Raw genomic sequence first — 243,793 nt, 5'->3', positions numbered from 1 at the left:
CCCGGAGGTGTCCTTCAGCTGGCCCCTAAACAAATATATACTAGTTTAGTGATAATGAACGCAATACTAATTTCCAAATTGTACACAAGAAACTAAAATTAAAATAATACAAGACTAACAAAGGCCAGAGGCTCCTGACTTGGGACAGACGCAAAAATGCGGCGGGGTTAAACATGTTTGTGAGATCTCAACCCTCCCCCTATACCTCTAGCCAATGTAGAAAAGTAAACGCATAACAATACGAACATTAAAATTCAGTTCAAGAGAAGTCTGAGTCTGATGTCAGAAGATGTAACCAAAGAAAATAAACAAAATGACAATAATACATAAATAACAACAGACTACTAGCAGTTAACTGACATGCCAGCTCCAGACTTCAATTAAACTGACTGAAAGATTATGATTTCATCATATGAACATCAGGCACAATCCTTCCCGTTAGGGGTTTAGTATCATACCATCATAACATATATGAGAAGAACATAACCCGTGTCATGCCAACAACTGGTTTTTGAATAAATGTGTTTAGTTCCGATGCAAAGACCCTATAAGTGAATCAATATTAACGCCAAAATATGCAATCTTTAATGACCTGACAACAGTATCGTTACTATATCCATTCTTAATAAGTCTATTCAAAGGTTTTGTTAGTTTTTGAGGTGAATACTGACACCTTTGTGCTTTATAAAGAATATTTCCATAAAAAATTGGATGTGAAATACCTGAACATATAAGAAGTCTGCATGTTGAGCTATATTTACGAATGATGTTCTTATACCGATGATAAAATTTAGTAAATGTTTTGACTAGTTTGTGATATCGAAAACCCTTGTGTAATAATTTTTCAGTAATACATAAATTTCCTTCATTAAAATCTAAAACATTGTTACATACACGAGCGAATCGTACAAGTTGAGATATATAAACACCGTAAGATGGTGACAAGGGAACGTCACCATCTAAAAATGGATAATTAACGATAGGAAATGAAAAATCATCTCTTTTATCATAAATTTTAGTATTCAGCTTTCCGTTAGTGATATAGATATCAAGATCGAGTAAAGGGCAGAGGTCATTGTTAGTATTAGCTTTATTTAAAGTAAGTTCAACAGGATAAATTTCTTTAATATACATACTTAAGTCGTCATTATTGAGAGCCAAAATATCATCCAAATATCTAAAAGCATTATTAAATTTGTTTATCAGATGTTGTTTCGATGGGTCTTTGCTTATTTTTGTCATAAATTGTAACTCATAGCAATACAAAAACAGGTCCGCAATAAGTGGTGCACAGTTAGTCCCCATTGGAATTCCGATAATCTGACGATATACGGAATCCCCAAAGCGAACAAAAATGTTATCTAGTAAAAATTCAAGGGCATATATAGTATCAAAGCATGTCCAATTGACATAGTTATTTTGTTTATTGCTACTAAAAAATGACCTAAAAGAGTTTGAACATATATATTCACATTCTGATTTTTTAAATGCCCATTTAATTAAGTGTGTGAATTTTTTCTTAATGAGAATGTGAGGCAATGTGGTATACAGGGTAGAAAAATCAAAACTTTGAACAGATTCAAAGTCACCAATATAAGCATGCAATTTATCAAGTACTTCCAACGAGTTCTTGACACTCCAAAAGTAATTAATTCCACAAAGTATACTTCAGGAAGATGCATATATATACACTTACACGCAAGTAATTGTCTGGAAACTAGAAAAGTACTTATTTTGGCCCCTTTTTGGCACCTTGTTCTTAAACTGTTGGGACCATAAACCCAAAAATCAATCCCAATCTTCCTTTTGTGGTATAAAACCTTGTATTTAAATTTCATAGAGATCCATTCACATAAACTAAAGTTATTGTCCGAAAAATAAGTGTTTTCGGATGACGCTGACGCCGCCACTGGAAGACGACATGAACATGATACCAATATACAAATGCAAAATTTGTTTGCGGTCGTATAAAAATTGACAAAAAGGATTGACTGACAAGGTCTCATTTTTAGTTTCATTCACACAAAATTTGGTGAACCTATGGATATGATAGTTATGATTATCATGTATATATGACAGTATTGTTAAATACTGAAAGCTTTATGTTTTCAGTGCAAAAAGGCATAACGGTTTAATTATCTTGAGTTTTCAAATAAACCACCATAATTGGCATTGAAAATTTACCTTGCAAAATAAAAATAACTAGATATCATTGAGATGGGAGCCATCTCTGTGGGCCCCGCTGTCAATAACGTGGGGTAAATAAGTTGTATGGATAATCTGATATGAAGCATTATTTGAAGTTATTACATAGTCTCATGTGTGATTTTGATCTAAGATTTTAAGTTAAAACTGATAAATATTCTCATCTTACTTTCATAGTATAATAGTGATATAACTGCATGATGTGAACTCATTGTTTACTACTCTAAGGTGACTTCTGGATATATGGATTGATGTTTGAACAATATGTTTAAAGGTGCTGCCCAATTGATATTTGTCACATATTTTTAGAATTATGCCTTCAATATATTATGACCCACCAAGTATAAAGTATGAAATATTAATGGTTCTCGAGAGGTAGAGCGGACACAATTTGTTAAGAACAACGAACGGATGGACAGACCGACAGACTGATCTTAGACCTAGGATGCATACATTATGACACATTCTTTTGTGTTGGTTAATATATATATATATATGTTAAGTTGAAAATGTTTGTCAGGTATAAAGTATGAAATAATAACAGCTGTCCTCTCAAAATATAATGTGGATCAAATTTGTTAGCGATGGACAGACCAACAGACAGACAGACCTTTGACCTAGGAAGTGGTACATACATCATGACACACCCTCTGGTGTTGGTTAAAATGGATGTCAAGTATAATATTTGAAATCATAACGGTTCTCAAGATATAGAGCGGACACAATCTTCACCACAGGACACAGGGTTGTCAACTGAAACCAAAGTTTTTTTGACGTTGACCTTTGACCTAGGAAGTTGTACATACATCATGACACGCCCTCTGGTGGTGGTTAAAATGTATGACAAGTATATACTTTGAAATCATAACGATTATCTAGATATGGAGCGGACACGATCTTCACCACAGGACACAGGATTGTCAACTCGAAACCAAAGTTTTTGACCTTGACCTTTGACCTAGGAAGTTGTACATACATCATGACACACCCTCTGGTGGTTGTTAAAATGGATGTCAAGTATAAACTTTGAAATCATAATGGTTATCTAGATATGGAGCGGACACGATCTTCACCACAGGACACGGGGTTGTCAACTGAAACCAAAGTTTTTGACCTTGACCTTTGACCTAGGAAGTTGTACATACAACATGACACACCCTCTGGTGTTGGTTAATAATCATGTTAAGTATTAAGTATGAAATCATAACGGTTCTCTAGATATGGAGCGGACACGAAAGTGTTACGGACGGACAGACGGACGGACAGACGGACGGACGGACAGACTGATCACTATAGGGCGACCCGCCGTCGGCGGGGCCCTAATAAACTGGACAATTCAGATCATTTTCTAATGAGAAATGTAATAATGTGATTATAAACTGAAGAAATATACAGGAAATAGTAACAGTTCAATTTATCACCAATCTTGTTTACAACTTTCAATTTGTGAAAGATATTACATAACCAAAAGATAGGTTTTTAAACATTATCACATGACCAAATATTTTTTAGGAATACATGTGTATCTAAATAATGAAAACGAAATGATCTCATTAAAAAGAAAGTCAATCAATCTCATTAAAGTCAGATCTTTCCCTATGCTCTGTTAGATTTGTTTTTGATGGTGTGCACGAGTGACACACAAATCTACTGAAGCAAAGTTAAGGATCTGAGGTTGAAAGGAAAGAGTTCCAGAATTCATTTGTTGAATGCAGATTTTGAAGAATTGCTTCAAAACTATGATCTTACAAATGTGAAAATTATATTATGGCAAGTTCAGACAAAATGATGCTTAATCATGGAAATGAATCTCTTACGCTTCAACAACCTTCTATATTGAGCAAAACAAAAGTTTACATTCAAAATACAACTGTATAATTATGCTACAAATTAGCTGATTGTGTGTTGGGTGTTCAACACTGTCACCTATATAAAGAAGTAGTAAGATTTTATTGGTCCAGGCGAGAACCATGAGAGTTTGGAAGGAAAAGTGACAATCCTAATGAATTATTAAAAATTGGAATCCAATATGTACCTACCATGTGCTGGATTTGCACTCAAAACTTCAATAAACTACTTAAACAACTGAACTGCTGAGGCTACTTTATGCTTTACAGATTTCATTTCTGTGGCATTGATGAAGTACTTAACATACATTAAAAAATATTAAAACAAATAAATTATGTTTATTATCACATAATATTTACAGGTTAACAAAGCAAAAGATAATATTTTACACATTTCTATCATTTTGCAGAAAATACACCTATTTAACAAGTTAAGTCTATTAAACAAGTAGTCTATTTAAAATCAATATATACTTTGAAAATGTATCATTCTTTTACCTCAAGAGAAATAGAAGGCTAATTTCAGAAATGGAAACATAAAGTAAAGATTTGAAACAAAAATAGTTCCCTACCACAAAGTCTATTTTTGTGTGAAAATATAACTGCAGCTAAAGGAATGATACATTGTACACCAAACAAAACAATTCAAATTCTATAATCTAACAGATTTTTTTTCCGCATTATCCAAGACATCAGTCTAAAAAATATGAAAGATAAATAGTTAATTACAGAGATAATTGATTAATTAATTTGTGTTTAACACCACTATCTGCAATAATGACAATTTCGTGGTGGCTGCATTTATAAGTAAAGGAAGCCATAGTGACAGGAGGGAACCAATGACCTTCTGTAGGAAAACTGAACATTTGATATCTTCATTTTAAAGAATTTAGCTCATTGTCCAAAAAAATCATATATATGTCCAGTTTTAAAATGCTGAGCGAAATTTTTTTTTTTTTTATCATTCTACTATACATTTCAAATACAAATCAATTCATGGACAAATTGTGAATGGATGATCAACATTATGCATATAAAACAGTAACACAATCACCAATTACATGATAGAGACAAACACACTGATTAATGTTAATGGCCGTTTTAAGCAATAAAACAGAATCAGTATCAAATTTAACATACATGTAAGTGGAAGATTTATTTAATAAAAATTTATTAAAAACAGTTTTGATCCAATAAACGTCAGTGTGAAATGGCATGTCATCATATTTGCTTTCCAGACATAAAACTTAAAACAAGGGGACACAACTTGCAATATTTTTTTTTTTATATAAAATCAAACATTATACTAATGTCTAATGATCTTTTTCTCATTATTTAAGGAACACACATCCCTAAATTAGTAATATTAATCAACTCTCCAATGTCAATATAGGAAGGATAGTGTCTGAAATCCAATAAACATAACATTTGCAAAAATCAGAATAATCAATAACAATTCAGTTTTAGGTTTGCTGGCAACACTCTGTGAAACTGATGTGAATATCTGATACTGCTGCAATGATGATGATTTAATGTCACATGGACAAATATTTTTTATGACAAAATCATGACTTTGGTTCCTCAAATGATCCATGTGAAATGTCTGACATCCTTGGGTATTTGATTTTTTTCTTGTCAAGTTCTTCTTGTGACCACAATAAAAGTTTGACAAGATCTGCTAACTTTGGAGTAGAATCCATTTCCAATATGGCTGCATTTAGTTCACTTGCCACCTGCAAATAGAAATATAAAGCGTTTTTCAACTGAACTTAGTATAAATCAATCTTTACATGTATTTTTGTCAAAATTTACAAGTCTACCCTTGTCTCATAGCAATGGATGAGAATTGCAGTTTGGTTTGTTTAAGAAGGATGCTCCTTACAAAACTAAATCCCAGTTTTGAATATTCTTTTTATTTCAGAAATGCAGCAAAACCAATGTTGTGCAAGTTTTTTTTAAAAGACAAGAGCTTATGTTTTATGTCTGTTTTCTCTATCAGATTTTTTTGCAAGAATCATATTCACCTAGTAGTCTGTTGTTATTTATGTTTTATTGTCATTTTGTTTATTTTCTTTGGTTACATCTTCTGACATCAGACTTGGACTTCTCTTGAACTAAATTTTAATGTGCGTATTGTTATGCGTATACTTTTCTACATTGGCTAGAGGTATAGGGGGAGGGTTGAAATCTCACAAACATGTTTAACCCCGCCGCATTTTAGCGCCTGTCCCAAGTCAGGAGCCTCTGGCCTTTGTTAGTCTTGTATTATTTTAATTTTAGTTTCTTGTGTACAATTTGGAAATTAGTATGGAGTTCATTATCACTGAACTAGTATATATTTGTTTAGGGGCCAGCTGTAGGACGCCTCTGGGTGCGGGAATTTTTCGCTACATTGAAGACCTGTTGGTGACCTTCTGCTGTTGTTTTTTTCTATGGTCGGGTTGTTGTCTCTTTGGCACATTCCCCATTTCCATTCTCAATTTTATCATATTGAAAAGGAATTCACAAAATATCATCCAGAAATATAAAATGTTGCTTTTAATATAGATCCTCAAAAAATACTATGCTTAATATATCCATACAAACATTTTATAAATCGCAAATGAGGTTGGTGAGTATTGAATACTATTTTGACTTTTAATTCATTAGCATAGGGTTAAACGGTTACTTTGTTATATAATATAAGCATCATAAGATGTTTCAGAATCATAAGCATATAACTTAATTTATTACATTTTCATGTGGTATTTTGCTTTCATTCTTTTGTGGTTATATTCTTTTTTAATTTAATTCTTTATTTATTTAAAGAGGATTGCCAACAGCCAGAGGCTACGCGTGGATCTCCTCATAAGTATAAATGCTTGCTATTTTGGGGGGCATATATTCTTATAACCCTACATTTTATTTTCATAATCTACTTTGCCTAAAACATTATTACCTTTTGTCTTTGTGATGGATGTAACAGTTCACCAAAGGGAGATAACTCTGGGTTTTCAAATGCTAACAAAGCTAACGTTCTTTCTAATTCAGACAATATTTCAGGGTTTTCATCTCCTCTCTCTACCAGATGTGTCTGTGCATAATCTAAGGCTGACTCTATATTCTTCTCTCTTATGAGCTCTATCAAATGTTGTTGCTATTATAAAAATAATAAAAATAGAACTAAATGAACATTTTTTAGTATTTTCAATTTTTCATTTCAATTTTTCACCATCTACTGTGGACTCCTTTAATTTTGATATGTGTCAATATATATGCCCCCAAAAATAGCAAGCATTTATACTTTTAAAAAATGGGCTTCAATTTTACTGTTAATGACATCTCAGCATTAAATCCACTAGAAATTGAATGTGATAATGATTGATATGTTAAGCTTAGATATAGGATTGTTCTTATTAGTTGTTTTTGGCTTTGCTTTCAAAAACTGTGAGAACCCTCAGATCTTTTATTTATGTCTTTTGTGTTTTTGTTAATTCATTTGGGGCTTTGCATCAACCTGATAAGTTAAGTTGTTTTTCAACATATATGTATAGTTTGTTCTTATCTTGTGCTGTAATACAATTGTCCAAGTTACAGGAGGGTTGGTACGCCCACAAACATGCTTAAACCAACCAAATTCTGTACAAGCCTGTCCCAAGTGATGAACTTGTAATTCAGTGTTTGTCATTTGTTGCTGTATATATTACATTGGTTTTTCATTTTTGTTTTGTACAAAAAAGTTTTAATGCTGTTGTCAAAGTCATTTTCCCTGATTTGACACAAATTATTTATATAAGTTTATAACATACTAAAACTTAGATCAAAACTACATTTAGGAAATGTCAAAGAAATAAAATATCACTTCGGCACAAAAGATTTGACTCAAAATTTTATATTACATTCAGAACATATTAAAATATATATCAAAATTACATTAAGAAATGTCAAAGAAATAAAACATCACATCTGCACAAAATGAAGTGTCTCATTTTCCATACCAAACAAAATATTTATTTCACCTAATGATATTTTTTTAAATAACTCACAATATAACATTAACTGGAACCATGCAGGGAAATTGATGATCATGTAAAATTAAGTTAAGAAGAGACAATGATTAAATATACACATAAAACAACTGTATTTATGAATATTGGGTAACAATTTTTCAAAAATTTGAAATAATAAGCATTTTTACTTCTACTCTGCATCATGAGATCAGGTAAAAGGTATTGAAAAACTGCTAGTGTAAATATGTAACAGTATGAACAAGATTGTGTCCATAGTATAAGGATACCCCACTTTGTTATGTTCAGTGGACCTTGAAATTGGGGTCAAAAATCTAATTTGGCATTTAAATTAGACAGATCATATCATAGGGAACATGTGTATTAAGTTTTAAGTTAACTGGACTTCAACTTCATCAAAAACTACCTTGACCAAAAACTTTAACCTGAAGCAGGACAGACAGACAGACGGACAAACGAACGGAAGGACGAACTGACACACACACCAGAAAACATAATGCCCCTCTACTAACGTAGGTGGGGCATAAAAAGAAAAGTAAATATATCTATTAACCTCAAGTTTTAAGGATGCACTCTATGTCAATATTGTCTGTTAGACTGTTCACACTAGCGTTTTATAAATCAATCTAAATTTGAATAGACCTTAATAAAACCAGTTAGCTTTGACATTATCTTAAATTCTAACAATCTGTTTCTGTATAATCTGAACCACTGCAATCATACTAGAAGTGACTACATGTAAAATGAAATCCATCTGACCTTATTATACATGAAAATGTAAACACTGAAGATCAATGGATGCAATTTGTAATATGGACCATAATTTGGTATTCAGCCTTTGGTTTATTTTTGTATCCTTTTTTATAAGTTCTAAAACTTGAACTTTTATTCTGTGGGTTGTGTTGGTGTTAGAATAGTATGAATGGAACAATTGAGTTTTTCAAGAAAAAAATAGTACATTTTGATTCACCGTTTACGTGACAGGAAACCAAACAGGAAACCAATCTTTATTTTCTTTATTTTGCACAATATATTTCAAAAGACATAAATGAACACCATTACTAGTGTTACTTGCTTCATGTTAATATTTAAAATCTATTTTCAATGTTAAATTAAAGTTTTTTTTAAACGCGACAGGAAACCATAAGAAACCGAAAGCATTTTTTTAGTTTTATTTCATTGCAAAATCTGCTTAAAATAATCTGAACAGTATACTTTTTCTTAAAATCCATCTTAAATGTAACAGTATTATAAAACTCCTAAATATGTGCTTGTTTTGAAAACAATTAGTACAATTTATTCAGAAATTTCCATATTTTCTTCATTGATACAGGATACCATGATCGTTGTATCTTGATGTTTTAGCCAAAAAAATGTATTTATATTTGGTTTTGAAATTCCAGTTGTATACAATTTATTCCAAATCATTGGCAATGTAAAATTCTTTAAATCCAGTAAAGAAAAAAACTTTTAACTTGGAATTAAAATCTTTAAAATAGGCACCATGTGATATTTGTGACCTGTACACCATCTACATGGTTTCCACATTTTAACCTTCTTTAGTGGGCTAAAATCAATAAAGTACTTCCTTTCAAGTCATGCATGGTAAAAGTTTACTTCTCCTTTGACAAGTTTATTGCGTTTCTGAAAAGTGTTTGCAGAACATGAATAAACCAGGTGCTCCGCAGGGCGCAGCTTTATACGACCGCAGAGGTCGAACCCTGAACAGTTGGGGCAAGTATGGACAAAACATTCAAGCGTGATACAGCTCTGAATTTGGATTGTGATCAAATTTTTGACATTACATGGTTTTTTTTTACACAAAACAAATGTCAAGATTTTACAAATCAATTAAAGATTTCTTCTTCAAACTTTTTAAATCTAAAATTAAATAGTTGACACAGCATAGGTTTCTGACACAGAATGAATGTGGTCTAATGAACTTAAAAGTTTTTTTTTGCCTTTGAGCAATTCACTATGCTGTTGAATATTAATCCTCTCAAAAAAATGTTTGAAGAAATTTTCTTTTTATTTATGAAATGAGAAAAATTTAAACCCCCCCCCCCCTTTTTTTCACATCCCTGTTTCCCTTTTTCCAAAACTGATATCAATTCAAATTTCTAATGGAGTTTGCAAAAATAACTACTCTTTTAAATACATCATAAAATATTAAAATGTTAAATAAAGTGCTTGTTATCACTGAATGGTAAAGATTAGTTGGTAGTAAAAGTGAATATACATTGTTTATTGTATAAAACAATAAAAAAAAACTTCATCAGCAACATTTTTTATTGGCAAATTTCCAATGAAGTTATTTACATAAAGTTATTGGCAAATAAAAATAGAAAATGACATCATAGTCATGTCTGGCAAATGTCCAACATACATTATCTAAAAACATTTTAGATAAGATAAGGAAAAAAAGCTTCATCAGCAACATTTTCTACTGGCAAATTTCCAATGAAGTTATTTACATAAAGTTATTGGCAAATAAAAATAGAAAATGACATCATAGTCATGTCTGGCAAATTTCCAACATATATTATCAACTACTATTCTATACAAAGAAAGATAACTCCAATTGAAAATTAATTAGATATTTCTTGCTATTGTGCAATACTGTGCAATTGAAAATTTCTTGCTATTGCACAATACTTGATATGGAATCCTGATTTGGATCAACTTGAAAACTGGGCCCATAATCAAAAATCAAAGTACATATTTAGATAAAGCATATCAAATAAGCCCAAGAATTTAATTTTTGTTAAAATCAAACTTAGTTTAATTTTGGACCCTTTGGACCTTAATGTAGACCAATTTGAAAACTGGACCAAAAATTAAGAATCTACATACACAGTTAGATTTGGAATATCAAAGAACCCATTTATTCAATTTTTGATGAAATCAAACAAAGTTTAATTTTGGACCCCCATTTGGACCAACTTGAAAACTAGGCCAATAATTAAAAATCTAAGTACATTTTTAAATTCAGCATATCAAAGAACCCCAAGTATTCAATTTTTGTTAAAATCAAACTAAGTTCAATTTTGGACCCTTTGGACCTTAATGTAGACCAATTTGAAAACGGGACCAAAAATTAAGAATCTACATACATAGTTAGATTCGGCATATCAAAGAACCCCAATTATTTAATTTTAGATGAAATCACACAAAGTTCAATTTTGGACCCTTTGGGCCCCTTATTCCTAAACTGTTAGGACCAAAACTCCCAAAATCAAACCCAACCTTGCTTTTGTGGTCATAAACCTTGTGATAAAATTTCATTGATTTCTATTCACTTATACTAAAGTTATTGTGCGAAAACCAAAAATAATGCTTATTTGGGCCACTTTTTGGCCCCTAATTCATAAACTATTGTGACCTCAACTCCAAAAATCAATCCCAACCTTCCTTTTGTGGTCATAAACCTTGTGTTAAAATTTCATTGATTTCTATTTACTTGTACTAAAGTTATTGTGCGAAAACCAAGAATAATGCTTATTTGGGCCCTTTTTTGGCCCTTTATTCCTAAACTGTTGGAACCAAAACTCCCAAAATCAATCCCAACCTTTCTTTTGTGGTCATAAACCTTGTGTCAAAATTTCATAGATTTCTATACACTTAAACTTAAGTTATAGTGCGAAAACCAAGAAAATGCTTATTTGGGCCCTTTTTGGCCCCTAATTCCTAAAATGTTGGGACCAAAACTCCCAAAATCAATACCAACCTTCCTTTTGTGGTCATAAACCTTGTGTTAAAATTTCATAGATTTCCATTCACTTTTACTAAAGTTAGAGTGCGAAAACTAAAAGTATTCGGACGCCGGACGACGACGACGACGACGACGACGACGACGCCAATGTGATAGCAATATACGACGAAAATTTTTTCAAATTTTGCGGTCGTATAAAAAAAATAATTAAAAATTGTGACAAAGATACCAACTTTGTACATTCCAAGTGTAACGGTATATTAACATGTATTTTTTATTAAATTATCTTTATTCACCTAAAATATCCAGTAATATTTACTGCTGAAGCAAAATCAATCCAACGAGCATCGGCACAATGATAAGAGACGTAATGTCTATTGAATTTTCCAAGGACACTTTACATCGTTATCAGGAAACAAAGTGTGTTATAACGTCTGTCAAATCTGAAATCGATTTTGTCAAGTCATTGGGCATTTATTTTCACACAAGATCGTATGTAACATTATGCACATAGGAAAAATAAAAGACCCCCGGCGCAATCTCTTTGAAAATTGTCTTTTCCTTTTTTAAACAAGACGAAACAAGTCTACAGATTATGTTTGCTAACATCCCGTTGGAAACAAAAACAATGTTTAGACCTAGTATTTCATACATCCGGCCGTAAGGGCGTGATCACATGTTAGTCACATGTTTCACGTATGACCGGAAATGATTAGAACTTAACGACAAAAACAATTTTAATAAAAAAAAGGAAATAACTGGACTTCTGTTTCGTTTGAAATGTAACGCATAACGATAACGTCATTTTCTAACTTAATTATTACGAAGAACAAAACTAGAATGTAAATCATCTCTGATTTACCTGTTTGAACATCTCGCGAGAGTTCATATTTGCATATTGTTATAAAGAATTCTATTACAACAAAGCAGATTACATCATCTAAAATTTGCGTTACGAAATTGGAAACCAAAGTAACGCTAGTGATCTTACACCTGCTACAGAAATACTTATAGTTCTCGGCATTTTCTTCTGACTATTCTTATTGGTCGATGTTCTTTATTATTTGAAAGCAAAAGTTATGAATTTGCCGGTGACGATTATCTATAAATCAGTCAGCGTTATGCACTTCGGAAGCGAAAAGTAACGCGAGAAACGACACAAAAATACGGTCGTATAATCTTTGAAATTTGTTAATTTCAATTTTTTTCTAGGGAAGAGTAGCATACACTTGTATGTTGATAAAAATAAAGGCATCTTTAGATGTAGTTACAACTTTTCTTACAGTAATACATATTTTTATCACTTTTCTATAGTAATAGGAAGCCAGCCCAATAGCAAATTATGGTCCATATTTGTCTTTCATGTATTTTTATCCCCATTATACTCATTAATTACATTATTATACAATTACCTGCAAATGAAAATATAGATATCTGTCATTATCTAATAACTCAGGATGGATATTATTAACCAATGAAATTGCATCTTCAATTTTGCCATTTTGTATTGCATCCCTGATTTTGATTCGTTCATCCATCTGGTCAAGATCTGCTGTTGGCTGAACTCCTGATTCCATTCGGAACTTCTCTGCAGCTTCTTTAAACCCCTCTGGAAATAAGAGAAACATAAAAATATCCTACATTAGAGATATCATATTTTGAATCATTTTGATAACTACTACATTTTATAAGTTTAGTATTACAGGCATTCTATTTCAATTTCAGTGATTGGTTTTTCTACATGATACTATTAGATTTTTTTTGTTTTGTTACTAAAGTTAGACATCTGTATTTCATGTACAAATGTATAAACTATATTTGCCTTTGTAGACAAACTACTTACATGACATGACAGCAGCCTAACAACCAATCAAATATTTCGAATAATTCTACTTTTTTCCATAGAAACTCAAATTCTACTGAGTATTTCAGAGTAGTATATCTACACATATACATATTAAATTGTCCCAAAATCGGAATTGTTTTAGGGGTCATAATCACTAAAAAATGGTAATTTCAAATTAACTAAAAACATTCCATGTGACTTCATTCCTTTCTAAATCACCAGTCTTTAGTTTTCTTTGGTATGTTTTAATCTGTATACTGTTGTTTGTTTTTTGTTTTTTTCTGTTCTAGCCATGGTTTTGTGAGTTAATTTTCAAACTTAAGAGTTTGAATGTCCCTTTGGTATCTTTCGCCTCTCTATTTCCAAGGAGACCTTTATATTATTGAAATGTTCATCAGCTTTGGGCACTCCAGCTTCCTTCGTCAATAAAAAATGGCAAACATAAAATAGCACATTCGTACTGAAAGTGGCATTATACACCAATCAAACTATCAATTCACTGCAAGTATTCTTGATATCAAATTATTTCATTGTTTATATGTTCATGTTAGTGTCTTCTATTGACAAGATATATGTGCTTTTTACAACTGATTTTAATTTAACACCATTTAATATATTTGCATTTTATTACATTACTTATCTAAATAAATGGGAAAGATGGAGATCAAATCATTTAAAAAATTCAATCACTGTCATAATTTCCTGCGTCTGTCACTAGTTACGAACTTTAGTCAGTTTTTGCCTCCAATTCTTTCCTAATGATTTTTGTCCTTTTTATAGATAGTTTGGTGGCAACAGAAAATCTTTTACTGAGTCTGTCTTATTTAATTTATTTACAACTTTTTTCAGACTTTCTGCCAATTCATTCTTAACAAATTGGGCAAACATTTGTTTTGTGTAGAAAACCATATGTTAATATAAGCTTGTTTGTGTCTTGGCTTTTTTTGTGTTGTCGATTGTGTCGCATAAAAAATGTTTTAATTCACCACAAGAAAACAAATCAAAAATAAAAATTTGCTTCATGTCATGTACATGTATGCGTACATATATATCTAAATCATTTATGAATAAATGACTAGTAAAATTTCCTCATACTAACAGAAGTCCCTTATACAAAAAAATGTTTCCTTAGCAATACTTTGAGAAGATACCTGTGACTAAATAGTTCATTATAAGTTTATTCATGTCTCCTCTCGTTACTTGTACTCCCTGGAGGCGTTCTAACCATTCATCTTTGGGAATTTCTTCCAGTTTTTCTGCTGCCGCACCGAAATTCATCTTGCGGGTAACATACCTGTATGAATAAAACATATTTTCTATTATTAATGAACAGAAATGTACAAGACACATTAGAAATTATCTACAAATTGTTCATGCATGTTAAAAATTGTAAAATAATTATTGGAAATCATTTCATACCATAACCATTTTGTATCATAACAAAAACCATTTCATATTATAATTATATAACCATTTTTGTACCATATTGGAGGTTATATTAGTATACCATTTTGTACCAAATGGGAGATTATGTATACCATTTTGTACCAAATGGGATATTATGTATACCATTTTTAACCATATGGGAGATTATGATGTAAACCATTTCATACCATATGGAAGATTATAATGTATACCAATTTGTACCATATGGAAGATTATAATGATTACAATTTCATACTGTCGTTTGTTATTTTTAGATATATTCATATTTCAGTACAGAAGGTACATGTAAGTTAAATTTCCTTTTGTGTACAGAAAAATTCTTGTTTGGAGATGAAATGTAAATAATTTTTCCATATCTAGTACAAATCATTTATGTAGTACGAAATGGTAAAAAAAAAATAATAACTACAAAATATTTCATGTTCACGGTGCAAAATGTAGAATTCATGGTACAAAATGGTAATTTTGGGTACAAACATGACGAAATGGCAATGGTACGAAATGAATATGGTACAAAACTACTAGATACCATCATAATAATAATGATTCCTCAGATCATTTTGTTCAATATTACATGTATATCTTTGATATATATTCAAATTTTCAATTATGGTTTTAATAACTAAGAAACACCAGTTTCCAACCTGGGTTCAGGCTCATACAATGTACAGTTGGTGAATGTATATTCTTATAACAAATTGTTATAATACAAGCTGCTGCTAGTAGATATTAATATAAAGTGGTTCTCAAAATGCTGATTCAAATTAATTTCAAAATTGGTGTTGGTACCATTGAAGATTATTTGATAATAACTTTATGATGTTGACGTAAAGAAAGTGTTGCACCCTCTTTTTGTCAAGTAATATTAAAAATAATTAATATATATTTCATGCTCATGATGTTCAGAACAACATGAAAAGTAATGACCAAATCTGAAATGACTGTGCCTGAAATTAATATAACCAAAATGGTACTGTGGCCAAACTGGTTGTGTTGCTGCGACGTCTTGATTGTTTGTTGGTTGCTTAAAGTCCAGTGGGAAATATTTCATGCATGTTGAACTTCAGGACAAGAACAAGTTCACACTAAATACAATTTAGGTAGGTTTTGTAATGGTAGAGGCCATCAGGGTTGATGGTAGTGGAAATTTGGACTGTCACTGGAAAATGAGGGTAAATTGGATAGGGACAGAAATTTTACTTTGCAACAGGCAACCTACGGACCCTTCAAAGATTTGTTGTAAAGGTTCTGAAGGTGCATAGAGCGTGGCACTCTCTCTACGCCAGACATTGGATTTAACATCCCAATTCTGACCCGACGTGGCTGTAGTATCCAGATTAACCCGGGAACTCACATCATGGGTTAATCTGGATACTACAGTGGCAGCAAACTTGATTAATGCTGCACAGCCAAACGGATACTCCAATTTGGCAAGCGTTTTACTGCAGGTCGGGAGAAGACCAAGTGACCATATTTCGTTTCCCCAGTCACCCTGAGAGGTCTTGAAAGCATGTTTTGTATTGAGCCACTCTCATCTTCTGGTTTCCAATGGGTAAATGCGGCATAAGACATTATGCATAGAAGATATACAACCCACTGTTTATTCAAATAATCTTTTCTGAGAAAAAAAAAAATAAAGTTGTTTTTCTTTGGTGCATGCCTTTGACATAAATTCATGTGTTAAATTTATCAGTAGAGCTGATTGGACATAAAGAGTATTATGAATGTTTATGTGTGTTCTTTGGAAAAACAAGAACTGTTAAATTAAATTTACAAAGGGAAAGAAAACAAATCAAAGTATAAAGAAGTCACCAGTTCATGCTCATTGTTTTGAAGAAACCGGAAGTTTACTTCAGAAGCGGAAATAAACAAATATTGGTCTGTTGAACCGGTTTTTGTCGTGACAATCAGGACAAACCCTCATGTCTGTATATAATCCACGTATAAGAGAGCTTGATTGCAATATTTAGGACATGAATACTTAAGAAAACAAGGATTTTAACTTCGTTATTCTTCGCAGTGCTCCGTGACAACGCCTCGGAAAAAACAAGATGGCGCATATTTGTACATAAATTCTGATTGAACTGTCAAATGTGATGTTGACCTGGAAATTTACAGTGATGGAGACAAGTTAATTATATTTAGATTTAAGCCAAAATGGCAGAAAGGTAAAAATTTCAAGACAGAAATTAAGAAAATAGAGAGAAATTAGAAACAAGCATAAAATGAAAATCAGTTTTATTGATCAAGCACCTGCTCTGCAGCTGCAACTAGTTTTAATTGCATATCACAAGATGATACATGTATATTGAAATTAATGTGTCATTATACAAATGCAGACAAGTATTTATTTTCCTTTGTCAACACACTGTGTAACACATTTATAAGAGGTAGTCATCCTCAATCAGTTAGTTGAACTCCCTAGGTTATTGTTGCTGAACCGTTTCAGTGGGTAGGAATGCCCTTTGCCGTCAGTCGTCAAATAGTCACTTGCAGCTTTTTTTTAGCGTAAAATTTGGTTGAAATTTACCATATTCGTCAAAATTTACCTTGATTTGTCAAAATATGCTATTCTTGATTCGTCAAGTCTCTACCGACTCTACATTATGTAGCTAAAACTGTAAAGTGGGTCTCATTGGGGTCTAAGCGTGACAAGGGATTGACAAATGTTTTTTAATTGTGACACGTGAAAGTCAAATTATTGTGCCATGAAAACTGGAAATGAAGTCTAGCGGGACACGGGAAATTACAAAAAAATAAGAATTGCTTAGGTACATAGTGTAAGCGGGATATGGGAATCTGACAAAACAGTAAGCGGGATCCGGGATCAGAACCCCCAAATGAGACCCCCTGTAAACTGGACCCCTGTTGTGTTCACTTATCGCTACACTGACAACAGGTACGGCCTAATTCTGACCACAGGATTTGATATTTCGAATAGACCAGTGCATCATGTACTACATTTGTACATGTGTGTTTATTATCTATGTACTATACTGATAGGAAATCAAATGAAAAATTAGCACGTTTGTAAATTCTTCTGAGTTCTTTTAAAGAGGAGAGAGGATTAATATTCAACAGCATAGTGAATTGCTCAAAAGCAAAAAATAAAAATTAAGTTCATTAGACCACATTCATTCTGTGTCAGAAACCTATGCTGTGTTAACTCTTTATGAATCACAACCCAAATTCAGAGCTGTATCCAGCTTGAATGTTGTGTCCACACTTGCCCTAACCGTTCAGGGTTCGACCTCTGCGGTCATATAAAGCTGCGTCCTGCGGAGCATCTGGTTATATACTCATCAAAATTTTTTCTTCATGAATGTACTAGTACTGTACTCCCATATTCAATACAACCCTCTTTTTAGTTATACAATGTACTTAAACTACATGTAGAACAAATATATAAATTTTTGTATTGGTTCCAAGATCTTAATACTACAATAGTACATGTATTCTAAACTTTTTCAATTACTTGTCCGAAGACCAATATTCTGACATTTTTCTTATACATGTAGGTCCAAACTAAATTTTGCAAAAAACTCACTAGTCCAAATGAAATTTTACTAGTCTGGGGCATCGGACTAGTGGCTAACCGTGCAGACTGAATTCCTAGCGCCACATTTAATTTATTGTCTGCCACACTTATTTTATTGTCTGCCACACTTGAAAATTCAATAGATTGAAGTTAAATTCTGGATATTTCTAATCCAATTATCATGTCAGTGGCAATTAAGAAATATAATTAGTGTTAAATGGTGTGAACACTAGTACTGCCACAAGGGATGTATATTGACAGTTGATTGCATTATTGACATTGTCTTGGGTGGTTGAACAAGGTACATGTAATATTCAATGAATGATCATGACCCAGTTTGATCATTTGTTTACATGTACATTTTTGTATCAAATGGCAGGAAATCATAGAAACTTTCAATTTATTAATTACCTGAGGTACATTCGTAAAAAATGAATATTAAGTCAGTGGTACATGTACATGCAGTTTCATAAGCATTATCAAGTCTCATTCACAATTTCCCATGGAGATTGTATATGGGCCAGCCTTATCATCATGGTTCATTGACTTTAAACTTTTGCATAGTTTACTGTTTAAGAAAAAAGTTTGTTTTTAGGTTACAATAATTAAGGGAACCACTTGTGATTCGTTATTGGTATTTGGTATGCAGTTTTATAAGCTATGGCATTTTTCATTTCCATGGACGTTATAATTTGGTCCTGCTTCTTCAGTCATTGATTCACTTTGAATGTTTTGCATATATATAGTTTACATGTTTTTAAAATATTGACATTGTTATTCCAACATTTGCAATATACTATTAAACTTACAAAAAGCGAGACATATAAAAAGAGGGTGATCTTTTATTCAAATCATGTCCTACTTTACTGATTTTGTTTGTCTGTCTTTCCATTTTACTTTCTGCATGTCTCCACACTTTATCTTAAAGTTAGCCTCATCCAAATTTTATCATACTACATGTAGTACATGTACACAATGCTAAGAATTCGAATGCAACTTGCAGACAGAGTTAAAATTTGGGCAGAGAATCACTTACTATTCTAGAGTTATGCCCCTTTATAACTTGGATAATTGCAAACTTTTTTGTTTCTGCACTAACTTAAGGTTGCCTTATCCCAATTTTATGAAACACACACAATACTAAAAACCACAATGTGCAGACCGAATTTGAATTTGGGCAGTGAGTCATTTTCTGTTCTTCAGTTATGCCCCTTTTTAACTTGAAAAATTTTGAGCAAGGGCAGTTCTGTCCTCAGACACAATTTTAATTTACTTTCCCAATAGTCAATAAGTTTGTATGTACTGATTATGAAAAATGTTTCTTCTTGATGCTGATTAGTTGAATTAACTTCCATGACTTCCAAACAGTATGTAAAATGTATATAGATATAGGATGATGTGGTGTGAGTGCCAATACATGTATGTATTCATTGAGTCATCAAGTCTGGAAATGTTTTAACTTAGTTGAACAGAACAGAGATTTAAAGAAAGACATATTATTGTATGATGCATTTTTATGCAATACATTATAAGAATTTAAATTTAGATTGTATAGACATGCATAAGATGTTTGATAGGCAATTGACTTGCAGTGGCTAAAATTGATATTGATCTGTAATGCTGATGGTTGGAGTAATAGTGTCCATTTTGTGTTGGCTGCAATGGCATTTTATTTACTGCACTGCACCTGTTTTTAACTATATGTATCCAAAATAAAACATTATACAGATTTGTTCAATTAAAAAAAAATCTACTTAATATTTGTCAGATAAAAAAAGAACAGGAAAGAATATCAATGAATTTCTTCCTGGTTTCTAAGCTTTACAAATGCATTTTCTTAACAAAAATAAAAACGATATACAATGTAGGTTTTTTTAAGTATTTTTTTTTCTCAACATTTGAAAGCAAGATTGTTATGGAGCTCATGATTGGATTTTAAATCTTCTTCCCCCCCCCCCACACCTGCTCCCTCAGACTGTGGACTGCTGATTATGATGAGTAGTTTGTTATTGGAATTTAAATCTTTCTCTTTTTTTACAACTGCAAAAAAAAACTTTTGCATCTTATAATGGTATCATGTCGTCATCTGCGTTGTCTGAAGACACATTAAGTTTCCTGACAATAACTTTAGTTTTAGTAAATTTTTACCAGAAGTTTAAATACCACTAAAGGAAGGTTGGGATTAATTTGGGGGATATGGTCCCAATAGTTTAGGAAGAAGGGGCCAAAAAGGGGGCCCAAAATAAGCATTTTTGTAGTTTTCAAACAATAACTTGTGTTTAAGTGTATGAATCTCTCTGAAATTAAACAAGTTTCCATACCATGAAGGGATGGTAAGTAATGAATTTGGGGGGTTATGGCTCAAAATGATTTGGAATAAGGGTCTAAAAAAGGGAAATTAGGGGCAAAAAAGGGGAAAAACTAGGTTTTCCAGACAATTACTTTAGATTTAGTGAATGGATCTCTATAAATTTTTTTCAAGAAGGTTCAATACCACTAACACTAAAGGAAGGTTGGGATAGATTTTGGGGGTTATGGTCCCAATAGTTGAACAATTAGGGGCCAAAAATAAGCATTTTTGTAGTTTTCAAACAATAACTTGTTGTTAAGTGTATGAATCTCTCTGGAATTATACCACAAGTTTCCATACCATTAAGGGGTGGGTAGTAATGACTTTGGGGGTTATGGTTCAAAATGTTTTGGAATTAGGGGCTACAAAACACTACTTGTAAATAATGTACAAAGAAATGTCAGGTTTTGGACTTCTTGCAAAAATTTTTGAAAAGTTTGAAGAAGAAATCTGTAATTGCACAATATTGCATAAAAGATTTGTAAGATCTTGACATTTGTTTTGTGTCAGAAACTCATATTATGTCAAGAATTTGATCACAATCCAAATTCAGAGCTGTATCAAGCTTGAATGTTGTGTCCATACTTGCCCGAACTGTTCAGGGTTCGACCTCTGCGGTCGTATAAAGCTGCGCCCTGCGAAGCACCTGGTTCTTTGATGACTTTAAGTGATTTAAAACTTCTTGTTTGAAACCTATCAAAATAACAGAAATTTTAGTAGAATTTATTAGTCCAGTAAAATTAGAAATGGTTAAAAAATTAAGAATGTATATAAAAGGTGTCTGATTTGCTTGTGAAGAGGTTTGGAGAATCTTTTCAGGATTATGTAAGAATTAGGCTTTTATTCTTGCAGGAATTCATGATTATTGCATGTACATGTATGTGTATGCTCAGTTAGCATGTGTAGAATTCACATTACTGAACCAACCAAAGTTTTACCTATCAGAAACAATTTGAAATAACTGTAGTGTATAGCTAGGTCTTTAGTGAGTTTAATGCAGAAAAGTGGGGAAAACATTTTTTAAAGTACACTGAAAATTAGAATGTAAAAGGATTGGTAAGAAAAGTGAGAGACTATGAAGGAAATAATCCGATTTGAACAGAGTTCGCAAAATCTTTTTTTACCCTGGTGGTCCTTGAAGAAAATCTACTGGTCCTCACTATTAGTTCTATTGAAAAATATAATAAAAATGTGTCAGTCCTACGCAAAATTTTGGTGGTAAAATCCTGAGGACTGACCTTTTTCGCGAACTCTGTTTGAAGTTCAAAAACCCTTCATTTGTTATTCTCTCTTGACATGTTGAGATGGTGAAACACTAGCATTTAGTAAAATTGAATTCATTACAAAGAAATAGCTATAAAGTAGTCAATTTCTGTTTATTACTCACTTTTAACACAAATTACTTCCCTTTGTCAATACATGTACTGGACTAAATTGGCTTATTCTCATGCAAAGCATGATCCATATTAGTTGAAAGTGATATAAAGGCGTTTTTACCAATTTTAGTGAAAAATAAATACAGGTAATAAAAGTTGTAAGCTTCTTATTACAGGGTCTATGATGGGAATTTGAGTTTTTCTATCTAAAGTAATTACTTATTCGAGATGGTACAGGTTTTTTTCTGTTAAGTATGGATCAGTTGTCATGGTAGAACACTTATATAGATACCAGGGCTTGATTTTATAACTTATGCACTTAGATTAGATCCCAGTTATTTCATTGTGAACAAATAGTTATGTTATTGCTTAATCTTTAACTTTTTTTTTTTTTTTTTTCTTTGGTCCAATGGACAAAGCAAACACGTTTGGAATAGAGGGTTGACGTGTTTTTTTCAGTATGTTTTGATAAACAAATATTATTCACATCGAAACTAATGTACTTTAAATTGATGTTAACAACTCATCTCCTTAAGTCATATTTATTAACAGTTATGTCATGTGACTTTACTTTTAAGATGGGGAAATATTATACAAGAAAGTGTCATGTGACCTTAAGATAGGGAAATATTATATAAGAAAGTGAACATCCAGGTGTCTTCACACCTACCACATTCTGATATTTAATTTTGTTGTTTTAGAGATGAACAGAAATATAGGAATTTGGACAAACATGGTATACAGATAACAGATTTATTAGTTTTAAATCTAACATAAATTGTTACTCATTTATATATACTTCCCCAGTTGAAAAAGATGTGACCGTTTTCAAACAGATTATTTTATGGAAGAGAAGCTATTATGATAAACTCCTTTGAAAAAAATAAAAGCATTAGATTGTTTGCTTGTGCATGAAATTTTTTATGAATTCATTTTGAAGCCGTTTATTTCCGTTTGTTTTATGGCATAAAATGGATGTCCATGTCTTTCTTGGTCGGTTCGACATTTATTTATAACATTTTCTAATTGATAATTATTGATTTCATAGAAGAAATATAATTGTTTGGTATAGTTTATTGGTATTTCATTATCAGAAGAAATATATGATCATTTGTAGCAAGAATCTACATATAGTTAAACATTATACTTTATCTTAAAGGAAAACTGATGCTTATTGTTATGTTCGGAACTAGAGAAACATAATGGTGTTGTGTGGGATGAAATGTACAAACATATAGCGTAAATTTCTTTATTAGCTCATTAACTTCCTTTTAGATTGGTAAATGTCTAGTCAAATTTGGTTAAACAAAAAGTCATATAATCTGTTTTGATTTTAGCTCAAGTCTGTCTGAAAAATTACATTAAGGTAAATATCATATACCCTGGAAGACTTGTATGTAAACAAACTAATAACCATATATAATATGCAGATTTGTGATAAAAAGGAATATTTATATATAAACAGATTTCAAAAGAACTATATTGATTTAAATTGTGAGATTATCTATGTGTGTAAACGATAAAAAGCAAAATCAGGTTTGTGGTCGATCAAATTTATAACTTGCATTGTATGCATAAGACATTGCAGATCATACATTAGTATATTATAAATAACAGGTCTGTCAAAAACCTTTGATAAACTTTGTCTCCACTTTATAATAAATAAGAATTGACAGTCTATTGTCAATCAAGTATTGCAATGTAAAATCAATTTAAATGTCCAATATGCTTCCTCTCAGACAGATTATCTAAAAAAAAATTATGAAAAATTCTGATGCATTTGTCAAGTTTTCTTTATAGAAATATTTTATCAAATATAGTATCTTTTGACTTGTCCTAAAGTTAAATGTGAATTGAAAAATATACTGACCCCAAACATTTTCAGTTTTTCACAAAACAACCTTCATTTAAAAAAAAATGCATGGTTGTGTAGAAATATGTATCCAATTGACTCTTGAGTCTTGTTCTCTATAGCTATTTTGTCTCAAAATTCTGTACATCAAAGAAATTGTGCTTTGATTGTGGGATGTTCATCTTGACAGTTGTTTGACCTGCAATGACCTATAAGTATAGTTGACACATATCATGCTTACAATAAGACAGTAGAAATTATAGTTGACACATATCATGCTTACAATAAGACAGTACAAATTTTATTATGATACTTTTGTATGTATCTTTGTTTTGTAAGCAGTGTCAAAGATCAGAAGAGCTATTGTTTTTTCCTGTATAAAGTAGGAAGTGATCACGGGCTCACTTATTTCAATTATCTCGGACAATTAACTATGTCAGTTCTTATTTTCTTGTGTTGATTTTCTCTATTTGTAATTATTTTAAACACGCAATCTTCTTACAATAATAGTGTTAACAATCAACAGTGTAGCAATTTTAAAATCCCAAAGATATTTAACTTTCATTTACTTTGTACAAATAGTTTGATGTTTAAAGTAATGACAATACACCGATTGTGTAATACTTTGCCAATAGATTTATGAATATTTGAATAACAAATAAGGCAGCTCGTTTAGTATGTTTATGAGTTAAAACTGTCAAACTGAAATCAATCTTTTTAAATCCTGATTATCCTGCTTTTGTCAATTAAATAGAGTTTATTTTACCTATACATTTGTAGTTTGGTGGTCATATATAAAGGATGAATGGATTCTATTTTAGGACAGGTGTATAATGAAGTTATTGAAATGTGGAAAATCGGCTGAGGAAAGGCTGTGATAAGATTTTCAGATTATTGTTGGGAGGTTAAAAAAAGGATTTGCTGAAACCTGTATATAGAACCGGAAGTTAACATGTTACAACTTCATTTAGCAGTTTATAAACATAACCGTTATGAGTAAGTGTGTCACTATGTTAAGCATAGTCAGCAATATTTACATACTTAAGAGTGCTGTTATGACATTTTATTTATAACTTATAAGCAGGATTTTTGAAGAGTGAATTTTAATAACATGTATTGTTGTCACTGGCTAAATCAGTAGTACACTCATACTACATGTACATTTGTACTACAGTCTTGTGGAAAACAGAAAAGATGGATTAAGACTTTGAATATTTTGATGAATATGGTATTTTAATCCTAGTGAAACTGGAAAAATTTTCATATATATATCATTATCTTACATATTCAGAATAGGTAATCTGGTTGACTGACAGTAATTTGTACATGTCAACTAGTTTAACTCTAGTGCATGTAAATATATTTTAAGATGCTATACATGTAGATGTACCTTGTCTATTTACACTTATTCAGTAGGGTTTTCTTAAGCTACATGTACTATTAAAAGATAAAGCTTACTGAAACAAAAAATGATAGAAAAGAGTTCCAAGGGGTCTATATTTGGTCAGTATGCTAAAGGTTATAGTGAATTGAAAAATTGAAGAAAAAGTTGATTGTGGGATAAAGATGACAACCAGTTCAGCCCCTCTGGTCATTGATAAAGTTTTAAGATCTCCTGTCTACACTATACTTATCTTACATCTACAAATGTACATGTCCAAATACCCTAATAGATAAAATATCAGTGGTCATCAAAATCTTTTAGTAGATCTAGAAGAGCATGTCATATGATGATTGATTTTTTTTAAACAATTATTCAGAATAATGATAATTTAAAGAAATTTTATTACTAATTTTAGAAGAAGAAAAAAATGGATTAATTCCCCAATTTATAAATTTTTTGTTTGACGTTGGCTACCCATTCCTTGTTGGGTTGGGTTATGTAAGGATTTAATTTTGTGACTTATTCCAGAGCATGTCCTATCACCTTGTATACAACCAACCTCAACTGGTTCAGACTATGTCACTCAGGAGCATAGACTTGAAGGAAAATATAATGATTTCCCAAATATTTGCCTTCATTTCCTTTAGTAACAATAAGTCATTTCTTAGCCATATTTAAATGGACATTGTTTATAGTCCTACAACTTTGGCATGAACACATGTTTAGATATATATATACCCTTGTCAGGTGGTAGTGTAGGGGTACATGTATGTTAAATCCTGACTATGGAAAACAAATAAAAGATACAAAAAAAAATGTTTAGGGAAATGTTTAGGGACTGCCATACATGTTACATACATGCAACTTGTATCTATATAGAGAAGAAATCTGATTTCAGTAAATCTTGTCAAACAATTGTATTCATCATTTTCAAATCAAATGGTGTTTACCACACTTGATATTATTCATACATGTATAAATACTTGGCAGACATATTAAGTTAGTCTAGTCAGTGTGGATTAAGCTTAAGGCTATCATTAATGTATTACGTAAAGTTGAAAATTCAGTTCTTATTGTATAGCAGAACCTTTGAAAAAAACCACAATGGCAGACATAAAATCTTTGTTTCACATGTTCTGGACCTAATATTTCGTAATTGTCAATTTCTGTTAGCTTAAACTGAATATTACAGATGTCATGCTTCATACAATCATAGTAAATATTTCATTCTTTATGACTATTATACTTCAACATCTAAATACATATGAGGGCTGATGTTACTTTACATCTACATAACATAACTCAATTATCAAGATAAAAAAGAACAAAGAAATTAGGATAAGTTTTTTTTTTCTTTCTCTTTGTGTATTGTTTTACCTAGTTGTTAGTCAAGAGATTCTTAAGATATTTTTGTAACTTTTGTTTGATATTCTAGAACATAAAAAGTAGAATTTCTACATCTCTATTAAGAGTTACAAATACCAGATAATTATCTTGGTAGGGTTAATGACTGAGTATTGTTGCGTCTAATTATTGCATATAACAACAAAAAACTCAGTTAGATATCTGCATCAAATTCCTTGTAAACTGCAAGATATGTTTGTTTGGAAAAAGAAATAAATTCGAAAATAAGCTAAAAAATGCTCTAAAGAAGTAAAGTATTAAGATTGTTCGAATATACACTTGGAAACTCTTGTAGCCAGTACAAAAATGTACTTCAAAGTAATCTGCCTACAGTAGTTTAATTGATATGAATATATTGATCATAGTGGTCATGTTGAGCAGGTGTGAAAAAGTAGGAGCTGACCTATATTCTCGTTTTATACATTGATATGACATGGCATTTATATTTTTAAACCCACCAAAATGATGTTCTAAATTTTTTTTTGGCAGGCAAGTACCTTAATCAGGCCCTGAGCTTTTGACTTTTCAGGCCATCTATCAGTTGGTCAGTCATCTTAGTTTAGGGGGTGATAAATTAGACATATGGTATTTTATAATGAAGTGAAGATCACTATTGATTTTCAGGTCTTAAGGTCAAAGCTAAAGGTCATTGTTATTAAAAATTGACTGAAATAATTTCATTGATAATAACCTATAATAGTCACATATAATGGGAGTAAGATCCCTATTGATTTTGATGTTGCTTTGTTAAGGTGAAGGTCATAAATACTACAAGTAGACCAAAGTTAGTGCAATGACATGCTTTTATACTGGGTATCTAGAAAATGGACCAATAATTAGTTGCTGTATTATAAGTTTCTAGATTATTAGTCATGGAAAGAACCATTCCTTTTGATATTGATTTGAAGATCCAAGTTCATTTTGAGACCACTGTGTCTTCTGTAAAGGTCATATAATTTGCTGTTACTTTAAAAGAAAAGGGGGGTTTCTGCAATGATAACTCCAGGACATTCAGCAAGAATGGGGAATCAAACTTTGACTATGTGAACACATATTGTCATAAGGGAAGAGAAATTATATTAATTTTCAAACCGTTTATTTATGAATATATATAACAGCTGCTTAAATTTTTAAGTTAACCACTTTTTAATTTGGATCCGAATAAATTTGTAATTAAGATATGCATCATACATGGAAAAGCTAAACTACATTGTATGGTTAATACCCGTGGAGTGCCTAGTGTGGTTTTCTTGCTTGTAAATATTTATGACTTTTCATAAAACTAGTACAACATTTTTTTGAATAACAACAATATTGATGTAATCAAAACTGACATGTATATTATTTCATAGCTTAAATAAGATAAAAATATGGGTTTAAATTTTCACTATGTCACAAAAACAATAAATGTTAAGAAAAAGTTTGTTTTGCACATAAAGAAGATATGTCTCCCGTTGATTAAGTCTTTGTTTCCTGGGGAAGGTTATATCATATGAGAACATCAACAAGACAGGAAGCTTGTTAAAATACCGTAGATATTGTAGAGAATGCCCACATAATTTTTGCAGCCGTATAATGGTATAACTTGTCATCGTTTTCATGTCCAAAGACATTTGGTTTCCAGACAATAACTTGTGTACGTATTAGTGTTAGGATCTCTACAAAATTGTACCACAAGGTTCAGATTGATTTTAGGGGTTATGGCCCAAACTGTTTAGGAATTAGGGGCAAAAAAAAAAACGAGGATTTTTCTTGTTTCAGGGCAACTACTTGTGTTTAAAGGTAAAATCAGGTCAAAACAATACTTTTCTAATACTTTCTATAATTGAAAAAAAAAAAATCTTGACCTGAAATCCTTTGGAGTTTAAATTCAAAAATTGAACTATTATGTTTCATTGAAAACTGTATTTTTATTCCTGGCCCCATTTTCAAATTAGTCCTTATTATTTTATATTCAGGTCCACAGTGTTCAAATTCAACTTTGTTGTATTATGATATAAATTGAATATATTAGGGTTTTTTGATATTCTGAATCTAACCATGTAATTAGATCTTTGATTTTGGGACTGGTTTTCAAAAAGGTCCTGAGAACAAAATGAAGGCCAAGACTACAACAAACAATTGAATTCTTGTAGACCCCTTTTTATATTATGAATTTAATTTTATATTTTCAACATTATAATTTTCTATTTGATATATATAGATAATAATTTGAAACGGGGATGAAGGCAAGTTTTTTTTCTTTTTTTCATCTTAATGTCATTTGATGTCACTTCTAAACAACAATCCTTTTTCAAGGAAATGTTTTATAAAGGATTTGCTAAATGAAGTTAATCAAATAACAAATCAAATTGTTTAATTAGATTGTGGATTTTCAATTTCCGTTTCACTTCTCTTTGTGAGTACAGGGACATACATGCAGACAATTTCCCTGTTATTGTTCATTATGTTTTCTATTTAAATAAGTAAGAGGTTAATTAAGATATTATATTTCCATGATAAAAAGGCAGTTTTGTGGATCTAAGTAAAGCCAGTACAGGCAGTGATTTCATAGATATAATTAACAATCTTTGATCTAGCTAAGATAATGCTTCTGTGAAAATCTCAGACTTATCATCACCTATTATGAAGATTTATGAGTTTGTCTTCAGCCATTCAATGTTTATAAAATGTTTATTAGAACATTTACGTTTTTCTATGTAGCTAACCTGTTTGAATGAGTAAATAGGAAACTTGTTTGTTTTTAGGCTAGACCTTATGTTCCAAGTCAGTTGAGAAAGGATTATTGATAAACTGATGAAATTTTGTTGGGTTAAGACATATTAGTGGATCTGTAAATGATTAATTAAATGTAGGATTTATCGAAAGCATGTATTGGTATTCAGTGAGCAGACATTTTTTTATTGGAGATTGATTTAAATAATTGACCTGGAAAGGATTGATGAAGATTGAGATGTACTGATGGTTATAAAGGTGGTCAGATGTTTCAATTTCTAAATTTAAATTCTGAAATTGTGGAAGATTTATTATTATTCAACAAAAAAATGTTTTACAAAGACAGATGGTCTTTCTCATTAAAAATGGATTTATTTTTCATAGATAAGTACACGTAATAATCCTGCCAATATTTAATGTAAACTTTCAGTGTACTGTTTGATTGACTGCAGAAATTGTAGAAAATATTTTGGAATTCGTTGTTTCAGTTGAAAAAATTCAATTAATTATTAAGTGTAACATTATTTGTATGATTCTGCCAGAGTGGAGGCCTTTTACATAGAAAAACATATCTAAAGTGATTGAAAGCTGACTTCCTATAGATATACAAACTGCCAAGGCATCACAGAAATCATATAAGTTTACATCACTGGTTCTATACAGGTGGTTATAGTTGTCCAATAGAAGGTGTTTATCTGTACAACATATGTTGTGGAAGTTATGAAAAATAACAACAACAATTTACTCTTCTTTGCTTCCATATGATTTGGATGAGTACATTCTCTAATCCACAAGCACTCTATGTATATTCTTGTTGATATAGCGGGTTTTGTTCTAAAAGCAGATTTTCACAGGATTATGTTTTGATTGCTTCCGTAATTATAAAATAAGGATTATTGAGTTTCTGGAATTCATTGCACATATAAACAATGATGCAATGCTTTGATTGAGAAAAAAAGTTTGCGACTGTGTTCAGTTTACAAAGAAAGAATTAACTGGTGTAAAACATGGCTACAGGCCATTACATTGACAGTGAAATGAACATTTAGATATTGTTTATGACCAGTTCTGAATTAGCATGTTAATTACAATTCCAAACTTCCATATGTGCTGTGAAAATTAGTGAAGGATTTACTATGGATCGTTACTATGAGTGGAACCATTATGTATCTCTTGTTAGACTCAGGTGTCACTCACCTTCAAACAAGTATGTATAGAGGTTTCATACATCTGGAAGAATAGGGGGAAGTAATGAGTTAAATGAGGTATCACTCACCTTCAAGCAAGTATGTATAGAGGGTTCATACATCTGGAAGAATAGGGGGAAGTAATGAGTTAAATGAGGTATCACTCACCTTCAAGCAAGTATGTATAGAGGGTTCTTACATCTGGAAGAATAGGGGAAGGGTAGTGAGTTAAATGAGGTATCACTCATCTTCAAACAAGTATGTATAGAGGGTTCTTACATCTGGGAGAAAAGGGGAAGGTAATGCGTTAAATGAGGTGTCACTCACCTTAAAAGAAGTATGTACCGGTATAGAGGTTTCTTACATCTGGAAGAAAAGGGGGAGGGTAGTTAAATGAAATGTCACTCACGTTCAACCAAGTATGTACAAACGTATATAATTTCTTAATTATGCAAGAATAAGGGGAGGGTACATGTACTGGTAGTTAAATGTGGTGTCACATATTACTAATGTCATGTTTTAAATCTAGAAGAATACAGGGGGTAGGGTTGGGAAGGGGAGTTAAAGGAGGAGTCGCTCACCATCAACCAAGTATGTGTGTGTGTTTTCTTTAACCTTTAATGGAATAAGGAGAGGGGAATCAGGGTTGATAACATAATTTAAGGTGCTTATTTGAAGAAAATCATCTTTAGTAAAGGATGACACCTCACTTGAACACAAACTTTAGTTAAAGGTTTACAACAGATACAGTTAAGTCTGCCTCATATCTTGACTTACATCTGGAAATTGACATTGAGGGTCAGTTAAAAACAAAACTTTACACCATAAAAGGTGATTTCAGCTTCCCAATTGTAAACTTTCCACTTCTATGTAGCAACATTCCAGTAGGGCCTGCATACAGGGTATACAAGGTATACAATGTATCTTCTAATTTATAAGATATTCCTGGGCTTGTATTTCTTATGATTTCTTTGATGGAGGGTTTCTACTAAGAAGGAAACTATTAAACCAAGAGTTCCCATGAAGTTGAAATCATCCCTTCGTAAATTTCACTGGTATCTTTTGCCACTCTTTCACCAAATTATGTACTGTGGATTTATTACTATTGGTTGGTACCAATTTTTGTGGTTTTAATTGGTTGAAGCAACAACGATACAAATTTAAACACTCAGCGAAGGTTAAATTGTCCATAGGCCAACATGGAAAGTTTTGCAAACTGTATGTGAAATCAAATATCCCAGAGACAGATGTTCTTCTAACATGTCAAACCACCACTAGATTTGATACAAAATGTACCAACCTCAATAAATGGAACCCACTTGTACTGTAAGGGGGAAGATTATGTTTCTTTTAAAAGTAAGTGGCAATTAAGTCAGTCACATCGATGTATGAACTTTATTTTATTGTGTAAGGGTGGGGAGATATTGTTTTCAAAGGACATTTTTTACTTGAAATTATTGTCACAATATGTGGAAGTTCAGTTTACAAGTAGTTTCATAACCAAATGACAAGAGGAGTTAGAACGTCAACAATTAAAGGATTCTTAAGAATGGAATCATAAGGTTGCTCATTTAAATTGTAAATACATTAGTTGCTAGGATAATGTTACCATTTGACTTGAGCAAGTGCAAAATGATTACAGAATTATTGGATTTGTAATTTGAAAAATAATTAAATGTATTAACACAGATAACACTTGATTGATGAAAAATTAATAATCTCCATTCTAGATTGACTTGCAGTTTCTGACACCACATCTAATGTCACTTAGTCGATTATATAGCTGTAGAGGTTATAGTTTATGCTTGATTGTGTTCTTGACATGGAGAATCTATTAGTCCCACTGGAGGACGATTGTATTGACATCTAGCATGATACTTTAATAGGAATGTTATAAGCTGTCTGTAAGTCAGGCTCTTCTGTTATGTTGACTTCTAGCTTTGACTTCGTTACACAGATTTCTAATAAGGGTTATTGAAATATGGTGTGGATATACTAGGTAAACTGAAAACTAGAATATATGTATGACATGTTGTAGAATGATAAAAGGCAGTGACTCCATTATGTAACTCTTCTTTGAGTTAAGTTACAAAATGTACATGACACCATGAAAAAACTAAATAACAGTTATACTTCATCTTCACATATTTGTATGATGTCCAGCAGCAAATAAAAATTAATGCATATTCAGTTCGATTGAAAATGAAAGCTTCTTCTAATAAAATAATTATTTATGTCTGAAATTGTTGGGCCTGTAACATTTGTATGTAAGATCATGTAAGAATTTGATTAGTAGAAACAATTTGAGATTATTAAAAATATTATAGAACTGGTATTAAATGGGAGGGATTAGCAAATTACATTATACATGTAATTCTATACTTATCCTTTGGTGATGTACATGATTTTTTTTAAAAGCCTCAGATATGTTAAATAGACCATATCTTATATACTGTAAACAAAATCTGCAAATTAAAAAGACAAAAACAAGCATATAGTTTTACCAAGACAAAACAAGCATATAGTAAACTTGTATATATTTTTGTTTAGGGGGCACTGCCGCAGCTGAAGCACGCCTCTGACTGCAGGAATTTCTCGCTGTATTGAAGACCCGTTGGTGGTCTTCGGCTGTTATCTGCTCTTGCACAAGTTGTCTCTTTGACACATTCCCAATTTCCATTCTCATTTTTACCAATACAAAACAAAGCATATACACCATAACAATACAAGCATATTATAGTCTATATGTAAACAGAAAACTATCATATATATGCATTGTAACAATGAATGTTAAAGTATTTTTCTTTATTTTGACTGTTTGACCACACAGAAATAACAATTAACTATTGAGATACCAATAATAAGATTGACCACTTATTGTGAAGTGATGATCTGTCTTTTAATGAAGAGGTATTTCCTAATCAGCTTAGGATGTTAATACTTTGAAGCCGCATGAAACATCTTATACAATACTTACTAAACAAGCTATCATCTTATGATGAATATACAATACTTATTGAACAAGCTATCATGTTGTAATGAATATAAGTGTTACAGTAAATCTTCAGCACGATTCTAAAGAGTGGCTCACAAAGTTAAGTTGAAGCTTTACTGGTCCACTACACTATCTATTTATAATTGTAATTAAAACCTTTTGATCTGTTACTTTGTGGTGTAATGCATGCACATTGAAAGTGTTTTCTTATTCGGTTCTCATAAACCATCAAGTCTTATATTATGAATATGGTCATAATGGGGGTACTTGCCTGACAAATGACGATAAGAAATTCTTGCAAAATTATGTTTATGGTAATGTTTGGTGCATGACAATAAAATGTACACCTTCTTTTAGACAAGAAAAAAATAGTCTGATTTTGACGAATCACGTTAATTTTTTTTCAAAAATAAAGGTTATGATCATTATTTGAGACCGCTGACTATTCACTATAAGGACATTTTGACGAATCATGGTAAAAAAAATTAACCAATTTGACGCTAAAGGTAGCAAAAAATGACAGAAAGAGCATTCCTACCCTCTTGTATTATTTAGTTACAAACAGTCATGTTTCTGGACACCTCACCAAATGTATCACATATTTCATGTGATATAAAAATAAGGAGATACGGTAGTATCTCCCTCTTTTGAGTTCACCCTGTCCCATATTTAAATTACAAATTATAAGATTGTTGATTATTTTCTTCATTTAAGATGAATTTATATGAAAAACCTAAATTTGCCCCTTGTAATAAGGCAACCAACAATTTATTAAGAAATTTACAAAGCACAGTTCTAAGCCACTAAGTTTTCTGAGAAAAGTTTTTTTTTCAATTTAAGAGTACTTTCTAAATTCCAGAGAAGGAATAGTTAACCCTATGTTATCAGTAAAATGAAAAGATGAATATAATATAATAGGTTACTATGGATTCATAATTATTCGTTGGGTACCAATTTTCGTTGTTTTCGTGGTTTATACAGATGAACCACCAATTCAAATGTTCAACAAATCACACATTTTCTATATAGGCTTTGTATGCAGAGATTTTCTAAACCATCAAATCAAAATACCGACGAAAATGCAAGTTTTCCTTAATCCACGATAACTGATACTCACGAAAAAAAAAAATGAATCCACAGTACTTCATCTTTTGGAGGTATGGGAAGAACAATGTGTAATACATGACAACCCTACAAAAATGCCTTCCATATATAATGACAGCTAAATTAATTCCTAAATAAGAATGTGATAAATGAGCTATTCTCATCTTCCATCAATAGTATTGGTTCCCTGCAATGAACCTGATGAAGAGAAATTAGATTTATAAAATTGTTGAACACTTCAAAATGAAATATTTACATGTTTATAAGCTAGTTTAGATTGATGAATGTTGGAAGTAAAAAGATATTTTAAGTAGTTACTTTGAAGAATTATAAATAAATGCAAGAAGAAGCCTATAAATCAATGAGACAGCAATCCAACATTATTATGAAAGATTTAAGATTGGTTGATTGATTGGTCGGGTTTAACAGTCCATTTCAGCACTCTTGGTAATTATTCATAGTCAGTTTTCAATGCTGAAAGAAGCTGAAGTACCTAAAGGGACACACAGACCTTCGCCATTAAAAACTCAAAGATTTCTAGAGGGCAACATATATATAGTATAAAATAATTACATCTACTCAGAACATCTCAAAGTAAACAAAATAGGCCTTCAACATGGAATTAAAAGCTCATACCTCAAGCCCCAATGCAATTTAAACATGTCCCCCAGCAGGTTTAACATGTCTGGAGAGGAATTCCTCATGTAGCTTTTGATAATACTTGATCTGTGCGTTTAAGAAGACAAATTGTTTTGTAACAGTGTCTTGTAAAATAGTCCTGTTACATGTATGTACAGTTCAATCCACATCTGAACTAAAACAAATATAGTTATATCAAATAAAAAATACAACTCGATCAAATAGGCAATGGAGCTCATAAAATGTAGTAAAATATATATGGCAAGTATAAATGAATTTTATTCATAAACTATGCTTAGAATGAGACAAGAAGGTTTAATAATTAATTTCTTCTTTTTTCAGATGGGAGTGGGTGGAGATCATCGAACCCCGTACAAAGGAACATATGTATGCTAACCTCACCACTGGAGAATGTGTATGGGACCCCCCTCCTGGAGTTAAAATGTAAGTACTCACTCGAGAATGTGTATAGGACCCCCTCCTGGAGTTAAAATGTAAGTACTCACTCGAGAATGTGTATGGGACCCACCTCCTGGAGTTAAAATGTAAGTACTCACTCGAGAATGTGTATGGGATCCCCTCCTGGAGTTAAAATGTAATACTCCAGAATGTTTATGGGACCCCCCTCCTGGAGTTAAAATGTATATACTCTTTCTTTGAAAAATGATGTCAAAAACACAAAAGGAAACAGTATATTAGGAAAGGCTCCTGCCTTAAAAAAATTAACACAATTCAACAGGAATATAGGAAATCTAAAAATAGACTGACGATTTATTGAGCATTTAAGAAGTTTTAATGTCAGTAGGTGATCATGATAAGGTTTCAAAATTATCTCACAACTGCCAAATTTCTTGAACATTCAATAAATATATCAGACATATCAGACAGCCTTGTTAATATCTGACAGTTTTGAAATCTTCAAATTACAATAAAATAGTAACAAACACTGAGTAAAAGTACATTAGGATAGTCAAATCAATAGTCAATGCCTCTTTTGGTGAAAGTTGTCTTGATCGAAGATAACACATTTAATCGCTCTGACTGAACTTGTAAAACATTCAATTATTGAAATAAAAACCAGTCACAGCTAAGCCACATTGAAGGTTCAACATTGCAGACTTTAAGGTTGCAGTCTTGTAATTGACTGCTCCATAGGCTTACATGTTAAACAGCTGATCTTTGAAAAAAATGCTACAAAGAATAAAAAATTCATGTTCATATCATGTATGTACTAATGTGAAATTGTGATTTAATAGAAAAAAAGGGGGTCTTGCCACAAAGAATAAAAAGTTACGTAACCCTGAAGTCAAAACATTTTTTTCTACTTTCTGTTTGTTGTTTTTACCAGGCCGCACCACTTCCAGTAAACATGATATCCTTCCACATTCCTGGATTGATATCCCCCAAAAGATGCAAGAATTTTTTAAGTCTATATATATGTTTCAATTCAGCATAAACCTATAATCAAACAGAAAAAATTGAGTTCAGAAAAAAATTAAGAAAAAAATGCACTATTTTGTTTCCCTCCATGTTTTGACATGCACCGGAAACTGGAGTTGAATACAAGACTGGTACCTATAAGACATTTAGTGTTTGGTATAGTTTTTGGAATGTGTCACATTTCACATAAAATTAAGAAGATATTGTATGATTCTGTGTATTTTAATTATTTGAAGTATAGAAATGAACACAAATACAGGCTTATTAACAACCAATGTAGAGGAGAGTTTATGAATTGCAATAAAACTACTACCAAGGGATTGTTTTTATTAGTGCAAAAATACAACAGAAGATCATTGCAATAAATATAATTAAAACTCTCACTTCATTTTACCTAGTATAATACTGTGAATATAATGTTTTTTTATGGAAAAACATTTTTTCATAGATATTAGATTTCTTGGGTAGTAAAATGTCACATGTTTTTTGCATCGTATAGTGCTATCATGTCGTCATCTGCATCGTCTAAAGACACATTTAGTTTCCGGACAATAACTTTAGTTTTAGCGAATGGATCTCTATAAATTCTTACCAGAAGGTTCAATGCCACTAAAGGAAGGTTGGGATTGATTTTGGGGGTTATGGTCCCATTAGTTGAGGAATTAGGGACCAAAAAGGGGGCCCAAAATAAGCATTCTTGTAGTTTTCAAACAATTACTAGTGTTGAAGTGTATGAATCTCTCTGAAATTATACCACAAGTTTCCATACCATGAAGGGATGGGTAGTATTGACTTTTGGGGGTTATGGCTCAAAATGTTTAGGAATTAGGGGCAAAAAAAAGGAAATACTATAGTTTTTTTTCTGGTCAATGGACAATTAAGACAATTTAAAAACTGTGTAAGGGAGGTTACTAAAAAAACATTTAATAAACAATGGTGGATATGTTTGGATTTACCTGTCAGGTTTTGAACTAATTGCAAAAAAAGGGGGGGGGCTCAAATTCCAAATTTTTGAAAAGTTAGAAGAAGAAATCTTCAATTGCACAATATTACGCAATAGATTTGTAAGATCTGTGTGACATTTGTTTTGTGTCAGAAACTCATATTATGTCAAAACATTTGATCACAACCCAAATTCAGAGCTGTATCAAGCTTGAATGTTGTGTCCATACTTGCCCCAACTGTTCAGGTTTTGACCTCTGTGGTCGTATAAAGCTGCTCCCTGTGGAGCACCTGGTTGAATACTGGACAAGAATTTTTTTTATCTCTTTGAAATGAGCAATAGAAGAAACCACATAAAGATACTGGTACCCTATGAAAAAGCAATTTTTTTTCTCTATATAAATTGTTATATAACTTCTTCTTCCATTCTTATCTCATCTCTTAATCAAACACTTTCAACAGAAATGCCCTTATTTCGATTAATTACATAGATCTTAGATTGACATATTTATTGGAACAAAATCAGTATTTATTGCTAGCCATCCACTCTAGTATTTCATAAGTTAGATGTTATGTAATATAAATGAAGACAAAGTACTTTTGTATAAATAATGAAGAAGTTTCCTGTACTGTTTTTTATAATCTAGTCTGTTTTGAATTGAAAATGGAAATTATATAATGGATGGCAGAACATCTCTTAAGGAAAATCTTTAATTTTATTGTAAATCGTTAAAGGATGCTTAGAAAAAATAAATTTAGGTTGTAAGGCAGGTTTAACTGGTGGAACTGAGTTTGTTTTTGAACTTTCCAAAGAATTTCACAAAACGATCGGCACTTTGCCAGAAACAAATCAATAGAATGCTTTATTACAGATTTCTGTGGGTGAATATAGAACTGAAGTCATTCTGCTGAACTGAAGTCTTATTAATTTGTTGATAATAGACAAAATATGCAGAAAATTTGCTGCACATTTTGATGCAGTTGTTATATCTGGAGTTCATTTATTATTCATTTATAAATATTATTACACTATGTTTTGAAATAATTGAGATAATTATCAGTATTGTTATTGCCAAACTTTTTGTTGTTGAAAGTAATTAAAGTTGGCAACATATTTTGTGGTCTGATTTTGCTTGAAAATGAATTTCGAAGCATTTCAAAAGTAATAGTTAAAGGCTTTTAATCTGCAACTTTAAGGATGTTTGATTCTAATAGATTTTGATGAGTTTATTCCTCTTAAAACAAAAATGAATTAGAGAGACCAAATTATTGTCGACCACTTGATATATATATACATGTACTTTTGTGTAAAGAAAATATAATGTTCCACAAAACTGCATTTGTAGTTCGTCATCATAATTTTGTTTCTAAATCTTTTCCTGTGAAGTAACTTGACCTATCCCAAATAAATTTAAACTTAATGCTCTACTATAGGGTATGTAGTTTTAAGTTTAGGAGTTTAGTTCTTGCCAATCAACCAACATGGCCACCATGCCTAAATATTATAAGCCACCATGGTTGATGATAGAACGTGAGGGAAATTTAAAGTCGTAATCTTTCATGGGTGACCTCTATTTTGTGTTTTATTATACATGAAACATTTATATAGGAACACATTTTTGGTACCACATTGGTACACAAACAGAAGAGCACATTAGGGTTTCTATAATAGGGCTCACAGAAAAGTTGTACTATTGCAGCAATGCTCATTGCTGTTCAAAAAGGAAAAGAGTGCCTTTACCTTTGTCAGTGTTTGTACCTACATGATAATAGATGTGAAATTAATGCAGCTTTGCAGTATACTCTAATACCTGTCTTTAAAGCATGCATTTAGACAAAATAAATAAGTATACAATAACTTATTATACACTGCACCTGCAGTTTGCAATTTCCACAGAAGATAAACATGACAGTGATGTATTTTTTTCCTTGACAGATTCATGTAGAGTTTTGTTGTTAAAGCCTTTCACCTGAACTATTTCCAATCTAATATATAACTATTGCTTCTTGTTTTAAATGGCATCTTTATAGTTATCAGGACAGTAGAGCAGGAATTGATTAGCCTTCTGTAAAAGTGTTTTATATAGCTGACTTTGTGGTATGGGCTTTGGTCATTGTTGAAGGCCGTACTGTGACCTAAAGTTGTTAATTTCTGTATCATTTGGTCTTTTGTGGAGAGGTGTCTCATTTGGCAATCATGCCACATCTTCTTTTTTATTAGTTTTAATACTGTTATAAATGGGAGTACATGTTGTCAATTCTTTGTTTTCTATATGAAAGTTATTAGTCTCACACTCTTTTCCTTTTTGTAATGGTAAATTCTGTCTTTCTTCAACTTATAGTTTTGATTGCCCTTCAGAGTCTTATTACTTTATTTTTATAGAGCTGCTCTACAAGAAAAAAATCTAGGTTCACAAAATTGTACAATTTGATTCCTTTATTCAGAAATAGACTGAAAGCACGTTCTGCCTGTAGGAATTGTGATACATTGGATGTTGTAAGGTTCGATATCTGCCTGTAGGAATTGTGATACACTGGATGTTTTAAGAGAACTTTCCTTCGTTGACATCAAGTTACAGTAGTAGACTTTATATTATAAACTATTGAAAGGTCGGTAAGAGGATAGTTTAGAATTACAGACTAATGACATTTGTGTGCAGATAATTTGTTTTTAGGCTTCGCATTGAATCTGATTTACATTCTAAAAGTTTTTAAATCACAGAAAATTGCATTTTAAATTGAATTGCATCACTAGGGATTAAGATTTTAAAGGGTATCAATAGACATAGGCCATATTGAGTGTCAGTGTTTGTCATGCCTTGCCAGAAGAGGTGAGCTAAGTTAGACACATGGCATTCTATCATGAAAAATATACAATATGATTCTACAGAAAATGGTAAATTTAAGAGTAAAAAGATAGAACTGTGTTGTCTAGAGGACATTATGTTAGTCAATTTACAATATTTTAGATTAAAAGTATAAAGAAGTATATATATGCACATCCTTTAGACAGTTTCAACCACTCTCTGAAGGGTTCATAGGTGGCATGTTGTAAGGAAACATTTGATCTTAATCAAACAATCCCTCTTTAAGAGTTCTCAAAATCTTTTTTCCCCTGGTGGTCCATGAAGAAAATTTGCGGTTCTCATGTTTGTCAATTCAGGTATTTTTTTTGTGAACGAGAATCTTGGGATACTGAAATGGTTTACATGCATTTTCTTGCCTGTTTTTCAGTAGAAAACATATTAAGGAATCTGCTGTTGATGAGACTGGCTGACTATCTTGTCTGTATCTATTATGAAGCAATCTGTCACATACTGTCTATCTAAAGCTAGCAGATTGGCTTGTGATTAGGTGTTAATTAGTTTCCTCCAGGTGTGTTATAGTAGGGTTAAACTGATGATAAGTATTATATTATTAACCATTATTGATTGTTTATATGTACACAGTTTTGTGTTCCAAATCTTGGCAAAGGTAGACCATTACATATTTGAGGTTAATCACTTTATGTTTACTGCTTGTTTACTGGTTTGACTCTTAGTAATTATAAAGAAATGAATTTATAATTGCTACATGCCTGTTTTTGTTTTGCTGGATATGTTTTGAAATGTTTATCTAAGTATGATTATTGTTAAAAGTATTAAAAACAGTCAGAGTTCAATGCCATTGATTTTGTTAGATAATGGTACATGCTGAAGGCTGGCAGAGCTAAATGTATCTGCCCTTTCTAACTTCTAAAAATCTTGCCAGATTTTATAATGAAAATTCATAAGATTAAACTTTATGAATATGAAGTTCTGACATTTGTAAAATCTTTAGTCTAAAAAAACTTCTTTTTTTCTTGCTCAGGATAACTAAAGGCTTACTCAGCTAGAAAAAGAGAAAATTAAGTTTTCTTTATATCTGTAGGCATGTTACTGAGTTTAATCATGGTGAGGGAAAAAAAATCAATCAAAAATGTATGGTATACCAACAAAATTAAAGGATTACAGCGAATTGCATTGAGTGTGTAGGCAGAGTTGATAACTTTGGTTAGCTTCCTTGCTAGCTGAACTGTGTAAACTACCCTCCTTTAAGAGTAGAATAGTCCGACAGATAACCAATATATCTGTCTGTTGGACTAGGTTACTTTGAAAGGAGGGTAGTATACCTTACCTAATAATGACTTCACGGTTCAGCTAACAAGCAAGCTAACCAAAGATATTACCTTTGCCTTAACTCCCTCAATTAAATCGGCTGTTAAATTATTATATCTTTACCAAAGGATGGCTTCAATTTTGACACTGTTATGATCTCATGACAGACTTCAACAGTTCATATAAAATGACTTTATCAAAACAAGGATTTTCTGTCTCTGGTTTTCATGTAGCAAATAGCAGATGAGCAGACTTAGCTAGTTATCCTTGTAAAGCAAAGAAAAATTTTCAACTAGCTTTTATTTTGCATGTTATATAAGAAAAATTGAAAGATTGTCACTTTATCTATATAGGCCTCTCAAAGACTTATAAAAAAGAAGATATGGTATGATGCCAATGAGACAACTCTTCACAAGAGATCAAATGACACAGAAATTAAGAGCTATAGGTCACAGTATGGCCTTCATCAACGAGCAAAGCCCACACAGCATAGTCAGCTATAAAAGGTCCCAAAATTACAAATGTATAATAATTGAAACGAGAAAACTAAAGGCCCAATTAATGTACAAAAAAATGAACGAAAAACAAATATGTAACACAGCAACAAACAACAACCACTGAATTATAGGCTCCTGACTTTGGACAGGCACATACAAAATGATACATACAGACTGCGGTGGGGTTAAACATGTTAGCAGAATCCCAACCCTCCCCTTATCTTGGACAGTGGTGAAAAAAGTACAACATAGGGCTTAACTCATCAGATGAATACAAATAGATATACATCTAACAAAAACATAGAGTGGATGTGACCAGGTACTCTCTTTTGATATCAATAATATAACTCTATGAATTTCAAAAATAGAGTAAGTGGTAAAAAATCCTCTTAAGCTTGATGAATTTCTGTTTGTAGTGTTTTGTCCCTCTTCTGTCTATCATGTTCAGCATAGATACAAGTACTACACTTGTGGTTTTCGGTACAAGTTCTGTCTTGGAAGATTTTATTGAATGTGGTTACCACTTGTTATTTAGTACTAAGTGAACTTCTTGAACAACTTGACTTAAACAGACTTTACAATAGTGAATACCATCACATTTATGTAAGCAGCTTCACAATTTGCATTTATTAGTTGATCAATCTAGTTTGGCCTGTCAAATACCCAGTCCCTCCTTTTGATATTAAAATGATAAACTTTCTATGAATTTCAAAAATAGAATTGAGTGGTTAAAACCATCTTCAGTTCATCATGTTCAGCATAGATGAATGAATGAATATTTGTAGTTGTTTTGTTTTAGAAGATTGTATTGAATGTGCTTTGTACTATGTGACCTTCTTCTACAACTAGACTTAAACAGACTTTATGTTCGGTGTGAGCCAAGGCTCTATTTTGAAGGCCGTACATTGACCTATAAAAAAGCAAGTCCCTCCTTTTGTTATCATAATATTACAATATAAGGTTCTGTGAATTTCAAAAATCCTCTTCAGTCCATCATGTTCAGCATATATGAATGAATGAATATTTGTAGTTGTTTTGTTTTAGAAGATTGTATTGAATGTGGTTACCACTTATTGCTTTGTACTTCTTGAACTTCTTCCACAACAGACTAAAACAGACTTTATAATACCATTTTGTTAATTAAGTGAATCAAATCATAAAAACACATGATAACTTGTAACAACATCTGGTGTTAGGGTGAATCTATATCTGTCTGTGTATACAGACTCTTTAGAATACAGAGAAAATAATTGAATGGACGTCTATTGATTGTAAAAATAATCTAAAATTCTCTTGATACATCAAAATGGTTTTTATATGTGATTTTAGCATGTTAGTGGTTTGGCACCTTTGTAATTGGTAGGAATTGTGTCACACAGGTGTTTTAACATTAAATGAAAAATCAGATACTTTTTTCATTGAAACAGAAAGGTAAAAGTTTAGTCAGAGCTTCCTTCTTTAGGGGGTGTTTTAGTAAAAATGAGCTTTTCTAAGTTAGTTGTCCCATCAAATGCAATACAACTTAGGATATTATATATTTTTTTGATTGCAAATTAGTGGAATCTTAGAGGTTTATCATGTGTTGACTGTAAATAGATGTGATCAAAACTGTTATGACAACCTTCGAATTCATGTCTTAGCATCCAAAGTGTGAACAAAATTTTACTAAGATTGCTCAAAACACTATACATGTATGTTCTCATATGTACCTTGCCATTAATTGAACTAAAGAAATGATCAGGGCAACAATGTTGTGTTCAGGTACATGTTACTTGGTGGGTTTAGTTTATAGTTTAGTAAAGACATTAGAATAGACAATAGAACTATATTGAAGTCATAAATAGCCAATCAACAGTAACTTCAAACATTAGATGTGTTTAGCCCTTTTGCTGTTAATTCAGGTTTACTTCAGACAGCTGGTGATATGTCCAAGTTACAGGGTTCAGCATATCTCTTATATTTCCTGCTGAAAAGCATTGCTTTGTGTAATGTCTCAGACCCATCAAACTACCAGGTAAACAACCAGGGAAATTTAAATTGGCCATTACAGAATTTATCAGTTTTATAAAGAGCATTAATTAGAGTAGATTTATTAGGCAACCCATTTATGTTATATATTAAGTTTCTAGCTTGCAAGCTTTTATTTGACAGGTTCATTCAACATTTATACCATATTGAGCAGATTCTGTTTAATGCATAAATGAATTTCTAACCAAGTCATTCAGTAGCTTCATTTGGCCTGAAACTACAAATTTCCTGATAACTTTATTCATTGATGATTGTTAATTGAATTTCTGAATGACCCAGATACATTAACCTGATTGTAACAATACTATATTAACAGAACCACAGTCAAATCCCTACTGTAAAGAGAAAAAAGTTGGGAAGTCCACAAATTAGAATCTGTAAAGCTATTCACGCTGCCGTATTGAGTCATTATAAAGATATTTTACCTGATTTTATATATATTGATCAGTCATTGGTTTATTTCTGTCCTAAAATATGTTAGACAATGGGGGAAAAAAACTGGGATAAGAAATCAATGCAAATTATGCTCACAGTAAAGTTTTATTGATCAGGGTAAAAATTCCATGTCATCAAAGTGTTTTTTGCATGATTATTCTATATTCTTTTTTCAATGTAGTGATAAGTTTGATTGATCACAAATGCTCAATCTATTCGGAATTCTTAATTGGATAGTATTTAATTCGATATGTTGATTGAAAATGATTGAGTAAAATTTTTATTTTATTCAAACTATTTTATCATATATCTTGAATGCTAGATTAAAAAAAGTTCTTTCCAAGTATGTTTCTCAATTTGTTTATATATTTAGTTGCTTGATTGTGTTTTCCTGTTTCATTTTGACAATGAAAGGGAGGTAACTCTAATAATTAGATGGGAAATAACTCTGTTTGTCTTAGGTGAAAATCTAGTAAGCTGGTATTTCTGAAAAAATAATCATAACAAGTTTACTCTGTTGATTTCATTGTTGATGAACTAATGTAAATAATTATGAATAGGAAATTGAATATAATTTTCTTTATCTGATGCTGTAGGACTAATATTTTGAGTAATATATTGATTTTCAAATACACAAATTTTGATTATTTTAACTTTTTAGCATGTTATTTTGTTTCAATCAATCGTTTTCTGTTTTGTTTTTGTTTCTCTTTAAATTTGATTCTAGTAAATTATTTTGATACTAAAATGTTACTCATACATGTATATGCTAAAAGAAAGTCAAGTATATTTTACTGCAATTTAGAATTTCTTCATGTTTAGGAATGGGGTCAAGAGGCCATATATTGGTTAATGCCCCAAGACACTAGAGTGTTACATATTGGTTGAATGTGTTTAGACCTCTTTTTTTGTCACTCTTGTTTATTACATATTTAGGGGAGACACTCATTACTTTTCCAATGTTGTCAACAATTATTATTTAGTTTTCTGATGCAGTTTGTTTACAGAATAAAGCTTCTTGTATACGATTGCTAATATATTCATTAGAAGCGCCAATATAAGATTAAGAAGCTGTGGTATGATTGCCAATTAGGCATCTACCTACCAGAGACCCAATAACATAACTGTATGTTTTGTTTACTCAGAAGCTGATGTGCTTCAGATTTTATTCATTTTTTTGAAGAATCAGCTGTCAGCAAAAGATTCAATCATACATCACTGGCTTCAATTTAGAATGACACAAATGTTTTTTCAGATTATAAAGTTAAAATTTGTATTTTTATGAGTTTTTATGACTGTCGATACTTTGATATAATGTTAGGTAACATCTGAATATCTCATTCTAAAAATGATTGTGAGAACTAAGTTAGGTTTCATTTAAATTATTCCCTTCAAAATGCTACAGTCCATCAATTTGTTGTTTTCTATTTTGATTCACAGCAGGAATAACATTGATGTGTTTAATCAGTTTTATGATCACTTTCTATACAGTGATGTGTTTAATCAGTTTTATGATCACTTTCTATACAGTGATGTGTGGGAATCTTTCCTTTGATGGTCTATTTAAATGTTGTGTTTAGTTGTCTCTGTCATGTGACAGCTTTTATGATGAAAAGGTTTGGAAAAAATTGAAATGTTTCTTTTTAATGATCAATAGAACCTGTCTTATGTATCAGTAGTTTTGGAATTAACTTTCCTTGGATATTGACATCCATAGACACTGTATTCTGTCACACAATGTGTCCCCAGTGCAGACCATAGTTTTTTTTCAGGAACTGATGGTATTTTAAGTACACCTTGTCTGTCCTTCCATCTATTTTGGTTGGTTTGTCCAACAAAATTTCTGTTACACTTTTTCCAGATACTACTGAACAGAATGACTTCATATTTTGTCAGCTTGACAGATGAGGCAGATGCGTTCTTCTAGTTTTTGGATACATAGAATTTTTCAGTATGTTAAATCAACTGAAATTTTTTCTGTCAGGCTTCTCTCAAGTTGGTTGTTCTGATCAGAATTAGTTTTGATCAGAATTACTAAATGTTTAGTCAGTAGCATGGCAGTAATGAGTTATCACGTATCAGTGCTTTTTCAATTTGCAGAATACATATTTCCTGTTTTCTGAAAAAAAACATGCACTCTTGTTTAAATTTTCAAGAAACCCTTATTAGGTTTGGATTATTATAGTGGTACACAAAGTTTTTAACATTGTATCAGTCAATTTTGAAACTTTAACACAACAATAAGGACCCCAAAAAGTAAAGAGCCTCATCTCAATGGTGATCAGATTTAATATAATATCCAATGCTTGTGCCGATCAAGAATTTTGAAAAAGGCCCCCCTTTTCAAGCCAATGTTTTGAGTGGTACTTGTAAAAAAAACCTATATATTTATCACATATGAAGCTCCATAAGGGAGGAGGGTTCTAAATCTGCCTCTGAAATGATTATAAAATTTCACTGGAGAATATGCATAGATGTCTGATTTTAGCCGAACTATTACGGACTGACACAACATTAGTCATATTCTAGTGGGAGATAAGTAGGTACTACCTTTTTATAATTAGTGTCAAGATTCAACAAGATTATTTTTTCTCTGTGTTTACAAATAAACAGCTGTTCTTTTCATTATATTGTCCTTAAGAGATTAATTACCTGATGTTTTCACATGATATAAGACTGTTGATCAGGTAAATAGGCTAATTGATGCTGAAGCAGCTTAATTTATGGAAATTGTGTCTTATAGCTGTGTTACTGTCAGACTTTCTTAATTTTGTCAGATATTTGCCACTGGATGGTTCACTGACCATTCAAAACCATTAATTAATCTAAAAGTCCTGCCACTTGATTTGGTATTTTGCTGAAGGAGATCCCAACACCTAATGAAACTGAATAAGTATATGACTCTTGATCATTGTTAAATAATATAAGTAATGTCCCATCAATTGATTTTACTGAAACAAAATTACATATTGCAGATCTCTTCACTTTTCCAACGAAATCAGTTATAACCACTGCGAATTAAAACTTATCCAAACTTCTACTGATAAAACTTATATCATGCAAATTCTTGTGTTTATATATAAATTTATCAAGCTCATCTCTCTTTTTTGATAACATTACAATCCTTAATTTAAAAACATTTGAAGTTTATAAATTACATGTGTTAAAGAACTGATTTTGAAAAGTAACAGGAAATTTGCAGACTTAATAATTATCAGCTCTTGTCTCATTTACCATGTGTTATATATTGCAAAACTTCATAAGTGATTTTTCTTTTGATCATCTAAATTATATACAGGTGAATGCTATTTGTATATCTCTGTAAATTATCTCACATTAATTCATAAATTTATAGGCTTTAGGTAGGAATGGGGAAGAGGGCTTCATCTCAAAGATACCTTTCTGTAGCTGATGAATTACAAATATTATTTAATCATTGAAGTGTTGTCTGTGTAAACTATGTTTTTTATTGAGTATCAGCCAAGTTAGATTTAGATCTCCCATGAAGATCTATCAACAGATATTCATAATTTATTTTTTCCTATCATCAATGAATCTTTTTATAAGATCCTTAAAGATTGAACATTTTCATCCTGCATAAACTTTTGTCAAAAATACTTTTTTTAATGCCTATTTTCTTCCATGTTCAATGAACCATAATCTTTTAACTAAACATACTTGTTGTTTGAAGTGGTATGTTTTCATGGGAACATGCATATGGACATTTCTTACTGCTACATGTTTTTCATGTTTCTTGAAATTACTTCAAATTGTAATTTTGAACATGGTATTTTCTGGTTTCACTAGGCTTTACTGGAATATCAAATAAACAGGAATAGGATCCCAGTTACAAGATACCAGTCCAGGTAACCCACCAATGAAATGAAGTCTCTTTTAAGATAAATCTACCATCTTTTAAATTTGATTTTGAACCAATGAAAATTATGTAAAGAGGCTTCGATTTGTAGTAAATCCAAATGATATTCATTAAACTTTTGAAAGTTTTTGAAAGTTCAAGTGATTCTGAAATATATAGGTTGGATGATTGTTTGAGTATTTTCGATTTTAGCAAGAAGTTAATAAAACTATTACAGTAATTCTTAAAACAGTATTGTTCTCTTAAATGTCAGTCATTGGCCTTAAAGAATTCTCCAAGAAACCATGAAGTGGGCTACTAGTATGAAAAAGAAATTAAAATTTTTAGGTCTAACATCAGGAAAAAAAATCTTCCAAAATTACATCAAGTAATGGGTGAAATATTTTAGTCCTTGTTCTAACTACTCATCCAAGGTGGACAACTCTTACCAATTGTTAAATTATTATTTAAAAGTACTTTTAGAAGCCATTTAGAGTTTGAATGGCTTGTAATACAATTCGTGCATACAATATAGAGATGTTTTATTTAAAAATATTTATATAATGCAGATAAAACATGCCACGTTTCTGTTCATGCCAATGATAAACTAAATGATTTGTGATGTAATATTCATAGCAGGATTTTGTTCTTTGCTGATAAAATAACCTAATGGGATTCCATGTGGAAGATTTCTACAATGTATAATAAACAACTGTAAATATGAAAATAGGAAGATGTGGTAAGATTGCCAATTGAGAACTCTGCACCAGAGACCAAATGATGTAATCGTTTTAACAACTATAGGTCACTATGGCCTTCAACAATAAGCCCATACTGTGTAGTAAGCTTTAAACAGCCCAAAACAAAATGATAAATGTATAACAGTTCAAACAAGGAAAATTTAGACTAACTTGGGTGAAGGGTATATGAATTTAATATAAATTCTCTTAATAGTACGTTTAAACCTTTTAAACTACACATTTCAATCTGAAAATTCTGTTCTTCTATTCACTGTATTTACTGTATCTTGATTTCAGTTTACACACGTTTTTATATAAGGAAGGTTAATGGCTTTGGCAATTTTCATTATAAACTATAACCTTGATTGTATGCTTAGGCTATTTAAGAAGAAATTTCAGAATGCTGATCCACATTTTAGATATTAGTGAGGTTTCACTGTATAATCTTATTTATTTTGTTAACAAGACAGAAATAGAAGAACAAATGGTCATTTTACAGTAATTGTTAATTATGATATTTAGTAAGCGGAGAAATTGATGTTGTGGTCAATATTAATTTGTTACACTGGACAGTCATCAGTAAATAATTTGTCACCTTGGACAGTGGTCAGTATGGGTTATTGTATTAGGACAAACATTAACAGATTGTCATATTGAATTAATAGATGCTAGCTAAGTGAAGTTGATGCTGATAGTCTTTATAAATGTATAGAAACAGCTGTGTTATTGAAGCTTCTTTTCTCTCAGTCATAGAAATAAAGAGGTGTGGTTTGATAGCCAATGAGACAACTTTATACAAGAGTACAAAAAAAAGTGGATAAAGGCATTAATAGTGACATAGGTCAATTTAGGGTTTTCAACAATGAGCAAAACCAATACTACATAACCAACTGCCCTGAAATAACAAATGTGAAACAAATCAAATGAGAAAGCAAGAGGAAAAATTTTTGGCAAAGCAACCTACAGGTCCTTGCAGTGCTAGAATTAGATGGTTGCGACTTGCCACTTTTTGAATCTGCCACTGCAGTTCAACAATATTTCTTAATCCATACTCAAATTTAAAAACAAAAATTCAAAATACTTGTATGAAGCTTTATTCAGTGCCATTCAGTTGTACTCAATAACATCTTCTTCAATACACCCAATGTATTTAATAGCCCTAATTTAATTATAAAAATTGTAATATTATCTTAATATTCCCTGTGTACTAATGATGATCCTTTCCTAAGGCTAACTGACATGTGTTATATGATATCTAGTAACATGTAACACGATACTTTATGACAATTAATGTATTAATGTAATATTTAATATCTTGTCTTCTGATCCCTTATGATTGACATTGAGAAATGAAAGCGTGTCCATTTGGCCGGAAATATGAAATAACGGAATAACCAAATCCTGCCTCTTGTTGATTGTCTCATTTGCATATTCTGTCTTGAAATGCACATTGGATATCTGATTTTGTTGGTGAATTGTCAATCGGAATTAAGAAAATTGTAGTTTTGTGTGATATTTTGATAGAACAATGGAATTATATCTGGTTAGACATGTGGCTTTGAGACAGTTATAGTGAGTAGAAAGACAATATTGATAATTAGATATTTTTACTGCTCACTTCACATGCAATATGATAATTAACATTATAGCTTCTATTCTTTTCATGTGAAGTGGGGTCATAATTGATATAGAAATGTTCATTACTGTTGATAATGAAGTATGAACTACTGATACAATCACATGCAAATATGTATATTACTGTGACTTGATTGTAAGTGTTTTTCTCCGCAGTTCGATACAATTGCAATTCATTTTATCAAATTAAACTGCTCTTCTAGTCAGACATTTTACTAAACCTCTGTAACCACAGTAAAGTGATTAATATTAGAAGTGCAATGCAAAGAATAAAGCATATCTACAGTTCATATGGTTTAACTATCAGTCTGCTTATAATTTCCAATTTCTATTCATAATAGTGTAATAAGTCATTAGAATGGTAGGAGTATATTATAACTAGTCTAATATTTCAGGTCTAGATTTATTTTTAATACAGACCTCTATAAATTGGAATACGAAATTTGACTTCTTGAAACGTCTTCAACTAATGGGGCTTTATAAATTGTAATTTAAGATAGCAACTATTTATATGAAATAGTTTCAAAACTGTTTCTAGAATCAATAATGTAGAAAAAAATCGAATGATTAAAAAGATTTCAAATAAAGTTCTGGTGAAGCTTAATTGTATGAATTAGTATTACACATGTTGCCAACTAATGATTAATTATGTGTTTATGTAATAATGGCACTAATATTTGAAATTTTATTTTTGGATAGAAAATTGTTTAATATGAAAATAAAACAGTCGAAATAGCCACCAGGCAATATTTACTTTTATTTTTTTGTTTACCCATTTTCCCAGTTGTTTATATTCATTTTATCAGATTGTGTTTTATTTTCAAATAAAAGGCAGGAAAAGACATTATATTATCATGTGAAGATAGAATCAGTTATATAATGCATTCCATCATAGCATCCTCATAAAGAATACTTTGTGTTGTATTTTAATTTAATGGCATCATGATTCTCTGCAGGATTTGATGTGTTTCTGTAAATGACAAACAAATCAAAGTGATGGAACCAAGCTTTCTCGCTTTGCTTTGAAGCAGTGTATTCTCTGAACAGATATGAGTGATTTGAGAATGGTTCTGGTTCTGTAGTGTTGTGGTTTGGTAATGGTATTCTTGATTGCTTTGGACCTAATTAAGGCTTTCGAACGACACTGGAATTCAGTAACCTAGTTTTGTCGAATATTTACAAAGAAAAAATATCAGAGGATTCAAAAAAGCTTTTATAAGAAATTCCAACATCTGAAATAAAAAAAAGATGTGGTTTTGTTTCATCAAATTTTCTAAGATGAAAGCAAAGGGAAAGCAAGTTTGTTCTTTGTTTACCATTTAGTAAAAGCAAATACTAATGATTAAAAATTCAAAAAAGCAACCAATGACAGGACAGCTATACAGATTATTGAATGAAGCATCATTTCTCTGAATAGAATGCTTACTTTCAAAGCATGTAAAGAGGAAAATGCTGCATTTAGTCACCGAGCAGAGGTTGTAATGGGTTTTGGACTTCAATGGTCTTTTGGTCCAGTGGTTGTTTATGCATTACTGGTCCAGTCAGTATTTTAACAGTCTTTTACATTATGAGTATTACAAAATTATTATATCTGTGCTGGTCATTTGGTCCAGTAATTGGTGATATTTTACTTAACCAAACTATTGATTACTGGACATAGTCACATGTCTGATGGACCTTGGGAATGACTGGTCATTTGGCCCATTAATTGGTGAAATTTTACTTAACCAAACTATTGATTACTGGACATTGTCACGTGTCTGATGGACCTTGGGAATGACTGTCAGAGCACTACTTGAAAGTTGAAACTGTTTGTTTTTTCACAACATATTGTCTAATGTCTAGACTTGGTGATCAGTTTCCAACTTGTTAGTAGAGGTTCAGTAAGCTGGGTATACTCCAAATTCAAGTCGGTAAAAAATGTGTATTCCATCATGTTAAACAACTTTGATCCAATAAACAAAATTGATGAATCTTGTTAGGATGAAAAAGATTGAACTGTTTACACATTAGTGGTTAGCATCAGTGAGGCATCCCTCAAACTAAATACCAAAAAAAAGTGAGAAAAGATGGATAAGTGACAAACATGTCTATAGATAAAATTGCTGAAGATTTAAAACAAATTGTTGTTCTGATTCATTACAGTGATATATAAGTCATGTAAAATGAAGCCTTCTTCTGCTTTTCAAGATTCCTATACATTTTTTGTATTTTTGTCAAAAACTATAGGAATTAATGAGAAACTCGAAAAAAGCAAGAAAGATCTGCAAGTAAATCAACATGGCAAATATGTGCCATACTTGTTATAGGACTTTTTTGCAATTAATAAAATTAAAGGTACCAATTTTCTTGCACCAGATGCGCAATTTGACAATACATGTCTCTTCAGTGATGCTCGTAAATGATGTTGGTTTTTTTCCATCTTAAAAACTTGAATAGATTTTAGGCTTATTACAGTTAACAGTAAAAAATGTCATCATTACAAGATATACTAAAATCCAATCAAAGAAGATCTACAAATAAGCAAACTGATTGCAATACGGTAAAGGCAAAAAAATAAAATATCAAAAGGTATATGTTATACCAGATGATTGATTTATGCTCTGCAGGCCTCTCTTTAGGTATTGTAAACTTTCAAAATTACTGTCCTATTTGCAATATCTAAGGACAAAGATGACAAGAGGTTTCTTATACATTTTTATACCCCCGCTTTGAAAAAGGGGGGGGTATACTGTTTTACATCTGTCTGTCCGTCCCATGAATATTTTTCGTCACATCTTTCTCAAGAACTGCAATAAAAGGATTTCTGAAATTTGGTATCAGGCTTTTTACAAGTCAGCTATGACATATGATGCGTTTTCAGATTCATCACTTGACAACAACACTTACATATTTTTACACTATAAGAATTATCCCTTTGCGACAGGGGTTTCATCAGTGAGCAGTAGATGGCAGTTTCACTTGTTTGTTTTTTAATACAAAAAGGATGTTTTATTAATGCAAGCTCTTAATATACATGTATAAAACAACCTAGACCATAAGAGCTACTTATTTGGAGGGCAAACCGCAGGAAGGAGACAGTTTTGATTAGATTTCAAGAGATGTGTGACTCAGATATGAAAACTAATTACTCTTGCAGTATGAAATCTACCCGCTCCAAATAAATGTTAAGTAATTATCAAATTATGATAGATACTTGTTGAAAGGTATTCTGTTTGAAATATATTTCACATGTTTGTGATTATTGCACAATTGTTTGAGAGCATTTTGAGCAGATAGGGAATTTGATGAAACTGAAGACATGTGTACATGTAGACTTAAGTGTTTTACTCCCCTACCAATAATCATAAAATGTAAAATAAAAGCAGACTTACTGGTAATTTACAGACAAAATATTGGCAGTAAAATTGAAGATTTTATGATTCAACAGATATTGAAATTTAACTGGCGGTAATTGTTTTTGATGCATGTAGAACATTTAATGTCTTACACCTGTTGTATCTAAAAATTTAATTCTTTTATTTGTTTGTTTATAGGAACTCCAAATTATGTAATATTAGAGTAATTTGCATTTCTTCATTTTTTTGGGGTCTTTTTTGTAACATTTTGTTAATGGTAGTGAAAAATGAAAATTTCACTTTATTTTAACTAAGCTGTCCTTAGTGCTTTTATTGAATAACCTTCATCAGGGTAACTCCCCTTGCTGTGATTTTATTGCAGTATTTCTATGAAATTAGTTGCTTTGTATTCAGTTAGAAGGGATAATTTATAATAATAGCTCCCAAGAACTTATTCTGGACTAATTTAGGAGACTTTTGACAGGGGCAGATCCAGCCAATTTTTAAAGGAGGGTTCCAACTATATGTCCCCATTCAAATGCATTGATCATCCAAAAAAGGGGGTTTCCAAACCCTGCAAACCCCCCTGAATGCCATAGGAAAAAGGTATTGCATATGCAGTGCACAATCTATGATCCAGTACAGGAAACTAAATATTTGGATAAAAAACATCTATAAAGTCCAATTGATGAAGATCTCTTTTACTCATTCAGTTATTTACATTAATGTTTGTTTTAGGTAAGATTTCCTCTTCTTATAGAAATGACTCATTCAGGTGTACAGAATCATCTGTTTGTGGTTCCTGATTTTGTAACATATGTCATTACAAATGATACCCTTATCTCCTTCACAAGAATCTTTAGGGTAACATTTTCCAAATAATAGAATTAATACCTTCATCTCTTCATCTCTTTTACAATCTTTGAGTAATATTTTTCTTCATCAGCCAAAAAGGTTGTCTAAAAAACTAGCATTCAAACACCTCAGATCATAAGGGAATTTGTGTAGTATTATTTGATTTGTTTGTCTTGCTTGAGTAAAGACAGGACTTTTCTGTTTTCAAGCCCCAGTTTCTGAAACAGTATAACTGATATGATTCATAATAGATGAACATTTTGGTCACATCACCCAGCAGCTGTTTAGAAGCCTGATTGGCTGCACTTAGGATTTGTTTTAATCAGTTCATTATCTGAAAGTGTTATATACACTCCGCTGCTGTGAATGTTACTTTTTATCTTTATTCGATAAAGATGTGATAACTTGCTTATTTGTGGACTTTGTTTCGGTGCTGTAATAAGGAATATCAAAAAGAGTTACAATGTTCTTCATTTTTTGTATAAAGATGAAAATAAGGAATCATAAGTACTAATTTCAGGTTTTGATACAAGGATTTTTTACACAAAGCTAAAAAAGTAAAAATAGTTTGAGAACATTTCAGAATTGAAAAAAAAGGTGCTGTTTAAATGAATTCATTTTATTTGTGGTTGACTGTTGAAATCATGTCTGGAATTGTGTAACATTTTGGAGGATAATGTGCTTTGATGAAAGATTGACAAGTTGTTTTTAGAATTGACAAGCGATCACATTTCGGCAAACAACAAATACACTGATGCTACATCTCTGTCCAAATCAATAGTTTTAATTCTGTATGCTCTGAGAGATTTTGGACAGTTTTGGAAAGTTTGCTCAATTAGGGATTATGGAACTGTCACTGATTAGAAATTCTGTGTGAGATTCAAATGCTCTTGACAACTGTAGAAGATTCGGTCTGTAATTTGTTTGAGGAAGACGAGGATGACGGACAAAGAAAACATTAAAAAAAAAACGGAAATTCCATTAGGCTATGCAAATTGATTGATTTGGATTTTTTCATGTGTTGAATGGGAAATTGTTGGTTAAATGAATGATTACTGCAGACTCTGAACTTCGACATCAAATGCTTCATGCTTAAAAATTCATTGGAAATCAATGGAAAGAATTAGCCTGACAAATAATTAATCCATCAGAATTTATAAATTGATTTGTATGAAACACTTGTTTAAAACAAAAAATTATCATATTTATAAAGAAAGAATACGAAATTGTGCTTTTGGGCAAGATAAAACAAGTTTTACTCCAATATTGGAATATTTCTAATAAAATTAGTGATAAATTATGCATTTAAGCTGAAGGACTGGACACATGACGATGAAAAACCTTCTCATTTCCTATTGACGATTCTATTGATTAGGGTCAAGATAATTGATATATTTTATATCACAATTAGGGTTTATAGGATAAAATATTAAGTCTACTGAGGAATTAGAACTAGGAATAAAACTGGGCGAGGAATTAATGTTTCTAACATGGATTAAGATACTTTATAATATTCTGTATCATCACTCGTTAAGATTACACGAGAGGTGATTGCATCTTTCAGTGCAGATAGTACAGGACGTGATGTTTTCAGTAAATTGTGAAAAAAAGATTTCGTGCAGATAGAACTTCAGCTGTATAGGTCTGTTTGTTGATAGAAGTAAAGTGATAGACTTTCTGACGATTTTTGCTGAACAATTATTGGTATAGGAAAAATCTTTCTTGAGCTATGGTCAGGGCAGTGCTTTGAAAAGATAGTATCATTGTATGGATATTATAGAACTTTCGTTTGCATCCAGCTCAGGAGAGAATGGAATTAATCATTGAGCATTCTTAAAATTTCATTCGAAAGCGTTAATGTTGCAAAACTTGGGGAATTTTCTGTGGTGAAACTATAACGTGCTCTATGCATCCCTCTCAGATGTTTGGCTCAAGTATGGCCAACCAACAGATGTACATGTATATGTTTACATCGGAGACGGTGGAATACTCTAGTTGTCAGGCTAGTTGTCAGGTGGATTTCTATTACAGGTATGTGGATTATAAGGGATACAGTTGACTTTAGTGATGTTTAAGTGGAATTGATTTGATAATTCCAGTTGCATCTGAATTTATTTTTTTACAAAATCCTGTATAATTATATTATCAATCTTTACTTACTCTCTGATTTATATGCTAAAAAAATGCTCCTTAACCTTCTTCAACTGGTTTTACGATCATCTTATGTAATTATAACACAGTGCTTATATGTGTATGACTTCCTCATGATTTTTTTCTTGCCTACACCAAAAGTTACAGAAGACAAGATAGAGGTGTTGTTTTTCCTAAGTTGTTGTTGTTGTTGGTGCCATCATCAATTGTAACTTTTCTGCTTGAGTCAATTTGATAGATACAACTTATGAGAGATCAATAATATTTTCCGAAAAGTGGCATCACTATCAGTTCATATCAGTTAGACTTCATTTTGAGCTCTTTGTCATGGTCCAGCAATTTTGAATTAATAAGCAATGTTGCTGTCCATCAGATTTCCATTTTCTGAATCTTCTTTTGACAAGCAAGTATATAAGGCCGTTAGTTTTCTCGTTTGAATTGTTTTACATTGTCTTATTGGGGCCTATTATAGCTGACTACGCGGTATGGGCTTTGCTCATTGTTGAAGGCTGTATGGTGACCTATAGTTGTTAATGTTTGTGTCATTTTGGTCTTTTGTGGATAGTTGTCTCATTGGCAATCATACCACATCTTCTTTTTTATAATATCTCTGTGTCAACATTTTTTCATTGTACCTTTAATAACATTTACCCTGCTTTTGCTTTACTGAATGATTGATGATGACCATTGTTCCAGGAAGATATTTTGAGGAAATGATCATAGAACCTGATGTTGTCTGTCAGAAAGCTTGTTTCCTCACAATTAATCTGTAGAAGAGTTTATATGTAACGGAAATGGATTCATGTCCTCAGCATGATATGTGTTGTAGTAAAGTGCCCACTAATTATTCTCTTATAATATATATGTTGTATGAATTAATGCTATCAGTGATAAAAAGATTACTGCCTTTCCCATGAAATTTTATAATGTACTTTGACTTAATGGCTTTGCTGACTATTCAGATATAGATTACTGTGACCTGTTTTTCTAAGTTTTTTTTATGAATTTACTAGTCTATGTGAAATGTGTAGCATCAGAAGTGAGTTACCTAGATTTCTAAGTTAGTTCATGTCTGCTTTCTAGCTGTGACAGGAATTTATGTCAGTATTTACAATATGTTTGTTAATTTTGAGGAATTTTCAAATATATGCATCAGTAAAAAAATTGCTGCTGCACCATCCCAAACTCACCATGTTGTTCATTTCATCAATTGATACGAACAACAAAAATGCATGAATTAAGACAGTTGTATGCAATAAACATGTTTGTTCTGTGTTTGGATTATACAGATGCACATTATGTACAACAAAGTCTTCATTCTTTACATTGTATCATGTGATGGATGACAGAACTGATAGCTTATGACTAGCTATCATATGTATGTGTTTGATTTCATGTAAAGTATTGTCTGTTTAGTACTTAACCTATTACAACTAGGTCATATAGTATGAACCTTAACCGACCTTGATAATGTAACATCAAATTGTCAGTACTGAGATTTTTAAAATTGTAAGGTACTAGAATTTATCTAATTTAACATGCGTCAATGCTTCTTTAAATATTGGTTTTGGATACGATGTCAATCCAATGAATTAAAAAAAAAAGTTTGTGTCAACATCAACATAGACAATACCATAAAATAATTTGTTTTTGTATTGATGTTTTTTTTTAAGGATGTTTGGAATTTTAGCTAAATTTTGTAATTTTGTCATGAAAATTGGAACCCACAAATGATACTTGCAGAAAGATAAACATTCCTTTCTCTACCCATCTGCAGATTATATTGTTCTTATTACAGTAAATACTGTCGGATAACTTTGACCATGAGACAAAGCTATTTGTGTGATTGTAATGTGTAGTTTGCATGGCAGAAATAAGATTCTGTAAGCATAATAGAAATATTTATTATGGATAATGTCTTGTCATATAAAATAATCTATTAATTAGATATATGATGAGAAAAGGAGCAGATTTTATTGCTTGATGACCTCATTTAAAAACAGTAATATGCAGCCAATAATACTTCTTGTACCCGAGCAATAGTACTTGTAGTTGTACCCGAGCAATAGTACTTGTTCCTGAGCAATAGTACTTGTTCCTGAGCAATAGTACTTGTACTCGAGCAATAGTACTTGTTATACACAGCTGTCAATAGTTCTTGTTACTTGTGTTAATTTTGGTACCATGGGGCTATAGTCTAGTCTTGAAGTCCTGTAAACAGCTTTATTTTGTGGAAAATCAAAGTCACATGTTTTATGTGGGAGTTATCTTTCTTAGACTGTAATTATATAGATAACAGAACAGTATTTTAAAGTGCATTAGTAATTTGGTAGACATTTTCTGGAAAATTAACAACAAAATAGTTCTCAGTAGAATACTTAAAATATTCAGCTTTATATAATGAAGGTAAATGGTAAAAATAATGCGTTCTGGGATTAATAAATCTGATAGATATTTTTTGATTAAACACATCGAAAACATGGCAATAAAAAATATACCCATCAGAATTTCTCATTATTAAATCAAGACTTCTTATATCAATTGGCAAGGTGTAAAATACTGCAATTACCATGGATGTATATTTCATAAGCTTCAGCCAGATTTTTGGTATAAAGTGATATGTTTTACAGTACGCCAAAATGTTTCATTTCCTTTTTGTTATTAAATTTCGAGAGAGAAATTCAGAAGAAAATTGTCAAATCAACATCTATTAGTGAACACTGATTGAATTTAGTAGTAAGAATGAAGAAGGATTTATAATAAATTTTGCATGTAGCGAGAACGATTTAGTACGTTTTTATCCATTTCTGCGGAAATACCTTATCTAATTTAGGTTTAGTCTGCTATACATTGTCAGGATGATGTTGTACAATTAAGATAAACAGGAACATAATTTACTTTGTAGGTATGCCCATATCCTGTAGAAAATTCAATATCTGTCTCAATTATCCTCTAATCTTTATTTATTATTCAAGCTTCCAAGGCTGACTTGAATAAACAAAATGGATATTGTAGTGCATTATATTAGAGAGAATAATGTTTTGCTGGATTTTTAATGAATTGTGTTAAAAATTTCAGAGAAATGTATCAGTTTCTATTGGAGCCTAAATTGGAAAAAAAATCAGTTTAATAATGAATAGAATTATCCCAGAAACCCCAACTTCTGTAATTTTACATTTACTCATTTTAAGATATTAAAATTGAAAACAAGTGCATACAAGGTTACTTTGCTGTTAACATAACTTGTGTAAGGAGATGTCTATTTAAAAGACTGGAAAATGGTAAAGACATGACTGATCTGAAAAAAGCAATTTATGCTGTACGAATTAGCTGTACGAATTATTCAGTTTCTGCAAAAATGTAATAGAGAAATTGTTACATGACGTAGACAGATATGAAAAAGAAATTACCCAAGAGAAAAAAGAGAAAGAATATTAATTAAGAACTAAGTTACATAATCTCACTGTCACATCTGACGTAGTCATATATAATATTTACAGTTTTCTTTTTTTTATCGGTAACTTTGTTTTGAAGCATGCATGAGGCGACTTTGAAGACATGCAAACTCATCAAGTATCAATTACTTATAAGATAAAACACAGACAATTTCCTCAGACAGTGAGAATATTTCCTTGTAGTCAGAAAAAACTGCCATAACATCTGTTTTGTAATGAAGAAAACAGCTGATTCCACACCCAGCCATGTTGAGGCTGATGTCATTTTCACCTGTCTATCATTTTATCCATGCATTGATTTGTGGGAATTAATTATTTATTTGGCTGTTTGTTCTTTAGATATGCAGAATATTGCATTGTAATATATTTGCTTTTATAAGCCTAACCTTATAAATTATAACAAGAATTAAAAAAAACCCTGAACTCTGTCTCAGCTATCAGATCAATACAAGATTTTCTAATGATTTATTTTTCTTTGTTGCTGTACAAACAAAAAATGGATTTCCCACTACACTCAGTCATTTTTATGTTGAAAAAGTAAATATTTACAAATCAATTTTGAATAAATGCAAAGCCCTTTTTCCATAATTAAAAAAATCATTATGAAATTTCTAAAATGAGTCTGGTCTTAGGGGTTTTCCTTATACATTTTTTAGATTTGAAGTCCATTTCTTTTTAATTTTATTCTGAGTTTAAAAAGTGACAAAAAAATGTAGTCTAGCTTTTCGGCTGGAATAATTACATTTCATTTTGATCCTTTACACCAGACAAAATTGAATGATGAAATAAATCTGTATGCAGTTTGAACACTTTTGCTTTTATTATATTAAAAAAAATACACTTGACTGTAAATAATTTACTGATTATATTGTCTCTCAATTACAAACCGTTTAGTATTTCAACCATTTCATGACCAAATTCTTTCTTTCTTTTTTAGTAAGAAGACAGATAACAACCAGTGGTGGGAATTGTTTGATCCAAATACATCCAGATTTTATTACTACAATGCTTCAAGTCAGAAAACTGTATGGCACAGACCTACTAACTGTGATATTATACCCCTAGCCAAGTTACAGGTAAGCTTCAAGTCAGAAGACTGTATGGCACAGACCTACTAACTGTGATATTATACCCCTAGCCAAGTTACAGGTAAGCTTCAAGTCGGAAAACTGTATGGCACAGACCTACTAACTGTGATATTATACCCCTAGCCAAGTTACAGGTAAGGTCCAATCAGAAGGCTGTATGGCACAGACCTACTAACTGTGATATAATACCCCTAGCCAAGTTACAGGTAAGGTCCAATCAGAAGGCTGTATGGCACAGACCTACTAACTGTGATATAATACCCCTAGCCAAGTTACAGGTAAGCTTCAAGTCATAAAACTGTATGGCACAGACCTACTAACTGTGATATTATACCCCTAGCCAAGTTACAGGTAAGCTTCAAGTCAGAAAACTGTATGGCACAGACCTACTAACTGTGATATTATACCCCTAGCCAAGTTACAGGTAAGGTCCAAGTCAGAAGACTGTATGGCACAGACTTACTAACTGTGATATTATACCCCTAGCCAAGTTACAGGTAAGGTCCAAGTCAGAAGACTGTATGGCACAGACCTACTAACTGTGATATTAACCCCTACCCAAGTTACAGGTAAGGTCCAAGTCAGAAGACTGTATGGCACAGACCTACTAACTGTGATATTATACCCCTAGCCAAGTTACAGGTAAGCTTCAAGTCATAAAACTGTATGGCACAGAACTTCTAACTGTGATATTATACCCCTAGCCAAGTTACAGGTAAGCTTCAAGTCATAAAACGGTATGGCACAGACCTACTAACTGTGATATTATACCCCTAGCCAAGTTACAGGTAAGCTTCAAGTCATAAAACTGTATGGCACAGACCTACTAACTGTGATATTATACCCCTAGCCAAGTTACAGGTTAGCTTCAAGTCAGAAAACTGTATGGCACAGACCTACTCACTGTGATATTATACCCCTAGCCAAGTTACAGGTAAGCTTCAAATCAGAAGACTGTATGGCACAGACCTACTAACTGTGATATTATACCCCTAGCCAAGTTACAGGTAAGCTTCAAGTCAGAAAACTGTATGGCACAGACCTACTAACTGTGATATTATACCCCTAGCCAAGTTACAGGTAAGCTTCAAGTCAGAAAACTGTATGGCACAGACCTACTAACTGTGATATTATACCCCTAGCCAAGTTACAGGTAAGCTCCAAGTCAGAAGACTGTATGGCACAGACCTACTAACTGTGATATTATACCCCTAGCCAAGTTACAGGTAAGCTTCAAGTCAGAAGACTGTATGGCACAGACCTACTAACTGTGATATTATACCCCTAGCCAAGTTACAGGTAAGCTTCAAGTCAGAAGACTGTATGGCACAGACCTACTAACTGTGATATTATACCCTTAGCCAAGTTACAGGTAAGGTCCAAATAAAAAAGTAAGTTTGGCATAGACCATTATACCCCTTATAGATCAGATCAATTTCAGCCAGAAACTGGCATAGACCTAAAAGCTTTGATATCTTCCACCTATGCTTAGTCACAAGTAAGATCAATTTCAAGAGATTGTCTGGCACAGGCCAATAAACTCTGAAAGCACTCTCTTTGCTAAGATAGTACCAGTTTATTAGAAATACACTGGTCATGTTTTACCTTGAATGTAGTTAAACATTGCCTGTTTTATAGTTCCCTGTCTGTGATTAATGTGGTACATGTAATATGTTGGGAGTTCATCAATCTCTCAAAGCTCTTAAGTTGTGAAATAACTTGAGCAATTAACATTAAACTTGATCTAAAATCACATAAAAAGATGTGTTGAAACTTTAAAAAATGTATTTTAATGATCTCAGTTAAGCTGTCTGACTATGAGCTTGAATTTAATCACCAATTTATTCATCAGTCTGCCTCTGCAGTTATAGTTAATTTTAAAATACATATTGGAAAGTAGATAGGATATCAACTTGAAACTTTAGGAATAAAACTCAGTAAGATGTGAACAATAGAAATATGTCATAAATAGCATATGATGTAAAGACGATACAACTATTCATTTCAAAGTTAAGTGAAGATACTAAGAAGTTCAGACCATGCCAATAATATCAAATGCTGGTATAAGTTTCCATATATATGACATATAATCTTGTATTACTGTGTCTATTGAGAAGGCATTTTTAGGATTTAATGGACGCTACATCAAATATTATTTATTAGTTGTTTGAAGTTTAATGTTGGAAAAGCATGTTTTGTTTTGATTTAACCTGAAATTATGGTCAAATCTAGTTTTAGGTTTGAGTTATCTCCCCTCCATTGATAAAAATTAGACTAGAAAGATAATTTACAAAATAGCTATGGTTAATGATGGACCTTGAATTCTTAAAGATAAATGATAATGTACCCTTTTAAGACAGGAAGTAATACAAAACTAGATTTATTGTGATCAATAATTAGGTTGTGGTTAGGTATGAGTCATCATCGGGTATAATACTGCAGATTTCTATAGTTTTTTGTTTGCTTTTCACCTTAGACCTTGGTGATTTGTTGACAAATATGCTCATTGATATTATAATCCTGTTGCACACTATAATAGGGAAATTGAAAGGGGGACTTGAACAGGAAATTATTAATTTTTCGCTAGATTTTTATTGATCCATGGTATCTCTTTTTAAATATTCATGATAAAAAATCCAATATCTCTTTATGTCAACTTTATAAATGGTATATGATTTATTGGAATTTAATAAATAGCACAAGAAGGAAATAAAATGTAATGTAATTATTATCTAAAGTTATTTTCTTGCCTCACTCAGTACCCCTGTATAATAACAGTACTCTATGCACACCTTGTGGGTAGTTTATAGAGATGTAATGATATCTGTAATATAAGATAGTGGTTTTCTCTACAAACACCTGTTCAATGGATGATAAACGGAGTAGAAGATTTAGGTTACTACTATGGAATAAGATGTGCCCAGGATTGTGCTGCTGCTATTTATTTGTAAATATTTCAGTTATTTTCTTAAGTTATATTTATAGTATAAAGGTACAGTAGCAGTGATTTGAAAGAGTGCATTAGGCAGTGGTCTCTAGAATCAGTGATTAGAAAGAGTGCATTAGGCAGTGGTCTCTAGAATCAGTGATTAGGAAGAGTGCATTTGACAGTGGTCTCTAGAATCAGTGATTAGGAAGAGTGCATTAGGCAGTGGTCTCTAGAATCAGTGATTAGGAAGAGTGCATTAGGTAGTGGTCTCTATAAGCAGTGATCAGGAAGAGTGCATTTGGCAGTGGTCTCTAGAATCAGTGATTAGGAAGAGTGCATTAGGCAGTGGTCTCTAGAATCAGTGATTAGGAAGAGTGCATTAGGCAGTGGTCTCTAGAATCAGTGATTAGGAAGAGTGCATTAGGTAGTGGTCTCTAGAAGCAGTGATTAGGAAGAGTGCATTTGGCAGTGGTCTCTAGAATCAGTGATTAGGAAGAGTGCATTAGGCAGTGGTCTCTAGAATCAGTGATTAGGAAGAGTGCATTAGGCAGTGGTCTCTAGAATCAGTGATTAGGAAGAGTGCATTAGGTAGTGGTCTCTAGAAGCAGTGATTAGGAAGAGTGCCTGTCGACTACTTAATGAGCTAGATAGATTCATTTGAGGAATGGCTGTTTAATATATACCATAGCAAAGGATATTCAGAGGAGAACATGATAATGTGATATGTATATAAACCCTGCTTGGTAGTAGTCGACAGGCTGAGCAATGTCAACCTACCAGGAAACATTATTTTCTTACTCTGGGTTGACCAGTCTTTGCTCTTACTTCTAGATGCTGTATGCTTAAAAGAGAGATAGCAAATGCCAATCAGAAGTGGATTTAGGGGCGGGACAGTGTTCCCAGGGCCACTTTTTCTGGGAAAAATTTGGTCGATTATACAGGGAATAACTGGAGCATGGCTGGAGTTGGACCCCTCTTAGGTAGTCAGTTGGCCCCCAGTTGTGAACATTTCTGGATCTTCCACTGCCAATTATCAAGTCTTTGGTTTGACTCACCAAGATTTGAACACACTTTCTTCTGCACACTAGGCAAGCACGAGACCAGTCATTAAGGTGAATGACTTTCTTCTGCACACTAGGCAAGCATGAGACCAGTCATTAAGGTGAATGACTTTCTTCTGCACACTAGGCAAGCACGAGACCAGTCATTAAGGTGAATGACTTTCTTCTGCACACTAGGCAAGCATGAGACCAGTCATTAAGGTGATGGATTTCTTCTGCACACTAGGCAAGCATGAGACCAGTCATTAAGGTGAATGACTTTCTTCTGCACACTAGGCAAGCATGAGACCAGTCATTAAGGTGAATGACTTTCTTCTGCACACTAGGCAAGCATGAGACCAGTCATTAAGGTGAATGACTTTCTTCTGCACACTAGGCAACCATGAGACCAGTCATTAAGGTAAATGATTTTATGACTTTGGGTCTGTCTACTCAAGTCAATGTGGACTCAACATCATGTTATTGTAAAGCTATAACTTCTGAGATTTGAATAACTAATGTCCATTATCTTATGCATCCCAATCACTGCTACACATGTACAGCTAAGATTACAGGAAAATTGTGTAAATGGTTTCTAACCTTTTACAGTTTATATTAACTTTTATGTATCCTTCAAGAATTCATAGATATTTGCTTTCTTTTAATTGTAGACCTTGAAACAGAACACAGAAGTAAGAAATGAGGATTTGGACAGGTTGTCCTCCAAACGAGAAATATCTACACAAACTCCAGTGGCACAAACAGTAAGTACATGTATTAACATCTGTTATTATAATCAATCTTTGATTGGCTTTTTCTTGATGAACATTCAGTTATATTCATGTATATTCTGAAAGTACTGTATGCCAGGAAAAATCTACCAGTAGATGATAATATTGATATTGATGATATCTTACAGTGAGGTAATGTATTTTGATTGCAAACACTGTTTTATTAACATAAAAACCATCAGATTTTTTATTTTTTTATAAGATTTGTTCTTTTGTTTCTTTGGGAGTTGGATCCATTTCTAAGTAAACCTGTTTTTTCTTCTCTGCAATACATAAGAAGAAATGGTGTGGAAAAATTTGGTTTGTTTTAAAATGAATTATTTATTTTTGATGAATGCATCAAGAAATGCTAAGTATTTTAAGTAAGATTAGTTTAGTAAATCTATCTAAATCAAAAGAAACAACTTTATGTTGCCTTATTTTAGTTCCCAATCAGAATATGCAGACTATGACAAAATAAAATATTAAAAGTAAGAAAAAACTGTACGACAGGAGGAACAAAGCTGGCAGCTTTGAAACAAGTCAAAAAGAGTTATGTCCCTTGTGCTGTAAATATGTTGGCAAGCAACTCCATGCTTACTAAATAGAATTGCAAACAATAAAATAAAACGCAAAGTCTGCAAGATAATTTTCTAAGATAAGATTTTATGTTTATTATCTTTCAAAGTTGGTAATTTCACAGTTTCTTGAAAGCTTGAACATATAACTTTTCTTGATGTTTTTTACTTAAAATTGGAAACATTTCACTGAAGTGATAAGTACTTTGATTTTACAAGATTATCAACTTTTTATCTCTTTATTTAAATCAGCAATTTAATATTGTAATGTTGATTTGATATTCAGAAGAACAAGCATGCTAGTTCATTGATTGAGATTATAAAAGGGGGTTGTTAAGATCTCAAAAACCTAGTTTGATCCCACAACATGTTTATAAGCCTGTACCAGGTCGGTAACCTCAGTGTAAGTGGTTGTTTTACTTAATATTTACTGGTATCTTGATTGGATTTTTTAAAGTAGGAAAATTTGAGATTGATGGCTGATCTTTGATAGTCTTTGTTTAATTCATTTTCAGTTTTTCTTGAACTATAGGGAATTAAAAAATTTGGTGCAAGTCTATTGTTGAAAACTGCAAAGACGACCTCTAGATGTCTTTTGGTTATTTGTGTTAATGGGTTGCTGTCTCTTTGACATAAGTAAAATTGAAATTTTCTACCATTAAAAATGTTTTACATATTCATCATAATACAGTTGAATTGGTTATCATTCATGAAACCAGTTGGTAAATCGCTGAATTTTGACAAAATTAAGAAGTGATCTTGAAAAACCCAAGTGACCATTTGACCACCATACTTTTCCAACAAAAGTTCCATTCATAGAGCACTAACCTTTTAGAGATTTGTCATTGCTACTAAAGATGATATGTGTATAAAACAGAAGTTGATAGGCTGCTGTATAAATATAGTTACATGTGAAATCTTTGCATGCGATAAGTATTGACACTTTGGTCCGGACTTTTATAAGTTACATGTTATAACTTCGTTTTACCATGTAGGCTTTTATGAAATAGATAGAACAATGTTGGTTTTTTTTAAGTTCCTGATCTAATCACATTAAATGGCAGATATGTCCCTTCATGCATACTTAAAGATTATTGTTAACAATAGAAACATGAAATAGATTAGATATTTTTGTCATGTATATAATGGATCTTTATAAATGGATAACAAATGCATAACAGTTTCCTGTTAAAGCAAACGATAAACTTTACAGATCTTCTTGTAATGGGTTAGGCAGTTAATGTGGAACAGAATTTTTTGTAAATTACACCAATATGTCATAATGCTTTACCAGTAGTAAGATACAATTGCTGAAAGACCCCCCTTTTAAATTATTGAAATTTATCTTTTGTATTAACCATTATACATATATTGGTGTAAATGAGTTGCACCAATTGGGACATTGGACTACTGTATATTAAACTTATATAGATCAAATGTATATGTGGGGGCAGGTTAACATTGAAACGGCTATGATTGTTATAACAATCTTTGATAAATCTGATAAAATACTTATATAATATTTTTTTGAGGAGCTAAATGAACAAATTCCAGATACTGTGGACTAATGATTTGGCATTTGCTGGTGAGGAATGTTTGTGTGACAATTAACATTTGTAGGGTATATTTTTTATGGATTTCATGCATATAGGTAAATCATAATTTTAATTGGTCTACATTGTACAAATTCCTGTAGGCAGGTATGCAGAACTTGTCAAAATCACAAAAACTGGTACCTTTATATAAATCCACACACACTTGCAAAACGGACTACCTTAACTTTCCAACAATTATTTGTAATACATTTTCCATAGAGCATCTTGGGGTTCAAAAGTTATCAGGAAAAAGTAAACAACTGCGCTCTTGTATAACCTATACAAAACATTGTTTGAAATAGAAGTATTGTCCTCGTGTGATATTTATAAACTATAAATGATTTACAATAAATGTAAATTATATAGTACACATGTATAGGAATACAGATTGTATGAATCATACAAATATTTCAGGGCGTTACATGCAAATAAAGTTTGGTTGATGTGACAAAGTTTTGAAATTAATGTCTGTACATGTAAAATCCATTATGTCATATCATTATATTTTCTCCTTGCTGATGTTGTAAAGTATATGTCAGTTGGAAAATGGCTGTTGGGAGAAAAATAATGATAAAATGATTGGTAAATTTAATAGTTTGTTCAGATGAAAATAGCTTTAACAGATCGTGAAAATGAAAATTAAACGACTCTATAATATTGGGATAAGGCAACAGTTTCTTGTTTCTATGTTTCATAGAGAAAAATGTTCAAATTAATTAATTGAAATTAATAGCAAAAATTGTTTAATGCATACTTTGATTGGGGACCATACTTACTTTCATACAATGAGGTGATTTTGAGGTCACCATGTCAAAGGTCAAGGTAGATTACTAAAATTAGACTGAAATTTTGAGAGAACAAGGTGTTTTGCGGATGCTTAATCAGATACAAAATATGGAATTGCAAACTATTTTGGATATACGGTCAAATATATTAAAGAAAGATACCAACGAATTTCTAAGGTCAAGGTAAAAGTTATTAAATATTACTGAAATTTGAACAGAAAAAGGGTTCTAGGATGCCTTATATGGGATTACAATCTTGATTGGATATGTGGTCTTCTATAATTAAAGGTTAAGGGGAAGATCCTTATTGATTTTCCAGTCACTTGGTCTAAGGTCAAGGTCATGTAAGATTTTTTTTTGTGTTAGACAGTATAACTATTTAAAATCTATGATTAATGAGGGTATGGTGAGAGATTTGGGGCTATGTGAGCTTGCTCACTAAGGTTTTTTCATGGTAGAAATAATGATAAATGATGATCCGACAAAAATGCTACTGTTACAATGAATTGTTGTATTTCTATTTCTTTGACAAATGGTCTTTTTTTTCAACAAAAAGCAACCTTAGAATGGCAGATTATGATTCATATAAATTGTATACATCTAAATGTAATCAAAAGGTCACAAATTATAATCATAGGTAATTTATAGTAAAACTGATTTACACTTTTGATGTTTATGCTAATAGATAAACCACAAAAATTATATAAGCATCTATCTATTGAGTAAAACAACCTGTCATATACAATATACATCAAATTAACATAAACATATGGGCAGTTAATACAAAGGGATAGTAGAGGTATCAGAAAGGCAGATGTGATCAGGGATAACACAGGAATTAATTTAGTCTGATCACTGCTTGATTAGTGATCTACTATATTTTGACAAGTATCCATCCCCCAGGGGGAGGTTATCAGAAGGATGGATAGTTACATGTGGTATCTTACATGTAGTAAAGACAGATGTTTTTGTGTGATAAAATACTCTATTCTTTTAAGACGTCATTCAGACAAAAAATTAGGAGGTGAAAAGTGCGGAATTGTTTCAATAATGAGATAGAAGTTACTGATTACATTCCTGTTATGTGTATTGGCTTGACATTAGAAGTTTTGTGTAATAAATAATTACTAAGTGTTATTTATGTTTGCATTCTTCTCTCTAACAAGTGTCTGAAGTTAAGTTTGGTTTGAGTTTGACATTCAAATGGATTGAATATGGATCAAATTATTGGAAGTTAGAAGTGAGGAGTCGTAATATGGTTCACATGAGCTAATTGTGTCTGAATTGTATAAAGAATACATATTGATAGTAATCTAAGAACTGGATTGTGTATCTAAAACAAGATCATTGTGATAGGATAAGATTTTTTGTTGATTTGTATAATTTTTCTTATTTAAATTGTTTAAGGTGTGATTCAAATATTTAAAGTCAAGAGTTTCATATTTAAAAGTGTTGTTTAAAAAAGGAAGAAGTTCTTAATTCTATTGTAAAAGTGCTCAACATTGACAAATACTTTGAATAATATAAATATAAGATAATAAAGAAATTCTATAGCACATATTATGTAACAAATTTAAACATTTATAATAATTTAAACCGTTTATGAGCTTGTGTACAGTTAACATGTTATAATAGTGCATGTTTTTCAAGGACATGTTTGTTTTAACACGGGACATTGTTGTAAATTCCGGAGGAAAGGATAAGGAAGGATGTATTAATAATTTGTGAAGTACTACAGATATGTGGATTGTAAAGTCAACATAGTCAACTAATACAGAAACAAGAAACTTGATCATTTATCTAGTACGACCCAGCTACTACTGGAGTCAAAGTATCATGTGACTTGTAAATATGATAACTGACGAGACACATTTAAAAAGGAAATAAGAGAAGATCATGAAACTTTCATATATTAGCATTTAAAAAATGATGTAGATATTATTTGATTTGAAGAAGAATTATGCTGAGTTGAGATTATGATTATTTGATAGTTCAAGTGGATATTATCTGTGTAGTAGAATATACAAGGGAGACTACTGATTGAGCATGCTTTAACTAACTGTTATTGGCATATATACCTAAATTGGATATAAATGACTGTTATTACTAATTGGATATTTATGACATTAGGATAATAATATTTATGGAATGGAAATTTTGTTAAAGCTTTTGGCACCTTACATTTGATAAGATATTTAAAATCTATGCAGTGTGGGGAAGCTAATAGGACTAGTGTTATTTGTGTCCACATGAGGGATTATATACAGGTGATGGGAGTGAGAGATTTTACTGCAAGGAATACATTATATCTGGAATTAACTATTAGTTTCTTTCTTATATTAGCTCCTTTATTATACATTTTATATGTTTTCTGTTTAAAGAGACGAGAACATCCCAAGAATATACGGACTGGTTCCATCAAAAGTGGAGGAGCACCACAAACAAGTCCCAATGTCTCACGCAAGGTAAGTGTACATATATATACTCTGGCTACTTCTTCTTTTTGATGTAGATCCCTCCAGCGTTGGAGCACACACAGCTAGCTGTGTTACCTTAAAAGTCATTGTATCCATGTATATGGTCTTCTGTGTTCTTCTTTAAAAACATAGCAAACTTCACATTCGATTATATCCCTTGATTCGTACATTCCGACATCATAGTGGTACCTTAGTCTTATATTGTCCTTTGCATTACTGGAGTTTTGATCTGTGATTTAAAGTTAATAGTCCCTTGTCCATGCAATACCAAACCCAAATTAGATCATATAAAGATAATGAACAAGTTAGTGAAAGCTAAACATAAACATTACCATAGTTCATGCTAATTTATGCAAATGTGCTATACTCTACTACTGCTGAACTGTAGATTGAGAAGGTCACAAGAATGTTAACTAGATGGAGATTGGTCTAATATATGCTTCCAAAGTTTGGTAGGCTATTATTTGAATTAAAAAGTTTTTGGTTCAAATCTTGAAATATTCATTGACCTATTCTTTGAGACCAAGAGTGTTAATGATGTTTTATAGTGTTGCTTGGTTTTAGAAGACCAACCACAAATCAAAAGAATATACATTTGATACTACAGCAGGCTGTTTTATCTGAACATAATAAATTCTGATTCTGAAAACTTGGGTCTGAAACTATTTTCGTTAATTGCATGGATCTCACATTATGGTTGTTATGTTTTTTAGAGAGGAAACTTTTTTAGATATCATGGTAATCTGTTTTGTTTGAATGCTTTTAGTCACTATTATAAGTTAAGTCTCACAGTCTCTCCAGTAATGTCAGGTCGAAATTTATTTGGGCAATATTCCAGACTGATACCTTAAACTATCCAAAATATATTGTAGATTAGGTACTAGTACTACAAATAAAAATAACTTGATTGAGGAAACAAAACAAAACAAAAAGGAAGAAATTATATTTGAAAAAATAAAATCCCTCTTAAATGGCACAATGTTTTCCTTTTTCCTTTATCTTTGAAGTTTTAAATAATTATTATAAAAAAATACTCTTACTTTTATTTATAAATGCAACATGTGATTTTTGTTCAACAGATATATGAGAAAGTATGGTCACTGGTCAACTCAAGGGTGCACATATATTTTTCAATTTTAAACTTAACACTACAGAGGTCACTGATCTTTGATTTAAAGGTCAATTATGATTACTCAGTGGGACCTTGGTTTATCTTTTCAATTACCCTCTTAATGTCTAATTGATGACTTCTATGGTAACTCATTGCTGGGCAGAATATTACTTACTAACCACTTAATATAGGGATTCTGCATCTCTTCAAAAGATCAAAACTTACACAAAGCTGTAAATTATCTGTTTAGTGGCTTTACAATGACAAGATAACAACTTAAGTATAAATGTAGACAACATATAAATAAATTACTCATTATTATTGACTGAAAAAAATATAAACAGGCTATTATTTGAACTTGGAATTATTTTTAATTATGGAATTTGCATACTTTCTTGTGTTGGAAATTTTTAATAAATTCCATGTTTATTTTGTACTCAAATGTTCTGTGCTGCTCACAACACTTTCTATTACAAAGAAGATAGTACATTTTCAATAGAATGTACTGTGCCGCACACAACACTATCTATACAAAATAAATGGTACGGAAAGTGTTATGATCCGCTTAAAACATTATAATACATTTTTTTACCAAAATAAACATGAAATTTATTAAAAAATTATGCAAAATCCATAATTAAAAATAATTCCAAGTTCAAATAATAGCCTGTTTATAGTTGTTTTACCTGAGTTTCCCAGTTCGTACAGGATCTTGTTCCATAGTCAGTTCAAATCTTGATGTTGTTGATATAAAAAACTTGTCTAAAAAAACAATTCACATGTCCAGTTAAAAACAAGGTTTTGTTGTCCTCCATTACATGATAATATACATGATATATACTTGAAATTTTCTCCCTCTGTCTGTCCTTTTTATCTGAAACACAACAATACTTAGAAAGCAGTCAACATCAGCTTTCTTGACTAGTTCCCTTCAGCTTATAACTTTTTAATGCTTTGAATGGTATAATACAGCTTGACAGTATTTTGCTTCCCACCACCAAAGGGTATGTTACTTATGAGGTGTTGATTGACTATTTATGGCTTCAATATAATTCTATTGTCTATTCTAATGTCTTTACTAAACTACAAACTAAACCCACCAAGTAACATGTACCTGAAAATAATATAAACAAAATAATAGAAAACACAGTAGTTAACATGAGGATGGTCTTTCTGCTAGGTCAAGGTCACAAAGATAGTTTTATATATTGCCCTAGTACAGATATATTTTAAAAGTTGTGTCCTCTTTAGAACTTTTGTATGTGGTTAGAGTTGTTAATGAGACTTGGTATAATTGTTGCCCACTACACTGCTTTACTAAGATTGTTAATGAAGTCTTTACACTAAATCTAAAGGATATGATCTGATTGATACCTAAAATTGAGAATGGAAGAGGATTCTTTATTTATTTGTTCTTATCGGCTTTGAATAATGGCATTCATTAACTGCAAGCACTTTTAGATTGGTTCTTTTTTTCTTTTTTCTTAATGTTAGTTATTATGTGCATAATGCTGGTATGGTGAGTAGAGATAAATGCAGAGAGTTGGGGTTCACAAGTTTTGAGCTTTGTGCTATTGGTGTGAACTTTGTAGAAAACATGTTTTAAAAAACCTACATTTTACAATATCTGATTAATTTTCCAGTGATTAGAAAGGGTAGCGGCCTTTGACCGTAGGCACATTGTTGCTGAAAATGACCCATCAAAATTATATGATTTTACAAAGATTATTAAAAAATGGCTTTTAAAACTTATGTTGAAAATGCTGTAAATGCCATATTGCAAGATTTTTTTCCCAACCACTGAAATTTCGTTGATCGATGGCCCTTACCTGTCTTAGTAAACTAATAACTCAACTAAGTAATAATATGTAATATATTACAAACAATACAAAATAGGTACACTTGGCAGAAAAGTATGTTTATTGATTGTAGTTAATGACATAATACATTGTAATTAAGATAACATGTATATTACAGGTTGTTTTATCAGGCATATCGTAATCATCATCAACAAATGATGATAATTCATAAAACAAATACATAAGCACTTGTCAAGCAGCCAAACCATGTACTGTTATCCCTAACTGGCTAGTTAGACTAATGTTATTAATGTGATAGACAGTGGGTGAAAGTCTTGGCATCATATCTATCTAATTGTATTATCTGTCTGAGTGTACTAAATTATCGAATTTGTATTTTTTTAAATTTCACTTTATTTGAAGTTTTATTGTAATGATATAATATAAAAATATGGATATGTGGTAAAATTGCAAATTTGACCACAAGCAGTGGCGGGTCCAGAACTTTTTGTAAAGGAGGGCCCTCTGACTGACCTAAAGGGGGGCCTGCTCCAATGACGCTTCAGTGATTCCCTATATTATCAACCAAATTTTTCCCACGAAAGGGGGGGCCCCGGCCCCCTGGATCCGCCTATGACTATCCACCAAAGTTAAGATGTTAGCAGTATAAGTCAGTTAAAACTGGTTTGTTGTTCATAGTTTTTAAAGAATTAATTTCCAAAGAGTAGTAAAAAAACACAAGTAGAAAGCTGAAGATTATCACTAGACTTTGTTAGCTCATATGATAAGAAATTGCCAGTCACTGAATGTTTAATTTATACTCAGAAGGACATTTTTGGGGTAAAAATGATTGTATACCTTAACTGATTTTATTATAATTGGTTGCTATGGCAACAGGTTTAATATCTATAATTATGAAATATAAGATGTTCGTTTAAGGACATGTCAGATTTATAGCTTAAAGAAGTAAATCACATATCAGGACATAAATTGTATGCTGATGATGTACACCTTATTACAGATTAAATACTCTAGTTATTTAAATCTTAAGAAAAGTAAATACTTCATGGTCTATTTAAACAAGGAAATAAGAAAAATATGTGTGAAATTTATAAAAAAAAAAAGTAGCTTTGTAAATCAAACAAAACAGTAGAAATTTAAATGTGAACGATGAAAATAATGTCTTGGTATGGAGAAACTTCGGATGTTGTTATGCGGAAGTCACAAATGGTAAGCAAGTAACTCTTCTGTCAGAAATTCCTGATAAAAGTACAGCATAAAGCCACCATTCTGATACAACTACTAAAAGTTATACATGTATACATTTCTGCCTCTTTATGAAAATAAGGAGATGTTTGTGTAATTGAGACAATTGAGTTCACATAAAGGGGTTTTAAGCAATCATAAGCAACCGTAGAATCAAGAATCTGAAGAAACAAAGATATAGATCATTGCAATTTGTCCAGAAAAAAACATTTATGTCTTGAAAGCACATCTTATGTAATATTCCAAAGATTTCCTTGTATGAATTGAACGTCTATAAAGCTAGAGAAAAATAAGAAATGTATAATTATAACATGAAAGGCAGTAAACTGGCTTCCTTCTTCCTTGTTTACTAAATAACTAATTGTCATTAGAGGACTTTAATACATTAGAATACATAAGTTATCTTTGATTTTGAATTATTAATAAAAATGAGTTGCTTCCATTGAAAGTTGCCCAGCAGCTTACAAAGTGCACATGTCGTTGGTGTCTGTCACTTAACAAGTTTTGTCTGTTTTTTCGTAGTTATATCGATTTATGTATTTAAGAATTTATCCCAGTTTAGTAAATCTACTGACATCATTAATCAGACTGATTGGCAATTTTTTCAGACCTGTTATCATGGTTATTCACAGAATAAAAACAATAAAGAAAAAGGAATATGCACACTCAATAATCCATAAGATAATATTCAGGATTAAAAGGACATTATGATAATTTGAGGTATTTCACATAACTATCGGTACCCCGCCAAAAAAATGGAGACAAATAATTATCAAACTACATTGTATTGAACTTTAAGTTTTCACTTATACATGGCTAGTACTGACAATTCCATCCAATTATTTAGCTTTTAGCTATAAATTGATATTTAATTAGTTCTTATTTCTTTTTCAGCAAAGATTTTCCCGACAGGATTCCAATTCGTCTCAAAGTAGTTCTAGTCGACATGATAGCTTTAAGGAAGTTTCAGTAAATGGTGAGAATGTCAGAAGACGCAGCAGTCAGTCATCTCAATCAACTCAAGCAGGGTATTCATCTTCCAGTCCACCGGTGTCCTCGTCAGTATTGAGACGGGAATCATCTACAGATATGTCTCCACGAGGATACGATTCTCCAAGGTCAGCTCGAGCTCACTCAATGCAACGATCTGTTTCAGAAGTTACACCCAGTGCACTTCCTGTTAGATCAAATAGCTACCGTTTTACAAATTATGGTCGAGATGATTCGCAACCACATTACGCAAAGATCAGAGCACATGATGACTCTGACTTATCATATTCAAACAGATCTAAACGTCACGGAAGTGACTACGGAAGCCGTTCAGACTCTTACAGTTCACCTAATCCTGAGATGTATAGCTCAGCATTTGGTTATTCTACAAACCAAAACAGTGTTCCCCAAGAATTACATGATAGGTTATATAGTCCAGTCTTAACTACAAATAAAGACCAAGAATGTATAGCATTCAGTCAAGACATAGTGGCACAACAGGGACATGCAAGTCCTATTCCACAAAAACAGAAACTAAGATCATTTCCACGTACTAATCCATCTTTTGTAGGTGTTCCAAAGCGTAATGGAAGTACCACCTACAAAAGATTAAACGTAGAACAACAGCCTGTGTCATATGAACCTACCTCTGTTCCTGACCCAGGGACATTTGGAACATCAGACATTGTAATAGCACCGGGGGATTACGTTGGAGGACATTATTATCATCCACATGAGAGATCTGACAGTGATACGTCTCATTCATCAACTAGGGCAGTGAGACATGAGCGAGCGGACAGTCAGACTTCTTTCTCATCTCGTAATAGGGATTTATCAGATTCACAATCGTCACAAGGATCGTTACGAGATATGCATTCTTCCCATGGGTCCTTGCGTTTGCAACAATTGCAGAGTGAAATGAAAGGATTTAATGATAGTATTTCATCTAGAGGTTCACATAAAAGTGCTGGTGACATTGACATTGTTCATGTGAAAAGTGGCAGTCAGTTGTCACATGATTCAAGAGTTTCCGACGATTCAGAACCTGATTATGCAAATGTACCAACACAAAGTGAACGGACGCCTAGTTTTCCTACAAACTTAAATGACGCAACAAATTTTAAAGAGGTATTAAAAGACAACCAAAATATTTTAAATTATCCGGAAGACTTTCAGCCGAACACTAACAGGCATTCAAGAGAAAAAGTGATATTAAACTACCCACATGACTTTCAGATCGATCCTAGTATGTTAAATGAACAGTATGGTCACTTGATGAATAGAGGTCATAGGTCAGCTCCAGTTTTTGAGAATTTCCCTGGAGAAGGTATGTTATTAATATTGTTATCATTATGATCGTTATTATCAACAAAGATATTCTACTTGATCATGGAATGTCTTATGCCATAGCATCTGTAGGAATTACAATCAAAGATATGTGAGGGGAAAATTATTTATCTCTTCATGATGAATGATTTTATTGTCCGCATAATCATATTCTATAGAGTATTATAACCTAACCTTTTCCTAATCCGGAGAGGTATATGGGTTAATTATTTAGTGTTTGTATTCATTCTTGATTGACTTAGCATTATTTTGGAATACAAATTAAAACAAAATAGAACTTTTCAATCAAAGTGCATTTTAAAGCCAGAGTTTTGTTAGGTTAGTGGTTGGTTTAGTTGGGGGAGTTCAAAATAGATGAGGTAGTTCATTTTCTTATACATTGTACAAACTCCAGAAGTGAGCCTTATACATTGTACAAACTCCTGAAGTGAGCCTTATACATTGTACAAACTCCAGAAGTGAACCTTATACATTGTACAAACTCCAGAAGTGAACCTTATACATTGTACAAACTCCAGAAGTGAGCCTTATACATTGTACAAACTCCAGAAGTGAGCCTTATACATTGTACAAACTCCAGAAGTGAGCCTTATACATCGTACAAACTCAAGAAGTGGGCATATAGTAATATGGTTTTGCTTGGATTACTGAGCTTACTTTTTTCCTGTCTCAACAGTGTTTGCCGACAAATGGGCTTAACATAAGCAGCCTTTGAAGGTTTTTAAACGCTAGTTATAAAACTAATGCAAAGTTATGTAAACTGTCTTTAGCTGTTTTCACGATAATTCAATGCTAATTAATTCAAATGTTACATCTTCCCATCTAATCTTTATGTTTGGTAGATTGCAATACAAACCCTTAAGTGTCATTTCCTATTGATGTTTGTATAATATGTATGTATGGTTATTGATTAGCTTTTCTCCAAAGTCTAAAAAACATCACTAATGTCTAGACAAATTGTATGTTATTTATTGCTGTAATATTACAACTTGTCAAAAAATAGGCAGAAATTGGCTAAATACAAAGGAATATCAAAGTAAGAAATTGGTTTCTTAACATAGCTTGTTTCAGTGATTGTTGCTTTACCCAGGAATTCTGTCTGTGCTTTTTTACTGTTCAATACATTACGTAAGAGGAAGAATTTTGTTATCGTGAGTGCAAACATTGCATATCGTGATCGATTGACTTTATCTTATAAAATAAGTTATGTCTAGTAAGTGGTGTTTTTACTGTACATCAATTATCCTTCTGTACCATGTAATTGTATCCCTGGTATATTCAGACTCAAAGTAATTTATCTAGATCATATAATGGCTTTCTACTGTTTTAATGGTATTTTTGGACAGGGAGTAATCACTCCTTTTTCCAGTGATTCCAAGAACGTTTTATTTTAAACTGATTGTACTGTGCAAGTTGATACACAGACGATATGGCTTTTTCTGTTTTAATGGTATATTTGGACTGAGAGTAATCACTCCTTGTTTCTAGTGATTCCCTATAGCATTATAGTGAACGTTTTATTTTTAACTGATTATACTGTACAAGTATTAGCTCTTTATTGATACACAGACGATAGGCTAGTGTAGATAATACTCCTGAAGGCCAGTGTTGACCATATCTTTGTTGGGATTATGATAAACCACACAAAAATGCAATATTGCAGATATGGCTGAAAGATATCATTTTATACTTGAGATAGTACTAACTGTAAAGTGTTTGTGGAAATGTTTTTCAAAGTATTGAAACCAATATGTTAGTTGCAAAGGAAATTCATTGGGGAAAATACAATGTTATTAGTGTTAGGCTTTATAGAAGGAAATTAGTAAATAGTTCTAAGGAATAATTCTGATGTATAATGTAAGTATTTCAGCTGTCAGTAGATTAAAAGATAAAAGTTGATCTTAAAACCAATGCTAATAAAAGGCATACATTTAAAAAGACTACATGCATGCCTAAAAACAATCCTAAACAGAAGTTGGCAAACATTTTATTCATCATGATTTTTGTAAAATTAAATTCTGATGATATTTTTCTTCAGTTTTACTAGCATGCTAATATAAAGTAAGGAGATAAGTGATATGATTGCCAATGACACCCAAATGATGTAGATGTAAACCATGTTAGGGCACAGTTAGGTCCTTCAACAATGAGCAAAATTCATACCTCATAGTCAGCTACAAAAGGCCCTGATAAAAGTACAGTATAGGGTTATTTCAGCTAACACCTTTCTGTGATAACTCATTCACCAACAATTTATAATCTATAAATTTCAAGAATTTTGGATTTATAATGAGTTTCAAATTAAAGATGGATGTAAAGACACATTTGTGTTCATTGTATTCTTGTACATTACAAATGCAGCAAAAATAAAGTTTACATAAATATGAATCATGTAGAAAGATTGATAACACAAAAAAACTAAATATATCTATACATTTCATTGTACAAATATATAGATATTTATAGAAACTGACCTATGTTAAACACAATAATAAATTGTGCAGCAGTAAAATGTGAAAAAGTGCATTTTATGTTAAGTAAATACTGATAAGAATAGATCAATTGCAATTGGAGAAACCCTGTTGCAGTTGGTCTACAAATAAGGACCAGTATTGATTTGGATTAATTCTGCTTATTAGAAACAAGGAGGATCAAGTGCAGAGAACTAATTTTAATTAGATTGCTTTTTAAGTGCAATAACGTTAACAAACACACAGAGATAAATTCAAAATTACAGGTAATTTTTTGATGTTACTTTCCTTTTTTCCAGGACATTTCAGGCGTTTTCCAAAGTATATAAATATACCAGGAAATATATATTACTGAGTGAAACCCCTTTCATTTTCTCAAACTCATAAGTATTGATACATCCACATCAAAACTAAAAATATCTCATCTCAAGTGAAAACATCAGTCGTAAGTGACAAAAATTCTAAAAATAGCTGAGAGGACAATTAATCATTAGGGAATTTCCTCATTTAGGATATATTTATCACATGTTATCTCATGTTATCATTAAACTTGCACCTTTTTATGAATTAATCAGTTAATTAAAGACAATAATAATTTTGTTATCAACATCATGAGAGTATTAACAAGTTTGACAATCTGTATGAAATCAGGTAAGAGTCGTACCATATTTTGAAGGTCATTATTTTGTGGTGCAGGAAAAATAATGATATTGTTTTTGAACCTCAGATATTTTGTGATTTTGGGAAAATGATAATATTGTCTCTGTACCACATACATTTTGTGATACTTGAAAATAACGATATTGTCTCTGAACCACAGACATTTTGTGATGCTGGAGAAATCAGATATTGTTACTGATCCACAGACAAAACTCAGCATGCAAGGAAATATTAATTCAATCTCAATATTTGGTGAAATTAGTAAGTTTCCAAATATAAATGTTTCATGTGTATTTAGGAGTTCAACTATGTAGTGTTGTGATCATATTTAACATGATTTTATTCTGTTTTAGTTGAACTGAACCAAAGTTTTGAGGATGTGGAGGATGCTAGTAATATGTATTCTGTCAACGATTCACCGCCAGGATTCGATCTATCCCATCATACATCATTAAAGAGGAAGAAGCCAGAGAAAGGCGATTCCCTAACAGGAAGTCCAGCCATGGAGAAAAGTCATTCAATGCAAGCTGATATGATGCAACAAAGACCAGCTTCAATGGTTGTCCCATATCAGACAGAAACTAATGTGTCAATTAGTCCCAGTATAGGATCTCTAAACAGACAGGTTAGTATAAGACTCATGATCTAGTCCCATATCAGACAGAAACGAATGTGTCAATTAGTCCCAGTATAGGATCTCTAAACAGACAGGTTAGTATAAGACTCATGATCTAGTCCCATATCAGACAGAAACTAATGTGTCAATTAGTCCCAGTATAGGATCTCTAAACAGACAGGTTAGTATAAGACTCATGATCTAGTCCCATATCAGACAGAAACTAATGTGTCAATTAGTCCCAGTATAGGATCTCTAAACAGACAGGTTAGTATAAGACTCATGATCTAGTCCCATATCAGACAGAAACTAATGTGTCAATTAGTCCCAGTATAGGATCTCTAAACAGACAGGTTAGTATAAGACTCATGATCTAGTCCCATATCAGACAGAAACTAATGTGTCAATTAGTCCCAGTATAGGATCTCTAAACAGACAGGTTAGTATAAGACTCATGATCTAGTCCAATATCAGACAGAAACTAATGTGTCAATTAGTCCCAGTATAGGATCTCTAAACAGACAGGTTAGTATAAGACTCATGATCTAGTCCAATATCAGACAGAAACTAATGTGTCAATTAGTCCCAGTATAGGATCTCTAAACAGACAGGTTAGTATAAGACTCATGATCTAGTCCAATATCAGACAGAAACTAATGTGTCAATAAGTCCCAGTATAGGATCTCTAAACAGACAGGTTAGTATAAGACTCATGATCTAGTCCCATATCAGACAGAAACTAATGTGTCAATTAGTCCCAGTATAGGATCTCTAAACAGACAGGTTAGTATAAGACTCATGATCTAGTCCCATATCAGACAGAAACTAATGTGTCAATTAGTCCCAGTATAGGATCTCTAAACAGACATGTTAGTATAAGATTCATGATCTAGTCCAATATCAGACAGAAACTAATGTGTCAATTAGTCCCAGTATAGGATCTCTAAACAGACATGTTAGTATAAGATTCATGATCTAGTCCAATATCAGACAGAAACTAATGTGTCAATTAGTCCCAGTATAGGATCTCTAAACAGACAGGTTAGTATAAGACTCATGATCTAGTCCAATATCAGACAGAAACTAATGTGTCAATTAGTCCCAGTATAGGATCTCTAAACAGACAGGTTAGTATAAGACTCATGATCTAGTCCAATATCAGACAGAAACTAATGTGTCAATTAGTCCCAGTATAGGATCTCTAAACAGACAGGTTAGTATAAGACTCATGATCTAGTCCAATATCAGACAGAAACTAATGTGTCAATTAGTCCCAGTATAGGATCTCTAAACAGACAGGTTAGTATAAGACTCATGACCTAGTCCCATATCAGACAGAAACTAATGTGTCAATAAGTCCCAGTATAGGATCTCTAAACAGACAGGTTAGTATAAGACTCATGATCTAGTCCAATATCAGACAGAAACTAATGTGTCAATTAGTCCCAGTATAGGATCTCTAAACAGACAGGTTAGTATAAGACTCATGATCTAGTCCCATATCAGACAGAAACTAATGTGTCAATTAGTCCCAGTATAGGATCTCTAAACAGACAGGTTAGTATAAGACTCATGATCTAGTCCCATATCAGACAGAAACTAATGTGTCAATTAGTCCCAGTATAGGATCTCTAAACAGACAGGTTAGTATAAGACTCATGATCTAGTCCAATATCAGACAGAAACTAATGTGTCAATTAGTCCCAGTATAGGATCTCTAAACAGACAGGTTAGTATAAGACTCATGATCTAGTCCCATATCAGACAGAAACTAATGTGTCAATTAGTCCCAGTATAGGATCTCTAAACAGACAGGTTAGTATAAGACTCATGATCTAGTCCCATATCAGACAGAAACTAATGTGTCAATTAGTCCCAGTATAGGATCTCTAAACAGACAGGTTAGTATAAGACTCATGATCTAGTCCAATATCAGACAGAAACTAATGTGTCAATTAGTCCCAGTATAGGATCTCTAAACAGACAGGTTAGTATAAGACTCATGATCTAGTCCAATATCAGACAGAAACTAATGTGTCAATTAGTCCCAGTATAGGATCTCTAAACAGACAGGTTAGTATAAGACTCATGATCTAGTCCAATATCAGACAGAAACTAATGTGTCAATTAGTCCCAGTATAGGATCTCTAAACAGACATGTTAGTATAAGATTCATGATCTAGTCCAATATCAGACAGAAACTAATGTGTCAATTAGTCCCAGTATAGGATCTCTAAACAGACAGGTTAGTATAAGACTCATGATCTAGTCCAATATCAGACAGAAACTAATGTGTCAATTAGTCCCAGTATAGGATCTCTAAACAGACAGGTTAGTATAAGACTCATGATCTAGTCCAATATCAGACAGAAACTAATGTGTCAATTAGTCCCAGTATAGGATCTCTAAACAGACAGGTTAGTATAAGACTCATGATCTAGTCCAATATCAGACAGAAACTAATGTGTCAATTAGTCCCAGTATAGGATCTCTAAACAGACAGGTTAGTATAAGACTCATGACCTAGTCCCATATCAGACAGAAACTAATGTGTCAATAAGTCCCAGTATAGGATCTCTAAACAGACAGGTTAGTATAAGACTCATGATCTAGTCCAATATCAGACAGAAACTAATGTGTCAATTAGTCCCAGTATAGGATCTCTAAACAGACAGGTTAGTATAAGACTCATGATCTAGTCCCATATCAGACAGAAACTAATGTGTCAATTAGTCCCAGTATAGGATCTCTAAACAGACAGGTTAGTATAAGACTCATGATCTAGTCCCATATCAGACAGAAACTAATGTGTCAATTAGTCCCAGTATAGGATCTCTAAACAGACAGGTTAGTATAAGACTCATGATCTAGTCCAATATCAGACAGAAACTAATGTGTCAATTAGTCCCAGTATAGGATCTCTAAACAGACAGGTTAGTATAAGACTCATGATCTAGTCCCATATCAGACAGAAACTAATGTGTCAATTAGTCCCAGTATAGGATCTCTAAACAGACAGGTTAGTATAAGACTCATGATCTAGTCCCATATCAGACAGAAACTAATGTGTCAATTAGTCCCAGTATAGGATCTCTAAACAGACAGGTTAGTATAAGACTCATGATCTAGTCCAATATCAGACAGAAACTAATGTGTCAATTAGTCCCAGTATAGGATCTCTAAACAGACAGGTTAGTATAAGACTCATGATCTAGTCCAATATCAGACAGAAACTAATGTGTCAATTAGTCCCAGTATAGGATCTCTAAACAGACAGGTTAGTATAAGACTCATGATCTAGTCCAATATCAGACAGAAACTAATGTGTCAATTAGTCCCAGTATAGGATCTCTAAACAGACATGTTAGTATAAGATTCATGATCTAGTCCAATATCAGACAGAAACTAATGTGTCAATTAGTCCCAGTATAGGATCTCTAAACAGACAGGTTAGTATAAGACTCATGATCTAGTCCAATATCAGACAGAAACTAATGTGTCAATTAGTCCCAGTATAGGATCTCTAAACAGACAGGTTAGTATAAGACTCATGATCTAGTCCAATATCAGACAGAAACTAATGTGTCAATTAGTCCCAGTATAGGATCTCTAAACAGACAGGTTAGTATAAGACTCATGATCTAGTCCAATATCAGACAGAAACTAATGTGTCAATTAGTCCCAGTATAGGATCTCTAAACAGACAGGTTAGTATAAGACTCATGATCTAGTCCAATATCAGACAGAAACTAATGTGTCAATTAGTCCCAGTATAGGATCTCTAAACAGACAGGTTAGTATAAGACTCATGATCTAGTCCAATATCAGACAGAAACTAATGTGTCAATTAGTCCCAGTATAGGATCTCTAAACAGACAGGTTAGTATAAGACTCATGATCTAGTCCAATATCAGACAGAAACTAATGTGTCAATTAGTCCCAGTATAGGATCTCTAAACAGACAGGTTAGTATAAGACTCATGATCTAGTCCAATATCAGACAGAAACTAATGTGTCAATTAGTCCCAGTATAGGATCTCTAAACAGACAGGTTAGTATAAGACTCATGATCTAGTCCAATATCAGACAGAAACTAATGTGTCAATTAGTCCCAGTATAGGATCTCTAAACAGACAGGTTAGTATAAGACTCATGATCTAGTCCAATATCAGACAGAAACTAATGTGTCAATTAGTCCCAGTATAGGATCTCTAAACAGACAGGTTAGTATAAGACTCATGATCTAGTCCAATATCAGACAGAAACTAATGTGTCAATTAGTCCCAGTATAGGATCTCTAAACAGACAGGTTAGTATAAGACTCATGATCTAGTCCAATATCAGACAGAAACTAATGTGTCAATTAGTCCCAGTATAGGATCTCTAAACAGACAGGTTAGTATAAGACTCATGATCTAGTCCAATATCAGACAGAAACTAATGTGTCAATTAGTCCCAGTATAGGATCTCTAAACAGACAGGTTAGTATAAGACTCATGATCTAGTCCAATATCAGACAGAAACTAATGTGTCAATTAGTCCCAGTATAGGATCTCTAAACAGACAGGTTAGTATAAGACTCATGATCTAGTCCAATATCAGACAGAAACTAATGTGTCAATTAGTCCCAGTATAGGATCTCTAAACAGACAGGTTAGTATAAGACTCATGATCTAGTCCAATATCAGACAGAAACTAATGTGTCAATTAGTCCCAGTATAGGATCTCTAAACAGACAGGTTAGTATAAGACTCATGATCTAGTCCAATATCAGACAGAAACTAATGTGTCAATTAGTCCCAGTATAGGATCTCTAAACAGACAGGTTAGTATAAGACTCATGACCTAGTCCCATATCAGACAGAAACTAATGTGTCAATAAGTCCCAGTATAGGATCTCTAAACAGACAGGTTAGTATAAGACTCATGATCTAGTCCAATATCAGACAGAAACTAATGTGTCAATTAGTCCCAGTATAGGATCTCTAAACAGACAGGTTAGTATAAGACTCATGATCTAGTCCCATATCAGACAGAAACTAATGTGTCAATTAGTCCCAGTATAGGATCTCTAAACAGACAGGTTAGTATAAGACTCATGATCTAGTCCCATATCAGACAGAAACTAATGTGTCAATTAGTCCCAGTATAGGATCTCTAAACAGACAGGTTAGTATAAGACTCATGATCTAGTCCCATATCAGACAGAAACTAATGTGTCAATTAGTCCCAGTATAGGATCTCTAAACAGACAGGTTAGTATAAGACTCATGATCTAGTCCCATATCAGACAGAAACTAATGTGTCAATTAGTCCCAGTATAGGATCTCTAAACAGACAGGTTAGTATAAGACTCATGATCTAGTCCCATATCAGACAGAAACTAATGTGTCAATTAGTCCCAGTATAGGATCTCTAAACAGACAGGTTAGTATAAGACTCATGATCTAGTCCCATATCAGACAGAAACTAATGTGTCAATTAGTCCCAGTATAGGATCTCTAAACAGACAGGTTAGTATAAGACTCATGATCTAGTCCCATATCAGACAGAAACTAATGTGTCAATTAGTCCCAGTATAGGATCTCTAAACAGACAGGTTAGTATAAGACTCATGATCTAGTCCCATATCAGACAGAAACTAATGTGTCAATTAGTCCCAGTATAGGATCTCTAAACAGACAGGTTAGTATAAGACTCATGATCTAGTCCAATATCAGACAGAAACTAATGTGTCAATTAGTCCCAGTATAGGATCTCTAAACAGACAGGTTAGTATAAGACTCATGATCTAGTCCAATATCAGACAGAAACTAATGTGTCAATTAGTCCCAGTATAGGATCTCTAAACAGACAGGTTAGTATAAGACTCATGATCTAGTCCAATATCAGACAGAAACTAATGTGTCAATTAGTCCCAGTATAGGATCTCTAAACAGACATGTTAGTATAAGATTCATGATCTAGTCCAATATCAGACAGAAACTAATGTGTCAATTAGTCCCAGTATAGGATCTCTAAACAGACATGTTAGTATAAGACTCATGATCTAGTCCAATATCAGACAGAAACTAATGTGTCAATTAGTCCCAGTATAGGATCTCTAAACAGACAGGTTAGTATAAGACTCATGATCTAGTCCAATATCAGACAGAAACTAATGTGTCAATTAGTCCCAGTATAGGATCTCTAAACAGACAGGTTAGTATAAGACTCATGATCTAGTCCAATATCAGACAGAAACTAATGTGTCAATTAGTCCCAGTATAGGATCTCTAAACAGACAGGTTAGTATAAGACTCATGACCTAGTCCCATATCAGACAGAAACTAATGTGTCAATAAGTCCCAGTATAGGATCTCTAAACAGACAGGTTAGTATAAGACTCATGATCTAGTCCAATATCAGACAGAAACTAATGTGTCAATTAGTCCCAGTATAGGATCTCTAAACAGACAGGTTAGTATAAGACTCATGATCTAGTCCCATATCAGACAGAAACTAATGTGTCAATTAGTCCCAGTATAGGATCTCTAAACAGACAGGTTAGTATAAGACTCATGATCTAGTCCCATATCAGACAGAAACTAATGTGTCAATTAGTCCCAGTATAGGATCTCTAAACAGACAGGTTAGTATAAGACTCATGATCTAGTCCAATATCAGACAGAAACTAATGTGTCAATTAGTCCCAGTATAGGATCTCTAAACAGACAGGTTAGTATAAGACTCATGATCTAGTCCCATATCAGACAGAAACTAATGTGTCAATTAGTCCCAGTATAGGATCTCTAAACAGACAGGTTAGTATAAGACTCATGATCTAGTCCCATATCAGACAGAAACTAATGTGTCAATTAGTCCCAGTATAGGATCTCTAAACAGACAGGTTAGTATAAGACTCATGATCTAGTCCAATATCAGACAGAAACTAATGTGTCAATTAGTCCCAGTATAGGATCTCTAAACAGACAGGTTAGTATAAGACTCATGATCTAGTCCCATATCAGACAGAAACTAATGTGTCAATTAGTCCCAGTATAGGATCTCTAAACAGACAGGTTAGTATAAGACTCATGATCTAGTCCCATATCAGACAGAAACTAATGTGTCAATTAGTCCCAGTATAGGATCTCTAAACAGACAGGTTAGTATAAGACTCATGATCTAGTCCCATATCAGACAGAAACTAATGTGTCAATTAGTCCCAGTATAGGATCTCTAAACAGACAGGTTAGTATAAGACTCATGATCTAGTCCCATATCAGACAGAAACTAATGTGTCAATTAGTCCCAGTATAGGATCTCTAAACAGACAGGTTAGTATAAGACTCATGATCTAGTCCAATATCAGACAGAAACTAATGTGTCAATTAGTCCCAGTATAGGATCTCTAAACAGACAGGTTAGTATAAGATTCATCATCTAGTCAAATTTAAAGCATCAGGGTTTTGATCATTTTAGTAGTAGGAGTTCCTTTTGAATGAGATGTCTGGTCGAAAGGTCTTAGATGGGATTTGACCAAGTAAAAGCCACAGACTTGTGTAAGACAATGCTTGTTATGTTGTATCTCACTATAAACAACAAGTGAACAACCAATTTCACCATTTTCTTAAAATTTGATGAAATTAAATGTGTAAAAGTCAAACATCAAAAAAGTACTAGATAAAAACGTAAAACAAAAAAAAATATGGGCAGTTTTCTAGAAACACTATCATGACTTATGTTATATAAGATTCTTTAAGCATACTGCCATTGCTTTTGAATTGAAAGAACTAAAACCACTGTCGTGACTTTTGAGGTATTTTATACTATGAAATAATGTGAATTACAGAATAACTATTAGTTTATTATAAAAAATTGTCACATCATAGCATAAGTTATTCCTGTAAATCTTAATTTATCATAAAATATATAGTAAATTTTGTAACAATACAGCATATTCTAATTTTAGAATCGTGCGGGAACAGCACCACCTATCAGATCTGCTAGTCCCTTGTCACAGAAACAGAAACTTCATTCAGAAACAGACATAGAGAACTATATGAACAGACATAAAAAGGGACTGTTCGGAAAGAAAATCTCATATGAGGCCATGCTGGTTTGGCAAAAGGTAATATAAATCAGTAGGCAAATTTTGTTCAGTAGAAATGGAGTGAACCTTTTCCTACACGCCAAAGCATTTGACACTCACCTTGAGGAAAAAAACATGTTTTTATGATAAAGATAGAAAACATATTACAAAATGTTCTTACATCTTTCACCATTATTATACTTGTAAGAAAATATATCAAATCAGAAAGGTTCTTCAATTTTACAACATTAGCTTTTTTTAAAATGTCCAAACTTTTGCACTTCCACATAACACACATACATTTGCTTTTTAGAATCTAATGAACTTTGGGTTTTATTTATTGTTAAAAAAGTATAAAAAAAATAATGTGATGATTGGTTGAAGACTTCTTTACCTATGAAAATTCGACCAATGATGTAACAAGATTTAAATATGGGTTTCTGTTCTTTAACTTAAGACCAAATGTTATGAAACTTGTACGCAATGCTTTTACCACAAAACTCAGATGAAGTATGAATTTGGGTAGAATTACTTTTACGGTTGTTAAGTAATGTCCCTATTTAACTTTATGGACACATTCCCCATTTATTTATACATATATTAAAGTTATTTTTGGATCATTTTAAGGAATTAAATTTAATATCAAGGTAACAATATGGATAATAATTGTATTTCATGTAATGGGAATCACATGACCTAGTTGAATTGAATACCTGATATTTAAGACCGCTTTGAAAAATATACATATTTTATTGTATTAAACTTTAGTAGTCATTTACATTACATAGTTTGATATATAGAAGATATTAAAGGGCTGAAATACATGTATAAAACAGGATATGTTTTCATTGACGTAAAATATTTTATATTGTTATTTTGTAATTTTAATCCTAAATATGATTAAAAGATGCATATCATATATCAATGGATAGTTTGAAGAATTTAAATGAAGGAGGGGAAAATAAGGGTTTTTTAAACATTTTTTTATAGAATTCTTGAAAAAAATATTCTTTTAGTATTGAATTGTCAACCACAATGAAGTAAATGTAGTCAATAGTTTTTCTCCAGATGTACATATATAAAGAATTTTTAGAGTTTTGATAAACATTATAGTCCTTTACTAAAAATTCTGTTCCTTTTATTATATATCTGTTTGAAAAAGAGCCTTTTATTTAAAAAAATAAAATAAAATAATTAACCTTATTGTGCCCTAATAAATTGATCAATAATTTCTTCCTCATCTTCATTTTGTTTTTTTTAAAATATACACAACAGGAAGTTCATAAATATCATCATTCATTTGTTTAATCACGCATAAATTAATTAGATTTGGAAAGTTCGATTGACATTACATTTTTGAAAAATGTGATATAATTAGCATCGGTCGTCTGCGATGGGAAATGTCTGTGACTGTCTGTTTGTTGAATATGAACCATTGGATGAAACTGATGCTGTTGTTTATATCAATTTGAAACAAAGACATGTATTTCAGTCGGTTAGTATAATGTTTCCTGTTTTCTTTATGGAGTTTGTTTAAGAACTATTCAACTGTGAAACTTATTCTTCTATTTATCATGTTTATAAGTCTTACATTGAAAGTTTTGACAGAAACGAAATTTTTACCAAGAATTTTTCTCCCATAGGATTCAGAATAAGTAAAATGATAATTTTATATTATTGGTTGTTGAGGTCTTAAAAGTGCTTCTCATTCCCCCTCACCCTATGGTTAATTCCAGGACAGCCCTTACTGTATTGTATAAAATCCATTTTCCAAATATGCCAACTATAATTTTTAGCTCACCTGGCCCGAAGGGCCAAGTGAGCTTTTCTCATCACTTGGCGTCCGGCGTCCGGCGTCGTCCGTCGTCGTCCGTCGTCGTTAACTTTTACAAAAATCTTCTCCTCTGAAACTACTGGGCCAAATCAAACCAAACTTGGCCACAATCATCATTGGGGTATCTAGTTTAAAAAATGTGTGGCGTGACCCGGTCAACCAACCAAGATGGCCGCCACGGCTAAAAATAGAACATAGGGGTAAAATGCAGTTTTTGGCTTATAACTCAAAAACCAAAGCATTTAGAGCTAATCTGACATGGGGTAAAAATGTTTATCAGGTCAAGATCTATCTGCCCTGAAATTTTCAGATGAATCGGTCAATCGGTTGTTGGGTTGCTGCCCCTGAATTGGTAATTTTGAAGAAATTTTGCTGTTTTTGGTTATTATCTTGAATATTATTATAGTTAGAGATAAACTGTAAACAGCAATAATGTTCAGCAAAGTAAGATCTACAAATAAGTCAACATGACCAAAATGGTCAGTTGACCCGTTTAGGAGTTATTGCCCTTTATAGTCAATTTTTAACCATTTTTCGTTAATTAAAGTAATCTTTTACAAAAATCTTCTCCTCTGAAACTACTTGGCCAAATTAATCCAAACTTGGCCACAATCATCTTTGGGGTATCTAGTTTAAAAAATGTGTGGCGTGACCTGGTCAACCAACCAAGATGGCCGCCACCGCTAAAAATAGAACAAAGGGGTAAAATGCAGTTTTTGGCTTATAACTCAAAAACCAAAGCATTTTGAGGAAATCTGACATGGTATAAAAATGTTTATCAGGTCAAGATGTATCTGCCCTAAAATTTTCAGATGAATCGGTCAATTGGTTGTTGGGTTGCTGCCCCTGAATTGGTAATTTTGAGGAAATTTTGCTGTTTTTGGTTATTATCTTGAATATTATTATAGATAGAGATAAACTGTAAACAGCAATAATGTTCAGCAAAGTAAGATCTACAAATAAGTCAACATGACCAAAATGGTCAGTTGACCCGTTTAGGAGTTATTGCCCTTTATAGTCAATTTTTAACCATTTTTCGTAAATTAAAGTAATCTTTTACAAAAATCTTCTCCTCTGAAACTACTTGGCCAAATTAATCCAAACTTGGCCACAATCATCTTTGGGGTATCTAGTTTAAAAAATGTGTGGCGTGACCTGGTCAACCAACCAAGATGGCCGCCACCGCTAAAAATAGAACATAGGGGTAAAATGCAGTTTTTGGCTTATAACTCAAAAACCAAAGCATTTTGAGGAAATCTGACAGGGGATAAAAATGTTTATCAGGTCAAGAACTATCTGCCCTGAAATTTTCAGATGAATCGGTCAATCGGTTGTTGGGTTGCTGCCCCTGAATTGGTAATTTTGAAGAAATTTTGCTGTTTTTGGTTATTATCTTGAATATTATTATAGTTAAAGATAAACTGTAAACAGCAATAATGTTCAGCAAAGTAAGATCTACAAATAAGTCAACATGACCTAAATGGTCAATTGACCCCTTAAGGAGTTATTGCCCTTTATAGTCAATTTTTAACAATTTTCATTAATTTGGTAAATTTATGTAAATTTTTACCAAATATAGTTCTCTGTTACTAATGGGCAAAGTTCATGATAGATATAATTGTAAGAAGCAAAATCGTTCAGTAAAGTAAGAACTTCAAACACATCACCATCACCAAAATACAATTTTGTCATGAATCCATTTGTGTCCTTTGTTTAATATGCACATAGACCAAGGTGAGCGACACAGGCTCTTTAGAGCCTCTAGTTTTTAGATTTCAATAAATGTGTTTATTTTTAGGATCTGATACAAAAGCCTATACTTAGGACAGAAGATAAAGGAGTGAAGAAAGATGCCTGTGAAGTGTTTAGACATATCCTTTTTGTAGAACTATATAAAGGGGGAGGGATATCAGCATAACCATTTTTATGGTGGATTTTGTTTATTTATACTTTTACAGTGATGCCTACTTCAAAACATACTTAGCTTTTACCAAATAAAATTCAAAATGGAAGTGGGGAATGTGTCAAAGTGACAACAACCCGACCAAAGAGCAGACAACAGCCGAAGATATCAACTTTGAGTTCTGTCATTGCTTGATATTGATTTTTGTATGTACATGTAAAAATATATATGAAATACTAATATCCATTAATAGATGAATTATTTACCAGATATTGCTATCCATAGACCACAGAATAAGTTTATTTTATTTTACACATACACATGAGTAAACCTGTCGTCAGTAAACTGAATTTGCAACCATCAAATCACCAATTGATGCCGTCTGAGTTTTAAAGACAATACAGTTAATTTATCTCCTAAATGAAAGGGGTAAATAAGTATAACAGAATCAATTAAAGATCTGCAATTAAAACCCATTTTTTCCAAAAACACAAAATATTAAGATAGGACATACAACAACTAAACAACTATTGACAGAGTTCAACCCGTGGACTGCACCTAAAGATAAGTGTCTGCGCTATTTTTCAAGTTCTTTATTCACTGGAGACTTTTGTTTTGACTTTTTTTAAGACACTTAAGTGATTTGTCAAGTTGACAAGGACTTTTATAATACATGTACAGTATTTATGTGAAATATATCCTATGAGATAATTTATTGCATAATAATGAAGAGAAAATTTCCTTAACTTTTGTACTGATACAAGTGTATATGGCTGACAGAAAGGGCAAAGGGACACAAATCAGTAATGCACAGGAAATTATCATCAAAGGATGGCACTGTGTTGCACTCAGGGATGAAATCTATATGCAACTCTGTAAACAAACAACAGACAATCTTAAACTGTAAGTACATTTAATTGAATACTTTGATGATAAGTATGGGTTAAAAAGTAATAAAATATTTATATATATTAACATAAAACACAGATCAAGTTCGACTTTAAGTTTCATCACTTTTACACTTCTTGAGTTATGTCCCTTTATAACGTTATATGCAAGCAGGGGCATTATCTGTGTCCCATGGACACATTCTCTATTTATTTTATAAGAATGCATATAAATAATATGTATATTTTATGTTGTATGGAGAAAGGACTTGAAAATATCTGGGTTGTTTATTTCAGAGAAAGTTTACAGAAAGGCTGGGAATTAATGGCAGTTTGTTTAAACTTTTTTCCTCCAACTGTAAAATTTAAAACGTATTTAGAGGGTTATATTTCCCGATACATGGATACTGATGATGATCTTCCCGATCTGATTGTAAGTCAGGCTGATGGAATGCTGGTAATTATAACATTCTACCTACTAACAAAAAACCCATGGAGAAACTGTCTCAAAATGATGTCCATTAGTACAACAAACAAAAAATATCAAAGTTTCAATAAAAACATTTCCTGAAACAGGATAAAAGTATAAACATAAGTACACAGGCACTGTCTGTGTGTACATATGTAAATTAAACAAGAAATTTATTTTAAGGACATAATAAAATGTGCAAACTCAATTTGCTTTTATAAATATAATCGCATTATTGCTTTTCAAGTTGATGATTCAGTTGCATCTTGACACTTGTCATGAAAACTGTGGATTCATTATTATTTATTGGATACAAATGTTTATGTTTTTTTTTATGGAAAAGGGGGACCATGAATTTGCGAGTTTAAGTTAACAAAGTACAAATTTTCTAAAGGCCTGTTTGTAGACTTTGGACAAAACCATGAATATTGGTACCAAAGAAAATAAAGTTACCACAGAATATGATTTATTCTTATTCACAGAGAAATGTTGTCTTCACTGAAGTAATCCTCTTCCTTAATATTTAAATACCCACCTGGTATATGTCATGTTACATTTTATTCTAAGTATAATGTTTCCCATAAAATTTGCCTCATTACAAATGTTCAAAGTTGTTTCCTCAAAAGCAGTACACCATTTGATTCTTTATATCCTGTCTAAATAGTTGCTGCCTTTATGTTGTATCATATTATGTAAGAAGAAAAAAAACATTTTGAGACATGGTGCATGTTATCTCTATCTCCTCTTACACCTATAGTTATTTTACAAAATACATATATGATGTTTTCCTTAAAAAAAAAAAATGGCATGATATTTGAGTAGAACAGTTGAAAGATTAAACTGCATGTGTTATTATTTTGATGGTGTACTAGCCTTGATTTTGTATGTGTAGAGCGTGTTTAGTTATCTCATAAATTTTTTTTTTTTGCATACTTGATTCGCATAAGGATTTTTCAATAAAATGCTAAAAATATGCTTTAAAGTATTAATGCATTGCAAAAAAACAAATATTTCATCAATTAAATTAAAGTCAGATATTTCTACGATATTCCTTTTTATATTGGATACAAATTTTATTAAGTCTACTGCAGACACTTTGTAGTCGAAGCATTTCAACTGAGGTACTACACAGGCGTCAAAAGGTGTCAATATGGAGTAAAGGGTTAAGGCAATTCTAGTAGAAATAATTTTATAGGTGTGATGCCTGGAGTCAACAAATTTAGTAGTCAGCAGAATTTATTTTCAGTGCCCTTCAAACATTTCTTGAATACTTCTTAGTTCTTTAATTTTCTTTTACTTTTATCACTATCACCAGCTTTATTGCTTGACCTTCTGTTAATAATAGATAAAAGAAGATGTGGTATCAGAGCTCATGAGACAAATCTCCATCCAAGTCACAATTTATAAAAGTAAACCATTATAGGTCAAAGTATGGTCTTCAACCAAAAGTTCACTTGTTTTGTTTGTTTTTTACAATGAAGAAGGTACCAATCCCAGTGTTTGTAACTCACTGTATATTTGCCTCTGACAGGCAGTTCAACCCTCATTTGGGTCGACTGATATTTCAATACCGGTCTAGGCATAGTATTAAAGTACCAACAAATGTTAGAAATTGTAGTTACATCAGTTTATTGTTTTATTATTTACAGATACCAATCAGTCATTTTGCTAAACAATGTAATAAACGTTTAGAGAAAATGGTACAAAGTGGACCAAAGAAAGGACAAAGGAAGCCTAACATTGATGAAATAGAACAAGCTAAGGTAGAGATTCTGTCTAATAGAGATCCATTGCTTTATGAGTTATTTACTTGAAACCATAAACTTTTGATCAGTCAATTAGTAGCATTTTTGGAAAGGTATAATTTAGCAGAAAGAACTAAGCTAATGCCATTCAAAATACATTTTAAGAGATCTTAGATATAAGAAGATGTACATATGGTATGAGTGCCAATGAGACAACTCTCCATCCAAGTCACAATTTGTTAAACTAAACCATTATAGGTCTTCAACACAGAGCTTTGGCTGACACTGAAAAGCAAGCTATAAAGTCTTGCATAGTCTTCCAACAATTGTTGTGTACTGTAGTAATCACCAACAACTCTTTGAAATAATAATTCCTACCTACCTGATTTAGCAACTTTTTATATATAGAACAATTGCCATTTATTGTATTACACTTAAAATTTACTATACAATTAGAACTGACCACCAGAAAATAGTAAAGATTTGTTACATTGTATAGCATGACTTTTGTTATAAGATTATTTACAAAACTTTGTACATGTATATTTCAGAAATCAATATTTAATCCATCTATGTTTGGAAGTACTTTAGAAGAAATTCTAGCTCTTCAATGTGAAAGATTTCCAGACAGGAAGTTACCCTGGTTACAGACAACACTTTCAGAGGAAGTTTTGAGGTTAAATGGTGCTCAAACTGAAGGAATATTTAGGTACAAAACTACAAGTAATAGAATATAACATTGTTCAGTGAAGAATGAAAGAACACAAAAAAGAATTCTTTAAGGAAAATCTAAATCAAGTTAGATGTGGGTGTATATGTATGTATAACAAATGAATTCTAAAGTATGATTTTCTGATTTAAACAAAAATCCAAAGTGCTTTGATTTTGTCAGAATTGTTCAAAAATAACAAAAACTCAAATTAAAAAGTAACTCATTGTTATACAACTTGATAGGAAAAAACAAGGCTATTGTCTGTGGGCACAAGGTAAAGTTCTACACAGATGATTTATATAAAATAACATAAACATTAGTAGAACTTAGTGAATCTGTTTCTTACAATGGGGATATAAAAATTCACATGATAATTACAGAAAAAACTGATTCAGAACAAAGATGTACTCCTACAACAAACTATATTGACTGAAGGATTACATTTAACATACAGTAGAACTTTTATTTAAGATTCTATAGAACGATGTGAATTGTACAAACACACTTTTCACATTTAAATTCTGGAGACCCAAATTCAAACAATTGATGGATCAACCCACACATAGTGATTTGCATTACTTCTTTCAAAAAAATCATTTCCTTTGTTTCATGAATTTTAAAACATGGTGTAACTGAGTTTATAATGCAAAAATAGATAAAGCTATCTATAATTTTTTATCAAATGCAGTAATCAAGTTTTTCATTAGGAGGAAGTTTATAAAGGATTTTTTTTTAAATCAGATACTTTGTAGGTGTTAGTAGGAAACTATTCAATATAAGAATACATTAAACATTTCAAAAGTTTTAAACAGTCAAAAAGTATTCCAAACATTTAATTTTTGAAAGGTTTTAAGCTTTATGACAGCATCATATGAAAAATTGTTGACAAAAAATTACTGATTGCATTCCTGAATTAATATGTAATCTAAGATGACTTAATTCATAATCCAAGATCCTTCTAATGTCAATTTCGAAAGATGAAAAATCATTCTGAAGGATTAAAATAGATATTTCTTTGAAAATATTTAAATTAAAGAAAAAAATATACAAATCCTAGATTAAAAGTACATAGAAATACTGATTAAATGGACATTTTGATTTATTTATGAAGTTAAGAATAAATAAAGATACCCTAGGCTTTATTGATAATAAATATATTGCAGCCAAAGCTAGCAAACCTTATAAAAACTGCATTTTCTTTTATATCTTCTTTAGAACTTATGTATTCCCCCCACCATCATCACCAAATCTTAATTTATAATTTTATTCTCTTCCTGAATGTGCATCAAATATATTTGCCAGAAACGTCAACCACTATACATGAACCTTTATTTGAAAAAGTGACTGATACACTTTCTTTTTATTAATAAAGTTGTGAACTTCTGACCTCATACCTAATATTTGTTTTTTCTTGTAAACTTTGCTTTAACTATAGTACTGGTTTCCAGTGGTTATGAAATTTACATGTAATGAATTATCTGCTGCCACAGCTTAAAAAATCTAACAAAAAATGATGAAGTACTTACATTTAAGTGTTCAATGAATTGATATTATATATATATTGAAATTTTTTAGAGTTTTTTTGTAAAAAGGAAATGTAGTTTGATAGCCAATGAGACAATTAACCATCAGAAACAAAATGACATAGAATTCAGCGACTATGGCCTTCAATAATGAACACAACCCACACTGTTAATATAGCACATTTATTCAATTGACCATTAAGTAACGTATTATTTAGCACAATATCTGGCCTGATTATTAGTATTGTGATAATGATACTGAGTACTTATCAAGGTTAGATAATATTTAATACAGTTACGTAACTGCTGCAAGAAATTCTGAAACATTAATCAGCACCAGGCACTGTTAATTATGTGTATTCCCACTATCCACTTTTTAGCAATAATGTTATGTAAATTATCAAGGTAATGATTATTCTTTCATAATTGTATATTACAGAGTTCCAGGTGATATCGATGAAGTTAATGCATTAAAGATTAAATGTGATCAATGGATAATCCCTTCAGACTGTCCTGATCCACACATTCCTGCATCTTTATTAAAACTATGGTACAGAGAACTTCAGGAGCCATTAATTCCGCCAGAATTCTATGAAGAATGTATAGAAAATTTTCAGAATCCAGAAGAAGCTATAGAAGTTGTTAATAAACTTCCAGATATAAATAGATTAGTGCTAGCTTACCTTATACGATTTTTACAGGTAAGTTGAGATAACTCTGTAGAGTTATATAGAAGAAGTTAGTAAATTTTCAAATACCAATACTAAAAAATCACTTCTGTCTAAATTCATTGGCAAAATAGAGAAATCGCTATAACATATCATTAGCAGTATAAAAAGCATAGAAAATCACTGTTTCATACCAAAAAGGTGTACAATTGGATATCAACTATCATGTGACTAACACCGATGAACTGTAAAGTTCAAGGTAATAGAGAATTTGACTTGGTTTAGGCACTATCAGAAACTGAAAATGGTATAAATGAAATTTTTACATAGCAACATAACTATTTAAACATTACTACATATTCATGTGCCAGTCTAAAGTGAGGAACCTTGTCAGTGGTTGTCCTTTGTTCAAATAAATGTTTTAGTTATCTGAAGAATTTGGTGCTGGTCTTCCAGAGTTAATAGTTAATTTATTAGCTTCTTTATGGACTTTGGACAATTAAGAGATATAGACATATTGATTAGACAGGTGTTTATAGCTGAAGACTGTGTTGACCTCTAGATGACCTAGATATTTTTGGTTTTGTTATTGTTTATGCTATTACTAGGAATTTTCCTGTCATTTTTGTGCATCATAAAATAAATATATTTCTTCTTTTATTTTCAAGGTATTTGCTGCTGAAGACAATTCAAAAGTAACGAAAATGGACGTTAATAATTTAGCTATGGTCATGGCACCAAATTGTTTACGATGTGAAAGTTTAGAACCACAAGTGATATTTGAGAACACAAGAAAGGAAATGGGTTTTATCAGAACATTAATCCAAAATTTAGACACAAGTTTTATGGAGGGCATCGTGTAATAATTAAACACTGAAGAAACATATTCATTTTGTGTGAAAATTCCTGGGGATGAGCTGTATGCATGTACAAAGGGGTTCAGCTAACAATCGTTAAGCAACCTCTACCCTTTTTGTTAGAGACGAGTATATAATAGATACTGTACAATGATCTATGGCAAAAAGGGAATTACACATATAATTATTTCGTATTAAAGAAAAATTCCCAAAGAATGTGAAAATTCTAACTGAATATTTTCCATAACAAATTGCATCAATTTGATAATTATGGCAATAGAGCTTCTTTCTGTAATATTTAGTTGCCTTGTCAATTAATATATTCTTTAAAAAGTAATGCAAAATTACCATTAAATTGTAACAAAAAGTGTTTAATGCTAAATAATATATTCTTCCATATGCTGTAAAAAATGAAGAAAAAAAAATCTTTTTTGAAACACAAATACTGCAAGAGTTGAGACTTTGATATTTATTCTGTCTTCACACTTGGCCATATGCCTTTTAGCCTAGGCTCAAATCCCAATGAGCCTGTAAGATTTAACTATTGCAAGCCAATAGAATCCATACAAAAATTTCCAAATAATGAGCATCAGGCCTGTGGCTGCAAAAAAAAAAATATTGTGAAGATAGATTTTGTTGCATGTGTATTGTCAGATCTTTTTCACACATCTGCTTTGTAAGGTTTATGAATTTTATATGTAAATTAATCTTCTACAAATCATGTATAAATGCTGTTTATTTTATGTCTGTAAGATATGTACATAGAATGGTAGATTAGTATTTTGTCAATTTTCTGATCACCACAAATATAAGTATTTTTGTTGTATATGTCCTATTTCATAATTTAAGGAATATTTTGTTATTTGTATACCATATCATTCACAAGTAAACAGCTACAAATGATGCATTGCTATGTTTATTTGCATGAAGCTGAATGTCTAAATGTAATAAATTGATTTTTGTGTGAGTTTGAAATAAAAGGCATCCAGTTTAAATTAGATCTGAATATTTTTCCCAATCATCAATAGAACAAATATTGTTTCATTATACATTAGTTTGATCATATTTGTGAACATCACCTTGTACTTGTTTTATTCAGCTCCAATAAAAAGAAATTGTCACAATGCAAAGCTTTTGTTACATCTATATAGAAAGAATGAGATCTCCCTCCTTATGTATGCCTCGGCCATTCTATACATGGGAACTTTAGAGCATTTTATCAAGAAAATTGATAAGAATAAATAGGGCAATATATAAACTTGCTATGAGTTAAAGTACCGAAAGGGAAAGTGAGCAAAAAGTAAAATTGAAATCTTCCTATTGGTGACATTTAAGAAAATTAGATTTTTATAGCCACCATCACGAAGTAAGAGTTGTTTAATGTTCAGTTTCATCCAGTGTATCAGTATCATTACGAAACATAAAAAGTAAATTCTACCAGATTTGAAATCTTTCATCTCGGTCTCAATGTCAAAACGATATTCTTTCTGATAGATTTTTGTTTATACTTCTGGACAGCAATATAATATGGTGCTTACTCACAAGTTAATGTCAGGTCAGTGTTGTTTTTGTTTTGTTAATGTGTCAACAATTGCATTTAGTATTTGTTAAGAAAAAGGGCATTGGTGACATTGAAATAGGTAAAAAGGGGAGGTAATCAATTGTTTGACCTATTTAAATTGGCCAGTGAATTTTATTCTGAAATAAGCAACTTTATTGTTCTTCTAGAATTTATAGGATTTTTAAACCTACATCTAATAAGTTTCTGAATATGAAGCTACAAATGAAATAGATTATATGTATACACATTTCATCCCATATATTAGTTGGATTGGTCCAATGTGGGCCTGAAACATCAAAGATTTAAATATATATGTATGAAAGATGTACAATTATTTTGTGTGTTATATATTTATGTACATAGCACAGTGTAATATAGACAAAGGAAATCTCTTATATGTAAACATGTTATAATTTGGACAGCTACTGTCTTGTTTTAGTATTTTATGTTTATTATGACTGTGATCAGGAGGAATTACCTCCCTTTAATAACTTACAGATGTATTTATGCTTTATGGCTTTATTAGAATAGTCCTTGAAGTTCAGGGTCACTGATGTTACATCAAGCATTTTTCGTCAGATAATCGTTTGAATTGTTTCCCCTGTGATACAGTAGCAGAAGCAAGACTAGGGCATAATGTTGTCAGTGGTGGCAACAATTGTTGAAGCTTGTTTGATGTTCACATTGGCAAGACATATCTCTGTGTCAACTTATTACTGATCATGATGTGAAGGCTTTTGAAGCCTCACTTGCAGCTACGTCAAGAAACATACATGTATATACATTTAAAAAAAAAATAGAATTCAATTTATTCAGATCAAATGATGTTTACACTTGAGAACAATTATGTTAGCATAATCAAAGAGAATGCATTCAGTTGTTATTTTTACAAAATTGAATTTAAAAAAAAGATATTCACCACAGTCAAAAGACTTTGCAAGACCCTGAACTCGAAGGTCTTGTTGCTTTGCAGCTTTAATCAAAATGTGCGGGTATAATTCACATTAACTTTGAAGTTTATAATTATCCTACTGCTACAAACAGGTTAATAATTTCAATTTAAACATCACTGACCTTGTATTTGATAAGATTTTGTGATTTTTTTTTTATCATTTTGCTGATATACTGTCTACTATTGTATGCTTTTGAAAAAAAAAACCAGTTTTGTTCACCTAAACTGATAGTTTATTTACAAATTATATTGAGAAATTGATCAGTATTAAATGCATGACATCTTGTATACATGGAATGTAAGAATGTATGGTTTTAAATCCTAAAAAATGATAACATTCCAAACACTAAGAAAATACAAACCAATTATATAACACCAAATATAAATTACATATTTATAATCGGAAAAAATGACAAGAACCTATCATGTATTGAAATCGGTTTAAAGGTTGATTTTTGTTTAGTTGTAAAATTAATCAAATACTATGTATTCTTTACATCATGTATTCATTTTTACCAGTTTTGCAATTTTCATAAATCTTTTAAATGATGCAATAAAATGATTAATTAGTGACATTGCCAACAAAACAAGTATTAAATGAAAAATTGATTCAACTAAAAATTTATTCACCTTTATTTTTAAATGACAGGTTTCTATTTGCCTGATGAATTGAAAATATTTTTTAATTCAAAAAGCAGATTTTATCATCAACTTTACGTTTCAAGAGCGTCAGAAGATTTCAAATAGATTTAATCAACTATAACAGCCTTTAAAACAATGAAAAAAATTTCAAGGTCAAACAGTTTTTTCAAGAACTTTCAGGTTGAGTAATGAACTATATACAGTCTATAGAACTATGACCAATGTCTAGTTGACATATCAGGATTATGTGTATTAAGTGTAGTAGCTATATTTGTTTTGTGAATGTATGTAATTGTTAAGAAGAACAAAGAAATTTTTATTTACAAGAAATCTTACATATTCTTATTGAGCCTATGATATTAAATAAACAAATACAATTTTATTGTTTTGTCTTTGTGTTAAGTTCACAGATTTTACACAACATGAATTGTTTTTAAAATGGTTGAATTTCTTGATTTTGATTGTTATCAAGATTTTATCAACATAGATGGAAAGAAATCTTTGAAGTTGCCTTTACTTTAATTTCCATAAATTGTCAATGCCTGTCAATCATATAAGTGCTGAGACACAGAGGATTCAAAAGATTACTTGTTCATAGAATAGAAAATATCAAGGTTGACTTTTCTGAGGAGAGTGAATTGTTCAGTTCAGGGACAAACATTTAGTTCCGTACATGTCTTTGTATTACAATATCAACAATCACTACTATATATGGTATTCCCTTATTAATGCTACTTTTATATTTTGATTTTAGTCTCATGTGAAGAAATCAAAAGGAGCTAAGGATGAGACTCAGATTCTAGCTCAGTTTTACTTCAATGAAGTCGAATGTTGAAGCCAGGCAAACTGTCTAAAATATACAATAAAATAATAGGAAGTAACTTGAATGTTGCATACTGTACCAACTTACTTATGTATGGAAGTCTTAAAAGGCAATTAAAAATAGTGCATGAAAAAGAAATTTGCTGTGGTAAACATTTTTTCTAGATATTGCTTTTAATTGAAGCCATCAGATACAAATGCAAAAAAAATACAACAAATGAATTAACACTATTAGTCTTAAACATTTTAAAAGAGCTATGACACATTTAACTTGGTTGGTATAATATATTGCTGTTCAAGAATCCAACATATTGTTTTCTGAGCACCATCATTCATGCCATAAATTTGATTTTGACAGAAATATGTGTACTCTACTCGCATAAAAGTAAGAGTGGGCTTAAAATTCAGATTTAAGAGAGAGGTATCAGTAAAATCCAGTTATATATTCCATGGATGAAAAATTTGTCCCATTTTTCACAAAAAATAAGAATCAAGGTTTTCTGAAATTTGGTATCAAGGTTCAAGGTTCAAGCATAGATATAATAGCCACTATGGTTCAAGTGACCTTGCTTTACTGTCAGTGTGTGATGTGTTTTAACATCCATTTCTTTTCATCTCCCTGTTTACTGAAGACAGGGAGCTGGTGTATTATCAATGAACAATAGCTCACACATAACGTCTTGTTTTACAAAAAAAAAAGGTTGACAAAAAATGGAACAGAAGCGTTAGTGTAGATATGAAATTGCAGAATTACTTGTCCCCATTTTGCTATACTTTTAGCCTTTTTTTGGTTTCATCACCATTCATCATTAGGATATTTTGGCCTCTAGCAACACTGAAGAGACATTAATTGTTAAAATGTGGATCTAGTGCAGTGATATTGGTAGGATACAAATTAATTTGATGATTCTGACAATATATAATAATATCTTTTAAAGATGGTTGAATTTCTTGATTTTGATTGTTATTTTAATCCTACTTAATAACAAGCAGAAACCTTATTTGTACTCATGCTTTAAAAGCTTTTACAAATAAGTCTGAAATCTAAAACCGTGTCTTTTTGGGGGGGCCACAGCATGTGTTGCTGCTGAGACCTACCAACTATCCCGATATATGGGGGTATCCCCAATGAGAGGTGTTGAACTGAATTTTAAAATTTATTTTATTCAATGAACATCTCAAAACTGGAATTCAAATGATTTAAAAGGATATTTAAGCACATACATACTCATTCAAACAATATAACAGTAGATTAAAGCGCTTATGACACTAAAAGAGGAGCAAAGAATCCTCTTGCCCTTTAAATCCTCCATTGAGATTTTGAAGAGTTGGCAGGTATGATTATTGGTTTGTTCAACTAGAAATAACAGTTTAAAAATATTCTTTACTGTTTATACTTCAGGATAACTTGAAAAGAAAATTTACCAATAAATTTTTGTTGATATCCTAGTGCATTGATTTTTATGTTGCATTTTATGAATAGTGTAAAGACAGACGCAGGTGTTTCTTTCCATTAAGGTATTGTTATCAACATTTAATATAGAAATAAGAAGATGTGGTATAATTGCCAATGAGACAACTCGCCATAATGACTAAAGGTCACTACGGTTTTCAACAAGTGCAAAGTCTATACTGCATAGTCAGCTATTAAAGGCCCTAAATGACAAATGTAAAACAATTTTAATTAGAGAACTAATGGTTTACATTATGTACAAAAAGATGAACCAAAAACAAGTATATTACACAGCAACAAACAACATCCTGACTTGGGACATGGCAGGATTTATGTTCACTTGTTTTAGTGAAGGCCAATGAAAGAAGATGTCGTACGTACCCATGATAAAACATTGACATGTTTATTTAAAGATATATTCATTTGTTTTAGCATCCTTGCATCTAAGCTGTATGCAGTATATGAGGCTGCACTGTGCTTCAGAATTTGAATATTGAACTTACTGGTTACATGTAGGTGTAATATGAAGAAGTATTAAAGTATGCCGTAAGCATGATGTGTCACTGAATTAGCATCATGTACTTCAGTTTTGAAGTAATACAAGGTTTTCAAAATTCCGGACCCAATTACAATTTGTTTTTATATCAAAGCAAACTTTTCGACTGGTCATAAATTTTAACCAACTGCTGGAAAACAACAGTGCAAGGTGATATAAAGATAAAACGTAATTACAATTCTTCAAAACTTTAATTCCACTTCATTGCTATTATGAAAACATAGCTAAATATTTTCTGTGCATATTAATTGTTATTGTAGGTAATCATTTGAAAGGTCAGAGGTAGTAATTATTATAGTATTTAGTTTAAATTTCTAACCATTTTGGTTTGATAAAACAAAGTCAGACTTTTGAATGAACTGCATTACTTACAGTCAAGAAATAGTATTATGTACATATCCTGATCAAATGGGATTAGTATTTATAATAACCAATTGACATGAGATATATATGTTACTACATATTTAGTATTTATTCACCTCTGTTTCAAGGTAAACACTAGTCTTAACCTCATGTCTTTCCTTATTTGGACTTATGGATACCGTAGTTGTCTAGTTGGCAATCATCTTATATTAGATGTACTTTAAAGGGATATCCATTGCCATATATACATAAAGTCAGGGACAGATCCAGCCATTTGAAAAAGGGGGAGGGGCCAACCCAGAATGAAGGTGGGGTTCCAACCAGATGTTCCCATTCAAATGCATTGATCGTCCAAAAAAAAGAGGGGGGTTCCCATTCTTTTTTTGGAACAGTATTCAAAATTTATATAATATTGGAACTTTGAAGGTTTGAGTCATCTTTCAGATTTATAATTATAAGGTAAATTAATTATGGTGGCTTTAAATAGTTTTTTTCTATTAAAGATTTGTACATTTTCTTTTTTTTTTATGGAACAAAAATCCTTTATCTGATCCAATCTTCAAAAATGTACTTCTATTGGTGTCTTTCTGTAACCTTATTTTGGCAGTGAATTAGCAACAGCTTTTCTGTGAGGCCTTTCCTAGGCTAGAATCTAGGCAACTCAAGAGGCATCTGTGAAACTGGAAACACATGGAAAATATTAGAAAGTTAGCAGATAAACTTCAATCTGTCATCTCACTTATTTTTCAAGTGGGTCACAATGGAGTCTATAGCGTGACACAGGATTGCCGTTTTTTTGTAAGCGTAACACATGAAATACAAATTATTGTGCTGTGAAAACGGGAAATGAAGTCTAGCGGGACACAGGAAATTACAAAAAAAATGAGAATTGCTTACGTACATAGTGTATGCGGGATTCGGGATCAGAACCCCCCAATGACACCCCCTTTCAAGTGCTCCATGATTATGTATTAATTTAATTGTTTATAAAGATTAATAAACTGCGGACCCAGATGCAGATAGTAAATTAGCAACCACACATATGCCATGTTAAATCTTAGAAAAATATAAACATTAAAAATTATACACCTGCAACTATAATTTTTTGTTAGTCCAGATAATCATGCCGTCTTCTGAGGGTATTTTTATATTTGGATTTTTTTAGTTCCCTCGCAGGAGGGCGTCCAAAAAAAATTATAAAATAGCCGTCCAAGGCGTCATAATTATTTGGACTAATTTTTTGTATGTTGAAACAATTAGTCCTATAACATATGACCTCAGGGGCATTATTTACTATTTCTATTTGCTGTTCTGATATTTTACTTTTACTATCAATGTGCCACCGCATTAAAAAAAAAAAGATGAACATATCAGTATAAAAACGTTAAAAATTGAATAAGAATGCGAAGTCAGGGACCCAAGCTTTAGATCTTTCATAGGTTTATAATATCCCTGATAAAATATTTTGCAAAGTATATGTTAGTATTGTCTTTATGTACATTGAAATTGACTGACCTCTCAAAAAGTTTAAATATTCCCGCCACTTTTTCTTTGAGCGACCTTCACCTAAAATTACAACAAATCTAAATTTAGAAACCGATTGACGTTCATGCTAATTTTGCAGGTCGTGACCTGCGCAAAGGTTGCGACGCATAGTATCCCATTTCCACAGGAAGGAACCGTTTGCATGTCAGCCGACTGGATTTCGAAGTTTTTAATCGTGGATTGTTCTGTATTTAGTGAAAGGAAATTAGTTAAAGGATGACAGAAGATATCTTTAAAGGTATGGTTTTGATATTTTATACTTTTTGTCGACAGATTTCCTGTAAATATTTCGTATGCAGTGACTTTTGTTAGAGGCAGTCTGTCGATTTCACAAACGCTCGTCTCCATGGTCAAAACATTTGATGTAATTGTCCAGAAAACAACTGATTTGTAACGAATTTTTGTTCGAATAGGATTCGGGTATTAAGATTTATTCATATTTTGTTGGTGTCCTATCTCATCATTCAATATTTAAACTGATTTTGAAGATTTAAAATTTGGTAAACAATAAGCCGAGTCCTCCATATTCTTTTGTGTGTACAGAAATTGTTTATCTTTGAACAGTTGTTACAGATTGTATGAGTTGTGGTGTTAATCGAGTTCTTCATATTATTTCAGCTCCTAAAAACAGGAAACCTCTGGGAAGATCAGAATATGAGGTAAGAAATGTTGATATATTTTCTTTGAAAATTTCGTTATCAAAGATGGCGGCTTGGTATTTCTGAACAAGTCGGCCATGACTGGGTCGTTTTACAACCGTTTAAATTATTTTCAGGGCTAAAAAAGAGAAGGGTTCCATACAAAATAATGTACTGTTGATTGTTTGTAATGTTGATTTCGATATTATCAACATGAACTTTAGATCTAAGTTATTTGTCATGTGTCCAAAAATTGAATGGGGGAACAGCAGACAAATCAAAACATATACAACAATTATTAACAGAAATCATTTCTAGACAATGTATTTCTTTTGAATAATATTTTGTCGCTAAAGAGGATGATAAAATAGTTCAACAGGAATAATGATGTTTTGTTTTTATGAAAATTGTATTTTTGAGGGGTGAAGGACACTGCTGTCACTACAGCATGTTAACTTAGTCAGTCTTTAATTTCCTATTGCATGTCTAGTAAGTCTGTGTATTTCGTTGAGTGAATAAGAACATAAAAAAGGACAGGTCAGCTTTAAATAAATATTCTACATCAACTCGTTCAACATACTGATGATATAATCAAACCGATTTAAATCTACTGTGCTAGTCATTTACTTGTCTATGCTGCATATGCATGTGATATGATTATTATTACAATCCAAGATTTATAAATGAAAACCTTTCAAAGTACTTTTAAAAAAAGGTTAGCTTCAGACTTCTTGCAATTTTTGACTTGATAAAGGTTCAAGTAAATTTAACCCAGAAAGAGAAAATATCTCACTTCAAAGTGAAAAAAAGTGATTGTTTTTTGTCTAAATTCAAATAATAATGTCAATATTGAATTCTGTGACAATTTACCAGACATAGTTTGATGTCTTACAATCACTTTTACTTTGTGTGTGTTTCTCTTGCAGCGTCAGCATATTACAGGGACATCTTTGATATCCAGTAATTGCATACAAATAATAATAAGGTTTGAAATATTATACATGTACCACCACTGATAAGTAAAAATAATAGTGAAACTTCAGGTATATTCTTATTAGAAAGAATCCATAACAAACCAAAACAACATGTATGAAGGTTTGGACTTGATCTGAAAAACAAAAATAAGTCTCTTCTGTTAATTTAAACACCTGACATTGAGTATAAGGAGCAAAGACTGGTTTTATTTAGTTCTTAGTCATAATAATGTGTTTGGTAGGAAGCCATGTTTGTTCTCTCTTTTTGTCCTAGTTGACCTCTGAGTTAAAGTTATAATTTGTTCTCATCATGCTCATCTCATCATGTTCATGCTGAACTTGTATGAAAGATTTCCCACTTGATATTACACAAATATCATTAATTTTTTTTATGCATGCTTCATTAAAGATGTACATGTACTCAATTGTTATGGTTTGGATTGACAGATCTGAAAATACAAAGAGAGTAACTTAAACTTTTTTGTCTTAAATTTTTTGAAGCAAAATAATTGAAATGATATACAATTTATATTGATTTTGGAGACCTTTTTGTATAGTTTTGAATTAATCATTGTTCAACAGTGCAAAATTTGAAATCATTTGTCTTAATCATACATGTACATACATATTTTTTTATTATTCACTAAAACTTGGTTTTTAAAGCATTTTATTTTATGAACATTTGTCTACACATACATTGACATATAATGGTTCTTTATAATTTAGTTTATTTATTGTTGCATTTATTTCAGCATACTGGAAGTTCGCCTCCAAAGAAAAAGAAAACCAAAGAAGATTTTTATGCTTTTTGTACCATGATTTTGGAATATACACAGTATGAATCAAATAAACATGATGTGAGTAGTGATTCAGACAAAAAGTGCTTGACCATATAAATTTGTTATGGAAAACTATCTACCTTATCCATATTCTAATTTAGACATTTGTAACTGTTTTCATTCATCCGTTTACGGGACATAGTATGGTATACCATTGTCCGTCTGTCCATCCGCCGTCAACATGTCAGACAATAGCTTAAAAAACGTTTACCAATTTGCATAAAACTTTGGTGAATTGTATATATCTTTTGACGTGAGCTCCCTTTCAATTTTTACGAATTTTAGATTTTACTCTATGAGTTACAGGGTTTTATTCATTAAAAAAGGGGAAATTTTCAAGTTTTCTGACAATAACTATATAACGCTTTCAGCAATTCTCATGAAAATTTGGTGAATTGTTTATATCTATTTATGTTAGCTCTTTTTAGATTGTCATAAGTTTCAAATATGACATTGAGAAGTAATTGAACTTCATTCTTTGAAAATGTGACAGACGTATCATGCACTCATGACAAGTTTCATGTTTATTTTAAACATTATGTTTCAATATGATAGATATAAAAAGATTTGGTGTGAGACAAGTCTCAGACAACTCTCCATCCAAGTCACAATTTGTAAAAGTAAACCATTATAGGTCAAAGTATGGCCTTGACACAATACCTTGGCTCACACCTTCAAACTAAATTTGAAAAAAAATTGTAATTCTTGATGAAATACTTACTTAATTTTAATGTCAGTTTTGTACATGTTTCATGATTGCTCAGAACAGCAAATGTTCCTAAACATCCTTATGCAGGATTTCCTAGAATGCTGTAAATTAAGTACATATATACTGTATCAAATAATTCAGTGAGCCACTTTATTTGTCCAAACAATGATTATTTAATTGCTACAATAAACAAATGTAACTGAATATCTAATTACAAATATGTAAAATGAAAATAGATTGCTGATTGAAATTGATTTTCTGATCATTGATTTCTAAAGATCAAAGCTTATAACTTCCTGGTTGAGTGAACAATTACAATAGTTATTGTAGAATGTATTGGGAGGGGTGACATTTCCTTGGGGCATTTTTCACACTTGCAGGTATAAAAGTACTGTAACATACAAACATGTCATAATTTGTATAGACTAAATACTTGTAATTGTAAACATATGTCTTCAGGGGAAGGAAAAAACAGTGGGTAATGCATATATTGCATTATCAGGATCAAAGACTAAATCTCCTCAAATATTTTAAATTGTTTGAATCTAGAACAAATTTATATATGTGAAAATGTATGATTACAAAGTGAAGCTTTTCTTTTACTCTTTAAAATGTTTAACCAATTTAAATATGAATTCAGTTTGACTTGTGATCTAGATTGGAATGAAGAATTGTTAACTTGTAATTTTTAGGAAATGAGAAGTCAGCACAACGCCAGTCCCTTAGACAGCAGTGGGAGTACTGCAGATAGCTATACATCAGACACAACCCTCTCTGCTGGCAGTCCCAGTCATCTATCAATGGGTCCAGATATGCCGGATTCAGGTAAGATTGTCTTCCTTGTTTAGTTGTGCCCTTAGATTCAATCATCCCTGGTATGAAAGTGACAGTCCCAGTAATAAGTTGACTGTTACAGACATGCCAGGTTTTGATAAGTTTCCTTTGCTGTTTCACTGTTGAGTTGAAATACTACTTCACTAGTCCATCATTACAACTATCCTTGTCTAACTTTGGTAAGAACAACTTCCTTTTCTGTTGGACACTGAGTCACTCCAATCAGTACAGACAGCCATGGCCAAGACTCAAAAGACTGAATTTTGATACAGTCTCAATTATGTCAATCAGTTCTTTCCATTGATCCAGGTCAGATTAAAGACTGTCTAACTCAGGATTAACTGTCTGTTCATTGTTTTGTACATGTAGTAACAATCTCATCTGAGGAGAAGATCTTTGATTTTAAGTTTGTTGTATTGTTTCAACACTGTCCCAGTTAAGTCATGCACAAAATGTAGTCAACATTTCTCATCCTTGGAAGAAGATAAATGGAATTGTACAACATGAATACAAATATTGCAGACAGAATTGAGAAAATTATTCATTATTTACATTTACAAAAGATTGATATATGTGAATCCATCAGACAAATTGTATTAATTTAAACTTTGTTAGAGTAAAATGAAACAAATTGTTTTTTTGACAAACTTGATTCTATTATCATACTATTTTTCAGATGACGAGTCGTATGAGTTGATAACCTGTTTCTGTATGAAGCCTTATGGAGGAAGACCAATGATTGAATGTTCGGTGTGTGAAACATGGATTCATCTGTCGTGTGCTAAAATTCGTAAAAACAATATCCCTGAAACATTTGTCTGTAACAATTGTAGAGACAATCGCTTCACAAAGAGGAAATCTTCACGGACAAGAATTGAAAACAACAAATTTGTTGTGTAGTTTATTATAGTGCTATTGTTTTTGTTTACTATTATACATGTTATATACATAAATTTTATGTTTTAACTCAAATCACCATATTATTGTCTTTAATGGAAATTTAATTCATTTGCTCTACACAAATTTTTTTCTGTACAATCTCAATATTTTAAAACTGTCCTGTTACAACTATAAACAATTTTATCTTTACTAGATTTAGCAACAAATGGTTAATGTTTCTAAAAATAAGTGGTTATTGGTATGATATATTAGTTTGTTTATTGTCAGAATTATATATCATACTTCTGTCTAAATATGAAGCAAAAAGAAAATTAAATTCACAAATAAGGACATAATGTGGTGATTTGTTTATCGTGCTGAGAATATGTCTAAATCCATACAGAAATCTTCATCTTGGTTTTCCACCTCAAAACTTAGACAATTGAATAGTTTATAAATATTAAGACTTCTCTATTATTTAAAAAAAAAAAAAACAAGAACAAGTTTTTAGTAAACATGGTAAAGCATTTAAAATTATGAAAGATCTGACAGATATTATGTTTACATTAAAATAAAATGTTTTTATATTTGTATGCATACATGATTTGTGAATTAAATTTCCTATGAGATTTGTTGAGATGAATAATTCTTAAACCAATTAACATTTAATTTATACAGTTATGGGGAGTATACAACAAGATGTTAGATTTCTGTACTTAATAATGTTTCTGTCAGTGCTCAGATTATGGAGAAATCGAGGGTCAAGGCAGCTATTTTTGTGTTCAATTGAATTATTTCATTTGACAAAATAATTGTGTATAGGAAAATGATATCATCAAATTTATTATAAGATATATTATATAAGTGATAAGCTATTTTTACATGTACATATAGTTTCTATAATGCCAGTATATGGGATCTCCTAAATATCTGAAATCTTGACCTAGATATATTTTCAAGCACTTTTTGTCTGTAGTGGTTTATAAATGTCTTGTTGATATGCTTTATCCTCATTTCTTACAATGATTTTGTATTAAGGAATAACCACAGGCTATTTTAGGGGGGTGCTCCTCTCCCCTAAATTTTTACCTTTACTTATTTACTTAATATCGACCTTTAATTTTAGATCAAATTCAGAAACATGTTAAAGAAAATAATTGTTTATCAGTAGAATTTTAGTAAGTTACTTATGATAAACTGTTTAATTTTTGTCATAACAGTTTAGGATACATATACACTTGTGTATAAATAAAAGTATTGCATATGGGTTAAATTTATAAATATTTTTTTTCAATTGAATTGAAATGACAATATTTTAAGCACCACCCTTTTACAATGTATGTGGTGATCCCTGAACTGGTATAAGTAGACCAGTAACAACATTTTTACAGTCTCTCCCTAATGAAGAAAAATCATTGTAACAAGTGTGTGTAAACTACAACAAGGCAAACAAATCCTGCCAATTGTCAAAGAATTGTATAGTTACAGTTTTACATTTGTTATACTTTTAAATAATGTGAATTATGTTGATAATGAGAATATGTATCTACTATGTTATGAAACTATTTTGCCATTGCATTGAAGAAATAAATAACCAATAATATTAGTAAACCAAGTTCATTTTCCTTGTTAAAATACTAGAACTCTTGATAACAAAGCTCTCAAAACTGGTGAAAATTATATTGAAACAATGTTTATTCAACATAATTACAACCTGTTTTGTCTGCTTAGAATGAGTTCAAATTTCAATTCTGATACCTGAAGTTTCGTTTAGGTAACCATAGCACAGTCATTAGAAAAGTGGAAGGGGGATATGTCAGTACTTAGTGAAGAATTAAGACTGGTAGAAATGAGAAATTTTATTCTATGTAGAGAAACATGTCATATATGCAAGGGCAGCTTTTCATGGTACAAAATACATTTTTCTTTAGATTTCTAAATTTATCAACATGAAATTGTAAATATTGAAACTAGTACCTCAACATTCCTCTGAATGAATTGTACAAATTTCTTTTTGTAAATAAATAACAGTAGATATATTTTACTAACTTAAAATTTCCATTGTTTGAAAAATCATTATGCAATTGCAAACAAAGCTTTCGTTAGTCTTTCATCTTTGTGTCTCTAAGATAAAGCTTGGTTTCTTTTATATGTAATAAATTCATCATGATGATTACTTATCTCAGTCTAGAACATCCATGTACTGAATCAAAATTTGATCATTTGTCAGATTGTGCATTGTCTGCTTGGAGTTTTTAATGTCATTATTTACATCCTACATAGTTTTACCAAGTATCTTTTAAAACATTTCTTGGAAAGTGTAAAATATTGTTTATACCTAAAATAATCTACATAATTTCATTGTAAATTAACACATCAATATAATCATTGGCTCTTAATCATTGGAGTTAGACATTTTAAAATGTCATTGTTTTGGTGCATTTTCTTAATGTTCTTGTGATATTATTTTTAACATTATAGGAAAACTGTGAACGGAAAATAATGATAATTTTAGCATTGGCTTTATAGAATTTGAAGTACAATTTGTGTACAAAAAAAAATGTATGCGTCTAAAAGTAAACCAAAATTAATACTATTTTCCTTTTTGAAATTTTTATAAATAGATAGGAAATACCTATTTTTTAAGCAGAAAATAAAAAAATTGAATATTTTAATGTAGAAGGTCACATACTATTGAACCATTTATCTGATTAAATAAAACTCTTGGCAGACTATTGGTACATTACTTTGTTGCATTGTATTTTTACATGAGGCATTGGAGTATTTTACAAGATTTTAGTATTTGTTAAGTTTTGTTTTTGAACGTTATAATTTATTATTTTAAATTGAATTACCGAAGAGTAAGGTTTCTAGGAACTTGTCTGTTTGTGCCAGTTTGTCAAATCAACTATGAAATTGAAAAAGGCGAATTTGAACTTTTCTTTTTTTTTCTTTTTACAAAAAATTTCAAAATTGTTAATACGAAATCCTTATTAAAGTCAAAATTTAAATGCATGAAAATATAAGATTTATTTTTTAAATCAGTTGTTTCCAAACCAACATGAATGTCTGTTAAATGACAGGATACAAGTTTCCATAGAAAATTTAAAGATAAAAATGAACGCCTTACTATTCATTATTGACAAAACCTAGAGATATTATACATTTTGTATAAAATTTGAAAAAAGTTTTAGCAAAACTGTTGTAAAAAATGTGAATAAAATTATACAAATCAATGTTTTAATTTTGTTTGTTGCTTGCAAAATGTGTCCATGTTAACTTTGTAAAGGTACTGATTTTTTCATGATAATTCTAATTTATGTGACAAACCTGTTCTCATCCTGAATATACTTTATATTTGCCACTGGAATATAAACAGCCACTCATCCTTTCTTGGTTCACACTTGAAAAACAAACTGATGTGATGTTGCTGGAACTATTTTCATAATACATTCAACATAGTGTTGAGTTTACTCATCATGGAGATATGAAGGGTGAAATTGAAAGAAGAAAATACAAAAAATGTTTGGGTTAGAATTACAGATGTAGAAGGATTACACACATTTTAGTCTCACTGCAATTACTATCCTGGTTCATCTATAACTATTTGTACAAAGCTTTATATTTCAGTAGGTAGAAGACATGAAGCCTTGGCTCACACCGAAAACAGCAAGCTATACCCAAAATGGACTAGTGTTAACAAATCCAACAGGAAAACCACCAGTCTAATCTATATATAAAAAAAGAAACACTAATGAACCACATCAATAAAAACATCCCCTGAACATCAGCTCTCGACTGACAACAGGTGCAAACCAATGCAGTTGGTTTAAACTTTTTGACAGGTGCAAGCAGTTAAGGCAACTATTTAAATTACTATGGCTTTGTCTCAATTGTTCATTGAACTTGGTGTCATTTTTGTCTTGCCTGCGATGAAATTTGCTGTATGTGACAGGTATTACTTTTCAGCAGAGTTAAATATTGGTATAAAGCTTTATATTTCAGAAGGTAGAAAAACATGAATGCTTCATACCTTGTATGCAGATGTCACATTATGAAGTTTATGTCTGTCTTGTGTCCAATGTAGTGTATGGAATGTCAGTCTGGCTGGTTTCATCTGACCTTGACCTCATTTATGGTTCATTGGTCAATGTTAAGTTTTTAAATGACTGCAAAGATTTTAAATATTTGGTCGTATATTGGTATCATGGCGGCAGCAATTTTTTTAAAGGGGTTCATATTTTTTTGCCCAAATTTTTTGAAATTTCTTGTTTTTGAAAAGTTTCAAGAAGAAATCGTCAATGCACAGTATTGCACATTAGATTTGTAAGATCTTTGACCACATTTATTTAGTGCCGGTAACCTATTATATATCATGTTTGGTGAATGAAATAATTTTCAGGTGTACATGTCCGACATGTATGCTTTATCTGACCTTGACATCATTTTCATGGTTCATTGGTCAATGATACATTTTTGTAATTTTGTCAGTCTATCAGATACTAAAAGCAACATGTCAACTATATTTGGTAAATTGAATGACTGTATGGTGGTCAGGATCATCTGACTATAACCTCATTATCATAGAACATTGATAATGCTAAGTTTATGTGATACTTGTGGTAAAAACTTCATGTTGGACTTTCAACATAAATTCAATGATAACTTAAACAAGCCATACATTTCAGCGTGTGCACTTCTTGTCATTATTCAGCAACTGCTTTATCTAATGTTTTTTTTTTGTTATGTGAAATTCTAGTACTTCCTTATTAGTCCCTACGGATAAAGTGGAAGTGGATAACAGGTTTGCACTCTCTGTCCATCAAATCATTTTCCATGCTTTTTCTTCATGCTTTAAGATATTGATTTGATACTTAGTATATAGTTTGATCATGATCAGTTAAAGATTAAATTTAAATTTATTCCTGTCTGATGATTTTGTGCACAGTGATGGTCCTTGGTCTTTCGAACATTCAGGGAATGTAATCAATTGTTTTCCACAACCTTTTTTTTGTCATAATTGAGGATATTGATTTGATATTTGGTATATAGTTTTAACATGACCAGTTACAGATCAATTTAGAATGTTTTTCTGTCCAAAGATTTTGTGTAGAGTCGTGGTCCTAGGACTACCAAAATTCAGGCAAATAATCAGTTTTCAACACTTCTGTTATGTTGTTAAATGTTATTTGGCTATTGATAGGTTTTTTTTGCCATGGCAATTTCAATCTGTTTTTAACATATGAGTTTGAATATTGTGTATTTTTCCCCTCTCTTTTGATTAACATCCAGTTATATATAACTCAGAACTGCTTTGGTGGTTTCCGGGTAGCATGTTCTCCTCCAGTGCAGGAGGTCATATGCTCAAACCAAAGACTTTTAAATTTTTATTTATTGCTTTTCCTCTAAGGCATGAAGGCGCAAGAGCAAAACTGGTCAGTTCAGAGTTTGAATACTTTTTCTGGTTAAGGTGACATGTCAGCCTGCAGACTAATACCTTTTTAACTAGCTCGTTAAGCAGCCATTAGTCATCATCATATTACTCATTAGTCATTATAAAACCAACTGCAAAAATAAAAGACTCTTCACATGTGTTCCATTATTAAACAAGATTAATAGTATACTTGTCAAAATATAAAAAAAAGGAGATTTATAATTTCACTTTATTATATCAATTAAAAAGATCAATGTTTTCTATCTGTTATTTGCTAAAGTTGTCAGCTTTCATCCACAGTTCCCTGTTCAGACAAGTTAGTTCCATTCAATTTCACGGTCTCTTTTTCAGACTGGTATCTTTTTCCAAACAATGATTTAAACAAGTCATCTCTGTAAAAGAAAAACTTTATATACTCAATGATCTTTATATACTCAATGATCTTTCTATACTCAATGATCTTTCTATACTCAATAATCTTTCTATACTCAATGATCTTTCTATACTCAATGATCTTTCTATACTCATTGATCTTTCTATACTCAATGATCTTTCTATACTCAATGATCTTTCTATACTTAATGATCTTTCTATACTCAATGATCTTTCTATACTCAATGATCTTTCTATACTCAATGATCTTTCTATACTCAATAATATTTCTATACTCAAAGATCTTTCTATACTCAATGATCTTTCTATACTCAATGATCTTTCTATACTCAATGATCTTTCTATACTCAATGATCTTTCTATACTCAGTGATCTTTCTATACTCAATGATCTTTCTCAATGATCTTTCTATACTCAATGATCTTTATATACTCAATGATCTTTCTATACTCAATGATCTTTCTATACTCAATGATCTTTCTATACTCAATGATCTTTATATACTCAATGATCTTTCTATACTCAATGATCTTTCACTACACATTTCTATTTATTACAAACTATCTGTCCACTGTCAAATATTAAAGGTGAAGATTTGTTTTAGCAAAGCTTTTTCAATTTGTTCTATCTATCCTTAATGTTTACAATTATTCTATTCCATATTCTATCTCCTTCTTCATGCAAATCTCAATTTAAGCCTCAACTGGATTTGGGTTCTGCATCAAAAGTAAAACAAGGAAGTCACCGATAGAACTATTTTTTTTATCGATTTGACCAACAAAAAATCATCCTTACACAGGTAAAAACTATTTACATACTTTTTTCAATCTATGACATGAAATCAAACAGACCCAGAAAAATTGCCATTTTACATATGAGTGTGCTTGAAAATACTTATGTATATCTCATGTCATAGATCAGCAGTATTCTAAGTCATCTCAATGGCTAATAAAAGGCAGTCTAGTCTAATGCCAATCAAAAATACAAATACTTTTTGTAATGTTTTATATACTGGGTATGTTTTAGTTGATTATATATCAAATATAAGAATTTGAGTCAAATTGCTGAATATGAATTTGACATATAAATAGAAGTTCAATAATTATCAGAAGTAAGAAAATAATCAAGCTTACTTAGATTCATCTGTCCATGTTATGTTGTCCATTGGTGCCATAAAACTTACAAGTTTGGAATGGGCATTGTACCTGAAATAACAATTAACAAATTATTTAAGTTATATCAGCTAAAAACTTCATTATTAGTTGTATAAAAGAAGTACCATCAGCACTTAATAAAGAAATATTCCATTAAAATATTTATTGTAGAACAGACAAAAGACATAATATCAATCACAATGCTAGGGTTGGTGGCTGAAAAAATAAATAATTAAAAGGATCTGTGCTATAAATAGTCTCACAAAGTTTCAAGTGCAGTGTTTGGTAGCTGATTCATTACAATGGAAGTTTTCGTTGGTTTATCTTATCACCAGGTTTTACACAAATCTTAAAGGTAAAACCAGTTCTCCTGTGTTGGTTGATAAAAAAGAAGATGTGGTATGATTGCCAATGAGACAACTGTCCACAAGAGACCAAAATGACAGAGACATTAACAACTATGGGTCACCGTACGGCCTTCAATGGTTTGTTTTAAGTATAGTGTTTTGTGGACTTTTTTGGTTTTTGGCAATGGTGTTCTATTTTTAGACTTGATTTATTTTCTTGTCCTTTTTGTATCTAATGTCTTTTTGTCAATTGCTTTGTAGAAACAGACTTACACTACCATAACTTACTTCTTTTCTAAATAACAAAAACAGTCTTACTTATAATAATTACCTTGTCTTTCTTCCTTTACTGGCTTTGGTGTCAATCTTCTTTTTAACTTTATTTCGCAATTTCTGAATTTCTAACCACTGCCTGGAAGATACAAAGCAGGCAAAATATTTTAAACTTTATTTCAGTAAGCTCTACATATATATTCTTAATAAGGTCCTGATATAATATATATTTTATTAAAACTTACAGAGATTGATCCTAGGATATACTGAATTGTTCATGACTTGCAATCTAACTTGGTCATCATTTATCTTTTGTGAAACGGACTCCTGCATCTTGACTGTTGCTTATAAAACTTCACTAAAACTGAATTGTGTTTCATGACGGCTAAATTAACTTGGTTTTCACAATTTAAATCACAAAACACTAAAAATAAATTGACATTCAACATTAATCATTTCATATGTGGACATTCAGCAGTGACTTAAAATTTACTTATTGAAGGTACATGTAGTAGTCAATGGGTACCTAATTCAGTAAATGTTAGCCAAGCAATAGGCCTCTTGTCTACCTTGTGCAGCAATATGTATTCTATGAAGGAAAGGATAATAAAACCTACATCCTTGAAATGTAAAATACAGAGCTTTTGTAAGTTTAATTTTTTAAATTTCACTTAAAATCTAAGCTTAGTTAATATGGTATTTTCATCACATTCTCCAGTTAACCTAATTTACTGGACTGTGAAGTAAGGTTTGCACCTTAAAGACAAGTTTAAAACAATATTTTTATGAATAAACTGTGCAGGTTGACTTGGTGTAAATTGAAGAAAACTTGTCGAAGGACATGGTGATGCAGAGATATTTGCTTTGTGACACCAAATTTTTCTAGGAAAAAGCATCAATTGGTCGTCATGTTTATTTTATACTCTGAAGAAAGAATTTGGATAATGTTGTGAAATAGAATATGAGCTGTATCAGTCAATGAACTTATATATGGACTTTGATGGACTTTGGAACATTCAAATACATATAAAAGATGCATTTTTGGTTTTTTTGTGTAGATTTTCTTAAAACAGCTCCATTTACAAACAGTTGTAGACTTTCCATAGAGATTTTCTCAACCCCGAAATATGACAGATGTATTGATATTAATAAAGATAATGTAGATTTCTAACTGACGCAGCTGATATGATATTTAAAGATCAGTTCACTATCATCATCAATATACCTGCTAATAGCCACAGGATCTTCTATATCTGCAGTTTTACGTTCTATTAACTCCCGTAACTGTTGGTGATAAAAGTCGCTGTCATCAAATATCTCTGCATCATGATTCCTCAGATGGTCTCCTGTCACATCAGTTGTCTGTTAATTAAATAAAAAAGTTTTAAACCATCCACACAAACTTAAATATGAGCAAATGTAACAAAAATATTTATTTTATAAAAATAACTTTCATTGTCAGAAACCATAAGCTCTTCAAAAATTTTCAGATAAATTTCATAAAAGTACTGTCTGACAAATTAGCATCTAATTCAGAACTTTACCTCTAGACATACGATTCAGAAAGCTTTTAATAAGAAAGCAGTTTGTTACTCATGGCATATATCATGCTGATATCAATCTAAAACCTTTTTTATACCTAATCAGGGATCTCCATGACCTGTTTAATGATGGCGCCCCACCATTGTTCAAATGTCTTGCGCCATCGTCAAATGACTTGCACCATCGTTCAAATGCCTTGCGCCATCGTCAAATGACTTGCGTCATCGTTCAAAACTGTGATCGTTTTTATAGCCTGATGCCATTTTTTTAGCAATTATAATCAAATGCATGTAATTGCATAACCTTCAGGCTTTCTTTATAGTATAATCCAGTTCTAACGCCTGAGGAATATCCGGATTAAGATCGCTAATCACTTGTACCTGAGCTTGTACAGGTAGATCAACAAAGCAGACAGGAGAATATTATCTGAAGATAGACGATTCATTTGTCGAATTAAGTTTCCGCAAATGCTTATGATAATGCAGATTAAATAAATAGATAGATAGATAGATATGTCCTTGGTTTAACACATGCTTTTATTTTGACTTACGCAATCAGCATCCCCCTTTTTAAGAAGTACAAAATAAGACGTAAAACAGTGATTATTATTTCATCGCAAATAACTCAAGTACTGCTGTATTGTAACATTAATATAGAATTACTTTAAAAGTTAAAAAGTAAAAACTTTTAATATTTCCTGTAAATATCGTATCGTAATTCCGAATTCATTTCGTAGTTTACAATCAAATTGATACATCCGCGTTTCCGGTTTCTATTCAGACTCGAAAGATGCATGTTGCATATAGCATCGATTTGCTAGTTAAAGTCATTAAAAACCTTTTCATTTGACAACGTTCACGTTACAAATCTTTATAACCTTTTACATAACATGTATAACCCGTACGACTCGTTTTGTCGTTGCTGCAAACCAGCCATACCGGTAATGGGTTCATGAATTCTGAATTTGACAATTTGACAATGTCCGTGAAAAATAACTTCCACATGAATTTTAACCCCCATTACAATTACCAAAAACAGCAAGAAAACTACATTGGGACCTTCGTGATAGCTATTGGTCATTCTCGACTAAGGGAAAGGGAGGGGGCAGGAGGGCTTGCCCTTTGAAGGGTTACAAACGGCAATTATTGAAAATATATATACTTCTATATAGTATTTATAATGAAAATTCAAATAAATATAATCTAAATAAGCAATGAATTAGCATGTTCACCTATCCTTATGTGGAGGGATGAAATACTTTCGATCACGCTACACTGTAAGGCGTAGATACGGTTTACGATGGTGAAAGTTCCTCCATCGTTCAATTTTCATCCATGGAGATCCCTGCCTAATTACAAAATTACTACAGCATGTTGCTACTTCCTTCATCAACAGACACGATTACATTTCACCCAAATAAAAGACAATTTTATAACCTGTACAATTTTGGATATAAGAAGATGTGGTATGAGTGCCAATGAGACAACTCTCCATCCAATTCATAATTTTTAAAAGTAAACCATTTTAGGTCAAAGTACAGTCTTCAACACAGAGCCCTGGCTCACACTAAACAGCAAGCTATAAAGGGCCCAAAAAATTATCTATATTTCTACTGACCAGGTCATTGTTCATCTGTTCCTCGTTATTCTGTTCATCCTCAGGCTTACCCAGTACCGTGTAGACAGATCTCTTTAACTGGGTTCTTTTTATCAACCTTTCTTTGTCACTTAAAATCTAAATAAAAAACACACTGATTGCAAATAGTCCTGGATAGAAAAAAAGTTAAATAAAGGAAAACCAGAAAAGAAATTTATAGTAAGAATGGGCAAGGATTAAGAAATGTTTTCATCATGGTCTGATAAATGGCTTATTCTTTTTATAGGATTGTGTAAGGCTTGATAACCAAAATCATTTACTGAAAATAAATTATACAATATATATCACTGGTAATTTCCATTAACAGATGGATCAGATCTGGCTAATCAAGTGAATATTTTTGTTCAGACTTTGATTGTCCATATTGTATTGTTTTCTTTTTTTAAAGGATTTTGTGAGAAATAATGAATTCTTAAATCTGTTTGACAATAGGTAAGCCTGTGCTCTTTATTAATTACAACAAAAACATTGGATACATGTAAGTGTTTTCAGGTAATTGCATGTAATTTCCAAACTTGGTTAATTAATGTCCCTAATTTGACACCTTAATTCATATTGTATATAATTAATAATTCACTTATGTCAACCTGTTTCAGTTTAATCTTAAACCAATAAAAGATATAAAATTTAGTGTCAGCCTAATAAGCAATTAAGATATATTGGGTTCTGAAACTGAATCCAATTAGCTGTGTCCAAATACCCCCATCTTTAACGCTAGCTTCTGCTCTTGTTAGGTTATAAAACAAATTAATGTCCTATATTGTATACATTTTCACAGGCTTTCAATCATTTAGAATCTGTTTCCCCGTTGATTGATTAAGATTAAAGAGGTTTTGTGAGGTTTGGTGGTAGGTCGAATTCCTTCAATTATTTATTTGTTTAAAGTCAACTTATTGCCTATTACAAATATATTCAATTCACTAGATAAAGAAGTTCAATAAACAAGTTTACTCCATCTCAAAAACTAGAGGCTCTAAAGAGCCTGTGTTGATCACCTTGGTCTTTGTGCATATTAAACATAGGACACAGATGGATTAATGACAAAATTGTGTTTTGGTGATGGTGATGTGTTTTGGGCCCCCAAATCCTAAACCTTTGGGACCATAACCCCCAAAATCAATCCCAAGCTTCCTTTTGTGGTTATAAACATTGTGTTAAAATTTTATTGATTTCTTTTCACTTATTCAAAAGTTATTATCCGGAAACAATCATTCTTTGGACGACGCAGACGACGCCAATGACATGATACCAATATACGACCAAAATAATTTAATTTTTGCAGTCGTATAAAAAAAGAATATTTGGTATGATTGTCAGTGAGACAACTCTACGCCAGAGACCAAATGATGTTATAAGTAGAAGTTAACAACTATAGGACATCATTCAGCCCGAGATCATTATGTGGTAATTTTTCATTCAAAATTTTAATTTACTAAAAGTAATGTACAGAGCATTTCTGTATTTGTTTATTTATAATATTTGTCACATCATATGCTGTGCAATATCTCATGTTTGTTACTTATATTGTTATATATAATTTTAATTGATAATTGTAAATGCCCCTTATGAGACTACGGCTGAAATAACAATATATTTGATTTTATTTTGATTTTATTAGTGCAATATACTTGTGAAATGATCTTACCTGCTCTATCTGTTTCAATGCTGACTGTTCAAAGTTAGAGAATGATTTACTTTTGAGTTTACCACCAGACAGACGAGTCTTGTCGTACCATTTCTGGATTGTGTTATTTCTGTAATGATAATATTTAATATTTCAATCCTCTTTACTGAATTGATTGGTCCACTAAATTTCTAAAAATAATTGCAGCATCTTCTTACCAATGTTTAACCTTGCTTGCCAGGATAAAAACTTATTTGTAAAAATTAAGAAGTTCATGTAAAGTTTTGATGTTACAAAAAAAATGTTTGACAACCCAATGCAAAAGTGATTGTTATAAGATATCAATATTTCAAGTGTTACATAATCTTGGGTGCAGTGTCGCAGTCAATTTTGCTTAACTAAAAACAAAAGTGCACATGCTGAAATGTCTCGCCTTCTTTACTAATCATTGATATTATGTTGATAGTCCTAAATATAAAGGCTTATTGCAACTGTCACATAAACTAAACATTGACCAATGAACCATGCCATGTAGGCATGTATAGCTAACAATTCTTCCATACAACAAATATAGTTGACCTATTGCTTACAGTTTAAGAAAAACAGACCAAAACACAAAAATTTAACACTGAGCAATGAACCCTGAAAATGAGGTTAAGGTCAAATAAAACCTGAGCGACTGACATATAGATCATAAAATATTTCCATACACCAAATATAGTTGACCTATTGCATATAGTATTAGAAAAAAAAGACCAAAACTCAAAAACTTAACTTCGGCCACTGAACCATGAAAATGAGGTCAAGGTCAGATGACACCTGCCAGCTAGACATGTACACCTTACAATCATCCCATACACCAAATATAGTAGACCTAATGCATACAGTATAATAAAAACAGACCAAAACACAAAAACTTAAGTAAAACCACTGAACCATGAAAATGAGGTCAAGGTCAGATGACACCTGCCAGTTGCACATGTACACCTTACAGTCCTTCCATACACCTAATATACTAGACCTATTACTTATAGTATCTGAGATATGGACTTGACCACCAAAACTTAACCTTGTTCACTGATCCATGAAATGAGGTGGAGGTCAAGTGAAAACTGTGTGACGAGCATGAGGACCTTGCAAGGTACGCACCTACCAAATACAGTTTTCCTATAACTTATAATAAAACAGAATTTAACATTACAAAAAATCCTAACTTTTTTTTCAAGTAGTCAATGAACCATAAAAATGAGGTTAAGGACATTGGACATGTGACTGACGGAAACTTCGTAACATGAGGCATCCATAAACAAAGTATGAAGCATACAGGTCCTCCACCTTCTAAAATAAAAAGCTTTTTAAGAAGTGAGCTAACGCTGCCGCCGCCACCGGATCACCATCCATATGTCGAGCTTTCTAGGACAAAAGTCGCAGGCTCGACAATTATATAATTGTCCGTCAGTTTTCAGATAATGAAAGTGGACTGTATATAAACTGTATCTCAGTCAGGAAACTTTATTTTTATCTATCACTTTCTTTTTTAACCATGGCTTTATCAGTTTACATTTGACTTACGAGTTTGAATGTCTCTTTGTTATCTTTTACCCATCATTTTACAATTTAAACATATGTTTACCTGAATGTCTGGAAATCTTTATGTCTTTTAGCAAGGAACTCTGGATAATTGTCCATTTTAATTTTTCTTTTCACACCCACTTGTCCTGGTTCCTTTTTTTTAACTGGTTTCTCTTCCTCATCTGTATCGCTTGGGATTTCTTCATCGTCATCGTCATCTTTTGGTTGCTCTTTTTTGCCTTTTCTAAAATACATAAAAAAATTTAACCTATAATTCCAATTAGAAAAGTTTATATAGCATTTTTTCCTAGACTTCTTTTCATATCATATTACCAGAAAGCAATGTTTGTTCAATTAGTTGATGGAAGCAACTTTGTATATATTTACTAACTGGTTACAGCATCATTTTGTTCCACTTACCAATTGTGAATTATTTTATGGTGGATCTTTCATGGTCACTTTTTATAGCGTTCAATTTAACAGTTTATTGTCATTGGATGATAAAAATTATGTTATCATTCGGAAGTTTGTAAATCATTATTAATACATGTTTTCTATATTCTAATTTCTTTATCATTTGCCAGTCCTGTCAAGCCTTGCAGAATAACACAGTGTTAAAAGTACATTTTCTGTTTTCAAATAAGAGCTGTTCCATAAAAAAACCCAGGGGAGGCAACTTAAATTTGCCACTATGGGTGGATGTGAAATATTGTGTTGAACAGTTTAAAATTATGCAGGACTCTATCACTTCTATGGGTGGGCACTCTGTTTTCAAAGTGCCTTCCCTGGGTACCATGTATGTTTTAATGGAACAGCCCTAAGTTTTTTCTATTTATTTATAGAAATTGATATTTGAATTTACAATGTTAGATTATAATTTATCTTATTCCTATTGAATGGTTAATTCTTCAAATTAATTTTGATTTTCAGGAATATGGGATGTTCCATAAAAACATATATAAGACCCAGGGAAGATACTTTGAAATCTCAACTATGTGTGGGTGTTTAAATTATTTTGAACCGTGAAAATGAAAAGATAAATTCTAAATTGCCTCTATACTTGGTTACTCCATTTTTATAGTGCCTTCCCTTGGTACCATGCATGTTTTAATAGAACAGTCAAAATTGAAATATAAATCAAGCAGGATCTGCTTATCCTTCTTGAGCACTGGAGATAACCCCCTGTTTTTGATGGGGTTCATGTTGCTTAGTCTTTAGTTTTCTATGTTGTGTCTTGTGTACTATTATTTGTCTGCTTGTCTTTTTATTTTTAGCCATGGCATTGTCAGTTTATTTTCAATCTATGAGTTTGACTGTCCCTCTGGTATCTTTCGCCCCTCTTTTAAGTCTAGTTTTTGCATATGATTTTAAAGCATTTGGTCAAACATTTAACACTTACTGTCCGCTGATCAAGTGTCTGGTTTCTGAGTTCTGTAACATCAGTAATGTCTGTAACTGTACCAGTTTATCCAACAATTTCTTTAACATGGCTTGAGCTACAATATGTATATACATTTCTTTATATACTGTGGATTCAATACCATTTGTTGGTTACCAATTTTTATTGATTTCGAGGGTACAGAGGAACTACAGATTCAAATGTTCATCAAATTACAGATTTTCTAAAGGAATATTTGCAGACTTTGCAAAATCGCTACATCAAATATCCCCTTAACTCAAGTTTTCCTCAATCCTAGAAAATGAAAGAATCCATAGTATCTTGCCTTTTGTCCTAAATTTTAACCTGAATACTGACAACTTAATTTAGATTTTATCTAACGCAGAGATTTTTGTGATGTTTTTATTAATGCTTAATTTTGAAACAGGATATGTTGCAAAATTAAAAAACATGTATTTAGAATTTAGTTTTTATGCAGCATTTCCTGAAAGTGAAAGAATTGAGCTGAAATTCTTGTCTATAGTTAAACAATCGCAAAAACAAATGCACACTAAAATATCTCAATTTACAGAAGTGTTTGGTGTTTATTCCTCCATTTATTGATTTTTTTCATCGATAGTTTGTATAGCCAAGAGACTGCTTTCAAATAAACATTTTAATTACTATTTGACAGATATGAAACACATCATTGGCCATTTGTAGCTCTCTGGTGGAGAGTTGTAATATTGACAATCAAACATCTTTTTCTAATTTTTATTTGCCTTACTGTCTGCTGCTGACTCTTTGAATTCTGATCCGCCATCTTTCTCGAACTGTTTCCAGACATCAAACTGTGGCATCTGGTTTATAATTCCTGCTACTTTTTGAAGTTTTATTCTGCCTTCTAGAAAACTGTCCCATAATCCTGAAATTTATAATCTGAATGTTTACAAAAACACTGCATAAAGGCCAAATCCTAATGTATATTAACAAAATTACTCAATTTCAATGACCGTTTTCAACACTGTTTTCAACACTGGTTCTGCAGTATATCTTTGATAAAAACAAGAGATGGAAGTTTTGTTAAATATATCTTTGAGAAAAAAAACATTCCTCTCTTCTAGTTACATTTATGTACTCAATGACATGATGCATTAGTTAAGAGAAAGATGAACATAAAACAATGGCTGTTTTATCAAGTATTACAGAGCCAAATCATGAACTCTTGCAGTAATTGGATGACCAAAGCTTAATTTAATTTCGAAAGAATGTTGAATCTGTACAATATGTTTTTACAGTATCCCTTATAACACATAAACTATAGGAATAATTTAGAATATAAGAATAAGAATAAAGTTATTTAAAAAAACATAAAATAAAATGATCTAAAAGGGATTATTTGATCACTACCATCAAGACTGTTTACATTATGACATATGTGGTCATGCAAGAATATCTTTTGAACATATGAGTTATAATTCTGGCAATATCTTTTATTTATCAAAGACTTTGCAAGCCCAAACTATCATTTTAAGCATACATTCATAAAGAATTATTTATACCTAATTGTTGTTTGGCAGCTTCCCCTTTTTGTACCTCTTCTGCCACACTAGTCCTTGAAAAACTTTTCACATCTTCATCTATAAATAAAGGAAATAAAATGTCTTTCAGTGCTGGAAAAAGGCTATTTAATAATTAATAAAGTTAATCATGTTTTTCAAGTGTGAGAAAACAAAATGGTTCAGATATTTTTTAAGTATGTGTTGTCTTTAAGATCAATCCAGTAGCAAATATTACATGCAAATCAGGACAAAAATATGCCTCATGAATATCAATTCCAAACCAATTAAAGATAAATGGAAGATAGACAACAAAAGCATCAGTAATTAATGTCAAATTCCAGAAGATATGTTACAGTGTGACTTTACCCATAATACCTTGTTTTTTCTCTTTAGATTTGTACCCATAATACCTTGTTCTTCCTCTTCCTGTTCTTCATCTTCTTCCTCATCACCAGTTTCATCGTCTGACATATCCTCACCACTTACATCTTCATTGTCACTTTCATCATTTTCATCTTTGTTGTCACTTTCATCTTCATTGTCACTATTATCTTCCATATCATCATTATCTGCATACTTACTGAAGTCTCCATCATCTTCAAAACTAAACATGAAGACAAAGAAGGTTCTTCAAAAACTATTCATTGTAGAAAACTTTCATTGCTTCATTGACAATTTCATCTATTTCAATAATTTAAGTTTTCTGTCTTTTGTATTTGGTTTTCATAAAATAGATAAAAAATCAGATGAAAAATGCATCATCAATAAAGGAAAAGACAATGTCTGTCAGCAATAATAGCAAGATGAACAAACCTTATCGGTACCTAAACTTATATTTTTTTTGTTCAGATATTTTTGTTTCTTCAAATGATAAAACAGATGTAGATAATTGAAAAGATCTGAAGAACTTGTTTTTGCACTTCTGAACTTCTGATAACCAGTGTGCTCTTGTATGCATTCAAAGGTATGATGATTCAATTCAAAAAGGAACATCCCTTTAAGAAATCTTGATGTATAACTTTAGCACAATTTTTTTTTCAAAAGTATAAGTGATTGCATATATTGTAATTAATGCTTATCAATAAATAATAAAGAAAATAAATTATAACCTGAATCCTGGTTTACTTTCACTCAATGTTGCTGCTTTAAAACTTGATTGAAATTCTTCTAAATTATCTTCATCTTCGTCATCTGAGTTATCTCCCTTAGATAAAAGCTCATCATCTGAATCTGTTTTATCTCCATCTTCAGATATATCTTCATCTAGTTCATCACTTTCATCATCCAAATTCTGTTCTTTGTCATCATAAGGATTATTCCCTATAAAATTCATATTAGATATCATTAATAATCACATTCTATAAGATGCAAGGAAATTTCAAATTTAAAAATAATGATGTATGGAATATAGTGTCCAATTGAAAAGGTTTTCACATCACATTCCAAATTGCAAGCAGAAACAACAAGCTATTAAGGCATACAAGACTGTACTTTGACCTATAATGTTGTGGGTTTTTTTTTTTTTACAGATTGTGACTTGGATGGAGAGTCGTCTCATTAGCACTCATACCAAATCTTCTTATATCTATATACTAGTTTCTTCTTCTTTTTCATTAATAAAGCAAGATTGTAAGTGTTGCTGTGTTTAGCATACCTCACTAGAAACTAAACTTACGTTTAAAACATTAATATTGTATACTATGACTACAACATGATTTCTATTGAATTTTTAAATATCCTACATTTGTAACTATTTTATTTTATCATCAATTCAAATAATAATCTTCATTTAAATATTTCTAAAAATTTTGAATGTTCCTTTTTTTTTTTTTATTAAAGCCAATCATTGCAGATATTATCTCTTTAAAGAACCCAAAAATATAATAATATCTTTATACCATTTCGTTTAAATTTCTCCCACTAATTAAAGTGTAAGACCAAGTTACAGAAATAAACCTCAATAGAATCAATACTGACATATTTTTTTTAAATAAAAATGCATTTTAAATTTTAAAAAATATGAACAACTCAATCAAGATTTTATTCATAACCTCAGACACATACTTGTGTACAAGAGAACAATATATACAAACATATTAAGATAATACAATCAGATACCCATTATAAGACATATTGATTTTCTAAATCAAACATACGAGGCTTTATTCATAATGAAGTGCATGCATTAGCTTAACATGAATTCTGAAAATTAGCTAATGACATTTTAAAATCTTAGTTTTGGTTTCTGCTCATGCTGTGCTTACATTACATAATAGTTGTTAATTTTTGTGTTATTAGGTATCTTATGGAGAATTTTGATCTTTGGCAATCACACCACATCTTCTTAATTCCATATCACCTTCATGTAGAAATTACAAACAACTAGTATTTTAATGATAGTTTAAGGACATGCATATCTTGTAGGTAGCTAAACTCTAATTTTAATGAATTGTTGATGCAATAAGTTCCTTTACCAAAATGTATTCAATGAAGAAACAGATAGATGATGTGACCATACATATGTAAGAGTAAACAGTGTCATAAACTTGTCCCCTGTAAAATCATGTGACTAAAATGTATGCCTGTTTTAGTGGGCATATTTTTGTTTACTGAATAGTTGATGCTGTATATCTCTTACCTAACTCTTCCAGTTCATCCAGTTTTTTTCTAGATGTTCTCTTTCCAGCATATTTTTTATCAGAATCTGTCAACAGTGGTGCTGCCCTCTGTCTAAGTTTACTACTTGTGAAGGGGAGATCATCTACCTCATCCTCATCTTTCTCTACTAATCGTGCAGATGTATCTGAATATAGAGAATGAATATAAAACTTACGTCCAATTTGAAATTATGATTTATGTATGAGTTATACCTAGAATTTAATTCGTACCATAATGTAATCTTTTGTAACCATATAATCAGATGCAGAAGTTCATTATGTCTACACTCCATATGAATTAAAATAACACTATAATATTTTTGTCAGTCTGACTTTTCTTTATTTACCTTCACCAGGAACAATTTATATTTCTTACAGGAAGGATGAAAGACAACTTGCATAAACAATGATTTAACCAGGTGCTGTTGTATTTTTCTATGGTCGGGTTGTTGTCTCTTTGGCACATTCCCCATTTCCATTCTCAATTTTAAAATGAATTGCCCTTGTTGACTATGGCTCATTCAGGGCAAAACATGACATGCAAATATCTGCTTTGTGATGTTAAATTTTCCAAAAAAAAACTTTATAGGAAACTTGTCTATGGGAAACCGGACAATGTGACCAGGATTTTGAATTCACTGGGACATGAATGTGGTGATTATTCATTCTTTATTGCATGCAATCTAAAGGCAGGTATTGCTCTGAAAGAAAGATTACGCTTCAGTAATTATTTTCTTAAAATAAATATTATGAAACACAAATGAAATGTTAATGCAATTAGAATTTATGTATTGCTAAAGGTAAGACATAATTGTTTATATCAATGAAATAATGAAAGACTGACAGGCCTCAAAGCAAAAAAATATAAAAGCCTTCCAACATGAACACGTCCAGGACGTCATAATTATTTTAACTAGAAATTTAGAGGGCATTATTTTATAATGAAACAGATTCCTGTTTGCTTCATTGTGAGTAATGGGATGGAATCATAACCTTGTTTGGCTTGGAGAGTAGTGGATGTACGATTTGCAAAATCATATTTAAAGGTATCACATCCGTTGCTCCCAAAACAACATTTGCACCCTATATTTTTCGCCTGCTGGGTCTGTTTGCACCATATTTTATATTCAAATACCGGTTGAAATATTAGTTGGTTTTTTTTTAGTATATTTAAGAATTAAATGCTTCTTTTTGTAACTTCATTGGGGTGTAAAAGCGTTGACACAAGTACATTTTGTATGAAGGGCGGAACCTCTTCATTCTAATATTCTAATAATGTACACACGGTCAACACTTTTACAACCCTATGAAATTACAAAAAGAAGCATTCAATACTTATAATTACATCATGGATTCGTATCTACGAATTCTAGTCAAATTGGCATCTGGTTTAATCGTGACCTGGTCAAATCGGCACCCGGTATAGTCAAATTGGGACCTAGTCAAATTGTCACCTGGTTAAGGTAGCACAATACAAAGATTTTTTTACTTCCAATCACTAACCTTTAAAATGCTGTAACTTTCTTATGAATGCATACAAAATAATAAAAGAGGTATATATAGATAGATAAAAGATTAATCTTTTAAATGAATGCAATATTTTTATTATGCAATCATTATGTAATCAATTATTATGTAATTAGTGGCAAAATCTTGGTCAGTTCAATTGAATGAATTTAGCTCTATCATTTCTTTAGCTAAACAGAAAAATTTAACGGAATCTTAATCAACATATCATGGGCTTCAAAAGGGTGTCTCAAATTGTCCCTATGGTATTCCATTCTCTCATAAATCCCTAATTACATGTAGTGTAAACATCCTAACCACATAAAAGAAGATAATGTTTAATTAGGTGTAAAATTTGATCTATACATTCTATCTGAAATCTGAGACACCCTTTTGTAGATAATGGCCATAGGAACAACATGTAATAAAATCAACCCTCTAGGGATACCTATGCCGAGGCTAATTTCATTTGAAAGTGGAAATTTGGTGAAAAATATTTTAGACACAGTTAACATTATAATTGGTTACATAATTGTTGCATAATACTAACATTGCATTAATTTGAAAGAGTAATCTGTTAGCTATCCAAAACTACCACTTTTATAAATTATCAAGCATTATTAAGAAAGTTACAGCATTTTAAAACTTGGGAGTTGGAGTTATAAAATCTTTGTATTGTGCTACCTTAAATCGGTACCCGATGTAGTAATTTCGGCACCCATGATAAATATATGTATTTTTTATCAAGCATTTTCAGAAAAATATTGAGTTATTTACATTATTTAAAGTTTCTGTAGGTTTTTTCCTGTTCATTTTTTAAAATGTGTATTCAAGGTATTGGATACTTTTAATGCATATTTGAACCAGTTGAGCATTATGCACAATTGTTGGTTTAATGCTGTATAAACTTTCAAGAAAACCTTCTTTCTTGCTAATTATTTTCCATGCGAGTTTGATTAGTATTAATACTGGTAAAGACTCATAGTTTTCCCTTTAATTGTTGCTAATTTTCTCAGAAATTGTCTAAAATGCAGGTTGAGGATTACAGTTTTAAGTATCAGATATACCACTAGGGCCTCATAATTAAACAACATGGTAATGGCTTCATTGTTTTTTTATTCAGATTTTGAAGAAAAGAAAACATCAATGACTACATGTATAGAGTTAAAACTTAAAACAACAAATATGTTAATTATGAAATAAGTTATTAATTAATTCACTGAAAAAAAAACTTAATCAAAACATCATTCATAGAATGTTGGAAAAACTTCAAACAAATAACTTTTGTATTTTAACTGCTTGATGTTGGTTTTTTTTTTTACATTTTTAGGATTATTTAAATATATTATTTGAAATATTATTGGATGCCGAATTGACTTTCAATAGATGCCGAGTTGACTAAATGCCGATTTAACCAGGTGCCGATTTGACCAGGTGCACGTATCTACACTCCTGGCCGTACTGACAATAACTTTATAATATAAGTTCATCATTATTCTTTTCTACCCATATAAGAACATAATTTACCATCTCCAAAAAAATCTTCAGGATCTTTAAATTCTGGTACAGTTGATGATAATTTAGCTATCTGTTCGCGTAGGCTAACCATGCTTGCTCATGTATGCGAATCTGGCCATGAATAGTCTAGAAACTTTCCAAATGCAATCAACGAGAGTAAGCTAAATTTATTACACAGATTTCGAACTCGGTTCTTATTGTATTTAATCAGTACACGACACTAAATGCACAGGCATTCGAGAACGAAGTTCCCTTTTCTATGCAGAATTATGCTAATAAGGATTTGTAAAATGAGCATCTCGACTTTATTCTGTACTGTTCGTAAATATTGCTAATTAATGATTGTATCTATGGCACGGTCTCCTTATGGAATGACAAACACTGTAAATAATTGAAAAAAATAACTTTGGGATAGAGAGGATACAGGAGTTCAGCTTTTATAACAAAAAAAAATATAGTTATATTAATACACAAACATATTGGTTTCGAAGACATTTGGCAGCTTTTTGAATGTATTTCGTTTCGTTTCGTTTTGTTCCGTCCGTTCCGTTCTATTTCATAAGACATAAGACATAAAGCTTTATTTAGATAAATGGGGGAAAAACAGTTGACACATATACATTACAGTCTGACTTACACAATTATTATTCTTTAATATATTAGCAGTATGTGATATTTGATATGCAAAAGGTTTTTGCCTGTTTTTTATTCTTAACTTAAGAGAATTATAATTATCATGGCATATTTCAGTAAAACAATCCTTTAGACCTACTGGTTGGCTGATAATTATTTACTAATATTTCTTATGTAATACTGTTTGTATTGCATACCTTCAAATACAATACTGTTTTCGCGCTTCATACAAAATGTACTTGGGTCAACGCTTTTACACCCCCAATGAAGTTATAAAAAGAAGCATTTAATTCTTAAATATACTAAAAAAAAACAAAAAAACTAATATTTCAACCGGTATTTGAATATAAAATATGGTGCAAATAGATGAACGAACAGACGGACCCATAGACCAGAAAACATAATGCCCATAAATGGGGCATAAAAATGCACACGTAAAGTTGACATAGTTTTGATAGGTACGAAGTGGTTGCAAGTTCTCAGTGTATTTCACTACTGAAGCAACTGATCACATAACATCTGTACTCTCTCTCTCTCTATATATATATTTGAATCCTTTCAATGCTTACATATATAATTCTGTTTTGAAAAAATAAAAGTTTCCCCTTCTTGGCGTCCGAAAATAGTCTAATTAATACAGCTGGAAAATCGGAAACAAAATATGATTCTGGTATGTTGAAATTAGCCAGTTTATATAGTATTTATAGTTTTGTTTATAAAGTTGACGAATAAAATGCTCTATGAAATACAGCCACCTACTGTATAATTGATTATCGTTTGCATGGAATTTTTATACCACAGTTTCATTTACATAGTATAGAGGGTGACCCCCACCCCCCCACCCCCCCCCACCCCCCCAATCAGCGGAATGAATTGCAACCAAACTTTGATGTCCTTTGGTGCATTCTTACGGATATAATGCAATGATGCACCGCAAAATTTTACTTTTCGATCCAAATAATTTTGGGGTTTACTTACGAAATCTAAAAACTTTACCATTGCTTTGTATTTTTTTTTTGGGGGGGGAGTACCCATTTTGTATCCGTCACTCTTCCTAAAGCGCTAAATTATTGAAACAATCTCACACTTATATAACTATATAATGTCCCATTTTGGTTTTGTTCTCTGTTATTTAATTAAGGGTATCCCTCACCAAAACATGCAATGGGCGAAAAAGGGTGTGTGTATTATTTTGAGTCTTGACCTTGTTTTGTTATTGTTATATATCATTGTTAACTAGTTCTTCCACCAACAATTTTGATGCTAATAAAAGCCTTCTACAACAGCTTTGGATGTAGTGTCATCCTTGATAACTCTATCTCAGACTCATTTGAAGTTAAATCTGGTGTAAGACAGGGATGTATTATGTCACCAATCCTATTTTTATTGGCCAAGACAAACAACATCAGACAAGAAAAGGGGTATCCAGTGGACCATGTTTAACCAGTTAGAAGACCTTGATTTTGCTGATAACATTGCCATATTATCAACAAAAAGTGAACACCTCCAAGGAATACCAACATACTTAACAACTATGCAAAGCAAACTGGTCTGAATGTCAATGCCAAGAAGACCAAGGTAATGTCAATAAACACTAGAAATACAACACCAATAACAATCAATTATCTGTCAGTGGACAGTGTTGAAGATTTCACCTACCTTGGAAGCATCATAAGTAAAGATAATGGGACAGGGAAGGGTATAAAGGCAAGACTATCTAAGGCACTTGCAACATTTGCAAAACTTACAATCTGGAAGTCCAACCAGTAGAGTTTAATGACCAAACTGCGAATTTAATACAGCAATATAAAATCTGTCCTACTGTATGGTTCAGAAAATTGGGCGTGTTTTAGTTAGTGACCTTCAAAAAGTAATAGATGCATTCCATACTAGCTGCCTAAGAAAGATCAACAGAACATTCTGGCCAAATAAGAACAGCAACAAGAGCCTTTGGGAGAAATGTAATGCTGAGAGTATAACAGCAGAAATTAAACAACGAAGATTTAGATGGTTAGGTCATGTACTGAGAATGCCACAACACCGCACACCTAAAACAGCTCTATATTGGACACCACCAGGAAAAGGGAAACCAGGGAGACATAGAATCACCTGACGAAGAACTGTTACAGCAGAATTAGAAGCAATGGGTTACACATGGGGCCAAGCCCAGTACATGGCCAAGGACAGAGAAGTGGAGGCAGTTTTTTGTGGCCTTATGTCCCACTGGGGATGAAAAGGATAAGTAAGTAAGTAACTAGTTCTTGGTGTTCTTTTATATTCCGTTTGTTACTCAACCGATCGAGATTAAAGGGGGAGGGTTGACATCTTAATATAGATAAAAAAATATATAAAAAAATAATTAAAAACTTGGTCATTACTTTGCTAAACAGTAGATTTGGAGTTCGGATGATTATAGTTTAAACTCTTTTTGTTGAAGACCGTACATTGATCTCTTTGTAATATTTTCCTTGCTTGTGTTGTTGGGTTGCAACAGTATAATTGGCACATACCTTTCATCTCCTTTGATTAATGATCATGTGTTCGATCCAATGCCAAATCAAACCAAAGCCTTGAAAATTGTCGACATGCTGTTTTTCTACAAAACAGTCGACATGCTGCTTTTCCACATGACAGTCGACATGCTGCTTTTCCACATGACAGTCGACTTGCTGCTTTTCCACAGTCGACATGCTGCATTTCCAAATGGCAGTCGACATGCTGCTTTTCCACATGGCAGTCGACATGCTGCTTTTCCACATGACGGTCGACATGCTGCTTTTCCACATGGCTGTCGACATGCTGTTTTTCCACATGACAGTCGACATGCTGCTTTTCCACATGGCAGTCAGGCGACATGCTGTTTTCCGCATGACAGTCGACTTGCTACTTTTCCACATGGTAGTCAGACGACATGCTGTTTTCCGCATGACAGTCGACTTGCTACTTTTCCACATGGTAGTCAGACGACATGCTGTTTTCCGCATGACAGTCGACTTGCTACTTTTCCACATGGTAGTCAGACGACATGCTGTTTTCCACATGACAGTCGACATGCTGCTTTTCCATATGGCAGTCAGGCGACATGCTGTTTTCCACACGACAGTCGTCGACTTGCTGCTTTTCCACATGGTAGTCAGACGACATGCTGTTTTCCACATGACAGTCGACATGCTGCTTTTCCACATGGTAGTCGACATGCTGTTTTTCCACTTGACAGTCGACATGCTGCTTTTCCACATGACAGTCGACTTGCTGCTTTTCAAACTAGCAGTCGACATGCTGCTTTTTCCACATGACAGTCGACATTTAGGAGAAAAGAATAGACTGGTCAGCTCGAGGTCAGAATAATGTGTCCAGCTAGGGCAACGTATTATGCACCAGACTTATTTTAAATTGTGAACTAGTCCGTTGAAATTCCAAGTTATGGTATCGGTCATTTTACAAAGCAGGGTTCATATTCACAAAGCATTTAACATGCTATCGTCCTGATCTGCATGTAATAGTTGTAACTGGACGTTATATATCTTAATGGATGATACGCGTAGATTTCTTTAATAAAAGCTTGTCGTCCAATTCAGTTGCAGTTGTAACTAAACCTTAATTATCAGGTATTTCATATACAATGCAATTGATTAATTGCGACTGGAAAAGTAAAAACTATATTGTATATGAAGCGCTAAAACATTTGTATCGATCGAAAGATTTGTAAATATTGTAACAAATACAATCATGACAACAGAATTGCATGGACCCATCAAGGTATGATTTTTGTTCTAATTTTGTACAATTAATTTTTAATAGAATTTAGTGAAGCAAATTTTCTAAGCAACAAGTCATGGCATCATTGATTTGTGAAATCCGCCTGAACGGATGCACTCTACAATTTCCAGAGATGTGACATGATGCTAGGTTATGAATCTCTCCATGAAAACTGAATTGAACCAGGACATTCTAACTTGCACTGTTGACTTTTATCGCGTGCTAGAAAATAGAATCGATCACCTGTATTGGGTTAAAAAAATGTTTATGTAACTCTATCTTTAAATTTAAAGCACATTTAATATCTGGATGGATTGCTGTGTATAAAAATACAGGTAAAGATGGCTATTTTTCAATTAATTGTTGATACGTCTTTTAAAATTACATCGAAGCATATCAACGGGGTAATCTTACACTGACACACCGCGTCCTCGTGGGATAACTATTAATTAAAAGGTGTCATCTACTGTTTTAACACATGCTAGACGCGTCAGTTACAAACGTAACTGTCCTGTGAACATACATGCCACTGAGTTGTCTCGAGTTATAACTGGAAGTTTGTTGCAAACTTTATTTCGTGATGTTGAAGTAACCAGCATTGCCGGGACTTCTACAAAAATCAGTAAATTAATTTGATTGATAATAACATTTGTACCAATTTGATGAGAGCATTTCATGTTTTTTGCATGGCAATCAGGCAGAACAACGTGACATTTTTACACTAGAGTATTGTTTGTGAGGATTCTCGTTTCTAGAAAAACTGTACATATAATAATTGTTGAACATTTTCTTTCAAAATATTTTTTATTCAACGATTTTAAAAAAAATGTTATAATTATACATAATATATATGCATTTTGTCTTGCTTTGGAGGAAATAAAGGATTACATTTCCTTATTAAGCTCCGAATTTCAAAATAACTAGAACACACCCGTGATATCACGGGTCCGTGACTGAATTAAAGTATATAACTATGCGGAAGCCTTATTTTAGTATTAGTAAAGTCATGCCGATTGTAAGATACACAGTTTTTCTCTGCTTTCAAGTCTTTCTGTTTGAACCCGTCGAACTGAAACAATAATATTAATTATTTGAAAAACAAAAGGTCCTGGAATGGAGTATTTTTTAATCAACAGCATTGTCCTATATAAGTTATAAATAAATTTGAATACTTTGCTTCGCTGTTTTACGTCATGCCCACTAACAAATTGAAAACTGTACCTATACGCCTTATTTTTAGTCCAGATTTTTAGTATTCGTATTGTTATCTTAGAAAGTGTTACTGATTAAAATACTACAATAGGTAACAATTTGACAATTTAGTAGTGTCAACCCTGTGGTTATGACCCGTGTATATAGCATATTAATCCTGAATACAACGTTTGGTGGTGCGCCTGTCAGATGCGGAACGTACAGATAAGGTAATAGGTAACAGGCAACTATACTATTGGTATCGGTAGCGGACTCGACCCGAAACTTCTTAATTATTGGCAATATTAATTACGTGGAAAACGAAAGGGCCTGGAGTGGTGTAATTTTTAATCTACACCTTTGTACTATATTAGTTATATATAAAGTTGAATTTTGTGATTCGTCGTTTTTACGTGATGACGGCTGACAAATTGGACCTCGTAATTTTAGTATTATAGATGTGTAGGTTAAAACTAGAGACGTATTATATTAATGTGTCTGTTGAAAAGCACGAACACAACAAATAAAAAGACTGAAGATGCAACGTACCTCGCCTAGAGTATAGTCACGCGTTTACTAAAAACTAGTTCAAAGCCAAGTAATATGACGAATACACAGGCACTCGTCTCAGAAAAAAATAGGATTTTATTTTCAGAGACGAGTGCCTGTGGACAAATACTAAACGAAGTTTTTGTTTTATTCTACGTGACGGTTTAATATACCAAAACGGTCGGCACTTAAAGTTAACCAGTGAGGGACGTTATACCGGAAAGTTTAATTTTAAAAGGCAATTATACATGTAGGTGTCAGACCACCAATTCAAAATCCCTATCATTTCAATTATTTTTCTTTCAATTTCACAGCTTCTAAACAGTTTACATTAAGTTTAAATTCAAAGAAACCAGGTATACACCCTGAATGTAACATGATCACCTTTTTACATGCAAATTTTCAACCAATGTTTAAATGTTTGTAATGTAATACTACCGTTGGGGAAGTTAAGGATCCAGTCGAAGGACGCCTCCGGGTGCGGGGGTTTCTCGCTTAATTGAAGACCCATTGGTGGCCTTTGGCTGTTGTCTGCTCTATGGTCGGGTTGTTGTCGCTTTGACACATTCTTCATTTCCTTTCTCAATTTTAATTACTACTAAAATAAACCATGTCTTATAAAATTTTGAATTAATTCGACAAAGATGTTAAAAACAAAACAAAATCAAATAAGGCTCAATTAAAGAAATGAAATTAAGGAAACAGAATAAGTAAGGCAACAATGGAAATGACCAATCTGTGTCCAACAGGAGAAGAAAAAAAATACGAGAATGAACTTGCAGTAAAAATTGGTGATGTAGAAGTTTAATAGCCCGTGAAAAGTGTAAAAGTTGAAGATTACTTGATAAATTGTGTTTCCACAGTCATTGACGCCAATCAATAAGATTGTTGAAAACATTGACCAGAATTGAACTGGACCATAAACATATTTAAATAATTTTTATCAATATCATTTCACTAAACCTATATTTTCTCATGATTTAATTATTTCTCTAAACCTATATTTTCTCATGATGTAATTATTTCACTAAATCTCTATTTTTTTGTCATATCAAATTCCTCTTACTGTTAAACTTAATCAGTATATTCACAGAATTACTGGACCATTCATTTTTCATATTAAGAAAAGCACACTAGACATTATATACTTTTTATCAGATCAAGTTTCCGAGTGTTGATTTTCAACATCGTGAATGTTCGGAACGAATGGCCGACTGCCGATAACTGAATCATGCTTGTCTGACTTAATCATCACTTGAATTAAATATGACTCTGACCATAGATGGGTATTACATCTATGCTCTGACACACTATTGTATTGATACTAAAATTCAATATAGAATATGTAGGTAACTGAAATTATCAATTTCATGTAGGTAACTGTAAAGTTAATAACTCTATTGATGACATCCTTTCAATTATTTTTTATTATTCTTAAAGTGATTGCAATTTTGTTTTTTCATACTTAAGATAAACCCTGTAGCATAGATAAGCCTATCTTTGATTTTTTCATGTTTGGTTTAACTATAAGTTATTCAACAAGCGCCACTGATGAGTCTTAAATTAGGAAGACGAACAGCGCCCAACTAGCTTAACTTATTATGAAATAGGCATCTGATGAATTTTTATAGAAAAGAACCGATAAAGGAACATCCCATTTGATTTTTTTTTCACATGTTCATCTATATTACTTTAAACTATTGTATACAGTTTTGTGTGAACTTTTGAAATACCATTCTTATAAAACGTCACACTGCAAACATTTGCATTGCTAAATCTTTTACATTTATGGTTTATAAGTTACTCAGTATTATATTTCACTTTTGTGAAATATAGAAAGGAAAATAACTCTCATAGGTAGTCTCCATATCACTACGGTCAAAAGTAGACTGCAAGTCTTGAGAAAATAACAAGCGATTCGGATAAATAAATTTGTAAGTTTTCATGGAGTACACGGGGTAGTCATAACAAGAAGTTAATGTACGGGGAGATAACTTTCATAAAAATAGTAAAATAACAAAAATACCGAACTCCGAGGAAAATTAACATAGAGCTGCGCGAAAAGCACATGATACGCCCGTTGCCCTTTTAGCTGGTCTTTATGCTTTATATTTTTTTTTGTGTACATTTTAATTAGGCTTTTTTAAGAACTGAAAAACGTAAAATCTGAAATTTAAAAAAAATTGAATGGTAGCTTAAGTCAACAGATATAAACAATTCACCAAAGTTTCATAAAATTTTGTGAAAGTGTCTATGAGTGATTGTCCGAAAACTGGAAAATACCCCTTTTTTAAGCATAAAAATTCATAACATGGAAACATAAAATCTGAAATTTATAAAATCGAAAGGAAGCATCATACGTCAATAGACTTAAACAATTCACCAAAGTTTCATTAAAGTTGATGGAAGCATTTTTTAGTTATTGTCCGAAAACTGGAAAAAACCCTTTTTTTAAGGATAAAACTTCATAACATGGAAACGAAAAATCTGAAAATTTTTAAAAGTCGATAGGGAGCTTACGTCAATAGATATAAACAATTCAACAAAGTTTCATAAAAGTTGGTGGAAGCGTTTTTTAGTAATTGTACGAAGTGTCGACGACGGACGGACGGACGGACGGACAACGGTATACAATGATACGGCCCGTTTGAGACGGGCGTATAAACTGACAGAAGGTCCCTTAACAAATTGCAAAACCAAAAGCTAAAACTCATCAAACGAATAGATAACAACTGTCATATTCCTGACTTGGTAAAGGAATTTTCTTAGGTCAGATGGAGCACACTTTCGTGTGCGGGATTTTCTCGCTTTTTTGAAAGACCCATTGGTGGATTTCGGCTGTAAGCTGCTCTTTGGTCGGCTTGTTGTCTCTTTGACACATTCCCCATTTCCATTCTCAATTTCATTTTTGAGTCGGGACCTTGTACAGACAACATGTGTGTTTAATTTATCTTAATCTTATGTGGAAAATGTACTTCCACAGGTGTACAGGGAACATAGAATATATTTTCGTCTTCATTTACCGAGTTTGAGTCAATTTCCTAATGCATGCAGAGTTAATGTTTGGTTTGCTTACTTGCCTTCCTTGCTTTGTTTGTATTAATGTTTGCCCAAGCATTGTAATTAAGATTAACATCTAAAAAACAATATAAAAAAGGCGGAGTCAAACGTGTACACACTGAAAATTGAGACACCTGATAATAATTAGAACAAAATTACAAGGTCTTTCCGCGGAAAAACGGAAAGAACCTAAAACGATAAGACATTTCGTTAAACATGGCAACAGCCTTATAACTCACAGTGCTCTGTTATAAAAGACAAATTGGATTTTTTAAAATGCACGATTGTAGTTTGAAATGAAGGTATTTGATTTGATGGAGGATATTTAAATACTTCAAGGAGCCATAATCGCTCATCTGTCAATTTTTCGTACAATTAATGATCATTAATGTGCAATGGGAATATTTGTAGATTTTCGAGAAAAAAAAATGTATTATAATATCTGTTCTTGTTCAAGTTTTGAATCAGATAGTCAGATTTTAAACATAAGAAGTTCGTAGAAAATGTCTAATTAGATAAAAGCAGTATTATTCCAATATGTGATACATCATATGGCTAAAACTGGCATATGGAATCTCATAAAATATTTATCAAATTTTAATCATCAATGAACGTATATATCATAGGATTATGATTTTGTTTTATATAATTATATCAATTATTGATATTTTAAAGATTAATGGTGAGCTCATTTTTCAAATCAATACAATTGGTTTTATATTCACGAACAATAAGAAAGAAGTAACATCACAAAAATACTGAACTCCGAGGAAAATTCAAAACGGAAAGACCGAACAAAAAATGGCAAAATCAAAAGCTCATACACATCAAACAACTGTCATATTCCTGATAAAATGGTGGATTAAATCTGGTTTTATATCTAGCTAAACCTCTCACTTGAGATAGTTGCATAAATTTCAGTATATTGACAACGATGATGAACAAAACAAACAGACATAATCGGTCAAAATGTCAAAAATAGGGGAACATTAGTCAACATTGTGTTATTATCTTAATCGCTATAAAAACAAATAAATATGTAAACACACATGTATTATGGCACAATGACGGGATGTATGAGTACAGGACCACGTCACAATGACGGGATGTATGAGTACAGGACCACGTCGCATGTAGCAAAGAAACAGAAAAGGGCACATAGACAAAAGCATATTAGCGAAAACAAGAATACAAAAATTATCATAGAATAATAACACAATGACGGAATGTATAAGTACAGAGCCACGTCAAATGAAAACCACCAAAAAACAGTAAAAGTAATATTAATAAAGACAGTACCCAGAATCTATACTCCAAGACCATAGTGTATTATTTGTAAAATTGATAAGGAATATTTATCAACAAGGTCTTGGTACCTTCCGATGAACTTATTTTTAGAAAAAGGACAAGACGTTCTTTGACATACCGGCTTGGTTCATCAACTTTCTGCTCAGACACTGATGACGTTTTACAAAGTCTGACTAGTTGCTGCATTCTCTTGAATATCGAATAAGTTGGGAAATGTATATCCCGTATGCAGGTGAAGTTGGTATATTGCTTCTTAGGTGTGTTTATTAATACGGTAGACAGTGCAGAGCTAATACGTAGTTCTATAACCTTGGGTTGCTTTTATACCTACGGCATGGGTTGTTTTTATATTGCATAAATATTTTTCATACGAAAAAAAACCCATAATTTATGACAAATAAAACGATTTGTCTTTCAGTCAGTTTTTTTTTCAAACGAATTTTGCACCTGTCATATTGTATACTACAATACGTCATGGAGATGTCTGTAAAATGTAAGAACGAATAAATTCGACTTTATTATTTTAGACTAGAAGCGGCCACTGTCGTTCCAGAAAGTCGTGTATTCTGAAGTTTTTGGGCCATTTAAAGCTCTATTTACAAGGGGTTTGTTTATTGTTAAAGGCGGTACGGTTATTCAAATTCGAACCAACTAGACTATGGTGAATAGCTGTCTCATTGGCAATCAATCCAAATCTTCTTATTTTTATATTATCTGTGTCTATTTCAAGTTCAATTGAAAAGATGCGATCAACAGTCACCAAACTTGTGATCATCAATAGATCTTTTAATACAGAGGAACGTGAAGCTAAAGGACAAACACTGGTTTATAGATTCACGATCATTTTGTAATATTTTGACATTTTTTCAGATTCAATTTCCATAATATGTCGGATTCAATTTCCATAATATGTCGGAGAACATGATGCATTTATTAATTGTAATTGGCTTTAAATTTGTTTTCAGTAACTGTGACTGCTCTTATTTCTGTGTTAATGTTATCTTTTTTGTTTTAAATTTCGCCATTAAATGAGGTCAAGATCAGGGGTTCTATTATTTATTTTCTGGTTATTTTTCAGGAAGAATGCAGATTTTAATTTCAGACTGGAAACATCGAGTGAGATCATATCGTGTATGGCCTTTTTACCGACGGTTGACTAGGATCAGAATACCGTTTAAAAGATTGCTGAATCTAGCTTTGTTTCTTTGTGTGTTTATTTACTTAAACTATCGATTTAACATGCCAGTCTTCCATGTTTTCCGAAACCAAAATGTTTTATCACCTTGCCAGTTACCGTCATATGATCTGTATGACAGTTCTATACAACAATTCTTCTGGAAGCAGCAACCTGTGCCATGTGAACATTGGTTAGATCTGTTCTATGTAGATACACGTGGTTATATATCAATGAATAACACTGCCGTTACTATTTCTGGGTATTCAAATATAAGATGTGAGTATAGATATATTACACGTGTATCAGAAAAAGAAATGAAATTTTCGGATAGATTACTGTATACCCACCCAAGCTATCTTGATGGAGATTTTATTCACATGGAATGTTATGATAAACAGGGAGAACGTATGTATAATAATTTACATCTGAATATTGATACAAAGACCGTTTATAAGACACGTGTGATAGCAAACGAATCACAAACAGATCTTAGTGTGTATATTGTAGGTATTGACTCACTCTCTAGGCTTATAGCAGAACGGAAATTAAAAAAGACTATGGCCTACTTGAAATCTGAATTGAATGCTTACATTTTACATGGGTTTACACGTATTGCAGACAGTTCCTATCCGAATATCATGCCGATGTTTACTGGATTAAAATCAGGACAAGAAGATCAAGCAGGAGTAAATAATTTGCCATATATATTTAAAAACTTTTCAAAACGCGGTGCTGTGGATTTGTTTGCTGAAGACTGGTATGAAGTTGCTACATTCAAAGGATTTGCTGATCAACCAACACAACATTATAATCAGCCGTTAATACAGGCTATGGACATAGTAAGGCCATCGAATCTAGCGGTTTCTATGACACTGAAGTTTTTACAAAACCACAACATTCCTTTGACAAAAGTTTCTTCGATGTGTTTTGGAAATAATTACAGATTCAACGTACAATTACAATATTATAAACGTTTTATTGAGGCATATCACAGGAAGCGAAAATTTGCATATTGTTGGACGAATGAAATCGCTCATGACTTTTTCAACATGGTAGAATTGGCAGATAACGACTATTTCGAGCTTTTAAAATGGATGAAAGATACAAATAAGCTTGACAATGCAATTTTGATTGTAATGTCAGATCATGGTCCTAGATATAGTGAAATACAAAATACCGAAGTAGGACGAATTTCTAATCTTCTTCCACTAATGTCAATAGTCATTCCAAATCACATAAAATTAAAATATCCGCACATTGACAAAAATTTAAAATCTAACATAAATACATTAACTACTACTTATGACGTATTCGAAATGCTCAAAGATGTTTTAAATGGAAACTTTGAAAAGAAAAGTCCATCTAATGTTTCGACACTGCAGAGAGGAATAAGTCTGTTTCAGAAAATTCCATCGTCCCGGAGTTGTCGAGATGCAGATATATCGGAACATTACTGTCCATGTTACTCATCTAAATCAATTTCAAAAGATGACAAACGCGTGATTCACTCTGTATTTTTTTTAGTGGAACAAATAAACGACATTTTGAAAGATGTAATGCATAAATGTGCCAAAGTCATTTTATCTTCAGTTGTACAAGCTTCCCTGGTTTATGCAGATATGCAAAGAGACTCAAAATTAGAAAGGTCTTATTCACTGCGTAGTTTCCTCTGGACCATTGAAGAACGGATGAGAATCCGAGTCAAATTTTATACAAACCCTGGTAATGCCTTATTTGAAGGAACAGTAGAATATGCAAATGAAAATAATGTAAAAACTCTCGGCGATATTAATCGTATTAATAAATATGGGAACCAGTCTGCTTGCATCAAAAACATAGATCGTTTAGAGAATCGGAGAAAACGTTCTTATTGTTACTGCAATTAACTATAGGCTGATATATTTGCAACATTTTGTGTTTTTTTAAAGTATTATTTCATGATACAATAATAGTTTGACCTTGTGATATGTAATTAAGTTCTTCCAGTGAAGCTTTCTAATTTGAACTTCACAGAAAAATCTTATGCAATTTATTTCAACGTACACGTACTTAATACTCATGTTGTTTTATTAATAAAGTTTGAATCATATTTGTATGTTGTCATTCAAGAAATCAAGCATCTTGATAATGTCAGTTTTAGAGTATATTTTGTTTTAATCAGCTAGATTTTTCACACAGTTTGATTTATCCCTCCCGAAGACAAGATACTTGTATCTATTAAGTTGGACTAACTCTTTCAATTTATCTTTTATTTGGAATGGGTTATATTTGTATAAAATGTAGAAAAGTCAAATGTTTCATTCTTAGGTTGTATGTAACCTAAAAGAACTTTGGATATTTTTTAGTATCAAGATCTGATTCACACCAACTCTAGAAAAGGGTAGTTTCACATAACTTTTCCCTGCTTTGCTTGCTGATAAAACTGGTGTAAACAATTAAGAACTAGCTCTAGGAGCACTTAGAGGACCCAGCAATATAATGTTGTTTGTTGAGACACTTATGCAGTTTATGTATCCAATACATTTCTTGCAGATCCAGTTCTTCATCTTTGGTTGAAATTCCAATGGTAAAATAGAACAGACCTATGATTATTCGGGCTTTACTCTCTAGTAAGTGTCGTAGGGGTATATGTTGAGTTTCCAAGTGAGTTGTTAATACCTAAGTCATTTATCAACCAGGATATGTAATGTGATTTGTGTGTCAGTTTTTTAATTCTGCCTGCATCAACGTACTCACAAGCCTTAATTCATTCGGAAAGAGTATCTACGTTTTCTTTCTTGCGTTTAACCCATTGTTTGGCATAATCCTCGACTGAATCCATCAGTATTGTATTAAAACCTTCATGTTTAGTTCGTCTATTATCACTCATGTAGTGAACAATTATCCCAGTATATATTTTACTCATGAGATTTCTAAATCTAATTTCTCGTGAGATTTCTAAATGTAATTTTCTCGTGAGATTTCTAAATGTAATTTACTCATGAGATTTCTAAATCTAATTTATTTTGAGATTTGAGGAGACGCTGATTAATAGAAAATAGAAGGACACTATATGTTCTAACTAAACTCTTACTCATGAAATTTAGCTGCAGTGTCATTAAAGATCATTGGAAATCAATTGAAAAAAATCTTATCTTTTAAAATCCTCAAATATCCACATTTAAGTAACAGAACAGAAAAAAATACATTAAGAAAACGTTAATCATGAAGGTCTAAATGAGTGGTCAGATATGTTTAAATTTTATATTAATAATATATTGATTGAATGGTTGAAGCAATGATTGAATAATATGTAAGGTTAAAGTAAAATCAAACACTGACGAATTCAGAGTTTCCAATATTTTCTTCGATTTCTACTAGATCTAAATGATATTTTAAAAGTTTAGATTTGAGCGATTCTGTTGAAAGATAAATTCATTATAGCTGCGCGTACGCGTGAAATTTATGAAGTTGTATTTTCATTGCCTAGCGCTTGGTCAATTCCACCGCAGGAGAGTTTTAAGTCCCTGATGGTATCAACCGCTCTGAAGTCAGAGCTTCGTTTCTGACATAATTCCATCTGCCTTAGGGAAGATGGACTTTATCATTTATTTTCGTCATACACAACTGCTAACATTTCTAAGTCTTTTATACATCACTTTCAAATGTTTGGGTTTAAGTGTACCTGATGAATATTAGTGCAGGAAATTTAAGAGATTCGTACTCGTTTACTTTCATTAACTGTCGTACCGAAGAATTTTTGAAAAAGGTTCATATTGCGTTTTAAAGAGTGTTTAAATTGGAAATCATTTGTAATGCATGAATTAACATGTGGATTTACAGAAAGTGTTAAAAATGCCAAATTATAGATTAATCAAACTATGCTCTATAGAAATTGTATATGAATCATTTCATATTATAAAATGTATATGAATGAATTTTGTAAAAAAATTTTGTCATGCTATTCACGGTAGAGGAAAGTAAAATCACAAAAAAATACTGAGCTCAGAGAAAAATTCAAAACGAAATGTCTTGCATCGGCATCGTTCAAATCAATTCATCTTATCAAATTTATATAGGTGCATTTTCTAAAGTATTTTTTGTCATGCTAATCATGGTAGAGACATTTAAAAAATTCATTCATTAGTCAGACAAAAAAAATCACATAGTACATTTGTTCTAAACAAAGGCTGAAATACACATTTTATTTTAAAAAGACCACACAAATTTAAAAGAAGATCATATCTGCGTGAATTTCATAAATAGAAAATACCTTGTTATGCCCAACTACAATAGTAGAGGAGCATTGTGTTTTCTGGTCTGTGTGTCTGTTCGTCCGTTCGTTCGTCCGTTCTTCGTTCGACCGTCTGTCCCGCTTCAGGTGAAAAAAAATTGGTCATGGTAGTTTTTGATGAATTTGAAGTCCAATCAATTTGAAACTTAGTAGACATGTTCCCTATGATATGATGTTTCTAATTTAAATGCCAAATAAGATTTTTTAGCCCATTTCACGGTCCACTGAACATAGAAAATGATAGTTCCATCATCAGGTTACCTTTTTGGTCAAGGTAGTTTTTGATAAAGTTGAAGTATAATCAACTTGAAACTTAGTATTAAAACATTTGACTTTTCTACACTTTACACAAGTATTCCACATTCCAAACTAAAAGACAAATTGAAAGAGTTGGTATTGCTTTGTTTCATAAAAAAGAATGGCCAACGTAGATAAAAGTATCTTGTCTTAGGGAGGGATACATCATACTTTGTAAAGAATCACTCTGATTCAGACAAAAATTCTCTGAAACTGACATTATCAAGATACTTGATTTCTTGATTGACAACATATTTGTTACGTTCGGAGGACGTGTTTTTAAACAGACTGTCGGCATTTCAATGGAAACCGACTTGTTTCTTTATTGTTATGACGATGACTTCATACAGGAACTTCTTAGGAAGAACGATAAGAAGTAAACAATATCCTTTAACTTTACTTTCCGCTATATAGATGATGTTCTTTCACTAAATAATTCAAATTTGGTGACTATGTTGAACGCATCTATCCAATCGAACTAGAAATAAAGAATACAACAGATACAGTTAAGTCGACCTCATATCTTAACTAGAAATTGATGGTCGGTTGAAAACAAAACATAACGACAAAAGAGATGATTTTAGCTTTCCAATTATGAACTTTCCATTTCTTAGCAGCAACATTCCAGCAGCACCTGCATACGGGGTATATATCTCCCAATTGATATGATATTCCCGTGCTTGCATTTCCTATCACGATTTTCTTTATAGAGGGCTGCTGCTCACAAGGAAGCTGTTAAACCAAGAGTTCCAAATTGTAAAGTTGAAATCATCCCTTCGTCAATTTTACGGACGCCATCATGAGTTGGTTGACCGTTATGGAAAAACTGTTGATATCGGATATGTTCCTTACGTCGTAACTACAATCCCCCTCCCTTTCATGAATGCGACCTATCGAATTAAACTATTTACCTGATTTGTTATAACACGAGCAACACCACGGGTGCCACATGTGGAGCAGGATCTGCTTACCCTTCCGGAGCACCTGAAATCACCCCTAGTTTTTGATGGGGTTCGTGTTGCTTATTCTTGAGTTTTCTGTGTTGTGTCATGTGTACTATTGTTTGTCTGTTTGCCTTTTTCATTTGTAGCAATGGCGTTGTCAGTTTATTTTCGATTTATGAGTTTGACTGTCTTTCTGGTATCTTTCGTCCCTCTTTTTGTACACATGTTCCCTATGATATGATCTTTTCAATTTAAAATGCAAATTATATTTCTTTACCCCAATTTCAAGATCCACTGAACATAGAAAATGATAGTGTTAGTGGGGCATCCGTGTACTATGGACTCATTCTTGTTTTACATAATGTACAATCAACAGTGTTTTCCATGTATAATTCGCTTTTGTTGGTATTTTTTCGTATTACGTTTCTTCTATACAATTAGATATCACTGACATCGAATTTTTTTCTCTATCTTGAAATGAAATGCAAATCAAGGGTAATTCTAATATAATGATAAAAGTTCTGTCCGAAGGAAAGGATAACGAAATTGCTTTCTCCCGCAAGTGTATACTCATGAAGGCATATTTCAGAAAACTGTTCGATTCTCAAAGATTCTCTTGAAAAAGTAACACTAGATCTAATTAATAATTCAAAAGTTTAGATTTGAGCTTTTCTCTCGAAAGAAAAATTCATTAAAAAGCGGTGCGTACGCGTGAAAAGTAAAATCACAAAAATACTGAACTCCGAGGAAAATTCAAAACGGAAAGTCCCAAATCAAATGATAAAAACACATCAGACGAAGTGGTATTTTTATTTTCTAGCGCTAGGTCAATACCACTACATGAGGATTGGAAGTCCTCGAAGGTATCAATCGCTCTGAAGTTAGAGCTTCTGTTCTGACATAATTTATAACATCTCATTATTAACATATCTAAGAAACTGAGGTTCCATCTGCCTCAGGGATAAGTAAAGGCAACAGTAGTATACCGCTGTTCGAAACTTATCAATCGATTGAAAAAAAAAACTAAATCCGGGTTACAAACTAAAACTGAGGAAAACGCTTGTATGGCATTGTTAAATATAACAATTCAATGACAACATTACATGACAGGACTGCAATACAAATAAATGGATAAGAATTTAGCTGATTTTGACTTTTCTTTTCGTCATTTACAACGCCCGCTTATATTTAAAATATATAAATACTTACATTAACTGTCGTACAGAAGAGCATTTGAAAAAAGTTTCACCATGCATTGAATTTGTTTGAATTGGAAATCATTTGTTCTGCGTGCGGATTTACAGAAAGTGTTAAAAAATGCCAAATTATAGATAAATTAAACTATGATCTATAGAAAATTTATATATCTTGCATCGTTCAATCAATTCATCTGATCAAACGTATATAGATGCATTACGTTATGCATTTTTTGTCAGGCTATTCATGGTAGAGACATACATGATTATTTCAGAATTTCATTCATTAGCCAACCATGAAAACCACAAATTACATGTGTACTAAATGGAGACAGAAATACACGTTTAACATGAAACAAACACACAAATTTGAAAGAGGATTGATCATATGTGTGTGAATTTATCCAGGCTTTTCAACTGGCCAAATATCTTTTTTGATACATCGTGTGCTATAAACAGTTTTTTTCCTGTTTAATCTTAAAGGTTATTTTTAGATAAAGATACTTGTATAAAACTAGATATCACTGGAATCGGAACTTTCTCTATTTCAAAATGAAATGCAACTTTAATGTAATTCTATAAAATCTGTCCGAAGAAATGATAAAGTAATTGCCTTCTCCCACAAGTGTATACTCATGAAGGCATATTTCAAACGGGGAAAACTGTTCGATTCTCCAAGATTCTAACAGGGTCTCTTGAAATAGTTACACTCAATTCGGTTGCGCATGAAATATTTGCTGAATTTGCCATAAAATTAGTTTTTAATATTTCCAAACAAAAAGGAAGGTTTTTGAGTGTCCCATTAAACCACATTTCTTTATTCTAATCCTTAGTCATGCTGATTACGTAACACGCAAATATTTCTATCAAATACCAACAAATTATACTTTTTTTTAATATTATGTTCTCTTTGTTGCTATTTCATTTTGGGAATTACCACATGTATTCATCCCATCTAGATCATTGTTTAAAGAAGAATGTTTCATACTAAATGCATGTTTCCTGATAAACGGGAGATAATCTTATTTGAACATATTCCACCGCCAATAATAAGCGCATAATAGAGAATTCCAATAAAATGACATTACTCGACACGTGTTTAGGTCAAGTCAGGAGTCTACTTCGTTAAAAGAGGGGCGAAAGATACAAGAGGGACTTTCAAACTCATAGATCGAAAATAAACTGAGAACGCCATTGATATCAAAGAAAAAGACAACCAGACAAAAAATTCTACAAACGACACAACAGAGAAAACTAAAGAATAAGCAACACGAACCCCACTAAAACGCAGGTGCTCCGGAACGATAATCAGATCCTGCTCCAAATGTGGCACCCGTCGTGTTGCTCATGTTATTACAAACACGTTAAATAGTCTAATTCGGTAAGTCAAATTCGAGAAAAGGGAATGGGATTGTAGTTACGACATAAGGAACGTGTCCAATATCATCTGTGAAACGGATATTCCATAATGGTCAACTAACTCGTGATGGCGTCCGTAAAATTTACGAATGGATGATTTCAACTTCACCATTTGGATTTAATACTTTCCTTGTAAGCAGCAACCCTCTATCAAGGAAATCATTATAGGAAATACAAGCCCAGGAATATCGTATCAATTGGGAGACATAAATCCGTATGCAGGAGTTGCTAGAATATTACTACATAGAAATGGAAAGTTTCACACTTGGGAATCTGAAATCATCTCTTTTGTCGTAAAGTTACGTTTTCACCCGACCATCATTTTCAATTTGTAGATGTAAGTAGATATGAGGCAAGCTTAACTATATATGTTTCATCCTTTATATCTAGTTTGATGAGATAGATAGGTTCAACAAAGTCACCAAATTTTTAATTATTTAGTGCGAGAACATCATCTATTTAGAAGAAAGTAAAGTTCAAGGATATTGACAACTTCTTTTCTTTCTGCCTAAGAAGGTCGTGTTTGAGGTCAGACTCATAAGAACAAAGGAACAAGTCGGCAAGTAGAGGTGAAAAATTGGTTCCAATAGGAATGTCGATAAATACGTCATCCAAAGGAAAATATATGTTTTTAATCAAGCATCTTCATAATGCCAGTTTCAGAGAAATTTTCATTTGAATCAGAGTGATTCTTTACAAAGTAGGATTTATCCCTCTTTATGAAAAGATACTTGTAACTACATTGGCCATTCTTTTTTATGAAACAAAGCAAAATAAACTCTTTCAATTCGTCCAATTATCTGCCCATAACTCCAGCCAATTTGTACAATCGTAAAATTGGAAGCAGTTGAAGGGATGACGCGGTGCCAATTTAGCTTTCTAAACCTATAAATTTACTCACATAGCACCATAACTATCCTTACTTGCCAGTTGTATTTTACAAGATAAATGCATCTACTAGTTATTGAGCATCATTTAAAGTACATTTCTGCGTTATCATAAAGTCAACTCAAAACTGTTGTCTTATCGGTTGTCAGATGGGTTTTTCGAAAGTTCAAAAACAATTAAAAAAATCTTATTAAATATTTCGTGGAAGTGCAGATTAAAAATTGTAGGTTGAAAACTACAAACTCTAGATAGAACACACAAATTGACGGGTTTTTTTTGGATGAAAAGTCTCTTATCAAGTACTTTTAGTGAAAACACTAATTATGATCAGTGAGAAGCGTAATATTATCTAAACAATAGATTGTTACCGAGTAGCCCCTGTAGTGCTATGTACCACCTAAAATCAACCTGTAGCTTAAAACTAATAGAATCTGAAACGAGGTGATGTATCAAATAGCTATGTTTTATACGTTTTTAAGTGAGATTGGTCAACTAAAACACGTCCGAACATAGACATAGTGCACTCGACTTTCTATATTCTTTTAAATTTTTCCCCATCTTTATTATTTTCCCATAACAACTGTCACCGGGGCAGAGATGCTGACTAGCCTTCCAACTGATTTTATTATAATGAGTCTTATTTAGGCGTTACGCGTAAATAGCAGAACAAATTATAAGCCTGCTATATTTGATTATGAAAAGGTCATATTCTGCGGTCTATTTCACCCTAATAGAATAATTATTCTAACCCTTTATCCCTGAAGATAGCGAAGATTCAGCAACGATTAGCGATTAAATGTTCACATTTTTAAAACATTCAATCGCTAATCGACCTCTTATATTGAACCAACCTAAACCATATATACAGTCCGCCAAAAGTTAAGCACCACCTATTTTTATTGCATCGAAATTTTTTCCAATTTAAAAAATCAATTATTCCTCGAAAAAAAGAAAACATTCATGTAGCAAGTTTGCTTACATATATCATAAACAAACCACAAATATAATTTTGACCACATATGAAGGTTCTATGCATTTAGGTTTTGAGTTCATAGAAATAGTGTAAATTACACAAATCAGAAACGGAATTTAAGTTTCACTGTGATTTTATTTTCTACAACAATTAATCACCCAATATCATTAAAAGTTTCTACACATAATCATTGGTATGTTCGGCAAATTTAATGTAAATATTTGAGTCAATAGCATGTGTAACAACCTCTCTTCCGGTACAATTTCATAACACGACGTCTCATACTCGGTACAAGCCTTCAAAACTTTAGTCGAGGAAATATATTCCATCAATCAACAAATGCCAATTTTAAATCGACAAAATTTTGTGAAGGTGGATTTCTGCGATTGAGATTTCTGCCAGTGGCATCCCAGACATGTTAAATAGGGTTTATGCACGGAGACATAGAAGGCCACAAGATAGTGTACATGGCTTTTTGCTCTTTGGACTCGGTTACAAACCTTGTCCTGTGTGGTCTAGCGTTGTCGTCCATGTACAAGGGTCTTGACCATGTTGGCGCAAGTGGGGGGTTATCAAAATGAGGGACTACAATGTTTTAGGTACCAAATCTCTGTGTCTGTCCGTTTATGTTACCCTGCAGAATATGCCTACCCAGCTTACAATGGTCTAAGAAGCAATCCCGTACTGTTGCACCATCAGAACCGAATGCAGTCATTGGGAAAATTTTGTTTTTGTCATAGGCCGTTTTATTTCCCCGCGAAATTCATATTATGGCGTCTACTGGTATAATAAAATAAACCGACTCTCATCTGACCAATGAGTGTTTTGCAAGCTACTCATGTGCAAGCATAGATAGTCATTATCCCATTGAAACCTGGCTGTACAGTGCCTACCTGTTAGGGCAGGTCTCTTGACAACACGACTTGCTCTTCGGTTGCATCTATGATTTCGACGGACCAATGTTCGAACAATAACACGACCACTTGGAGAAACAGTGTATTTGTAAACGCGCAGATGCCCTTTGATAAAAAGTTGATTGACTGCTTTATCGGACTTCAATCTTTTTGATCTTAATGACTTTTCTTAGTGTATGTTAAAGGCAATTCATAACACCAAACATTAATATTGTTTTCGCAATAGTCCAGTTATATTTCGGTGGTGCTTAACTTTTGGCGGACTGTATATAAGAACTTTAATGACTATCATATATATATATTGTCTTTTTTGGCACATGATATTAAATTATGATTTATTATAAACGTATAGAAAGTTGTTTGTTGTATGGGCCAAAAATGTGCGGTGTACCGGCATTTGAATATAACAAGATATATAAATAATAAGCTTTAAATAGTTTTCAACATTTTACAAAAATATACTTAAAATGAAAAACTATTGATCGTGTACCCGTTGATGTAGTTTGTTATAATGTTTCAATTTCACATGTAGTATATCCGACTGAACTTATAAGACATACAGTCATACTGATGTCATTTTATATGATGTGGATATTTTGTTCAGTTTTCGATGAAATGATTAAACTTCAGGTACCAGTTTTTAGTTTGAGTATGAGACGCGAATATCACTACAGCTCTTTTATAACGACATTCTTAATAATCATTTTCTTTTAAAAGTTTAACCATATGAGCCTCCATTGAAAATCTTTCCAGATGCCACATCCAGGATAGTTTTCTTAATAAACACTTTTCTATAAGGCAATCCACCACGGGTAATATTTTGCGTAATTATACATCATATGCAATAACAATAAAGTTCTCGAACTCTATCGCGCATTTGGCCTATTCTAAGACAAGCTGATTGGTTCCCATACTTATTAATACGATTAATATCACCAAGAATTTTAATATTGTTTTTATCGTTGTATTGCACTGTTGCTTCATATAAAGCATTACCTGGGTTTGTCCAAAAAGTTATACGAAGTCGAGTTTGTTCGGCAATACTCCACAAATAACTGCGGAAAGAAAAGGATCGCTCTTTTTCTGTATCACGAACCATGTTAGAAAAAACTGATCTCGCACTACGAACAGATTGAATTACTACTTTGGCACATTTTGATTTTACTGCTTCTAAAATATCATTGATTTTATCCACAACAGCATGGACTGAATCTACTACACGCTCGTCCTGTATTGAAACATTTTTTGTTGTATAACAGGGACAGTAATGTTCAGAAATATCAGCATCTATGCAACTTCTAGACGATGGAATTTCACGAAACAAGCTTATTCCTCGAGGCAACTTTTTAAAATCTGATAAGCTATCTTTCTTTTGAAAATCTCCATGCAGTATATCTTTCAGAGTTTCATAAACGTCAAAAGCAGTTGTCATTCTCTCTGTATTTATTTTCAAATTCTTGTGAATGTGGTTAAATCTTGATTTAATATGATCTGGTAAAACAATGGTAAAAAGAGGTAGTAAATTTGAAATTCGACCAACTTCTGTATTTTGAATTTCACTATATCGAGGTCCGTGGTCGCTCATAAATATCATTATGGCATTATCAAGTTTCTTTGATTCCTTCATCCATTTGAAGAATTCTAGGTAGTCATTATCAGCCAAGCCTACCATGTTTAGAAAGTCGTGACCGATTTCATTTGTCCAAGCAAATGCAAATTTTCTTTTCAATTCATAATTATCTAAAAAACGCTTAAAATATTGCAATATTAATTGGTACTTATAAACATTACCAAAACACATAGGAGAAGTATTACCGAGGGGAATATTATGATGTTGTAAAAACTTAAGGGTATATTCAACAGCCAAACTATTAGATTTAACTTTATCAATTGCCTGAAACAGAGGCTGAATATAATGATGAGACGGTTGTTTTCTAAAGATGTCAACAAAAGTGGCAACCTGTACCCAGTCCTCCGCGTACATATCTATACAACCTTTCTCGGAATAATTGTTAAACATATACTGTATGTTGTTTATACCCACTTTATGTTCCTCGCCGTATGCTTTTAATCCAGTAAACAATGGCAGTAAATTCGGATATGAACCATCACCGACTCGCGTATATCCTTTAAACATATAAGCACTCAAATTATGTCGTAAAAAGTTTAACGTTTTCGGAATTTTGCGTTCTGCTATAAGTCTTGATAGAGAATCAATACCAATGATATATACACTTAAATTCGTTTTAGTTTCTTCTGCCAGTTTACGATTATCAAAAACTTTTTTACTGTCAATATTCATATGCAAGTTATTATAAAGTAGTTTTCTATTCGAATCATAACATTCTGCATGAACAAAGTCACCATCTAAATAAGCAGGTTGAACATAATCCACTTTAGACGAGAATTTAATTTTTGACTCCGAAACCCGTTGTATATATCGATATTCACATTTTATATCTGAATAACCAGAAAAACTTACAGCAGTTTTATTCATTGTAATATATCCTTTAGAATCAACATACAACAAATCTAACCAACCTTCGCATGGTAAGACCTGTTGATCCCAGAAGAACTGGTCCACTGAATGGTCGTATATATCATACACCGGAAGTGTACATGGTTTATTAACATTCGGATTCCGAAAAACATGAAAGACAGGAAGATTGTAACGGTAATTCAAATAAACAAACGCAGACATGAAAATGAAAAAATATATTAACTTAGTGAAAGTTCTTCGTGTTCTTGCTATCTTTATACAAACATATCTCAAACTTTTCTTCACAGAATAAACTCCATATATTAACGACACATGTTTATTTTGTCCTTGTCTTGTCATTCTAAACTCCTGTAAAAGACAAAACATTAATCAGTATGTTACAGGGTGATTTTAAGTATACAGATGATGACCATAAATAAAATTGAGAATGGTAATGGGGAATATGTTAAAGAGACAACAATCCGACAGAAGAGCAGACAGCAGCTGAAGGCCACATGTTTACTTAACTTTGCGAAGACAAATTTATTCGTACTACCATTCGAATCAGTTATACGGCAAGATCTGCAACAAGGAGCAGATATATCTTATCCTGTAATTAACCATAATGGCACAAGAGAAACGGCCACAGTATGGCTAGAATTTTCATCTGGAAAACAGAAAACAGTTGGCATATTTTTGTTTTAGAAATTTCACATGTACAATTGGAGTCCAGCACGGTAGCGTGTTGTGTTGGATAAATCTTATCCTATAAATGTTCACCCAGGGTATCGGACGATTTACAGACGCCTCAAGGAGATGCTAATATACCTTAAGTATTGACACAGTCAGATTCATGCTGAAAGATGTAATTCCTACCACAAAAATGACAACTAATCAGAGTTATAATATAGCGGAACCCAGTGAGGGCAAACTGCAATATTTTCGATCGACAATTTTCTTGAAAAAGATTGAATATGCGAAATATAAAGGCGTCATATATTAGAGCAAGCATGTTGATAACATCAATTAGATATAAAACTGCACATGTGCTTTTATTTAAAAACATAAAAGCCGGTTTTATATAAAATAAAGAGATGCGGTATGATTGCCGATGATCCAACTATCAACTAGAGATCAAATGACGTAGACGCTAGCAACTAAAAGTAGTCGTACGGCCTTTAAAAGTTAGCAAAAACCAACACTGTAGAGCAAGCTATAAAAGCCCAAGTATAAAACATTTTGAAAAATACAAATTGGAGAACCAGCGAATGAAAACAGCAACAAACGATAGCCACTGAATTACAGGCTAATGGCTTTGGAAAGACGCATACAGAATTTGGCGGGGTTAACCCTGGTTGCTAGTCAAACTTAATTACGCCTTAGACATATGCTTTTAGATGTTCATTAGATAACCAATGAATACTAAAGTACCGTATGGGTTCCTTCTTGAAAAAAAGACAACACAAAGAAATACAACGTGGATGTACCACTCCGTCTGAAATGGCAATGGAATCCGTGCCGTTCGATCAGTTTTACAACCATTAAATCGAAAAGAATAAGGAATCGTTGTGTGTGGCACTTTTCCCCTGATGTCAGTAGTTGGTATTGCAATAGGGACGTGTAATAAACTCTTATATAAAAAAAAAAACCCGAAACTTTACCACGTCGTGGTCGTCTAATTTAGTGCCTGTAGTGCTCACTTATATTTTATATCACTATAAGATGTGGTTTTGTTTTCGTACCATTATAATAGTTACTAAAATCATAACTTGTTTTTAAAATCTATCATTTGATCTACCTTCTTGATAAATGATAATGCTTTTTCCATTTATAATCCTTACAAAATATGAAAATGTTGCACAGCATGTAGCTATAAAACAAGTCCGATGACCTATACCTTTAATATGTTTTTTAAATATTTGAAATAGCACGATATGAACTACATTTATGAACTTAACATTTATCATTGTTTTTATCACAACCAATAACAAGCTACCAGTACTAATACTGCATGTGCAATCAGCAACACAGAACTTTTTATTTCAGATAAATTCATTTCGCGTTTACTACTGTTTCTATACTAATTCTGTGGTAAATTCCATGAACATATTTTTTTGTTTGTCGTATTGCTAATGATATCTGCCACGTGTCTTTCAAACGTAAAGCTAGTATTACATCCATTAAAAAAAGTATTAAAGAATGAACATGTGCTTTCGCCCTGTTTTATGGATGGAGGTTTCAAATGATATCAGTAAAAATGACACGTTACTGAATAAACGCAGTGCGTCCACTGACCAAGCAATAGACACTTGCTTTGCCAATAAGTTTTATAGTCACCATCAACGATTCGATGTGTCAGTGTCGCACCTCAAGACAGACATGGTTTAGCCATCTACAATTATGCTGTCAAAATAGTTGACTGATGTGTCCTATTCCTCTGTCGTGAGATGTTTTTTTTACCATTGAGTAAAGATTGCAATGGCGGGTGAATCATGCATAGCAGGAAAACCTTATTGTGTCAACTCTCCCGGATTCTCTCTTTTAATTTGTGCTATGTATATATAGTACCATACTTTTAATTAAAAACAAATGTATATGTCTCTACGTTTTAATAATCCGTTTAAACAAATGCCAGTCAATAAAATGAATAACTGCTTAAACTTGACAAATATGTATATTAACTTCTTTAAGCTACATAATCTTAAAGGCCAAAAAGAAGAACAGAATAGGCTCTTTACATAGATAAAGTAGTATTACAAATAAAGGCAACAGTAGTATACAACTGTTCATTTATTCATACAAGAAACCCATTTTGTGCCAGTTATAGAAAATAAGATTCGACAAGAAATTTTTGAAGATACACAGCTTTATCACATCTCAATCTTACAATTTCGCTATTTATACTTATAGAAAACAAAACCACACCTTATAGAATAAAAGACACTTATTCTAATCAGGACGGTCGTATATTAAATGTAGAAATAAACAATAAATGTTTTCTGGTTAAATCTGTACAAATCAAATGATTTTAAAGAAAAACATGAATACTATCTTTAAAAAAGTAGATACATAAATCGATGAACATGGCTTGTAATTGTATATGTAAGGAAAAAGGAAGACAGAAAAATTGAAATTTAATATAATAGGAAGATGGCCAACAAATCCTGAAGTTTAAAAAACATTAATCAAAAGAAAAAACAATAAATTTTATAGATATATGGAAGTAGACTAGTGTACTATTACATTCTACTGGACAATACACGTGAAGAGAAGAATAAACCAATGACCTTGAGGCAAGCAAGATTGACTTTCTTCTGATCAGTGAAAAACTTATCGAGAACACAGATTTCAGACCAGCCATGATCTCAAGGGAAAAAACTTAACTTTAAAAAACGCATTATAGATTATTTTCGACTGCTGAGAGGATCGATGATAATAAACTTAAAATGGTTCGAATGAAGTTATAAGATTATATCCTAGTAGGACATTGAAAATAAAGCAAACAAATCTACCAGCATGTGTTATCTGTAAAGTGACAGGCATTGACTTACCTTCATTATTTCATTGTGTAGTTATTTCAAGTAGTTATGACAAAAATGTATACACCTTCACAAAAAATTTATATTGATAAGCATGTCAAATTCTTTAAACCGTTCTAAAACAGAAATAGTAACAGTAATCTATATTGATGTAAAGTGTAATTATTGTATATCTAAATACAAAATAAAACAGACTAGTGTTTATGAGCTAATACAAGCAAAGTTATTTTTAAATGAAGAAAAAAAAACACCACAGAAGCTCGTCAATCACCTGTTAAAAATATATTTAAATCTGTAAAATTAATCAGTTCCCTTTTATCAAAAATAAAATTCAAATGTGGACTTGTATGTAGAGGCGTCGGTCGATATTTCACGGATGGCATCATGCGTACCTTTCACAAAATTATTATTTTAACAAAGAAATAATAAAATCATTACTGTGACATTTATACCACGGTTGGGTAAAATAAATAGAAAATACCTGTACCAAGTCAGAAGAATATGACAGATGTTATCCATCGTTTGATGTGTTTTGAGATGTTTATTTTGCCATTTGATTTTATGGACTTTCCGTTTTCGTCGGAGACCGGTATTTTTGTTAAGCTGGGGTCACACATCCACGATTTTTACTGCCGTCCTTGACAGGACCATTCCCGATTAAAATTTATTAAAAGTCTGATCAAGATCCTATGAATCGTGGATGGAAATTCAAACTTTAATTAAAATTTGTAAAAAAAAAATAATTTAGTCACGACAACAATCAGATATTGTTCAGGAAGCGTCGATATTCAACCGTTTCCAAGCGAATTTATCCCGATAATCCCGTTCTAAATCCGCTTCTAATCCGATTTGTATCTTACGCCAGGTAAAATTCGACCGAGTCTGTCACGACTGCGTCCCGATTCTACCGAAAATAATCCGACAGAGATCAGCTAGTGACAAGACAGTGAACGGACGCTGACGGAAGTCATCCGTTCGAAAACTGTCGGCATACTCGGGATGATCAGGTACTGTCGAAACGTAATCCTATCACGGTCCGCTCTATCGCATTGCAAACGGCTTTGTCTGGTCTCAGTCGTATTGTGTTCTGTAATTGTTGGGACATTGACGTGGGTATCATTGACGAATTTAGAATTAATAACGGGACTGTTTCGGAACGGTTTCGGCAAAAACGGTTCGCAATCGACAAGATCTGGATGCAATCTGGACTCAATCGGCAGAAAAAAGCAATGAAAGCAGAACATTGTTAAGAATTCGATCCGATACAGCAGAATCTGTCATGACATAGGCACGATTGTAATCCGACTAGACAAAATCGGCTGAGTTTCCCCGAATGTTACGGGACGCACCTAACTGTCGGGGTGCTTTGCCGAACTATTCGGACCCTTCCCGACCAGTAGGAATCTGTTACGAACTAAAACGACTGCGTTCAGACAATAATAGGACATTCCAGATAATTGAGGATACTAATCCGACTTTTTCACTTTTCATGTAGTATCGCTGTCTGATCTCAAACGGGAGCAATAATCGGGAATGTGTGAACCCCGCATTATATATTACTTTTCAATATTTTATACACTTTCTAATGTTTTCCGAAGATGCATACAGTAATAATACTAGCATGACAAAATGTACAGTCAAAGTAAATCCACATATTCTATTGAATAGCATAAGAGGGACGACAACTGAGATGCAGTGTGCAAACTTTTTCTTATCACGTGGTACTATTTTTTTGTCAATCCCTTGATAAATTTCATATAAGGAAAACATATCAAAAGTTAGGTTAAATAGATTTGCATAGCGTACAAAATTATAAGTCTGTTATCTTTGATTCCCCGCCCCAAAGAAACAATAAATAAGAAGGACGTTGTGTATCTGCATATTACCCTTATATTCTATTGTAAGCCTATGCGTCTATGTTGGTTAGGCATCTTTATCAGCAGGCACGATTTTAAGCGATACACCTCGTACCTATGATTGTGGCTCCGTATGGTTCAAATTAGGCAAGTAGCCAGTTTCAGGGGAGTTGATATCGGTAAACATTAGTGGACGATATCCGTTCGTTGTCCGCCCAATGATGGCAAAATTATCCCAAACAGTGACCCTTTTGATCAGGTGTGCTAAATATATATACTACCACTACGTTCCCCTCTTCAATCAAAAGACCTTTAGTTTAAAATATACTCACGTTTAAGTCAAAGCGTCTTTTTGTTTGTAATGTTTGTACAACCTACATATCCTGTAAGACAAAATAAAGTTGTGACGTTATCCCGTGACAAACGGAAATATGCAGTAATTAAACAGTTTTTTACATAGCAATTATAAAAAATCTTAAAAGGTAACAGGAAATGAGTATTCAATATAATATGATTGCTATTATTGTACATTGACGTCCCGTATTCACTTTCTTTTTCAAATGCAGCTAGTCTCATAATTCAAATACTTGTAAAAATGTACTTGCATTGCATTTATCTGACCTATATATGATATAGTGTAAAGAAAAAAAGTGTTTGGACTTTAAAATTGTCGATTTTTATTTAAAACGCATAAATCATAAACGACTTCAGTTGCAGATTAAGAAATTTTCAAAAGGAGGGCCCACTGACTGCATAAGAGGGGCCCCGCTCCAGTCATGTGTGATTGCTTAAATAATATTCCAATTGTTTCATAAAAGAGTAGGCTCATTCCGCCTGTGACCTTCTAAATCAACCTTTGGTCTTACAGATAGAACAGAAATACATGTATACTTGTTTATCAAAATATCCAAAGATACAGGATAAATCGGATGTAATGGAAAATTCTATTGTATATATATATGTGTAAGCGTTTGTAAGCACCACTTCTTTTTGACCAATGTAAAATAGATTGATTCAAGTACTAAATCAAAATTTTACACATACTTATACTTACAACTGTCTCACCTACAGGTCAGGAGACAGCGATGTAGTTAAAATTTTAAAAGATACAGTCTGCAGTTTAAATTTTCTAGACCTCACTAACTTTGCCGACCCTTTGATGAATTTTAGGAAAGAAGCTTTAAAAATATTTTTTTTTTGCTTTAAACGTTAAATGTTTTTTTGTAAAGAATTGAATAACTTTGTCCGACCTTCCATGGATTACGAAACTTAGATTCTTCATTATTAAGAAAAAACAGATCAAATATTAACACGAATTATTCAGTCGTTATGTTCGCTGATCTGCTATTACTTTATTAACATTGTAGCATGTAGGAGAGATCGATTACAGGGAGGGACTGAATTAGGGTTAAGCAAATACGTTGAATATCTAAATAACTTTGTTTTGGATTTTTAGATAACATTCTTGTGTTTAAAATATAAAAACTCAAATGAAATTGTCAATTGGTCAAGGAATTTTACAAAACTTTGACTAATGCTTCTTCCTAATTTGGGGATCATTGCTGAGTAATACATCACGATAGATTTTTTTTGTTTCTGTACTAAAGTTTACTGAAAAATGAACATAGTCAAATGGCAGTCAACAAAATTTACTTACAGTGACTTATAGTCTGACTAATCGGTGGCCGCTCCTGTAGTTTTTCTTTATAAAAGGGAAATTAAAAAGGTATAGGCAGTGGAATAAAACATGTTTTTCCCTTTGCCTTGTGGGACATTGAGGTTTTTTCAGCCTTGAAAAGTCACATCTCCCTCAGGTGATGCTCTCAGGAAATTAGTCTAAATAATTATGACATCTTGAAAGGCTATTATATTTTTTTCTTTGACGAATTACATCGCAGGAAGGCGTCAAAGAAAAAAATTTAAAATAGCCTTCCAAGACGTCATAATTATTTGGACTATCAGGAAATATGATTTTTCTTGCATGGGTGAGCAAATGTTCATATCTCCCCCAGTCACGGGAAATAAATGTATAATAATCACCAAAAAGTTAAAACAAAAAAAAGAAAGAAAAAAAAATGAACTCCGAGGAAAAATCAAAAAGGAAACTTTAAGTCCGAAATCAAATGGCAAAATTAAAAGCTTAAACACATCGATCGAATGGATAACAACTGTCATATTCCTAATTTGAAGCCGGCATTTTCTTATGTAGAAAATGGTGGATTAAGATAAACCTGAATTAATTTATTGAGGATTAAAAATTAATAAAACTTGATACCGAATGAAAATGAATTGCTTTGCTAAGTTCGCACCAGCGGGCGTATGACATTAATATATTGCGCCGATTTTTAAAATTTTCATTCTTTCATTTGCGCTGATTTCATTTTTTCATTTGCGCAGATTTTATATAGTTTGACATAGGTTAATTAAGTATATACTGGCCATATATACATATTGGAAGGTCAGTGCAAATGATCGCGAGCCAGGTATACTTATTTTTTCTACAAACTTCAATCTTGATTGTCTTAGCAATGATATATCTGAAATATTTATAGATGAAATTGTTAAGTGCTGTCCGAAATAATTTTATCAGTTATATACTTTACACGGATGTAAAAATGGAAACTACGTAATATGTACCTCTTACCAACGAAAGAGGAACAGTGTTATGGAGTGATGTGGAAAATAATTACGATCTCTGTCGTCAAAATCAACTTTCCTTTGTGGTCGAGGTTATACATATTGTGTTTGAACATGCAATGCATAACGCAATTGTGGATGCTCTTCCACAATGAAGAATGTAGGAAAGATGGTTGTCGTTTTCATCTGGCTCAGAACTGGTGGAGGAAAATTCAGTCTGCTGGACTGAGCAAAGAGTATAAGCGAATAAATTTTAAAGTGACATTGGTAAATGTAGATTGGCGCAAATGCAAAATATTTACTATTTGCTTCCCATCCTAAACAAAAGTATGTAAACTTGAACCTTGTGAAAAAGCGTAAAATCAAAAAAATACTGAACTCCAAGTAAAATTCAAAACGGAAAGTCCCTAACTGATTCATCAATTTTAGAATATTTAATTGTCGTTATGGTGGCTATATTGGTTGGACGGCTACATAATTTTATATTGGCTGGACGATTGGGGTATTCTTAACTATTTTAAACGGAGAATATCAAGGAACTGATTCCCTGGACAGACAAATTTAAAAGAATTAAGTTAATAGTCCTGATTTTCATCTAAAATGCGGTTAAGTTTGTTGTTTAAAGCTATCGGATAATGGTCATTCAGCAGCTTTACTCGAGGAAATAGACAATTAACACAAGTTCTTGTCTTCTACAGTAACTGAAAACCAACAGGATCGTATTCAGTAATTAACACTCGTCTACACAATTTGGTAATTTTAGGCAAAACTCAAAAACTTATTCTAAAATAAAAAAAATAAAAATAATAATCAATTAAGGTGGTATGTGAGTCTAAAATAAAAATGATAGAATTTGTTCATACTTTGCCAAAACGTTGTATCTATTGATACATGTTGAAAAATATAATAAAAATGATAGGTCACCGCGCATTTTCTCAAGCTACAGGACGGGACAAAATGACACATTTTGTATGGATTATACAGGAAAAAACACTATTTTGTGATTAGAAACTAAACAAAATGATAGAATTGTTAAATACTTCAGAAAAAGATAGCTTTCAGACACTGCTTTGAGAATATCAAAAGAAAAGATAGGGTCACCGTATGTTTTTTCCGGCTAAAATACAAAATAGGAAAAGTCCATACAGAATCCTTCAGAAAATGCACTTTTTTAGAGTGACTTCCCCTTAAAATGCCAATTTAAAAAAAAAATAAAAACAACCAAAAATAATTAATATTTGCAAAAATATCATTATTTAGAAGTTATATTCTTATAAATTGGTACTTTTAAATGAAAATGTACATTAAACATCTGCATTTCTGCATCAAATTTTGCTAACTTGATGGAAAATCTGGACCTTTGATTCTCTGTTTTTTACAATCCAAGATGGAGGAAGACCCCCATACCACCTTAAATTTGTTGGTGGTTGCATGGTGTGGTTTGTAAAACTGTTAAAATATATTTGGTGTTATCCTTTTCTTTAAATATTTAATTGAATATCTTTAAAATAAAATGCCATTGCAATCTGTAATTTTCCGTGACTGATACATGTATGTCCACTCGAACGCTTGTTTCAATATTTCCTTGTTACGAATCATTTAAAAAAACCTTTTATTTCGAAACTTTAATAACTCTTAGTAAGGATTTTTTCAGACATTATTCTACCTGATAAAAGGATTACTATATCTTAAAATGTCAATATTTGTAGTAATAAAACATTTCACATTTCAATATAAGATATAACTGAATGACTGTGGAAAAAAATCGATGAAATAAAGATAAAATGAAATTGAAAGAATTTAGTTGTAAGGAGACAAATATATTAAAGGAGCCCGTGTTGCTCTCCAGTTATGTATGTATAATATAAGCTCATTCTGAGTAGTCAATATATTGTATAACTGTTCTTGATTGATAGTCGAGTCAGCGGAGAAACGTTTGGATATAGACACCATCATGAGTGATGTCTCAGAACAAGTTTAGTTTCAATTGCATTATTAGTTGCTTCATAGGAAGATAAATTTATTGAAGTACCAGTAAATCCCATGCAAAACTGAGCTTCCAAGTACAGGTACTGCTGTACTCTCCCAGGCTATGCTTGTAGTGCAATCATCTGATATATAATGTGTTTAAAAACTTATCAAATATACCAAACTTATAATAAAACGCCCTAACGTTAGTATACATAGACTCGACTGGTCAGTGGCGCTTGAACTAAACAGTTGTAAAGCCGAATCAAATATTACGTGTACAAGTATTAATAAAAAATTCCGAAATGCGTGGCAAATTCGGGTAAGGCAATATTAACCTGGGATTTTAAACCCATTTCACAAAGATTTATTTAATCACATTTGATCATGATGTTACTTTAATATGTTTCATGGTAAGTTTTATTTACAGTAAAGTTAGTTATACTGGTTGGAGTGCTTTACGGCTATACTTGACTGTTCCTTAGCAAATTGTATTAGATTACAAGTCATTTGATGTACATTAATTTTATATAACTGAGTAGTATACTAAAGGAAGTAAAATAAAATACTTATATGGTAAACGATACTTCTACAGGTGTGTTCCATTAATAAATGTGACTTTACCTGATTTCTAATAAAGGTTGTATATTAAACCAGAGACATATATATGTCTCTGATCAAACTATAGCGATTTCTTATGTTTATTTTACTACTCAAGTTATGCTTTTTTCCAATTATGAAAAGACTTACTGATATAACATCAATGATTCTACATTGGTTCAGTGTTCCTCCATTTTTAAGTTGCAGCGACGGCAATACTGTTTATAATAATCTCTTTCATATGTTTTAATTTCATAAAAAAAGGTAGTGAATTGTATGTATTATTAGGGTCTCCATTGGGGTTCTGTATTCTTTAATTTTTGAGACTATTTTCTCTAAATTCTTTTAAATGTCCTGTTATTCTATATTCTTTATATTGTAGCACCCTATTATTCTCTATTCTTAATTTTGTGGGCCTATTTTCTCCTCTTCTTATTTATTTTCCGTACAATTTGCCCATTATTTCTATCCTGTAAACCCAATAAACGTATTGCACTGTGTCATATTGCATGTATGGCATTATATATCATTTGTGTAACAGCTGTTATGGTATATATAAACCTTAAATCAAAATATAGTATGAAATTCAAAACAGTGTGGCTGTGGCCATTGATTGACACATTAAATTCATCCATTGACTGGGACAATTTACGTGAACGTTTGTCTGTAACGACCACTGTTCACGACTTACCTACGATAGACATTTAAACTGCGGGGTCACCAAAGGTTTCTAAACGCCTTTAATTATAAAGTAATTCGAAAAAATAATCAGGAATAACCTTTATGTTTTGATTTATATAATTGGTATAAATCAAAACATCGTGTTATTTCTGATTATTTTTTTCGACTTACTTTATTGAGGTGTTGAGAACCTTTGGTGACCCCATAGTTTAAGTGTCTTTAAAAAGTACATAGAGATCAGTGGTCGTAACATACAAACGTTCACCTAAATTGTCCCAGTCAATGGATGAATTTAATGTGTCAATCAATGGCCACAGCCACACTGTTTTGAATTTCATTCTATATGAAAAAATAAATTCAGATTGAATATGTAAATAACACCTTATAATTGAAGCACTTTAATAGTTTTACCTTCATCAGACAAGGTTGTATAAGTACCAAAACATGCAAAGAGCTATATAGCCCAAATATGTATAATGAGGTCTAGTAATGGACTTCTGATAATACGGATATTAAGGAAATTTCAAGAAATATTGACATTACAACAGTGTATTTTGACATTTTATTGTTACTTCACATATTCTTAGTCTATTTCTGGTCAACTGATATTACTATCCTTTCATTGTGTAGCAAAGCTATATAAAAAAAATTTGAAACATATTTTGTCACACATTGATTTGCAATATGATAAAACATTTAACGCTTTTTGTCACGTTCTAAGAGAATTATTTTGTTGCTATGCAATAATAACGATTGTTTTCTAAATTTTGTGATCACTAATTTTTTTTTAGATAATATTTGTTCTTGTGAATATCCTATATATTGATTAGTGATTATAAATAAATATATTTATATACCCATGAAAGGATAAATTAACACAAATTCAATAATTTCTTATTAAAAGGTTAATGTTCTTTTACGATTTATTGACATAGTGTCTCAAATATAGAATAAGTGATCACGTTGTGCCAAATATTGCGTTAGGGTTCTCAGTTTAATTTACAATCTTATCACATTATTGGCGTGTGATGCTGGATTTGAGTTTTATGGATGTTTCGTTTATTAGTAACTTAAAACCACATCAGCTAGATTTGAGTTTTATAGATTGGATATAAATGGCAAAAATGAATATTTGTTCTTACCTTGGAAAGCGGCATACACATGTGACTTTTATAATATGTGTGTGAAAATTGATAACCCAGTTTACTTGAATTACTATACGATTTCTGTTCTCGTAAAATGTAAATATCTTTATCTCATTGGCAGATTTTACAATCGCATTAGTTTATTGTAGGAAAGCGTGTATGGACCTAGAGTAATTGTTGAATTGGTTAACGAGAAGATTATTGGTCTATATTTAATGTAGAGTTATCATTTAGGATAATATCGTGTTAATTAAAAAAAACCCACAAATATCGTGATATTCAGTCTATTATTATATCCTGTTAGTTTAGTACAATGTAGCGTAGATGTTACGTATTTTTTGTTTATTAACGTCCATGATATATTATACAAATATAGCCTTTGTATGAGGTCGATACAAGGATATATTGATCTGAAAGAAGTATATTGACTGAGGACGAAGTCCGAGGTCGATATACTTCTTTGGGGCGATATATCCAGTATTGACCTAGCTCATACCAAGGATTTGTATAGTAAGACTATACAAATCCGGCCTTGCTCATACAAAGGCTATATTTGTTATATTATTAATTTCCGACCATATTTGTATCAAAATCGTCATTTGATTTTGTTTGAATTTTTAGATATTATATTGTCTCCTTGACAATAACAACATATTAGTTTTTATTCAATTATTTTTGTTTAGCAAGTTATGTATTTTAAGATTTTTTCCGGGGCCGTCAAATAATCGTTCAAAGATATCATTTGTTTGAAAATGTTTTTAAAATAATATCCTGAAATTCATTACATGACGTCACAAAGTATATCGATTTTTAGACATTCTAAAAATAACCTTGCAATATGCTTTTTGCTGTGCAATATGCTTTTTGCTACCCGCCGTTTTCTAGTTACCTTCGAAAATACAGTTTAACATGTGACTATGCCTAATTAAACGAATCAAAGGAGTAGGTCCGGTAAGCCCCATTTTGGCCTCAAATTTCAGGTTCATCTAACGAAAGTTTTTGGACATTTTTTAAACACTTATAAAGTGTCTATTTCAATTGATTCGATCAGTTTCTGTGAAAGATTTAACTGATTTAGTCATTAAAAACGCCCTGATTCAAGCTTAAATATGAAAAATCTATCAAACATGCCAAAAAACGTCTCTTTTCAGATGGTTTTTGTCAAAAATGAAAGTGGCCGCATCCGTGTTCATCCTCAACCTTTATACATGTTTTGTATTATCATCAAATACAACTTACATTTCAATATTATTAATGAACACGAATGCGGCCACTTTCATTTTAGACGGAAACCGTCTAAAAATTAGTCAAAATGCTAAAATTTTGAAGATTTCAGTAATTTAGCATGACTTAATGATGCTAGAACGCGATATTTGTGTATTGTATTGTCAAAAACAGCTCATATTTATGTAGCAGAAGCATTTTACTTTTTACCATAACAAAGCTACAAAAAAGCTAAAAGAAGCAAATGTCAAATTTTCAATTTTGATAAAGGGAGATAACCCAAAGTAACACCAAGATGAAAAGCCAAACTATACATGTATGCATACTTTATAATATCTGCATTGTAGAAAGAAAGGTCTAGTCTGTTCATAGTTACACATGCTTGTTATATACTTATTGTTTTAACTTAATTTTTTAATTTACTTGTATGCATTTAAATGTACCTGTTTACATTTTCAAATATTAGCCATAGTGTCTACATGCTATTTTTCTATCACAGCAAATGGGATAAATTATTATTATATAGATCAACTGTCAGAATTTTGTCAAATCTAGGTGATAATTTCTTATATATAATCACTAAAACTTTCAGGGATTATGTATAATCACTAGAAAAAAACATCAGGGATTATACAGAATAACTGAAATGATACTAAAATATATAACATATTGAAATATCTTAAAAGTTAACCCTAATATATCATAATAATAACCTTAATATTGTAAAACGTTAGGCATAATTTATTAATATGAAAAACAAAAATATTGAAATGTTATACACAAAATAATCAAATGATAAGCACAATATGATTAAATGATAAGCAAAATATATATGGGATAATTGATGTTTTGTTTTTAATACTGACTTTATCAGTAATAATATCAAGCTAGCCCTTTTTGATATTGACTGTATTAGTATTAATAATATCAAGCGAGACCACACGGGCGGGTTGATGAAGTCAGTATGAAGATATTAAATTGCATAATGATTATTCTTTTTATCGTATTGTTTTAGCATTTGTTTTTAGTTGAGAATATGAAATAATTTAAAATGAAATTGTCATTAAAACTATTTTTATGCGTACAGTTGTTTTGATAAATGTTAATGTTATGTTTAATATTTTAATATTAAACATTTTATTTACAAACTAAATTTGGATGGCATCGACTATTACACATTTGCCCTGATTTTCTACAGGCATATCTATCAAATTCACATCTGTTTTTACCACAATATCAACATAAAAAAAAACAACCTTTTCCTCCACATCAAATCAGATTTTACGGCACGTCTCAGAGAAATAGAGTTTTCAGCACAAACATCTGAAGGTACAAATTGTTCCAATGAAGGGTAATCAGCAACCTCAAACTGCATGGATTTCTTGTATTAAAGATCCGAGCAGGATTCTATGCTATATAGCAAGGCGATATCCTTCTTCAGCCTTTTCGTGAATATTGACCATTAGTTTTTTGTGATCTCCCTTTCCTGGAACCAAGGATTTGTATAGTAAGACTATACAAATCCTTGCTGGAACCACTAGTGTTATTGGTTTGAGATATCATCTTTGAAGCTTTTAATTATTGATAATCCCTGAAATCATATTAGGGAATTTGTAGAATAATAATTAAAATTATCAGTGATTATATAAAATCACTGGTCATTTTCAGGGAATCTATGTTATCAATAATGTTTTTAGTGATTCTACATAATCCCTGAAAAATCAGGGATTCTACATACAAATTCACTGTAACAGATACATACAAAGAGAGACAACTCTTATCTTCCTAAATTTCCATGTTCAACCCTTACATAATCAAAGAAAAGTTATTAAGTTACTTTCATTCTTATTTTCTCATTTAATTATTAAACATAACTGATATATTGAAACTACATTGTATCAAATAAGAATTAAGCCTCAGATATAAAATTGATTAATAGATTTGAAATTTATTCATATAATTATTCGTACATAAATGATAGTGCATCATAAGCCTCTAAAGGCTGGTTGGTATAATTATACATGTTTATTGAATGTTCATGTTTAAAACTGCAATCAATTGTATTTCATGTATATGTGTAACGTGTTTGGCTTATGAACTATATGTTCGTATCCGTTTTCACAGAATCTGAGACACTCCAATATCAATCTTTTAATTAACTCAAAAACCCAACTACAACTTGGAGGCTTTACTTAAAACTACAAGACCAACTTTGAAACTTAATAAAGAAATAACACTATTTACACAAGTAACTTTGTATCAAAAAGTAGTCTGAAAACTAGAACCTCAATTTATCCTTGATCCTTTCACTGACTCCGAGGTCCCAACTGATTTGACAAACAATTATATTAAACTTAAGAATAAGCTTCAAAAATCCTAGGTTCCTGAAACACCTAGTTCTGAGACACCCAGTCTCTGAGACAACTGGTCTCTGAAGCACCTAGTTCCTGAGACAACTAGTTTTGAAGCACCTAGTCCCCAGATCACCTAAGTCACCAGATTATTACAAGCTATCTGTTCGAGGGACTGCGACCATTCCCGAGAGAAATTACAGTTTCGGAACAACGCGGTAGCTTGCAATAATTGTAATACCTAGTCTCCGAAGCACCAAAGTCACCAGACTTTTACAAACCACCTGTTCGAGGGACTGCGACCATTCCCGAGGGAAATTACAGTTTCGGAACAACGCGGTAGCTTGCAATAATTGTAATACCTAGTCTCCGAAGCACCAAAGTCACCAGACTTTTACAAACCACCTGTTCGAGGGACTGCGACCATTCCCGAGGGAAATTACAGTATCGGAACAACCCGGTAGCTTGCAACAATCGTAAAGACTTCAAAAACCGCTTGCTTCAAAACCACAAGCTTTCAACTCAAACTAGGTTTACAAACTTTCCTTTTAAACTACTTTATTGGCTGGTATTCACTTTCCGATGTTCATCCGTCGACGGCCAATTAATAAAAGAGCGACTTGCAATGAATCGGTGTCTTTATATACCAAGAGCGCGGACCTCGAAGAGAGCACCCTAGCAACATTTAACGCGTCTCATAACAACCAAGGATAAAAGACTGATTTTATATGTACTATTCGTTAACGCATTGTTCAAACGGGTAATTTATTATTGATAACAATTAAACGATAAACTATAGATATTGTCTTATGCCTAAACTGCATTTTTGTCACATTACCCACGCCTCCGATTTCATGCGTCCTCGCATGACTAACATACTTTTATTTCCTATTTGTATTTACACAAAGCAACTGAAAAGAATAAGTTTTAAATGTCCCTAACAAATTTTGCCTCTGCAGCGGCCCCAAGGAGCCTACTCTTAACGAAATCTGCAGGAGGGGTCTTTTACATGCACAGGGCGTGACATGTTCCTGTACATGGGGCCTCGGATTTAACGTCCCCATCCGACGGACTCTACATGTATATCTATATATTTTTTTTTCTCTTTGCTGAGTGTATTTCAACAGACCTCAACAGTTACAATAACAATAACATTTTATAAAAAACAACAACCAAACATTGCTATCGCAATTACCAATTAAAACTCAACAAAATATAGAAAATTCTTCCTGAACTGTGTGTTTTAATTCTTTATTATTTCCAATATATCTATTAACAGTTTCGAGAAATTTCAAAAGATCAAGTGATTTTTCATTTCTTGGAGCCACAAATTTCACTGGTCCTGACGGCCTTATTGTGCTCCTCGTTTTAAGACACATTTTATTAACAGTCTCCACATCTGTTTTGGGCTCTCTAACAACTTTTTCTTGTATCAGACTGTTTTCGTCATTATTGGCCAAGTTCTTCAACTCTACAAGATCTGACATCTCTTTTCCACTGTCGTGTGTTTGATCTTGATCTTTTGGTAGCTCAAAGTTTACAGCACCATTACCCTGGTGACACCTTGTCATATGACGTCTATGATATGCTGTCTTTTTATACCGTCTGTTACACTGGTAGCATATCAACTTGCTCTTCTCGTGATCTTTATTTATAATTATAATACCAACTTCTGGCTTTGGTATAACAGTTTTTTTTATGTTTCTAGACACCATTACTTCACTAGTAGGAGGCAGTTTTATAGTTGTTGCAACATCTATCCTGTAGCAGCCTATCTGACCTTCAAAATGTAAACGGTTCTCTCTTCCGTTTACCCAAATGCTACCTTTAGTAATATTTATTACACAACTATGGCTTCTTTGAAAGTCTATTCCCAATATACCATCTACGTTTAGGTCTGCTACTACAGCAATGTTTGAACAAACATGTCCATTTAAGTCAATGTCAATTATAGTTTTCCCAAACAGAATTAAGGGAGAACCATTTGCAGTCAGTATCTCTCTGTCCATTGGTGACAGAACCTGATATTTCATACTGTCAAACATCTTTTTTGAAATAAGGGATACTGTCGCCCCTGTGTCTATAAGCATCTTTGCTTTACAACCATTGACCTTAGCCTCTATAAACATACCAGCCTCATTTGCTAATTTGTTAACTCCTATTACACCGTTCTGTTTTTCATGTGAAACTTCGGGTAGGTTTTGGGAGTTTGGATGTCCTCTTTTCACACTACTATCGAGACAATCTTTCTTGAAGTGTCCAAATTTTCCACAATTGAAACATCCTCGATTCTTGTGATTCTGGTATTGCGCCCGAGTCTGCTTTAAAGCTCTAACTTCTTGCTGCAGATCAGTCAAAGCTGTCTGCATGTTTTTAAGTAGCTCTACTGTTTTGTCGCTAGCGTCACTGTTGGTCCCGTCTCTAGTTATAGCCCTTGAATAGCCCTTCCCATTATCTTGCTTAATTTCGGCCTTATTAAAAACTTCAAGTTCAACAGCGTGTCGAATCGCGTCGTTCAAGTCAGCAGGTCTAGCTTGTTTTATCCTTAGCCTCATGTCTACACTCATGAGTCCGTCTATAAACTGCTCTTTAGCAAGTGTTTCCCTAACGTCATTTGGGGCTGTTGGATATGAAAGGTTCGCTAAGCGTCTTATGTCCTGACCTAATTCCGGAAGGCTTTCTAAAACCTTTTGACGACGCTCCCGTAGTTGTGTTCGATACAACTCCGTTTGATGTGCAGGCGAAAATCTCTCTTCAAGAGACCTAACAAGTTCTATAAAAGTTTGTCTTTTATCTGTGGGTAGATTTCCTAGTACCCCCTGAGCTTGCCCCCTCAATGAAACTGCCAAATACAAACCCTTTTCTGTGTCTGTCCATCCATTTATACTTGAACAAGCTTCGAAATGAGATTTGTAATCTATCCATGAGCCCTTGCCGTCAAACGTAGCGGGCTTTATAATAGTTTTGCTTTTGTGGATAGAATTGTCTCCCCTATGTGCACGTATTTCGTCTTGTAATTTTGGCATATCTTTCTTTCGCCTTCCAGTGACGGAGTTTCTCTCGAGAACAGAGTCTGAATAAGTTCTCATCTCTGGCGTTAACTTTACCGAAGCTGGGATATGTTTATCAGGTATTGCAGGCCCTGGCATAACTTTTGACTTAGTCGTCCCTTTCCCAACATTTGAACCTTGGAGTATATTGCTGCCTGCAACAAAGTCGGGGTCTGAAATTCTAGAAGTACCAAATACAGAGTCAGATTGTCTTGGCCATGTTGCTTGATTGATAGAAGTTGAGTGAGAAAAGTCTGGGACATTTTCTAAACTCTTAGCTCTTAAGCACTCTATTTCCTTGTTTAATCTATCTAACTCCTTGGTCAAAGTTCTGGTTTCGTCACTGTAAGGGTCATACAACGTTTTATCTTCTCTGTATGTTCGGGACATATTTTGAAGAATAAATTAAACAATGTTCCAAATATATTTTATTAAACAATTTGACAATGAATATATTTACAAAACAGTGTGTTGATTCTTGCAATTAAGAACAAATAGGAAATAATGACAATAAAACAATGTGATTATTTACATATAATACTGAAGTTTCTCAGATCCCACCGCTGCTAACCAATTTTGTAACGTGTTTGGCTTATGAACTATATGTTCGTATCCGTTTTCACAGAATCTGAGACACTCCAATATCAATCTTTTAATTAACTCAAAAACCCAACTACAACTTGGAGGCTTTACTTAAAACTACAAGACCAACTTTGAAACTTAATAAAGAAATAACACTATTTACACAAGTAACTTTGTATCAAAAAGTAGTCTGAAAACTAGAACCTCAATTTATCCTTGATCCTTTCACTGACTCCGAGGTCCCAACTGATTTGACAAACAATTATATTAAACTTAAGAATAAGCTTCAAAAATCCTAGGTTCCTGAAACACCTAGTTCTGAGACACCCAGTCTCTGAGACAACTGGTCTCTGAAGCACCTAGTTCCTGAGACAACTAGTTTTGAAGCACCTAGTCCCCAGATCACCTAAGTCACCAGATTATTACAAGCTATCTGTTCGAGGGACTGCGACCATTCCCGAGAGAAATTACAGTTTCGGAACAACGCGGTAGCTTGCAATAATTGTAATACCTAGTCTCCGAAGCACCAAAGTCACCAGACTTTTACAAACCACCTGTTCGAGGGACTGCGACCATTCCCGAGGGAAATTACAGTATCGGAACAACCCGGTAGCTTGCAACAATCGTAAAGACTTCAAAAACCGCTTGCTTCAAAACCACAAGCTTTCAACTCAAACTAGGTTTACAAACTTTCCTTTTAAACTACTTTATTGGCTGGTATTCACTTTCCGATGTTCATCCGTCGACGGCCAATTAATAAAAGAGCGACTTGCAATGAATCGGTGTCTTTATATACCAAGAGCGCGGACCTCGAAGAGAGCACCCTAGCAACATTTAACGCGTCTCATAACAACCAAGGATAAAAGACTGATTTTATATGTACTATTCGTTAACGCATTGTTCAAACGGGTAATTTATTATTGATAACAATTAAACGATAAACTATAGATATTGTCTTATGCCTAAACTGCATTTTTGTCACATATGTACCAAGTTGTACTTTAATAATAAAAATATCTATCTATCTATACGTACAAACGAAGCGCACATACGTACAGTCACGAAGAAACTGAAGCAAAACAATATGAGGACGGAAAAGGTAACAGAGAATGCATGTTTACTGAAAGTCAATAGCGTATCCAGGATTTAAAAGGGGTTGAAGAAACTACCAGTTAATAGCTGAACAAGCATAAGGACAGGCGGATTTACGATTATGTCAAAAATTCGAAAAATGCGCATTTTTTGTCATTAATGGATAGTTAGCATAGTACAAAATCAGACATTAATTTAGACAAACGCAACTACATAGAAGTACTCTCGCTCGTGACAAATTTTAAATGTTGTAAAACAGGATATGTAATTAATTGGTTTGGAGTAGATAGGGTAAACGATTCATCTGGGCAGAGACATATATGTGTATATATGTCTCTGATCTGGGTCATGCCATATATATACAAAACTTTAAACATTGAAGTATTGAATAATATTAAGTGCTTGAATAAAGATTAGGTTGTCGTCCTACCTTGACATTTTACGATTCTTGTACACTATTTCTTTCCACTGTAGATAGTTTGTTATGACTGCCTGGCTATTTGTTGTCATGGTAGCAATACTTTGAAGGATACCAAACTTGGTATGAAAATATTGAATGTTTATATGATTATGCACATCTTTATTATAGATTTAAATAATTTGAGAAATATCGTATGGAATGAAATCGATCCCAGGGAAAAACTTTAAATGAGGCATGGTAAACGGTTGAATTCACGAATTTGCGTGTCTATTTTGCGCAGGGGCTACGTAAACCTTCTTTCAGTTTGAATCGTTCCGATCTTATTGGATAGTACGATACAAACCGAAGGTATATGAACTATTGGTAAGTATAGTGTTCTTCTGGTAATAGAAAATTCTTTTAGTCTTAAAGAAATTAGAGTGAACATCGAGCACACCCACCACAGTCGCTATTCCATAACCCGAATTAAGCTTCCCCGGTACTCGGAGGGTTCAATAAATCAAGCAGTGTACCAATGATCCGGCCGTTTTGGTTAACAAGATATACCCATTTATAATAAAAAAAATATCTCCCTGGTTTGTGGTATTAAGAAACCGATAAAAGTTTATAATGGGAAATTTTTCATGGTTTATAATTCTAAATATATTGACATCGATTTTTACGTTAAACGAACAAATGTATACAAGTTATCATTCATAATTTATCTCTCACGGACAAACAAAACAAAACGGAATGGTTTCCGTTTATCGGTCGACGGATTCATAGAGACATGTTCTGACTAGCTACTTAGAAGAGCCTGGGTCATAGAGTTTAGATAATAAGTTGACATATGTTCTGACTAGCTACTTAGAAGAGCCTGGGTCATAGAGTTTAGATAATCATTTAGAATGTTTGGGTAAAAACTAAACAATGGAGAAAAATGGGGAGGTTGGGGGATAAAGAGAGGAGAAGAAGGGGTGCTTAGATATAAAGAAAAAATAAAATTAATGGGAACAATAAGTTAGGCTTAAAAAAAGGAATGTCGACAGGAACTTGAGCGTGCGAGCAAATAGACTGTATGTTTGGATGTTTGACAGTGTTTTCTGACAAAAAAAAGTTCTCTGTTTTTTTCCTATAGGGTTCTATATTCTATGTTGTGCACAGTGGCAGACAGCCTGTATACCAAACACTAGAAATAGCAGCTTATATTTAAAAGTTTTAATATTCAAGACTGTCATGGAGGAAACACTACTTTAAATCAGTGCCCATCGTTCATAGATTTTATTTTTACAAATAATTATATTTTATATCTATACAAATCCTTAGAATCATTAAAAATAAAAATGGGAAGCTGAACTTTTCTTCTGACAATATGGGCAGGGAGTCTGAAATACATGCAACTTTTAAATCGACGAAATGGTCTTAGTTGTGTTGGTGAACAGAATCGTCAAATCCTTCATACGGTGTGTCCTTTTCTTGTGGGTGAGTCATTACTAGAATTTCTCCTGAGGTTGAAATATTTTTATTCCATGACAATTTTGCCCTGTATAATCAAAATTATTACGAGAATTCAAAAAAAAAAAAAAGTGTATGCAAAAAGGAAAATGTGGTGTGAATTATAATGAGACAACATTTCAAGAGAGACCAAGTAACGTAGTAGTAATTTTAAGCAGCTGTGATGATTTTGTATCTTCGGTTAATAGATTGTTTACATTAGTGATTAGTTACAGTTCGGCAGAAGCCTTACTGTATATATTTGAACTGAATTCTTTCAAACCAAGCTTGGTGTTAAACAAGGCGATAACTTGAGTCCTAACTTGTTTAAAATATTTATAAATAGCCTTCCAGATTATTTTACACAAATTAGAGATCCAATTATGCTAGATGGCAAACTCATTCATTGCCTTATGTATGCTGATGACATTGAAATTTTATCAAACCCATCAGAATGACTACAAGAGAAATTAAATAAACTTCATGATTTTTACAATGATTGGTGCTTAAATATAAATACTAAGAAAACTAAAGTGTTGATATTCAACAAGGCGGGCAGACATATCTCTCAAAAAGGAGTAGGTCCGGTAAGGACCGATTTTGGCCTCAAATTTCAGGTTCACCTGACGAATGATTTTGACCACTTTTTAAACACTTAAGTGTCTATTTTATTTAAATTAATTAGTTTATGTGAAAGATTTTAACAGATTTGGTCATTAAAAACGATCCGATTCAAGCTCAAATATGAAAAATCTACCTAATATGCCGAAAAATGTCACTTTTCAGATGGTTTTGGGTAAAAATGAAAGTGGCCGCATCCGTGTTCATCCTTAACCTTTATATATGTTATGTATTATCATAAAATACAACTTACATTTCAATATTAAGGATGAACACGAATGCGGCCACTTTCGTTTTACACGAAAACCGTCTAAAATTTAACTAAAATGCTAGAATTATGAGGATTTCAGTAATTTAGCATGACTTAATGATGCTAGTACCGGATATATGTGCATTGTATTGTCAAAAACAGCCCATATTTATGTAGCAGAAGCATTCTACTGTCCAATAAATAACTAAAGGTTTACATTTTAACAATTTTGTAAAATTGCTATATTTTGGGGCCAAAAAGGGGTCTTACTGAACCTTCTCCTTTATTTTCAACAAAAATGAGCTGAAACTTCAAACTATGTAATGATTTTTTAGTGCATAATCCTACTGTTAAAGATGCAATTCATGTTTTTGACCATACAATAAAGCCTATACTTTATATGGGTGTGAAATTTGGGAATATTTTAATCCCTTTACTGCACGTTTAAAATAAGAAAACATATCGGTGGATACAATTTACTCAAGGATACTTTGTGAAAAACTTCATATCAAATTCTTCAAATATATTTTAGGTGTTAATAGAAAAAGTACACACTTTGCCAAATATGTTTTAGTATATTGGCATCATTTAGAAAATATTGGCTCGTCATTTCCCTTGTTAAAAGCTGCATATAATTGTTCTACAAGTTTTATAAATATATAGAAGATACTAAGAATTGAAGGACAACATAATCTGCAATAACTAATTTCAATATATAACTCTTTAATATGAATTTGGATACCCTGTTAAGCCTGCAAAGATCATAGGGAGAATATCAAATTCTCTGGCACCGTCCCTTGATGATCCTTGCTGGCTGGACACAGAATCTATAATCTTAAAAATATGTTTCAAAATATATTTTATATACATGTATTGTCGAAATGCGCATCTGGTGCAAGAAAATTGGTACCGTTAATTTTATTACTACCACTGGGTCGATGCCTCTGCTGGTGGACTATTAGTCCCCGAGGGTATCACCAGCCCAGTAGCCAGTACTTCGGTACTGGCATGAAAATACGGATTGTTTGTGTTATTTAAATTTGCCATTACAAAATATTAGAAATTATTTTAAATTAAGGAATGTATCTCCCTCATGCAAAGCTCTGATTCCTTTCACTGATTTGGCTTTACTTTTTGGACCTTTTGGATTATAGCTCTTCATCTTTTATATAAGCTTTGGATTTCAAATATTTTGGCCACGAGCATCACTGAAGAGACATGTATTGTCGAAATGCGCATCTGGTGCAAGAAAATTGGTACCGTTAATTTTATTACTACCACTGGGTCGATGCCTCTGCTGGTGGACTATTAGTCCCCGAGGGTATCACCAGCCCAGTAGCCAGTACTTCGGTACTGGCATGAAAATACGGATTGTTTGTGTTATTTAAATTTGCCATTACAAAATATTAGAAATTATTTTAAATTAAGGAATGTATCTCCCTCATGCAAAGCTCTGATTCCTTTCACTGATTTGGCTTTACTTTTTGGACCTTTTGGATTATAGCTCTTCATCTTTTATATAAGCTTTGGATTTCAAATATTTTGGCCACGAGCATCACTGAAGAGACATGTATTGTCGAAATGCGCATCTGGTGCAAGAAAATTGGTACCGTTAATTTTATTATATAATTTAGGAGTTTGACTCATCTGCATTAAGTACAAGTAGGGACTTCCCTTTAAGCACCGACTCTTTGTGCTTTCTGCAGATAAGTCATTTTTAATATCCGTTATTAAATATACTACTAGTAACTTGTTATTTGCAGTATACCTCATAGTCAAATGTGCGAGTGCTTAAATTGTTTGGTTTTTTTTTTGTATTTTTTTTTTAATATCAAGTTTCTCCGCACATATTACTAATGCTTCTGTTTGTCTTTTCCCCGCCGTTTTTTTCCTCATTAAAAAGTTATTGCGTCCGAAGCGTTTTTCTGGGTTTACCTTTATCAGGACCCTTTTTCATTCGATTTCCTTACTTTAAGAAACATCAGTATTGCTTGAACCTGGAAGCAATTTTTATGCAAAAACAAGCTGAGATTGCTGTTCGGGGTGAGCCAATGCTCCGTCTTGAAGGCCGTACTCTGACCTTTAATTATTAACATTAAATACATTGTGACCGCGGATGTTTTTTTCAATAAAATCTAGTTAAAATGGCCCGTTTTCCTTCGATTTCCTTTCTTGAAGAAACATCAGTATTGCTGGATCCTGGAAGCAATTTTTATGCAAACAATTATTATTTGTATTTAAAAAACTTTTTGTTAGAAATCAAACTGTTAAGTTAAAAAAAAACATATAAAACAAGATCATTGAACGCAAGATATATACTTGTTTTATAGAGGACCTTGAATTTCAATATTTTTGAAAGCTGAACAGACATGTATATAACTACAAACAGGGACTTTCTATACTAGTACATATACTAAGTATAGAAAGTCCCTGCTACAACGAATGGGGGTGTTTAACTACTTAGGCATTGACCATACTGTTCTCGTACAATGTTTCATTTTATTACTTCAAAAAAAAATGTTGGTGTAGAAAATTCAGGGCAGTTGCCTCCCCTGCCTCATAGGTAGTTACGGCCCTGGTTGTATATATTTGGAGTAGAATAAATGTAGATAGTTTATTAGAGAACGCAAAGAGCAGTTGTACATATTTTGGTTCATTGACGTTAATATATGAACAAAGATTATTTGTTATATATTTTGTAAATAGAACATTTTGGATCCAGTATCAAACTGGTAACGAACTCATTCTAAAATAGAAATAGACACGCTTACCTTGTGTACACGTTACACAGCTATACAGTTGAACTTTCTTTAGTTATCTAGACATAAGACATAAGACATAAAGCTTTATTTAGAGTCGGTATAAGCAAGCAATTACAAACATAAGCTCTGAAGAGCTTTTAAAACCGACATAACAACAAGTAGGACAAAACATACATATCGCTTCGTAAGCAATCATCTTTAAATCAATTCAAGAATTTGATAAATTCTTGGTCTGGCAGCTCATGCCAATGCTTTGCATGCAAAACCAGTTAATCTCTGTTCATTATTTTTTGGTTTGTTGCTTTATTTTCAGTATGGCAAATTTATTTTGTTATCTTTACTATAGTTATTTTTAAAGATGGTAATTTTGCAGAGTAGATCTTCATAACTTGCTGAATGGTCTTCATAGATAAACCTTAGTGCTCTCTCTTGAATTTTCTCTATCTTTTTTGTATTTACCTCCCCACAAAAGTGCCAAACTAATGGGCAGTAATAAAAGTTGGACATTATAAATTAATAATAAATTGTTAATTTTCCGAGTTTAGTCAGGTGTTTACCTATTCTTTTTAATACATTTAATTGTTTGGATGCTTTTTTACATATTATAGAGACATGTTCATTGAAATTTAGTTTAAAATCTATTGTTACAACTAGAAGTTTAACGTTATCTTCACACTCTATTTCATTACCTTCTTATTTAAATTTTAGTTTTTTGTCTTTAGTTTTTTTACCTACAGCTATTGCTTGAAATTTTTCTGGATTTGCCTTCATTTTATTTATTGAGAACCAGTTTATCAAAATTTTACTTTCATCTTCTAAAGTTTAAATAAATTTATCTAAATCGTTATCTGCGTATGAAAGGGTGTTATCATCTGCATAATTATAGAGTTCACTTTTATGAATAAAATAGAAAATGTCATTTAAAAAAATATTAAATAATGTTGGCCCTAATATTGACCCTTGTGGCACCCCTTTAAACATTGATTGCCAATAGCTTGAATTAGTACCTACTTTAACACACTGTAAGTGTTTTCTATTAGTTAAATAGCTTTCATGTGTCCATTAGTTTATTTAATTATTTAATTGGTATGCTGAAAACGTGCATAAAATCAATGAACGCAAACGGAATTAACTGGTTTGGTAATCATAACACTGGTGTATGCTACCACACATAGAATCAAGTTATGAAGTTTTTTAATTATTAAATTTGAAAATTATTGTATACGAAACTTATCTGGTTGCTCTTCTTAAAAACAACACTCGCATAGTTTAAAGAATAATGTGTTGATAAAATTGGCCTGAATTCTTAGAATGTAGGACAGAAAGTCACAGGACAAAAAGTCAGAGACAAAAAGTCACGGACATAAAGTCACAGGACAAAAAGTCACAGTTCATTTTTTCTGATTATTTTCTTTGAATAAAAAACGCTTATTTCTACAAAAATATTTTTGCATTTTTCTTGAATTATTGTACATAAACCAACTTTGTAAATAAAATTTATCAAAAAAATATCAAAGATAATAATTGTTAAAAAAACAAAATGTCAAAGTGGCTTGGCACTTAAATGGCTTCATAGTGCCAAGAAATCTTTCTTTTGCACGAGTAAAATTAAATAAATCTTTATTTTTCAAGTATAATGACACATTTCCTTAATTTTAATATGAATATATGTATAAAAAAGTAAATATTTCAAGTCGTTTCTCTTACATATTCAAACAATTGTCAACTGATTATTTGTGACTTTTTGTCCTGTTACTTTTTGTCCTACCAAATTTGTGACTTTAAGTAAGTAAGTAAGTAAATTATTTATTATAGTGACATGTGTAAATTATGTACAGATTATAAACATATAATATATGATAAATAGTAATACACCCGGCCCAATGGACCAATAAGTCACCTCAAATAAAGTAAAACAATTATTAAACAATTATATCACGTTCTAATCTTTTGTTGACGTAAGTAAATTTCAAAAATATATAGACATACAAATATTTGTAAACAAAAATTTAAGCTTTAAATATGTAAAAAAAATTTAAGTGTTATATAACAACTGACGTCTTATATGAAATGCACGAACTATATATTTTGCTAATTTTCTTATGTGGAAAGACATTAAAAAGTTCAATTTGTCAGCATGATTCAAATCTGTGAAATTTTTCTCAATTAAAAGTTTACCAAAAAAGTTAACTCGACATTCAATATACAATGGACAATCAAACATAAAATGGAACTCAGTTTCAGTTTCTTGATTTTTACAAAATATACATAGTCTTTCTTCTACACTTTCGTTTGAGTATCTACCAGTTTCCACTCTTAATGGTAAAATTCCACTTCTAAATTGCGCTAAGTGTGACCGCTCAATTTTACTCAAGTTCAAATTCACGTAATTTTCAGTTTCAAAGACTGTTTTAAAGTTCCTATATGTTCGTAATTTTGAAACTTCTTGGACGGAATTCCTCCAGATATCTGAATACAGACTTTATGTCCTGTGACTTTTTGTCCTGTGACCTTTTTGTCCTGTGACTTTCTGTCTGTTTACCAATTCTTTCTATTTTAGGTGTATATTGAAAATTCTGTAGGGATAGTTGGGTCAATGATCAGGGCGGCTGCACAAGTTCTAGCATTTTCACGTGACTTTCTTTCGGAATATCTCTTTATTGTTCATCACTTCAAGCTAAAACAACTGTCTTACCCTCTCGCTTTGCCCACTTTTGTATCTAGCATTTTGTTGAGAAATAAGCGATGGATTGACTCTATAGTTTTACAACAGATAATTGTTGTTAAGCCCTGTCAATTCTTTTGATAAGTGTTCATAATCAACACGTGGAAACCGGTCTATTATGAACCCTTTCCCCCACAATGCAATGTAAAAAAGCTGGTAGCAGACGCTTTCTACAAAAAGTGAAAAATGCGAGACGATCATTGTAGAAAAATAGTCCAGAAGCAGGCTTATGATGTTTTGTCACATAAATATGGAATACTTATTGTCATTGGTGTGCTCATTTTCATCACGTTGACATCTTTTTATTTTGGAGAGGTGAGATTCAGTTATTCAAAAACTATTAAACGAGCTCTGAACATTGAAAAAACCCCACTGTAGTAGTCTGTACCAATCAATACTTTATACCAGGACCCCTAACCACTTCTGTCAGCTGAACCTGTTTATATTTCTACTTAAGGTAAAGGTAAGCACCTACTAGCATGACTAGGTGTCACAGTAAGTATACAGTGGAGTCCCCTGTGTCGGCGTGGACCGTGATATCGTGCATTAGCTGATACAGTAACATAAACAATATCGTTCTTGTTATTGTTTTAGCCTTCCGAAGGGATGAAAAAGAATAAAATTGATCAGTTCAAGAGTTAATTAATAACTGCAATCACATGATTTGCCATATTTGGCCAATTTCCATAAAAAAAAATACATCATTTATTTAAGTCAAACTTATATCAGATTGAAATAATTTTTGCTCTGCATCCTTGGCAGTTTATTTGGTTCAAACTCAGCTATATTTTGTAGTATAAAATCTTTCCTTTATTTAAAATGAGCTCTTTTTGGAAGGCATGCACGAATTCACCGGACATTAGAGCAACTCTCAGAACAGGGGTTTCCCTTATTTTGGACACACATTACAAAAAATGTAGAGGATGAAACCGTACAAACAGAAGATTTTATGAAATAAAAGTATGTGATGAAAGTGTTCACACAATATTATCCAATTATTAGTGTTATCAGTTGAATGAAGTGAAGTCAGAAGTCTTAGGTGCACAATTACACTGGACTGCACCGTATATCTCATTTGGGTGGGTCTCATTAGGGTCTAAGCGTGACGCGGGATTGCCGATTTTTTGTAAGCGTGACACGTGAAAGTCGAATTCTTGTGCCGTGAAAACGGGAAATGGAATCTAGCGGGACCCGGTAAATTGCCAAAAAAAAGAGAATCGCTTAAATACATAGTGTAAGCGGGATACGGGAATCTGTCAAAACAGTAAGCGGGATCCGGGATCAGAACCCCCCAATAATGCCCCCATTTGGCATTTGAATATTGGTTGACCAAACTAATTCTAGAGTAGTTTTGCAGTATCTGCACAACTCTGCATACAAAAATAAGAGATATAAAATGGTTTACAAGTAAGGTCGAAGGTTGAAGATGAATGATCAAAGGTTCTAAAGGAAACAATCGTCTATAGTTACATTCTGTATTCTGTAGGTGTCGCTGTTGACACTGGATTGTCTCCCTTGTAAATATTCAAGTCTTGCATGTAAATATTTCACTCTGGTAAAAAAGTTCCAAATCAATATGTAACGATCCTGTGTTAAAGTATATCTCATGTATAAGTTTCTGTCTAGCCTCTTCATAATTTTCACAAAATATTAAATAATGTTCCACAGTTTCTAACTGACCACATTCACACTTGGGATCTATATTTTGATTGATTTTGTTTTGGTAATTTTTTAGGTAGTATCCGGATCTTAAATTTCTTATAATTTTTGCTGTTTTATGATCTGGATAATCAAATGTTGACTTTTTACTGACATTCTGGTGAAAATTGTAATAAAATCTTCCTGTTTCACTATTGTCCCATCGATTTTGCCACTTTTTATTCGCTAAAATTCTTGCTGCCGTTTTAATATGTGTATCTTGTTTAGTTACTGTAACATGAGCTTCTTTTTGAATTTGATTTGTGTCTTTAGCTGCATCTTTTGTTTATCAGCTATTTCATTTCCTCTAACATCTGCATGTACTGGGGTCCATTAAAATTAATTATTATTCTATGGTGTTTTTGGATAGATTTAATAAGGGATATAATTGTGATTTTCAATTTTCCAGTTTAATGTTAAAATTCCAATTGCTGATTGACTGTCTGAAAATATTTTTACTTCTTCTATTATGGTTTTATTTTCAATTCTGCTAACATAATCTAATACTAATTTTATTGCAACAAGCTCCGCCAAAAGAATTGAACCCCTTTTTGAAACTGGTTGTTCATGTTGTTTAAGTTCTGTTTCTTTATTGTTGAAGACTACAATTGCACCTGCTCCACAAGGTCCTGGGTTGGATTGGCAAGAACCGTCTGTGAATGCAACAACTGTTGATGGAGATACTGTGTTAAGTTTGTTTAATATTAATTTTTTTCCTGTGATTTCTTGTTCTTTAGTTCTGTTTTTTTAGGAACCAAGAGTATGCCAATATTCTGATGAAGATTTTGATGCTTGTAGACCTTGAAATTGATATTCTGGCTCTATGTCATCAATACTGATATCAGTTTCTTCTTTCATGTTTTTTGCTTGTTGTAACATTAAGCCTAAATGTGATATGAACTTTTCACTGTTTCTTTGTTTTTCCATTCATCTATTTTGGTTTCTGATATGGATTTTTGTTGAATATGAATTTAGTCTTGCAATATCTCTAATTGCCATTTCTTCTCTTCTAAGATCTAATGGTAATACTCCTGCCATTACTTGTAATACTTTCAAACTGGCTGTTGCAGAAACTCCCAAGACAAATAGATAAACCCTTTCTTTGGATGGTATTTAATTTTTTAAGTGTTCTTCTTTTCCTGTTTGCCAAATACAGCTTGCATAGAGAAAAATGGAACCTATAATACTATTATAGACTTGAATAAGAAATTTTGTTTTTATGTTACCAATTCCTTTTATTTCTCTTAAAATTCCAAGTGATTTTCCAGCTTTTTTTTCTATGATGTTGATATGTTCACTGAAGGTAAGTTACATTAGGGGACCCAACTGAAAAAAAAACTGGTGTTTTAAAGTCTAAAGAGATTAAGAGAATTAACATTTGATAGTCCTCATTTATATTTTTATCTGGAGACATTTTTATGCCCCACCTAGGGCCATTATGTTATTTGGTGTGTGCATCCTTTGATCCTCCATTCGTTCATCTGTCTGTTGATCCCACTTCGGGTTAAAGTTTTTGATCGACTCAAGGTAGTTTTTCATGAAGTTGAAGCCCAATCAACTTGAAATGTACACATGTTCCCTATACTATGATCTTTTTAATTTTAATGCCAAAATAGAGTTTTGACCCCAATTTAACGGTCCACTGAAAATAGAAAATGATAGTGGGAGTGAGGCATCTGTACTATGGAAACATTTATGTTTTAGATAATGATTATGATTGATATCTTTCAGTTGTTAAAAACAAAACAGGGGAGTGGTATAATTAATACATGTCTGACTCTGGATCAACAAGCAAAACATAACCATAGATGCATTTAAAATTAGGGGTTTATTAAAACAGGAATTTATGATCAGTTATTCATCTCAAAGTCACCTGTTTCAGCTGATATAATGCCATGTTTTGATGTGTAAAAGTGAAATTAAATTGTTTGACTTAACATCAAGAGAGCAGTAATAGATCATTATTTGATGATTTGTCATGTTTTCAGACTGTAGTGGAATGGAGTAATGAGAAATATGCTCAGGTTTTCAACTCGTACAGTGACAACATAGCAGGGAGATCTTACAGGGAAAGGTATATATAACTTTACATGTATATTAAGGTGTGTTGTGTATGCATCAATGAGAAGGCCACTGAATGAAATGAATAGACCTGCCTCAACATATAGTCTTAACAAAAAAAAATTTACTTGTTTATGAGTTTGCATTCAAAATTGAGGATTAATGCACCCCATAGTATACTAATTTAAGATTTCCAGAAAACCAGGGGTTTTATTTAAGAGGTACCTCTATTCGGAAGACCTTTTCTTTTTTTATATGATTTTAAACATCTGTTGAAAATTGGCATGTAGAAAGCTGATACATGTACGATTCAGGATATACCTGGTTTCTATGAAGTTAAACTTAAGGTAAAATATTTAGAAAGCTGTGAAAATTGTAAAATTTGATTGAACAGGTAGGGACTTTTAATTGGTGGTACATGTATGACACCTATAGTTTTGTGTTCCTTTTTTGAGAAGTTGTTGCTTTATCTCATCGTGGTTCAAATTGGATGAGTATATAAAAAAGAAGATGTGGTATGATTGCCAATGAGACAACTATCCACAAAAGACCAAAATGACACAGACATTAACAACTATAGGTCACCGTACGGCCTTCAACAATGAGCAAAGCCCATACCGCATAGTCAGCTATAAAAGGTCCCGATAAGACAATGTAAAACAATTCAGACGAGAAAACTAACGGCCTTATTTATTTTAAAAAAATGAACGAAAAACAAATATGTAACACATAAACAAACGACAACCACTGAATATACAGGCACCTGACTTAGGAATAAATAATGTGGCGGGGTTAAACATGTTAGCGGGATCCAAACCCTCCCCCTAACCTGGGACAGTGGTATAACAGTACAACATAAGAACGAACTATAAAAATCAGTTGAAAAAGGCTTAACTCATCAGATGGACAAAAATATAAGTGGACGTGGCCAGGTACTTATACATCCCGACACAAAAAGACACAATGAACAGATCTGAGAGTACTCGCAGTTATCTGACAGCTAGTTCAAAGCCACTAACAACTAATAAAAAAATCATGCATCTAAGACTAAACACATTATTCTTTCTCACATATATTCTATAGATAGAAGGGTAAATTACACATACTGATGGTGACCCTACTATTATTAAAAAACAACTTTAAGGCTTTTGCAAATACCATTTAGGTTTTAATGAATATCTATAGTTTTACCATAAAGAAATGATTACCATGAAAGATTGTAAGGAGACTGTTAAAAAAGGACATAGATACTCCAGTAGTCTGCTTAAATTTGAAGTTTCAAATTGTAACAATATTTGTATTTATCAAATCAATATTCAATGTACATTATAATATAATATATTATAGGTTATGCTCACCCTTACCGATTGATGTTGTGTATACATGGGTGAATGGAACAGATCCCAAGCTGTTAAATCAACTCAGAACTCTCAAGTTAAATATAGAGGAAGAACTTAATATAACAAGGTATACTGATTCAACATGATAGACACCTCTTTCTTGATTTATAAAATAATCAAGAGATACGAACTAAATTGAATGAGGGAATGAAACAGCCAAGATTATTAAAAGGGCAAGATATGCTAAGAACTAGCATGTCCATTAACACCAGGAGTTACTGACCTTGAATGACAATTTTTACCCATTTGTTGTTTTTGCCAGTAAAAATATTTATTATGATATTAAATTTATGAAAATGCCAGGTGAACTAGTTAAGTATCCTTGGGGATTCTTGTTTTTATTTATCTATTTTATGAAATCAAACAGATAAAGTTGTGAATGGAAATGGGGAATGTGTCAAAGATACAACAACCCAACCAATGAGCAAAAAACATTCGAAGCCCACTAATGGCTCTTCAACACGGAGAGAAAACCCTGCACTGATTGCAGACTTCAGCTGGCCCTTCAAAAAAAAGAACTAGGAAAATTGTAATATATACTATTGCTCAAGCTTACTTGTATATTTATAATGTTTATATTTTTATCTATACTGAAATCAGGGGCACCTCCCAAGAAGCTATCAGGTAATTTCATTTGGCTTTGAAGAAAAATGCATTTTAATGATTAAAGCTCATTTATTTACCTTAGAAACAAATACAGGTAAGATATCAAAAGACAGAATGCTAGACCTTGTTTATTGTTAGCTATTTGTAATGTTGAGAGCATGTGGTCATTGAATTTGTACTGTTTCATGTACATGATATATGTATGATCAGCTGGTAAAGGGATAACCAAACAGACAATTTCATATCAATTATGCATATTTATAGAGCTAGCAGTTATTCACCAAATGATAGACATACTAAATGAACTAATTTTACATAGATTTCATGTTGTTTAAAAAAATAATATCCCCTTTTATGCCAACTTACATATATCGGGGGCATTATGTTTCTGGTCTCTGCATCCTGGACTAAACATTGAAATGTGATATAAATGTGAATGGGGCATGAAGTTCAATTGACTCATATTTTTGTTTACCACTGCTTTTATTGGTAGCTGGAAAGTGTGAAAATTGTAAGTGTGCATTCATTTTGTAATCTCATTTAAAAATATCACTATAACACAGTGCGTCTAAGAATGTATAAGATTTTGAAGAATGTTTGTTTTTTTTTTCAATCCAAGAGGAGAGTGTATCTGCTGGATCAATCTGATAAAAAGTGATGAAAAAAACCACTAAATTATTACCTTTGGTGCTTATAGTTATTATTTCTTATATATCCACTTGTATTCTTCATGTATACTACTTAATTATCCTGGTTTTTATTCAGGACTATTTTTATTTTCATTTGTTAAAGTAAGGTTTACCTCAATTCACAGATTACTTTCGATATCCATGAAACAAAGGTCTTTTCTTGTGTATTTTTATAGCTCCCAATCAAGATTTTGCTAGCTAGTATTTATATGACTTGCTTTTACATATTCTGAGGGTAATGTTACAAGGTTATATTAGATTATATGAATCTGCTACTCAATAATCAGTCATTCAGTCTGTGTTAAATCTTGTAATTGTAAGATAATTCATTGCAATGTAATATTGTAAGTGATTATAACATGTAAATATATTCTGTATATCCTTTACAATTATTATGAGGTAAACTTGAATATAGAACTAAATAAAAAATCATGACTTGGAATATTTAGCGAAATTAATATATCAACTGTAGTCTAAATTTTTATGCTCCATCTACGATAGTAGAGGGGCATTATGTTTTCTAGTCTGTGCATCTGTTAGTTCATTCGTTTGTTTGTCCGTCTGTCCGTTGGTTTGTCTCTCCCGCTTCACGTTAATGTTTTTTGGTCAAGGTAGTTTTTGATGAAGTTGAAGTCCAATCAACTTTAGTACTTATGTTCCCTATGATATGATCTTTCTAATTTTTATGCCAAATTAGATTTTTGGCCCCAATTTCACGGTCCACTGAACATAGAAAATGATAGTGCAAGTTTCAGGTTAAAGTTTTGGTTAAAGTTTTTGGTCAAGGTAGTTTTTGATGAATTTGAAGTCCAATCAACTTGAAACTTATTACACATGTTCCCTATAATAATAATAATAATAATAATAATAAATTCTTTATTTAAAGAGGGTAAACTCAGTTAGTTACAATAAACTAATCTTCCCTGAGGCCCTCACATACAAATTACAATACAATCAAAACATGACATATATGATCATGTTATGATATATATGATGATTCTAATTTCAATGCCAAATTAGATTTTGTCCCAATTTCACGGTCCACTTAACATAGAAATTGATAGTGCGAGTGGGGCATCCGTGTACTGTGGACACATTCTTGTTTTTAAGGTGTCATACCACCAATTACTCCCTCAAATTTAGAACGTATGTGAAAGTAGGCCTACTCGGACAAAAAAAAGTGCATTTGATGTCATTGTTCACCTAAACTAACCAACAAATTTGCAGAAATGAAAGTTTTGTTGAAAGAGAAATATATTAAGACCATTTTGAGCCAAAATTTACCTGTCTATGAGTTTGCATTAAAAATTGAGGATTAATGCGCTCCATAGTATACTAATTTAAGATTTCCAGAAAACCAGGAGTTATTTTTAGTGGTACCTCCTTTCGGAAGCTCTCTGCTTTCTTATATGATTTTGAATGTATGTTGAAAATTGGCATGCAGAAAGGTGACACCTGTACAATTCAGGATATACCTAGTTTCTATGAAGTTAAACTTAAAGGGAAATTCCGCGATTTTTTACTTATCATCTAATTATGTTCATCTTAACATAAAAAACACATTTGCAAAGTTTTAAATTTATAGTCCTTCTAATAACGGAGAAAATCAAGTATTTGTAACTTTTTTGGTTGAATTCTCGAGTGGGTCGTGACGTATTAGCCCGATTTATTGAATTCTGGGAAAAAATAAAATCTGTTTAACTCTTATAGCTTATCGACAATATACGTAATTAAAAGCGCACAGCTGACGAATGGTCGAAGTTATTAACCACAATTTAAGAATGAACGAAAGTGACTATGCATATATATACCGTTTTGTATTGATTGAATTAAACTCCTATAAAATTATCTCTAGTAAATGTTTTTGAATAAATTTAATTAATTATTGTTGAGATTTTTTTCATAAAATATTTATTGAACATTTTTACTGATATTGAACTGAAAATATTTCAATTCTTTTTACCGTTATTGTTTTGATAATCATTTCAATGCAACTAATGTGTGAGCAGAGTGTGTATATTATTTTGTAAAGGTCACTGTATATTTCTCGGCTTGAGGTCAATTCGTTTACCTTGTAGCTATTAAGCCGCAGGTGTGAGTTCAAGCGTACACAGGTATAAATGTTGTTATTTGGAAAGGATAAACAGAAAGAATTAGAAAGAGTATATGCTGCCATGATGTTAATACACTAAGATTTAATACACGATGAGAATAAAGATACAATAATTAAATTGTGTAAATTAATTGAAAATAAAATTCTGATTCGTAATTCCGAAAGTGTATAAAAATAAAAGGAAACAATTTTTGATTACTTTCTTAGCGGCAATTGGCGTGAAGATTCAAATATGAAGCAAAAAATAGTAGTTTTAATCTTTAATAAAAACTAAATGCAATATTACCCAATTTGATATACCATTGTACATCTGTTTGATATCTTGTACAGATAAACGACAGAATTACCATACAAGCATTTATAGTCAACACAATCAGAAAGAGTTCCCATCGTTAGACGGGGAATATGAAGGCTTCCAAGAATGAACAAGTGACATGTCTAACTCTGAACAGTTAGAAAACAGACTATCGACATCGACCGCTTGTTCTTGATATTTGAAACTGTATGCATATATATACGTATACGTTTATGATATAGTGATGAGTTCTTGCGTCTGACAAAAACTAAATTCCTTCATGGTTATATCTTGCCATACGTTTATATTGGTTTGTAAGGTGATTACTCAAAATCGTTATTTGAAAATCCTGTTTGTGAGATGTAGATTCATTTCAATACAGAAATTTCGTCTATATATTTCACAAGTGTATAACACAGAGAAGCTCTGAAGGTTCATTACTCCCATTTTGTTTGGGTGTGAACCATCGATGTTTACAGCAATATCAAAGAATAAGGTGAAGATGGTAGAAAGAACTATGGGCGTCATGTGGCAAATATTACATGCATATCGGACAATGAGTTGTCAATCTGTATGAAAAGATTTCCAATACAACTATATTATTGAGAAGGAATGTTTACATGCTATACTCTCGTACTAGTATTACAGGGTTCTTGTGGCGTTCACCTTAGACACACATCGTTTTAACGATGTTTAAAAAAAGACAGAACCAATTTAATGTCATATTTCCCTATTTTTTAAATATAACTAAATTCTTTTATCTGACAAGAATACCCCTATTCAGCGAACAAGTAATTTATTCTTTTTTCTGTTATTGAATACCAAGAAAGAAAATAAATCCCGAAATTAATTTGAAACTTTGATACTCAAAAGTTTCCCAGCAAAATATTCACATCCCCTGGGGATAATTAGTGTTCGTCCAGTGGCATATATAACAATTGTGATGACGAACTCCTTCCTTTGTTTGAGAACAATCTTATTGAAATATAAATCTGTGATTTTCCTAGGTCCACAGCTTCAATGAACCAAAGCAAAAGTTATACATCGACCTGTATTTAAATCAAATTGGTTATCTTCTTCTTTTGGTACACAACTGTAGTCTAACGACATTCGATGATTACATACTGTTGGCATACGTGGACTAGTCTATTTTCAACACTTTTACCCCTATTTATTCAAAATATATGTTTTTTTCTTATGTTCAATGTATACACGTATATATTTTAAATTGCGCTATAGTTCCGTAACTTTCTATCCAGTCGTATAAACGAATCGTCGGCAAGTGCGTACATTTTTTTAAATCAATATTTCTGGTCTGTTCCAATCTGTCCTTCACTATTGACAATGACTATATATTACATTTTCCCAAATTCACTCTTGGAAAAAATATTTAAATAGATTTTAATTTCATCAAATCTTATTTTTTGGGTATTATTTATATTTTTATGAATTATATTCTTTACACCAGAAATGTTATTTATAAACAAGCGTTTGAGTTTAGTAATGACAAGTAAGACAGAGTTGTATATTATACATCTGATAGTTCAAAATGGAAAGTTATAAGTTATAAGTTATCAGCCGTGTACACTGATCAATACCTGCAGAAGTGAAACGATGCATGAACTTGCAAGCCCGACAGGAAATCGCTTGAATACCTGGACGTGTCACCTCACACCCCTCACAATACCTTTGGAAGTAATACCTTTAGCCATGCTGGTGATCAGATGAGGGAAGATCAAAATATATTTGAAAAAAGTTTATTACTTTAAACAAGGATTTGTATAGTAATTACTATACAAATCCTTGCTTTAAAGAATAATGAACAAATTTGATTTTCGAAAACAATTTTCACGGAACACTTAATTATGATTTCAACTTTGACTTTTCACCTAATTCCAATATCAACAGTTTAAAAACAACAGACCATGGTATTTAAAAAAAAAGTAAGAATATTTTCCGTATCAAGTTAGTTAGTCGGATTAAACAACCGTACGATTGACAAGATATCGACACGCAATTACGACTACATCGGTTACTGTAGTTTTGTTTCTTTGTGGTTTATAGACATATCGTTTTTATTCATCGGGAAAGAAGACAAGATGGCGGATCTCGGAGAATTGATACTCTAAATTTAAAATCGATGGTGATCGCTTATCTAGCGGAATAAAACTTTAATATCTATGAATTTGAGCATTTTTATACAGAATGAACATAATATCAATTTTTGATTTTTTTGCGAAGTTTCCCTTTAAGGTAAAATATTTAGAAAGCTGTGAAAATTGCAAAATTTGGTTGAACAGATAGGGACTTTTAATTGGTGGTATGACACCTTAATGTCATATTTATTGAAGAATTATTTCAAATCCACCTGTCATGAGTCATGACTGTATCCATTTTAACATTAGTTATTTTTTTTATGTTCTATCAAATTGCAGTGATTCCAAATGTGTTTTTACCAACTGCCTAGCAACCAATATGGTTATTCTTGACCCTGTGTTGCCAAAGGAGATGTCCTTACTGAAGTTATCATTAGTCTACAAAGTGTTTGTTCAGGCAGAGAAGATGTTTACAGTGTCCTTAGATACAGATGAGAATGCCAATTATACCGTGATTGTCTTTAAGGAAGATACTAACAGTAAGTCATATAATTTTGGAGCACCATTTTAAAAACAGACTCAGAAATCCACCAATCAAAAAAGCCATGCCTTGTGGTTACACAAATTTTAAGAAAGATTCTTATATTCAGACTCACAAAAATTAATTTATCAAAATACTGTATTTGCGGTTTTGAACAGAATTCTGCACTCCTGATTATTGTGTAAACTTTGATGACTGAAGGCCAAGATTATTTTATATTTTGAAACCAATGTAAGAGAAATCCCAAAAATTAAAAATCAAAATGATCAAAAGACAAAGGTCCATATCAAAGCTATATGTATAGAAAGTGCTGAAGTAAAAGTCTGATCATATAACAATGCTTCATGTTGTACAAAACTAATAATTTTTCCTGTTATTTTTCAGTGACAGAGGTATTAAGTCAGCCAATATTGGTACATGAGATAAATACTACAGTGAGACGAGGTTACATTGTAAGAACATATATACTGCTATTTTATTTATAGAAGTCATTCAAAGACAAAATAAAAGTTATCTTTGTGCAGTTTCTTTTATCTGAAAATCAGTATGTTCAATACTGTTCTCCTGTCATTCAGTTAAGCTAACTTAAGAGCAATTTTTTATCTGTATATCTGGAGCATATAATTTCATAGTTGTAGTAAATTATGCAGTATTAAAAACTATACTGAATTAATAGCAAGGATTTTTTTTTATTGATGGATACCCATTTGGATTTCGTGGGTATTGTTTAACCACAAATCTAAATGTTCAATAAGATACAAAAGTTCAATAGGCTTGTGCATACTTTGGCAAAACTATGATATCAGATATCAACGAAAACATAACTTTTCTCAATCCATTAAAATTGGTATCCCTGAAAATAACTGTAAAAAATAACAGTCTATTTCATTTGCCAGTGAACTATTTTTCGTGTTGGTCTAACTTTCAAAAGTAATGTATTTAGAATATAAATGTACTAAAATAATCTTAATTTACCAAATATTCTTTCTTTCATTATTGTATTGAATTGTCTAAGTTTGAATTATTCAAAGGTAAGTTTTAGACATGATGTGAAATGGCATAATATTTTCTTTCAGACAACAGATTGGACTGTACACAATAGTATTATGCTAAAAGATACTGCTATAATGGCTGGATTCCCTCCTCAATATACTGCTGAACAAATTCAGACCAAACTGCCAGACAAAATAGCGAAAGGAATTACAAAGGTAAATTAAAATAAATAAGTAAACACAATGTCTTGTTTAAATTGTTTTACATTAGTCATATCAGGGCCTTTTATGGCCTGCTAAATGGAAATAGACTGAGTTTGGTATTTCTCCAAGGCTAACATTGACAATCATATCACATCTCCTTCTTTATATGGATGAAGGATTTCCTCAGCAATATACAACACAGACAAAATGAATGTAAAACTCACATAAGATGGCTCTAAAGGAACATTTAAAAGTAAAAGAAGTCTAATATATTTTATAGTTGACTATGCGGTATGGGCTTTGCTCAATGTTGAAGGCCGTACGGTGACCTATAGTTGTTAATGTCTGTGTTATTTTGGTCTTTTGTGGATAGTTGTCTCATTGGCAATCATACCACATCTTCTTTTTTATACAAAATGAAAACATAATAGGGGGATTTCTTATTCATCTGGCAACATGTCTTTTTACAGTTCAGAGTTAAAGCCTTTGAACTGTCTGTTAATTTGTCCATACTTAATAATTTTATCAAATGGTTTTCAGGGGATAACATATTTTAGTTTTGACAAGATTTTCATGAATAATAATGCTTTTGAAGGAAAAAGAACATGCATGGTTAGAGTTTTTAGATAGCATTTTGAGGTCTTTAGTTACTTTAGCATGAGATGAAATTAACCATTAATGGGTAACAGCAAAAGGCTAAGACAGTTATTGCATTCACTTGACAACATTTTATTAATTCTTATTTGTGAACATTGTTTCTTTTATAGTGTTGAATAAGATTGCTTGAAATATTGTAGTTCCCATTTCAATATAAAGGTTAAATGACATGATTAACCCCGCCACATTATTTATGTATGTGCCTGTCCCAAGTCAGAAGCCTGTAATTCAGTGGTTGTCGTTTGTTTATGTGTTACATATTTGTTTTTCGTTCATTTTTTTTTTATATAAATAAGGCTGTTAGTTTTCTCATTTGAATTGTTTTACATTGTTATATCAGGGCCTTTTATAGCTGACTATGCGGTATGGGCTTTGCTCATTGTTGAAGGCCGTACCTTGACCTATAGTTGTTAATGTCTGTGTCATTTTGGTCTCTTGTGGACAAATGTCTCATTGGCAATCATACCACATCTTCTTTTTTATATTTATAAATCATTATTTACTATAAAGAAATATTCAAAGCATGACTTTTTACATTTTATAGGAACATGAGTTAAATTATTTCTTTTAAAATTCAGAACCTATAAATAAAACAAAAGCAGTGAAAGTTATTGACAATGAAACAAAACAATGATTTTGTTGATTTCAGTTTACAATGCATGAAGATGAAGGCTTAGCAGTTATACAGATATCCAAAAAAGACGATTTTGAAGCATTAGTGAATGTAAGTTTAGTTGCTATTTATTTCTTATTTTTGCATGTTTTCTTATTCTGGAATTATTGAAAAGCAAGTGATACAACCATAATTTTTCATAATATAGTTTCTAAATACTCTCATGTATGGAAACTTCTTTAGCACATCATTTGGAAATGGGTTAAACTTAGATTTAATATAATGTATGTTTCTTATTATTAAAATGTATAGTTGCAATGACTATATTTAATAATCTATACTTGAACAAAAGTAGAATGAACAGAAAATTCAAAGGAGAAGATAAGATTTTAGGCAAAAGTGATATTTAAATAAAATTTATTTCAAAATTTATCCAATTTTTAGAATTAAATGTAAGATCTGTATATTTAGATAGAACATTTAATTTTGTTTGAAAGTATTTCTTTTCATTGTTTATACAATGATAAAATTACAATTTTTTTTTAAAAATATTATCTGTTTCAGTCAACAGGGTTGATAATCAGCAACCACCATAAACAAGGCATTCATATAGGAAGTGTATTAAATCTCTTTGCCATTAAAAAGAATGTGACAAATAATGGTATGATTAATTTGAAAAAAGTAAAGGAGTAGGTTCAGTAAGGCCCCTTTTTGGCCCCAAAATATAGCAGTTTTACGAAATTGTGAAAATGTAATATTTAAGCTATTTATTGGAAAGAAGAATGTCTCTGCTACATGGATATGGGCTGTTTTTGACAATACAATGCACATATATCGGGTAGTAGCACCATTAAGTCATGCTAAATTACTGAAATCTTCAAAATTTTAGCATTTTAGTTAAATTTTAGACGGTTTCCGTCTTAAATGAATGTGGCCACATTCGTGTTCATTCATAATATTGAAATGTAAGTTTTATTTGTTGATAATACATAATATATATAAAGGTTGAGGATGAACATGGATGCGGCCACTTTCATTTTTGACAAAAACCATCTAAAAAGTGAGGTTTTGATAGATTTGTTAGATTTAAGTTTGAATCAGAGCGTTTTTAATGACTAAATCAGTTAAAATCTACCACAAAAACTTATCGAATCAATTAAAATAAACATTTAAGTATTTAAAAAGTGTCTAAAATTTTTCGTTAGATGAACTTGAAAATTGAGGCCAAAATCTGTCCTTACCGGACCTACTCCTTTATAAAAGCCTCAAAACATGCAATCTTCTTTTGTGATTTAAACATTGTTTCCACTAGATCACTGTTAGCTATTTAATTTCAGATTGAGAATTTTACACTTGAAGGAAAGAAACCAACATTTAGTGCTGCTAACTTAGTATGGGACTTGAGAGATGTGAGTAACTCTAAACTTCCTTCATTTATTCATCTGTTTGAATACCTTTAGATATCAATAGTTGTTTACAATTACTAAATTCTTAGCGATTGATTATCAGAAAAAATTGAATTATGCTCCATGTTTATAGAACAGAGACTAGTGCAAATATCACATAATAATTCATGTCCTAACAAGCACCTTTGTTTTATTTTCTGTTCGGAAAATGCATGAAAAATTCGCCCGTGAATTTGAATGAAAAGACAAATCAATATTCACCCCATTATTTAATGCTTTTGAAAACACTGAGACAACTTTTTTTATTTGAAAATTAGGGACTATTTTTAAAAAGATTGTTTGTTGATTTATTTAGTGTTTATGCAAAGAAAATGCCACTTCACTCTTTCTAAAGTAGACGTTATCTACCAATAGTGCAACATTTATCTGAAGATTAAATAAATTTTGAAAAATCAATGTTAAACATAAACATGATGTTATGATTTGAATTTCAGTTCAGAAAAGATTCTGATATATCAGCTAGTAGATTTGAGGATAATGAAGAATTGCGGTATTCCTTACGATCTCTAGAGAGGTTTGCTCCATGGGTCAGACATATTTACATCATCACCAATGGTCAAATACCATACTGGTTAAACATGGAGAGCTCTAGACTTACTATTGTTACACATCAGGTCAGATTAATATTGTATACTGTCGATTCATTATTATTCATAGGAAACCAATTTTCGTTAATTTGTTGTAACAGGTGAACCACAAATTTAAATGTTCAACAAAGTACTTTTCCTATGTTTGTATGCAGACCTTAATAAAAACCACGAAATCAAATAGCCACGAAAACACAAAGATTCCTCAATCCACAAAAATTAGTACCCATGAAAATTAATGAATCCACAGTATTGGGGAAAATTTGAAAAATGTATTGTAGTATTATTTAATTTGGGATGTAACGCGTCTTCTGGTTGGCTGACGTTATTTTGTTATGAGCCCATAGACATAATTTAGTCATGTGACCCTGACGTCATCAACGTTTTTTCATGGTTTTCTACGGTTTAAAATGGAATTTAGAATTAAATTATAAGAAATGACTGTAATATTATTTCTGTCTATTCGTAATAACATAAAAAATGTGGTGCACACTGTTAAATAACCCGCTATGCGCGTTATTCAGTGTGCACCACATTTTTTATGATATTTCTTCATAGACAGAAAAAATATTACAGTCATTCCTTAAATGTACTTGGAGTTTCCACCATATATTGGAGCCCCCTCAAGAGCCGTGAGGGTAAAAGGGAATTTGATTCTAAATATCTTTTATTTTGTGGTAAACATCTAATTACAAAATTTATTCTACACAAACATTTTATTGTAAAATGAAATGCATTGTACAAATCATAATGAAACTACCTCTTTTTTCAATCACCATTGCTAATCTATAAAGTGCCCATAATAAAATACTTCCACATCTGTTTGCAGGAGATATTCACAAACACAACACATCTACCAACATTTAGTTCTCCTGCCATAGAGGCTAACATCCACAAAATACCTGGTCTATCACAGAAGTTTATTTACATGAATGATGATGTTATGTTTGGTAAGGATGTATGGCCTGATGACTTTTACACCTACAGCGACGGATATAAGGTAGGGTTTGAAAGTTGTACTATTTTTGAAGTTTTAAAAGGTTCACAAAGTGAAAATCACAAATCAAGTGCTGAAATGAAGAGAACCACAAGATCATGGTTTTGAAAAGGTAGATGTTATTCTGCAATCCTCTTTTAAAATTATCTGGATTAATAAGGGTTCAGTTAAGGATATTGATTGAATGATTGATTCCTTTTTCAGCACTATTATTCTGTCTCATGGCGGTCAGTCTTTATAGGCAGAGGAAGTCAGAGTGCCCAGAGAAAATCATGACCTTCAATAAAAAAAATAGTTTAGGATAAGATTCAGTCTTAGATGAGTTAAAAGGTTGGTCATATGATAATACTATAAAATTGAGAAAGGAAATGGGGAATGTGTCAAAGCAACAACAACCCGACCATAGAGCAGACAACAGCCCAAGGCCACCAATGTGTCTTCAATGTCTCCGAATTATCCTATAGTTGACATTAAGACACTGTACCTCAATATTGTATGGAGGTGATGATAGGCATGGTTTGACTGTGTTTTGACTATTTTAGCTTTTTATGTGTCAGTATTTTGTGTTAGTGATATATATGATAAGTAACTTACTGAGGATGACCATCTTCACAGATCTATGTTAGATGACACATCTATATTTATTAATTTACATTTAAGGTATATTTAACATGGCCAGTACCTAACTGTAATGAGGGATGTCCATCGTCATGGATTAAAGATGGCTACTGTGATAAGGCCTGTAACAACACTGAATGTGAATGGGATGGCGGAGATTGTCATGGTCAGTTGTTCTATTAAATGGCTTGTATTTAATTTATGATGCACTGTGGGTAGACAATTTTAGCCACATTTTAAAGTTTTTTTTACACATGTAATATGCTGGATAAAGGTGTTTATATGCCTGACCTACGATATATGCCCCACCTACCATAGTAGAGGGTTATGTTTTCTGGTCTGTGCCTGCGTTTGTCTGTCTGTCTGTCTGTTCATTTGTCCGTCTATTAATTCGTTTCGTTCGTCCGTCCATTCGTCTGTCTGTCCTGCTTCAGGTTAAAGTTTTTGGTCAAGGTAGTTTTTGATGAAGTTGAAGTCAAATCAACTTGAAACTTAGTAAACATGTTCCCTATGATATGATCTTTCTAATTAAAATGCCAAATTAATTTCATTAATGTCATTAATTTTCGTGGGTACCAATTTTCGTGGTTTGAGAGAACTTGCCTATTGGTGGATATATAATTTTGTGGTTTTGAAAAAAGTCAGCATACATTCCTTAAGAAAATTTGTAATTATGTTGAACCTTTCAATTCATGGTTTCCCTGTACCAAAGAAATCCATGAAAATTAGTATCCAACAATTGATAATGAATCCACAGTAGGTCTTAAAGTTTCATTTTAAAAAGAATCACATGTTTACACAGTATGACACAAAGTTTGAATAATTTGGCATTAGATTTAGATATCTCTTGATGATGTGAGCTGTGCATTGATTTAATGATATATTACTATTATACAGGTAGTAATGTACAGGCAGGAGCAGGACATTGGAGTGGTGGTGTTGGCTGGTATAATGATCAGAAAGGTAATGTATCTTACAATAGTATCAAAAACTGATACAAATAAACTCCAGTTAATTCCCTAATCATTGGCTTGTTTTCCCAATTAAATCCTGTCAATCAATCAATTGTATTCTTTTTCATACTCTGTGAGCCAATAATTTAACTAATATATATGCTACGGTTTCTGTTCAAGAAAAGGGCATGACATGATATACCAAGTTATCAAACTTGTGGAAGTGGAACATTCCTTGTGTGTGGAACCTATTCATCAGCATCGTTAGTTTATATCCATATTTGAGAAACAACTGATTGGAAGATTTGGATTGATTATTTGAACAGGAAATAAAGTGAATTTTGGGAAGAGAGTAAGATTATTTATTATTTGTTTTTCTTTTGTTTGTAGAACATTGTAACAAAGGATGTGCTGATTCCTGGCTGGCAGATAGATATTGTGATACTGTAAGTACATGGATTTCCTGTATTACTTGACTGGCTTCAAACTCTGATGAAAAAGTATCAGTAGACTTAGAATAAATATTTGTACCTCGTTCAAGGAGTGGAGGCTATGTTGTAAGCACCTTGTCTGTCTGTCCTTTTATTCAATGCATATTTCTGTCACTCTATTTGCAAGAACATTTAAACAGAATGACCAGAAGCTTGACAATGATGAGTTGTAACAATGGTAGCACATTTATTTTCTCTGTGAATTTTCATTATTTTCAATAATTTAAAACAAAAATTGTCACTCATATGTCTAAACTGGTCCGCTTTTCTATCTATAGCTTCGCACCGAAGGAACCCGTTGGAGCAATTGTCACATTGGCATTAATTGGACGAGTCTTACAAATTCAACGATTCACTAATAAAATTGGCCAATTAAAGTGATAGGAAATTGATCTCAAATGTTAATACTGAGATGCCGCAAAATAAACAAGTATCTGTTAATCAACCCCATGGTAGTAGGGCAGATAAACGACCAACGAGTGTGTTAACATGTTCTTGACAAACTGAGCCGGTGTCTTTTGTTCCCTTAAGAACTCAGTAGGGTAATAAATGTGCTAATTTTTTTTTATTTGCTATCAGTATAATACATAATTAAACATAGCCCATTATGTACTAGTCTCGTCGAATTATTAAATCCCGTGGTCAGAATTCTGACCACAGGATTTAGGCCATACCTGTTGTCAGTGTAGCGATAAGTGAACACAACAAGGGTCCAGTTTAACATATGTCCAGTTATTATTTGTAAGGTGTGAGCATTTTTGCCCATTCCAGCTCCTGGTGTCTTTATTTGTTAATCTCTAACTTAGTTTGTCAACATTGGATAGGTAAATTATGATCATTATTTAAAAAAAAGTTTTTGATTTTTCAGACATGTAATGTAAAGCCATGTGGTTTTGATGTTGGAGATTGTGGTACATCTAAATATGATCAACTTATAGGCTATAAACTGGAAACAAGTGTTACAGAGTATATAGTACCAAAAGGTAGGATTCACTTTAAAAATTCAATTATAGTACCAAAAGGTAGGGTATACTTTTAATAAAATCAATTATAGTACCAACAGGTAGGGTATACTTTTAATAAAATCAATTATAGTACCAAAAGGTAGGGTATACTTTAAAATCAATTTACAACTGATGTGACATGTAGTACATTATAATTCTTTTATGTATGGGTTGGTTATTCTTCTTAATTTGGATAAGATTTGATTAGGTTAGCTTGCATGGAGAGCCATACAAGTCATTGTTAAAAATGCTTGTTCGTCATATAATGGTCTTAACTTTTATAATTTTTTCTGATGGTAGATTAAGGGGGACGTTTACTTCATATATAAGCATCAAATGCTATAAATTCTGAAATTTTCTTTGAGGTTTTTATATTCTGAAATAACAACGAGAAAGGTTTTGCAACACTTTATGAATAAAATTTTGTAACACTGTTTGTAATCAGCATTCCTGAAATTGTAAAAAGTTAATCTTATAAAAAAGAAGATGTGGTATGATTGCCAATGAGACAACTCTCCACAAGAGACCAAAATGACACAGAAATTAACAATTATAGGTCACTGTCTTGCACCTTTCACCCATTGTTCAAAAATTGCAAATATACATGAACAACTATTTCCAAAATTTACAGTATGAGAACTTTTACCATAATTTTGCATCATTTTCCTAAAATTTTAGATTTTTACAATGATTTAAAACTTGATGCCTCAGTTGAATTATGCATATGAATTTAGTTTGTAACCAATATTATTGATTTTAGGTGAGGTAATTGTGTACTTTAACATGACAACCCTGATGACAGACAAAGGAAGTGTAGAATCAGCAGAATATGAGAAGTCATCTGTTGTCAAGGCAATAGCTGTAGCTAACAAGTTCAAGGTCATCACCATGGTGTTCAATAAAGGTCACAATGCCACCAAACTCCACATTCATCTTAAAGGACATTATGCAAATGTTACACAGAAATTCCAGGTAAATTAAGTACATGTATATTTGAAATAGAATCGTTCAACTTTCATCCTTTTAAATGATATTAGACAGTCTCAGCTTCCAGATTACAAACAGTTACAGTCCTGAATGGAATAGTTCTAAGAAGCTTTCTTACTGAACCATCTGGTTGCCAAATATGATAGGACTGCCAGTGGGACAACTATCAACAATAGACCTTAAGACTTTGATTTAAGAAACTATAGGTTTTTAACAATGAGGAAACTCAATACCCTTTAGTCAGCTGTAAAAGACCCTGACATGACAAAATGTGAAAACAAAATCAAATGAGAAACAACCAGCAGCTTGATTTATTATAAACCAATAAATAAAAAAAACAAATTTTGCAAACAGCATTAAATGGCTACCACTGCATTACAGGCTTCTGACTTGAAACAGACACATAAAGAAAGCAGTGGCTTCAAATATGTTTTTGAGCACTCAAACTCCCCTTTAACTTGTGATAATGGTGTAGCAACACAACATAAGAACAAATTGTAACTCATTATTGGTAAACATTAAAATAATTATAATGCATTAACAATTATGGTTTATCAGCGCAACAAAACAAACTGTTAATCCTTATTAGAGAATATTGTTTATCATGCATTTACAGTAGATTATACTTTATTTATTCCAGTATAACTTTACTGTGATGGTAGATACTACACAAGAAAATAAAACCTTGGAAGTGTTACGGACTGAAGATAAAGTTAATAAAACAGCAAATGTTACAGTGGAGAAAGAGATTGAACTACCAGTGGTGTATGAAGTAGCAGAGGAACTTATGTAAGTGTTATTGGTAAAGTAAATTCTGAACATTGTTGGAAGATTTTACTATAGCAAAACTTGCAACTAGATTTGTATTGCAATAGTGAAAAATCACATTTTAATAAAAAAAAACTTGCATTTGTGTCGAACGTAGAAATATTTGCCACTAGACATGATGCAACCAACCAACAATCAATCAATGTGTAGAACGTTCAACAATGGCAATAATAAATGCATGCAATAATTTCCAAATTTACAGTAATTGGACTAGCAAGTTGTTTTTTGGGTGGGGGAGTATACTTTTGTATCCCATTTCGGAGCAACAGATGTTGAGGTTTTATTGACTTGATGAGGTGATGGTTTATTATTTATTATTTAGGACAGGCAGTGCAAAGAGTATAAATTGAGCTACAAATGATGTGTGATAGATTGATTGAGGACTGTCTAATTTTCTCTAGCAATTATTACACGCATATTCAGGACAGTAGCATTTTTTTTAACCATCTGTCTTTAAACATGACAACAGAAAGGCATATTTAGATAAAAGTATATCCCCTAAACTATTGTATTTTTTAAGGTAAAAGAAAAAAAACCACCAAAATCAGTAGCTAAATTTTTCCAGATTTATTTTATAAAGCCAAAAATGTGCAAGGTATATAATACAGATAACTAGGTATTGACTATTTAAAGTATGTGGCCTTTTTGTAGAAAGTACTTGTGTTCAAATGGGTATAAAGAAAGTTTGTTGTGAAAGAAGGTATCATTACGTACAAAAGTAAGTAGGTATATCATAATAACTTTATTTATTTCAAGAAGGATTTATGAATCGCTGCTATATATTGTGTATATATTGTTTATATTAAGTATGTTTGTTTATTTTTTATTTCAGACAAGTAAAACCCAAACCAGTAGATCAAAAGGCGTTACCAGAACATGTTAACCTCACAAACATAGATCTACCAGAATTCATCAAGATACAGTATGAAGCTCTGCTAAAAGAGAAAAAGGAGGGTAAATATTTGTTTGTGCATTATTCAATAAGAGCTATGATCAACTTAATAAGATATGTTAATTTATAGCTATTATAGACTCATACATATTTTACAGCAATAGAGAAAAGCACTATTTCAGCTGAAGCATATTGTTTAAATGAATTAAAACATGTTTGTTTCTTTTAAAGTTAATTTTAATTCCAGTGCAAAGTTTCAAAATTTTTCAATCTAAAGTTACACTGGAAGTTGTGCAATTGAAAAAAGGTACAAGTTGACTGCACAAGACAAAATGAAAACACTGCTACAATTTGACTTATGTGTTTAATAGGTGATATAACAGAGAAAGGTTTTAGGATTGAACAGATGACACTGTGGCTGAAATATCAGGAATATTTGAGATACCCTGCAAAGAATGATACCTCATTCACTAAACCAGTTGTCAGAAAATTACTTAGCTTTGTAGAGGTTCCTATTCTTCAAATGAATCAGGAAGATAAGGTACCAGTTTATAGGCAAAATGATTATTCGTACAAGACGTTAGAGGACATGCTAAAATCAGGAAGACAATATACAGATGAAGGACATTTTCCATGGGAAGAGAAAAATGTATTTGGGAAATTTGAAAAGGTAGGATTTTAGTTGTAGTTATTTGTATGATAAATGTCTATAAGTAATATCACATTGTCCTAGATTGTCATGAAATATTCCAACTACCTCTAAACCAACCAACAATTAATCAATTAATACAAAAACAAGGCTGCTATGATATGACATATGATGATATGCTTATGTTTTATAAGTTCATAGGCAACATTTCAGTGTACCATAATTTGAGATATTGTGACACCACAGAGAAATGAAAATTTAAAAAAAAATGTGATAATGGCAAATTTACTCTTTAATTAACTGCATTTAACTTTTCAGTATTATTTTTTTTTTAGATAAGGAGAAAAGAAGCTACGCAGAAAAGGTATACAGAGGATGTGTACACCCCTAGAAGGAGACTTCTAGATACATTTGGTGATTCACTACGTCATGTCAATAAAATCTACAACAAAGAGTTTGGATTTACTGCTAGAAAAGTCCCTGGACATATGCCACACTTTGTTGATAGATCTGTCATGTATGAACTTCATGAAAAGTTTCCAGAAGAGTGGGATATCACATCTTCACATAAAGTTCGTAGTTCTGACGACATGCAGTTTGCTTTCTCTTATTTTTATTATTTGATGGGAGTAAAACGTAATGTGACAGCAGAAGAAATCTTTGATGAAATGGATACAGATAAGTCACGGTAAACATTAAAAAAGTTTCTTAATGTACTTTTACCTAAAAGTATTGCATATTTTTTTACAATGTTCATTTACTTCACCCATATATGTAAAAATGCAATTTAGTTAGTTTAATATTTCCAATAAAATTTATTATACCCCTGTTTTGAAAAAAGGGGGGATATACTGTTTTACCTCTGTCTGTCCTTCCGTCAGTCCATCAGTCCGTCAGTCTGTCAGTCAGTCAGTCAGTCCGTCCGTCCCATGAATATTTTTCGTCACATTTTTCTCAGGAACTACACTACCAGGATTTCTGAAATTTGGTTTCAGGCTTGATATAAGTCAGCTATACTGTGTGATGCGTTTTCAGATTCATCACTCGACAACTTCCTGTTAACCGAACACTTGTATCATTTTTACACCTGATAGCCAAGTTGAAAATTTTTCGTCACATTTTTCTCAGGAACTGCACTACCAGGATTTCTGATATTTGGTTTCAGACTTGATATAAGTCAGCTATACCGTGTGATGCGTTTTCAGATTCATCTCTCGACAACTTCCTGTTTACCGAACACTTACCATTTCCAAATGCATTTTTGGACGGGGGTATCATCAGTGAGCAGAAGCTCACAGTTTAAAAACTTAATGTACAGTATCAACTTATTATTGATAGATTGGATGTTGAAATGCTCAGTATTGCTCCTTTTGAAGAGTGCCGCAATGAAATGAACAACAGCAATATTTTGCATACTGTATCAGAACAGATTAATATGAGCATTTTCCCATCCAGTTCCCCAGTCTGGCCATGACAGGTCTTTTACCAGAATTTTCTTATGGTAGCATGATAACTTTGAAATACCAATAAATATTTTCTTAAAACTGTTAGAAATGACTGTTTTTCAAATGATTGATATTTTGCTAACATTTTTCTCTATCCAGATCTTTATCAGATAGAGAGATAAGGACATTAGCAGCATCACTTTATGATTTACCATTGGATTTAAAAGTAAGTTTACATTCTTTTCACAACATTTCATTTTAATACAACTGTAGAACTATTATTTAGATTGTTCTGTCTCTGAAGCTATTGTCTTCTGACTTTGAAACTTTTGCCTTGGCTTGTTTACATGTTAAAGTTTGTGCTTATGTCAGTTAAAGGGGAACCACTCATGATAAGAAATTGTTTAGCCTTTTTCCTTCAGTAATGATTCTTTGACTCTGGGTATTTTGCATTATTTACTTATTTAAGATTTGCATTGTACTATTAAATTTTATACAGAAAAGACATAAACAGAAAAAGTGATAAATATTCCTAGTTTACAACATCCAATGAGATAGACTTCAAAACTTATTGAAAATTCATTACACCTGAAAACAAAAGCTTAATTTACAGAGAACATAAATTCATTTCTCTTAAAATTACCAATACTAACCTATGTTTTACTGAGGTCTTAAATAATTCTTTAAGACCCTTACATATCCTGCCAGTAGATTTTATTTTTATGCCCCACCTACGAAAGTAGAGGGGCATTATGTTTTCTGGTCTGTGCGTCCGTCCGTCCGTTCGTCCGTCTGTCTGTCCGTTCGTCCGTCTGTCCCGCTCCAGGTTAAAGTTTTTGGTCAAGGTAGTTTTTGATGAATTGAAGTCCAATCAACTTCAAACTTAGTACACATGTTCCCTATGATATGATCTTTCTAATTTTAATGCCAAATTAGAGTTTTTACCCCAATTTCACGGTCCACTGAACATGGAAAATGATAGTGCGAGTGGGGCTTTTGTGTACTGAGGACACATTCTTGTTATTGATATACATGGTGTAATAATGTTTGCTTTACTTGCAGACATTGAGTGGATTAGAAAATATATTAAAGAATTGTTCTGAATACCTACCAGATGATAAAAAGATTGAAAGACCACCTCCTACTGATGTAGAAACATATTATGACAAAGATATGGTTTGTTTTTCTTTATTTCGTTTCTATTTTTTTCTAGAGTAATATGTTTTATCTAAAATAAGAGCATAAACTTTGCACTATTATTAATATTTATCATAGGCAATGTACTTTTATCAAACACAATGTACTCTATCAAAAACTATATAATTTATCATAGACAATGTTCTTTTTTAAAGGCAATGTTCTTTATCAAAGACAATGTATTTTATCATAGACAATGTTCTTTATCATAGACAATGTACTTTATCATAGACAATGTTCTTTTTTAAAGGGAATGTTCTTTATCAAAGACAATGTATTTTATCAAAGACAATGTATTTTATCATAGACAATGTACTTTATCATAGACAATGTACTTTATCATAGACAATATTCTTTATCATAGAAATGTACTTTGTCATAGAGTATGATTTTAAGTACTTTTTAATCTATTTTAGCCACAAGCTACAAGGACTTTATTCCTCAACTGTGATGAAATGGTGGAGTTAATCCAATCAAAGTTTAAATCAAGACAAAAACATAAGTATGTGTTATAACATCTTATTTCTTCAGAGTTCTCGATTTTTTTTTATATCTGGTGATCCTTGAAGAAAAACTGCTGGTTCTCACTATTATTTCTATTACAAAGTACAAAAATTGTGTCAGTCCTCTGCAAGTGTTGGTGATCAAATCCCTCCAACCACCACCACTTTTCCAGAACTCTGTTTCTTATAATACCGGGAAAATGATTCTGAACACATATCACTTGTTTATCTCTATAAATAAATGTCTTAATGTATCTGATCCATTTGAAATATATATGTACAAAGTGATAACTATTAAGATATTTGTATTCACTCTGGACAATTGAAAAAATAATCATAAGTAGCTTGGATAAATTTGATAAGTGATTCAGTTACATTTACATTTTAGAAGGATGTTCATATAGATTAATGAGAACTAAATTTTATATTACAGATTTGTAACTTTGGAGGATCATGAGATAGCATTTAAAATGATAAAGAGTAACATATCTACTGTTGTTGGACAACTTGATGATCTACGTAAAAATCCTAAGTATGTTCTTTTATATTACAAATGGTGTCAATCTTTACACCTTATCTTGAAAATAAAACCTTTGTATGTGTTTAATCATGAATAACACATTTATCCAAAAAGAATTCAAAAGTTGACAAATAAAAGTTACCCAGCTATCAAACTTTGCATAAGTGACTAGACCAGATTGTAAGAATTAAATCTTAATGAATCTTTATAAATTGTCAATGATTTCAATTCTGAAATAAATATATTCTGTAGATTTATTGAGATAGCATCAAGATTCCAGACTAAGAAAAGATGTATAAGTTTTTTTTTATAACAGGCAATAATAGTATTGACAATATAAAAATCATACCTTAATTGATGGTCATTACATATTGGTACTTACTAGTAATATGAAAAAATTAAAAAAAATAGATTTTTGGTCTGAAATATGAATAGCCTTTAAATTATGACTTTGATTTATTGAGACTTCTTTGCAACTGATTGATGATTGAACAAAAGCAAATCTTATCATTCTAATTTTACTTTGTGCCCATAATTAAGGATATTGTTTTGAATTTTTTGTATGATTTGAAAGAGGACCAATCTGATTAAAATACTTATCATGTACATTGTATCAGCATTTAAAGGCCCCAATTTCATTGGCTGATATAATAGTAACCAGAGCAAAAAATAGAACAGAGCTTGATCAGATCTTTATAAGAGTGAACATTAAATTTGTGTACAAATGCCCAGGTAGTTTAGTAGTTTTGGTACTTTTCAACATTCCCAGAAAGCTCATCTTTTTTTTTTTATCATTTTCAAAAATTATACAGTGCTATCAATTAAATGCTTTGTGAATAAGTTGACAATTAATTCTTGAAGGTTTATGATTTACATTAGGAACTTGAAATTTTTTCATTTATCAAACAAACAGCTATGAATTATTTTTGTAATTTCAGGAAGTTTATATGTTTAAATGACAACATAGAACACAATAAACCAGATGCACAAACAGTATGTATATTTACTTTACTTGAATATATATAGAGGGAAACAAACAGTATGTATTACAAGAGGTTGCAACACAACATGAAAGATACAAATGATTTTAGAAAAACTTTTAGGTGATATAATAATATATTGAACATACTTTAAAAAAAAAATCAAAAAATCTTAGAACATTATTTTTTTAGTTGTTTGTTGTATCCCCCCTCCCAATCTGCTCAGCCACTCTTATTTTATATTTATCATAAGATAGCATTTTAAGGTGATATTGAATCAAGAGGTTGAAATACCAGACAGCAAAGAAAATTGTGAAGACAACAAAATTAATATTGCCAGCTACAAGGTTTATCAAACATAAAATGTGTCTGTCTGTCAGTAACACCTTGAAGACATAAAAAGATAAATCTATATATACGAGTCAGCTATACCATGTGATGCGTTTTCAGATTCATCTCTCAACAGCTTCCTGTTTAGCTTATATTATTAGTGGATGGGGGTATCATTAGTAAGCAGTAGCTTACAAATTCTCTTGTTTATATTGATATTTCTTTGTTTCTGTCTTCAGGTCAAAGCCATATTACAAGATTATTATGAGTCAGTATTGCCTATACAGTCTCAGTTTGAGTTACCTAGAGAATACAGAAACAGATTTTTACATGTGGATGATTTAAGACAATGGTAATACATGCATCTGTTCACAGATTTCAATTATCATGGTTCTTTAATTATTGATTTTGGCCTTTGCATATAACAAATGAATAAAACCTGTAGAATTGATTGACTATATGGAATCCATAACAATATGGCACTTCCATGACTGTTTTCTCTAGATTTGATCTTACCAGTATATTACACACCTGTCGAGTCTGGCATGTTGTGTTCATCAACATGTGGTCTGCATTAAATATCTTAATATGGGTAATGTAGCCCTATATTTTCAATCCTGTACTTACTAGTATGTAAGTTTCAGCTTTATAATTTGTCAGAATTAGAACAAAACATCATATTTTAAGCTCTCAATTTACTCAAAAAACATTAACGGTTGGTGACCTGCATTCACATTTCATGTATGTCAAACAGAACACCAAATAAATTGATGCTGCTTTCCTGCATGCAGGGAATATTTCCTTTTGATAAACTAGCACTTGAACGAAAAAGGATTCCTGTTTGTATCTCACTTTATTTTGGGCTTTAAAAAGATAGGATAGTATGAGGATTTATCCACAAGAACTCATGTGTTTGAGAAAAAGTAACACAATAAAATAGCTCTTATATGAAGTTAATTAGCATTTTAACATATGTTTTTTCTTTATTTTGTAGGAAAAGATTAAGAGACTGGTTAAAGTTTTTTACTCATATTGCTTTAGTGATACTTGTCTTGTTTACCATTGCATCATATTTTGGTGATAAGGTAAGAAATATGGAAATTGATGAAAGTTCAGTATAATATTATCAAACTTATATTAAAGGTTCAGTACAAAATCATCACTCAGACACACATTGTAATTGTTTCCAAAGAAACGCCCTGTACCAGCAGTCTCTGTAATACTTACTGTGTGAAAATTGATATTTCAGATTTGGTTAGAATTTTAAGAAGGCATTTTTAAATTATGAGACATCTTATCTTCCCTTATTTTTAATGGCAATATATTATTACACAATTACATGTTAAAAATAGCATTTTCATACAAATCAAAGATACCCTTACTATTAAAGATAATGTTATGAAGATTTGGGAACAAAAAGCAGATTAATCACAAATTAAGAGGAGTTGATACAGTTTCAGGGGAGTTAATTGTTGACAAGCCTGTAATGTTCTATGTCATGTTGATTGTAAATTTGGTAAGGATGATGTCTTGCTAATGAATACAACCATAGAAATTGAAAAATAAAACTTCAAGTAAAACTGATGATCAAATTATGACAAAGGAAATATTCAGCCATTACAATTTTGTATTTATATTTTCAGATTGAAGCTTTACAGAAAAAATTCAGACGACAAAGACCCTCGTCTGATGAAGGAAAATTGATGACCGTTTGACGGTTACTGCTCTGGATAGTTACACCTGACATCTTAATGATAGTTTTAATAATACTCCTCTTTATAATCATCTCTCTTATGGCATATGAATACAGTAATAGTTAATTTTTATTTCCGGCTATAATTTTTGAATTGCTGCCTTTAAAAAATATAAACTGTTATAAAAATAAATTTGGATAAATAAAGAAGGATTGATTTAATTACATTTAAGTACACTAAACTATCTGTTATAGTGTTTAACTATAGAGATATTGAGTTTGACCTTTCTTGTGCTTTGAATTTAAAAAATAAAAGCTTATATTCCTTGAATAAAATTGTTATATTTTATTGTATATGCAATGTTTTCTATACATATCTTTTTTTATAGTGTACAAAGTATACAAAAAACATGTCTTCCAAGTTGTTATTTACCATGGCTGTTGTATACAAGAGTTTTTTTTTGTTGTTTTTTTACTTTATACAGAAAGCTACCTGTTATAATGATAAGAGATTGTAATATTTATGATGTCAGATTTAAGTATCCAGAGCATTTGTTATTTATTTATTATGTATTGTTTCAAATGAATTATTTTTATCAGAACAACTTACTGGTCAACATTCATCATTTTTTCATGTAAAGTGGGCTTTGATCAGAGTAATTCAGGTTGGAATTGCAATATAACTCATTTTTTTAAGCATTATAGTTGTGAGAGGTGTTTCCATTTTTGGTGGTAGACCATGATGTAAAAAAAAATGAAGTGCAGACTTGTAGCACTTTTTTTTTTATCCGGAACTGCTGAACCTCCAGGAAGTCCTGAATTTCCCCTTTTGTACTGTGTTGATTTTTTTATTGTGTACAATTTTTTAGAAAATAAAAAAATGCTGATTTATTACTTGAAATAAATGTTAAATACTTTGGCATGATTGTGTTACAAAAATATTGCATTTTAAAGTACTAAAAAATGTTAAATTAATTTCAATATTTTTTTATTGATGTTTTTAAAGCCTTTTTTTCATCTCATCTGATTGCCAGTAAAAATGGAAACAAATCCTGTACATTGTTTTGATAGTGGGTATTTTATGTATATTATTGTGGGGCATACTGTTTATAGGAATCATCATTATCATAATGTGTGGTGAATGATGAATTTAATTTAAGGATGATTGTGGTATGATTAAATGAATGGCGGGATATAATTGTAGATAGTATAATTATGATGACTGTAGTTATTATTATTATGTTCAATTGATATCATTTTATAATCATGGAAACATGGAGGGGCATTGTATATTTGTTTTTTATACTAACTGTTAGTTCTAAAAGTAAATATCTACTTATAGGTAAAATCAAGCAAATGTGCTGTAAAATTTGTGTTTTTTTATCTCCGCTTTCCAAAAGGATGAGAATATATATAGATTAATGACATTTTTTATTTTGATACTTACTTTACAAGCAAAATTATGTAGCCAGCCCACTAGGGTGTGCTGTTATTCGAGCTGATGAAGCCAATAAAATAAATAAAAATGCCACTATTCTTTTTATCAGTAATTTGTCTTAATGAAATGTTGTGGGGTTGAGAATATAAAATTAGTATAACCATTTTATGTGTACAAAACAACAGCCAGTTGTTCAGTTGTATGAATGAACTCACAGGCATTTCATTACTAAATTAACGTGGGTGGACATGAACACACAATGTCATTGCCTAATATTTTCAAGTATCAATTCCTGTCTATAATTCAAAAATTGTAGACAAAAAGATCAAAGGTAAAAAATTTAATTGCTGATAAACTGCTTTATGTCTGTCGAATGAATTTTTGTTGCAATGGTTTCAATTTTCATGTAAGCATGCTATACTGTGACGTGCATTTTAACCTTCATTGCTTATCAATTTCTAGTTGACCAAATACTTATATATTATTACACATTGTGGCCATGTCATCATTTTATTTGCATTTTTCTCAGGAACTGCAGTTTAAAGATTTCTGAAATTCAGTATCAATGTTTATATGAGCATGTTATATCTTGTGATGCATTTTTACCTTCATCACAACTCAACTTTCTGTTTATACGAATCACTTAGTATATTCCTACACATATTAATGGCCATGTATGAAATTTTCAATGCATAATGATTTAATCAATGCACATTTCTCAGAAACTGCAAGTCATAATTTTTTTATGAAATTTCATATCAAGCTTTTTGTGAGCTTTCTCTTCCATGAGGTATTTTTTCACATCTGTCAATCATCAAATTAACTTAATACTTAGTTTGGGTAAAATTCATGAGCAACACCTCACAGTTCAACTTTTTTTTTCTCAAAGAAAAAGATATGGTTTGAATTTAAATGATATATTTGTGTTAGATACACTACAGAAGTTTGTAAAACTTCATATAATAAATGTTGCTTACATGTGAATCATATGTACGACAGTTCTGATTAATTGTACATGTATCACACATATATATTAAGGTCAGAACCTTTTATACACAGGTGACAAATAATATATACCTATGTCTATAATATGACAGCATTATGTCAATCACATGTTTTAAGTTTTAGCAGTGCAGTTTGAAAGAATGTTTTATTTGTGCACTTGTGTACTAATTACAAATATTGTGCTGCAAACCTTTATAGAGATTCATGAACTATTTTAAACATTCCAAATAAAATTGAAATATGAAATATGTTTTTGTTTTATTGACAGGATTAAAACAGTGTGAATAATAGTTGATTTATTTGTAATTGAATCAACCTTTTAACAAATTTTAATACTCCACTTATTTAGAAATTACTAGAACACACTTGCGAATCGCTGGTCCATGCCTGAATAAAAGTGTCATATTATGTATCTATAAGCCGTTTTTTTAGTATCCGTAATTGTCATCTGATAAAGTCCTGCTGATTATAAGATGCACAGGTTTCTCTGTTTTCAAAATCATTCTTTTTGAACCGTCGACTTGACTAGTTAAATTAAGTATGTGCAAAAGCATTTAAGACAGGTCGATAATGGTCTTGAAATTTTGATATTTTCTCACAAACTGGCTTTTTCTGTGGAAAAAAGATTGTTTCAAAGACAAATTTAGGAAGTGCAAAACACTACATTTATTTGTCATATCATAAATATTTCTGACTTTGTATGGTTTCAGAGGAGTTGTAACTCAATGAAATCAGTCTCTTGAACTCTCTTCTTTTAGTAGTATGGATAAAAGATAAGAAGAAGCTGTTATCTACAAAAGTATTGCATATACAAATAAGTTGAAGTATGAGGGAAATTGAAGATTGAATCCCAGTGTTGAATTCTTTTCTTTTAAATGATGAATTTACCACTTTTTTTGCTATTTACTCAATGACTTACGAGCTACATTGCAATCACCTCGACTGTCTGATAGTTTATCTGGAGATGTAACAAGTGAGCTCTTTTGTCATGCATCTACTTCTTATTGCAGATACTTTGAATTTATCAATATGAGGAATCAACTTGAAAAATTTCTATCGAGTATTACTAGAGGTAAGTTATCAGTGATATAATGACTTCATATTTAGTCTGCAGCTTGGTAACTTAAAATTTGGGTCAAACATTTCTATCAAGTATTACTGGACATAAGTTATCAATGACATAGTGACTTCTTACTTAGTCAGATGCTTGGTAGAGATGAGTTTGTTACCTGTGGGTGCCTAATGGATAGACCAGCCACCTGCTTATTGTTACATAAATTAAACAAGTATGGGTCTGCTTAGCATGACAAATAGACAAGGTGTGCAATCTTATTGCAGTTGAATGACAAAATAACCTCCATGGAAATGGAAAATGCTAATGCTTGTAAAGCTACAGAACAAATATCATTTGACATACTATGGGTGTTTTTCTCTAAACTAACCTAAACACAACAATAATAATCTTTACAAAGCACAAAAATGTCAGCATTCAACTCAAAAGCTTACCAAATTCTTTAAAGACTTATTTGGAAGGGATATAGTTACGATACTGTTGTCAGGTCATTTAGGATTGCATATTTTGGTATTAATATTAATTCACTCATATGGTCAATGCATTGGAAATACTAGTAAACCCATTTATTCTGAAATCAGTTGTTGGCATGACACGGGTTATGTTCTTCTTATATTTTATGATTGTATGATTCTAAACCCATAACGAGAGGGATTGTGCTTGATTTTCATATGATGAAGACATAATTTTTTTATCAGTTTGAATGAGGTCTGGAGCTGGCATGTCATCAAAAACTGCAAGTAGTCCTTTGTTAATTTATGTATCATTGTCATTTTGCTTAGTTTCTTTTGCTACCTATTCTGACACACCTGGGGCTTCTTTTAAACTGAGTTTTATAACACAACTGCATACAAAGTATCATTGACTTAATATTAGCAGAGAGTGACAGACATATATACACATATATGTCTGATATAAGTCATTCAGCTTAAACTGATCTAACCCATCAAATTTAACATGTAAACCATGCAAAACATTGTCAAATGACTGAGGGGGCAGAGACAAATAATCTCTATGAATGAGATATTTGCAAATGCTAATGCATCTGTATCACAAACTTATACATGTAAACAAAGCAAAAGTTCAAAATCAATAGCCTATGACTGAGGGAGTGAGCCCAAATAATATCTATGCAAACCAAATGTGCCAGTGCTTATACAACTTCTTACCAAATATCTTTGACCTACCACTAGTGGTTTCCCATAAACTGACCTGATCACAAAATAACATATTGTTGACATTCCCTTGGAAACAGCACCTTCAAGTCTCATATCTCTTTCAGCAAGGCCACACAAACAACCTTTTTCCTATCACTGGAAAGAATTTCAGAGATAAAACAATTTGGCATCCAGAAAACAGTTATGGTATTTCTTGTGGATTTACCATTTATTCATAGAGTAGTCATTTTTGTGTATATCATTATGTAGTGGTAATCCACAAGTAAGTGTTCAACAAAAATGGTTCTGTACTACAGCCCTGTATGCAGAATCTGTAAATACCACACAATCAAGAAAGCACAATATTTTCTCAAACCATAAAAATTGATACACAAGAAAATAGATGAATACACAGGCTCTTTCTATAGAGCCGACGTCTCCTGCAATCAAAGCTATTGCTGTCTTTCTTCTATCATAGCTTAAACATAGAAAGTTAAATATTCATTCAGTAGGCTTTATTAAATGACATTAATGACTGCTACAATAAAATATTTGTGAAAATTGTACATCAAAATAAATTAAAGTTTGTTTTAAGTTGGTCATAAACAGCACACATGTAAATTAATGCCATGATTTAAGTTCCTGATAAACAACATTCATTTTGACATAGATGCAGCAATATATATTGGAAGCAGTACATAGTTATATTTTGTATCTTCAGGTCTATCTTCAGAAGAAAAAATTCTCAATGCATCTTCTCAACTTTTGATTCGACCAAGAACCTTTTTGCACCAAATCAGATTATAAAATCATCTGTTAGCTTCTCCTAAATTATCTTCACTTGATATCAGCTGTAGTATTTCTTCTGCAAAAGATTTCTCCTCCTGAAAAATAGTTTGTATTTTAAAACTCAAATTGCAATATATATATCAGGGTACATATTATTCTAACTTGAAAGAACAAGAATTATATTTTCACTGAAACTGATGAGATTGTAAAGGGACATAACTCTAGAACAGTGAAAGTGACGCCACCAAAAATCAAACTTGATCTGTGTATTGTGGTATAAGCATTTCTTATAAAAGTCATAACATTTTGTTACAGCAAACTTAATTTAGAAAAAGAAAACAAAAAATTCAGCAATTTTCTGTTTGTTAAGAGCAGAACTCTAGAATGGTAAAAAAGACACCATCAAAATTCAAACTTCATCTGTGTTTTGCTGTAATAAGCATTTTGTGCTAGTTTCATACCATATGGTTGAGTCCAACTTAAGTTTGAGAACTGAAACGTAAAATTCAGCAATTTTTCCATTTATAAAGGGGCATAACTCTAAACAGTAAAAGTGATGACACCAAAATTGAACTTGATCTTTTGTGGTTATTAGCATTTTGTATAAGTTTCATAACATTTGGTTGAGGCAAACTAATGTTAGAGAACAGACACCAATTTTAGGACATACAAAACATCTGCCCTAGAGAAAGAGAAGAAACAAATTATCATGATTATGGGAGTATTTCACCAGAAATCCTGTTTAATTTTTCACATAATGTGAAATAGCACTGAATTTTAACATAGAAAATCTAAAACAAAGAGAAACCTACTGTAAACTGTTCTTTGCCTGTCAAGAACTTTATTCTCTGTTGTAAGACCTTGTGTAAATCTAATTCTGATCTTTGACATTCCTCGACCGATCTTGGATGATCTCTTACAATAGCTAACATGGCCGACATCACATGTTCATGAAAATTACTATGTTCTTCATTTAAATGTCCTACTAACTGATCTATCATACCTATATCACATAAAATATCTGAAAATAAATTTACAAAAAATGATTATACTTACACAGGGTGTGATGTTTTATTGTCAAAATTGTAATGAATAATTGATAATGAGCAGTAATATACCATCACTAATATTCTTAGTTAAAGTTATAAACTAGCTGTTTATAAAACTTTTAATTTTTTGAAATACTTAGGATTTTTCTCCTCAGGAATAGATTAACTTGTTTATATTTGGAAAAAACTTTCAGAATTTCGGGTCCTCAATGCTTATTAAATTTGTACATTGTTTTGGATTTTTTTTAAAAACTTTTTTGATTTGATCATCACTGATGAGTCATTTGTAGACAACACAAGCACCTTGTGTACAACATATATAATCAGGGTATCTGGTAGTTAATCTTCTTTAGAATTGGTGGCACATATGTATAATTAAGTTTATCCATCATCATTTACAATTTCAATTTCAACTATCTGAATCTCCAGGGAAGTTATCATCATTTAAAATTAAATTCCAATTTCTATTCCTGATGTAAGGGATGAAAGTGAAATGATGAGTAAGTGCACTTTAATGCTCATTTTTGTCAAATTCTTTGGGCCAATCCATAGTCTTATTACTTAATTCCAAACATGTTTAATATTTAAAGCCATGAAGATGTTATCAAACTTGAAGATGGAGATCTGCACAGAAATCTTCATTCAATCCTTATCCTACATGCACATTTAATGAACTATATGTACTAAAGCCTATACCATAAGTTTATAAATCAATAGCACAAGGAAAACAAGATATAAACAAGATATATCTCATTAACAGTATTCCTTTGATAATATCAATATTTGATAAATGCATAATAATTTCTGGATCATATTAAAAGATTACAGCAGAAGATACATTGTGATAATTGTATTTTTTAAATATGAAATATGTATTGAGATGTACCTTTATATTCAGGTGTGTTGTTACAGAGTGCTGATAACATAAAAGCAGCTTTAATTTTTAACTTTTCTACATCTTGTTGCATAGCTCTCATCAACACAGAGAAACCATCATTATCTGTGAATACTTTCTGGGCTTCTTCACAGTCTCTTGTTAAACCTGTAAAGGAATATACAATAACTTAACCAATTAGCGTGCAATGACTTAACATATCTAATTGTTAATCAAATACCATGCTGCGCTAGATAACCAATAACAGAACTTTATCAATTTTCAGAAACATTCTCAATATTTGTACTTTAACACAATTCACCTATGATGTTATGTACATCAAAAACAATGTTTTGTTTCATGCAATTTTGTTGCAGTTTAATGGTTTATATATAAAAAAAGAAAATGTGTTGTGATTGCCAATGATAGAGTCCAAAAGACATAGAAATTAACAACTATAGGTCAGTGTATGACCTTTAACAATGAGTACCGGTACTACCCATACCACACAGTCAGCTATAAAAGGCCCCAAAATAACAAATGTAAAACAATTCAAACAAGAAAACTAGCTGGCTTATTTATGTACATGAAAATAATAAACATAAACAAATATCTTGTTTGATTCATTGAATTTTAAATTTTCCAGCTATCTCCATGTTGTTCTTATACATGTTTTGTTTTAAAAAATCAGATAAAAACCAAAAAGTAGAACTTAATTATACCTCTGCTTTAACTTATCTGGTAACAGAAAGTTGAATAGCAAAGGGTTTATAAATGCCCCAAACAAAATTCCATGTTCACATGCTTGAATCTTTAATAAGAAATTCCAAAAAGCTCTTTTTTATAGTTCAGAAAAGAAGCAATATTTTTATTCATGCCCAAAACTTTTTGGAAAATATAAGAAGTCTGTTAACAGAAAGTTGATAAGTGATAAATATGATAATGCATCCCATGGAAAGCATATTCAAATCAAGCTGGATAATTCAGAAGCCTTTATTTTTACTTTCCAGGTCAATTGCTTCAAAAATTTGAATACATGGCCATTGTTTAGGAGACATAAGTATTCTGTACACAGGAACTTGATTAGGAAAGAATCTGAAAACACAACACACAGTATAGTATGTTAATACATATGAAGCCTTTCAACAAATTTCAAAAAAATTAGGACCTTCTTATTTGCAGTTCAAGAGAAAACTTTAATACATGGCCACTATTTATGAGTTATAAGTATTTAACCAACAGGAAGTTGAGGCTTGATGACTCTGAATACACACAGCATAACATGCTCAGATAAAGCTCTCATTTATAGTTCCTGAGGAAATGTGACAGAAATCTTATTGGAAGAACATACAGGTAAAAGAGTATACCCCTCTCCATTGAGGGGATATTAGGTAAAAGAGTATACCCCTCTCCATTGAGGGGATATTACCTGGGATTCAAAATTATATAAGTTGACTTGCACACTAGTGATCCAATTAAATATCAGTTTTTCTTCTATATGTAGGAATATTGATGGCCGTACGGTGACCTATAGTTGTTATTGTCTGTGTCATTTTGGTCTTTTGTGGATAGTTGTCTCATTGGCAATCATACCACATCTTTTTTTTATATTATATGTCATTCTTTCTCTGAAATCTATCAAAGCAATTCATTTATATTTGTTAACTTACATGAAACAGCATATAATGCTTTAGTTTTCACTGTAGAATTATCATCTTTATCTAACATTTCAAGGAGTACTGGTAACATTTTATTCTGTAAAACTGCTTTCTGACAATATGGATTGTTCTGTACCAAACAGGCAACCAGTTCCAATGTCTGCCATCTTATTTCTTCTTCTTCGTCTGATAATAACCTTGGGAAAAGGTCAAACCCACCAATCTTATGAAAATCTGCATAAAAATTTGTAAAATGTTTCAATATCATTTGAAAATCATGAAAACAGAGAATGGATAATGTATTGAGCTGTAAAATGAAAGCAGAAAAATTAGCATTTTGAATGGTGTTCTTATCTGACTGTTTTCTTTGTTTCAAAAAAGATATCAATTATCAAAATCAATGTCTAAGTAATTTCAAAGTCATTATAAATCTATTTTAGATATTTAATACCTGTGATCTTTAAGCTTAAAAAATATTGAATGTGTATATCCATTAACAAAATTAAATGTATTTTAATGCATTATTCCATTTCTCATATGTATGTTTTGAAAATTGAGATATCATTAGAGTTGATGTCTCTTTATCCCCAAAAGTTCTTTGAACAGATATATACATTCATAAACTAATCAAATAATAATTATCTCTGGCTCAGGATATTTATCTAATAATGAAAACAAATATCATAAAAGTCCTCACTAAACAGGTTGTTACACATATGTTGTTTTGAATTTCTTTTGAAATGATGAATGGAACTAACTTTGTGTATACTTATGTGTTTTTAGCATTAAAAAAACTGTACAATTGTCATTTAAAAAGTTAGTCAAATTAGGTAATAAAAATTCATGTAAACATATATTTCAAAACCTGTGTAAACATAACCCAGTGGAAAACAGAAGCTTGGATAAACTGAACAAATGTGTCCAGACCTACACAAAGAAACCATTTTTAAATTGATGATGATTTGTAAAATCCCTACAGTTTTCTTCAAATTATATGCATTTATTTGCTGGTTTAAATGATTTACTGAACAAGTGTACTACACTTATTTATTTACCATATTTATGGAAATATAAAATATAATTTAAAAGGTTGACTTTGATAGATAAAAAAAAAACAAATCTCGCCCTTTTCTTATAATGTCATTTAGAAGCAATTTTGTCATACATTTTGACGAAACTTGATCTTTTTGCTTGGTATTTGGCTTCAAAGATAATTGATAGTCCAGTCAATCTAGCATTAATTTAACCCTAACCATGAAGTAATCGCAACATAAGATTTTTAAGTGTTAATCTTTAGCAGTAATACCCCAAATATACACATAAAAAATTCCAACAAAATCTAACTTGAGAAAAACTATTAAAACGATTTGAAAATGCCAATGGAGATCTGCATTGAAATGGGAGATAACTCTGCAAAAAAGGCAGAAATATTAATAAAAATTGATACAAAATTATAACTTAACCACTTCTATTTCAACAGAATGTATTGATTCTTGATATCTTAGCCATCTTAAGAGAATAACAAACAACTCTAAAAGTGTTTTCATATCTTTTATCAAGCTACAACCTAGATTTCATAATTCCATTAGTTGAACATTTATTGAATTTTTCAACATGTCAAGGTAAAGAATCTCAAATTTAATAAAAATAATTAAGCATCTATTCTTCTTTTGGTAGTTTAAAGTATCTTGAAACAAGGTAGTTGCTGAACAAATATAATTTATAGATATAAACAATACCAAATATTCACATTATTTTTTTCAAAATGGTCACAAAGCCATAAATTTTCAATTTCCCTAATGAAAAATGTGCAAAAAAAAAATGCCAAAACACTTTGGTTTTGTATATTTCATGAGCAGAAGATTATATAATGTAGTCAAATTCAAGCTCATAACCCCATCAAACTATCATACTTTACATGAATTTTAAGAACATCAACCAAAAACTGACAAAAAAAGACTCATTTTTGCAGAGTTATCTCCTTTTTCAATGTTAATTTCCATAGGAAATTGGTAATGCTAATTTTGAGTTTTCCTCAAGTTAGATTTTATGGGACTTTTTAAACCCCACCTACGATAGTAGAGGGGCATTATGTTTTCTGGTCTGTGCGTCCTTCGATCTGTTCGTCCTTCAGTCCGTTGCGTCCTTCCGTCTGTTCGTCCGTCCGTCTGTCCGTCCCACTTCAGGTTAAAGTTTTTGGTCAAGGTAGTTTTTGATGAAGCTGAAGTCCAATCAACTGGAAACTTAGTACACATGTTCCTTATGATATGATCTTTCTTATTTTAAAACAAAATTAGACTTTTGACCCCATATTCATGGTCCACTGAACATAGTAATTAAAAGTGTGAGTTTCAGGTTCAAGTTTTTGGTCAAGGTAGTTTTCGATGAAGTTAAAGTCCAATCAATTTGAAACTTAGTACACATGTTCCCTTTTGGTTGATCTTTTTACTTTTAAGGCCAAATTAGATTTTTTACCCAATTTCATGGTCCACTGAACATGGAAAATGATAACGCGAGTGGGGCATCCGTGTACTTTGGACACATTCTTGTTTCTGTGTATATTTGGGGCTAAATGTTATAGATTATAACTATCACATTTTCTGTTGCAATTAGTTTAAGGTTCAAACTTAGTTTAAGGTGGCTCTGGACTTTTTTCGACTGCGCATAATTTCACACAAGAATTACAAAAGTATTTGTCGTAAATTCGATATATTTTTTTTAAAATATTTTGTTTGATTAGAAATGTTAAATCATTGCAGTTATGTGATTAATAGAATATTTTCGTTATTATTCGCGCGTATTTGTTAAATGGTCAAAATGACATTTCACCCATTTTCACCATTTTCCCGCCAAAATTTAGGTTTTAAGGCAATATATATTTTTTTCCTTATCGGTGACCTATGTTTTTATTTGCTCATTTTTTTAAGCTATATTTCAGCTTTTTATATTCCAGTTTTGGACCAAGTGTCATAGAACGTTTTTTTGATATTTCGATATAAATATGTCAACACCTCTACTTTCCCTATCATTTCATTGAAAATTGGTCCCTTTTACATATACTTCTTTAAAAGTAAAATTTTGAGCTTAAATGGTCCGTGACCCCCAATTTTTTTTTCGACCAATTTGATTCACTTTCTGTAAAGAATAAAATAACAAAAAATACGGCACTTCTGATAGAAACTTCGAATAGGCCCGAGCCACCTTAACTGGACTATGATTGCTATGAACTTTAAGAAGGAAACTATATATTGCTAGACAATTGGGAGTATGGTTAATTTTTATAAATTTATTTGAAGTCACAGAAGGAAATAACCATGATTGGTTAAAGTAACAGTTCAGTTTAAAAATTTGAATATGAGGGACCATTATAATGCACTTTAAGAGCTTTCCATTCTCAATTTCATTTTTCATCATTTTGTCCCAAAGTAACCTAAATGAATTTTAATTTATACGCGATACATGTACATCTAAAGGGTATTTTTAAAAACAAACCCTGAGCATATGCAAATAATAAACTGCACTAGAGCACACCCATGATATCGCGGGTCCGTGACTGAATTAAAGTATATAACTATGCGCAAGCCTTATTTTAGTATTATTTTTTATCTGATAAAGTCATGCTGATAATAAGATACACAGTTTTCTCTGCTTTCAAATCTTGCTGTTTGAACCCGTCGAACTGGAACTTATCAATTATTGGTAATATTAATTATTTGGATAACAAAAGGTCCTGGAATGGAGTAATTTTTAATCAACAGCATTGTCCTATGTTAGTTATAAATAAAGTTGAATTATTTGATTCACTGTTTTATGTCATAAAATTGAGAAAGGAAATGGTGAATATGTCAAAGCGACAACCACCTGACCATAGAGCAAACAACAGCCGAAGGCAACCAATGGGTCTTCAATGTAGCGAGAATTCCCGCACCCGTAGGTGTCCTTCAGCTGGCCCCTAAAATATGCATAATAGTACAGTGATAATGGACGTCATACTAAACTCCGAATTATACACAAGAAACTAAAATTTAAAATCATACAAGACTAACAAAGGCCAGAGGCTCCTGACTTGGGACAGGCGCAAAATTGCGGCGGGGTTAAACATGTTTATGAGATCTCAACCCTCCCCCTATACCTCTAGCCAATGTAGAAAAGTAAAAGAATAACAATACGCACATTAAAATTCAGTTCAAGAGAAGTCCGAGTCTGATGTCAAAAGATGTAACAAAAGAAAATAAATAAAATGACAATAATACATAAATAACAACAGACTACTAGCAGTTAACTGACATGCCCGCTAACAAATTGAAAACGGTTCCTATATACACCTTATTTTAAGTCCAGATTTTTAGTATTCGTATTGTTATCTTAGAAAGTCTTACTGATTAAAATACTACAATAGGTAACAATTTGACAATGATTGAATTTAGTAGTGTCAACCCTGTGATTATGATCCGTGTACATGTATATAGCATAATCCTAAATACACCGTTTGGTGGTGCACCTGTTAGATGCGGAACGTACAGATAAGGTAATAGGTAACACGTGAATATACTATTGGTATCGGTATCGGACTTGACCCGGAACTTCTTAATTATTGGCAATATTAATTACGTGGAAAACAAAAGGGCCTGGAGTGGTGTAATTTTTAATCTACACCTTTGTACTATATTAGTTATATATAAAGATGAATTCTTTGATTCGTCGTTTTTACGTGATGATGGCTGACAAATTGGACCTCGTAATTTTAGTATTATAGATGCATGCATGATAGCAGGCAATTAAGTCAAAGTTCATCCAATCAGAAGAAAAGGTGTTTTAGTGCTTAGACTTTCTATAAGGTTTACCTGTGGCATAATCCATATTTTCACCCCATTCAATCAGTTCCTCCATAGCTTGACTTCTTTCTTCATCACTGCTTTGGTTGTTTTTCAAACATTCAATACATGTCCTCATTCTTTGTACTGGACTTACAGACATGCCAACCAATGCCTGCTCTAACCATTTCTTTCTCTGTCAATATTATAACTCTATTAGTTAAATTAGCATATATGTATTTGGAAATCTTTAATTTCAATTATAAAATATAAAACAAAATTTATACTTTCAGCCCTGCAATTATAAACCTTACTTAATTACTTTTTGTCTCAAATATTTATCTTGTAATAGCAGTGGTCACGTACTTGTAGCACTTTTTTAAAAATAGAATTTGTTAAAATTTTAGGAAGCAACCATTTCACTTCGGGGGAGGGGGTATGCCAATGGTTTTATGGCAGAGTCAGAAAAAAATTTGTGCACAATCATGACAATTCTATTTAGTTTTTCAAAAATTTAACACTATGAGGTATGGGGAAAATCTGGAATTAGAATATTTTTTTTGGTCATCTACTTGAACAGAATTTTTTTTCCATCAAATAGGGATCAGGATATTGTTTTCCACTTTAAAGTAAAATTGTCTGTCCCTAGGTTATTTATTATTATATATATTTGAATTTTGTACATACATTTGTACATGTTCCTAATGCATATCAGTCACATGAACAAATAACTGTTAGGAATTAACTATTCATTCCTTTATACATATGCAAAAAAGAACCAGTGCTTAACAGGAAAATTCCTTTCAGAATACAAATAAAATATATCATAAAGTATATCAATCACAAAACTTGAGAGGAAACAAATCATTACAACATGTTCAAGTTAAAACATCATTGATATATCAAGCTACTACATGATATCATAAAACAGAAGTGATGACCAAAGGACAGAACCACAAAATAATGGGAATATATAATTCTTCTTACATGTACATTGATGTATGCTCCTTGCTGGTCTCCCAAATTTTTTAAAGTATCCAAATAATAAATGTTCTAGGGTAAAATAGAGATTTAAATTTCTGTTTTGTTTTTAAAAGGCCAGATTTTTTTAATAATTTTTTGTTGTTGTATTTTAAAATCCAAATATTAATGATGGATTGCCAATGTTTCATTTAAATATCAATAAACTTCATCTTCAACCTCACCTAAACTGCACCTGGTTATTATATAATTAAGTGTTGATTTGTACTGAATAAAGAATTATGAATATTTTCTAGTACCCTGCAGGTTTGCTAGTTTTGCTAAATATTTTTTGACTGAGACTTTTTAATGTTTTTGCTTTAGGTGTTTTCCACATTTCATCAATTTTGTGTACATGTAGGTACATGCATCATGCATGTACACAAAAATGTATCTACATGTACACCCCACCTTTTCCATTGATTTTTAAGCCACCCATTTTTCGTACATGTATATAAATCATGATATCATATATATGGTGGGAATTTTTTTTACCAATTTAGTTATATGGATTATCTATTGCAGGGTTCTAACTATGCAGAGTTCATGAGTTCTGGCCTATTGAAAATCTGTCTGGACTCATCATATTCAAAACTGGAGAGTCCAAAGATGCTGTATCAGGTAATTTATCAACATAATTAACCGATCCCAAATATCACCATTTTATTGTAAAAGTTTAAATACATGTATACATGTAACCTTAACTTGACATCATCTCACTTCTCTATTTAGATGTGGAGACTGAAATACAAACAAACATATAGGAATAAAATTTCTTTGACTCACTGCTGAAACCAGGGCTGCCATGACCAAATATAATATCTTGCCTTCAAAATCCCTACAGATTACAGATTCTTTACATAAAATAACATACAGATTCTGTCCATCCTTAGAGAAACTCCTGATATATTGTTCAATCTGGGAGATCCTCAATCATTAATTGATGGACTTTGAAAATAAAGATTCAAAATAATCATGGTGTCATTTTACGGTTACTTTGATTAAGGTAATTTTATTATTATTTTTATAGCCTATAGCATCCTTTTTCAAATGTTATACCTGTCTCCATATTAGAGTATTTATATAAACAAGTACATGTACCTCTTCATCCATAGGAGCAAATTCTTCTGATTTTGCATCCTCATCCTTTGTTGCTTCCAAACAGAATTTCAACAATGCTTTCATATCTTTTGGATTCCTCTGGTCCTTACCATCTCCACTGGCCATTTCAATAAGTTATTCGTCAACAATTTTTACGTAAGGTACAGCAATAAACAGACACAAAATGTGAGCAAATCAATATACAAGTAATAGTTGGCTAAGTTGCTTCAGTCGAAGTGAATCTCTAAAATTTCGAACTACTGTTGAATAAATCGGATACAAGTAAGTTCACGGAACATATATCGATATGGTTTACTTATATGCTTCTCTTTTAGAACAGAAATGACTCAGGCAAGTTTAAATATAGTTTAGAAAATTGTAGAAAATTCTCCAAAAGCACATTGAGATATTCCGGAATACATTCTAAAATTAGTTTTGGTGTTTCCGGGAAATAGGGTTATCTAAAACATAGTCAATATATTCGAACTTGTTACGCATTCACCCATACCACAAGAAACATAAAATTATTACATGAAGGGATTAATAAAATAATGAATAAGAATATAGTCTTTCGTTTAGTCAATAAACAAGTCCTAAGCGTTATTTAATTGTACCCTGTATTCTGTAATGATTTATTTGTAATATCAAAATGTGCAAATAAAAAGATATCAAAATAGAATAGTAAATAAATATGATGAAATCGAGGAGACCTCTTTGCATTAAAAATTAAGAAAAAAATCAATAAGAAAGAAAGAAAGAAAGAAAAAATCAATAAGAAAGAAAGAAAAACACTCACCAAAGATACCAGACAGTAGTACCAAATTAATACACCAATCGTTTATCAATCGTTGGGAATTCAAGTTTGATTTAAATAAAAATTACGGGAAGACATTTGATAAAAAAGTAAAATTAGTTCATAAATAAAGCTTTGTTTTCATTAAAAAAAAAGAGTGCATTTAAATCATTCATTAAATTATTTTATAAAAAGCAAGGATTTGTATAGTAAGACTATACAAATCCTTGTAAAAAGTAATTGAAGATTATATACTCTATCTGTAACGTGCCATTCTAGTGGAGTTCTATAAGGAAATGAAACTCTACTCTAGTTTTAATTGTAAAGTAAACAAACATTCAAATCTTATTAAGAAACAAAACCAATCCAATTTTAATCTAATCATTATCAGTACAGGTTTACAACATAATTAGTAAAGGTATCAACAAAAGAACTCAATTATAGATATCAAATGTTATCAAAACATCTTAAGTATACTTCTCACTTATCACCCCTTACAACAAAGTATTATTAGAGCAGACAGACATATCTCAAAAAAAAGTCGTCCAAAAGTCTGATAATCCAATTAAGTCACAACTGTCTTTCGTTTATAAAAGAACGTCAAACAAATATTAAAACATTCAATAATTCCCGAATATTAAAGAAAGTTTAAAAGAAAGGTAAGAGTTTTATGAGGGATAAGTTTTCTTTGGAGGGTTTTAATAAAGACATGATGATTATTTATTTTTTATTTGTGAATTTCTGTTCAAAATAACCTCAATTTTAATTTTATATATTATCAAGCTAGTGCATATCAATTTGACCATTAGTTCTAATGCATTTTTACACATGGTTTATTTTAAAAAAAAATGTTTTTGTAAATAGACGTTTTGGTCTTAGAATTATTATAATTAATATAAATTATAATTAATATCTTATTTTTGATTTACAGTTTCATAATATAAAGATAGAAAGATGTACAATACAACAATTAACAAGATTCCACAAAAGAAAATGAACAAGATGGTATACGACCGCGTCCCAGTTATTAGTACTCCAAGAAAGAACAACATGAAGGTGGACAGAAGTGGTATGGTGGCACTTTTTATGGACGACTGTTCTACGACTTCTGGTAGCTGTGTGCAAAGCCGTATTCTGAGGCCATCGGACACATACTCCACAGTATCTTCAGAACAAAGTCCTCCTTTCCATCTGATGTCTGACAACTCATCATGTACCAGTTGTTCACAGAACCAGTGGAACCTACCTCCTTACACTGTCATAGACCCACACAGACACTACGCAAATGTACCAGTCTATAAATCTACGGTAAGTCAGATTAGCTTAAAATTATTTAAAAAAATATGAAAAGGATCAATTGTATAAAGTTCAAGATTGTAAATTATTGAAGCAGTTTTCTTGTCTGATCTTTCACTTTTATTATGTCGCTTCTATCGTCAGTTAGATACAAATACATGTAATGCACTTGTAGATATAAAAAAAAAGTAGGCGGAATTAGTCTTGAGATAAGATATTACGCATTTGTTTGTTTCTGCGACTGACTTTCATATGGACAAGGAAGGAAAACATATATATATATATTCCTAGTTCGTAACGTACACAAACACACCGCAAAATTAAAAAAAGTTGTAACTCTATTTCTCCTTCTGATTTTTATTGCTGATTCTGTATTATAGATGATATAAAGATTGATTTATACTGCCTTTCCTAAATATCTAAATACCAAATCAATGTCAAACACACTGTCATTTGCATGACTGTGTGTAGTTTACATACATCTTACAATTAAAGATAAATGGATTATGGTGTTAACATAATAAAGATAAATGGGGTATGTTGTTAACATTTTATTTATTTTTACAGACTGTTACACTGAAGACAGTAAAGAGGACATCAAGAAAGAGTGTATGGCTTGGTCTTGTATTTGGTTTCTCCATATTCCTCCTGGTCGTGCTTGGAGCTGTCATCTCATATGGTTTAGAAAATGGCATGCTGTGAATAACAAGTTCAGCTTTAACTAAAAGGTATAAAGTGAATGGATTGAGTTCTACAAACTAGCAGATGTACAGGGACAGATGACGGCATCGGTGCTTCAATCTTTATGAAGAACATTAAACCCAGTCATGCCCAGTGTTTGCCCAGAAACTGACTGAGCAACATTCGACTGCACATCGACAACGACTTAACACAAAGATCAAATTGTGTTATCATGACTTAAGTTATTACTGACTGCTTGTACGAAATAGTGCATTGGAAAACTATTATTAGTATCTAATATTGTAATATATATACATTGTGAATTATGTATTTATTGTACTACTGTATTTATTTTGTTCTAACTTATTACTGTTTGTTTCAATTAAATATTTATTTGTGAAAAATGCCTTTGATGTCTTATTTCTACAATCTAAAACAATTTTCGAAGTGGCAGATACATGGGGAATGTATCACTTTATCAGAGTTTCCGCCTACGTGGTTAGTGACAATAAGCAACAAAACATTAATCCCACGCAATGTTATTACAACATAAGAAGCAGGGGTGAATATAAATTTCTTTTATTGGATTGTACCACAAGGCAGTTAAAGGAGTTTCGAAATCAATTACATATTTACTACAGGAAAAAAAAATTCCTCGCAACTTTCCCTATACATGAAATCAATTGACTAATTATTCGTTTTACGTAAGTTAAACAATCGCTTTATCGGCGAGAAAATACATTTTATTATAATTAAGACATGACGTAACAACTTTTATTTTATATAATGCACATGTAAGTACTACGATAACCCGGTCTCGTAAAATCCAAGCGTCGGGGTGTAAATGAAGAGAGAGGGTGATTCAAAATATTTTCTACACCCAGAACAAAACTCTAGGTTAACATTCAGATACCTTTGGTTTTACAGAATCTTTTAAATCCTCAACATAGCTTTGGTTTTCCAGAATCTTTTAAATCCTCAACATAGCTTTGGGTTTACAGAATCTTTTAAGACCTCAACATAGCTTTGGTTTTACAGAATCTTTAAAATCCTCAACAAAGCTTTGGTTTTCCAGAATCTTTTAAATCCTCAACATAGCTTTGGATTTACAGAATCTTTTAAATCCTCAACAAAGCATTGGTTTTACAGAATCTTTTAAATCCTCAACATAGCTTTGGTTTTGCAGAATCTTTTAAATCCTCAACATAGCTTTGGTTTTACAAAATCTTTTAAAGCTTTGGGAAATAAATCTGAAAGTCTGTGCTGGAAGATTGCAATGCCTTTTGGTCGTTATAAAACTTTGCGAATTATCTTGTCTTATGCCAAACGTAGGCGGCACTGAGAGCTGCCATCTAAACAGCCAGACAACTTTAAAAATGGATGATTCAAGGTTAACATACATATTCACCCCTGTCTCTTCACTGAGAATATTAAAAAAATGATAATAGCCACGTATATATTATCAATGTTAATTGTACATTTATCTATATACATCATAGAAAACTACAACAACAAATTCAATAGTAACTTAGTATATTTTAGTAGTTATACCACAGAAAGGTTTTAGGAATCAACATGAAACAGTTGAGAAAACAGATCTCAACAAAACAGTCTCTCGTGAAAACAGATGAAGTATCCTCGCAATACTGCACCATTTGATATTGTCAGTGATACGGTTTTATATATTATAGAAGTATCCTCGCAATACTGCACCATTTGATATTGTCAGTGATACGGTTTTATATATTAAAGAAGCATCCTCGCAATACTGCACCATTTGATATTGTCAGTGATACGGTTTTATATATTAAAGAAGTATCCTCGCAATACTGCACCATTTGATATTGTCAGTGATACGGTTTTATATATAATAGAAGTATCCTCGCAATACTGCACCATTTGATATTGTCAGTGATAGTTTTATATATTATATTTCTATTCCGTTTCTATTCATTTAAATACGAAACCCATTTCTTAGGATAAAAATTGCGAAAACGAAAAGGTACCCATATTATCGATTATGATCAAAACAAATTTGATAACTATAAGGAATATATGTCCCAATTTGTGTTACCGACATAATTTAACACATTAATCGTATATGGTTCTTTGACATCAATTAAGACGTCTGCGATTCCATATTAAGTAAAGATCAAAGCGTTTCTTTTTTTAATTTCCCGCATATTGTTTTTCCCATGGCGTTGTTAGTTTATTTTTCGACTTATGAGTTTGCATGTCCCTTTTGTATCTTTCGTCTCTCTTTCTATAAATATCAATCGTTTTATTGTCTGTCAATGAAATCGTTTTAATAATGCATTTGATTCTAATAATCATAACATAAGTAAAGTCGCACGAAAATAAACATTCAATCTATAGTACTCACATAGACATTGGCATAGGAACAGATTAAATGTATGGCGGAGGGAGGCTTGATAGATTCCTGAAATCCCAACAAAACAAAATTAGCTACAGTATATATGTATCAAAGTCTTTCATTTTTACAACTGAAAAGGTGGAAGACATGAACCCCTTGACACTCACTTTTAGTTATTCTAGACTCTAGTGGCTGTTTGTTAAATGACACAATACGTTTCTTCTTTTATAAGGTAAAAGGTAAAATCTCTTTTTTTTTAAATATTAACGAGGATGGTTAAAAATATGAAACAATAAAATTGAGAATGGAAATGGGGAATGTGTCAAAGAGACAACAACCCGACCAAATAAAAAACAACAGCAGAGGGTCACCAACAGGTCTTCAATGTAGCGAGAAATTCCCGCACCCGGAGGCGTCCTTCAGCTGGCCCCTAAACAAATATATACTAGTCCAGTGATAATGAACGCCATACTAATTTCCAAATTGTACACAAGAAACTAAAATTAAAATAATACAAGACTAACAAAGGCCAGAGGCTCCTGACTTGGGACAGGCGCAAAAATGCGGCGGGGTTAAACATGTTTGTGAGATCTCAACCCTCCCCCTATACCTCTAACCAATGTAGTAAAGTAAACGCATAACAATACGCACATTAAAATTCAGTTCAAGAGAAATACATATTATCCAAAATCTGCATGCGAAAAGGCATTTAAAATACACCTATGAATTGATATCTTTTAAAAGGATTGTCCATAAAAGCGTTTTCGCATATTTTCAATAGGGTCATTTTATGTTTCCAATTGTTAACAACACAATAGTTTTGATTTCATTGAAATACTTGTCTTGTGGGAGAGGCAAACACATGAAAAAATAAATGTCGGGTTTATCGAAATGCTACATTGCACTCACTTCATCATGCCAGTTATATAGAATCTCGAAACATATAGACCACGTGATAAAGATATAGAAAACGCACTTTTAACGACATTCATAAACTGATCAACTTGTCCTGGAATTGTTGAATCTGATTCCCCGAGGACTCAAATGAAACACGACTGACATAGTTCATCACAGTGCACTTGGAACTATTGTAAAGATACTAAATGTAAAACAGACAAATTTATCTGAATTAGAAAGATATAATTCAATCAGCTGGCATTTCAACTTGTTTATGGTAATTTTGTTAACTTAAAATAAAGAATTTCTCCCTATTATAGAATCATAATTTTGTTTCAAAATTTTGATAAAAAATATAACTCTGTTAGAAGTTGAAATAAGATTTGATAGACACCCTTTAATTGTATTACATTGATATCTAAATTGGGTGATTATATACCATCTACTTGGTCTGCAGGTGTGTATAAAAACCTTTAAAATATTGCTCCGTGTTGAGGGCCTCATTGTGACTTTGAGATGAAAATAGCAATAAAAATGCTTTGCTTTTAGTTTGTGTTCTTTTGTTGTTGTCCCTGTTCTGGTTATATTTCCATGGATTCATGGATGGATACCGTATATCCTTTGTTTTAACTATCAAATGTTTCAAAATGGTAGAAATACCTATTTCCAATGATTTTGTTTTTATAATGAAATGCGTTTAACAGTCTTCAAAATAAAGTTTAAAAGATCCCTCTTGGCCCATCTGTGTTTTTTTCTGTTTATACCTCATTCTCAATCAAAACACACCTTCTTTTTTTTATATTTATTAACAGGGTTTTGCTTGATCTAGGATACCAGTATTATAGCTGTCTGAGCTGCAAATTCACCGATTGAGTCCTATGTGTCCCTATGTTAATTAACTCGTTCACATGTGATGCGTGTATAGCAAGAGAAGTTTACGC

The 243,793-nt window shown here is 31.8% G+C and overlaps 8 protein-coding genes across 22 annotated transcripts; 4 read left to right on the top strand and 4 right to left on the bottom strand.

Moving 5' to 3' along the window:
• Positions 1-4,376: 4,376 nt before the first annotated feature.
• On the bottom strand, positions 4,377-17,111 carry LOC139480920 (glucose-induced degradation protein 8 homolog). Of its 2 annotated transcripts, none has more exons than XM_071263875.1 (5): positions 17,067-17,111; positions 14,769-14,911; positions 13,184-13,380; positions 6,991-7,188; positions 4,377-5,785 (listed from the first exon to the last, which is right to left on the bottom strand). In XM_071263875.1, exons 2-5 carry the CDS (start codon positions 14,893-14,895, stop codon positions 5,618-5,620), a joined length of 690 nt encoding a protein of 229 aa, XP_071119976.1. In that variant the 5' UTR covers positions 14,896-14,911; positions 17,067-17,111; the 3' UTR covers positions 4,377-5,617. The 2 variants fall into 2 exon arrangements, with proteins under 2 accessions (XP_071119976.1, XP_071119975.1); XM_071263874.1 differs by lacking the exon at positions 17,067-17,111 and adding an exon at positions 16,876-17,014.
• LOC139480918 (rho GTPase-activating protein 39-like) lies at positions 17,031-104,846 on the top strand. 9 transcript variants are annotated; one of them, XM_071263871.1, is made up of 15 exons: positions 17,031-17,231; positions 35,950-36,051; positions 62,053-62,191; positions 66,844-66,936; positions 72,282-72,365; positions 77,448-78,870; positions 82,375-82,646; positions 90,592-90,750; positions 94,344-94,416; positions 95,204-95,351; positions 95,633-95,768; positions 97,454-97,567; positions 98,101-98,258; positions 100,224-100,485; positions 101,121-104,846. In XM_071263871.1, exons 1-15 carry the CDS (start codon positions 17,221-17,223, stop codon positions 101,313-101,315), a joined length of 3,369 nt encoding a protein of 1,122 aa, XP_071119972.1. In that variant the 5' UTR covers positions 17,031-17,220; the 3' UTR covers positions 101,316-104,846. The 9 variants fall into 9 exon arrangements, with proteins under 9 accessions (XP_071119972.1, XP_071119971.1, XP_071119970.1 ...); XM_071263870.1 differs by having other exon boundaries at positions 95,633-95,792; XM_071263869.1 differs by lacking the exon at positions 17,031-17,231 and adding an exon at positions 24,953-25,175.
• Positions 104,847-109,260: 4,414 nt separating this feature from the next.
• LOC139480917 (PHD finger protein 23B-like) lies at positions 109,261-117,312 on the top strand. The gene is made up of 5 exons (XM_071263864.1): positions 109,261-109,441; positions 109,822-109,862; positions 111,568-111,672; positions 113,056-113,188; positions 113,874-117,312. Exons 1-5 carry the CDS (start codon positions 109,420-109,422, stop codon positions 114,095-114,097), a joined length of 525 nt encoding a protein of 174 aa, XP_071119965.1. The 5' UTR covers positions 109,261-109,419; the 3' UTR covers positions 114,098-117,312.
• Positions 117,313-119,725: 2,413 nt separating this feature from the next.
• Positions 119,726-136,850, bottom strand: LOC139480916 (protein AATF-like). The gene is made up of 14 exons (XM_071263863.1): positions 136,702-136,850; positions 133,650-133,814; positions 132,121-132,331; positions 131,422-131,615; positions 131,012-131,089; positions 130,237-130,374; positions 129,471-129,567; positions 128,133-128,315; positions 126,521-126,629; positions 124,837-124,953; positions 122,903-123,039; positions 121,736-121,816; positions 121,037-121,108; positions 119,726-119,902 (listed from the first exon to the last, which is right to left on the bottom strand). The coding sequence occupies exons 1-14, from the start codon at positions 136,781-136,783 to the stop codon at positions 119,794-119,796; spliced, it is 1,773 nt and encodes a 590-aa protein (XP_071119964.1). The 5' UTR covers positions 136,784-136,850; the 3' UTR covers positions 119,726-119,793.
• Positions 136,851-141,335: 4,485 nt separating this feature from the next.
• Positions 141,336-150,458, top strand: LOC139480907 (uncharacterized). Its single transcript, XM_071263854.1, has 2 exons — positions 141,336-141,419; positions 148,271-150,458. The coding sequence occupies exon 2, from the start codon at positions 148,276-148,278 to the stop codon at positions 150,253-150,255; it is 1,980 nt and encodes a 659-aa protein (XP_071119955.1). The 5' UTR covers positions 141,336-141,419; positions 148,271-148,275; the 3' UTR covers positions 150,256-150,458.
• A 9,229-nt stretch (positions 150,459-159,687) lies between these two features.
• On the bottom strand, positions 159,688-174,345 carry LOC139480904 (uncharacterized). Of its 5 annotated transcripts, XM_071263848.1 has the most exons (5): positions 174,176-174,345; positions 173,593-173,668; positions 167,480-167,530; positions 165,304-165,407; positions 159,688-162,121 (listed from the first exon to the last, which is right to left on the bottom strand). In XM_071263848.1, the coding sequence occupies exons 4-5, from the start codon at positions 165,307-165,309 to the stop codon at positions 160,109-160,111; spliced, it is 2,019 nt and encodes a 672-aa protein (XP_071119949.1). In that variant the 5' UTR covers positions 165,310-165,407; positions 167,480-167,530; positions 173,593-173,668; positions 174,176-174,345; the 3' UTR covers positions 159,688-160,108. The 5 variants fall into 5 exon arrangements, with proteins under 5 accessions (XP_071119949.1, XP_071119948.1, XP_071119947.1 ...); XM_071263847.1 differs by lacking the exon at positions 173,593-173,668 and having other exon boundaries at positions 174,176-174,315; XM_071263846.1 differs by lacking the exons at positions 173,593-173,668; positions 174,176-174,345 and adding an exon at positions 172,503-172,621.
• Positions 174,346-190,658: 16,313 nt separating this feature from the next.
• Positions 190,659-223,523, top strand: LOC139480905 (N-acetylglucosamine-1-phosphotransferase subunits alpha/beta-like). Of its 2 annotated transcripts, XR_011654536.1 has the most exons (28): positions 190,659-191,044; positions 194,416-194,501; positions 195,836-195,955; positions 202,027-202,226; positions 202,613-202,680; positions 203,305-203,436; positions 204,731-204,805; positions 206,032-206,103; positions 206,595-206,774; positions 207,577-207,747; positions 208,405-208,528; positions 209,260-209,325; positions 209,706-209,761; positions 210,675-210,789; positions 211,571-211,782; positions 212,438-212,586; positions 213,458-213,579; positions 213,889-214,187; positions 214,502-214,854; positions 215,771-215,837; positions 216,674-216,787; positions 217,225-217,310; positions 217,745-217,843; positions 218,770-218,824; positions 219,381-219,493; positions 220,136-220,226; positions 220,785-222,222; positions 222,428-223,523. XR_011654536.1 is itself a non-coding variant. In XM_071263851.1 (27 exons), the coding sequence occupies exons 1-27, from the start codon at positions 190,916-190,918 to the stop codon at positions 220,854-220,856; spliced, it is 3,426 nt and encodes a 1,141-aa protein (XP_071119952.1). In that variant the 5' UTR covers positions 190,659-190,915; the 3' UTR covers positions 220,857-223,523. The 2 variants fall into 2 exon arrangements, 1 of the variants encoding a protein (XP_071119952.1); XM_071263851.1 differs by having other exon boundaries at positions 220,785-223,523.
• A 2,483-nt stretch (positions 223,524-226,006) lies between these two features.
• Positions 226,007-237,274, bottom strand: LOC139480906 (hsp70-binding protein 1-like). The gene is made up of 6 exons (XM_071263853.1): positions 236,812-237,274; positions 234,721-234,886; positions 229,889-230,110; positions 228,231-228,386; positions 227,108-227,316; positions 226,007-226,390 (listed from the first exon to the last, which is right to left on the bottom strand). Exons 1-6 carry the CDS (start codon positions 236,935-236,937, stop codon positions 226,316-226,318), a joined length of 954 nt encoding a protein of 317 aa, XP_071119954.1. The 5' UTR covers positions 236,938-237,274; the 3' UTR covers positions 226,007-226,315.
• Positions 237,275-243,793: the final 6,519 nt, after the last annotated feature.

This window comes from Mytilus edulis, chromosome 7, assembly GCF_963676685.1.
Source record: "Mytilus edulis chromosome 7, xbMytEdul2.2, whole genome shotgun sequence".
Lineage (NCBI taxonomy): Eukaryota > Metazoa > Mollusca > Bivalvia > Mytilida > Mytilidae > Mytilus > Mytilus edulis.
Note: the sequence above shows the minus strand (reverse complement) of the source record. Positions and strands in the feature narration are given on the sequence as shown.

Excerpts from the sequence above, each read along its gene's own strand:
- LOC139480907 (XM_071263854.1), top strand. The coding sequence starts at position 148,276 with ATGCAGATTTTAATTTCAGACTGGAAACATCGAGTGAGATCATATCGT.
- LOC139480920 (XM_071263874.1), bottom strand. Across the intron at positions 13,381-14,768 it reads AATGAACTATTTAGTCACAG|AGGGGTTTAAAGAAGCTGCA; the intron begins GTATCTTCTCAA and ends TCTTATTTCCAG. Across the intron at positions 5,786-6,990 it reads ATCCATCACAAAGACAAAAG|GTGGCAAGTGAACTAAATGC; the intron begins GTAATAATGTTT and ends TTCTATTTGCAG.
- LOC139480905 (XM_071263851.1), top strand. The coding sequence starts at position 190,916 with ATGCGAGACGATCATTGTAGAAAAATAGTCCAGAAGCAGGCTTATGAT. Across the intron at positions 202,227-202,612 it reads CTTTAAGGAAGATACTAACA|TGACAGAGGTATTAAGTCAG; the intron begins GTAAGTCATATA and ends GTTATTTTTCAG. Across the intron at positions 204,806-206,031 it reads ATTTTGAAGCATTAGTGAAT|ATTGAGAATTTTACACTTGA; the intron begins GTAAGTTTAGTT and ends ATTTAATTTCAG.
- LOC139480918 (XM_071263865.1), top strand. The coding sequence starts at position 30,819 with ATGGATCGTTACTATGAGTGGAACCATTATGTATCTCTTGTTAGACTC. Across the intron at positions 62,192-66,843 it reads TACCCCTAGCCAAGTTACAG|ACCTTGAAACAGAACACAGA; the intron begins GTAAGCTTCAAG and ends TTTTAATTGTAG. Across the intron at positions 98,259-100,223 it reads CAAACTGAAGGAATATTTAG|AGTTCCAGGTGATATCGATG; the intron begins GTACAAAACTAC and ends TGTATATTACAG.
- LOC139480917 (XM_071263864.1), top strand. The coding sequence starts at position 109,420 with ATGACAGAAGATATCTTTAAAG. Across the intron at positions 109,442-109,821 it reads GACAGAAGATATCTTTAAAG|CTCCTAAAAACAGGAAACCT; the intron begins GTATGGTTTTGA and ends ATATTATTTCAG. Across the intron at positions 109,863-111,567 it reads TGGGAAGATCAGAATATGAG|CATACTGGAAGTTCGCCTCC; the intron begins GTAAGAAATGTT and ends CATTTATTTCAG.
- LOC139480906 (XM_071263853.1), bottom strand. The coding sequence starts at position 236,937 with ATGGCCAGTGGAGATGGTAAGGACCAGAGGAATCCAAAAGATATGAAA. Across the intron at positions 234,887-236,811 it reads TTGCTCCTATGGATGAAGAG|AGAAAGAAATGGTTAGAGCA; the intron begins GTACATGTACTT and ends TAATATTGACAG. Across the intron at positions 228,387-229,888 it reads AGCATTATATGCTGTTTCAT|GTTTAACAAGAGACTGTGAA; the intron begins GTAAGTTAACAA and ends ATTCCTTTACAG.
- LOC139480916 (XM_071263863.1), bottom strand. The coding sequence starts at position 136,783 with ATGGTTAGCCTACGCGAACAGATAGCTAAATTATCATCAACTGTACCA. Across the intron at positions 133,815-136,701 it reads TGAAGATTTTTTTGGAGATG|ATACATCTGCACGATTAGTA; the intron begins GTAAATTATGTT and ends CTCTATATTCAG. Across the intron at positions 124,954-126,520 it reads CATTGAAACAGATAGAGCAG|ATTTTAAGTGACAAAGAAAG; the intron begins GTAAGATCATTT and ends TTTTTTATTTAG.